Below are 288,358 nucleotides of genomic sequence, written 5' to 3' on the forward strand. Positions count from 1 at the left end.
GGATTCAGAAAACCTTGACGATAAAACGGCAACCCGAATGCGACCCTTCCACAGACAAGCTACACCTTACCAAACGCATGCTGGGCAAGTGCAAGTCATTTAATTACCAGGAATGGTACATTGAAGTAGTTTTATGGCGACTGCGGATTGGGCGCACACGCCTCGCACACAATTTCTTACTTACACAAGATGACCAACCAATATGTGAGTAATACCAAGAAATGCTCTCAGCGCTGCACATTTTACTGACATGTAAACATACTGAAGCAGACGAAAACGGTTGCGCAAGTTCTACAATTCATACATAACTTTACGCCCTGCCTTAGATTTAGGAGGTGATACACTAGTGCTAAGCTATAGATCAACACAGTTTCTCTTCAATCAACTTCGGCATGCATGCTCCCACAAGATTATATTAGGCCTTTATACGCAGTCATGTAATCTAGTGCATCTCATCATGGGGTCATGCATGCTCCGTTCACTTTTGCCCATTCATTAAATTCAAGGAACAAGCCGTTCGGATTATCAGATTCGCTCAGCGCTTTCCACCTTGTTTTTCCATTTTTGTTGATCTTATTATTTTGCCTCTCATTAGCCTTTATTTGTATAATATAGGTATTATATTCTTTTAGACTTACAACCATGTCCTATCTGCAGATATGTTCCCCCTACGTGTGCTCTCAAATTCTAATTTTACTCGCTTCTCTACCAATCGTAACTTGCTCTTGCCTAGTGTCCGTACTAATTAGGGCAGATCCACCTTGCGTTTTGCTCGGTATCATTTCGGAATATAGTTTAGACATACATAGGAAATATGTGGCTTACTTGCGAATGTCTAAGAAAACTCTGAAAATACTTTAGCTTTTAAACTATAAATAATGCCATCTCGCAGGGAACGTTTTTGATCCACTTGTATATGCATATTACAGCGCAGTTGTCTATAGCAAAGATCTGGTGGATTGCGACCTCGTGTAGACCGCAATTTCCTCACATGTGGGCCGATCCCTAAGGTAGTGCGATGCCGGGCCGATCCACGTCGAAGATGAAGCTGGCGTTAAGCACACCCCATACGTGGGCCGATCCCGAACATTGTGCAATACCAGGCCGACCCACGGGGGGGGGGGGTGAAGCAGGCGTTAAGCACTACCCACACGTGGGCTGATCCAGAGCATTGTGCAGTACCGTGCCGACCTGCGGCGTGGGTGAAGGTGGTGTTAGGCACTCCCCTCACGTGGACCGATCCCGAAGATAGTGAAATACCGGCCGAGGTGCAGTTCACCTTTAAGGGGCCTACATATACACCTTCGCTGATCATGCTTCTTCGCAGAGTGAAGGCCACTGAGTTTTTTTTCTTTTGTTATAAGCTCTCCTTCGTTTCCATTGCTTCCTTACGTTGGAGTTCTACTCATTTTACTTGCACAGGAGCACCCGCTAACGGTGAATAAACCCTGGGAACTCCTTTCGTATATGCACAACTACATACCATTGCTAACATAGGTATTAAACTTGAACTTAATAATACATCAGGCTGTGACGAAGTGCCAAGAGACGCCTGGATGCCGACGACGAAGAGGCGTCAAAAACATCGAAGCACGTGCACCCCGGCACGTATGCTTCGTCGGCACTGCATTGTGTACAAGGACGACACCTCTGTGCACGTGTGCTCTGCAAGTGCGCACGTGGCATAGCAAAATAATAAATAAAACTACAAATGAGGAGGCGCCACAAGACAGCGCTCAGAAAATCGGCAAGAAACGCATGGCTCAGGCACCCTAGCGAAGGCGAAGAGTCGGCAGAGAGCTGACAAGAGGAGCCCGGACGGGGAACGCGCTGGCTTGGGTCGGACGTCCACGCTCGGGAGGTCAACCGCTGTCGGGGGGACCCAGTCGAGTGAGTGCCCATGCACGAGGGGACCTCTAATCGGCACGTAATCCGCTCCCGTGAACCAGCTAACGAACTGGTCTTTGAGACCCCGCCTGGCACCTCCGCTCTTACAATTCGTCGAGCGACGCCTCATCAACCGAACTGTGAGTGCGCGGAGGTAGTCGCCCTGAAAGCTGTGTAGGAACGCTTCATCTTGCTTGCCCCCATGCCCTGTGCCTCTGTACTTGTCTTTTGGATGTTTGTAATATATGTTCGTGTACGATGAGTGTTGCTGTTCGTCCCTTGTTTTCCTCAGAAGCGCCTGTGACTCACTTTTAACCCAACTCCCCTAACCATATCATAGCATCGGCAATTATAGCCGATATATTATTTCGCGTTATCGCAAAATGTCTTTTAGAAATACACATTTGCTCCTCACTGTGGGAATCTATGTTATTTGATGCATTTTGCATGGTGGGCCGACGTGTTTGTGCAAAACGAGTAGTGGTGTGTGACGCGAATGTGCATGTGTGCCCATAGCGGCAGGATGGCAGCGGCGTGAAGACGACTGGTGGCACAGGCATGATCTGTACTGGGGTCGCAGACGCGAATTTATACGGGCCTGATGTCGGGAAATATGTTTATGCAAAGTGGTTTATGCAAATCGCTTTTGTACTCTTGCCAGTAATCATTAGCTCATGATTAACTTTAGCTGATTATGCACTATTCGTCCCGGCGAAAGACAAGAAAGTGGCACGGACGCATGCACCGAATATCCGAAAGAGTTGGCTGGTTTTGAAGTGACAAATATGCGCGCAATCGTGGCGCAATCGGCTTTGATATTTTTTTTAGTGGGGGCATGTTTTGGTTGAAGACAAACATTCTCACATCTCAAAAATTTCATTTTGAGTACACGTTATGCATGTGTTACTATTGGGTGCTATTACAAAGTGAGTTCTGTATTATTATGTGTCAGCAATAAAAAAATTCAGTGCCATTTCACTCTGTGAACGCGGATGACAAGCGTAGCTGTGTATGGCGAACTGTACATTGACGTGCGTCAAACGCCGTCTGAACATAAATGGACGCCAGGCGCGACTAGTTGCTCCTGATGAGGCACCGGGTGGTATCGTACCCATGGACACTCTTAGCCAAAAAGGGACAAAATGAGAGTAGAGTAACTGCAGCTTTTAGTCCCCGCGACCAACATTTAGTGTCCAGAGAGACCAATTGGAACAACATGGCTGCCGTGTCCGAAATCAGAGGACTAAGCGTTTAATCTCCGGTTGGAAAGGGAGTAACTGAAGGAGGGACGGCAACGCTTGCTCTCGTCACGCGACCTTTGCTCTCCTGCAGGACATCGCAAACAAATATACACGCGCCCGCATGTCTATTCACGGGCCACATTTTCTTGTGGGCTAGGATAAGGAGATTACGTGTTGCAAACTGGAGAGCACACAGATACATATGAAAAGGCACGGTAGCACTAATACGCCAGCGCCTGACGCTGCATTCGTCGTGAGTCCGTGGATTCTCGAACCTATGAAAAATAGAACATCAGAAGGAAATGCGAAGCTAAGCGGGACCCCGTAGAACGTTGCGACAAGCAGCCGATAGCAAGTACGGCCGAATGACTGTTCATTTACGTCTCTGTGTTGAACAATTGCCTGTAGTATCTCAACAAAAGCCGCGACTAAGGTTGCTGCTTGTATCGGCGCTAACCTAGGACGACAACTGCAGCCGTGACGCTGAGTTCACGCCGCTGTATCAGCGCACTCGCGTCTGGGGGTTTGCCATTCTTTTTAACTGCGTGCGCTTTCAGGACAATGCTGTCAAGTGCAAATAAATGGCATCAGCTAAGGCGGAGTTGTCTTTCAAAAGGAAGCGATTCTACCGCGAACAACCACACATCTGATGGCAGTAAGAAAAATATGAAACAACCGCCTATCGCACCCCTGCACATAAATAGGTCTCTCGATCGTGTCCGGCTTTGTAGCTCTGTGCCGTGTCGTTTATGCGCTGTGTAGCTCTGTGTCGTGTCGTTTATCCGCTGATAACAAACTCTGCGCTGGCTGACCACATGCGGTGCAGCGACCCGGGACACAAGAAGGCCTGCGGTTACATGTGCCAGAACGCACGCTTGTCACTTCTTGCGTAAGAGCATACGCAGGAACAAGCCGTCTGACAAAACACGCCCTTTATCATGTGAACAAAGTTTATTACACTCAATGTGCTGACGCTGCAGCACGCGCAACTTGAGAACCTCAGATACGTAAGCTTAGCGCGAACAAAGTATGCGATGTGCTTTTTATTAAATAGATATTGAATAAGTCTGTGCACTTAACCTTTGATGTTGTATGGCGTATTTGTGTAAATGTGGCTTGTTCTTAAAATAGGATGAAAGAGTACGAGCAAACTTTTCTTGAGTGACGTAGGCAAACACAATAAAATCATTAGGCTAACACCGGTGCTGCCATCTCTGGACGTTTCATCGGCGGAGCTAGGTTTTGTTCGCATTTGCACGGGCTACGAGTGGCGTAAAGCATGGTGTTTTATGCTGTCACGGGGTAGTGACGGTGAAAAAGGCAGCAATACTTTCATTAAAGAAATTAGCGTTTTATTGGGTGAACTTGTGCCTTCAAAAGCGCGGTACACTCAAAGAACAATAGCGGCGAATACGCTCGGCGATCTTCGAAAATCTGATCAACGGGTCAAGCGCGGCGGCTTTTATGCATCAATCGTCGAATGTTCCAGACTAGTCGCTGGGACCCGTGAGTCTTCCACAAAGTTCTACACTATTCGCGTCGGGCATACATGCAATCAGGTTACACTAGTTTCGGTGAAAGACAGCGGATGGAACCATCAATAACATTCCAGAAACTTCCTATACATGCGGGCGCGTCCTGCGCTGCGTGATAACATTTTTTAAGCGGTGAAGCTTGGTCACCCGAGCAAGATAAACATGTACACGTGTCAATACGTGTCTCTTAAAAAGCATCGACCTGATGCTGCAAACAAACGAAAGCAATAAACAAAAACACCCGTAGCAAAGAAACAACAAACCAAGGAAGTTCGTCAGCGTGCGTAAAAGGGCTTAAGACGCACCACATGGACCACTTCAGATCGTGCGCGGCGCCGCTGTGAATGCGGAATGCCGTCTGGCACGACCTCATAGTCTAGTGCGCCAATACGTCGGATGACTTTGCGGGGTCCGAAATAGCGTCTCAATTGTTTCTCACTCACTGAGTCCTCATCGGCGTATTGGGGTCCACACCCAAACAGGGTCACCGGGCTGGTATTCGACGTAGCGTCGTCGGAGGTTGTAGTGTCGGCTGTCAGTGTGGTGCTGCTTCTTGATGTATAGGCGGTCGAGCTGTCGGGCTTCTTCGACGTGCTGGAGATAGGTAGCGACGTCAACATTCTCTTTTTCAGGGACGTGCGGCAACACGGGGTCGAGCGTCGTCGTCGAGTTCCTGTCGTAAACAAACTTGAACGGAGTGATCCGTGTTATTTCTTGCACCGCCGTGTTGTAAGCGAAGGTTACATAGGGCAGGATCGCGTACCACGTCTTGTGCTCGACGTCGACGTACATTGCTAGCATGTCGGCGAGGGTTTTATTCAGGCGCTCCGTACGACAATTCGTCTGTGAGTAGTAGACATTTGTACTCCTGTGGCGTGTCTGGCTGTATTGCAGGATGGATTCGGTGAGCTGTGCTATAAAGGCCGTTTCTCTGTCGGTGATGAGGTCTTCTGGAGCACCACGTCGCAGCAGGATGTCCTCGACTAAAGGTTTGGCCACTTCGGCTGCGCTATCTTTCGGCAGAGCATTCGTTTCAGCGAAGCAGGTGAGGTAGTCTGTCACCATGATGATCCACTTAGTTCCGGTTATTGGCGTCGGAAACGGTCCCAACAAGTCCATCCCGATTTGCTGAAATGGTCGGCAAGGAGGCTCGATCGGCTGTAGTAATCCCGATGGCCTTTTCGGTGGTGTTTTGCGTCGCTGACAGTCTGGGCATGTCCTGGCGTAACGGGCGACGTGAGCGGTCACGCGCGGCCAGTGATACATTTCCTGTATCCTCGATAGTGTCCGGGAGAACCTGAGAAGGACTGTCATGTAGGGCGTGCAATATTCCTGGACGCAGTGCTGAGGGAACGACAAGGAAGTAGTTGGCGGGGACTGGTGAGAAGTACTTCACGAGCAGGTTATTTTGAACCGAGAACGAATAATGTGGTCACTTAACTGCCCTAGGGACAATGTCGGTGTGCCCTTCCAAATACCTGACGAGGCCTTTTAGCTCCGGGCCTGCTTGTTAATGTTCAATGAAGTCTTCCGCGCTTATTGTTCCAAGGAAGGCGTCGTTGTCCTCGTCATCTTGCGGCGGCAGGTCAATGGGGACTCGTGATACGTAGTGGGCATCAGGATGTTTTCTTCCGGGCTTGTACATTACTGTAACGTCATATTCTTGCAGTCTGAGGCTCCACCGCGCCAGCCGTCATGAAGGGTTCTTTAAGTTAGCTAGCAACACAACGAGTGATGGTCGCTGACGACTTTGAATGGCCTGCCATAGACCCATAGAATTTTGTTGTAGCCCAAATGATGGCGAGGCATTCCTTCTCAGTCGTTGAATAATTGCATTCCGCTTTTGACAGCAACCGGCTAGCATAAGATATCACCCGTGCAAGTCAGTCTTTCCTCTGGACTAGCACGGCACCGAGGCCTAGGCTACTGGCGTCAGTGTGGATTTCGGTATCGGCGTGCTCGTCGAAGTGCACAAGTACGGGCGGCGACTGCATGCGTCGTTTTAGTTCTTGAAATGCGTCGGCCTGCGGCGTTTCCCACTTGAACTCGACGTCACATTTAGTTAGCTGTGTCAGCGGCTCAGCGATAAGTGAAAAGTCCTTGACAAATCGCCTGTAGTAGGCACACATGCCAAGGAATCTACGCACTGCCTTCTTGTCGATGGGCTGCGGGAACTTTGCAATGGCAGCTGTCTTCTGCGGGTCGGGGTGAACTCCAGACTTGCTGATGACGTGGCCTAGGAACAGAAGCTTATCGTAAGCGAAGCGGCACTTTTCTGGCTTCAGAGTGAGCCCTGATGACTTGATGACCTGTAATACTGTCGCAAACCGCCTAAGGTGATCGTCGAAATTTCCGGCGAAAAGAACGACTTCACCCAAGTAAACAAGACATGTCTGCCACTTGATTCCTGCTAACACCGTGTCCACGACGCGCTGAAACGTTGCAGGCGCCGAGCACAGTCCGAATGACATGACCTTGAACTCATAGAGGCCATCTGGCGTGATGAAGGCGGTCTTTTCGCGATCCCTTTCGTCGACTTCTATTTGCCAGTAGCCAGACTTGAGGTCCATCGACGAGAAGCAACACTTTCATTTAAGAAACTAGCATTTTATTGGGAGAATTTGTGCCCTGAAAATCAGGGTACACTCAAAGAACGATAGCGGCGAACACACTCGGCGATCGTCGAAAATCTGATCAACGGGTCAAGCACGTCGGCTTTTATACATCAATTGTCAAATGTTCCAGACTAATCGCTGGCACCCGCGTGTCTTCCACAAAGTTCTACACTATTCACGCCGCGCATACATGCAATCAGATTACTCAAGGTTCGGTGACATACAGCCGATGGAACCATCGATAACGTTCCTGAAACTTCCTATACATGCAGGCGCGTCCTGCGCTGCATGATAGCATCTGTTAAGCGGTGAAACGTGATCACCCGAGAGAGATAAATAAGAACACGTGTCAATACAATAATTACTAGAGGGAACTCTGGCACTAGTGTCTACGGGAGCTACAAAATGGGAGCGGCTGTACCAGGATGGGAATTATGGAAAGTACATGGATTTCCCTGAACTTGGTCCTTCTTGCTTCAAACAGCCTTGTTACTTTAGAAACTCGTCTTTTTGAGCTGTGTGTTGGGTACTAAATAATTATATAGACATTATCAAAATTGCTCCACCACAGTATTTGAATACAGGACCTCTGGCGCAGAAGCCTGTAATTGAAGTTATTAAGCCACGGGCACTTCTTTTGTTTATTGACCATTAAGGCATGGACTCGTGCATCGATGGGCGATGTGAAACGCCCTTATTAATTTATTGCGGGCATGACAGCGCCTTGAGGTGCTTGGCACGTTTAGATTTGGCCATTTTGGCAAGCTCAATAATTCGGAATTGTAACGATTGCATGTTCGCAGCACCTTCTACACTTCGCAGGGTCTTGAAATTTACGACATTGAAGGCATAAAAACGAAATAAACAAACACACAAGAATGTCTGAATCCATAAGTACGAAGATGATCTGACCTGCTGCTGAGTTGCATAGATTGGATCTCTGTTCAGTTGCAGTTCACCTTTTTGAGTTGCATCGAAGCGTATAAATCGGATTGACTCGTACAAATGTTATGTGGGCGACAATGTGGCTGAGTGCACACAGAATATAAAGGTTTGGCTCAACTCTTTTTGCAGCAGCACCTTAAAGAACCCCTGGTCCACCAGTACGGCATGCCTCATAACCACATCTCGGTTTCGGCATGTAAAACCACATATTTTCCTTTTTGCAGAACCCGAATGCCTCATCCGGTGCCTGCAGTGACATTCGGGGGTGCTACCCTGATCGAAGCAACAGCCCTCAATGTATAGCTTGAGATGATTACAGTACAGGAAGATAGCCTTTTTTGTGCCCTTACAAGGCAGATTACCCTGTACTGGTCATTTTACATTTTCTTCCGCTGGAGGCACAGGGAACATTTGATTTAATATGCCGCATGATATGTGTTCACAGCGGTGTGCGGCCAACTCCACTTGTGCCCGTGGCACACATGTTGCTGCAGTGAAAAAAAAAATAAAGTGTTCGTTTGTTCAAATTTGTCCATATTTTACTTTACAAGCACCCAAACAGCTCTGGTCGTGTTTCAAGCGCCTAAAAAACTTGTTCGAGATAGAAATTCCGCCTCATAAGGAGTAACTGCAAATATAGAAGGCTGAGCAGTCCATCCCCAGCGGAGTAACGGGAAGCATAGGCAGCTGGTCCTTGGAGAGTAACTCCAAAGACCAAGAGTTAACCCTCAGAGAGCAAATGGGCAGACTAACATTTCATCGTCCAGAGAGTAACTCGTCTACAGGTGCATTTCGAAGAAAATAACTGCAAGAGGTCTAAACGCTCGTTCCCTTTTTGTTGCTCCCTAAAAGGAGTAACTGTTGTGGCAGCGCAGTTAGTTCCTCGAAGACTAACTCCTATGCCCCCGTAGGTTCTTTTAGCTTAGAGAATGTTGCAAAACATGGCATGACACATTTTATAAAGGAATCCAGGTACGTAGAACCCACACGCACCACACTGCACTCCGAGGTCACACTCCATCGTAGCAAAGGCAATCGTGCGTTGGTAGGCGTCCCGCAGTGCAGTATGGTTGTGAGGTCACTGGAAAACCACGAGGGTCACACACAACACAGGCCGCACCAAATGAGTTCCCCATAAAACAGCTCGCTTGGTTATATTCACGTATACAATCGCGTGGACGGCTGTACCACCGGCCCCAGGAGCCAGATGAAGCTAGATACGCATGACGTTTCGACGGAACCGCCAGCACTGGCGAGCGGAAAGAAGGCAAAGGAGTTACGCAAGTGCTTGGAACGCGGACAATGAGAGGGCGGTGCGAACGTGGACGTGGCCTACGCTGGTCAAAGTCTAATGTCTGTTCTTATCAGCATAATATCTGATACGGGCTGTATTTGGAGCCCAGACATTAAACTCATTTCTGCAAGTAGGTGGAGTGCTTGAAGCCTGCTTCACCTCCACCGCGGGTCGGTCCCGTATTGCAGTATCTTCAGGATTGGCCCACGTTTTTGGTCTATGCCATATACACTAACTGACCATATACAGCTTCGCTGTAAAAGCAGATTGTATCCTACTGATTGTGCTCGACTGCATATGTTTGATTCCACTAACGCTATTCTACACTACTTCACTTTTTACACTAATCCACTATATTTATTAAAACTTGACCAAACAGGAACCTATCTACTTACCGCAGATTGCCTAGAATAACGCAAATTCTGCTTCGCGATAAGCGGAAATAAAGCTCAAAATACTTTGGTGACTAAAGTATCACCTTGGGGCGTAACTAGGGAGCAAAAATATACTCTAATAATAGCTCACATAATGAAACACAATGAACATCCAGTAAAACGCGGTCGCGCTTTCAGTAAATTAGCCAAGTGTAAACTAATAGTCTGCTCTGTAAAGGAAAATTAATTGAGATTGTGGAAATCGAGTGTTCAGTCTACCCAAAGCCTCACGTCCGGGGTTCTTCCTATGCCACTAATGCACATAGCTGCGAAAAACAAGTAGCGTATCCAAATGCGTGTTACAATAAAAAGGATATACCTGTCTTTCCTTGTGCAACAATTCACAAGAAATTATTTTATTGAATTTCTAAGATTGGCAAATGAGAAAAACTGCCATTGTTTTCTGCCTCTTTATGTACTTAGTGCAACATAAGGAAACATGTGTTTCCACAAATTAGATCATTTAACAAAATGAAAGGTTTGCTGAAATCTGAGAACTTGTTTATATTTCTTCTAGAAAGCTTTGAAATCTGCTGAGGCCTGCTTTATTTCCATAATTCTTATTACAGTACGTAAATACACTTTCCTGCATGTTAGGCAGGGAGCAATGCGTGCCGAGAGCAAATGCAGACGGTAGTTGGCTGCTACAAGTCTCACATGTATTGCAAGAAACGGCCAATTTTCGGTCATTTTGATGAAAACTTCGACAATGGTATTATTAGTATTTTATTTAACTCTATTATGTTTAAAGTTCGGGGAGTGCGTACACCACATCCTTCGTTCTTGTATAAATGTTGTTTTCTTTCATAGTCACTGAGCATGTGCTGGTGGGCTAGTTGCTTGAGCATGATTACAAGGACGGCGCCGAATAAAACAACACACGAAGAAAGGTGACACGAGACAAGCACGTAGGCGCTGCTTGCCTACGGGCTTGTCTCGTGTCTCCTTTCTTCGTGTGTTGTTTTATTCCTCGTCCTTGTAATCATGGAATTCTTTTATAGGCGTACAGGCACAGGCAACACAGGCTTACAATGACAAATACCTCACTGCCATCGGCTGAAGCAGTATGGGGACACAGTTTATCCTATATACAAGTATAGAAAGAGCTCCGGCCAGCCTGAGTTGGCCCTGGCTCTTTCCAGCCAGAGCAATCGGGTCTCATTCGGATCTGGAACGAAGAGCCTTCACGAGGCCCAACCTCGTTGTTTTCAACTTTGCTGTCAGCGCCTTGACTGAAAGTGATTTTTTTGTCCAGAAATATGCCTTGCTTGAAATAAAGTACAATAGTCGACACTATTTTGTCGATGTGCCTAAATCAATGCAGCCTTGTAACTGGTTCCACTGACAAATATTATCACATCGTGCACAACAAACATGCAAACGCACCTGGATTTCTCTGAACGACGTAGCAAGCCTTTTTTCAAAGGCCAACAATTACTGCTGAAACCGCCGTGCGTGCACTCGAGTAACTGGACAGATGAAGAAACAGAAAGTGAGAGGTATAGCGGTTTCTTGAGGCCAATAACCTTCAATATCATTGGCATTGCACTTTACTATAAATATAAATTTTCTATGGGCTGTTTCTCTCCCTTTATTCAATAGCCGCGCTTCAATCTCAGTCCTATTGTTCATGCCGGCAGTTCATAACCATTTTTGCCTCAACCCCCCGGACTTACGGTCGTGGGCCTTCATTGTGGCGGCACGGTCAAGGAAGGCAATGCACATCTTTCAGTGACTAAGTTTGCCATGTCTACTATAACTTAGGTAGTTCTTCCAGCGTTAGTTTGAAATGACAACCAAAGAGAAAAGTGATCTTCTCATTAGGTGTTTCACCGAAAGTACGAGCAAGTGCCGTTGCAGAACGCCTCTTTTACGACGCCTAACCGACGGAGGACTCGAACGCCGCTCATAGCTGCTGCCGGGAAGGGCAACGAAAGCGAGTCGACATTCTTACTTGTGAACACAACGAGCAACGCTTACAACGGAAGGGTGAAGTGAAGCGACAGCAAGTGGACAACCGAACAGCAGAACTATCGCAGATGCAATTACTGTGGTGCCTTCGAGTGGCGCACAAAATGTAAACTTTGGAATACATGTATCCTACTTGGTTATAAACTGTATTCTACTTGCAGTCGCACACTATAGTGCACCTAATGAGAGCCAGAGTTCCGCATAAGGATGTGTCATAAAGGACATGCCGTATGAGGGCGTGCCAATGACGCGGGGAAATTTCCTTTCAGCACTGAATGTTCGCCTCTTAGAAAAGGAGAAAAAAAGAATCTACTCGAATGACAAAGCGGTGCCACGCAAGTCCCAAGGGGTCGACCGTACGCGCTAAGTGCGTCAAACTTTCAAGAAAGAAAACTCTGGATCCTTTCACACGACCCATGACTGTAGTTTTAGAAAAAAAAGTAGTACAGCGAAAGCCAAACAAATAGCACAAAAAGTAGCGCACCATTAGGAGCATCGTAATGCCCTACGCGGCTTCTAATGGGGCTAGACCGCCTCGCGACCACCCGGGAAATGATGCGGGAGAGGAAAGCGAGAAACTGAATCTCGAGCAGCGTGCACAATGGTTTCTTTGTACAGGAAGTGTGCGCCACCTGTTGCTGCTAGGGAGCCCCACAAAACAAAGGCATCGTCACGATCTTGAGAATGGTGGCCTGAACTGGTTCCGTTTTCGAATATTGGTGACGGAGCGCGTCCATCTTGCTGTCTCGGGGAACCACATATAAGAGACGCGAGTGACGCCTTCGCTCATTCCTCGGCGTGCAAAGTACCCGGAAAGTGCATTGCCACGAGCGCAGTTCAGCTGTCCCTTCTAGACATGCATTCATTGGTAAGTATACGCAGCCGTGTGAAAGGAGTGTGGACGTGGGTATAGTTTTTGAGACCGAATCAAATACAATGTGTTTAGTGCCATAAACGAATCGAATCACTAATCACTTTTCGAATTGTTTTCGAATACCAGACATTCCTTTTGGCAATTACTATCAAATAATTTTAACATCATAATACTCGAGTTTCTCCATAATTTACTGTCACATCACTAATCTTTTGGAAGCATTGTTCGTTTAAAGCGAAAATGATGCATAAGACAGCTTGTTCGCATTCCCTTCATTCTTCGGAGATTGCGAATATTTCTGGTTTACAGGGATAAATACCGCGTAACTTTCGCGTTGTACTCCTTCTATGCCCGGCCAGATTACATTTACGGCAATTTTGCTAAAATATTTTATTGAGTTTGCACGCTATAGCATATGTTTAATAACTTATATTCGGAGCCCAGTTCTGTTTCTTAATGCTGACTATCTTATTCGAAGACCGAGTCTATTAGTGTAATATTTCATTCGCTATTCAAGGTTATCAAATATTGGCACTGCCCTAGAAGAAAGCTCCGAATGAGTATAAATTGCGATGAGAAGTTCTTTATAAGTCTCCTTTAATACGTGGAATACTGTCTACGCGTCCCAGAGAAGATCCCACATATTTATCAGCCATTACAGCAGGAAGCTGCGTTCACATTAAAGTGCTCCAGTGCATTTCTAAATTTCAATATATTTCGAAAGCTTCAATATTTGTTCTACTGATAGTGTTGCCAATGATGTGTATTCCATTCACCAATGCTAGGTAGGGCAAAGGCGGGCTCTCGACTCAGCAATGGTGAAAGGTTATCATAAGACACATAAGCTAAGCTTTATTCTATGTTCCTATCACCACCACTATTTCTGTAAGATCCGATATATCGGAATGGTTTAACACTTTATGCATTCATGCGTGTCTAAGCAAAGTCAATACGAATTCTGGCGCTTTACTTGCCAAAACCACGATCTAATTGTGAGCCACACTATAGCGGGGTGTCAGGATTAATTTCGACCTCCAGTAGTTCTCCAGCGCGCATGGGTGTTCGTGCCTCCATCAAAATGCGGCCGCCGCTGCTGGCAATCGATCGCGCGATCTGATGTTTCCCAATGTAGCGCGAAAGCTATTAAGCCACCGCGGCAGGTTCTCAGTAAGCAAGTATAGCGTGTCGATGTAAGTAAACATTAAGAAGGTAGGGAAAGGCTCAGATAAAAGACAACTTTTTGGCAACATATTTTCTTTGCCAAGTGCACTTTTAAACGGCTATCACGTTGTGATTTTTAGACATTATTTCAAACATTATATACGTAGAAATGTTCTAGCTTATCTTCTCGTAAAAGATACACGTGATCCATTCTTTCGTGCAGGTCCTGTTGGCGTTGCTTGGCGTTATTAACGTAGCCTATGGTGGCTATCCCTTTTACGGCTATGGCTACGGACATGGACATGGGCACGGATATGGCTACGGACATGGATACGGTCACGGCCATGGTTATGGTCACGGCCATGGATACGGTCACGGTGTCGCGCTGGCACCTGCCGTTGCGGCAGTTCCTGTAGCCGTGGCTACTCCAGTGGTCGCTCCAGTGGCCGTATCGGCATCGTACGCCAAGACAATTCACCCAGCTCCCCTTTATCATGGCTACGGTTACGGACTGGGCTACGGGCATGGATTGGGTTATGGACACCGTGCTTATGGCTACGGCGTCGGAATTGCTCATGGTTACGGCCATGGTTATGGACATCACCGTTAGTGCAAATATATTTATGTTTAAAAGAGAACGACTTCAGCGTCGTGTGTTTCCGTGAAACCTTGGTCCTGCGTACCGTAAGTTGCGAGTAAAATTTAGGTTGCTTTTTGCAAAATTCACAGAACGAGTAAGACAAGCAACAGCAGTCAGCGTAAACGGACAGCTCTACGATCTGGCAGGCACGGCTTCTGTCAAGCACGGAATGGTACTTACATCAGAGGATGCTAGAATCCATTTAAGTAATTAGTGATGACGCTCACGGATGGACAGAAAAAAGTGCATGTTCGTTGACAGTCACTCACCAGTACTTTTCCTGGGTGGATACTCCCCCATACCCCCGGGTACTAAACTTGTCGGCAGCTACTCCTAATCATGATCATCAACATTCATTCTTGTTCATACAGACCATTTCAACGGGCGAGGAGGAAAGGGCACGCAGCGACCCTTTCCTCCTCTGTGGCTTGTGCGATCCGATGAGGCGCGGCTTGAAAGTATTTAGAGAAACAATGGATCGTATTTTATTAGAATGTGAAGATATCTGCCCAGTGGTCTAGTTAGGCATCTCTGGCCTCCTTAAACCCCTTGGGTTCAGTGAAAGCAGGGGAAGGGGAAACGCCTATCTGCTGCTACATCCGGCTGTCTGCCCTGCTGGCTTTATCGGACGAAACATGTCACAAGAAGCTATACCACGTGCACTGCACTGAGACCACCTGACCAGTACGGTGACGTCGACGGAGACATTGTGGCACCCGGACAAAAGCAGCAGCCTTTTCGACATTCTCTTCAGTGAACTTGGAAGCACCGAACGAGCACGGATGCTGATCAAATTTTTTTCTGATCGCACAGGTTATTGACAAGCATTTAGACAACAACGTAACATTAACGGTAGTCCCAAGTCCACAATGCTGTGTTGCTATTTTGCGGGATTGTTTTAACGTTGTCCGCTTAATGTTTGACACATCCGGAGACGTGGAACAAAATCCAGGCCCTGACTCTGATTCAGATGAATGTTCGCAGCGGGAACTAATGAAACGCATTCTAAGAGAACAAAAGTAAACGAACAAAACACTGATACAACTGTCTTCAAATATCAAGCATCTGGGGACAATACTTCCAGATTTGAAGGAAAGAATGATAGTTATTGAGAATGCAAGGGGATTATGAAAAGAATGCGAAGACGAGATAGTACACTGCGAGGAATCTTGTAAATCTACCATGCCATGACGCAAGCAAAATTTTTGGCATCGAAGTCCAATGATTTAGAAAACAGAAGTAGGCGGTATAACCTAGTAATTTGTGGATGAAGTGAGAGCTCTGATGAAAATGTAAAACAATTGAAGCAGAAGTGCGAGACGGTATATTTAAGAAGGTCCTAGGAATAGAAATTCAGTCAATAAAACGAGTTCACAGAATCGGTGCAAAGCAAAGTCAAAGGACACGCCCCGTAATTATCAGGTTATTCAACTTCGCTTAGAAAAAACAAAATATTATGAAGCTGTTTCAAGCTGAAAAACACCCAGATTTCAATATCCGAAGATTTCTAGAAGAATGCACGTGACACACGTGCTAAATTATGGCGTTCTCCAGTAAGTGACAAGGCCAAAGGGGCAATGGTATCGCTGGCATTCGATGAACTAAAAATAAATGGCAAAACCTTTATATGGAATGAGTGTGAGGAGCGAAGAATTGAACTATCTAAACCGATAACTTCTGCACACGCTGGCCCAGCAGCTCATGATGGCACGTGACAGCAACGTACTAAATGTATCAGAGTGTTATCGCTGAATGCGCGCAGCGTAGTCAATAAGTTCAGCCTACTTGAAGGCATAGTTGCAGCCCATCAACCGCACATCGTAGTCGTCACGGAAACCTGGCTTCACAAAAGCGTCGCGGATTCCGAAGTGTTTCCATCCTCTTATTGGCTCATACGAAAAGACAGAGAATCGCGGGGAGGGGGGGGGGGGAGGTGTAGCTGTCGCAATTAAATCTAACATAAAATTCACAGTTTAAAACAGCATACCTGGCCATGAAAGCGTATGGTGTAAACTTACACTTAATGGAAAAGCATATTTCTGGTTGCTGTATACCGACGTCCGATTGCGGCCCCTGAATACCTAGGCGTTATGCTCGATTAGATTGCACAACACACTAATTCACATTCCAATATTATCATCACAGGTGATTTCAATTTACCAGGAATAAATTGGACTAATCTTTCCCACAACAGCTCTGACGCAAAGTGTGCTGAATCACTATAGTTTATGTCATTTACCTTCTCTCTAGACCAGCTACTTTCTGAACCGACTAGAATAGCTGGTCCGTCATGTTATGTGCTTTATGTTATGTTCGTAAGCAGTCTGTTTCAAAATAACACATTAAACGTTGAAAATGGCATTTTGGAGCATAAAATGGCATTTCGGAGCATGGCTATCTTACTAACAGACACCAATTTGTCACCTTAAACAATACTTCTTCTAACAATACAGAGGTTACGTCTGGCGTCCCCCAGGGATCAGTTTCGGGGCCACGTTTATTTCTATTATTTATAAATGACATAGTCGCAGAACTTTCAGTTTCCGTGAAACTTTACGCAGATGACTGTATTTTGTATGAAAAGATATCTCCTGTTGATGATCAGGTGCGTCTAAATAATGACCTGGCAAAGGTCACTGCTTGGTGCGAACAATGGCAAATGTCTATTAATTTTGAAAAAAACTGTTTTTATGAGAATCACACATAAGAAAGGACCTCTTCAATTTGCATATAATGTTGACAACGTATCTCTATCAGAGGTAAGACAGTACAAATATTTGGGCCTATGGATAACCAATGAGCTTTCCTGGACGAAGCACATAGATACTGTTGTTGCGAATTCTTTGCGTAAACTGTTTTTCTTGAGGCGCTCACTGAAATCGTCTACATCAAGTGTTCGTTTACTGGCGTACAATTCCTACATTCGTCCGTTGTTGGAATATGCCGTAATTATTTGGGACCCATTCACTTTAACCAATATTAAAAAACTGGAACGTGTACAGCATAAGGTAGTTAGGTTTGTTTTTATTTCATACGGCCGCACGTCTGTTGGTGAGCTCGTAAGGCGCAGTGGATTACCCCCGGTGACTGTGCGCAACCGTATCTGTCGATTAAAGTTCCTCTTTCAGCTTGTGAACGGCCATTATAAGGCTAACACTTCCAAGTTCTTTACTTACTCATCAGGTTATAACACGAGACGAAGGCATGCTTTATCGATAACCCCCATCAAAGCACGGAATAACTGTTTCAAATATTCTGTTTTTCCTAGGACAATAACAGACTGGAATATTCTTAATTCTGATATTGTTACCCAGAATTCCTTATCAATGTTTGAAAAATGCTTGCAAATGTTATGAATTCGTGTGCGTTATCTGCTTGTATGTTTTTTTTTCTTGTCTGTTATGTATTCTTCACCAATGTTTGAAAATGCCTGCATATGTGATGAATTTTGTATGTGTTTACATGCCTGTATGTTTCTATGTATACCCACCCTACTATGATCTGATTTCAGACGGCAGTATCTATAAAGAAATAAAATAAAATAAATAAAAAATGATTGTATTCTTCTGCCCAATTTTAGGAAACCGTGAACGCGTTAAGCTATCGATTGTTGTTATCAGGGAATACTCAAGAGCGGATGACAATGCTATCTCAGAATATTTAAACGCCTGCTTTCTGCAGTTTTCATTACTTCATTACGTAAATGATTTATGGTTACGTTTTAAGCATATTGCACATTTTTGTGAAGAAAACTACAGTGCCTCCAGAAAGAAGCGAGTGAACAGAGAACATCCTTGGGTATCGCGCGAAATACTACATTTAAAACGAAAAATTAAAAGCAAGCGCAGAAAGAAAACCACACGTGAACTTCAAGATCTCGTACGCTTACTACAAGATAAGATCCACATGGCCAAGGAGCGTTTTTTCACTGTTACTCTGCCTTCTTACATGATGAATAAACCACAAAAATTCTGGCGCTACCTATCGAGGGAGCGGCACAGCATACCGCAGATTACTGTTTCGAACGAGATGGTCGTTCAGCCTGACATCATAGCAAGCAAATTTAATGATTTTTTTTCCATCTGTATTTAACAGAACTACCTTTAACGGCCCCTCAACATGGTATCAGTTCGACAATCCAATGCCTAACATAGATATCGACCAAGAAGGAATTTTTCGACTCTTACAAAAACTAGATGTAAAGAAACGCTGTGACCCTGATCTTATATCAAATGCATTTTTGCAAAAACATGCAGTTTGGACGTGAAAATACTTATACGTAATTTGCAGGTGATCTTTGGAAACTTCAGTGACACCTGACGACTGGAGAATGGCCAAAGTAATACCTGTGCACAAATCTGGCTCTAAACTCGACGCAAGTAACTATAGAGCTGTTTCATTAAAATGTGCATCCTGTAAATTGTTCAAACATGTTATTTATAAGGCCATAATATTGCACTTAGACAATAATAACCTACTATACAGCCGGCAACATGGATTTCGTTCAGGTCTAAGTACTATTACTCAGTTAGCTGAGTTAAGCCATGATGCAGCTACCGCAATAAATAACAGAAGCCAAATAGATGCCATTTTTTTAGATTTTTCAAAGGCCTTTGATGTTGTTCCTCATCCAGATCTTATTACAAAACTAGTTGCCATTGGTGTACACGAGAAAACAGTCTCATGGATCAAGAACTATCTCGAAAACAGAAAGCAATGCGTAGCTGTGAATGATTTTATGTCTGATTACATCAACGTTTTTTCTGGTGTTCCACAAGGCTCTGTTCTTGCGCCCCTCCTATTTCTGATCTACATCAATGATATTCGTTCATGCGTTCAGCCTCCTATTCAAATGCGCCTATTTGCCGATGATTGTGTAGTGTATACAACAGTGAATACCAGAGAGGATCAGGTAAAACTAAACGATTCGTTAGCTGCTATAACATATTGGTGCAACATATGGGGGATCAAACTGAACGCATCAAAAACTACCAGTATCTCCTTCACACACAAGAAGAATGCGCTTGCGTTTACATACACAATAAACAATATACCACCATGAAAATACGATGAGGTCAGATATCTCGGGGTCACTCTTACAAAGAAATTAAATTGGGAAACTCATATAAATAACATATATGAGAAGGCGCTAGGTAAACTACATTTCTTGAGGAGAAACTTAGAAACGCACCTCCTAGTATTGAATTAAATGCATACAGAACCCTCATTGGACCCGCTTTGGAGTATGCTGACATCATTTGGGCCCGCACCAGAAGTACTTAACCGACAAACTAGAACGCGTACGGAACATAGCATTGAGATTTATATATTCGCAATATTCACGTCAAACGAGCGTTACGAACCAGCGGGTCAACGCTAACGTTCAACCACTGGCTCCCAACGTAGAATGATTTCCAGATTAAAATTTCTATACTTGCTTTATCACGGCTCCTATCGAATACCACAAGCAACATACATTAAACCGTCATTCAGACTTTCTGCCCGAACCAACCATAATAAATCAATACGACACCATCCCAGCCATAATAACACTCACAAGTACTCTTTATTCCCACACGCCATTTCCCATTGGAACATACTACCCTTTAGAGCCGTAAACTGCCCATCTGCCAACGCATTTATCGACAGTATTGATAATCTGGAATTCGAATGGTGAAATTACCCGTATTTGAAATGCAGCCTCTGTAGATGCATTCTTATGGTAAACGCTGTTTCTCCTGCTTCCCGAACCGCTCATTTAAACAGAGTGTACATATTTATTATGTTCATTTTTGTCTGTGCTAATGCTCTTTATTTTGGAAACAGTAGTTTCACTTTCTTCTTTTCTTTTTGTACTGCATTCCACGTTGTAACCACTCCTGCATGGGCCCGACGAGGGCCTGCAGTATTGTAAAATAAATAAATAAATAAATAAATAAATAAATAAACGAAGTAAACATGTCCGCAGAAAGCGGCGATTGGAAGGTTAAAGAAAAGCAGGGATACGACAAACAACGGAGGCGTGCGAAAACAAAGTTCACAATAGAACTCGGGTGTTTGCTTGGGCTAGTTGGTAATTCATGATAAAAACGACATACAGCGCCAAAGACAAAGACAAAGACTGGTGACACACAATGGACAATGTCCGTTCATAAAGCGCAGTGTACGTCGTATCTCGCAGTCCTTATCCTTCACGCTGTGCGTCGTTTTTATTCGCAATAGAAGCTCAGAAAGTTTGGTTATAGGAATTCATGGTGGATTTTTTCTTTCTTTTTTCATCGTTAGCTTAAGTAGGAAATTAGGCAATACAATAACATGAGCTTGGTGGCGCGACGCACAACCGTGTTTCAAACATAGCACCCACCGATGCATCCATCCGACGTCGCGTGCTGCGGAATGATTTCGAGATCTATTAGCTCGTACTTTGTGAAATTTACGCAATGTCTGCTCCTATAAGGTCGTCGTGGAACCAGTGTGTAGCCTTTCGGTGCATCGGTAACTACAGTATGCGGATATATCTCTTGGGGCGCAAACATTTGCCGCGCATCGTAAGCCGCGGTGTGTGTATGTGTTGTGAACTATTTTGGAGTGTATTGGTTTTAATTCAACGAAGTGAACCGGCGTCCGTGTATTGTTAGGAAATGACAAATCTGATACTATCTGATCGCTTATCATAGGAACTAAAACATGAAAGAGCGTGCTCGTGTACTGCCAACCTAAGGCAACCCCGGAACATCTAAGCGCCAGGTACTACAAAATATTTCTGATACGCCGGTGTCATTCTCAAGTATTTCAAGTCTAGTAGACTTGAAATCACCACAATACGTCTACGCTAGCCTCCTGTATGAGGCCGACGGCGCGGCTTAGCACAGCGACCATTTTGGTTGTTGAGCCAGCATGATACACCTATCAGATATCTCAGTGAGCTTTGCCTTTTTTGCCCTGTAAAATCGTAATATCCGAGAGGGATCGCATAAAAAGAATGCGATTGCTATTTGTGAAGACAAAATTTCCGTAATACGGTTGGGTGCGTCGTAGATAACGGGACGAAGACAATCGAAAGAAAAATTCGGTTGCGGTCCTCTTTCTCAACAAGATATATATATATATATATATAAAACGGAATAACGGCGCACTAAGACCTCGCTCAGTGATGCGGCACAACGTTTATAGATCTATAAACGTTGATGTCGCATGCTTGGACCATGCGCTATATAGAGCAAATATATCTGTAATCTAGCATCTATCACTGCTTTGGACGGTCGCACAGTTCGTAAACGGCCGGGCAAGTGTAATTAACAGTGTTTGGTAGGCTGTTATTACTAACGAAAACTATTTTGTTCACGGGTAGAAACCACGTCTGCCGATCCAATTAGTCATTGTATATAGCATGACTAAACTACAGCTAACATTTTCAACTCTTCTTAAAGTGCAGCAGCACGAATTCTATCGTAGCGGAACGGTACCCATGATGTTACAATCATCGTGTATGTTTCATTGCTCCTAAACCACAGCTTAGAAGTAAAGGAGAATACTGCTATAAGGTCACATGAGTTAATGGAATTATCAGAAATACAGAATTGATTTCCGAGGCTGACTGTAGGCTCAAACACGCGCGCACACATCACGCTGCATGGTCCGTCCGTCTCAACGCCACCAGAAAGCCCGGTCATGCCGACTTAACCCACGCCTCCCAGAACCATTTTCCACGTAGAAGGTGCGACGTCACAGTAAACAGACCGGGCGAGGGCACAAAGACCAGAAACCAGCGCCGAGCGTATACCTGACATACCTGCCCAAGCCAGCATGCCAGGTGCGCACGCAGTATGGTAGCAGCCGTGAAAAAACGTTCTATACTCTCTCGTTCACCCTTGCCGGCGACCAGTCCCCGCTCCCATCACGTCAACTCCCACTCGCCGGGACTCGCTTACATTCGCTGACATTGACTCACACGCACTCGAACTCACCGCTGCTGACTTTCGTTCGTGCTCGCGTTTCGAGTTACTCACTCCTGTTCATACTCAGGTCTAGTCACATCCTTCGTCACTCACCGGCACTCTGTATCATGCCGGTGAAGGAAGTGGGGAGCAAACTTTAGCCGGCCAAAGTAAATAAACATCCGAGTACACGGAAGCACTTATGAGTTGTGAATGCGAAAGCATTAGTGTGCAATCCGCCTTTCTTATTTTCCTCGGCCTCTTTCTGCGCATGCCGCTGTAAACGTTTTTGAAGGGTGCCAGGGCTTTCGCCGGTTGGTTTGTGTACCGGCGCCAAGGTTGAGTGCACGTTGGTTGTGCCTTTCGCGGATCGGGAATAATTATTAACGCGAAAGAGTTAAGAGCCGCATGTCGCAAGAAACCCGGTGTTGGTGGTCTCTGAGCGAAAATTGCCGTATATATTTAGTATATTTACTTGCTATGTCATATGCGGTATATGCGGGTTATATTGCCACGCCATTCTATCACTGAAGTGGCTCATACCTTGTCTTACATTCGTGACAAATTTATTTCTAGGAATTATGAGAACGACAGCGCACAAACAAATGTTATGAAACAGAACACCGACAGCGAATGCCTTTTATGGTAAATCTTCTCGAACTGAAGCATAAAAAGTGTGAAACAGTAACAGAAGCCTGAAAAAAAAGATGTAATGTCTTGGCGGGGCTCTTTACTCACTTCGGGATTGGTCCACGTCACAGGCCAGAAATTTCATCCAGACCGCTCGCCTTTCTGCATAGCGTTCGCCACTAGCATCTTCCGGTAAACATTACGGTTACATAAGCTCCTGTTGCCGGGAAGCGTAAGTAACAGTCAGGGCTCCTTAAATTCTATCGCGTCCCACTCTTGAAGGCGGAGTTTAAGCGTCCTCTAATTTTCTAATTGCTTCTCAGGGGCAGCGTGTCACACCTGGAAGCGATGTAGCACTCACAGACTGCTGGGCGACCAGGGGTGCTAAGCAGCACGCGCCGAGGTCACCCGAGTTTTGCTCGAGTTTGATCGACGGCAGTCAGTGAACGGAGATAGCGTGGAACGCGCAAAAGCTACAGGCAAAAAAAAAGATGTCGACAAAAAGCCGCGTATGACAACATGAGCGCATCCTGCGCGGCACGCCGCTTCCACGTTTCAAGCCCAGAAGGCTACACAACAAAACGCGCCAGCGCCGCGTATTCTTATCAACGGATAATCGCAACTTAGCAATACCGTGACTGTCCCGTAGTCTATCTGCACACTTGCCGTGAGCCGCTTGCCACGCCTTTCCGGGCGCGTCAAGGGTGTGCCTCCTCTTTCGGGCACTATCTTTCTGTCCTCCATCGAATGCGAACAGCGTACATGCGGCGCATTCTTGCACCTACACTTTCGCTCAATCGAATACGCTAAAATACAACTAAAATAACAAACATTTTTATTTCTTTAAGTATCTGTTTTTCGTTTTGAATGTTAGAAGTTTTTAATCACAAACTGAGATTAAGCAAATTATTAAATATTGCGCTTCTTGCCGCGAGTAGCGACAGTGCGGCGAAGCTTAGAAGCGGATCCCAGGCCCCGCACACTCTCAAGTTCTAGTGATCGCCACAGAGGGCGAAAAATCAACCGCGGCGCGTTCCAGCATAAGCGCATAAGTGTAGCTGCTGTAATTTGGTCGCCTACTTTAATTTGTGTTTTTCCTGCTAGGGGCGCTCAACGCGGCTCAATATTTGATCTATAATATTACCGTCAAAATATAATAATAACCGTCAAAAATAGTTAACGTGTAACTTTCTGCGAAATAAAGTGACAATTGTTTTTATTAAAATTACGTAAATAAAGCCTGTGCTTTATTAATTTAATAAAGGTTTTCAGACCTCACCGACATGTGATACGTAGCTGCCCACTGGTATCGATTGCAGTCCGTGCCGTTTAACGATTCAAATTGTACGGCGACTATATTTGCGAACCGGTCGTTTCCTTTGTGCAGCATCACGCAGGTTCGTCTTAATTAGCCAACAATAATATCTAAGCCAGTTTATGCATCCGAAATTCGATAGCCGCTACCAGACGACCGTGTTTAACGAAAGTCAATTTTATCAGCTGCAGCGTTTCACTGGCGTAATGGGTACATACACGGCTTCCGTCGTCAGTGGTCTGCCGCATGTAGCCGCGTTATGACGGGTTCCTTGAAAAAAATGTGCTAGCTAGCATGAGAACTCGTCGCTGGAACCGAGCACAGTCTCTCTGGAAACTACTCAAGGAAGCGGATTAACCTTGCGGCTTCTGGCTGTGTGCACCGGTGAGTCAAAAAACACTGCTTCGCATTTTCAGCTTTCAATTTCTTCGGGTGCAAGGCGGGTAAAACAGATTGCTGTAGTCATTTTTTTTTCAAAGTGGAAAATCATAATAAAGTTATTGCTCTTCAAAGGCAATTCAAACAAGGCTCTTGTTATTTTGCCAAGTTGCGAAAATTCCTAACACAGCGTACAGTATAAAAAATGAATAGTTTTGGCTGTGCCTGCATGAATGATACACTGTGATAAATTCGCAGCACATTAGTGCAAGTGTACTTCCGGTGATACAGTTGGATTAATATCATTTGATACATTACAAAATTATTGTCTTTATTACCTAGTAGCTGGCAAAAAATTTAATCGAGGCTTCACAAAGCACAGCTCACACAAGGACACGATTGAAAGAAGTGCACACTCAGAACAGTGTTGTGTGTGTGTGTGTTTTCTGTCATGGAGCGTTTTGTGCACTGTTCTTAGTCATACATAAATCACAAACTCACCCGCGGTTCCACCACAGTAACTGAGGCTTACTTCTTTGGCCTCCAGCCTCCAAGATGCTGCTCATATTTGATCACCACTTCGGACTCTATTGTCGCTGGACGTACAAGTCACCAGTGAATGTGTCACCACAGAGCCAGAATCCTCGCAAGGTATGTTTATGAAAGCTTCAACTAGAACTGTGATTTGTTCATTTATTGGACAAACTTTTGTTTCACCATTTTTTGCTTGCATGTTTGTCATGGCGTCATGATTTCTCTTTTCAGGAAGAAGGACAAAAGAGAGATTATTGGTTTGCAAGCTGCCCACGCCAAGCCATAAGAAGCTCAGCGAACTCGATAAGGACAACAGGTACTCTTGAACTATGTGCCTCACCATGAAATGTTTGCAAGTTTACCAGATAGAGGGCTGTGAGCCCTATTAGGAAAGCAACACTCTACAGTTTTGTATCGTACCGAGCGGGAATGCTAAAATTTGACATTCAAGCTTGCTTGATTTTAAGGGCATATTATGACAATCGGAGAAGTAACAAGTTGAGTCCCAACAAGTTTGTTTTCTCGTCATGTAGCAAGCTCACACTTGGTAATGCACAAATTCTGTCATCTGCTATCTGAAAATCAGGTTGACGGGCATTACCAACTAGTAACACATCCTCCTTCATAGCGTTAATTTGTTACACGAAACTGCAAAGAATATTAAAGCCTTCAAAACTGCTAAGTGCAATTTTTGAGGAAATGATGCTGCATGTTCACTGAAACTCTGCCAGTCACTCTTCACTTTATTATTATATTTTTTTTTATTTAAAGTGCGCTCAGGGCCATATGCCATTAAAGAGGGGAGGGGTTGCAAAGCAGTAGAGTAAAACACCTAAGAGCAGTGAGTTTTGGTAATACAATGATTCTCCTGATTATACAACGTTAGCTAATGTTTTGCAAAAGAAGTTTGTTATCGGTGATGGCTTCGATACCTGATGAAGGTAGTTCCATTTCTGAAATGTACGGGGGATGAAAGATTGAAAGAAAGACTTCGTGCAGCAAGAATAAATCCCTGCGTTACTGTGATGCTCGATACAGTTTGAAATGTACTTGAGGCCGTGGTATGAAGTCGTCGTGAAGTGTGGTATGACGGAAAATTTAATTAAATAGCGAAACATGCCGACTAGCTAGGGGAATAAGTGCTGGTTAGCTTCATTAAGGTTATATTCGCGGTACAGTTATAATTAGAAAAAAAATGAAATGATCAGAGTGATTTTGTACTAGTTCAAATGAAGTAGTAAGACTAACGCCACTGGGATACCATATTGCAGATGCATATTCAAGTTTCGAGCGTATTAGCGTCTTGTAAAGGTGTAGTTTCAAAGTAGACAGCGCTTTGGAAAAGTTGCACTGTAAGTACCCGAGCATGTCAATTGCGTTGTTAATGACATACTCTATATTGGTTCAATTTAAATTATTTGTAATCTGCACTCCAATATATTTATAGGACATGATGTAATCTGAGGGAGCATTGTTAAGATGGTAAGTGATAGGGTCACAATTACATCTGGATACTGCATTTTTCATTTGCAAAAATCTGTAACTACGCTTGCATTGCACCGTGAGAAATGACTAGAATAGGCAATTTCAAACAACTGGCCTACTCCACACTTCTCAATCATGACGAACAAATGAAATCAAATTTTCTTTTTCTCTTCAAAGAGCAGATGACTTACCTTTTGTGTGTTCAGAAAAATTTTTGACATATACTCGAAGTTAGGCTCAACATTCAGCCGATCAACACTGGACGAGCAAGGGAAGCCTCAGCATGGGAAATTATCTTCGTCACCGCCCTCACAAATATGTTTGATTTTTGAAACGTTGGCTGCAGGCTCAGGCTTCCCTTGCTCACCTCTGTTACTCAACTAACGTGTTCATCTCCTTGTAACCTTTTTGCATTGTTTTAACACGCAAACCAAGATGTTTTTTTCAACATGACACCATGCATTGTATTTTACAAAAATCCGTGATTAATAATTGGGCATACTTATATGTTTATTTAGTGCCTTTGTTTACATACAATATTGGCAGAGGTGCTTGTAAGCACTGTCATCTCCATAACGTTCGTCGCCTTCCTACGAGTACTCCACTTTTGTCAAAGCCTTTACTACTGCAGCTGAATACTAAATGTGCAGTAAAAATATCAAGAGCTCAAAATATGTGTTCTAAAATTTAGCACACCGTTTTTTTTTCCCTCTAGACTTCGCGCCTATCGCCAATGTGTTTTGAAAACAATGCGACATTGCAGCTCGAGCTTACCTTACTGACAGCACATGTTTTCTGAGCACTTATGTTTATTGTTTTTAATCTACCTGGAACTGTCGAAGGCACACAACATACATATAGTATGGAACACGTCAAACAACACTGTATGCAACACAAGTACTAGCGTAGGCCAGCACAATATCGTTGTCCTTGTTTTAGTGGCACGCCAAACGCGATAAAAAAACTTCGCTTGATTTCAGCTTGCAATGCCGTTAAATAGATTACTATCTGTGTTTCCGTATGTTGTAAACTCAGTAACTGACAGCATTAGCTCCACCTGACATGTACGAAAATTGTGGTCATGTACTGCTTCATTCACGATTGACAATAAACAATGCAAGCTTACTTTTCCGACATGTTTCTTTTTTGCCAGCTGAGGCCTCTCGGTCACCTGGCGATATAATAAGGGTATCGATATTCATTTCAGGGTATCGTACACACAAACACCGCTCCGAAAGCGGTGGCAAAACACCCAAAACCAGCGAGCGATCAGCACAACGAACCCCACCAGCCGCTACCGTAGCGGCCATATTGCTCACTACGTAATGATGATGATAATAATAGTGCCAGCGCCATCTCTCGGTCGCGTACTTGAGTTCGCAACGCCACCGCTACTCTTGTTGTCGTTGCACTGTGGAAGGCACAGTTTCCCTTCTCTAAGTTTGTATAGGTGTTCTAGGCGGATCCATTGAACAGGGTCGCTCGCACGATGGAGTTTATACAGTGAGCAGTCGCATAGGAGCGCTGCAGTGCTATTATCAATAAAGTCAGTCATGACCACTCTTTCCCTATTAGGCCAATACAAACGCAGTGCCGTGGTACGGCTGTTCGTCGCAGGTGCTTCACTAGGCTATTAAGGCCGCCGCTTCACCAACTAAAAACGACACACTAGTCAGATACGGGAGCAACGGCTGTCACTGCAAAATGTCGGTACGTTATTTTAGCGTCCATAGTGACGCAGTACAGCCAAAATGTAATAGTTTATCTTTGCGCGCGAAGCCTGTGCTATACATTGCGAAGAAGTGCGTGCTTCCCAGCGACACAATTAATCGCTTGTCATCGCTTGCCCAGTGAAGGTGCCTCTGAGCACACGTACGAAGTATTTGAGTGTGTTGTGCACTCTAAGGTGCTTGCGCATTACCACTGCTGGAGCCAGCAGTGATCTCAGATGGATATCGTAACGATACCGCAGCAATCGCATTTTGACAGGTGAGGGATCTTGCGTGCATTTGCGAAATGAGACTTCGAACGGAGAAAGGTGTTGGAACTGTGGAGTGCGCAGGGCTTGTGATGAAGAAGTGCCATTGCACTGGGTCTAGCAAAGCGAGCGATTCTCGGACGCTGGTCGTGTTTACGCCGCTGTCGCTCCGATACATCACCGACGACGGAGCAGCCATCTCAAGCGACTGTTGCGATACGCACTCCGCAGCATCATCTTCCACCCCGTCGTATCGACGCCTTGCAAGCAGATACAGTGACGTGCCGATAATTATTTACTGTGCGCTACGGCGTCACAATGCAGGCAATGAAACCGTGTTGTGGGGCCATATCAGCCTGAGGCGATATAGGCATAAGCAGGCGACAGTCAACGCTTTCTTTTCGACAGTGGTGCTCAGTACATCAACGATGACAGTGCGTTGTGCGTGTTTTATGTCGGCAGTCAAGATTGTTTATACCTCTCAGCTCGGCACCGCGTCGCTGTTGCGGAAATATAAGTTGGGCGTGGCCCAACCGTGGTGACCGTGCGCACAAGAGTTACAAGCCTCGCGCGGGGCGTGACCTCTGGTTTTGATTGATAGGCGAACTCGTGCAAAACTCGTACATCGCTTAACCCCGTCCGAGTTCAAGTCGGGAACATGGCGGTGGCAGCAGCAGCCTGTGCCAATGCATCCAGCGGCAGCAAGCATCAGTATGACCGTCTGGACCCGTTCACGTACCTGACCGACATGGAGTTTCAGCGTCATTTTCGCCTGCCGAAGACAACAGTGCGCTGGCTCAGTAACGTGGAAAGTTGGGCTAGTTGGTGAGTGATCATAGTACCTTGCTGGTGAAGCAGCGCACAAACACGGACACAGTGGAGACAAGCAGGAATAGACGACACTCGCTGCGAGTGTCGTCTATTCCTGCTTGTCTCCACTGTGTCCGTGTTTGTGCGCTGCTTCACCAGCAAAGTGCGCTGGCTGTGTGACAAGCTAGGCGAAGACTCTCATGTGTGGAGAAAGCGTAGCAGGCTTCATTCGCTCACTGCCGAAGAGCAAGTCCTCTGCGCCTTCCGTTTCTACGGGACTGGGAGTTTTCAGGGAAGCGTTGGCGCCGAGCGTTACATTGGACGTCATCAAACTACTGTGAGCCGCTGTGTCAGAGATGTGTCTGACGCGCTTATCGATGCGGCAGTGCGTAAGCGGTGGCTGGCTTTCCCAAAGACTATAAATATCACAGAACGCTTAGTACTTCGCGGGAACATTACGAACGTCGTCAGGTGTGTCGACGGAACGTACGTAGCTATTAAGGCGCGTTAAATGTCAGCGTTACTGTGCTTAGCATTGAAGCAATGTCTAGACACACCATATTGCCAAATTTGTTACGTCTGTGTAGCCGACTTAAATTTTGTGTTACCAACATCTCACAGGCGGCTGCCTATGATACTGACTTTTTCGCTGGTTGCTGACGTTTTGCCTATTGTTATACTTGTCTGTCAGGAGCCTTCCAAATGGCTCACTTTGTTGGGAAAGAGGTTAATTAAGTATACATAAAAAATAGATATCACAAATTGTGGGAAGTAGCCTATGAATGCTAATCTCATAAAGAACTTGGGGTTCTTCCTTGGTGAAGTTAGTATGCATAATGCTGAATTTTGGTCATACGTTATCATTCGGCCGCACTATGAAACAGCGAGGCATTGCACAATTCGTTGCAGCGCGAGATATGGATGTTGCGCCAAGCCGGTTGTGCCTATGCATTTGTGGCGAATTGAAAATGCATTGAGAAACTTATTGTGTGGGCTTGCATGACTTTCAGGTACAGGTGCGGGCGCAAACACCCTGCAATACTTTAGGGTGTTTGCTCTGTTCGCTGTTGATGCACGTGCCAGAGGTTCAGTGTATATTTTTTGGAGGGGGGACAGCGTTATTGTGGATGGACAAATCGCAGGTTTTCGTCTCATAGCGGGGCTCTAATTCTTAAGCAGTAGAACAATGCAGATCCAATGCACTGCACAACTCGGTGTGCGTTAAGATGTCACGAACGACCGAGGCAAAATTGCATATTGGAAGAAGTGTGGTGCAGATGCCAATGAAAAGCAGGTCTCTAAGCCGCCATGATAAAAATGCAAATTGCAGACCAAGTAGACGTTTTGTACAGCTTTAGAGCAATGATTACAGAAAACGTGATATGCTCAAACGTGTAAAAGCTTGCCGCAATGCCTAAGTAGGATGAGCGACATGTAGCATATTTTTGCACTGAACATGTCTTGTAACTGCTATTTTTATTGTAAGCCTCGCTCTCACGCCTTTCCCTCCGGCACTCCCTTCACTGAAACGTGGCACTCTTTCTATTTGTGTCATGATGATGATGGTAATGTCCGGACAGACCGCCATTGGAATATGAACCTGGCAACGTTTAACGCTAGAACGTTATCTAGTGAGGCGAGTCTAGCAGTGCTATTGCAGGAATTAGAGGGCAGTAAATGGGATATAATAGGACTCAGTGAAGTTAGGAGGCCAAAAGAAGCATATACAGTGCTAAATAGCGGGCACGTGCTGTGCTACCGGGGCTTAGCGGATAGAAGAGAACTAGGAGTCGGATTCCTGGTTAATAAGAATATAGCTGGTAACATACAGGAATTCTATAGCATTAACGAGAGGGTGGCAGGTCTTGTTGTGAAACTTAATAAGAGGTACAAAATGAAGATTGTACAGGTCTACGCCCCTACATCCAGTCATGATGACCAGGAAGTCGAAACCTTCTATGAAGACGTGGAATCGGCGGTGGGTAGAGTGAAAACTAAATACACTAAACTAATGGGCGACTTTAATGCCAAGGTTGGCAAGAAGCAGTCTGGAGACAAGGCAGTGGGGCAATATGGCATAGGCACTAGGAATAGCAGGGGAGAGTTATTAGTAGAGTTTGCGGAACAGAATAATAGGAGGATAATGAATACCTTCTTCCGCAAGCGGGATAGCCGAAAGTGGACGTGGAGGAGCCCGAACGGCGAGACTAGAAATGAAATAGACTTCATACTCTGCGCTAACCCTGGCATCATACAAGATGTGGACGTGCTCGGCAAGGTGCGCTGCAGTGACCACAGGATGGTAAGAACTCCAATTAGCCTAGACCTGAGGAGGGAACGGAAGAAACTGGTACATAAGAAGCCGATCAATGAGTTAGCGGTAAGAGGGAAAATAGAGGAATTCCAGATCAAGCTACAGAACAGGTATTCAGCTTTAACTAAGGAAGAGGACCTTAGTGTTGAAGCAATGAACGACAATCTTGTGGGCATCATTAAGGAGTGTGCAATGGAAGTCGGTGGTAACTCCGTTAGGCAGGATATCAGCAAACTATCCCAGGAGACGAAAGATCTGATCAAGAAACGCCAATGTATGAAAGCATCTAACCCTACAGATAGAATAGAACTGGCAGAACTTTCGAAGTTATTCAACAAGCGTAAGACAGCTGACATAAGGAAGTATAATATGGATAGAATTGAACATGCTCTCAGGAACGGAGGAAGCCTAAAAACAGTGAAGAAGAAACTAGGAATTGGCAAGAATCAGATGTATGCGTTAAGAGACAAAGCCGGCAATATCATTAGTAATATGGATGAGATAGTTCAAGTGGCTGCGGAGTTCTATAGAGATTTATACAGTACCAGTGGCACCCACGAGGATAATGGAAGAGAAAATAGTCTAGAGGAATTCGAAATCCCGAAGGTAACGCCGGAAAAAGTAAAGAAAGCCTTAGGAGATATGCAAAGGGGGAAGGCAGCTGGGGAGGATCAGGTAACAGCAGATTTGTTGAAGGATGGTGGACACATTGTTCTAGAGAAACTGGCCACCCTGTATACGCAATGCCTCATGACCTCGAGCGTACCGGAATCTTGGAAGAACGCTAACATAATCCTAATCCATAAGAAAGGGGACGCCAAAGACTTGAAAAATTATAGACCGATCAGCTTACTGTCTGTTGTCTACAAAGTATTTACTAAGGTAATTGCAAATAGAATCAGGAACACCTTAGACTTCTGTCAACCAAAGGACCAGGCAGGATTCCGTAAAGGCTACTCAACAATAGACCATATTCACACTATCAATCAAGTGATAGAGAAATGTGCAGAATATAAGCAACCGTTATATATAGATTTCATTGATTACGAGAAAGCGTTTGATTCAGTCGAAACCTCAGCAGTCATGGAGGCATTACGGAATCAGGGTGTAGATGAGCCATATGTAAAAATACTGGAAGATATCTATAGCGGCTCCACAGCCATCATAGTCCTCCATAAAGCAAGCAACAAAATCCCAATAAAGAAAGGCGTCAGGCAGGGAGATACGATATCTCCAATGCTATTCACAGCGTGTTTACAGGAGGTATTCAGAGACCTGGATTGGGAAGAATTGGTGATAAATGTTAATGGAGAATACCTTAGTAACTTGCGATTCGCTGATGATATTGCCTTGCTTAGTAACTCAGGGGACCAATTGCAATTCATGCTCACTGACCTGGAGAGGCAAAGCAGAAGAGTGGGTCTAAAAATTAATATGCAGAAAACTAAAGTAATGCTTAACAGTCTCGGGAGAGAACAGCAATTTACAATAGGCAGCGAGGCACTGGAAGTCGTAAGGGCATACATCTACTTAGGGCAGGTAGTGACGGCGGATCCGGATCATGAGACGGAAGTAATCAGAAGAATAAGAATGGGCTGGAGTGCGTTTGGCAGGCATTCCCAAATCATGAACAGCAGGTTGCCGTTATCCCTCAAGAGAAAAGTATATAATAGCTGTGTCTTACCAGTACTCACCTACGGGGCAGAAACCTGGAGGCTTACGAAAAGGGTTCTACTCAAATTGAGGACGACACAACGAGCTATGGAAAGAAGAATGATAGGTGTAACGTTAAGGGATAAGAAAAGAGCAGATTGGGAGAGCGAACAAACGCGAGTTAATGACATCTTAGTTGAAATCAAGAAAAAGAAATGGGCATGGGCAGAACATGTAATGAGGAGGGAAGATAACCGATGGTCATTAAGGGTTACGGACTGGATCCGAAGGGAAGGGAAGCGTAGCAGGGGGCGGCAGAAAGTTAGGTGGGCGGATGAGATTAAGAAGTTTGCAGGGACGGCATGGCCACAATTAGTACATGACCGGGGTTGTTGGAGAAGTATGGGAGAGGCCTTTGCCCTGCAGTGGGCGTAACCAGGATGATGATGATGATGATGATGATGATGATGATGATGATGATGATGATGATGATGGCAGCAGCAGTAAGGCTGGTTAATACTTGCTCCCTTGATTCCTGTGAGTTTAGTGGTAAAGATTATTGCACATGCACACACCTGTGCCGCAAGATTTAACGCTTATGGTGATTTTTCGGAGAGATAATTTGTGTTAGTACATTTCAAAGACGTGCGCCATTGTGGCCTAACAACTTGAGCATTGATGAGGTTGAAAACTGGGTGCATTGGTATAGAAGCTTGAAGTTGAATTGCACAACAATTCGACGGGACACAAAGGAGAGAAATACAGACAGCAGAACGCTCTGCTGTGTGTGTGTTACTCTTCTTTGTGTGCGTCGCATTCTTGCGCGATTCAATTTAAAATAGAGCATTGCGCTTCATTGGTGCAGGACCGAGAAATGTGAGCTATTCGACAACATGCCAGTACCTTGCCACACAATTATGGAAGTCTGAAGGTTCGCAGACAAAGCTTTGCTTTCAAATCCACTTGCTCATATAATACAAGGAGTGATTGAAAGAAGCTTCATGCAAAAATTATGGTGAAATGAATGGCCTTAAAGTGAAATTTGTATATTGACACTGTTCACATAATAGGCGCCACAGCGGACTCAGCAACTGTACTGGACAGAGCAGTTTGTTTCTCATGTGAAGCGCAAGCTTCCATCACAGGCTGTGCAGATAACCAAGCTCGGTTTGTTTTGACGCTCTCCACAACAATCACTGTAATCTGTTTTTGATTCTAAAGAAGAACCAAACCCCACCTCTTCTTCAAGTACGTCACGGGGAATATTTGCTGAGACCTTTTTACAGCCCCTCATAATGGGAGTGTGGCCAGCAAGCTTTGCTTGGATGCCTTTATAGATTTCTATTCTTGATCATTGTGTGCTATCAAGCTGCCAAAATCTATGCAACCGGTGCAAGACATTAGGTGATTCTATAGTCGGATACAACTTTAGGAAGCCCCGGAATCTGCACATCAAAGGCAGGTGAACACAAGCCTGTACCAATGGGCACGCACTCTAGACAGACGTCGTGCCGCCGGACACAATATACCCGTTCGTTGGAGAAGGACTATTTCTTTAGACGTAGAGGCAATCGGCCGCTGCGCTTTGGTCATTTGAGCGGGGCCTCTCCTGCCTTCTGAAGTTGTATGCGACTGTAGAGGAGGCTGCTTTTTGTAGAACACAAAAAGACAAAGTGTAGCATTATTTGGTCTATGAAAAAGATATATCACAAGTGAACAATGCAAGGGCTTAAGCTGCGAAAATTAGTACATGCGAATATATGACATTGTTAAAGAATTTGTGTTATCTAACATGCGTGTAATGGCACGTTTGAATTGGGGAGTGTTGCATCCATATGCACACTGCACAGGTGACAGCATTATTGATCTCCTGCTGTGTTCCCTGTCTTTTCATTGTGAATTACACACACCTTTAATCTTGTGGCTAATCAACTGGCACTGTATTCTTGCACATAGAAAGAACAAACAGCACAATGACGTCTATGCTGCAATAGTGTATTTTTCATTTACATGGTCCAAGAGTGGCACAGGTTGTCTTACGTTTTTGCCCATATTGAAGACACAAGTGCGCGTTACAAGTGTCCTAATATGCACAGCACAACGTTTATTGCAATAATTTTATTCATGCTCTTGAATAATAAACAAAATAATAAACTGAAAGCCCCTTTATACGGTGTCTTCTGGGGGCTTGACTGGAGAGCAGTGAGGGCACCGATACTGCTGTTGCAGAGCAGCCGCCTGGACCTCTGCCACACTGTCAAAAGCACGTGCCTGGCGCTCCCCTACTGCCACCAGGCGGTAGAGTGCCTCCAGCAGCAGAATGTTTGTTGCAAGAAAAGTGGATTGTTGGAATGAATCAACCACGTATAAATAATTATTTACGAAGAAAAATGCATGTTGCAATATTGGTACTAAGCGCCCTTAACTGTGCAAGCCTTTAGTGTAGTATGCATAATAAAACAATGTGTCAGGACAACGTTGCATTATTTTTCGTAACTGGGTTGCCTTATTCAGAGCCAATTGTCATTTTGATTAGTGTGCCAGCAGCTCAGGTGTCTCTGCACCTTCACGAGTCTCTACTGTCAGCACCACAAACCTATTTTTGTTCACTGCACAACAAATGCCTCTCCCTACAATCCCGTCATATGTGAGCTGATTGCATCCTATGCCTACAAACATATTTTTGTCCCATTACGCAATTTCCTACCATCCTCGGCTGCAGTTCTTTCTCCTTGCCATTCATTCTGTCACGCTTATGTAATCCCCTGTTATGAATTGGCAACAATTGATTGAACACATGCATGGCCTGCCTCCCGACTCTATTCTTTTCTTAATCTCAACTAGCGTATCAGTTCCTACGGTTTACTACGCCACTGTCTTCCTGCCCTAATGCAATCTTCAACAATTTTTGTTACGTCGCTTTCTGCACAGTCCTCGACTTCTCAAGTTTCTTTGTTAACCTCCAGGGTTATGTCCCATATCGTATAACCGGTACAATGCAATGATTCTAAACTTTCTTCAAGGATATCGGTAACATGGTGATCATGATTCCGTAATGCCTTCCATGTGCTCTTCAACCCATTAAATTTTTTTATAAGTTTCTTGCTTTGTATCAGTACCTGCTATTGATATTTCACCTGGGTAAAGACACTCTTCCATAGGTTCTGCCGGCTGAAAGTCACTCATGAACTGTTATCTCATCAAGTTAGTGAAGTTTACCTTTATCTTTTTCATATTATTCAACCTTCCAATACTCACTCTAGGTCCACCTAACTGTGGTAGTTTGAACACTTCCAACCATGCATTGAATAGCAGCTGCGTGACTTTGTCTCCTTACCTTACACTTTTCTTGATTGCTATTCCACTTTGCGTGGCGAATTAATATAGCTGCACAGTCTTGATATTTCCCAAGGCAATCTGCTTCTTGTGCTCTATGATCTACAACGTTTATGACTGTATGTGTATCTAATTACTCCAAATGCCTTTTTGCTATAAATGCAGCCATGTAAAAAGTTTCTTGTGCTCTGCAAATTTTTAAATGACCTTACTGATGACATGAATGTCTTCCATTATTGAAAGCTCATACCTGGAGGCCTTAGGAGATATGCAAAGGGGGAAGGCAGCTGGGGAGGATCAGGTAACAGCAGATTTGTTGAAGGATGGTGGACAGATTGTTCTAGAGAAACTGGCCACCCTGTATACGCAATGCCTCATGACCTCGAGCGTACCGGAATCTTGGAAGAACGCTAACATAATCCTAATCCAAAAAAAAGGGGACGCCAAAGACTTGAAAAATTATAGACCGATCAGCTTACTGTCCGTTGCCTACAAAGTATTTACTAAGGTAATTGCAAATAGAATCAGGAACACCTTAGACTTCTGTCAACCAAAGGACCAGGCCGAATTCCGTAAAGGCTACTCAACAATAGACCATATTCACACTATCAATCAAGTGATAGAGAAATGTGCAGAATATAACCAACCCTTATATATAGCTTTCATTGATTACGAGAAAGCGTTTGATTCAGTCGAAACCTCAGCAGTCATGGAGGCATTACGGGATCAGGGTGTAGATGAGCCATATGTAAAAATACTGGAAGATATCTAGAGCGGCTCCACAGCCACCGTAGTCCCCCATAAAGCAAGCAACAAAATCCCAATAAAGAAAGGCGTCAGGCAGGGAGATACGATATCTCCAATGCTATTCACAGCCTGTTTACAGGAGGTATTCAGAGACCTGGATTGGGAAGAATTGGGGATAAAAGTTAATGGAGAATACCTTCGTAACTTGCGATTCGCTGATGATATTGCCTTGCTTAGTAACTCAGGGGACCAATTGCAATGCATGCTCACTGACCTGGAGAGGCAAAGCAGAAGAGTGGGTCTAAAAATTAATATGCAGAAAACTAAAGTAGTGCTTAACAGTCTCGGGAGAGAACAGCAATTTACAATAGGCAGCGAGGCACTGGAAGTCGTAAGGGAATACATCTACTTAGGGCAGGTAGTGACGGCGGATCCGGATCATGAGACGGAAATAATCAGAAGAATAAGAATGGGCTGGAGTGCGTTTGGCAGGCAGTCCCAAATCATGAACTGCAGGTTGCCGTTATCCCTCAAGAGAAAAGTATATAATAGCTGCTGTCTTACCAGTACTCACCTACGGGGCAGAAACCTGGAGGCCTACGAAAAGGGTTCTACTCAAATTGAGGACGACACAACGAGCTATGGAAAGAAGAATGATAGGTGTAACGTTAAGGGATAAGAAAAGAGCAGATTGGGTGAGGGAACAAACGCGAGTTAATGACATCTTAGTTGAAATCAAGAAAAAGAAATGGGCATGGGCAGGACATGTAATGAGGATGGAAGATAACCGATGGTCATTAAGGGTTACGGACTGGATCCCAAGGGAAGGGAAGCGTAGCAGGGGGCGGCAGAAAGTTAGGTGGGCGGATGAGATTATGAAGTTTGCAGGGACGGCATGGCCACAATTAGTACATGACCGGGGTTGTTGGAGAAGTACGGGAGAGGCCTTTGCCCTGCAATGGGCGTAACCAGGCTGATGATGATGATGATGATGACCTGGAGGCTGTTTCTGTTTGGGTTGGTTTGAATCAAGCGTTGTAGTGACTTTCCCGTAATCACCTTGGTGAATGTTTTGTAGAATATTGAATTGCCCTAATTTTCTTTCAGTGCATACATCTCAATGTCGCCTATGCCAAGTTTCTTCTCGCAGATATCATGCTGCTTGAATTCTTTACTGATTCCTTACTCCTTCCAATGCTGTAATTTGGTTATCCCTAATAATTTTTCTCTCCATCAGCTCTGCCATTTTGGTGAGTTCTGTTTTATTTATGAGGCTACACACCTTCATGCTAATTTATCATACGGTTTGTTACTTCAGAAAAGTTGTCTACGTGTTGCTCTGGTGCCTTATATCCTCGTTAAATTTCATCTTTGTAGTATTGTAATGTTCCATTCATTAAATCAAGGTTACTATCTGCTCACTCTTTCCTTTTTTCTGTTCTATCTATAGATACCTAATTATTTGTGAAAAACATGATATAATCTGTTCTCACCCTCACTGGATATACGTTGGTTTATTCTTCCCTTGACTAATTTCGCTCTTCTCTTCAAAATTCATAGAAATTTGAGACCTATGATCACTCTAATTTAACCTACATAACACTTCCACATCTTGTATTATGCTGACATAGGCGTAAGTAGTGAAATTTATTTCATTTTTTGTTGTTTTACTGCTGGTGCTTCACCAGGTCTACTTCATGTTATTGCACTTCTAGAAGAAAGTATTCTTTATTCAGTATATTCCTTGCAAATTCTGCAAATCTTGCCTCTACACAGTCACCAATTGCCTGTTTCGCCTGCTTTGGATAGTAATGACATTGATGCTCATTTGTAAGCACAAGCAAGGCTTGCATTGCCCCATACGCCAGGTTGCTCAAAGTGATGCGTTTCTAGATTCTGTACATTCTTTGCATTGCACCTTATGATATTCCTGTTGTTCTAGTTAACATACATTACATGTGAATAAACTGATGAGTTAACAGCAAAAGAGCAAGAAAGGCTAATACAGGGCATTTTTCAGAAAATAAGCCCCTAAGCTGCATGAAGGCCTTTTCTGATGGCTTCAAAAGCCAAGCACTTTGCGTGTTTGCAAAAACGGTTTGCAATTAAAGATTACACATGAGTGTGCTGTGTCAACCCGCAGACCCTCCACTGCCTCGGCCAGCCTCTTCTGGTCTTCCGCAATTATCTGCAGAGTGCCAGCCTTAGGCGGTGTCTGGAAGCCTTGTGGCATTGTGTTTGTGTGGGGCACTGGGGTGTATGATGAGGAGAAAAACGAAAAAGGAACTTAGGCAACACAGTCTGGCATCTTACACGCATGCTTGTGCTAGCTCGTAAAAAGAAAAATGGTAAGCTGCAATTGAATAAGTCATAGCTCATTGCACAAAAATGCCAATGACACGCCAGAAATTTACTCTTGTAGTGGGACTACTTGTAGGTCCAACTGGCTGGTCGAGGGCTGTGACTCCTGCAGAACAATGCTAAATGAAACAGATAAGTTGCCTAAATAAAAGCATGCAAACAAACCTCCTTAAAGTGTGACAATGCTAAATCGTACTGTATTTTATGCTTTTTTGTACAAGCTCTACAGTTGTGCGCTAATGTAACTATCTGCACTGCTTACATGGCGCTTGCTGTAGTCGAGTAGAAATGCAAGATTTTATTAAGTCTATGGATCGCACTTTCACGATAGAGATTAAACAAATACAATTAAGCTGCACACGCAGCACCGCACGGTAAAATTCGTGGGGTCTTGTAGCAACAGTGAAGGCTCCAAGCCCACGGCACGTTCACGGCCAACCAACGAAAGAACCCGAGCCCTGGTAGCTTTCCACCACTTGTGCCGCTGAAATTGAAGGCCGAACGCGTTTAAGAAGGAGGTACGCAGAAAATTTCCAAATGAGAAAGTTACTCGCGAACATAACTGGTCAATCGTTTACGGAAACGTATTTAACATGATTAAACACAACTAAAAGTCACTGTCGCACTACGGCACCACAGCGCTAAGTTTGTCAACATTTCATGCAATAACGAAAAGGTGACATTTCAATGTGAGCATAACGCAGACCGACAACAGCAGCGTCTTTTTCCGTAATTAACTATAATACCAGTGCAACTTACGTGGCAGCTTCCGACACATCAACTGCATCCCGCATGAAAACAGTTCATTCAAACGTGCAAATACGTGTATAAAGCCTTTCTACCGTCCCTGAATTTATCCTGATGACTGCCCCGGCACGACATCAACTCGACAACGCATCGGCCACGAAACCCCATTCCTAACAGTGGAGGTAGCTTGGTGGGATCAGCCAACGTCAGCTACCCGCATTTGGGGAGTGCACGAATTTTACCTCTTGTATTGCCGAACCTAGCTAGTGCACTTTGTTGTTAGTAGGTTTTGACGTTTTGTCGTATTTTGTTACTTTGTTCGGTCAGCCAAGAATTGGATGGTTTTGCCGTTTAGTTATTAGCAGAGGATAAACGAGGCGGAGTGCAGTGTCAGCATTCGCAAGTTCAAAGTACAGGAGATTCTTGAAATTTGCAAGAAGCTGGGCATTGCGGTTGGTCCTGCAGAGCGAAAACACCTGCAGAGCGAAAACAACACATCCTGGCAATTATAGAGGCAGAGGAAGTAACAATCCAGTAGGCCCAGGAAGCTCATGAGGCTATTCAGGATAGAAAAACAGCTGCTCAGGAGCGTGAGCAAAGGGAGAGAGCTGCCAAGAGACAACATCAACTGACTCTGAAAAAGCTGGAAGATCGGATACCCTTGCTCCCTCTGTGCAGGAGTCGGTAAACATAAATATGAAAGAGTTCCTGCAGCCGCTCAGGGTTGGCGAGGACATCCCACTCTTTCTTGTGAATTTTGAGCAGATGTGTGAGCAGGCTGGGTTCTCTCCCGAAAGCTAGCCACAAAAATTGTTAACACTTCTTCACGGCAGGCCGCCGATGTAATAGCTCGCCTCAGTTAAGAGGATGCTGAAGCTTATGACAAGGTGCAAAGGACACTATTGCGCAAATAACGTTTGCCAACAGAAGCATTCTCAAAACATTTCAGGCATGCGCAGAAAGGTAATGAATCTCACCAGGACTTCGCCTATTAGATTAAAGCTAACCTGCAGGAATGGCTTAAGAGTGCGGAAGTCTATGGTGACCCCGATGAAGTAACAGAATGCATCGCCATCGAGTCGTTTTATAGGTGCATTTCAGAAAAGACGAGGTTGTGGCTTCAAGAGGGGCTCACAGAGATGAACTTGGGCAAGGCTGATGAGCGTGCGGAGGAGTACGCAACGCGTAGGAATTTGCGAGGAAGGCAGCACAGCGTGGTGAAGGCCAGAAAAAGGCATATTGACCTAAGAAATCCGAAGGAAAAATATTCCGTCCTCGTAAGGACTATGGAAGGGAACAGCAACGCGTGCAGCCGAAAGAAGGGCGCGAAGGGGAATCTGAAAAAGCGGGCACTTCAAAGGCGTTTGCTGATATTAATCGCAGGTTTGATGCACAGAGACCAGTTGTAGGTTACAGCTGCAAAGATGAAGGTCACATGGCCACAAATTGTAAAAAGAAAGTGGCGTTTGCAAGCATGCGGCAGTCAGACTAGAGTGTGCGACTTTCGCAGCCGTATACACAGGAAATGCTTGTAAACGACAGACGCAAGCGGGTGCTCCGCGACTCAGCCGCAACGATGGATGTGACACAACCGTAACGATGGACGCAACACAACTAGGCAGTGCAACTTCAAGCGCGTGTGCCCATGCCGCGGGCTCTGCAAAGTATGCCAAACAAAGAAAGGCGCAGGCCCAAATCTACAATAGGCGTGAGGCGCGTCGGGAAGGGGCGAATTTCGCAGAAATTCAAATGCCGCAAATGTTGCCTGTTGTCAGTGGTGTCAAAGCATTGTACGCAGAAGAACGTAGCGAAGCGTCGGGTATGCTCGAAAGCCCGCTACAATGGCCGATCTCTTCCCGAGGGAAAGGCGACCGCCTAGCGTACAAAGGGACAGCGTGCAGGCTGGTCCGTGAATGCGGCGCTCTACCAGCATTTGGAGGCCACAGGAAGGCTGCAAGTGCTTCGAGCAACTCAGTTTTGTTCTTGTCTCGCGATTTTACAGTGCACAGACTCAGGAATGGCCGACCCACTCGAGCACGCCTAAGAAGCTGTGTTTGTGAAAACTGGGTGATTAAAAACACGGTACTTTGAAAGCCCATTCTGTTATGTGTGATTTTAGTACTCATTTATATAGTTTTCATTGCGACATAAGTTGAGTCGTGTATTGAGCGTATGAAATGGTCGAGGAAAAGCGCATTGTTTTAGGCTGTTAGTCTTTTCTGTTCACGATAAATAGAAATCTTGTTGGTTTGTTGTTCATTTTCTACTAAAACCTGATTGCTAAACGCTTGAGTGAAGAAAGCGTCAATTTCCGCTTGTTGTATTTACGTATATATATATGTAGGCTAGGCAGAGCCAAACTGCTCAACTTTGATTGCGTGTTGATTTAAGTATAGTGTGCTTTAGTTGTGTCAGTGTAGAATCTAGATTAACCTTTATTTAATGGCGTTCGCGTGGATTTGAGTATTTGTTTCATAGTTTGGTAGAACCTTTTTGTGCTTTGAAAATGTGATACTCGTTTTTCCGACTGCATTTAGACGGCGCTAACCGGAGGGCTATTACGGATGTAGCTTGCAGCTGTCGGATGCCATTCCGTAATTTTGTGAAGTGGCGCCCAGGCAGACAGATTAGCGGCTCTCAGCATTTGCGTCATGACTTTCGGGGGCAAAATTAAATGATCTGCGACAGCCTTGCTCTTTACCAACTTGCCCGCTTTACAGTCGACAATCGCTTACGAAACAATTATGATTTGGTTAACTGTGTCACGCGCAGACAATTAAGGAAATGTCCTTATGTCGAATATTTGTCTCGGATACGTGTCTCGTATTGTTCCGAAACTGTTCTTTTTTAATTTCACTTAGCGTAGCCAGATTTCAGAAAGTGCTTTTTTTTTTGGACCATCTGAATGGTCCCGTAGTGTTGCCTTTTCTACAATGTATTTCTCATGAAAGGTGTACATAGCCTCGATTGTTTCCAACTCGGGAAGAGCTTTACACGAATCACTTTGGGAAACGATTCGGGAACGAAGCCTTTGAGCTTTTGTTAGCTTCTTCGGTCATTTGATTCACCTGCCTACGCAGCGATAGTAAAATTATTCATATTGCAATTAGAATTGTTGTATTCTGTAGAAACTGTTGTCTTAAGAACACCTGAAATCGAGGTCTGATCTTGCTCTTGTCGCCATGAGATACGCACATCGTTCCGCTTTATTTGAGATCGTGAACTTTCGTCGTCAGGTTTCATTTGTTTGAGGTCTGGTGTGGCAATTCGAGGGGTGTGCCAAGGGCACTTGCAGCTTTCGGCGAGGTTAGACAATGGTTGGCCTGTAGAGTTCGTCTTATTCAGGAACCTGGAGTCCTTGCGTGGTCGTGGAGAACACCAGAAGAGAAAACTGTGCTCCTGAAAGTTTCGCATCCAGACCCTTGCATGAGCCTGCTGACCAGTCACATGAATTCAGCTGAGACACGCTGGGCAGCTCGTCCTCCTGATCCAATGCTTGTTGACGGGGGTGCTGCTGTGCCAGACAGTCCTTCTTGACAAAGCACCTTTCACGGCCAAACTTGCAGCTTTGAAATGCTGTGATGACCTCGCTGCTGTAGCCACTGGCCCCCACCGTCGTATCTCCCCCCCTCCCCCATTCAGCAACAGAAAACGACATGGGGAAAGGTATAATAGCGCACAGACAGTCTCCACGCTTCGATCCCGATCAGGTTCGGAGAAGGTGAGTTTAACAAACGGCCAAATTCCTAAAGGGGTTGCCAGTGATGGCGCCGGTTTTATGCAGCTTGGACTTCTGCTTCGACGAAAGAGAAAAACGGCGCGATTGACGTCAGCACCGGTATTGCCTCGTTTCTGCCGACGATGGGGCGCCCAAAGGGGTTTAAGACAGAGGCGGCCCATTGTTGGAGAGAGACGCCACCAGCCGCGTCGTCGGTCTGGTGCGCTTTTCAGCACCGCTGCTTGTACGCAAGAGTCTGTTCACTGTATTCATTCATACCCGCCGTGGTTGCTCAGTGGCTATGGTGTTGGGCTGCTGAGCACGAGGTCGCGGGATCGAATCCCGGCCACGGCGGCCGCATTTCGATGGGGGCGAAATGCGAAAACACCCGTGTGCTTAGATTTAGGTTCACGTTAAAGAACCCCAGGTGGTCAAAATTTCCGGAGTCCTCCACTACGGCGTGCCTCATAATCAGAAAGTGGTTTTGGCACGTAAAACCCCAAATATTATTATTATTATTATGTATTCATTCAAACATGTAAATACATGTATAACGATTTTCTTCCGTCCCTGAACTTCTTGCGATGACTGCCTCGCCACATCAGCTCGACAACAGATTCGCGACGAAACCCCAGTCCCAACAGCGCCAAATATTGAAGAAAAGGTGCATCGCTGATACGAAATGACGTCATAAAGTAGGAGAGCACGCATGTCACTGCATACGAGCCGTTTTTCTCCACCTCCACACGCGTGAATATGCACCTTTGTGCCAGTTAACAACACTAGCTTTGGTCCAAATACGTATATTACGGGCTGGTTATTTGATACTTATTCTCAATTTTCTTTAACTTCATCATACAGCCTGCACGTGCAGTAAGAGCATTATTAGATAAAACTGGGCTATCCTTGATCTCAATGATCGCCATGTTCTTAATGTTTTCATTTCGTGCACGAAAGTGTGCACGGTGGATTTGCTATCATTTGTTCTGTTGGTTCTTGTTTGTTTGTTTGTTCTTATGTCGCACAAGCAGTTGCTGATTATTGGGTTGATTTTATTTTCTTGTCAACTATGATTTGCTCGCTGTTTTTTCATGTGCTTACCCTGGCTGCCCAGCTCAGCACACAAGCGGCAACGCTTATGCAGGCTGGAACACGTTGTATGAATTGAAGTGAATAAAATTATTATTATTATTATTATTATTATTATTATTATTATTATTATTATTATTATTATTATTATTATTATTATTATTATTATTATTATTATTATTATTATTATTATTATTATTATTATTATTATTATTATTATGAGCGCCCATTTATAGGCCGTGCTGTTCTGTTGCAAAAACACTAATCCCATCGCTCACACAGTTGGTACAACAGAGCGAGGTGGATGTTTATGCTGCTGTAAACCGAACTCTTGTTTCCGTTGGACGGGGAGGTAACCCGTGCAGCTCTGCAAAGAAACATGAAAGCATAATAACACGTACAGACCCACCCAGCTACGCTGCGAAGGCGACCGGCAATCTACGGCAACGGTGACTACAGATGATGGCACCGTGCTGTCGGCGCCTAATTGCCGCTTGTTGCGTACGCGCCATGCGAAGTGAAGCGTAATCGATTTCAAATCGCTAAGGCTCGAAGTGAGCGGTAAAAGCGGTTTCCCCTTCGTCCTAACTGCCTATTTTTTCAGTTCAGGATGCGAAAGTCCACCTTTTGCGACGCCGAACTGCGCTCGCACAGGGCACTAGCGGCTGAGGACCGAAGTGCTTTGGCAGGCACACGCCGGACTCGTCTCTCCTCCGAGTGAGTCGAGTCCAGACGTGGTAGGTACTGCACTCATAGCGCAATCAGCTGCACTTGTGAGTCTTGCCATTATGGCTGCCGCGTGCACAGAACGCGTTTAGAACACTGTTGTCACCAAAATTTGGCGCGTGTCGTGTGCCGCTTACGGCTGCATCGCCCGTGACCATCCAGTAAGACAGTGCGGTTTTTCCGTTTTCGACGGTAAAACCGCATCGACCGCGCCGTGAACCCTGGATTAGAACTGTCAAGCGGCGAGATGCGCAAAGAAGTCCATGGCAGCCATCAGCAGCATCTCGACTGTGCGGGAAGTACTTTCTCACATATATGTGTTCGCATGTGTAGTTTACTGTTGGTGCCAAACAACGTGCACTCGCCAACAGTTAAAGAAAAATCAAGAACAGATGTTTCGGGCTCCGTACGGGTCCCTTGATCTTGTAGCGGCAGCAGCATCGGCATCGCACGAAGGATGACGTAGACGCTCGCGTCTACACGAGGCTCGAGCGGCTGGCGCTCCGGCACGGGCTAGCGTTCCGAAGGAGATCATTATAAAGAATGCTACGCTAAGAGACGGACTGTCGGTTCTTCCTCTCCTGCGAGAGCCCGAGACTTTAACGGTCTACGTGGTCGCTCGTCGCCACAGTTTGGTGACTCCGGACGTGATACTGCCATACGCTCCTGTGGTAGAGACGACCATGGACCAGACCGACGCTGCGAGAGCTCAAGGCCAGAACCCTTCCGAAGAACGCGGTGAGCCCTCCTGTTCCGCCATCGCTGTCCGCCTCCCGCAGTACTGGGACCAGCATCCTTCGGCGTGGTTTCTTCAGGCCGAAGCGCAATTTCAAGTCGCTGGTATCCGCTCTCTAGCCTCGAAGTTCCATTACGCCGTCGCAGCGCTCTCGCCCGCCGCCATTGACGAGGTGGCAGATTTGCTGAACTCCCCATTGTCTGCCGCCGCCTATGACGATCTCAAGGCAGCACTGCTACAGCGCACAGCAGCTTCACAACGTTCTCGCATCCAGCAGCTTCTGTCCGCTGAAGAACTCGGCGACCGACGCCCTAGTCAACTTCTTCGCCGAATGAGCCAGCTGCTCGGAAACAACGCGAGATCCATCGACGACACGCTGTTGCGCGAACTGTTTTTGCAACGACTCCCGGCTAACGTGCAGATGGTCCTGGCGACAGCCTCTACCATGGCCCTTACCGGACTTGCCGCTTTGGCCGACAAAGTCATGGAAGTATCCACCCCAACCATCGCAGCCACGGCACCGTCTCCGGGTGACAATACAACCGCTCTGCAAACTCTTCCCTGCTCTTCCGCAGTGCAATCTCCGCTCGACTCCTTGTGTGAGCGCTTGGAACGCATCATCTGTGGAGCGGAGCATCGCCGCGCGTCTCGTCGCCCACGCAGCCGTAGTTCCAGCAGATCAAGACGCACGGGCACTCAAAATGAAACCTCAACTACAGCGCCTGGCTTTTGCTACTACCACCGTCGTTTTGGAAACGACGCTCGTCACTGTCGGCGTCCCTGCGCTTGGCAGGGAAACAGGCCGGCCGACCTCTAACGGCGACGAGTGGTCCGGCCCACCACACAAGTCGCCTTTTCTACGTGACGGACAGAGTTACGGGACAACGATTCTTAGTCGACACAGGTGCTGACGTCAGCATTCTCCCCGCCCAGCGCTCCGACCGAAAAGCGACTCCTGTGTCGTTTTTGCAAGCCGTCAACGGCACCAGGATTCCAGTTTTCTCGTCACGCTCCATCATGCTAAACCTTGGCCTTCGACGAGCATTCCGCTGGATCTTCCTGGTTGCAGACGTCCGTCATGCAGTCATTGGAGCAGACTTCTTGCATAACTACGGACTCCTTGTGGACATCCAACGACGCCGTCTCATCGACTCCGTGACCCAGCTATCCGTTCCCGGCGTCCCATCATCAGGCACATCGCCCATAGCGCCTATTTCTGCCATGTTGGACGAACCTTTCGCCGCGCTCCTACGCGAGTTTCCCACTTTGACGCGCCTGCCGGACTGGACGCAACCGGTACAACATGACGTGTGCCATCACATCGTCACCTCCGGCCCACCGGTCTACTTCCGACCCCGGCGTTTGTCCCCGGAGAAACTCAAGATCGCTCGCGCGGAGTTCGAACACATGCTGCAACTTGGCATCATCCGCCCTTCCTCCAGTAACTGGGCATCACCACTTCACATAGTGCCTAAGAAGACGGGAGATTGGCGCCCATGCGGTGATTACCGGGCACTAAACAACGTCACCGTTCCTGATCGCTACCCTCTACCGAACATTCAGGACTTCATGGTAGCGTTGCACGGTGCGACGATCTTTTCTAAGATCGATCTCGTTCGCGCCTACCATCAACTACCGGTCGCTGAAGAAGACATTCCCAAGACCGCCATCACCACACTCTTCGGTCTTTTCGAATTTCTCCGCATGCCTTTCGGTTTACGGAACGCGGGCCAATCCTTTCAGCGTTTCATCGATTCCGTCACCCGAGGTTTGCCTTTCGTTTTTGCATACATTGACGACCTTCTCGTCGCAAGCTCTTCGGCAGAAGAACATCTTCACCACTTGCGGTTGTTGTTTTCACGCCTTGCCAGTAAAGGAATTGTCATCAACGCCGCCAAGAGTGAATTCGGTCAACCTGAACTCGAGTTCCTCGGTCATATCGTCGACGCTAACGGCATTCGACCACTGCCTTCCAAGATTCGCGTCATCGAAAGCCTTCCCCGACCGACCACACTCACCAAGCTTCGCCAGTATCTCGGTTTCGTCAATTTCTACCGCCGATTCATTCCCGAGTGCGCACGACTTATGGCTCCGCTAGACGCTCTCCTGGTAAACAAACGCAAACAAGTGCTTGAGTGGACTGAAGAGGCCACCGACGCTTTCACAAGAGTCAAGTCTGCCCTCGCCGACGCCACGCTGCTTAGACACCCAAAGCCAGACGCACCCACTGCCATCATCACCGACGCTTCAAACAACGCCGTTGGTGCCGTTCTGCAGCAATTCATCAACAATGCGTGGCATCCACTCGTTTTTTTCTCCAAGAAACTGAAGCCTGCGCAGTCCCGCTACAGCGTGTTCGGCCGTGAATTACTCGCTGTTTACCTGGCTATCAAGCATTTTCGCCATTTCCTCGAAGGCCGTGCATTCACTGTCTTGACGGACCACAAGCCCCTTGTGCACGCAATGAATCGTTCGGCGTCCTGTTACTCGCCCCGCGAGGTTCGACACCTTTCCTACATTTCCGAGTTTACAACAACGTTCCGCCACATCAAGGGCACCGACAACGTTCCAGCCGACGTCCTCAGTCGTGTCAATGTCGTTTCCACGTTGACATCGGCACCTTTCATCATCGAGGCCGACTTACTCGCCAGTCAACAGCGTGACGACACTGAACTTCGTACACTCCGGAATTCTTCAACGTCCCTGAAATTGGAAGACGTCGTTGTGACCCCAGATGGTACATCCGTCGTCTGCGACACTTCTAACGACACACCTAGACCATACATTCCGGCATCCCTTCGCAGCCGCCTATTCGAAACCGTGCACAACCTGTCGCACCCTGGCATACGCGCGACACAGAAGCTCCTTTCCAGTCGTTTAGTTTGGCCTCGGCTAAACGCCCAAGTTCGCGACTGGGTTCGCTGCTGTTTGTCGTGTCAACGTTCGAAGATCCAGCGTCACCCCATTCCGCCTGCCAAGTCTTTTCTTCCACCGGATGCTCGTTTTGACACCATACACCTGGACCTCGTCGGCCCTCTCCCACCCTCGAAAGGCTGCTGCTACATACTGACATGCATCGACCGTTATACACGGTGGCCAGAAGCTACACCTATATCTGACATCTCAGCGCCCACTGTTGCAGCAGCTTTCATGTCTACGTGGATCGCAAGGTTCGGCTGCCCATTCAGAATAATCACGGATCGCGGTCGGCAGCTTGACTCAGCACTTTTCAACGAGCTACTCAAACTACTCGGAACGACACGTTTTCGCACAACTGCTTACCACCCTCAGTCCAATGGACTAGTTGAACGTTTTCACCGGCATCTCAAGGCCTCCCTTATGGCACATGAATCGCCGGAGAAGTGGGTCCTACATTTGCCCCTTGTCTTACTTGGCATCAGAGCCGCACTCAAGAGTGAGCTAGGTTGCTCCTGTGCTCAGCTAGTCTACGGCACCCACCTACGCCTTCCGTGCGATTTCTTTGTCGCCACCCCCCAAACGCCTATGCCATCACCTGCCGACTACGTTGCCGAACTGCAAGCTTTCTTCAGCCAGATGCGCCCCGTGCCTACACGTTCACAAGAAGCAAGGTCCCCGTACGTTTCTCCCGCACTCAGCTCTGCTACCCACGTTTTCGTGCGTAACTGTGCCGTGCGGAAGCCTTTGCAACCACACTACTCCGGGCCATATTGTGTTCTAGAGCGTCGTCCGACGACGTTTGTTGTGAATGTCAACGGCCGATCAGACACAATTGCCCTAGAACGTCTCAAACCCGCCTACATAGAAGCACCCACGCCATCAGCTCCACCAGTATGCGACGCGACCCTGCTGCATCCTTCGCCGCCGCCAGTGCACGTGACACCCAAGACCAACGCCAAGACACGCCGCGTCACGTGGACTTTCCATCGTTCGTCGAACTTTCCTCCTCTCTAGGGGGGGAGCCCTCTGTAGCGGCAGCAGCATCGGCGTCGCACGAGGGATGACGTAGACGCTCGCGTCTACACGAGGCTCGAGCGGCTGGCGCTCCGGCACGGGCTAGCGTTCCGAAAGAGATCATTAAAAAGAATGCTACGCTAAGAGACCGACTGTCGGTTCTTCCTCTCCTGCGAGAGCCCGAGACTTTAACGATCTACGTGGTCGCTCGTCGCCACAATCTCAATGATTATATAAGCATGGGCGGACGGCTATTTCACCTTCCTGTTTTCGTCGCGCCCGATATCGGAAATGGCGTGGACGGCTCCGGCGATCAGTGTTGTCCCCTGCCTCAGGAGCAGGCCGTTCTGCGCAGGATCGTCAGCCCTCGCCTGCTCTTCCCCTCATGAGCAACGTCGCAGGATTTGCTTATAAAAGGAAGCCTGCAACGGTTCTTCGGCAGTGGGCACGGCGAGGCGCCAGTCGCAATGCTGCTGAGTGACGACCGTACGTTATTGATTGTGTCGTGCCCACGGACGTGTTTCTGATAACGTATAATTGCTTGTGTGCTTGTAAATTGATCCTATGCGGCGGCGTCGAGCAAAATTCCGGGCCTACGGTCTAGGAAATATTCGAGCAACTTCAAAGCGGTCAATCCGCATTACATGGATAATTTTCTTATATAGGAATAGACTAGTAGTTACCGAAACTACAGTAAACGCCCTCAGCAAACGTTGGAATGAGCTTGACAAAATGACGGCAGACATTCGTGAAAAATCTTTGCTAATTAAATCTCTTCAGTACAGAATCGCTTCACTTGAGCAAAGGCAAGGCCAGCACGCTGAAAAAATTGCTGAATCCGCGGACCGTAGTCCCAGATCTAACCTCGTCGTTTATGGCGTGCAGGAACAATGCAAAGAAGAGGAAATTTTAAGAGAAACTGTGATTACGGATCATTTTGGCAGAAAATTTGGGCATACTTGCAAATCGGTGGCGAGAATTCACCGTCTTGGAAGGTATTGTGGAAATAGACCAGTCATTGTCCATTTCCATGACTTGTAAGAAAAAGAGGTTGTGCTGCGGAATGCAAACAATTTGAAAGGCACTAATCTTTTGATTAGTAATGATTGCAGTTCTTCGACACGACATCAGCGACGACAGAAGTTGTCGCTTATGTTTTAAGAAGATAGCGCCAACGGCAAGAAGGTGGCTCTTATCCATGACAAGCTAAAAGCAGATGGTGTGCTTTACGTGTGGGATGAAGCCAGAAACGATCGAGCAGTTCAATAATCGAAAACATTTCCGCGGGGTAGCGCAGAGGAAGGGAGCAAATCAGAGGAACTCAGCCACAGCACAGAATCAAACGATTCACGAGACCACGTATGCACGAGGCCGAATTGTCTTAGAGCACTTAATCTTAATTCCCGTAGCATCGTGAACAAAACAAGAGCTTGAATGCCTCCTCCTAGCCCACAATCCTCATGTCACAATAATAACGGAAACTTGGTTGCATGATGGTGTACCAGACGAAGTATTAGTTGACGAATCGCACCTATTTTCCGTCGTAACCGTATGTCCCGGGTAGGTGGCATCACAGTTATTTAAAAAAAATGCACTTTCAGATAAACTACTTCGCCATATAGAAAGCCGCGAAAATATATTTTTTTAATAAACTGCTGGGGACACGCACTTACATTGTGTGCTGTCTACAGGCCTCCTTCTTCGACTCCTGAATTCTTGCTGGCATTATAAGGTTATATGTCGGCGCACGTTAGGGGATCACTAATTATGGCTGGAGATTTTAATCTGCCATCACTTGACCGCGCTTGCAGTGCCACATCTCACCTGTTCGACAGCTCATTACAAGATAGAATGCTGACAAGTGACTTAGTTCAAGTTATTCATGAACCCGCCCGTGAATCTGAAGTGAGTGGTGCAGTATTGGATCCTGTATTTGTCAGCACAAGTATTGTTGATTATGTCGCTCGTGTAGAGAGTGGTATATCCGACCACAAGTTAGTTCTTTTTTCTCGCACCCTAAATAATTGCATGAAGACTCGGCCTAAAAGCAAAACTGTCAAAAACTTTAATCAGGCAAATAACAACGCTATTCTCGGCGAGCTGTGGGAGTGAGTAGAAAACTTGCGAAACCATATTGCTATTACTGGGTGGGATAAGTTTAAAGAAATTAGTCAAAGATGCATTTCCAGTTTTGTTCCTACGAGTCATATTATGTCGGATCGCCACCACCTCTGGGTTAATAGGAACATTATATACTTGAAGCGTAGGATTAAGCGAACATAGAAGAAACAAAGTCACCAATAACGAATCGCTGCGTCAACTCCGAGAAAAATTATCCCGTGCCTTGTAATATGCAAAAAATTAATATTTCGGGTTTACTTTGCCTAGTTTATTAAAACAAATCCTCAGAAGATATGGCGCCATCTGAGCTCAATATCTAAACAAATTGACAAAATAAATATTGCGGATATGCCTATAACGGATCCGAGGGGCATAGGTGACGTCGTAACTGAATACTTCCATTCCGTATTCTCTCGGGCTGAAGGCGACATCCAGTCATTTGGGCCTTCGATGTTTGATGATAACTTCATATCTCTTGAAGGTGTCTTCTCTCTCTCATTGAGCTTTAAGGAAACATCTTCAGGCGGCCAAGATAACATTCCTAAAGCTTTTTGCGCCGGTTTGCTGAGCCTGTATCATATGTTCTCAGGGCGATTTTTCGTTCCTGCTAAAACTGGCGATCATTCCAGATGATTGGCGTGTGTCGCCCGGGTAGTGGCTGTTCATAAAAAAAGAGACCGCTTACAAGAAGAAAACTTCCGCCCGATATCCCTGGCTTCCCGAGGATGTGCTGCTGCAATATACTTCAGCACATCCTCGTACATTTCGTAACCTAATACCATGAACGTTATAAACTGCTATCTAATTATAATAACCAGCATTGATTTCGAAAAAAACCTTTCAACAGTCACACAGCTTATTACTACTATTCATGAGATCGCTTCAACCCTCGATTCGGCCGGACAGATTGGTCTAGTCTTTTTGTATTTCAGCAAAGCTTTTGATCATGTATCCCACAGTAAGCTTTTAAACAAACTTCACAGATTTGGCCTACCACCTTTTATTATAAATTGGATCAAACAGTACTTGTCCAACTGAACTCAATTTGTTGATGTCGATGGGTACTCATACAAACATTTGTCGGTAACGTGTGGCGTTCCTCAGGGAAGCGTATTGGGGCCCATTCTTTTTCTCATGTATGTGAAAGATATTACCACTGCCGTATGTTCTGATGTTCAATTTAGGCTGTTTGCTGTCGATTGTTTGATGTTGAAAAAAGTGACAGCCAGAACGACCAGATTTCATTAAACTGCAACCTAGCGAAAGCTTATGAATGGTGCACAACATGGTCAATGTGCTTGAACTCGGAGAAGACCGTGCTGCTGTGCGTATCCAATAAAAAAAAACATTTTTATTCCCTTAAAAAATTAACGACAACGTCGTAACAGAAACCCCAGAATACAAACATTCGGGATTGACAATCACTAATAGCCTTACGTGGTCCTCCCACATCGAAAACATTTCACAGCAGTTACTCGGAAACTTGGTGTGATGATAAGAATAATAATAATAATAATAATAATAATAATAATAATAATAATAATAATAATAATAATAATAATAATAATAATAATAATAATAATAATCAGCCTGGTTACGCCCACTGCAGGGCAAAGGCCTCTCTCATACTTCTCCAACCACCCCGGTCATGTACTGATTGTGGCCATGTTGTCCCTGCAAACTTCTTAATCTCATCCGCCCACCTAACTTTCTGCCGCCCCCTGCGACGCTTCCCTTCCCTTGGAAACCAGTTCGTAACCCTTAATGACTTATATATATACTTATATATATACCTTTATTCATAAAAACAAGGGGTACAAAGTGCCAAGGCATTAGGAAATAAGTTGCTACAAAACCAACTTGACTGGTTCTAACCAGAGGGTCCAAAAGGCAGCAGACAGCAAGGAGCGAGAAAAAAGAAAAAAAGAAAAGAAGAAAATGAGAGGAACTGAGGAACAACGAAAATGGAGAAAGGAAAGAGTAATGGCATGTAGTACATAGGTCTCACTTAAACAATTTGCTGCACACATGAAACAGCTCTGGAAAAACAAACAATATAGATATATAGATGCACAAAACTCTTAAAAAGAAAAACATTTGGTACATGGTTAAACCCAATTCTTAGGGCAATAGAAATTATACAGGTCTCGGGCAGAACAATTTGGTACATCGATGGACGCAGAACTGAGATTATTCAGCAGAGTGGGGAAAGTGTAACAAATCATTTGGTTACCATAGGTTGAACGCACATGCGGCACATGCCAGTATTCCGGGGACCTGGTGTTATAACATGGGATGTTGTGTTTTAATCTAGCCAGAGATGAAACAAGGCTTAAGTTCTGTTTCGTTTCTTTTAGGTATCCAAGAGCAAGGCGGTAGTTAAACATATCACTGGCTTTAAGTACCCGAAGTTTCTTAAATAGGGGCTCAGATGGGGAGTCAGAGGGCATATCACTGATTACGCGAACAATTTTCTTTTGTATAACGAGTAAACGGTTAATATTTGTAACAGATGCGGTGCCCCAAATAAGGCAGCAATAGTGAAGGTGGCTCGCAAACAAAGCATTATAAATTAACATTTTAATCTTCCGAGTCATGTAGCGAATAGAGAAAGCGCGTCCAGTAATTTGGGAGAGTTTGACTGCAAGAAAATCAATATGATCGCTCCAGCTCATATTTTCATCAAAAAAGACCCCGAGTGTTTTCACAGAAGGAACGAGTTCAATTTTAGAAGACCCTAACACCACGTCCCTATAAAGACAGGTATTCTTATTCTTCGGTTGAAATAAAATTGCCTTTGTTTTTTCAGCGTTGATCTTGAGACCATTTTCTAGAGACCATAAGTACATTTTTTCCAAACAAGAGTTAGCCACTGACACTAGCTCCGAAGCATCATTGGACGAAAACAGGACAGTAGTGTCGTCGGCATAGATTATGAATTTGGCATCAGGATCAATATTAACGAGATCATTGACGTAAAGATTAAACAGAAGAGGCCCAAGGATACTGCCCTGGGGAACACCTGCCGTAACAGAAGAAATTTTGGACGATTTGTTGTTAATGAACACATATTGGCATCTATGCTGCAAGTATGACCGAAATAATTTTAAGGCGACACCGCGGATACCATAGTAGGTAAGAGGTAAGTTTATTTCATAATAGTTCATGACTGATGGACTCAAATGCCTTACTAAAGTCAATAAATACCCCTAAAGTAAGCTGGCGGTCCTCAAAATTTTGCAAGATGTATTCTTTCTGCTGAAGAAGTGCAAGCTGAGTCGATCTGTGTTTACGAAAGGCATATTGCGAGTCAGTGAGGAGGTTTTTAGTTTCAAGGAAGCTAGATACAGGGATAAAAATTATTTTTTCTAAAGCTTTCGAAAAGATCGGGAGTATAGAGATTGGTCTGTAGTTGGACATAGCTGATTTATCACCTTTCTTGAATATAGCTAACACTTTTGCAGCTTGCATTTTACGTGGGAAGACACCACTAGCGAGTGAAAGGTTATAAATATGCATTAGCACTGGGGCAATTACATCGATAACATATTTAATAGGTTTCATCTGCAAGTTATCTATATCATACGTGCTACTGTCTTTTAAATTGAAAAAAATACATATAAGCTCACCTTCATAAGTTGGCCGGAGAAACACGGTGTCATGAGGCGCGGCTTTAATATAACGGCAGGCAGTGCTATTTGTGGGCAACGTGTTAATGTTTGTGAAATAATCATTAAAAACATCAGGTAACATTTCAGGGCTAATATCAACCCCGTCTTTTTTAATAATAACAGGGAGTAGGGCATCAGGTGAACGACCGAGTAGCGAATTGACCTTCTTCCATATTTTCCTACTATCGCTCGAACAGGATTCAAAATACTTGTTATTATAGCGAATCTTAGCAAGTCGCAGCTGCTTATTAAGTTTATTACGGTATCTCTTAAACGTGGCTAGATCTGCCATGTCACGGGACACGATGAACTTGTTATATAGACTATTCTTTTCTTTTATTTTTTGGAATAGTTCTGCAGTGATCCACGGTTTTCTTATCTTTGAGGAGCGCTTTGTTCTAGTACGAGTCGGAAAATGCCGATCGTAGAGCACACAAAAAATGCCCAAGAAAATTTCATACGCGAAGTTAGCACATTTTGACTGAAAAATTGAACTCCAGTCAGTATGTCGCAGTTCATCACGAAACTTCTGCATTCGCAAGAGTGTAATTACCCGAGTGGAAAATTCACATGGGGAACATCTTTTAATTTTACGGTTTACACTGAAAACAATTGGCATGTGATCACTCAGAACAGAAGAACAGACACCAGCTTTGGTATTGCCATTCAGGGAAATTAGTAATAAATAAATCAATACAGGTGGCTGTTTGGCCGGTCACTCTTGTCGGCACCGAGATAACATTTGAAAAACTGTAGGAATGTAGCAAGAGCTTAAAGTCACGACCCAAAGGGGTTAATGCAAGTAGGTCAATATTAAATTCGCCACCCCAAATAACTTTATAGCGATTATTAGAGATATAAGCAAAGAAGTTTTCAACGAAGAGAAAAAAACGCTCAGTGTTACCATCAGGCGGCCTATACCTTGCAGTAACCAATATATTTGAGCATATAACTGAAAGGACCTCATAATCTTTGGTCACAGTACAGAAACCTTCTATACGCTATACTAATTCGTTTCGAACCAGAATGCTAACTCCACCGCCACGTGTAATCGTCCTCGACTGCGTGAAGCATTTGTAGTTCGGAGGGTGCCAAACTGCCTAGTTTTGGTGGTACCATGTTTCTGACAGCATGATAAAATCAAAAGAGACGCTTAGACTGCCAAGAAATGCGTCGAGCTCATCATGTTTATTGCAAGCAGACTGACAATTCAAATGGACGCATTTTACGCAATTTCTGTGTGTAGGCCCAAAGTAGATAAACAAGTCAGAAGGGCACACCCAATCAGCACAAGACATGGTTGACGTATACAAATACAGTCACCAGGAATTCAGGAAACTAGTTTGGCAAGGTCATTGGGACATTTTATCAAGTGCGCGCGATCGCCCTCTTCTTTTCGAACAAAAACATTGCCACTTCGGTGCCATGCATAGCAAAAATCGTGCTCATGCGCCCGTGATTTAGCCAACTTCAGTAGGGCCCTTAACCCTTAATGACCATCGGTTATCTTACCTCCTCATTACATGTCCTGTCCATGCCGATTTCTTTTTCTTGATTTCAACGAAGATGTCATTAACTCTCGTTTGTTCCCTCACCTAATCTACTCTTTTCTTATTACTTAACGTTACATCCATCATTCTTCTTTCCATAGCTTGTTGCGTCGTCCTCAATTTAAGTAGAACCCTTTGCGTAAGCCTCCAGGTTTCTTGGTGTACTTCGACACAAACTAAATATCACGCCATCCGATGCAAAGCTTCCTGCCTAGAAAACGTTTGCCTGAGGTTGAATACACGATCCTCACTATCAAAAAGATCAGCATAGGCTCGAGATGGTCCCGAGGCGAGCAGTACGCTTTATATTTAACAAATATATAACAACAGATTCGTCTTCATACATAATGCTGGTAAACAAGATCCCAACTTTAGAGCAGCGCAGGAAAATAGCGAGACCAAGTTTTCTTTTCTTGCTTCATCACAACAAACTCAATTTGAATGCACGCGCATATATTCAGCCATTCTTGTCGCGCTAGTCAGGAAATAGACATGCTTACAATCTACTTCCGTATCAAACGCGCACAAAACATTTTCATACTAATTAATTTTATTTGTTTTTCTTATTTGAAAAATACTTCAAGCCTTACGCAGGCCATTACAGGGAGTGGACGGGTTGGTACGCCTAGGAGTACAATGTATCAACTATTCATCAGTAATCATAACAGATACAACAGCAATCGATACAACGTCCTATACAAGCGATAACAAACAAATCGTAAGCTTCATAAGTAAGCATGAAACATAAGTAGACGTAATATAACCAAGTAAAGCACATGCATATGTTATAGCATAAGATGGTATTCTCCTACCCTCTCCATAAATTTCTCTACACAATTCATGCCAATGATTTCCCGGGTCACAGCGTTCCATATTTAAATGGTAGCAGGAAAAAATGAAAACTTGAATGTGTCGCAGCATGTGACGCGTTGCCTGATATGTTTATCATGACACTTTCTACGCGAATAACCATGTGGTGGTTTCAAGCGGACGCATTTATCTATCTTTATGCGATCATGATAAAGCAAGAAAAGGAACTTCATTGCTGCCACGCGCCACCCACAAGCAAGTGTAGGAATGCCTGCGGCATTTAGAAGAGCAGGAACGCTGTCCTGGCGGGAATATTTTGAATAGACGAAACGTAATGCCTTATTTTGGATTCTTTCCAATCTGTCTGTAAGGTTTACCTGATGAGGGTTCCAAACTATACTGCCATATTCGAGAATGGACGCACTAGAGGTTTATAGACTAGTAACTTATAGGATGCCGGAGCCGCAGCCAACTTTTTCGTAGAAACTCGAGAGTTTTTTAAAGCTTTTGCGCATATATTCTCTATGCGAACGTTCCACTTTAAGTTACTTGTAATCGTTAACCCCAAATATTTTATAGCGTCTGTTCGTGTTACGTCGGAGCCCGCTATTCTATACCTGAACGTAATAAACGACTTTCTATTGCTAAATGTCATGCACTTTGTTTTTATTACATTAATTCCCACGCCCCAGGTCACACATCATTGAACAATTTTATCTAAGTAGGCATTTAGGACCTTCTGATCACAAGTATCACGCACACAAGTGTACAGAACTAGGTCATCAGCGAATAACCAAACTTTCACCCCTTCTACAAAACAATTAGCGACGCCATTGATATAAATAAGAAGTAATATTGGCCCTAACACTGATTCGTGTGGTACTCCGGAGTATACCTCAAGTAAACCATAATTATAATTATTAATAGTCACATATTGTGTGGGATTCGACAGATAGGCAGTGATCCAGGCTAATAATTTTGGTTCCATACTAAAAGACCTAAGTTTCTCAATTAATTTAGGATGTATAACGTGGTCAAATGCTTTTGAAAAATCAAAGAAATACAGCATCCATTTCTGACCTATCATTAATTGCTGAAGCGAAGTCTTTTGTAATCTCTAAAAGTTGTGTTACTGTAGATAATCCATTTCTAAAACCATGTTGCTTTGGGCATAATAAATTATTTTGTTCTAAGTGTGTCATGATTGCTTTGTTATTTATATGCTCAAGTAATTTGCAACAGTAACTTGTAAGTGATATCGGCCGATGTTTGTCTACCAGTATCTTTTTTTCCTTCTTTGTGAATAGGAGCATACTTTGTCCATAACCAGTCCGCAGGTAACGTGGCTGTACTAATCGACTCGGTGAATATGATGTGTAAGAAGGGTGTTAACTGTTGTGCATATCGGCTCAGAAACGTGTTAAATATGTCATCAGGACCGGGCGCTTTCTTGGTACCAATTTGTAAAAGCAGGTTCAACACGCCTCACTTTGTTATGAGAAGCTCTGGCATAACGACGGCAGGCTCAGCCAAGGGTGTGCTTATTACAGCTGAACGCGTGAATACCGATTGAAAATAATTAGTAAATGTATTTGCTATACTGCCTTCATTTGTTACAACAGAGCCATTAATTTCTAAGTTTCTAGCACGATCCTCTGGTTTCGATAGATACCTCCAGAACTTTTGTGTTTGATTCTGCATAAAGTTCACTAGGGTATTTGAATTGAAGTTTTTTCTTGCAGTTCTGATCTCCGATTTTAACGTCTGGGAACGTTCACGTATGTCTTTGCAGGTATTCGTTTTTTTTCCCTCATTCTCTTCAATTTCTGTTTAAGGTGGATTATGTGGCGTGTTATCCAAGGAGACATATTCCCAGTTCTCTTTAGTTTTGCGGTAGGAAGATTTTTTCACAGTGCACGATAGCTTCTTTTAATTTCATCCAACGCTCATTACCAGAGCCAAAAGACTCAATTGAAAAATTACCTAGTGCCTCCTCTAAGTAATCTATTACGCTTTCGTCGTCAGCCCGGTTGTAGTCTTTAATTTATTTCAATACGCGAAGGGTTAGTGTAATGGTTAGGGCCCATATTTGTGTTGAGTACTGTGAACACTTAAACCTTATGATCCGAGATACCATCAGCTATGCTAATACTTGTTGATAATGATCCTGACACGAGAGCCAGGTTTAGCAGCGACTACGTGTCTCCCGGCACACGTGTGGGTTCTTTGACAATTTGGGATTAAGAAAAACTGAACATTATATCCAAAAGTTGCTCAGAAATCTGCCTCCCTTTTGTGCCCTCAGTTATTTCTTGCAAATTTAGGTCCGGAAAGATGTTATCTCCTGTTAGCATTATCTTAGTGCGTGGGTTTGTCACGCTCTGTAGATAGCCATGCACTTGCGCTAAATATTCATCTGGTGCTCCTCGACATCTATAAATAGCGCCTACAAAGAGCGAGTTCTCATTAGGCTTAACCCTAGACCATGTACTGTCGTGATTTGCTATGCCTATTTCTCTTTTGAAGGGTATGTAGCTCTTCATCGCAATAGCCACTCCACCTCCACCCCCGTCACGATCTATGCGTAACAATGTATACGAGGAGGGGGCTACTTCTGAATCACGGTTTTCAGGATGGAGCCAAATTTCTGTGATTATGATAACATTTGGAGAGTACAGTAGTAATAATTCTTCACATCTATCAAGTTTATAAACGATGCCATATGCATTCAAACAAAGCAACGACAGCAAGACAGGATTCCCATTCCGTCAGGCGGTCGTACCCCTGCGCCCCGTATCTCCAATATCCATCCAATTAGCCTGCCGCTCTGCTTACAACGACTCGGTGACTCGGTCGGGTGTTCGAGCTGCAACGATGTGCTTCTTTGATCGTGTGTTCTGTGTTTGCTTTAATGAAATGTGACTTAGTTCGCGTGCGCGTAGGTGCCACAGACAGCTTGTGCCTCGCTGCAAACTCACCGTATGAGTGGCGCGCCAGCCAAATGTGGACCAACGATGTTCGTTTGGCGGGGTGCGTTCCCTTTGCCTCTGGTTGTCGTTGAAAGTTCGGTGGACGTCGCAAAGAAATAATGCGTATTGTTAGCGTGCCACTGCTCGTCCACTATGCACCGGCATGTATGCTGGGAGTAACATCGCAGCACCGGCAACTTGGAGGGCGCTTTTCGACCGCGTCGTACCATTAAAAAGGTGAGTAACCGTGCTTGCTAAGTACACACGTGTTGTGCGTGCTTCTCGTGTGGGCATAGAGTGCCTTCCGAACGTAGGAAAGAGAACTCCCACGACAATAGTGAAGCCTATGCCGATGCTTGCTGGGTGTCAGAGTTTAGTTGCGCAAATTTATTGCCATAATGCGGAATTGAAAATCTTGATAAGCGTTTTCTTCCGATGAGAAAGATTACGTTCGGAAATAATCGTGTTGATCGGGCGCGGTGTGCATACAGCTGCGCGCTGTGTTGATCGGACGCAGTGTGCATACCATTGTTTAACAATGGTATCGCGAGACAGCTGTTAACCCTCAACGGTTTATTTCGCTGGTCGCGCGCTGAAGACGATGACGCTGGCCATGATGATGAATATATACAGATGAAGAAGATAAAGGTGTAATATAATGCTCACACAATTTCCCCGCGCGTGGAAGCGGCCAACCTGGCCCCATGGTTATGGCGGGAAACGCCGTATGAAAGGTTTTAAACGCAAAACATGCACAATCTCTGTGGAATGGCAGCGGCCGTCCAAAAGCGGTACAGCTGGAGTGACACGATAGTTAACTGGCGAAGTCTGTTCCCGAAGAATGTAGGGCCCGATAAAATGGGACTGAAATTTCTCGCACAATCCAGGAGTGCGAACTGGGGTCCACAGTAACACTTCGTCCTCAGGGTGGAAGGAAACGACACGGTGAGATGCATCATAGCGAATTTTGCGGTCTTGTTGAGTGGCGTCGGTGTTGAGGCGGGCACGTTGGCGACACCGGGCAACGCGCGAAACGAACTGCTCTGCACTGATATGGACGAAGGCACGGGGACACCGAAGAAAGAAGTGTCGACGATAGTGAGCGGTTGGCGACCATACACGAGGAAAAAGGGCGAGTATCCCGTAGTGCTTTGGACGGCCGTGTTGTATGCGAAAGTGACGAAAGGTAGAATGACATCCCAATTGGTGTGGTCCGGGGATATGTACATAGATATCATGTCGGACAGCGTGCGATGAAAGCGCTCTGTGAGACCATTAGTTTGAGGGTGGTAGATGGAAGACGTTTTATCGATGGTATTGCACGTACGGAGAGCATCGTCGAGAAGTTCAGAGAGAAAGGTCCTGCCGCGGTCACTCAAAAGGACACGTGGGGCTCCGTGCCGTAAAAAGATGGCTTCCAAGAAAAAGGCTGCAACCTCCTCTGCGGATCCCAAAGAAAGTACGCCTGTATCAGCGTGCCGTGTCAAGTGGTCTACAGCTGTGACGATCCATCGTTTACCGCCAGTGGCTAAGGGTAGCGGTCCACAGAGGTCGATACCAACGACTGCGAAAGGAGCTTCAGGACACGGGACAGGTTGGAGCAGTCCAGCCGGAGGTGAGGTCAGTCGTTTGCGGTGTTGGCAGAGCGAACAGGAAGCCACGTATTTCGCTACGCTGGTTGCAAGTCCAGGCCAAGAGAAGCGGCGGCGAATTCGCTCGTAGGTTTTATGGAAACCAAAGTGACTGGCAGTGGGATGGTCGTGAAAGGTCTCCAATATGTGGGCCCGAAGTGATCGAGGAACGACGGGAACCCAACGGTGTGCTTCGGGATGGAACACGTACCGGCACAATATCGAATTTTCCATCTTGAAGTTCTTCAACTACCGACGGAGCCGAGTATTAGGTGTTGGAGATGATCCGCGAATACGTTCCATGACGAAGTGGCAGTAGGATTCATTACGTTGGCTAGAGGCAAACGTATCAGAATGGCTGGATGGGAGCTAGTCGAGAGCTGCGAGCGAAGGGAATGCAGGCGACGCGCCCTGCGGTTTCCTCACGGAAGGTGGTAAGCAAGCAGCGTTTGAAGACGAAGTTAAGGGACCACGAGAGAGAGCATCGGCATCCTGGTATTTCTTTCCAGATTTGTAGGTGACGTCGAAGTCGTATTCTTCTACACGGAGTATGCAACGGCCGAGACGTCCCGTTAAATTCCTTAGCGTCGCCAACCAGCACAAGGCGTGGTGATCAGTAACAACCGTAAAGGGGCGGCCGTGCAGATAAGGCCGTAATATTTGGACGGACCAAACAATGGTGAGACACTCTTGCTCGGTGATCGTATAATTTTTCTCTGCAGCTGTTAGCATGCGACTTGCGTATGCAAGCACGCACTGCATAATTCGGCAAGCACGCATTTGGCATTCGTCCGACCATACGTAAGGAGCTCCAGAAGGAAGAAGTAGGTTGATGGAGCGGCGCCGCAGTGGTGGCAAAGTTATGTATAAAGCGCCGGAAATACGAAGCTAGGCCAAGGAATCTACGCAAGTCTTTGGCGCGTTGAGGCCTGGGGAAGCGGAGGACAGCGGTAATCTTGTCGGGGTCGGGTCGAAGGCCCTCTTTGCTGACAAGGTGTCCGAGCACTTTAATGGTTTTGCTGGCAAAGTGGCACTTTTTTGTATTCAGCTGAAGGCCAGCAGCTGAGAGGCATGTCAGGACTTCGCCGAGGCGCTGCAAGTGCTGATGGAAGGTCGACGAAAATATGATGTTGTCAAGGTAGCATAAGCAATTCTTCCACTTTAGGCCCCGTAGTACGGTGTCACTCATCCGCTCAAATGTGGCGGGAGCATTACGCAGGCCGAAAGGCTTTACGTTAAATTCGTAAAGTCTATCGGGTGTGGCAAAGGCAGTTTTCTCCTTGTCTGCTTCGTACATGGGTATCTGCCAGTATCCGGAGTGCAGAACAAGGCTCGAGAAATACTCCGCGCCTTGTAATAAATCTAACGCATCATCGATTCGGGGCAGTGGATATACATCTTTGCGGGTTATTTTGTTCAAGGCACGGTATTCTACGCAAAATCGCACTGAGACGTCTTTCTTACGCGCGAAAACGACAGGTGACGACCAAGGACTTGAAGATGGGCGCATAATGCTGCGTTTCAGCATGTCGGCAACGTGGTTATTGATGATCTGTCGTTCAGCGGAAGAAACGCGATATGGCCGCCGGCGCACGATGGTACTTCCATCTGTGTGTATGCGATGAGCCGTCGCAGAAGTCTGTTCCAGAAGAGGAGAGTGGACGTCGAAGCAGTCTTTATGCTTGGATAATAACGCCAGTAACTCGCCCGTCTGCTTTGGTGTTAGATCGGAGCTGACGGTACTAGCGAGATCAGAAGTAGGGACCGAATCCATAGCTGTGGGTGGTTGTGAAACAGCACTACTCGAGGTAAGCACAGAGACAGGCTGAGTGTCCAAGACGCACATGAGAACGGCGCCTTTAGAAAGCAGGGCTGGCTCATTGGTTGTGTTGAGTACAGCCAAAGTGGCCATGCCGTTGGTGAAGCGAACAAGGCTGGGTGCCAGAGCAATTCCTTTGGATAAGCAACGGGCTGATGATGAAGAAACGTCACCATCGGTGATGTCAGGGTTAACTGCAAGGAGTTGTTCGCAACCAGGGGGCACCATAAAAACGTCAGCAGTTCGCAAGCGAAGGCGCGGTTCGTGCACGTCGTCGGAATTGTCGGTCTCTGTCAAGTTAACGAGGCGTTCACGGCACGAGCTGAAAGCCGACGCCCAAGAGAGAAAATCTCACCCTAGTATAAGCATGTGAGCACAGGAAGTCAACATTGCAAACTGGATATGGTGGCGTATCCCGTCGATCGAAACTCTAACGGTGCATTGCGCCGATGGCCGAATCACAACATTATTTGCACCACGAAGAGCTCCACTGTAAGGTGTAGCAACTTTGCGTAGACGAGCGCACAAGCGAGCGTGAATATTAGAAATAGCTGCTCCCGTATCAAGCAATGCTAGGACTGGTACACCTTCTACTCCCACGAATAAAGTATTGGCCGGGCACGCTGGAGGAATTGTAGTCTGTGCGAGCCATGCACCTTTCCCTCCAAAAACTGCAGCATCTTGTTTTCCGATCGGTAGTCAGGAATGCGGGTGGCCGGTTGCAGGGGTGATGTCGAGTGTCGGAGAGGGGAGGGCGAGCGGCGGCGCCTGGACGGTAGTTGCGAGGCGCTTCGGGAGGTGGAGAAAGTGAGCGTGGGGAGAGCCGGCGCTGGTAAGGACTCGGAGGAAGCAACGGGTCTCTCTCATAAATATCGTAGCCACGCCGTTCGTCCTGTTGTCGTATTCGGCAAAAACGCGATAAGTGACCGCGAATACCACAATAATAACAAATGGGGCGGGATGTAGGCCGGGTAATGTAAAATCCTGTGGCAGGCGGACAGGGTGGTAGAGTCGCCAGATGGTTGGCGACACTACCACCCCGTGGTGTAGCCGGAGCAGGAGGCGCTGTCCAAACGAACGCTGGTTGCATAGCCGCAACCTGAGCATACGAGGTAGATGGCGAAGGAGCGCCACAGCTCGCAGCGCCGGTCATGGAGGATAGCTCCTCGTTGATGACGTCGCGCAGGCCAGGAACCGAAGGCTGAGGCTGGAGAACGGGAGGACTGAGCAGGCCACACGCTTCGAGCTCTTTGCGTATGAAAGTCCGAATCATCATACGCAGGTCAGTATCCGACGAAGGAGGCCCGTCACCGGCGACAGGTTGTGAACGAATGGCCTGCAGTTCGTCCAGGTGTGGGCAAGTCGCGATCACATCGTTAACGGTATTAAGATTCTTGATCGCCTGTGCGTTGAACGCGACGTGAGCAATGCCCTTTTGGATGTGACGAACACGCTCAAATTCCGTCATGGTGGTGTCAACGCGGCGAAGAAGGGCGAGGACGTCCTCCATATAAGATGTGTATGTTTCCCCGGAAAGTTGCATGCGTCCATCAAGCTTTTTCTTGGCGACCTCAGAGGGCATGTTGAGAGCGCCAAAAATCTGCCGAAGCTGGTGTTTGAATGCCGCCCAGTCAGGCATGGTGCTCTCGTGGTTGAGGATCCAAGTCCTGGCAACGTCAGTGAGGTAGAATGCGACGTTGCGGAGCTGGTGTACGTCATCCCACCGGTTAGACTCATTCACGCAGTCATAATTGTCCAGCCAGTCATCAAGGTCATCACTACGAAGGCCAGCGAACATGGTGGTATCGCGCTGCCGCGTGCTGACGGTCCATGAAGGAACAGCCGGTGGAGCAGAGACGGTTACGCCAGAGGCTCCTGGAGGATCTTCTTGGGGCATCCTGGCGGAAAGGTGGAGCAAACGACGGCCTGAACGAAGCTCCCGGGAAACTCGAAGGCGCAGAGGACCAAGGGATCGAAAGCAGCTTCCACCACTTGCGAGACAGCTTTTAAGCCTGAACGGTTTATTGCGCCGGTTGCGCGCTGAAGACGATGACCCTGGCCATGATGATGAATATATACAGATGAAGAAGATGAAGGAGTAATATAATGTTCACAATATTTACAATTATTTCTGTCTTCTCAGAATAACTGCCACTGGCTAATACACATTTGATGAGCTCGAATTTCTCGAAATGAAATAGGAAGGCCAGTATTCATTGTGCTGCAGTTACTTAAGTAGTGAGGTGTTTTCTAGTAAGCTTGCTGTATTTTCTCTCACTTTCTTCACATTCTTTGCTAAGCTGCCCCCATTCATGCTAGCAGGCATTGTAGCAGTTGTGAGTGTGTCTACCGCAGCAAAGTCGCAGCTAGTTTGCACACACTACAGGGTGCCAACAGATACCCACCACTGTTCTTGTGCATTTCTGAGAACCAGCCATTTCCACTCGGCGAAACTTGTAGTGTCAATTTGAATTTGCCGGTCAGTTCACGTAACTTTTCAGGACAAAATTTACGCAGTGCGGGAAAGGAGATCATACAACATGACCTCGGCTAACAACTGACTGTTTAAGGTGATGGAAGGATTACCAAAAATAGCACTGGATGTGCGCTTGTGTTGTGCACAAGTTAATTTTAGAGGCAAGGTATAAGTTGTAATACAAATGCATAAAATCGCAATAAACGGTGTTTGGATAAAAACAGTTGTAATCTAGAAAGGCTGCCTTTTCTCATGCGTTTATAATGGGGGCGGGCTCACACTTATTGCTGTTTATGTGGTGTGCCTGACTGATTTCTCTTGCCAATTTTCAACCATGGGTGAAAACAGATAAACAATCCTAATCCGGCCTGAAGCCCCATTGCGGATATCTGTGGCCAAGTCTGACGAGCATTCTGGTCTTTTGAGTGAAATATGGTGATCTCATACGCACATATTTAGGCACCAGCCAGTCTGTTCTATGTACATTTGACCACATGTGAAAGGAATACAGTACACTGCCTCTGACACGTACTGGACAAATTTGGTGTTATCATTAACTAAGCAAGCCACGCTTGCCTTCTCGCCTTTCTCAATTCAGTTCTGAACTGTTGTGCATATGCTGCCTACTGTATTTTTTGATGGTACAGGCATTGGAGGCTTGCTTAGTTAAAGATACCCAAAATTGGGGTCGTATCTGTCAGGGGCAGCGTAGTCTATTCTTTCGATCACGTGAACATTTGGTCCATTGTATATCGGGCATGCAGACTAGCCGGTGCCTCAGCATGCACCTAGGAGAGCACCATAATTCACTCGAAGGACCAGTGTGCTCGTCCCATTTGACCATCCATTGAGACGACAAGCTGTGCACTGGATTTAGATTGTTCATCTGTTTTGTTCGCCTATGGCAACTAATTGATACAACACATCAGTGAGGAATGCCACATCTAAAAATAGGACGTGTGTCAGTCAACGCTCATTATGATTGCATGACAAAGAGGAATACTCTCTAATGACATAGCATAGCAATCACCTTAATTAAATATTAAATTCTTCTTATGCAAATTTGGTTATCATGCTTCTATGCATTTGTTGTTCAACTTGTGCCCTCCCTGTGAAAGAGCGCTCGGGTGTAAACGAAAAAAAAACCAGACATGGTGTGGTGTATTTCTTAATTGGGATATATGCCATCATACCGGCGGCCAACACAGGTATGACAGTAGGCTTGAAATGTACGAGAACTATACCAGTAGCTGGTGCAAATATTCTATAAAAACTGGCACTTGAATGTCTCAAGGGTGCATTGGCTTGCCCGTACACGAGCACACCTATGCCCATTTTCATCCCAAGTAATCAGATAGTGAGAAGGTTTTCCAATTCACGCTAGCAGTCCACAGACTGGTGTCCTTTGTCAAGTAGGAACCGATACAGCCTAAGTAGTTCACAACATGTACACACGCCACAGCTGATCCACGTTGCATGTTGGCACAGCCAAGAGCGATGCTTAGATTTCTGCTTACTGTAGTTACTGCTGCACCCATAGGCCACACATTGGTTCCTCAATAACTTTGTGTGAACCGACATCACATAAGTTTTTCGCAGAACTAGCTATAACATCTCCAGATCATCCTGCAGCAATTGATACAGCATGTATTTCTGTGGTTGATTGCCAAATTTTGTTAATTTTTTGTCCTTTCTGCCATGCAGGATACACGTGCACTCACTTCAAGACGACGACCCTCCCCCTCAAGAACAGCCTCTCCTGAATGATAAGTAGCGAGATTAAATGAAAGGAAACTCTCACATCCGTAACTAGACTGATACTGTGTTTTCCTTTCATTTAACCTCCTTCTGTATGTAAAGAAGCATTCATATGCCCAATAAATGTTTTTGTTATATTTCTTTCGTTGAGTAATGTCTAACATGCAGCATATGTACGGGCCCACGTACATGTTGTCAAAACTGCTGCATATTCGCTGAACATACATACATGCATACAGGCTGCATGTATCAAGCACCGAAGACAGTCACGCACAGGTCTGTGTTTGACTGTGCGCAAAATGTCTGTGCGCAATAAGGTCTGACTGCTATTGGGACACATCAGAAATTGTTACCACACGTGCTGGCCAATTTCGTTATAGCAGTGCTATGAGCACCAGCAGTCTAATGTATAAGCCAATTAGAGATTCATTAGGAAAACATGAGAAGGTCACCAGAAAACTGCTTTGAAGCGCACATTGGGAAGACGTTTCATGCTCACAAGAAAAAAACTCATCGAGAATTTAGCAGAAAGACGGTGGCCAATATCTTTTACAATAACATTAGGAATACATCAGAAAATTCCAAAGAAACTCGTCAGAAAGTCTAATGGTTGTGATGTCAAAACTCATAAGACTTTTATATGAAACTCATCTGATATTTTATTAAGGGTCGCGCTCACCTTGGGGGCGATAATGGCTATAAGGCTGCGTCCACGCATCCGATGACGCCGTGAATAGCACGAAGCCGAAGGAAACCCTCCTTAACGACCGTCGTTCACTCGGCCGTCTTCGCAAAATAGACCCACTTGTTGCGAGCCCCTGCGTTTACGACATCCTCTCCCATGCGTCGCACGCATTCACCCGCAGTAGACTGCGACACACGGACGGCCCCATCGCGCCGTACGGACGCTTGGAAGCTCCCGGCGGCGAAGAAGCTCAGCGCACGCAGCAACGCTTCTAGTTCCCCCGCCAGTTCCTCGCACAACAACCACCCCGTTTCCTTCGAGAGACGAAAATGGCGCCGAAAATGGTCATTCGGCATGCCAAATCCGTCGTCTGGCTCTTCGTGTCCACGTCGGCGACGGCAAAGAGCCACCGCCATAGCGATGTGCGGGGCAGCCATTATTTATTCCTATTGAGCTGCACCTGTATCTGGCAGTGCCATAAATTTGTCTTATGCCACGCATAATGAGTGCGTCAATGTCCCTTTGACGTATGAAGTTTTTGCGGGTTCCTGATGTGTCGTTATTGACAGACAAAATGGGAGCGGCCCAGTAACTTTGGACCAATGGTAGAGGGGTGATGGCGGCAAAAGGCATAAAAACAAGTAATAGAACTCTTACAAAAATGCACCTCTGATCTAGCGACATTTCGGAAAGCACAACATGACGAGAGTGGCTTAGATCATCTGTTTTCCTCTGCGAATGAGCACCCCAACCCAAGCTGTTTTGTGGTACACGACATCCTCTACAAAAAAAATTATTCAGGCCAAGGAGCCTGCCTACTTCTCGTCGGTTCAGGTACACTACGTTCCCACGTTCTTCGCTTCACGCGCGACAATGCAGCCTGCGGCTACGTGGGCTTTGCGAACGTTCCACCGCATCTGGCAAAGGTTATGTAGGCGCAAGATGCGACACGACTCGAAAGAACACGTGTCGGGTTGCGAACAATGCAACGTCACAAGCGTCTCACGACTACGCCGCCCGGGCTTCTTCATCTTGTACCGCCTCCTAAATCTAACTTATAGTCTGTTGGTGTCGATCTCCTCGGCACATTTCCACGAACAATGCCAATCTTTGGGTAGTCGTCTGTGTCGACCATCTGGCGCGCTACGCAGAAGCGGCTGCAATACCTGCAACAACGGCCTTCCACGTATCGTAGTTTATGCTTCCCTTTGTAATTCTATGCCGGGGTCCTCCACGAGTCATCATCAGTGACCGCGGGCGTCAGTTCGTCGACAACGTCGACGAGACGATAATGTGTCTGTCTGCCTGTCAGTTCCGCCATGCCCCTAGGTATCAACCACAGACCAATGGACGTAAAGCGCACAAACAACACTCTTGTGAACACGTTATCCGCTTATGTCGATTACAAGTACAAAAACTGGTACGAAGTGCTACCTTATATCACTTACGCCTAAAACATCGCCAAGCACAGAATCACAGAGTACCCTCCATTTTATCTTCTCTACGCTCGCTCTCCTCCCAGATGTCTCGACACGATTCTTGGTTTTACGCTGGACGTGAAAACTTCTCTTTCCGGGACATTGTGTTGAGCAGAAGCCCGTCACGTCGCACGCCTCCGAACGCTGGCGTCTCAACAGCGTTCAAGGACGCGCGCCATCGGTCCGAGTCTTACGCCGAAGGTGACTTCGCGTGGTTCTGAACACGGGTCCGCAAACGTGGTCTGTGTCGGAAGTTTCTGGCCCGCTGCTCCGGTCCAATCATCATTGTCGACCGCCTCATTGACGTCACGCATGTAGTCCCCCGCGTAACAAGCAATGGTCGCCACTCTAAAAGGACACAGGTGACACATGTCGCACCTTAAGCCATTCTACACTCGATCTTCTGAATGACTCGTCCAGCGTGCATCGCCTGCCAACGGAGAACTAACACGTGCGAGCGCAGTTTGGATGAAGAGGTGAACGAAGTTGTGCTGGCGCGCGTGCAACTGTGTGAACTGCTTTCGTTGAGCGAAACATTTGCATTCTTCATCTTGTAAATTCACATGAACCCTCGTCACAATTTTATCATTATTAAAGTTATCACATATAATCTTTTTCGCTAGTCTCGTTTGATGAAGACATCGATATTTGTCATGCGCTCTGAGTCCGATGTAGAAATCGCTCATTCATATTTATTTTCTTGTATTAGAATTTGCGCTGCCACTATCATTATTCCACAAAGACAATTAAAAACTCAACAAATGCTACATCTCGTGGAATAAATTACGAACAAACGGATATAGGGTTTTTGCAAGCTTCATTATATAGCAAAATATTATAGCGCCCGCCTAATGACCCACATGATTTTGAACTTGTGTGTTCTAAAACAAGCTCAAATCTTTCTTTTGTCTATTAGTGAGCTTCATTTGTCACACAGTTCATTACCATTTCGCAAACATTTGTCGAGCTGATTGAGAATGGTCTCCGAGGTGTTCGATGAAACTCATGATGTATGCTAAAAAGATTCAAAGAATTGTGCTTCATTTTCATTCAACGTCGCTCTAATGACTAGCACGTCAGCATTGCTCTATCGCTTCATTCGATCTATGGAACTTCTGAATACAGCGCCCTGATTGTCAGATCCGCATCTTTCAAACCACATTGCGCTTGGGCTCGTCGCTGATCTTCTTCAGGCATTGCTGCTAGGCAGGAGAAAAGCGTGAGAAATTTGCAAATGTTGCATTTAGTCAAACATGGTGCCGCTATGTTGCTGTTAATTTATGGTCTTTACACTTTCGATCCTAGTAAAAAAGATGTCACCCAAGTATTAGGGCAGAAATTGTTTGCTCTTACGTTCGTTTAGTCAACAACGTGTCTGTGGTAGTAGCTCACAAATGAGCAATAGTTTGTTTCAGCTACAATTCCGATTTCAGGGTAAATTGTTTCCTAGATATCAATTGCAAGATTTTTATTGAACGCCACGCGCAGGTTATTTGTTTCCGAGTTCCATCTTTATGTTTATACGAAGTAAAAACGTGATGGTGGTGAAATATATTTTCATTTTGTGCAAAATTGTGCTTCAGCGTGCAGCATCATTACCATGGCAATGTGGCATGGTGATTACATGTTTCTTTAAAATTGCATATTGTTATTTCCGCACTCATTGCGCATATGTTCCATTGAGCAAGAAGCAAAAGAAAACTTTTTTTTGAAAATATGACTTCAACAATAAAGAGAACATTGCGACTTTCTTTGTCCAGGATCTGCGCGACGTTGGGACACCTATACCTTCAACCATGCACCGTTTATGGCCGAAAGAGACTCAGCTGCAGCCTGCCGCGAACAATGCTTGCAGTATTCTCAGAGATGCTCTGTCATCCCTGCGGTTCTTCGGCATCGGGCCATTCAATACAGTGGAGACTGTGGTAGACATCGATCGTGGCCGCAAGACCACCTCCACTATCAAGCCCACTGGAAGAACCAGAATATTCTCGATCGTTCTACACCTATGGCTAGCCCGTTTACTGCTCAAGCTGATCATGGTGTTTCTCGGCAAGGGCAAAATAGGCGAGACTGGAGTCGAATTTTTGCGCACAATGGCAGCAACGTACGCTTTCAACCGTGTGGCTTCCTACCGACCCAGAATTTGCCACCTTTTTTGGAGCCTGGACAGTATTCAAGACTGGAGCGTGCCCCTAGGACGACTTCCTCATAATGCGCAGCTGTACACTCGTTGCGTCTGGGTCTACCTTTTTCTCAGGGTCGCCGTGGACATTTGCCAGGTTCTTTACTTATATTTTTGCTTTATTGCAGCATCTCTACGCGTTTGAAAAGGCACAAAACAAAAGCAAACACAGGTGTGTCTCTGGATGGAGTTAGGTCTCCATAACCATCAAAATTTTGCACGCTTCACTAGCGCCAAGCAATTAAACATTCCAATTTTCAGCGCCCCCATTTTATAATGCCTTTTCGCATTCTATGCGAATAAATTTTGTAAGCAGGTTTTCATTTGTTGTAATCTAGCTTGTGCAGTGCTTGGTGCTTGTATCACCTTCAATAACGCGTTCAGTTACTAAACTGCTCGAAGCCCCATGCGCAGTTCGTTCTGCTGCTGAACGTGATGACGTAGTTTCATTCACAGCCACAGATGTCGCATTGTAATGGCAGCCTGAAAAACTCTTCTATGCATACTTTCTTTAGCTTACCACAAATATACAGTCTTTGAAAGTTCGCACCCTTTGGAGAAATAAGCAATAAGTGTTCCTATAAGACAACCGAACAGATGAGATGGTCACATTGCTGACAGATAGTGACAGATAGTGACGGGTGGGGACATTGCTGACAATTGTGGTTATTAGGTTTCGTCGACCAGTTAATCAGTTTCGTTCCCATATTATAACCTTTAATGCTCAATCTCAAAAATCTGCTGATTTTGTATTAGCGGTCAATGCCATAGTGTTACAAATTCATGTTTAAGTTTCCTTCCTGGCCCTATTACTATGCTATTTATAATGAAGGGCTTTGCGCAAAGTTAAGCAAGCTCCCGACTATTTTACCTACCTCAGAAAATTTATTACTTTTCAATTACCGTGTCTACGTGGATCGTTTTGTGATTTTAAAAATTATTACCATAATGCTACAAGGTCTTGCCTACAAGTGCCACATTTCCCCTACCTTTTGCAGTGCGCAAGAGCTAATGGTACGTGAATTAACTAAATTTTCTATTTTGTCAATAAGACTATACCTGCCGATGAAATTACCAATACTTAGTGACGCTGCTGGTTTCAAATTTTCTAACTCGGGCGCCACAATAAGGCTGGCGTGGCACTCAGTCAGCCCTGGGGAGCTCAAATCGCATGGGACGAAGCTAACCTATCATCTGAGATTGTTACCTAATTCAATGCGCCAAAATGTCGAGTAAACCACCTGCAGTCTTCGGAATAATAATCACTCACCTTTCGGTCTTTCGGTTATGGCTTCCACTTTCCGGATAGACTTGACCATTGCGCTGATCCAATGGGACGGCTGCTTAGCTAACCTGATACTGCATAAATACCCGTAATAAGCGAATCAACGAGGAAGCGACAAGTGCTGTACATCCCTCTGATCGTTATTTCACACATGCACGTAGGCTTCGTACCTTGTATTTAGAAAATGCACTCGTAATTTCTCAAAAAACATGCAGAGGCAGGAATTCTAAATACCGAGGCACATATATGATAAAATGTTGAGGTACAAAATGGAAAATTATTGTAAAGGTTAGACCAAGTACTTTTAACTGATGAGTTTTACGGCTGATCCAATTGGTAGGCTCAAATATGATACCCGAGAAGCACAACGGTGGTTAGAGACATGCAAAACGCCTACACCGATAATTTCTTCAGCGTGATAAATGCGGGTCACAATAAGGCTGTTGCGAAAAGTACGTCCGACGTCTCCTTCTTTGTTCACATAGGTTAGATGGATCCGGCTTTGTCGTTACGGAAGTACGTATGACGTATCTCATTGGTTTTGCAACGTTTTACGTTCGGATACGTCGGGAATGAGCATGCTGAACCACTAAGTACATGTTTTCCTCGCGTCAGCGCTTCTTTGTGTGTTTTGTCTCTTTCGGCGTAGCGCGCGCAGATCAGCATGCACGTCCTTGCTGCAATTGTTCAGTCCACTTCTACAGCGTCGATGCGCGCTTTGACAGCACGAAAAACACATTGCATTCATTGGCCTTCGTAGCAATACTAAGACAACGGGTGCTTATCGCAAATAGGTTATTGCGACAATTACGCTTCTTTAACTACCAAAGCCCGCTGCCGAAACGTTCTTGCTCAGTTGCTCCCCTTTCGTAATCGAAGCCAGCGCATAGCGCACGTTATTTTTGAACGCGAACAGCGTTAAGGGCCACGTGTCGCGGAAAATCCGGCGTCGATGTCTTCGGATCTGACCGTGAGCAGAAGTTTCGCTATATATTTAGGTATATGTAAAAGCCAGAGTACCTCAGTCGCTCTCGATGGCTCGGCATTCGAAGGGGCACATGATTTGACGTAATACTTCTGGGAAACCCGCTAGTTGGAGAGAAGTAATTAATAAAGGGAAAATAAGACGTCCACCCAAACGTACCTAAGTGCTACAAAGCAAACCCATATACGGGTTCCTTGAAAGAAAACTTCACAGTTGAAGAAAAAATCGTCCTTGTCCGGGACTCGAACCTGGAACAGCCACGCTATGATCTGAGCTAACGAGGCGGCTAGCAGATGGCAGGCGGAATCAAAGTGGTGGTCGCGGGTAGGACTCCTATCAAAATTAGGGATAGGACTTCTAATCCATTGCCACATAGCGGGCAACATTGACGAATTTTCAACAATAATGATAGGATAGCCGTAGTGGTAATGAAGCTAAATAGCTGGTATAGTATAAAGGTAGCACAAGCCTACGCTCCAACTTCCACTCACAATGATGAAGAAATAGAACAGTTTTATGAAGGCGTGGAATCAGCGATGAGAAAAGTGCAAACTCAATATTCTGTAGTCATGCACAACTTCAATGCGGAAGTGGTCAAATTCAAGCTGGTGAACAAGCAGTTGGAATCTACGGCAGCGATTCTAGGAATAGTAGAGGACAGATGATAGTAGAACTCGTGGAAAGGAATGGGCTAAGAATATTGAATGCCATCTTTAGGAAGCCTAGTAACTGAAAGTGCACCTCGAAAAGTCCTAATGGAGAAAGGAGAAATCAAATAGATTGCGCACTTTCTTTTGATCCCAGCATAGTGCAAGATGTAGAAGTGTTAGTTAAGGTAAAGTGCAGTGATTATAGGGTAGTGAGGGCTAGAATTCACATCAATTTAAGAGAGAAAGGGCAAAATTGGTCCAGAAGAAACAGGCCAAGACAGATGCAGTAAGCGTAAAAGCAGGCCGATTCAGGTGGGCACATGCAAACAAATATGCAGCCTTAGAACAGAGAGATGAAGATGACATAGAGGCAATGAATGAAGCCATAACTACGCTGGCTTCAGAAGAAGCAATTGAAGTGGGAGGTAAGGCACTAACGCGACCAGTAGGCAAGCTCTCCCAAGTAACAAAGGACCCAATAAAGAAACGACAAAGAATGAATGTGTCAAACTCAAGAGATCAGATGGAAAAACCTGAGCTGTCAAAACTGATCAATAAGGAGAAAGTAGGGATATTCGAAATTATACACTGAGAAAGACTGAAAAAGCAGTACAAAACGGATGCAGCATTAAGTCAGTGAGGAGAAAACTTCGCATAGGACAAGCCAAGATGTAGGCACTGAAGGGTAAGCAGGGCAATATTATCAGTAATTCTGAAGACGTCGTAAAACAGCAGAAGAATTCTCTATGAACCTGTACTGTACTAAGAGCAGCCAAGCTACCACCATTCGAAGTAATAACGTACACGTTACATAGACTCCTTCTATAGCTTGCGATGAAAGTAGAAGGCCCTTATAAGACATTAAACGGTGAAAGGTGGCAAGGAAAGATGGAACAACAGTCGAGTTAAAGATATCAAGCTTCAAATCCTTGCGTCCCTTTGTACGAAATGTCTCACGGCTTCAAGCATTCCAGAGAACTGAAAGAATGCCAACATCATACTAATTCATAAAAAAGGAGCCGTTTAAGAATTTAAAAATTATACCCCGGTTACTTCACTTTTATATTGTATAAAATATACAAAAAGGTAATTTTGAATAGAATAAGGGCCACACTTCAATCAACAAAGTGAACAGGCTGGCTTTGGAAAGGGATACTCTGCAATGGTTCACATCCATATCATGAATGAGGTAATCGATAAATCTGCAGAGTACAATTATGTAACCTGTCTGGGTGGCTTTAATAGAATATGAAAAGGTATTCGATTAAGTAGAGTATCCAGCTGTCATAGAGGGATTACGTAATTAAGATGTACAGGAGGCTTACGTGAATATCTTGTGAAATCTTTTTAAAGATTGCACAGGTACCTTGGTTCTCCACAAGAAAAGTAGAAACATACCTATCAAAAGGGGTCAGCCAAGGAGACGCAATCTCTCCAATGCTATTTGCTGCATGCTTCGAAGAAGTATTGAAGCTTTTTTACTGGGAACGCTTAGTTGCGAGTATCAACGGCGGATATCTCAGCAACTTTCAGTTTGCAGATATTCTCCTGCTCAACAACAATGGGGATGAATTACTTCAAATGATTGAGGAAATGAAGAGAGGAAGTGTAAGAGTGGCGTTAAACATAAATATGCAATAGACAAAGGTAATGTTCAATAACCTGGCCAAGGAACAAGTTTTCAACATCGTCAGTGAGCCTCTACAGTCTGTGAAGGCGCTCATTTACCTAGGTCAATTACTCACAGTGGACCCTGGTCATGAGAAGAAAATCTACAGAAGGCTAAAATTCGCTTTGAGTGCATAGGGCAGGCATTGCCAGATCCTCAGTGGGAGCATTCCATTATCATTGAAAAGAAAGGTGTGCAATCAAAGCACTCTACCAATGCTAACATATGGAGCAGAGAAACGAGCATGTCAACAAGTTGAGGACCGCGCAAAGAGCGATGAAATGAAAAATTGTAGGCGTAACGCTAAGAGAGAGGAAGAGAGCGGTGTGGACCAGAGTGTGATAGCAGATATTCTAATCGACATTACGAGAAAAAATGGAGCTGGCAGGCCGTGTGATGTGTAGACTAAATAACCGGTGGACCAGCGCTACCGAGGATGGCACAAAACTAGGTGGGTTGATGAAATCAGGAAATTCGCAGGCACAAGGTGTAATTAGTTAGCGCAGGGCAGGGGTAAATGGATATGGCAGGGAGAGGCCTTCGTACTGCAGTGGACATAATGCAGGCTGATGATGATGATGACAGATCAACTAAATTATTGATTCAAATCCTTTCGGGTTGCAGCATTTCACAATTACGAAGATGTTGAAGTCGAAGCTGCATTGCACAAGTTAGCATAACGGTTAACTAACCAAAGCCTATATGCGCGACGCTTCTCAGAAGAGTTTGTAGCGACCGTCCGTCACCTTATTGTCCCTTCCGTGGGAGTCATTGCCCCCTGCTCGAACTGAAGCGGCCATCCGGCGAGGGCACCACAACTGCTACTCGGCAAGCCTGCTTTTACTCTTGAATAAGGTCATTCAGCTCTTCGTTCTGAACCTGGCGAAACCTGTATTACTTGTCTATGCTAAAGCTAACTCCAAGCAAGTGGGGACTCCTGACCTTCCCGTTTAGTTTTTCGAACACTAGCCATGAACGACGCTTCTCTTACTCGTACCGACAGAGACGACGCCACAATTATGCTTCCTTTCATCGCTGCAGAGCTCCAGCTTCCCAGCTTTTGCCCAAAGAATCCTGGAGTTTCGGCAAGTAGAAGCCCTTTTTCAACTCAAGCGCATCACTTAACAGACAGCAAGGTACCTGCACGTCGTCGCTACGCTACGCTCCCAGATCGTCCATGCCACAGACGACTTGCAAGCGCTTACGCCTTCGGAAACAGCATACGACGACCTGAAACGCACGATCCTGTAGCGCCTCGAGTCATCACAACAAAATAAGCTCCAACAGCTCCTCTCCACGGAACTCAGCGACCAACAGCCGTCACAACTTTTGCACCGGCTGCGTCAGTTGCTGGGTGGCCGCTCCGCAAAAGAGAGCCAGCTTCAAATTTTGCACTAGCTGTTCTCGCGGCGCCTCCCGCAGTACATTGATGACATCTGACACATCGCAGGCAGCTCCTCGGCCGTTTGGGCCCAATCAGTTTCGGCGGGCAACATTCGTTTCACTGCATGGGTTAAGCCATCCCAGCATCATAGCAACACAGCGGCTTATCGCAGAGAGCTTCGCCAGGCCAGGGATCAACAAACATTTTCGAAGCTGGCCAATAAGCTGCCAACGCTGTCAAGCTGTGAAAGTGTTCAGCGGTGCAGCTGTTTTGATCACGAGACAGGCGTTTCAATCACGTGCATTTAGACTTTGTAGGACCTCTTACACCCTGGAAAGGTTTCAGGTACCCCTTCACGTGTGTCGACCGGTACTCAAAGTGGCCTGAGGCGATGTCTCCACAAGACAACACGACCGAAACAGTGGCGGAAGCATTTGTTGCTGCGTAGGTGTCACGGTACCCTTGGCCTTCGCGCAACAACGCTGGGGACGAGTTTCAAAAAATGATTGAGGACCTTAACAGAGAGAGTGTAAGATACTGTTACGTAGGAAGACGCAGAAGAAAAGCTATATACAATTATATTTACAAGAAAATACGCTGCGCTTGGCCAAGACGCAACAGTACACGCTAGCCTCTAATCGTCGTTGTCGTCGTCTTCACACTGCTCACCTCTTCGTCATCGGAAGTACTGGTCAGTAGCACTACCCCCGGCGGCAGAAGCGCCGTCCCGGAGCGACTAAAGACCGGACTCGGAAGCAGTCCAGCAGGCCTTGAGCCTAATGACGTGAACGACATCACTAGATGCAAGAGTAGAGGACGATGTTGAAGTCACAGGAGCAATTTGGTACGCCACACACCTGGTGCAGCACGGGGTAGGGCCCTGTGTATCGCGAAAGGAGCTTTTCTGAATGTCCGACGTGACAGGCATCCACAGGAGAACAAGTGCACAAAGCGAAAACTGTACGTCACGGTGGCGGGCGCTGTACTGACGCTGCTGAGTGGTTTGCGAGGCCGTCAGTCGAGTACGGGCAAGCTGGGCGGGCATGGTCGGCGAGGGCGATGGCGTTGCGCACATACTCGCCGGTTGAGGTCGCAGCAGGAGGAAGTGCCGTGTTAAGGGACAGGGTCGCTTCGCGACCGTACAGTAGATAAAATGGAGAAAATCTGGCGGTGTCCTGCCGGGAAGAATTATACGTAAATGCGATGTAAGGAAGGGTAATGTCCCAGTCGTGGTGGTCCTTGGAAACATACTTGTGCAGCATATCGGTAAGAGTACCGTTTAACCGCTGTGTCAGACCATTGGTTTGAGGATGGTATGAGGTAGTCAGCTTGTGAGGAATGGAGCAGGGACGCACAATATCGCCGATAACTTTCGAGAGGAAGTCACGACCACTGTCAGTAAGCAGCTGTCGCGAGGCGCCATGAAGCAAGATAATGTCGCGCAAGAGAAAGTCCGCGACGTCAGTGGCGCAACTGGTAGGGAGAGCCCGCGTGATAGCGTGTCGGGTGGCGTAATCAGTTGCGACAGCTACCCATTTGTTCCCAGAGGATGACGGGGAAAGGGAAAGGTCTAATCAAACACGAAAGAATGGTTCCTCAGGGATGGTGATGGCTGGAGATGACCGGCAGGTAGCCCCTGAGGTGTTTGCCGACGCTGGCAGGGATCACAGGCAGCAACATACCGTCGTACGGAGCGAGCGAGTACAGACAAGTAGAAGCAGTGGCGGTCGCGGTCGTAAATGCGGGTTACACCAAGATGTCCTGCAGCGGGTGCCTCACGCATCTCATAGAGCACAGTCTGTAATAGATCTCTTGGCACGACAAGAACAAGATCAGATCCGCCAGGGAGGAAATTCTTTCGGTACAGAATGCCACCCTGGAGGTCATATCAGCGAACGGATGCGTCGGTAGGTGTGGAGCGCAGAAGCTCAATGAGTGTTCGCAGCGTTACATGGTTAGGTCTCGGTACTGCTCATCGCCGATGTTAGCGACGGCAGACACAGAGAAAATGGCGCTGGCGGTAACACTGTCGGCATCCTCAGGCTCGTCTACCGCGTAGCGAGACAGACAGTCAGCGTCCTTGTGTAGTCGGCCAGATTTGTAGATGACAGAATACGATTATTCTTGGAGGCGTAAGGCCCAGCAACCAAGTCTTCCTGTAGGATCTTTCAGTGAGCACAACCAACAAAGCACGTGATGGTCTGTGACAACGGAAAAGGGTCGGCCATATATGTACGGGCGGAACTTCCCAACCGCCCAAACCAGGGCCAGACACTCACGCTCAGTGATGGAATAGTTGAACTCCGAGGGTAAGAGGTGCCTGCTGGCGTAAGCTATAACATGGTCGTTGCGGCGCTGGCGTTGTGCCCGTACTGCGCCAATTACGTGACTGCTGTCATCAGTACGGACTTCGGTAGGCGCAGAAGGATCGAAATGGGCCAGAACGGGAGGCGTTGTGAGAAGGTCGATTGGATGAGAGAATGCAGAGGCCTCCTTATCGCTCAACTGGAAAGGGGCGTCTTTCTTCAAAAGATCGGCTAGTAGTCATGCTTTGGCCGCGAAATTTTTCACGAAACGGCGGAAATACGAACAAAGGCCGGTGAAGCTGCGCACATCCTTGACACACTTCGGAACAGGGAAGTGCGTGGCAGCATGGATCTTGCCTGAGTCCGGTTGCACTCCGTTCGCGTCAACGAGATGTCCAAGTACGGTAATCTGGCGACGGCCGAATTGTCAATTCGATGCGTTGAGTTGCATACCGGCTGGACGAAAATGTCCAGGACTGCTGAGAGGCGCTCGAGGTGCGTAGCGAACGTTGGGGAGAATACTATAACCTCGTCCAAGTAGCAGAGGCACGCGCACCATTTGAAACCATGAAGAAGGGAGTCCATCATGCGTTCAAAAGGGGCAGGAGCGTTACACAGACCGAACGGCATAACTTTAAATTGATAAAGACCGTCGGGTGTTACAAAGGCAATCTTCTCGCGGTCGAGGTGGTCCATGGCAATCTGCCAGTAGCCGGACCGAAGGTCAATAGAGAAATAGCGAGCACCGTGATGGCAGTCAAAGGCGTCTTCAATCCGAGGTAGGGGATACACGTCCTTTTTCGTAACCATGTTAAGGTGCCAATAATTCACGCAAAAGCGCCATGAGCCATCCTTCTTTTTTTACCAGTACAACAGGTGACGCCCATGGACTACATGACGGTTCAATAATGTTCTAGGCAAGCATTTTGCGAACTTCTGCGTGAATAGCTTGACGCTCAGCTGGTAACACTAGATACGGGCGGCGATGAATAGGAGGGGCATCGCTGGTATTAATGCGATGTTTACCAGCTGTAGTTGAGACCAAAGGACGATCGTTAAATTTAAAGATATCGTGGTAGGAAAACAGAACACGGTAGAGCTCACGAGCGTGCTCGGACGGCATGTCGGGGGCAATCATGTTCTGTAAGTCGGCGATGGTACAAGTTGCTGACTGCGATGGTTGAGGACGATCGGCTGAATTGTCGTCTACTGCCATCGATGCGACTGAGTGCTCCACGAATGAGCAAAGCTGGGCCAGAGACATCCCGCGTGGCAGCACTTGTGTCGTCAAGCCACAATTGACCACTGACAGGCAGGCGCAATTCACCGTAATAGATAAAACTGTATGAGGTGCTGTGATCCCTTGTGTAAGGAGGACGTCTTGCATAGGAGCCGCGGTGTAGTGACCGTCGGGCACTGGTGCGGATGACACTAAGTCAACGTAAGTCAGTGCGGAAGGTGGCAAGCGAACGAAGTCGACGGGACTGAGGCGACTGGCGTGTGGTTCAGCGGGAATCAGAAAGGTCAAGGCGGTGGGTACTGGAAGAACAATAGATGAGAGCAGAATGTGCGGAGAGGAAGTCTAAGCCGAGGAAGATGTCTCGGAGACAGTGGGCGATGACTGTGAATAGCACGGTAGTGGAGCGATAGGCGAAGGAGGCACGGGCGGCACACATATCAATTACGAGGCTGTTCCGCCATCGGCGACACGGACAACAGGCGTTGTGGCGGGCGTGATAATTTTCCTCAGCCGGTTACGAAGGTCAGCGCTCATTACCGACAAATGCGCCCCAGTGTCTATAAGAGCAGATACAGAAACGCTGTCGACTTGCACATCAAGAAGGTTCAGATGAGTGGGCAACGTCAGTAGAGGATTTGGTGGCGTAGGGAGCAATGCAGTATCACCTCGAGGCGCAGCATCGTCAAGTTTTCCGGCTGGGAGCGGTGTCCGAAGGGAGTCGGCGAAAAGGAGGGACGGGGCTGGAGAGAGCCAGATTGTCGTTATTGGGGTGAAGGCGAACGAGAATAGGGGCGGTTTGGCGCAGGAGAATCAGTGGAGCCTGCGGCATATCGACGACAAGGGCCACCTGGGGGGCGAGAGTAGGCAGTATAAGTAGACCGGGTCGGGGAGCTCCAGCGACTGCGACAGTGCCGAAAAATGTGTCCGATTCAATGGCAGTGAAAACAAATGGGCTTGTCGTCAGCAGTGGGCCATTCAGATGGGTCGCCAGAACGTGGCGGGTAATAAGATGCGAGACGGGGCGGAATCGAAGAAGCCCGGTGGGTATCAGGGCGATGGGCAGAGCAGATGGTGTGAAGACCCTTGTTTGCGAACTCCTAGCGGACAACTGCCTGGATCAGGGCAACCGTGACTGCAGGTGCGTTGAAGGAGCTGGAGTCGAAGGCAGCCGGATAAGCGGCCTCGAGCTCACGCCGGACGATCCTGGTAACATCGCCAGTGTTGTTGGGACGAGAACTGTCGGCACAGGAAGATGTTGCTGGGGTATTGGGCAGACGGGCAAATGGCTGGTCGATACGCCGGCTTTTAGCAAGTTCCAGGCGGCGGCACTCTTTTATAACTGAATCCACCCTCGCCACGTTGTTGAAAACGAGCAAGTTTAACGCGTCATCGGCAATGCCTTTGAGGATGTGGGAAACCTTGTCTGACTCAGTCACCCGTGCGTCCACATTGCGGCACAGAGCCAAGACGTCCTGAATGTACGTGAAGTAGGGCTCTGTTGACGTCTGCACATGGCGGGATAACGCCTTCTGTGCGGTACATTGGTGACCGTAGCCATCGTAGGTGGTGACGATGGCTAGCAAAATACACAAGTGAAACAATATACAAAATACATTAGTCAATGAAAATCAGATAGAAAATACAAAACTGTCTGAGAAAACAAATTAAGGGAATTAAATAGTCACAATGTAAAAGAAGTAAAACGAGGTGTTGCTCGAAACTGCATCAGTTGTCAACTTAACAAATTAATTAAAAAGTAAGAAGTCGCAAAGCTTTTGCTTAAGCGAATCCCAACTGGTAAGCTCATCTTCGTGCGTCCGAAACCAAACTCGAGATGTGCCACCGAGGTAAAAAACTACGTTGGCGAGCATGATAGTAGGGTCCCACCGGTTATTGCGGCTGACGTGCTCGTACAGGCTGATGCAGTCCTCGACGTCTTCCCCATATTTGCCCGAGAATACGCCAGGATCACGGGGAGCGGGGAGAGCGATGTAGGTTGTCGAAGTGGCAGCAGGTGTCGGAGGCGGCTGAGTCGAGTTGTCTTCGCCGGGAGCCATGAAGGAAGGCTCGACGTACCGTCCATTGCGAAGCTCCGTGACAATGTACAAGGAACGGCCACCTCCACCAGGTATGTTATGTAGGAAGACGCAGACAAAAAGCTATATACAAGTATATTTACAAGGAAAGACGCCGCACTTTGCCATGAGGCAACAGCCCGCGCTAGCCTCTAATCGTCGTCTTCACACTGCTCGCCTCTTCGTCATCGCAAAAACTGTTCCGTAGCAATATTATATGCAGAAAACAAAGGCAATGATGAAGAGCCGGGCAAGGGTACAAGAGTTCACGATCGCCAGTTAGCCTCTTGAGTCTGTGAAGGAGCAGGTTTACATGGGTCAATTACTGACAGGGAACCCTTATCATGAGAAAAAAATTTACAGAAGAATGAGAATGGTTTGGAGCTCATACGGCAGACATTGTCAGATCCTGAACGGAAGCTTACCATCATCAGTAAAAAGCAGTAAGTAAAATCAATGCATTTTAATGGTGCTAGCAGATGAGGCAGAAATTTGGAGACTAACAAAGAAGCTCGAAAAGAAGTTAAAGAGCGCACAAAGAGCGATGGAACGCAGAATGTTAGGCATAACGTTAAAAGACAAGGAGAGAGCGGTGTGGATGAGAGAGTAAACAGGGATAGCCGATATTCTAATTGACATGAAGAGTCAATTGGAGATCGCAAGGAGAGGCCTCTGTCCTGCATTGGACATAATATAGTCTGACGATGTTGATAATCACTGACCGAGTCAGACAATTCGAAAGCTCGCTTTTTACTGGCCTGGCGAAACTGCTCGGAACTTGCCTTTATAACACCACGGCTTACCGCCCACAGAGCAAAGGCATCGTCGAGCGTCTCCACCGACAAGTGAAGGCGTCATTGACCGCCATGCTCGACAGACAGCATTGGAAGGCTGCGTCTAGTACTACTAGGGCTGCGAACAGCAATCAAGAGTGATCTCGGAGTCAGCGCTGCGGAGATGCTCTATGGATCAGCAATCCGCGTTCCAGGCCATTTTTTCGGCACCCAGCAAGACACTCCGCCAGAGGCCAAGCAGCACTTAGGCTACATTCGTGGTTCGACCAGGCCCAACCTACACCGACACGTATCGACCGCTGGCGGCTAGTGTTTAGTTTCCCGGCACTGGACACAACTACGCACATCTTTCTGTGAGGCGACTCTATCAAGCCATCATTGACTCCTTTCTATGAATACCCATTTCGTGAGGTTTCGCGTTCAGAGAAACGCTAAAGGTTGATGTTCGCGGCAAAGAAGAGCCAGTGTCGTGCGATCGCGTGAAACCCGCTATCTTGAACATTTATTCTTCATTCCGGCCGCCATTGACACCTAAGCCTATGGCACTCCGAGGGGTGGGGGAGGGAGCTTGTAGCGACCATTCGTCACTTCGTTGTCCTTGCCGGGGGCTCATTGCCCCCTACTCGAAGCGAAGCGGCTGTCCGACAGGGGCTCTATTACTGCCACTCAGCAAACCTGCTTTTAGTTTTAATAAAGGCAGTCGACTTTCCGTTCTCAAGCTCTGAAAATGTGCATTACTTGTCTCCGCTAAACCGAGCCCCCTAATTAATTGACTGACCGCTGAATGTTTTTGAAGTCGCCTACAATTTTCTTTCGCGTGAGTCGCCGTTGTAGTACCGTTTAATTTTTTGCAGAAAGCAGTTCCTTCCTTACACTTGTTCGTAAGGCTGCTTTAATCATACTTATAGGGAAATGACTAATGAAAATCTTAAATATTGATAGCGCTAGTTACAGCACCTTTATGGCTGCTTCCTCATCGTTATGCATGCGTTTAAAATAGATTTTCAGGTGTGTCAGCAAAATATACGCACTTTCACTTCATTGCTACTTCGTCTACTTAATACAGTGAATGCTGTAAAGAGTGCGTTCTACGTACAAATGATCGAGAATACACGTGCACTTGTTCACTTCGGTGGTATTCAGCTCCAATGTGGAAGAGGGCTGGCTTTTCAAGAAAAACACACAGTGGCTATTTGTGGTTCAATACCTTTTAGGTGGAATGTTAGACTAGAGAGTACGTAAGTAAGAAAACAGGAATGAGAAAACATGCCCGAAAACAAAAACAGCTTTTTGACGAAGAAAGAAACTTTGGATCGCAACGTGGCATGCAGAGGCGCTGCCGCAGCGCCACCTATTATGGCCTGCAGATTAGTTAATCTAGTTATATTAACAATTGTCTTGAAACTGTTAAGGTTTCTTTCGCAATAAGTTTGTTGGTTCCGCCCTTTTGAAGGTCCGCCCTTGTGTGCTTTACGTACATTCTACACTGTTCTCTCGTTCTATAACGTGTTAAGCGCCTACAGCCACTTGTAAAGATCATTTCGTTCAGCGAGCCAGCCATCCGCTGCGCTAGCACTGATTGCCGTCGACATGTGCTACGGCACGCACTTGTGGAGGTTTCTAGCTCGCACATCAAATGACGGGAAGGTATGTGCGTCTGATGAGGCGCTCTCAGCGTATTCTGCCCACTCTGCTCCAAAGGTAGTGCTGAATGCAATTGCCAAGAAGCGTTCTCCTTGTGGATCTGCCATTGCGCCGTATCTTTAAGGTGATCAACAGGATTATTCGCGTCCGACGTAGCTTTGAACACTTGGATTCAATAAAGAACACTTAGGCTGCCGCAGAGCGCCACTGTCAGGCCTTGAGCTTAAAACGAACGTGATTCGGTGCACCGCGCCGTCGGGCGCGTATACGGAGCGATTGCCTTAAGAAGCCGTGACCTCATTCTTGCCTAGACACATTGAGCGTTAATGCCTCCAGCCATGCGGAACTCTTGTCAGGTTGTGGTGAGTAAACTGAGACTCGGGGAATTTTGGCTGCCTTCAGGGCTGAATGAGCTTTCGACTTATATTTGATGCCGTTGAGATTGATTTCGTTTTATGCGTATTTCAAGGTCTCTTTGGGAGGAGGTATAAAGGCTTTCATCGAAAAAGAGCTGCTCATCGAGTCCATCGGCAAGTCCTGGGAGCCAGTCGTGTACGCAGCTGCCATTGTGGACACTACAATTCGAAGGTGACCGTTGCCGTGGTATATTCAACGCAATCGCCTTTACACTGCGTTTGAGCAAACGTGACGTCACGGTGGTGCTGGTAGCAATGGTTTCTGCGGTACTGCGCACCATGGCTGATTTTTCTCGCCCCACAAACTGCCCATGATATTTTTAATAAGCTGGCAAGTTCAGTGTTTGTTACGCCAAGTGCCACATGAACTGCACACAAGTAAAGTAGCATAGCTCGATAAGCCGTTTTTTCCTGCAAATCCAGACAAACAGACAGTTTATTTTGCAAGACAAAGAAGACAAAATGCCAGGACTGGAGCAAAAAGCTGCTTTCCAGCAGCTTGACAAGGGCTCCGGCCCTGATTGCATCTCACCATAAAAAATATATGCATGATATACAGAAAACGCGTACATAATAGCTGGAATTGTAATAAAGAACATAAAATATCAATAGAACATGTGTTTAGATTGTAATAATGATATCAACTCGTGATTATTAGATAGGGTGATACATTGATATCAACAATATTATTTCAGATAGAATGCACATGTAAACGTGTTTAACGTGTGTCGAAGAACAATGCTTGAAAATCAAGATGTAAAAAAGAAAAAAAAAACAACACGTATCAAGGTGCATAGTACATATGGCAATATGAAACAATTTTCTGGTATACATTTAAACGCATTCTAATCACCTACGTAATTTGAACAGAACGTATATGTTTATTTTGATAATATCGCAGAGAGTAAATTAATGTGATCCGCAGACAACATGCGTTTATGGTATATGCACGTGTCCACTCACACTTAGTGTAATGCCCTCTTAATTTCTGCCAGGAATTTGTGCTTATATCGATAATTTTTTTTGAAAAGTTGTTCAGTAGCATCTGCGTTCTATTACGCCCATGTTCGGTCCGTGAAAAAGGAAACGCCCATATTTCGCGATTTCGAATCTACTGAACTTTATTACGTCTTACGCTAGTCACGTATTCTTTGCAAGATTAACATCATACATTTGATAAAAGGGAAAAACGATAAGTGCTGAAAATAATAGTCCTGTGTGAGAGTCATGCGCAACCTGAGTAACGTGGCGCAAAGCTCTTTCAGGCGAAGCTTGTATTCCCCTCACTCGTGTCGGCGTCGGTGTTGCGGTGCGAAAAAAAACGAAGTCACGCGAAAATAAAAAGTGCTTCTCGGAGTGCGGATTTGAACCACCGCCCTCCGGGTTGCGAGACCACAACGCTAAGCAATGCGCCATCCTTCCTTTTTTTTTAACATTCCACAATATCACTTTATTATAACATACCGTATGCAAACATTAGGAGCATCATGGACTGCCACGAGAGGACGTGACAACGATGAACATAGGACAGCTCACAGAGAAACGCTGCTGCGAATTTCAGCCGCGCCATACATTAGACAACTGATGCAAACTTCAAAAATTACTGAGCACCGGCATATCACCGCTGTAGAGTTATTGGTGTAAAAAAAAGAAAAAAGAACCAACGCCCAACGTGGGGCTCGAACCCACGACCCTGAGATTAAGAGTCTCATGCTCTACCGACTGAGCTAGCCGGGCCCCCCCCCCTTTTCTTTTTTACATAGCAGGTACCATGCACGGAAACGTTCTTTCTTCACAGCTTTTCTAACACACACACACATACACAGAGAATTGCACATCTATATAAGTATTCATCTTTGCTGCAGACGCTACTGCCACACCTGCCATCGCTTGATAAACTCATCTTCGCCGCCCAGCAGCGAACTTGTATACGCAAAAGCATCACAAAAGTGCGTCCACGCAGGTTTTCTAGTGCTAGGACGTAATCAGTTCGGTATCTCCAAATTGCATACAAACCTAGCAATAACAGGGTTTCAACACTGTTGTTATTTTTGTCATCTTCCCGTGTCAGATATCTTACGTTATGCCAATTTGGGTATATCTGCACGTCAAACACAATTCGTATGTTGTGCCAAAATAGTCCTGCATTTGTACAAAACCAAAATACGTGATGCAACGATTATGGATAGGGACAGAGCGGGCAGTCCGTTGACCAGGGCACGAGAGAAACCCTTGTTACGTAGCCATGTGTATACAGGTAGAACTTCGACATGTAACCTAACAAAGAAATCCTTAATCGCTGTTTTTACAGGATATTTTGGTAGACGCTTGAAAACGTCAGATTCCAGGTGGCTTCCAACTTGAGACCGATATAGAGGTGGTGGGAATAGCATATCTATAGTGTTCCAGTACAGACTCTTCCGTTTTACATTTTTTAGGTAGTCTTGAGAAAAAATTACCGACGATTACGTTACTTCCTAATGCGAAATTTGAGCGCAGCAAATAAGCTGTTTCACCTTTTCGATAGATTGAGGCAAACAAATCGAGCAACACATGTATGCGCTATCACAGAATTTTTTTTTTATATTTCCCGTACTCCTGGATCATCTCGACGGCGGCGACGGTAAGCTTCTGCTTCGGCGGCACGCACCTCTGGATTCTGACGGTGACGGCGCTGGGCCTCTGCTCTGGCAGCTCGTTTAGCAGCAGCAGCAGCAGCAGCAGACGGAGGACTTCCATCGGTCGTCTCGCTCATGGCTCAGAAAGAACTGGCAGATAATTTCGCAGTGGCGAACGGCAGCGGCAATTTCGGCTCGGGCGGTGCACATATACAGATCCGCCGCCACCGATCTGGCTCTCTGATTGCCACCGCACAAGGGTTGCATTGGAGGAGGAGCGAAGAAAGGAATTAAGTTCGAGCCGGCGCTGTGACAACCGGAGACTCGCAGGAAGAGGGGGGAGGGGGGCGGCGTGTACACCCAGCGGCAAACGATGGGGGCAGAAGCGCGCGCAGCAAGCGGACAACACGATAAAGGGAGGAGGGAAGAGATAGCAGCGACTGACTGATGCCGCTGACGCCGATAGTGAGTCAACCCCAGCTGCGGAGTTGGTTTCAGGGACAACGCCGCCGATGCCGACACAAACAATATGATACCCTCGCTTCCGCAGCGCTAAGAACCAGGTCTAGCCGTGGGAAGGTGGTCACGTATTCGTCGACGTGCCGGGGCCTACGTGAAATAACCGGCGCGTCGGCAACTGAAGAGCACCCTATCCGCCACACAAGAACAGGGGGGGGGGGAACCTTTCCTCCTCTTTCTGCATGGCGGCGACGGTGTTCTATGCAGTCACGTTATCTTGACTCTCTAGCGGCGTCAGCGGCATCCAGCGGTATCAGTCGGTCGCTGCTAGCGCTGGGGGGATGAAAGGGGGGCGGAGCTGGTTACGAGGCCGACGACAACGCCGACGACGACGCGAAACCCAGGAACGGACGCCAAAGAGCTGCCCTCTAAAACGCTGCTCGAAGAAGCGAGCTGCCTGCTCCACCTCCCTGTAGAAATTTAGGGTGCGGGCTCGTGGGACTCCTTGGGCACTTTCGATCCCCTCGCTTAAGTACCCTCCTCCTAATTGTTTGAAAGAATGACGTATAATATGGTGGGTTTGGTTTTTGAAAAAAAGGTACCTGTGAACTTTGAGTTTTACCTCTACGTTTACCAGCCCTAGGCCTCCTTTTGCCTTACTTAAGAATAAATTACTGCGCCTCATGCGCTCAAACCGTGACTCCCAAATGTATGTTGCGCAAAATCTATGCACTCGATTCACCTCAGCCGGCAAACAGGGCATCACCTGCGCTGAGTACCATATAGCTGGAAATAACACAGTGTTACACACAAAAGCTCTGTTCATAAGCAATTGCGCCATCCTTCCTTCGACGCATGCGTCCTTGAAAGGGGCTTTTATATACATGCAGAAGTAAACGCAGCGCAAGGCGCGATCCAATCACGGGCTTCCCCTCTCTCCTAGAGAAAGGGAGTGATCACGTGTTCGCTCACCTCGCGCTCGCCGTTTCCCGCCAGCTCAGGACCCGCGGTCACATGGAGAGGCCGCGTTTCGTTCGCTCTACCGAAGAGCAGGCTGCGTTGAAAGAACGACTGCGGTAGTGGGCCGCACGTCTTGCATTTGGCCGAAGAGCAGGCGTCGTTTGACGAATGCCGCCAGCAACTCGCTCGAGAAAGCGCTCGTCTTCGGCGTGCCGACCTCGCCGTGAGGGTGTGCGAAGCCGAGGAGTTACGACAACGACGAGCCGCAGATGCCGACCTTCGTGTGCACTTTATTTCGCAGTGGTCAAAGGGTGGTCAATTATTTTTTTGTAAAACAGATAGACTGCTCAATATTTTTAGACATTGCATAAGAGGCGAATATGAGAAGCAGAATACCTTTAGTTTTTGAGGAAGAGTGTCCTCACAATCTACAGTGTATACCACACACTCTAGCCATATTTACAATGAGGTGCTCAACATGCTTATCCCATCTTAAACGCTGATTGAAGGTTACTGCGCATGTTTTCACGCCGGCTGCAATATTAACTTTTCAATTTCCAAGAAACGTTTCGAAATCACCATTTACATACTTTTGTTCAGGAGTAAACAGTATTTCTGTGTTTTTATGTGTGTGTGTGTGTTTATATTTGATAAATTTGCTCTTCAACACAAGAATAGACTGCGCAATACGATGTTAGCTAATTGTGACAGCTTTTCCATGTGATATGAATGGAAGAAAATGGCTGTATCATCAGCATAAATCATAAACTGGAATTCATGGCTAGTATTTATTCAGTCATTCATGTATATAATGAAACGTGCAGTCCCCAGTAGGCCCCCTTGAGGAACCCCTGCGTGCAGGTTCATAAGCCTGAGCGATCATTTACAATAGTGGTACATTGTTTTATTTTGTTTCACCGTTTGAGACGCTGTCTTCACAATTGTGCAGAGCAGGAGAGTGCATCAATGGCAAAAGCACTGATGAAAGTAATGGTATTTAAAATGTGTTTCATATATCTTGAAACGCTTATAATTTGAACTGTGCTGCAATTTTGAATAACATGCAGACCATTTTAGCAAAATGAGTGCGAAGGTAGACGGCTGGGTGTCTTTACTCTGTGTATGTTGTATGTATCGGGTTGATTTCTCTTATTGTTTTCACAATGTCATGCATTAGGCATAATTTTCAAGTGGCTGGATAAGTGCTTTTCAAGCTTTTCAAACACGATATAGTATATGTTCGCATATTTTGTGTTCCTGTAGTGAGTTCTCGCGTGGAGTCGAAATTTTGTAAGCTTGACAAAACTCGCTAAACGCTTGAAAATTCTTAATGTTTTCTGCCGCTGTACACTTTATATGATTCTGAAGGTGCAAGAGATGTGGTCAAAGCAAGTTTTTAATCAACAGGATAAAGTGGCGTCTGAAAGGGTTAAGTACGACTTAAAAAGCTCAAAAGAAACCACGAAAACTGTAATGCTCTAATTTCATAAACAACGTGAAATCCTATCGAATACTTTTGAGAAATCCACAAAAACATGGAGAGGTGGGCCATATTTATGCCCCACCTCTACCCCGCAACATGGACCCCGAGTTCCATCACTACGGGCCCTCGGCAGGCCCTTAGTGAAGCCATTCGGCGACGGTACGGCTCGCAAGATGGAGTGGTCTACACAGACGCAGCCAGACACCCTCGCGGCGACCTCATGACCGCGGTGGTAGCGGATCACAACTGAGGATTGATATAACATACAACAATCACGGCTGGCCGAGTGGTGGAAGCGGAGGAAACCGCGATTGCCATGGCCATGCATGCGGAATCGAATGCCGTCGTCAGCGACAGCAAGCAGGCCATCGGCAATTTCGTCCGTGGTAGAATTTCCAAACAGGCGTACCATGTCCTCACACGACGCCCCCTAAGCGGCTTGAAAACCCTCGTGTGGACCCCCGCTCACGCGGCTGTGCCCGGCAACGCGTCCGCTCACAGTTTGGCTCGAGATCTCGCGCGCCGAGCCTCGTCCGCGGATGCGGACGGCGTGATTGATGAGGAGAGACACGAGGAACCCTGCGAGACTTATTTTGACATAGCCCATCGGTATCGCTTGAGGCGTCGCGCGCTCCCACCACCGGCCAAGCAACTCGACAAAACGCAAGTGGTCGCGTTTCGGAGACTTCAGACAAACACATACCCACACCCAAAATATATGAACAAAATCACAGGGGGCAAGGAAAGCTACAAATGTAGGCTCTGTTCAGAAACAGGAACACTCACACACATAATGTGACAATGCACCTCGCTCACCTTCTCTCATCCTCCCGTCAGCAGCGAGACTGGACAGCCTGGCTCAGTTCCGGGGACGTCGACCGACAACTTGAACTGGTGGACTGGGCGGAAAAGGCCAAGCAGGCCCAGGGCCTTACTTGAGCCCAAACCCTCAGCCACGTCTCTCTTTACCCTTCCTCCTTTCAATAAAGTTTATCACCACCACCACCAGAGAATATTTCTGCAAAATTACACAGCCCTCTTACAGATGATTTTCTCGAGTCCTTTTGAAATTATCAGAAGTACTGACACGGGCCGATATTTGGAAAGGCTCTTTCTGTCCCCAGACACAAACAGCAGAGCAACTTCTGCGCATTGCATGTTGGAGGGAAATACTCCAGTAGACAGACAAACATTGTATATGTGGGTGAGCACTGAGGGGAAGGTGTCGGTAAGAAATTTATTCGGCGTTACGTGAAGTGCTTCCATATCGCGCGCTTGGGTGCTTTTGAGAGACATAAAAACAGCGTACACTTCATGCGGAGTTGTAGGTAAAAAAAAAACGCCGTTTCCGAGTTTGGCACACCTAGAAAATTGGCAGCCTCAATGTCGTGCACACGAGACAGAAGCTTCGTAATGTACTTATTGAAGCGGTTATCGATATCTCTGCTTTTTAAGTTCCGTCCTTTATCACTTAATTCAATATGCATAATTCGCCTGCATTGCGATTTGGAAGCCTATTTATGGCCCGCCACGCAATGTCACTTGGTAAATCTGCTTGATTAAATAGTTTTACATAATAATTGCTTCTGCGTCTCGTAGGAATTCTGTAACATTTCGATACTTCTTGAAAGCGGAAATGTCATATTGCTTCTTGTGCTAACAAAGTGACGCTGCATTTGATATCTTCTTTTTTCGAATTAACCTCATGCGTTCCTTTGTGAGCGACTGTTTGCGTACCTTTCTTGACTTACGCACATTTTTGTATTTATATAAATTGTATGATTGCTTTAGTATCTGCATAGAAGCGGCGTTGATTGGCATTTGTACATTGAAGTACCGAGCTACAACTCGTCGCCTGAAGAAGATTTGGAAAATTGGCTAATGTTATTTTAAATTTATTTCTTTTATAAAGAATGTTCTTCAAAGAGCCATGACACCAAATGTGTCTTTTGTTTTGAGCGCATATAAACATGCTAATGGCCCCCTATGTCTGCTACAATGACTCCAGCTTTTACAATATGAATGGAATCATTCCTAATAAATGAATGAATTAGGCTTTCAGAGACATCTGTGATGGGAGTGGGCGCAGTTACTACGTTGGAACAAGAATAGGAATCGAGCAACAATAGGAGATCATGCACTGCCGCATGAGACGTAGCAAGAAATGTTGCAGGCACCGCCCATCTTAAGCAACAAGTTATCCGGACAAGCGTATTTAAGTAGTTATTCTCAGAAGGCAAGGAAGCTTTCTTTGTTCCCTTCAGCCTGCCAATATATAGCTACGAAAAGACTAGATCTATCTTTAAGTGTTACCACTTCATAATCTAACGTAATCTTTGAGTAATCCTAGAGAAAAGTTCATGAAAGTCACTCTGATAGAATCCGCAGCACGCCCCTTCCCGCAGCACGCTCCTCCACGACGATGCTATCGGTTAACGAAGAAGCTTTGATACCCAGGCAGGTACAAGACATCATCTTCAGGCGCGTGTCATGTTTGGCTTATCATGATGACGTTAAATCAGAGAGTAAATTCGTTTAGGAGCGCAATAATTGGGTCTTCCTTGTCTATTGCCAATTATGCATTTAAACGCAAGAAAGCAATGCGGCCGGTATCAGTAGGACACGCAGTGATATGTAGTAGCGGCAGATTCAAAGGAAGCTAAGCGCACGGGCCACGCATTCCTCCTAGCAGTTCTTCGCGAGGGCCTCCTCTCTCGCTATATGGTTAACGTTAAAGGCCTCCGTTTTCCGCGCGAAGAGCTTTCCGTTCTTGAGCCAAGCAAAGTTCCACTTCATTGCTTTCTTCCTAGCAACAGTCATGCCAAGAAGCTTTTTTGAGTTGGGGCCAGAAATGTTTGTTTACCAACACTAACAGTTCTTGCGTTGTTGGCCTTCTCCCACGTGGCTTTGCAATAATTTCATCGTATTTTGTCCGAGGAGCAAAAGCTACAAGAATGTTTTTGGCACTTTCCGACTTACACGGTGACAGGCTTTAATATCGTTCTCGGTTACGGTCACACCCGGCGTATCGCCAACCTTTCCTTGGGCAACCACGAGATTATCGTTCTCAGTGCATCGAATTGCCTTCATTTCAATGTTTTGCTTGCGCAAATATTGATGCTGCGCTGTTATCTTTCACGCATTTGTACGCGCTTATTTCTTCAGTGCTCGAATTTGCTTCAGTAGTGGCTCTTGCGCTGCTTTGAAGGCAGCATTAGCAGCTTTTACGCGTTCACATTCAGACTTAATTACCTCGTACTGTTTGCTCACGAACTCGACGCTCTGCGTGAGGACTCTTTTTCTTTGCGAATGTTATGCTTAAGGTTCCGTAGTTCACGTTCGAGTTTAGCGCCGTTCTTTCCCATGGCTCAAAAGCAGCAGTGCGAAACAGAAAATGAAGCACAATAGTGACACAAAATTGCTCCCCCAAAAACGATTGCAACATTTGGCAGTTGTCAGTAGAGGTAGCAAAAAAAATTCACAGAAAGGAGTATTTGTCAAACCCTTCAAATAGGCAATAAACGTCTGATGAGATGGCTTCGTTGTTGCGTCCACTGCCAAAGGAAGAGGGAAGGTTCTGCAGGTCCCTTTTATCAGACCAGCGCAAATTTCACGGTGATGTGAATCCAACTTCCAGCAGTAAACAGGAGCGCTTTTCGTCTTCATCCCGCACGACACAGGCGCACAGAGAAGAGCCGGATTCGATACAGCTCCTTCCTTGCCTCAAGATATCACTTCGCATGGGAACCTGTGAAGTGGGAAATGAACCTCAGGCGAGCCGACCTCGTTGCTACCTCCTCTGTCAAATCAACACTTTCAACACTACCAGTGGCCACATGATAAAGGTCTTAGCCAGAGCTTGTTCCTAGAAGTCCTACGCTTTCCGAGCTTCTGTTCTTTTGTTGTTTATTCTTTATCACCTTAGCCGCGTCGCAAATATACGCCCAATATTTTCAACCTTTGGGGATGTTTGGAGCGTGCTTGCGCAATGATGAACTTTGTTTCAGAGCGATGTCGACTAGTACATCGCCGTGTATCTCTGCGAATAAACATTAGTTGGAAGTAGCGCTCATGTTGTCCCCTTTTCTTTTGTCCTCGTTGATTGGCGCTTTAGGTCAAGTATAGATTTTTACAGCTTCAGATTGTAAGCAATTGTGTTTGTCCAATTTGCTACTCATAGAAGGCTCGTTTATTTGTACTCTAGACACCTGAGCCACCTCTACTGTGCGCGTTCTTCGTTCCACGTTCTCTTTGCGCGCTCACTTTGTGCACAAAGTACTGCGCCCCTTCCTCTAAACAGCGTAATCTACAGAGCCTTACTGAACAGTGCATTTATTCGCTAGTCTAAGAAAATGCGTTCTAACTTTCCGCGTCATTTATTGTCACTCAGTGTCTGAAGTGAAAGACGTTACCAAAGGAAAAATTAACTGCCAGAAACGGCTAGAGAAGAGCGCCAACACACAAGTAACTTCTTTTCATGAGAACACGCGCATGTGTGCGATGCGCAGAACCACAGAGGACAAAAAATTGCAGAACTGAAACTCGCTCTTGCGAAGAAAAATGAAGAATACACTGACGCATACGTTTCTTCTCAATGCCTCAAGGCTTCCATTTATTGTCTGGGGGACATGATGTCGCCACAAGAGAAGGTACTTGTGAGGGTATTTATCTACTACTCTCCGGGCTGGGTACGACACAGGATTTCCTGATAACTCTTGATCCGTCAGTTAGTGCACATTTTACACTGATTTTGATGTGTTGCAACAGGACACGGACGGCATACAGGCACGTACAAACATAGGACTCATAAGCGCAGTCCCGTATGCAAACATTTATGCCCAGCGTGCGTCGTCTCCTCCATGAACGTCTGTTAAGCGCGCATATATGCTCGAAATCAACCAACTAGCCCATCTAGGTGTGTTCGAAAACAGGCGTACACCTTTGTGTCAATTCTGTGAACTGAAACGCAGCTCTCGTCATCTTGTGGCGGATTTAACTTGAGTGTTCTGCAAAACGCGCTTCGTGTGGCCAGTGAGCCGCCTTTTTCGAACCATGCAGTGCCGGCACAAACGAGCGCGGCTATACAAGAATATAAATCCGTCAGCTCTTTCTTGTTAGCGTTATCGAGAACGCGCACATGGCATGTTAGGAATGCCTGAAATCATTTCCTACGCCCGACAGCGCGGCATACTAATGGCCAGTTTCTGTGGTTTTCACAATCCTATTCATGGTCAGGCTCATGGTTTCTGGAATAACAACGCTCCTGATCGACTTCTACAACGAGATCGCTTGGTTGGTGGCTTACAAATTTCGCGCCTTCGACGAGAACTTCAAGCGCTGCTGGACGTCGCCTGCTGTCCACTTCAGCAGTGACCAGCTACGAAGAATGAGGTATACTCATAATATCATTTGTATTTGCCTTTTACTAAATAGTTTACTAAAACTGACTTAAAATGGAGAGGCGCCCCCCCCCCACCCGTATTATGAATTACCCCACTGCTACGTTCCCTGAGTGATACCGCTCTTGTAAATTCTTAGAGGAGCGTTCGTATCACTTTTGAATCTTAAGTTTACAACGGAATTTTTCGTTTTATTTTTCTTGAAGCAGGCCGTGTGTGAGTCTGCATTACAGCCGCCCAAATATAAGGAAGCATTGTGACGACAGGAATTTTATTATAATTATCGCTGTTTGATTAGAACTGTCACTCCCTGCGGAGACCCTTCTCATCGTTGCCTTCGTGTTCAGCTGGTTACAGTGACTGCAAAAGTGTCCCATAAAAGAATGAGAAGCTTAGTTGAACGTTCACGCTGCTATTCATGCTCCTTAACAAAGATCCAGCGTTGTTCGTGAGTTGCGTCTCCTATCAGTCATCTTACTGCCAGTAAGCTAATAATCACTGCACAACATTCATGGTAACTACAATAAAACTACGTACGCTAGACATGACCTATCATGAATGCAACTAATTTATACATTGTAAACCACTTTACAAGCTTAAGGGGCTTTCCAGCTCCAAGACACCGTTTCTTGAAACAGAAATCTGCAAAAATTTAGATGTAAGGCTGGTTTAACCACCAAGACAACAATATCATTTCCTTAAGGACATATTGTTCATTTCATACACCCTTTGCGTGCTGACTGCCCCTAGCTATCGAAATACCTGTTCATCATACATGTGACCACCATGCTGATAGCTAGAAGTCGAAGTCGCTAATGGAAAGGCACTCAATACATTGCAATTTTATATTACCAGGTCTGTTTGCTTTAGAGGTGCCTGTTACGTGAATATATCCAAACAAAAATTTTTCCGGTATTCATAGTTTACTTACATAGAAGACAGATGTACCCACTGGACTGCAGTAAAACTGGCTTGTTTTATTTGGATCATTCTTGAGGTATAGAGAGGGCAGCGGAAAAAAGCAGGTACGAAGGAGGGGCACGGATTGCACCCATCCTGTTTAAGTGTCTCTTATTTTTCCACGTTTTTTTCGCGCTACTCTGTCTATAGGACTGCTACCCTACAAGCCAAAACAGCATGGTTATATAAGCAGTTTAGTAGGTTTGTGAACGTAGGCAGCTCGAACACCGTTTGTATACGAATGTGTAGTTCGTATGTGTGCTCTTTGTTGGCTTTGCTCTACGGTGTGTATTGTATGTTCTTCAATTTTTAATTTTTGTTGTGCTGTGACCATCGCAATATCATAATGTAAGTCTGGAAAGCAAACTATAAAGAACTATCAAACACCCTTTTCTTCCGTGTTTTAGTGAAATATTTTGTGCCTTACAGTAACTAGTGCGTTTCAGCGGGCCTAAGTCTCTTTAATTGGGCCGGCTTATGATCAATCCTAAAGTCACTGGATCATCGAAAGTACTGCAACCGTAGGAGCAAACATAGGTAATCATGCGCTGTTATTGGCACATTTGGTCCAATAATGCATCTCCCCGTTGGCAGCAGCACAGCTGTATAGCTTCGGCTTGTCGTAGTTTACTCAATAAAAATCGGCGCATTTCTTCGTACTTTGACTAAAAGATGAGATGCTGCATCTACAATGCACGAGAAAAAGTTCTACAGCTATGTAAGATCGTAAACTGACCGCTGAATCACTTTGGACGAGGTAACGGAGATTCGAACTATTGTGCTATCGTGTACTCGCCACCGTTTCCGAAGCCCACGGCATACGCTCTTTTATATTTGAGGAAATACAACAGTGGGGTCAAAACTCCCCCACAAAGTGCTAAATATGAGCCATTGGTAATGTTTAAAACATTTATGTGTCGTCGGCCGATGTTCATCTCGCGGTTGTCGACAAGACTGACCAGAGTGCTCGTAGCTACTCGACAAAATGTGCAAAGCGCGAGGAGTTCTTCGTATTTGCTATACTTAGTGCTTTGAAGAATAAATAATAGTTGTCGTAGTTGTGCTACGCAATTCCCACAGAAGGAGAAACGAAGACTTGCGCCACACAGGCTCTTTGACTTGACTAAGGATCACATCCTGCTACGCATCGTTCTAAACGATAGCTCTTATTATGCTTTACTCGCGTTCGAAACGTTTCATACCGGTCGATGTCTATGATGACCTAAACAGCCTGTCTGACTGCAGTACAGGAAAGGCACCCGTAACGGGAACCATGGGGGCAACGTTCACCTTCTTTTAAATAATTACAAACAAAATGCCAATAAAAAATCGTGTCGTAGCTGCGACTGGCCACTTGGGGCCGTAGCGGCAAATAGACAAGAGCTGCGGTAGTTTTCAAGTTCTAGTGATTTTAAATATTGATTCGAATGGCAAAGTGCACGAATGAATAAGGCGCACATGCAGGGCTTAGCTTCCATGCATGGCACGTCATGCATGTAAATGGCCATTGACGTAACCGAAAGCCCCCATTGTATGGGCATATAAGCTTGCCTAAATGGATTTTTCGAGGCTATAACGCGGTTAGGTATAGACGAAGCAAAACACCCTTAAATGGGTCAATAAGATTATAGTGTAATGAGCGCTTTATGTCCCGTGATCATGCGGCGCATCGCCTGTTAGAGAGGTTAGTATTACTAACCTCTTATTATACACAGTTGTCCCGAGCACAGGAACTTGTAGTGCACATCCCAAAATAGGCTTAATTGATCACACATGTTTGCCTGTGGATTGTCAGGTTGCAGTATTCTGTCGTCGTCTACGCTTCGCGTCTGCGCCGTCATTTGTCGCGTGTGAACTGGGTCTGTAGAAATATTCCATAATTTCTTGTTCCCTTTATATATTGGCACAATCAACAGAAGCTGCCCAAAATTACGTTAAGCCCGAAATGACCTTATCATTCTCAGTTGAGCTCTCTTTGGTCTCTTTCAGGCTACAGCATATTGATCTTTGCCTGGTAGTACAGGACATGGACGACATATTCTCACCGGTAGCTTTCCTTTGGCACGCTATGATGGTCCTGGGCTCCTGCAGTGAGGTCAGTATAAATCAAGCATATTTTAATGGGCTCATTCGAATGGCCGGTTCGGTTGACGATATTCGACAGTTTTAGTTTAGACTACGCAACTTATAGCGTACACTATACGCTATAGTGTAGCGAACGCTAACCAACACACGTTTTTTACAGTTTTAGCGTATCCAGCTTTTCTGGACATGAGGGTTTAGTTCGCGTGAGTGCCACCACGTGGCGTACTAACCTTAAACTTTTCAAACTTCCCGCGGTGACGCGTGATGACGTCAACCAAACAAAATAAAAAAAATAAAAGCTATCCCTGCGCATTGAACTTCGCCACAATGCTTGTCCCGCCGGTGTTATCAGTGTTCTTGATCAAGCGTATTCGCTCGTCGCCTAGAAATTACTCGTCATCCTAAGAGCGTTTAGTCGCGACGAGCAATGGTTGATTCTGGGCTTTTGATGCGGTTCTTTTTTTTCTTTTTTTTTTCTTTTCCTTTTCTTTTTTTCATTCTACGGAGTAAAGAAGCTAGCCTAATCGTCAGAAGTACTTCGGGGCAGCCTTTCTTCAGTCGGCATACATTGTTAACGTCCGAACATCGCACAGCGCCTACTAGAGACGCCGTCGTGGACGGATTTTGATTTTCCACTATCGAATTCGTTAAGGTGCACAAAATTATTTCACTAGCGACATTGCAATGCGCACACATGGGCCACCGCCGCAGCTGCAAATCTAGATGTGCTTAAGCATTAAGACATATGCATGGATAAGTTGGTTTTTCACCTTAACACAAAAGTCACAATACAAGAGTTGAGCAAACTGTCCCTGTGTCGTCGCAGGCTGTGAGACCGGGCTAGTTGGTATTCCATGCTAAAGTGAGTAGCGCAAGAGTGGACACGGGACACTAGAGGCGACAAGGATAAGCGCGCAAACATCCAACTGGGCGCTTGTCCTTGTAGCGTCTTTAGTGTTCCCTGTCCACTCTTGCACTAGTCACTTCAGTTTGTGTCGTTGTCCGTTAGCACGCTATAGCCGAAGCTGTTCGCAATATTACGTCTCCATTTACTGGCCACCAGGCCAGGTACACCATTGGGTACGACATATATAGTACTTGCAGTTAGTTTCCAAAGTAGTCTCCTATGGCGGTTGTCCACGTGCGTGAAGCAAGAACGATATTTAAAATTATTGTGCAGTAATATATGCGGGATTTGTGTGTTCTCCCCATTCTCTACCATGTTGCCGTTCCGCCTTTATTATATAGCCGCAATGTAGACTAGCAGCTATCGAACGCCATAAAGGCTATCCACATACTCAAAGACCTCGCGCACAACTCCTGACGCTTAATTGTACTCAAGAGTTGTGCGACTGCCCAGGACATCCTTAACGAATGTTACATAACACATTATGAGGTTTTACTTGCCAAAACCACGATTTCATTAGGAGGCACACCGTAGTGGAGGATTCGAGAATAATTTAGACCACTTGGGATTTTTTAACGTGTGCCTAGCCCTAAGTGCGCGGGTTTTCGCATTTCACACCCATTGAAATACCGCTGCCGTGGTTGGGATTCGATCTCGAGACCTCGTGATTAGCAGCCGAACCCAATAAAAGCTAAGCAACTACGGAGGGGAAGGAATGTTGGCAGTAGGAGAAAGGTGACAGCCGGAAGGTGAGACAATTTGTTCCAATCCTCATTACGCGAAAATCGGTACCATCTGTTTTGTCGAAGAATGACACCGTAGAATGCACTGTATTCAATGAGTGAAAAAATTATGCGAATCCTATGTATGTGCGAATCGATGTAAGCAAAGCTTTCTGCGTTTGATGTCATTGTCATGCGTAATCTCCACAGAGTACGCAGGCACTCTCTAATGAAATGCTGTCAATGTTTGCCTGGTTACGCCTGCCATTGTGATGCAAATAAACGGGCGCCTTCAACTCTTTTTCTCAGAAAGAAACGCTGAATGAAATGCTGACGTAATCCTAAAGAAGATCAACAAGCGCCGAAGTGCTCGATCTTACGACGCCCATATTCGTAAGCTTATATTCGTGATTTTCTTTTTTTTGGGGGGGGGGGGGTGCTCTTGTACCCTAGAAATGTCCCTCGGACGTCTCTGACGTGCTCGTTTTTATTCTCAAGTACGCAATGAAAACTCTCATCACTGCAAGTTCATGATGTATTGGTGGCAGGCCACCATGGCGTGTCGCGCAAGTATGACCACGCTGATTCGTTTGGGTTGACATATACTATTTTGTGCGTCATACTTCCCCACATTCATTTTTCAAACTATGCCAGAGCTCGAAAAGGGCGGCCAACTCACTACGTCCCTTTCCTCTGTTTACTTCCGCAAAATGTGTGTTTATCGCTGTGGTTACCAAATACGCCCAGCGGTATGCTACGACACAAGCCTTTCTGGCGGCTGAGCAACTGAAGTCGCAGGCTTTATTCAACATGGCGTCGACGTTCTATATGGCTATCCTCAATTACTTTTCGCGGACTTCGCTCACCGCCTTCTCTCCAGTGTCATCTCTTACGCTACTAGCTCCTGCTAGACACAACACAAACACGCAACGACCTTAATGAAGTATCAATTACACGCTAATTGACACACTGTCGACGTATATTTCCCCTGAGCACCAGGATGGGAGCGTTGTCCTGTCTATGGTGACATTATCCGTCTACAGCCTCGCTCAACAACACCGCTCGTTACTCATCACGTTTTTTTTTTTGTCGGCAAGAGTATAGTGTATTTCCTCCGAATGTGCTTTCGGCTTTAGACGTGACCTTGCACGCCCGCTTATTCTGTTACGTTGACGGCGACCGTTGTCGTCAGGATGCCGCCTCATTCTGAGCTTCGCAGTCACCAGAGACCACAGAAAGCTGTCTTCACAAACAAACCACCGAGATTCGAGCCCATCTCCCAAATGCTCCATCTTGCATTTGGGAAATGGGCACGCTAACCATTACGCTACCACCTGCCTCCACCAATTTCTGTTTATCTATCTGCCTGGAGCAATTGCCGGACTTGTTCGCCAGGCTAAACCCGCCTGCTGCTACAATTCACCACCACCACCATCCCACTTCACGTTTTTGCCGCAGACGCAGGCAGAATGGATGCAGAAACGAAAAAAAAGTAAAGATTGCTTGAGCGGCCAGCTGACACATGACCTTAACTTTGGCAGGTTATTCTCAGTGGAGCGCACGTAGGCTTGCGGCTGTGTGCAGATTGTGGGTCGCCTTAGCTTTATTGTAAATTTGCTTTCACCGACTCTTTTCAGCTAGAACTCAAATGCCAGACAAAAATGATACCTACCGTTGAATATTTTTTTCTTGGTTTCAACCAAAAACGCTGATTTACACAAATAGTGATCTTTTTAAGAAATGGCATAAGGATACTACATTTCGGGTCATGTCGTTGTGTCAGTACGGGCCGGCACCACGTATCGACGAAAGGGCATCACAATGCCGATGCACGCGGCAGGTTACTGAATGAAGAAATCAGGAAGCGACTGTTTTTCAGTTCTCGCAACACATTGTAACAGACACGAAAGGCACGGACAAGAAGAGAAGAAAGAGAGGACGAAGAAAACGAGGAGTTAGAGAGGCCGGGCTGCGCTACGATCACGCTACCATCATCGTCCAATTCTCCTGTAAATAAAACCATTTCTTCGCAACTCCTCGTAACAGTTGTGGTGAAAGGTGCTGCGTAATCGACACCCGAAGACGGAGGCTGAACCACAAGTTCTTCGACGGAGCCGTCGCCTTGCTGGACTCCCACCGAATCTACCGGAGTTGAATATGTCCCACGACGCAGACGAACAGCGGCCCATTCCGACTGCTGCCCCAAGTTCTGCTCTGCAACTGAGAGATGCGCGTCCCTTCGCCGGAAGATTGGACGAAGACGTCGAGGAATGGCTCATCCATTATCACCGGGTGAGTGCCGCCAACAGGTGGAACAGCGCTTCTCAGCTTTCGAACGTCGTGTTCTTTCTAACCGATACTTCATTGGTGTGGTTCGACAACCACGAGGAAACATTCACAACATGGGGAAGATCTGTTTCGGAAATCAAAGAGCGATTCGGTGACTCCGCGACGAAAAAGAAAAGGGCAGAACAGACGCTACTGCAACGTGCGCAAGTACCAGGCGAAACCTGCACGACCTACATTGAGGCAGTAATAAAGCTGTGTAGGATGGTGGACTCTGGAATGTCCGAGGAAGACAAAGTCGGGCACATCCTAAAAGGAATTGCCGAGGATGTTTACAATTTCCTCATTGCAAAAGACAGCCTGGCTTCCGTCGCTTACATCATTCGGCACTGTCGTACTTTCGAGCAACTAAAGACGAGGCGCATAACGCCGAAGTTTGGCAGGCTAGCCAATGTAACGACAGTTGCAAGCGTGGACAGCAACCAGCCCCTTGATCTTGAATGAACGATCCGACAAATAGTTCGGGAAGAACTCAGCCTGCACGCGCAAGTGACATATCCAGGCACTCGTAGCTTCCGCCTACCGCCAGATTTTGAGCCAAACGTGGCATCCTTCTCCCCGTATCCTGCGGCAAGGGGCACTGAGGATTATGAACTCGCGCCCCGACAGCAGTCACGTCTCTACGACAGAGGCCCTACTTATGGCGCTCGGCCACAACAAGAGCAGCCGCGTTTTTACCCCCGAGGCCCTGCGTCTTCTGTCAGGCCACGACAAGAACAGCACCGACCCTACTACCACGACGCGACTTATGAAAGATATAACGGATTTCAGCAAGCAGCAGAGACACGTTATCCACATGACCACGAACTTTCTCGCCGCCCGCAGCCGTCTACCATTCGTTTCGAGGTAGACGCTGTGAACCGCGACCCTCCCGTGTGCTACAACTGTCGTTCCACAGGCCATATAGTTCGGTATTGTCGCCAAGCCCGTCAATCACGTAGGACACCATCGATGTTCTCGCCACCCAGAACCCGTACTTCATATGACCTGCGGACGACCGATTTGCTTCCAAAGGATCACTTCTCACACGAGACCAGACGCAGCGATTCGCCAGCATCTGAGCAGAGTTTCACGCCTCCAAATAGCCGTCCCCGTCGCTCTGCGTCCCCTCGGCGCCGTTCTTCCTGACCGCCCCCGGGAAACTAGCATCCGCGGCCAGTGGATGTGTGGTCGCCGGACGGTCTTTGCAAGAAATACCTCTGCCTGTTGTGATGTTCAAAAACACAGTGAATGTCTCGATTGACGGAATACCGACCATGGCGTTAGTTGATACTGGGGCGACTGTGTCTGTGATGAGCCTCGCTTTGAAAAACCGGCAAGGCCACAAAGTTATGTTTTCCTGGAACGACGGTATTACCTTTCGTGGAGTAGGCGGCGAGTGGTTTCATCCCCTTGGTGTTTGTGCTGTGAGTGTTTTGTTGGCTGGGAAAGTGTTTGTGTCGGAATTCCTTGTTCTTTCTCGTTGTTCGCACGACGTTATTCTTGGTATCGATTTTCTTGAACAGTGCGGCGCTTCCGTGGACTGTGGTTGTGGCGAAATCTCATTGAACAAGTTATTTATATCAGCACATTCTGAACAAAGCTTGGGTAGTGAAGACAAGGACACAGACACAGTCAGTGTTCTTGATGAAGTGATTGTACCATCGTGGTGCCTGACGCCCGTTCGTGTTTCTACAACTACTGTTGATACTGATTGTGTTGACCTTGTAGTTAGGCCTCTCCGCATAAACGGTGCTAAAAAATATACTTGTGCCCTGCTCTGTCGTGTGAATGACGAAAGGAGTCGCCACATTGTGGGCGCTGAACTCTTCCGCCACGCCGGTTGTCCTTCCTCGCGGTATGAAAATCGCTCTTTTCGATGAAGCCGCATGTACTTCAATAGCGGCACTAACTACGGACGTTTCTACAGCTTACTTTCCTTGCGATAATCGCCATTCTGAAGAGCTAATGCTTGGCATGATCAGCAAGGCTCTCGGTACATCGGAACGGCAAGCACTGGTACAAGTCCTTGCCAGGCATGAGGCCGAATTTGATTTCACGCATGGAGATGCACCCCTTCATTTACCGTCATACCGCGTCCTGCGCTCGTCACAGAATAGATACTGGCTCAGCACACCCCATCCGCCAGAAGCCCTACCGAGTGCCATCGTCCTAGCGCAAAGTTATTGCCGAGCAAGTCAAGGAGATGATGAACAAAAGTGTCGTTCAAGAGTAATCTAGTCCATGGGCAGCCCCAGTAATCCTGGTCCGAAAAAAAGATGGCTCCTGGAGATTCTGCGTGGATTACAGACATCTAAACGCAGTGACGAAGAAGGATGTCTATCCACTACCGCGAATCGATGACGTCAGTGATTGCTTACACGCTGCTTCTTACTTCTCAACACTTGATTTGCGATTGGGGTACTGGCAAATACCTATGGACCCTGCCGACAAGGAAAAGATCGCTTTCGTGACTCCAGAGGGCCTATTCGAATTTAATGTTATGCCTTTTGGCCTTTGCAATGCTCCTGCCACCTTTGAAAGATTCATGGACACAGTACTACGCAGTCTAAAGTGGGAGATATGCATGTGTTACCTCGATGATGTTGTAATCTTTGGCCGCACGTTTGAAGAACATAACGAACGCCTCAGCCTCGTTCTCGACTGCATTGAGAAAGCTGGACTGGTCCTAAACTCAAAAAAGTGTCGGTTCGACGAACGTCAAACACTGGTCCTGGGACACTTAGTCGACAAGGATGGCGTCAGACCCGATCCTCGTAACATTGAAGCAGTGAGCTCCTTCAAGCCACCGCAGTCAACACGAGAACTCCGCTCATTCATTGGCCTATGTTCGTATTTTCGTCGTTTTCTTCCCCGGTTTGCCGACATCGTTTACCCGTTGACAAGTATTTTGCGACAAAATGCATCCTTCAATTGGACGCCAGAGTGTGACGCATCATTCTCTCAACTGAAGTTTATACTAACGTCAGCACTCCTCTTGCGTCACTTCGATCCATCTTGCCCGACTGAAGTTCACACTGATGCGAGGGGAATCGGGATAGGAGCGGTGCTTGTACAACGTCACAGTGGTGCAGAACAGGTTGTCGCATATGCCAGCCGTTGTCTGAGCAAATCTGAACGCAATTATACGGTCACGGAACAGGAATGCCTGGCAGCCGTTTTCGCCGTACAAAAGTTTCGATGTTATCTTTACGGTAGACCATTCAAGATTATCAACGACCATCATTCTTTATGCTGGCTGGTCGGTTTGCGTGATCCCTCTGGTCGCCTCGCACGTTAGGCGCTGCGCCTCCAGGAATACGACTTTGTGGGTACAAGAGTGGCCGTCGTCACGCTGACGCAGACTGCTTCTCTCGGATTCCTCTTGCGACTACCGACTGCGATGCTGAGAATTTTGACGACTGTCTCGCTGCTGTTACTCCTACGTTCCCTGACGCGGCAAACTTTCAGCGAGAACAACGGGATGATGTTACCCTTGATCCGCTTTTTGTCGCCGCCCGTACTTCTAAAGGCAGCGGTCGCTTTACTGTCCGTGATAAATTGCTGTACAAAACTAATTACTCCGGGCATGGAGCGCGTTTTCTGCTTCTTGTCCCCGAGAGTCTCCGCTCCGAGTTTCTACGCGCCATGCATGACGATGTGACATCCGGCCATTTCGGCTTCGTACGAACGCTGCACCGCACGCAGGAGCGCTTTTACTGGCGCAAGGTGTACGAAGCAACCAAGCGCTATGTCGCTATGTCGCTAGTTGTGAAACGTGCCAACGTCACAAGCGACCGACCACCGCAGCCCCGGGTCCCCTTCGGCCATTGACACCGCCCAATACGCCGTTCGAGCAAGTAGGCATTGACCTTCTGGGTCCATTCCCGCCATCTAACAACAGGAACCGCTGGATAATTGTCTGCGTAGACCATCTTACACGGTATGCAGAAACTGCAGCCATACCGTCTTCCACCGCTGCTTGCGTGGCGGCCTTCCTTCTCCGTTCCGTGGTCCTTCGTCATGGCCCACCACGTGTCATCATCAGCGACCGTGGTCACCGTGGTCGCCAGTTCACGGCTGATGCCATTGAAGAGTTACTTCGTTTGTGCACTTCACAGTTCCGTCATTCCATGCCATATCATCCACAGACCAATGGCCTCGTTGAAAGGACAAACAGAACGCTGACTAACATGCTTGCTATGTACGTCTCCTCCAATCATAAGAACTGGGACGACGTGCTGCCCTTCATCACTTATGCATACAACACTGCGAAGCACGAAACCACGAATTATAGCCCATTTTACCTCCTGTATGCAAGGTTACTGCGAAGCCCTCTGGACACTTTCCTACCTTTCGTTCTGCACAGTGATGATTCTGTATCGAAGACTTTGTGTCTCGCTGAAGAAGCGCGTCGAATAGCTCGTCTTCGTACTCTGGCCTCGCAAAGTCATTCGAAAGAGCGATACGACGACCGTCACGTACAAGTATCGCTGCAAAAAGGTGACTTATTCCTCCTTTGGACACCGCAACGCAAGCGTGGATTGTACCAAAAGTTCTTGTCACAATATTCAGGCCCATTTGTAGTTGTGGACCGCCTGAGCGAACTCACTTACGTCATAGCTCGCCTCCTGTGCAATGGTCGGCGATCAAGCAGAACTCAGCTGACTCATATTGCTCGCCTGAAGCCTTTCTACCCTGCTTGTACATCCTGACTCGCCCCACGGGCTTCGTCTGCTTGCGGGGAAATTTAACAGATACGAAAGGCACGGACAGGAAGAGAAGAAAGAGAGGACGAAGAAAACGAGGAGTTAGAGAGGCCGGGCTGCACTACGATCACGCTACCATCATCGTCCAATTCTCCTGTAAATAAAACCATTTCTTCGCAACTCCTCGTAACAATATTGTACACAGCACACTAGGCAGCCACCACCATGACATTTTATTTTTGACAACTGCGACACCAAATGGCGGACTGATATACTTCCTAAAGGGGTTTAACTTTATTTTTTCATCGCAGAACCGCAAGCACAGGTTGCGTCGCGCGTATACCGCAGCCACGTACTGTGGCCGCACTCCTTTTCCTCTAACAATGTGGCCCCCGGCGGCTTCACGCGCTCCCGTAGGTGGCGGATTGGACTGTCACTCCAGAAGTTTAAATACACAACCTCTTTGCATAGAAACGACGGCATGATTGTTAACATATTGTTGGCTTGGATATGTTTGGCACGAGGCCCAAGAACCTGTCTTCTAACACGTTCTTATGTTTGCGTTCGCGCCTCTGTCTTGAAGAGACTCACACCGTGACATGCTACAATGGTGCTTGCGTTGGGCGTATGTAAGGCGAAAAACGCGGTTCTAAAATGTCTGTTCACTAACTTGTGCAGTAAACCCATGTTTATAGTATTCGCGCAGTATAGTAGTAGTATAGTAAGAGTCACGAGTATGGCATCCGTAACCGCAAGTGCCACGTTATGGTCGTAACTTGTCGGGACAGCGTAGATGTAATCCACAGACCCTGCCACTAAGGAATACGTGGCTAGGCATGGCTGATGAATAAGTAATTGCGAAGGTTGGTTTTCAGTAAAGGTTTGTTACCAAGAACGGTGGGAGCTTATACTGCCGCAAAGGACGGATGCTGGGCGGTGACTCCAATCATTTACTCGGCACATCACACATCTACACTGGAATTCAACTGGTTTCGCCAACTCTTGCTTATATTCTCTCGCCTCTAAGCTGGGACTTCGCCTGCCACCCAGGCCCCAGCTTTTCCTCTTTGTCCCCCGCTTCTTTCCCAGTCTGCTGAGACGTGCTTCCACTGAGTCTTGCTCCTCCTTTTTCTCAATAAATAAAGGCATTCATCCATGCATGCCTAGGTTACTGCAGAAAATAGCGTGTCTTTATCTCCATAACCAGCCCGTCTCTCACCTGGACTCTCCCATCGCAAAACAAAGTTGCTGTGTTCCAAATGGCTGGGCGTCACATATACAATTTTCTAGGAAAGGCCAGTAGCACGGCGGGCAATTTTCGGTGGGTGACGAGACATTTTATAGAACACCTTCTCTGCCATATCCACACTCAGTGCTCTGCTTCGTGAGCTACTATTAGCCGCTACGACGATGTACGAAATGAAAGAAACCTAGCTGGGCTGGTCGCGCGCAGCTCTTTTTGGATTCGTGATGCGTCGGTTTGAAATAATAATATTTCTTATCTAAGCCTAAATGACAGCGATATAGGCGAGGTGAGTTACGGTAGCTAGTTGGCTTGGACTAACGACGCTCTTCAAGCAGCACTTTCGTGTTATGCGTGTTGGCGAACGGGAATGAAAGACAGGAGGGTAACACGCCTTCCTGAAATGAAACATTCGGAATGACCCTTTCTTTGGCGGTTGGACACATGTCGAGGGTGCCCAATACGAACAATCAGCAAGTCTGTATTACCTTGCAAAGGGGAACTCAGATGAAACGCTGTCAAACAGATAGGCTTTTAATTATCGTAAGTAGATCTTTATTGAAATTCTTTACCATGAAGTGAAAGCCGACTAATAAACATTTAAATTTTCTTTGTTAATAAAACATCCTGTTAGTAAAAGGTTGCTGTGCTTTACAGCCCCCTAAATTAAAACGTAAGTTATGGAAAATAAATTGGTGTGGTTAATGTGTAAACGCATACGCAAGAAAAGACCTAGTCCATTTCCCAGTATTCTCTCAATGAAGATGGAGCACCTCTATACTCTCACGCTGTAGTGATGTGAAGAACAAAACACTTCCAAAAGAGTCAGTCACGAATGTTACTCATTATAAGATGAGCTTGCGCTGGAAAAGAAAATAACACTCAAAGATACCGATGGCTGCGCGCAAAGTGCTTCCTCTGATTCCGATCTACGGATCAAGGCGTCGGTTCGTCAGATTGGAATGCTCGTACATCGCAGCGCAATCTCGGGTCGGCAAATGTGATGGAGAATGTACGCCAGTATTCGCTTCACGCGCGCAATCTGATAAGATAGCGCTCTTTCGCTATTGAATCCGTGACAACATACTGCATATTAGAAACACATGCAGGCGCATCTTGAGCTAACTGATAACTTGGGAACTGTGGTTAGACGCTAAACCCCCCCCCCCCTTAAAAGAAGGAATACAGTTGCTTTCAATATTAGCTGAAACATAGTGCTGGTGGTATAAAAAGGGCCCACAACACTGCACAGCGGCGCCGATTGACATACAGGAAATTCAAGAGCGAACCACTTTACAATTACTGGTATTTATCAAACCAGCATATCGTGGTTTAATATAGCCCTGTATTCCAGGGGCCAGTTCCAACACGGGTACTGTGTCGGAGCTCATATTTCATGTCAGCATTATTTGTCACAAAATCAAAGCATTTTTTCTTTAGATCTTAACGTTAGACAGCCAAAATACATGCAGCGAAACCCTCACCTTAATATTTCAGTACTTTTCGTTCTAACGTACATATCCGTGCTGATCCATATGTTACAAAGTGCTGAAAATGTACCCAATGCTTTCCTCCAGGAAGCTGTTTTTATTCCTTATGATGCCAGGAAACCGAGTCTGATGCCACCAACGCTCAGAAACCTAGTCGGGAGCGCGCACCATGTTCTCGCACACCTTGTGGGATGTACCGTAGCGCTGAGGTGCTTCTTGTATAATGTATGAGAATCGGTTGTAAAGACAGACGTGCAAGGTTGGGTCATGTGCTTAAGCTCATGAAGTTGATTTGTGCCAAGATAACCTGTCCAAACTTTCACACTTACTTTATAAGAAGTCTACAGCACCATCAATATGCCGGCTGCCTTTAACTGCACAAAACAAAACCATTCGAACGATGCAAACAATGTTAACATCATTTTATCATTCAAGTGTTCAGATTGGTAACCTCTAGATGCGGAGTAAGTTGAGAAGTTGTTTGCGTAATTAACAAAGCTACGTAATTAAATTTTCTGTAAGGGTTTTTACGTGGTTAAAGAAAATGAGCAGTTTGGAGCCCGTCCTCGAGATTAAGCAGCCAAACGAACAAATTTCGACTAAATATGCTTCTGTAAGAGCAATGCGAACAAAAATTTTCCAAGTAACCACTCTTGGAAGACGTAACTGACGCAGAAAAAGAACATCTGTGAAGTCAAAGAAAGAACAGCACTTCACGACGGGACACACGCAGGGGGAACCACACACAAGCTGCGCTAACATTAAGTGCTGTTCTTAATGTGATAATGAAGCAACTAGCCCGTCAGTCTTTCCTTCCAAACCTGTAAAGTCAACCTGAACACATCTAGCCTTTTGTGGTGCTGTCATCAATAGTATGGCCCCGTGAACATGTTCCCCATGGTCACATAGTCGCGTTCCATTTTTATTCACGCTGCTTTCTCGAAGGCAAGCATTTTAAAGTTTTAGTGTCAATACGGCAGTGAACGTGTGCCGCCGAAAGCTTGCTTGGTCGCAGAAGCGATGCATGACGGAATGATGGCGCAGATTTAGCGTGTCGTCGGCATCAAGACAGTGCACTGCCGCCGAGCGAAGGAAGATAACGAAAGGGAACAGCTTGGTAGCTGCTCAGGAAGCCGTGCCGATGGTGGCGGTGCCATCATGACAAAATCTGAGGCGGCGATATTGACGGCTGAGGCGATTTTTTTTTCTTTTATTCTTTTGTTACTGTTTTTCCAACGAAGTCGTTAAGAGTATGCTTTAACTCGGGCCCAATTCCGACGTAGCCTATTCACATAAATGTAAAACGCCGAAACGATTTTCTGAGGTAACCCCTGGGCCGATTTTAATAAATTTTGCTGGATTCGGGAGAGAAAGGTAAATTCTAGTGACTATTAGAAGCGCAAATTTCTATTTAGGGCTTGAATTCTGGTAAAAGATTTTCAAAAATTCAAAAGTGCGAAAAATACAGAAGCACGAAGTTTACAAATTATTAACTCCGCATCAAGAACTGATATCGCGGTTATGTAAACAGAATCCTTTAGACAATTCAAAGCGGACAAATCCAATATGCCGATTTATATCTTACGTGAAGTCGTTACGTTGTGAACAAGGGTTGTGGAAAAGCTGCATTTCCACATTACTAAATTTTTTTAGATTCATGCGTATTATATCAATTTTGTCCTTTAGATGTGCTGTTAGATGCAATGTACAGAATTGTGATATCCGTTTTGATTGCCGAAAGACAGAGTTGTAAAGTTGGTTTCGTTTTCTGAAAATTTGTGATTTTTGCCAATTTTGAATAAACAAATGATGACCCAAATAAAAGATTTTAAACCAACAGTCACTAGATTTTAAGTATTTCTTTCAAGTGCAACAAACCTTGTAAAATTTGATGCAGTGGTTGTGGAGAAAAACGAGTTCTCCTTTTACATGTATTTATATAGGACCACCAGAGCTAAAGGTTCCTCTTAAGGGCTACTTTCCCCACTATCGCGTCCGCGTATAGAGCAAAATCCCGAAGATAGCATAATACCGGGCTGACCCGCAGCAGAGGTGCAGCAAACGTTCAGCTCTCCCCATACGTGGGCTGATCCCGAATGTAACGCCATGCCAGGCCGACCAGCGGCGGAGGTGAAGCAGGCATTAAGCACTCCCCATACGTGGGCCGATCCCGAAGACAGTGCAACGCGGTGCCGACATACGGCGGAGGTGCAGTTCGCCATTAAGGGGCCCACATACACAGCTTTGCGGGTCGTATTTATTCAGAGAGTGGGAGGGCACTGAGATTTTTTACTTATCAAACATCAGGTCATCGACGGCGAAACTAGGGACACCAAAGCCGTCCTCGGGCTCCACCTAGAAAGCGCCTTCGACAAAGTTACGCACTCTGCCATCCTCGCGCAGGTATCGCATCTAAACCTAGGCGAGAGGTCGTACGAATATTTCAAAGGCATCCTCACCGGCAGATGGCGGAGCTCAGACTCGGCGACCTGAAGACGGACGAGAAGACATCAGGGAGCCAGGGCACTTCCCAAGGCTCCGTCATCTCACCCATGCTATTTATTCTTGCTATGATTCAAGTTGCCAAAAGACTACGCCAGCTTGAAGGACTGAAGCACACGATATACGCGGACGACATTACGCTGTGGGTGGACGGGGGCAGTGATGCCCGCACAAAATCCACGCCACAGACGGCAGTCGACACGATCGAAGAAAGCTTGGAAGGTACGGGACTGCGTTGCTCCCCAAGTAAGTTGGAGCTCCTGCTTTACCAACCGATCAAAACGCACAGAATCAAGAAGCAAAGGAAACACGAAAAGATCAAGATCCGCACCAGGGATGGTAACACAATACCGACCGTCAGCAAGATCCGAGTCCTGGGCATGACGATCGAAGCGCTCGGCAGGAATGGAGACACCATCACCCTCAGCATGGGTGAGGCGTCCAATGCCAGCAGACTGCTCAAGCGCGTTACAGGAAAACTTCATCAGGCTTATACACTCCTTCGTACTCTGCCAGTGTACGTGGCAGCCTTCCACAAGTGGGTGAAAAGCGAAAAGAACAAGCTAGACATCCTAATCCGGAGGGCTTACAAGACACCCCTCGGTCTACTTGAAACTACCAACATGAAACGTCTCCTCCAGCTGGGCATACACAACACGCTCGACGAGGTCATCGAAGCGCAAAGAGCCGCTCAGTTGGAAAGATTGTCATCAACAAAGGCCGGCAGAAAGATCCTGTGCAGTCTAGGCATCGGTTATCATGAACAGCAGGGTCCAAAATGCCCCGTCCCCGACCACGTACGATGAAACGCGCGGGTTGACCCCTTGCCGAAGAGCATGCATCCGGAATTCAACGAAGGCAGAAGACGCGCTATAGCCAAGGCACTAACGGACCTGCACGCGGAAGACACCGGTGCCAGATACGTGGATGCCGCCGAATATGCCGGCCGCAACTGCTTCGCGATCGCGGTGGTCGACTCCGTGCGGGCGACTGCCAGCACATCGAGCAAGCAAGTGGAGGAAGCAGAAGAAATAGCCATCGCCCTGGCCATCGTAACCCGAGAATGCCACATGATCCTCAGCGACTCCAGACAGGCGGTGAGGAACTACGCCAAAGGAAGAATTGCCCCAACGTCGGCACGCGTCCTGCTCCGACAGGCATACCGCGACAAGAGGACTCGAATCAAGTGGTTCCCGGAGCACGCAGGACAAGCGTCGGAGAAGCATGCCAATCGCAACGAAACGGCACACGCCCGAGCACGAGGATTAACCGACCGCGCCCAAGGCAATGGCTGCCCGCTGTGTTTCAGCGCCAAAGACCGGATGACCACCTATAACGAACTGACCAAGGCTTTCGGCTGCCCCGTAGACTTCTCCCGCCGCCCTGCAAAGGGCTCAGCAGGTCGCAGGCCGTGCTGTTCAGGTAACTACAAACGAGAACACTTCCAAGCCCGGCGCTATTGCATAGGATGTAACCAGAATCGCACCACCATGACAAGTGCAGAGCGTGCTGCAGGGAGAAGGCCACATTCGAGCACATGCTATGGGATTGCTCCAAACATCCATGCCAAGCTAACTCAGGACATATACCGCCGCAGCTTGAGGAAGCAACGTGGAACGAAGACCAAGAAATACAACTACAGGCCGTCGAGCAGGTCATCGAGGCGATGGCTAGGCAGGAGCCTGGTGAGCCGGCAACGGCGAGCGGGGATCCTCGCAGAGCACCCGCTGTAAGAGTCGGCAGTCGTAGGCGTAGGGAGGACCTTGTGGCGACAGGACTAGGCGAGCAGGATTTATTTACATATTAACATTTTAAGGAAGATACATTGGCAGTTTAGCGCGACTCCCATATGGAGCCCGCAAGACTATCATACAGCAAACAGCTTACGAGCACACAGCTCACTAGTACATTTCTAGCATGACAACGAGCTCTCAGCTCCCGACGACGAGCACGCTCTAGCAGCCGGTAAACGCTGCTTATAAGCTCTCCGCTCGACGTCATAGTTCGATGTCCCCGTGGACCAGCCCTTCTGGCGGAGGGCTCACAAACACGTGCCGCACACACGCACAGGGGAAAAGGGTCCGGAGCCGACGTCAGAGGGCTTCGTAGAACTCTGCTTTGTCTCGGGTGGCGCAGCCGAGTACCACATTCCTGAGTTGACCGCGCGCCACGTGGCTGCCGGTCATCCGCAGTTCTCTGAAGTGCGCCCTGTCTGGTGGGATTGGAACAGGTGCTGCGGGCTGAAAGCTGGCACGTTGCCACCTCGTACGGCCATTCCTAACACCACCACGATGACGACGTAGGTCACGTCCGAAGCGCGCCTTCGCGCTTTACTGCAGGCTCAATAAACGTTTTCCCAATCTAATCCAATTACTTATCCGCGTTTGTCCTGCATGCGTGTGCAATAGAAACAAGAAGCAGGTATGCATAGAAAATCTGACGTGGCGGCGGCGGGTCGTAGCGCAGAAGTTAGCATGCCCAGCCCCTCCAGGTACTTACATCTGCATTGACATGGGTTCGTGGTAGTGATAGCGACCACAGCTCTACTTTTTCTGCGCGCGATAGCCATTGTGGCAGCACGCGCAGAACTGGCAGAACTTTCGAAGTTAATCAACAAGCGTAAGACAGCTGACATAAGGAAATATAATATGGATAGAATTGAACATGCTCTCAGGAACGCAAGAAGCCTAAAAACAGTAAAGAAACTAGGAATTGGCAAGAATCAGATGTATGCGTTAAGAGACAAATCCGGCAATATCATTACTAATATGGATGAGATAGTTCAAGTGGCTGAGGAGTTCTATAGAGATTTATACAGTACCAGTGGCACCCACGACGATAATGGAAGAGAAAATAGTCTAGACGAATTCGAAATCCCAAAGGTAATGCCGGAAGAAGTAAAGAAAGCCTTGGGAGATATGCAAAGGGGGAAGGCAGCTGGGGAGGACCAGGTAACAGCAGATTTGTTAAAGGATGGTGGACAGATTGTTCTAGAGAAACTGGCCACCCTGTATACGCAATGCCTCATGACCTAGAGCTTACCGGAATCTTGGAAGAACGCTAACATAATCCTAATCCATAAGAAAGCGGACGCCAAAGACTTGAAAAATTATAGACCGATCAGCTTACTGTCCGTTGCGTACAAACTATTTACTAAGGTAATTGCATATAGAATCAGGAGCACCTTAGACTTCTGTCAAGAAAGGACCAGGCAGGATTCCGTAAAGGCCACTCAACATTAGATCATATTCACACTATCAATCAGGTGATAGAGAAATGTGCGGAATATAACCAACCCTTATATATAGCTTTCATTGATTACGAGAAAGCGTTTGATTCTGTCGAAACCTCAGCAGTCATGGAGCCATTACGGAATCAGGGTGTAGACGAGCCGTATGTAAAAATACTGAAAGATATCTATAGCGGCTCCACAGCCACCATAGTCCTCCATAAAGCAAGCAACAAAATCCCAATAAAGAAAGGCGTCAGGCAGGGAGATACGATATCTCCAATGCTGTTCACAGCGTGTTTACAGGAGGTATTCAGAGACCTGGATTGGGAAGAATTGGGGATAAAGGTTAATGGAGAATACCTTAGTAACTTGCGATTCGCTGATGATATTGCCTTGCATAGTAACTCAGGGGACCAATTGCAATGCATGCTCACTGACCTGGAGAGGCAAAGCAGAAGAGTGGGTCTAAAAATTAATTTGCAGAAAACTAAAGTAATGCTTAACAGTCTCGGAAGAGAACAGCAATTTACAATAGGCCGCGAGGCACTGGAAGTCGTAAGGGAATACATCTACTTAGGGCAGGTAGTGACGGCGGATCCGGATCAGAATGGGCTGGGGTGCATTTGGCAGGCATTCTCAGATCATGAACAGCAGGTTGCCATTATCCCTCAAGAGAAAAGTATATAATAGCTGTGTCTTACCAGTACTCACCTACGGGGCAGAAACCTGGAGGCTTACGAAAAGGGTTCTACTCAAATTGAGGACGACGCAACGAGCTATGGAAAGAAGAATGATAGGTGTAACGTTAAGGGATAAGAAAAGAGCAGATTGGGTGAGGGAACAAACGCGAGTTAATAACATCTTAGTTGAAATCAAGAAAAAGAAATGGGCATGGGCAGGACATGTATTGAGGAGGGAAGATAACCGATGGTCATTAAGAGGAAGCTTTAGCTCGGGCCCAACTCCGACGCGGCCTATTCAAATACATGTAAAACGCAAAAACGTTTTTATGAGATAACCCCTGGACCGATTTTGATGAAATTTGTTGCATTTGAAAGAAAACGTTAAATTCTAGTGAGTGTCGGAAGCGGAATTTCGATTTAAGGCTTGAATTTTTTTTAACGATTTTCAAATATTTGACCGTTTGAAAAAGAAGAAGCACGAAGTTTACAAATTTATAGATCTGCATAGAGAATTTATATCGTGGTTCTGTAAACGGCATCCATTAGATCATTCAAAGCGGACAAATTCAATATGTCATTTTCCATCTTACGTGAATTTGTTACGTTGGTTACAACGGTTTTGCAAAAGTTGTATTTCCCTATGAATACATTTTTTTTATATTCATGTGCAACATATCGATTTTGTCCGCTTTGGATGTACTACTAGATGCCATTCACAGAATTGTATTATCATTTTTAGTGGTTGAGTTACGGAGTTGTAAACTTGATAGTTTCGTTTTTTGAAAAGTTTCGATTTTCGCCAATTTTTAATAAAAAATTGACGACCTAACTCGAAAATTCGAAACCAACAGTCACTAGATTTTATGTTTTTCTTTTAAATGCAACAAACCTCGTCAAATTTGGTGCAGTGGTTGCCGAAAAAAACGAATTCTCCTTTTACATGTATTTAGATAGGAGCACTCGAGCTAAAGCTTCCTCTTAAGGGTTACGGACTGGATACCAAGGGAAGGGAAGCGTAGCAGGGGGCGGCAGAAAGTTAGGTGGGCGGATCAGATTAAGAAGTTTGCAGGCACGGCATGGCCACAATTAGTACATGACCGGGGTTGTTGGAGAAGTATGGGTGAGACCTTTCCCTGCAGTGGGCGTAACCAGGCTGATGATGATTATGATGAGCCATTGTGAAACTAAGGATGTAGTTAGCATGCCCAGCCGTAACTGCTGCAAATTGCAGCAGTTACGAGTGGTGGAACCCCGCTGGGGCTGATAGTGAAGAAAGCTTCCTTTCTCTGCGCACTCTCGCGATGGTGAAGCTAAAATGATGAGGAGGCCACCATAACAGAATGGATGGACCACCTGCGGATAGGACGAAGCACACCAAGTTTTTAGCACTTGGCCTGGAGTCAAGCGCTACAATGGCTAGTATGGCCTCACGGAGATGATAGACCGAACTGCTTCGCACTGCTAACACTGGACTGATACTAAGAAAATACTCCGTTCGCAGACACCACGCTACACTGAAATTAGCAAAACAAAATCAGTTTATAAACTGACAGTGTCAATTATCTGGTGTCCTTATTGTGCGTGTGAATGGCATAAAGGTCCTCGCAATGAAATGGTAGTATCTTTGTTTTTGCTGCAGTTGCACACAAACAAACTTCGTTGAAGTGATCGGACAGCAATCTACCAGCAGGGAAGACCAACCCGCAAATTAAAAATAATTGCTGGTTTCAGATCTTCCAGTGTACTTTGCGCTCAGCTACTATCTGTAATATTTTTTTTCTTTTTGTGCTCTTATGAAGAGGAAAACTCCACATTTCTACAATATCAACAACAGTACACAAAATAGACTGGCTTTGAAGCTGTGACCACGCACCGCACTTTTCTACATTCAGCACATGTAGTATTGGGGCAACGCGTTTGAGCAAAATGATTAGGTTTTCGGTGAAAGCGCTGTGACAGGCGGGAAGAAATCGTTGTCATGCCCGGTCTAAATAATACCATCTGAAATCTTATTTACCTAACATATTTTTTGAGAAATCACTATAACCCTTTATACGTTTGCTTCGTATGAGTTATGTACTAGCTTGCCTCGTCAATCTCAAAAATGTATTGTCTTTGTGGGAAAGGCTTTCGTGAAAAACGGCCCAACATAACAGTAAAACATCCAGCATGGTTTCTATCCAGATGATTGACGAAATTCTGCACTGAGAACGTGTCGACTAGCGTGCGATTGAAAGTTTAATTATGATCGTTGTAAGCTTGTGTTGCGTCTAGCACGAGCGAGTAGTGTTAGCGATGTCATTGGTGTGAAAATGGTCAGCTCGGTCTGCGATTTGTTTTTGTGGATCTCCACATTGAACGTCGCAGTCGTCACGATGAGAGCACACCCATGACATCATTAGCTCAGAGGGCTGGGAAGGCTCGAGTGGTAGCTCACCTTGAGGGATATAGGTAACAACTATTGACGTACGTACTTTGCGATGATGAAAAATATGCAGAAACACCACTGGTGTTGTCTAACTATTCGTAAACAGGCCCCCAAATTTCAATTGGCCCACCCCAAACAATAAGTAGGCCCACCCCCAAATTTCAAGTTGGCACACCCTCAAATTTAAATTGGCCCACCCTCAAGTTTAAAGTCGGCCACGCCCTATTTTCTTTTTGCCCAGCCTTAAACCTCAAGTTGGCTTAAACCCGAATTTCAATTGGGTCACCCCTAATTTTCAAGTTGGTCCACAGACGAATTTCCATAAATCGTCCTCCAAATTTCGAGCCGACGCATCCCAAAATTTAGGTTGGCCCACCCCCATATCGCCCCCAAATTCAGATTGGCCGACCCCGAGATTGCTCCCACATTTAGGTAGGATCAGCCCCAAATATAGATTGGCCCGCCTCCACAATACCACCAAATTTAGATTGGCCCACTCCAATACCACCCGAAAATCTAGGTTGGCCCATCCCCATATCAGCCCCAAACTAACGCTGGCGCAACCCTCGATCACCTCAAATTTAGGATGGCCCACTGCAAATCGCCCACCAACTAAGGTTAGTCCACCCATATTTTACCCTCCAATTCAGCTTGGCCCAGCCGCGCATCACCCCCATGGTTAGGTTAGCCCGACCCCATGTCAGCCCCAAATTTAGGTTGGCCCACCCCCATATCAACCCCAAATCCAGGTTCGCCCACCCCCATATCAGCCCCAAACTTAGCCTAGCCCAGCCCTCTATCACCTCAAATTTAGGATGGCCCACCGCAAATCACTCCCACATTTAGTTTAGCCCACCCCCGTATCACCCCCGATTCAGCTTCACCCAGCCCCATATCAGCCCCATGGTTAGGGTGGCCCACCCCCCATATTTCACCCAAATTTAGGTTCTCCCACCCCCGTATCCTCCCCAAATCCAGGATGGCCCACCCCCCATATTCCCCCAAACTTAGGCTTACCCACCCCTATATCACCTCAAATTTAGGTTGAGCCACCCCCATGTCAGCCTCACATTCAGCTTGGCTCACTACCATTTCACCCCAAATTTAGGTTGGGCCACTCCCATATCACTACCACATTCAACTTGACCAATCCCTGTATCACGGCCAAATTTGTGCTGACGCCACTTCCAATTTCAAGTTGGCCACCACACCCCCTTTTATAAAGACCTATGTATTCATATGGGAAATGCGTCAAGTTTTTTGGCGTTACAGACACGATTTCGCACGATTTTGCTACCAGATCACTGGGGCACTCACCAAAGAATGCTTCGCATTAAAAGCAACTGCACCGAACGAGTGACGCCATATGTTGATCCTAAATACTGACGGCTAGCCAAGCTAGCTTCTCTGTAGAGCGACCGGGGCAGACACAGCACGGGACATTTATTCAAATTGTTTTTTTACGGCCACACCTACGGATTCATACCACTTGGCTGTAGGGGACACATTACCAGTAGCTATTAATCCACACGCTGCACATCTCCTATTTGGTGCATTTCTTAAATGGATGAATCTTTAGAAATAATTAACGTTCGGGCAGCGACTCAGCTTAGCAGACACTTTGTTCCGCACGAATGTTGCGTAGGAATGGCACTGGCCACCGGGTGGCATTGTGGCCCAGGTTGACCTCATTCGCTCGGAGTATTAAAGACATGGGAAAGTCGAAGAAAACGCACCTTCCAGAAGGACGCAATAAGAATGGCCATTTTGTTCTCCCAGGTGCCACGCTACAGAGCACGAATTTTTTTTTTTTTTTTTTTGCGTAGCACAAAGCTTTGCGCAAGCTTCTAGTTATGATGTCCAATGAATAAAACCTTCATAAATGCGATGACCTAACAAATGAACACGACATTGCTGTGTTTTAGGAAGGAAAAATAGAAAACATAATATTTCGAGAGAACGACTGGAAAACCAGAACCGAAAGCAAATCATGAGTTTTGTGTTTCTTCCATCTGGTGGGAGACTATAAAACTAAGTCCTATGCGGCTGTAAAAAAAAACTGTGCCGCTGAAAAACCAGAACCGAAAGCAAATGTTGGGTTTTGTGTTTCTGCCATCTAGTGAGAGACTACAAAACTAGGTAAAAAAAAAGAAGACCGAAGCGAGAATCGAACCGCGGCCACCGCGAAGCGTGACTAAAGGTGCGCGCAATTCTACCGCTCGGCCACGGCTTCCAAGGATTCGCGCAGGCGTACGAACGTCTTTTTATAGACACCACGTAAATTTTCACGACAGTGTTACAAAAAACGCTTTTGGGAACAGTGTTACGCCGTGTGTGGAGAGTCGAGCTAGGCATCAGTCGAAAGCTGAGTCTCCGGACTACATACGCTGCACTGCGTATTGCGATAGAAGCCGTAGTGTAATCACAGCCGCGGTTCTTGCCTCGAAAATGGAGTACAAATTTTCGTCGTTTCCATAGGCTTCCATTGCTAAATCTTTAACCGCTGTGGGAACAAAATTCTTACGTGCCATAGAGTGATCACTGCACTTGGCTCGTGTGGATTGTCTTCCAGAACACGTCTGTCACCTGCGTTTTTTGATAATCGACCAGCAGCTTTTGTTATTCGCGAAAAACCCGCTCGTTCCATTGAAAACGCGCTAGCTTCGTGCCGGGGCCGCTTGGGGCGCTAGTTGGTACGTGTCTAGAAAAGCTGGATATGGTTGGCCGGCGAGATCTTCGATTCTCAGAGGCTATATGCCGTCGTTACAACTATTTCCCGACTGTAGCGATAGATGGCGCTGACATCTCGAATGATTTGTTTGGATTTTGTGGCGAAAGGACGTGCTTTTCGGGGCTCCGTGGGGGCGATGAACTCATAAGTTTTTGTGCAAGCTTTGAGCTTGCTTCTGGTTTTTCTTTGTTTTTTATTTGTTGTATTTTTTCCTTTAAATAGTAATTGGGTGGTTTTTTTTCTTTCCTTTTTTGTCTCTCGTATTTAGGGTGCGCGGGTGTGCTTCGTGTACATTTGTTTGTAGGATGGTTACAGCGTCCTTTTGTGCCACGTGCTGCAACACGTGCAGCCGGGTGGGACGTTGAGTGTTTGTAGTCTTTAAATGGTGGCTTGGAAGTGGGAAGACAAATAGCTATTAGTGGTTTTAATGTGCGTGTTTTGGCAGAAAAGTGAGAGCGGGGCCGCGTGGTTGAGAGCTTGCGAGAGCGTGTCATACCTTCGGTATCCGCGGCATTGATTGTTTTTGAAACAGTGATGAGAGTTGTTTTGCGGCATTTTGAGGATTTGGATCCTGTGCGTATAGGCTTTTGCTAAAAACCACGTACTCTGTATTGATATATTATTATAGTATATGCATCAGTACTAGCATTATTACAGTTTATATTATTTGCAAAAAGCCGTGCAATACATGGCGAGAAAGCCGGTAAAGCAGGCAGTACGCGGGGGGTGCCTCAAGGCAGATGAGGAGACGGATGAGAATGGAGAGGGCGTCCAATCAACTAACACACAATGTGATGTTGATACTAGGCTGCAGAAAATGAAGGCTTTCCAGGAAGAGCTTCTCAAACAGATGCCAGAGCTCAAAAATGAGCTAAACAGGGAGCGTGATGCACGGAAGGTAGTTGAAAAGAGACTTGAAGATGCCGAGGAAAGGCTGAACAGGGCCGCCATTGTGACCGAGAATGTGCGTGACAATGGAACGCAGACCCCCGACGCGACAGGCCAGGGAGGGTCAGCGAAATACGTGGAACGGATGTAGGGTGATGAAGGGTTAGCTGGAAAGAGCGGCACCTACCTAGAGGCCGCCACGCGGAAAGAGCAGCAGTCCAGGGAACAATGCCCCTTGTCGAGTCCGAATCACGCGGAAAAGGACAAAGGGAAGCAGGGAGAGGCGGGAGAGAGCAAAAGGGTGATTATCGCTAGCGACTCAAACCTCGCTGGGTGCTCAAAAGCAATTGTGGGGAGGGTGAAAGGCGACAAAAGAGTGGCGTCAGGGACATCTCCAGGGCATACACTGGGTTCTGTCATGGAGCGAGCAAAAGAAAAGCTCGCGAAAAATGCCCACGTGCGCAACCTTGTCATAGTAACAGGTAGCCTAAATGCCCTAAACAGGAAAGTGCCAGGACTAGCCCAGCGCTTGGCGAAGGGGGTGGATGACTTGCGTGAGTTATCCCCTCAGGTGCAGATCGTGGTGTGCACGGTGCCGGAGGTGCCTGTGCGTGACAATCATGTACAAAGAGCCGTAGTGGCTGCTAAAGAAGCAATATGAAAAATGAGCCGAGAGAAAGGCTTCGAGGTTGTCGAATTAAACAGGGAAGTGAGAAGTTGTGGTGGTTTTAAACGACACGGGATCCACTTCAATTGCAAGCTAGCACGAGAAGTGGGCTGGCGACTTGGTGGTCGCGCTGTTGCTTTTTTAGGGGGCCCGCGGGAGCTCAGGAGGTCAGAGTAGATAGTAATGAAGAAGGTCCCCTAGGGGAACATTAGAAGAGCATCACCGTCGATAACAGAAAAAGGAGGAAAGCAAGAAAAAGAGCTCGTCATGCAATAGGCTACATAAACATGCAGGGTGGCAGAAGAAAGGAAAAGTGGGCAGAGATTGAGGAGCAGTTACATAGAGAACAAATAGGGGTGTATGCGGCTACAGAAGCGCACCTTAGAGACTCAGAAGAGCCGCCAGTTATTGAGAATTATGTTTGGGAAGGGAGCAACAGAACTAATTCGGAAAGAAAGGGAGGGGGAATCGGAACGGAATCGGAAATGGCCTCCTTGAGGCCCTTGGGTTCAGTGGGAGCAGTGGAAAAGTAAACATGTCCCCAATAGGCATTAGTAAGAGGCGATTTGGGGATTGGTGGCGGAAAAGTAGCGAAATGACAGGGGACGGAGAAGTACAAAATCACTGTTAGCGATAGGGGATGAAAAAATTTTGGTGTGGGAGTTCATAGTGTTATTTTTTTATTGTTTAACTTGGGTAGGACATTGGGCACTATAATAGCAAGGGCTTGGTGGCGCAGCCCACCGCCCCGTTCCAAAGGGGGCGCTCATAACATCCATCCATCCATTTTTTTTGTTAGGATTCGAATTGTTCGAGGCTAGAAGCGATCTCGAAAACACCACAAGGTTATCCATAATATTCTGTCGTCGAAGTGGTCTGAAAGTAAGCGAAAGCCGTTTACAGACTCATTTGCTACGAACGAAGTGCATTTTACAAAAGCAATGCCAAATTCAATTCGAAGCGGGGAGCCGTGACCGCCGCCTTGTTTGATGCAAACCCCGCAAACCACGCAAATACGCTAACGCTAAATCTCTGAAATAGCGTGCGTACGCTATACGCTATGGTTCCTTCAGCGTGCTGCGAATGCGCTGTGACGACCCGCTATTTTACAGCCTACGCGATGCTATAGCGTACGCTATACTAAAACTGTCTATTGCCTGCCGCCGCCGCCGCCGCCCACCAACATAGTTGAAACGGAAGTGGCACTTGTGCTCCGCCAGAGCCACAAGAACCGCAATGCACCGGCAGGTAGAGTGTGATCTGGAGGTACATGTCATGGTCAAGACAAACTTCTCTGCCACGATGTACGAAGTTCAACAGAAAAGTACTAATAATACGCATAGTTCTGCAACATAATGAGAAGACGCATGCATGCAGCTACAAAAGCAGTTGTTGCTTCTGCGCATTCGCATGCTGTCCATTGTAGTCAACTTACCAGCCTTTGTAGTTGTGGTAATGGACTGCGTTTTCTTTCGGTGTAGATACAGGAAAATGACAGCCATCCAATTCTCTAACTACCTGTGGAAATCCTGCAAGAGCACAAAACTCCTGTATAGGTCTGTCGTGTCATTTGCTGCGATCATCTTGATCCACTGGCCTTCTAAGGCATCAACAACGGTCTGGCGAAATTCCCTGTAAACTAGGTTGGCTGTCGACATCCCCAGGTCAAACAAATTGGCGAGTGTTCTATCGTGGCGATTAAACACAGCTTATACAAAGCAGCAGGGACCCACTTTTCCACCCACACCACTTGTCTCATGTTCGTTGTTCGGCGTTGCATCACGGGCCTGCAGACGTCTACCAAATATTTGAATGTAGTTCTTGAAACAGTAAATGACTGCCGTATTTTCCGCCCGGCTAGCTTTGGCAGCCCGTCTTGAAACCAACGAGCGCACCAATGGCACGCCCAAACTTGCCTTGTCACGCGTCTCTCAGACAAGACAACAACATTCAGCATAAGGCAGTTGTAAACAAGACGACGCTTGGCAGTGTACACTTTTGCTCTAGCAGCTTCGACATCTATATCCACAGAAACGATTGTCGCCATTGCGAGTGCAACCTGGCAACTGTTCATGAAATCTTCCGCTTCGTCGCTCGTGGCTTACAAGGCACGGAACACAAAATAAAAGGAAAGCTCACGAGGTCGCTGTGCGCGAAATGTGGCGTTTTGAATATACTTTGCAAAATTTGGGGTCTCAAAACACAGAGCATACTCGCCATGGCGCAAAGAAGAACATAGTGAGCACATGGTAGCGAAGCTTTCATAGAAGCCCATGCGTTCGAAACATGGACGCTCGTCATTGTTTCATGGGGCTTAGCCCCATCTGTGTGACGAGGGACACTTCCGGTGGAAGAAAAATAATGTGAAGCCATATCTGTTAGAAACAGAAGTGGCGTCATTTTTTTCTCTCAGGCATGCAATTTGTTTTGGTGGATTGCCATTAGAGCTCTATTCAAATGCCCCGCCGTTCAACTTGCTGTGCGTTTCGAGCTTTAAGCGCGGAAATCGATGCACGAAAAGGCCAGCCGTACTAGTGTCGAAATTGCGCCCGTGCACAGAACGTACTCTCTTTGGAGGCCGACGAATTCTTTTGGTGTAGAGTGCTGGTTCTTTCTTTGGACGCCAAGATAGCAGGCCCGTTGAATCGAATGAAAATAACTAAAGTAAACAATTATCTGGTGGTTGTAACTCACTACATTTACTAAGCATGTTAAGAAACGCTGAAGATATCCGCGTCACCAGATTCCCACAAACGTCGCCAAGCAAAACAACACAATGTGTGACTCACACATTGCGTTGTTTTGCTTGGCGACGCCCCTGGGGGGAGTACTGCAACAGGGGAACTTTACGAGTGCGCCTTTCTGCTCACTTCGAGAGCTGCGTTGTACTGCAAGCGATAAAAGCGTCAACGCCCCCCCCCCCTTCTTACGATGGGAGTTGGAAGCTGGCATTTATTGATAATAATAATAAAATGAAATAGTCTTGTCTTCTCTTTACTCCTCACGCATATGTAAAATAGACTAGGAATTTTAATTTCGTTGAATGAATCCTTGTCTCGCTTTAATTAAAAACACTTTTCTCTTCCCCTATGTGTGTTCCCTCCAGAGTCGAGCTTCAATCGCTGCTCCCATGACCACCGTTGATGATGTCGCTGACAGTTTATTCTGAACCGGTTTTCGCCGGAAGCTTGGCGACCTATTTGGTTCGACTTTGGCATCCCTGTCAGCACAGCTATGTTTAGCCAGCCCACTTTTATTTTTAACTATGTTTATGTTTTTCGTGTCAAATATATTAAATAATATTTTTATAGAACGAGCGTTATTTGTATTCTATCTTCCCACGCGGATCGCAAGGCACACCTCCGACTAGGCATGGTCACGGGAGTACCCTACGAACTAGGCACCTGCGGCTAATTAATATAATATCTTATTTAATATAGCCATGCACAAACTCTCCACTCGCCTCGCTGCAATCCCGAACGTGGGTCACGCATTTATGCGGACGATATCACGATCTCGGCGCCGGGCGAATCACTAGCCATGCTCGAACACTCGTTACAAAGCGCGTTGGAGGCTACTGAAGATTTTCTTTCAAACACGGGCCTTGAACTCTCCCCCGCTAAATCAGAGCTCCTGTTATACCGCCAGTCCAGACAGGGGGTCAGAAATCTTGCACCTCTGGAAACTCTGCCGATACAAATTCGTGCTAAAAATGGGCATCTCATACCGAGGGTGGACTCGGTCAAATTTCTAGGTCTCCTCATTGATGCCAAGGGCTGTAACTCGACGGCCCTCTACAGGTTCACTGGACAGGCTAGTAATGTCCTAAGACTTGTAGCCCACGTCTCAAATTGAAGAGGCGGTCTCAAAGAGGACAATTTGCTCAGAGCTTATCAGGCATTCTTCCTGAGTCATGTCATCTACATCGCGCCGTAACTTAATTTGGGTAAAGCGGAAAAGGCCAAGCTCGACTCCCTAATCAGAACCGGCCTCAAGCGCGTACTCGGCCTTCCGCAGTCCACAAGCACTGAGAAGCTGCTGGAGCCTCCATAACACCATGGATGAGCTAATAGAAGCTCACGCAGCGTCTCAGATAATGAGACTTTCAACCACTAAGCCAGGGATTAAGATTTTAGAAGAAGCGGGAATCCAACCTAGACATGAACCGGCAACCAAAGTTAGCTTTACCCGGGAGACCAGAAGTCGCATCATGGTTGACCCCGTACCGAGAAACATCCACCCAGTGCATAACGAAGGTAGAAGATTGGCGAGAGCCAAGTCCATCCTTAAAAAGATCAATCAGTAGAAACTAGATGCCCTCTTTGTCGATGCGGCCAGATATGACAGTGCGGATAAGTTCGCTGTCTCGGTGGGAGACCCGGGGGGCAACCTGGTCAATGCAGCCTCTGTTTATAGGAAGTTTGGCCATGTGGCGGAGGAAGCGGCGATCGCTCTGGCTTTTCACCGCTCAAAAGTGCCAGCTATCGTCTTCTCGGACTCGCGCACGTCGGTTAGATTCTTCGCGTCCGCCATCATATCTGAACAGGCGAACAGTATTGTGATTAAAGCACTTCAAAGGACTAGGGAGAGCTGCGAAGGAGGATACCAAATCTCGCGGTTCCCAGCCCATCTAGATAGCTCAATTAACCCGCTTGGATGTAATCCTAACGAGCAGGCCCACCGGAGAGCGCGCGATTTCAGGCACCGCGCTGTCGCGTGTAGCCAGGCTTGGAACTAGGTCAACATTCACAAAGACCCGTTATGTACTTTTCACGAAATTGTTTCCCATTATCGACTAGGCAGGAGGACATTTCCACCCCCTCACTCCAAATTGAACAAACCTCAGTCTACCACACTCAGACTCCTGCAAACCCGTTCATATCTCACTCCACGGTCCTTTAACAAGATAGATCCTGAGCGCTCACAGTCGTGCCCCAAATGTGGTCATGACTCATGCTCTTTTGGCCACATGCTGTGGCTGTGCCCAGCCCTTAACGCTTCTCCACCCATCATGAAAGTACAATGGCAGGAATCTCTCAAGAGCGGCAATCTTCACATTCAACTCCAGGCTATCCAGAGGGCTCACGACATTGCGGCGGGACTTGATCTCCCGGTCCCATCGTGGGCGGAGCCACCGACTTGATCTTCGGGAACCTTCGGTTTCGGCTCCCCAAGATCTCAGTCCCTCAGGACTCAAGTAAAGTTCTTGTCATGTCATGTCATGTCATGGCTGAACTTACCTCACAGACATTGCCAATGGTAATGCGAATATCTGTCAGGCAATGTAGCGATAGACCGTATTACTGAAGTGCATGTTATTTACCACGTGTAATGGTAATTCTGGGCATTTCACTGGTATGGCTGTATGCCGCATACTCAGATATCCGACCACTTTGCTATGTTAAGGGCAACCAATGAGCGTAGAAGCATGACGACGACTGTATGACGCCAACGCATTGACGATGTAATGATGAAAGAATTATATCGACGGAACGACAAAGGCATATAACAACATCGGCATGGTGGCAAAGAGATGTTGATATTTAAACTAAGGAATGGTATAACGGCGACAACACAACGACTACGACGTGAGGACGATGACATGACGACCACTCTCTGGGAAGAATGAGCTGGGCACAACTCTATGGCAACGATGCCTCGACAATAACTCTATCAAGGCAACCGTATGATGAAGCGGGAAGGGTGACGATAGCGCGAGCAAGACAGCATAATGACGGTGATATAAAAACGGATGCATGATGGCGTCTCTGACGTCGTGTCAATGAGAGCAGTGGCATTAGAACAGTGGCGTAATCGCGATCGAATGATGACCGCACTATTACGATGGAATGATGAACAAAGAATGACGTCGATGGATCGAAGAAGGAAGTGTGAAGACGATGGCATGACTAGACTAAGTTAACGATCCAGAAATGATGACCAGGTTCAAACTATAGCATTATGACGATGGCGTGCGACAACCGTATGCGACGACGGTTTGTCGAGACTCGGATGTTACAATGATAAAGATGGAACGACAGCGACACATCCTGACAACAGTATGACAAAGAATGAATGACAACGACTGTATAACGACGATGCAGTCACGAAGATGGCATAAGAATGGCATGATAATGGCCTTGGCGTAGGCGGGCACATTGGCGGACTGATTGGCTGGTATGGAGGCAAAAACAGTGCAGCACCACTGGGCGAGAACCGAGAAAAATTTGAATTAAAGTGACATGTGCGCTGTCAATTTGTTTTCTGTCGTCATGAAGTCGCGCGGCACTATGTTATCCTTAACCCCGATATGTCGTGCAATCGTCATAAAGCTTCTCAAGGACCCTCAAAAGTAGGAACGCAACCCTGCAAAGCGTTGAACATGTTTGGTAGCCGAGCTACAATAAAAAGGTTAATAGCACCTTTTCTGCGTGTGGTTGTATACCAGTAGAGTCAGCCGCATCTCCCAGCACGATTATGTGTTGCCAGATAAAGTGAAATTTGGACGAATTTGATTGGAAACGAGCTCTCGGTAAAACATCAATAACATGCCGCAGATGCTCAGGGTGAGCGCAAACGTGAGATAACGCCCAAGAACATCACGTGGGTTTGATAATGAATTTCATGAGCATCTTGTTGAGTTCTGTTTAAATATTGCGGCTCTCCGATGGACACACTCGAAAAAAACAGCGGCATCACCGGTATTGATGCGGCGCTTACCAATGAAGTTCTTTAATAAATGAAAATGAGACATCCACAAAATCGTAGCAATTGCTACAAAGAAAACCCGTACAGGTTGCTCGAAAGAAAAGCCTCGTAGTTTAAGAAAAATTTCTCCTGGTCCGGGACTCGAACCGATTGGGTGGATGTCTCAATTTCCCTTTATTAATTCGTTCTCTCTTCTTTGCGGGTTCGCGCAGAACTATTGCATCAAAACTCTTGCCGTTGCTTCCAGTTGTTGGTAAGTTCAACCTCGCCCTGCAATCTGCTAGCCACCTGGTTAGCTCTCATGGCAGAGCGGCGGTACCGGAAAGGTGGTTGTCCATGGTTAGAGTCCCAGACCAGGACAAATTTTTTTCGACTGCGAGTTTTCTTTCGAAGTACTTGTATGGATTTCCTTCCGTATGGGTTTCGACCCAATCGTATGTATTGCTACCATTGGGTGGGTGTCCCGTTTTGCCTTTATTATTCCTTCTCTCCACCACGCGTGTTTCCACGGAACTACTACATCAAATGAGGTTTGGAAGATAGGCTATTGTCAACGTCAGATAGGTCAAGGTAGGTCAAGGCATGGCGCTCTTTGGCCGTACCTGGCCCTTGCACCATTAAACATCAAATATTCATTCAATGTAGGTAGGCAACAGGCTACAAAGAGCAGCAAAGAATAGTGGCGAGGTTGGGGCGAAGGGGGGGTGACGGTGCTGTGGCGACGGCTAGCAAGTAGTGCGGGGTCATTCACACACAGGGTCCGGTGGCGCATGGCATGGTGAATAGCGGCAGAGGTAAGTAAACGGGCCAGAAAGACTACAAAGTTGTTGCAGGACGGGGTTACCAGAAGGAGCGGCAGTGAGGTGATATAAGTCCGATTCTGCGGCAATGGAAGTAGATCGGCCTGTCATCTGGGGTTCTCCACTAAGCCGGGTTTGTGGAATTGATACGCAAAGTATGGGCTGTTGCAGGGCACAATAAGCGGCAGCGGTCCGATGTCAGGTCGGGATAGAGAACACTCCGAAGAAAAAACCCCATTGGCTAATTCCTGCAGCGTAACTGCTTGAATAAGAGCGATGGCAGAGACGGAATTATCAGTGGCATGGCCGTGTGGTTGGGGAAGGTGCGGGGCAGGACACACAGCTTCAAGCTCACTTTGAATGATGCCTATCACGTTCTCATAAAAAGGTGGTATGGTGATTGAATCGGCGAAGCATCACTTCGCAGCTCCATTAGGGAGGCGAGAAAACTTAACAGTTAGACTGCGGCTTTTATACTGGTAAAACCGTTGGTATTTCTTTTGACTCAAAGCAGTAAGTTGAACACATAATCTGCGATGCTTTTCAAAACGTGGCTAACTTTATCCCTTTCGGGCATTTTCTCGCCACTTTTCAGTAAAGAGCGAGTAAGCCTTTTACTCATACGTATAGGTGGCATAAGTCTCGGTAAAAGAGTGGGCTTGGCTAGCCAGCTCTTTTCGTGTGGCCAGATGGCGTCCTCATGACTTTTCAAAGAAGGCTCAAAGCCTCTGCTTGAAAACGTCCCAGCTCATGAGCTCTTCCTTATGCGCCTGGAACCAGACACGCGGTGTGCCAGTCGAATATAAGATCGCATTAACAAGCATGATAGCAAGGTCCCTGTGTTTGTTTTTAGAAGCACACTCGTACATACCGATCCAGTTGTCTACTTCGAGACCATTCTGGCCACAGAATGTGCGAGGATTCTGGGACTTAGGAGGCGGAACGTACTTGTTGGCAGGGATATCATTTCATTTTAACAACCGCCGTGGTTGCTCAGCGGCTATGGTGTTGGGCTGCTGAGCACGAGGTCGCGGGATCAAATCCCGGCCACAGCGGCCGCATTTCGATGGGGGCGAAATGCGACGACACCCATGTATTTAGATTTAGGTGCGCGTTAAAGAACCCCAGGTGGTCGAAATTTCTGGAGTCCTCCACTACGGCGTGCCTCATAATCAGAAAGAGGTTTTGGCATGTAAAACCCCATAATTTCTTATTTAATTTCATTACCTTAAAAGCCCCATTCTGGCTATTACATAAGGGGTGGTTAACGTGTATACACAAGAAAAGGCAGGTGTTACGGTGAAATACAAGTTTGAACAGTTTCCAGAAATTCTGAATAACCTGTGATTGCAGCGACATTGAAGAGTAGGTCGTTCCAGTCTGACAGCCCGAGTGAAAAATGAAGCTTGAAAAGTGACAGTTCGTGCTCGAGAACGAGAAACTTGGAGTTGATGGCTGGCGCACTGTAAGATGCGTAAAGATGATGACGTGATGTAGGGTGGGTGGCTTCGCGAGCTGTAAAAATAATCGTAATAAAGAGAGAGCAAGGCGATATCATGAAGAAAAGGTAGGGTTGTCAAGCTAGATCATGCCTTTAATAGGGAAATGTCGATCTTGTACGAATAGCAAGAATGGATTAAACCCATCACGCGATTCTGAACTGATTCGAGTGCACTGATGATACATGTTCGGTGAGGTTTCCTGATGGCGGCGGCATAATCTAGTTGTGGTCGGACATATCATTGGTATGCGAGTAGTTTGACGTGCTGTGGAGCATGCTCTGAACCCCAGGGTCTTCTTCGCTGAAGAAATTACGTTAGTCGCATGTGCATTCCAGGAAAGGTCGCGGGACAGGGTTATGCCTAAGTACTTATAGGCTAGACCTGATTCAACTGGGACGCTTGCGATTGTGTAAATAGAGAGAGAAGAATTACGACGGCGGGAAATTGAAATAAATCTGCTCCTGTTAGGGTTCATGGCCATTTGCCAATGGTTGAACCAGTTTTGCACGTTATTAGGGTCATTCTGGAGTTATGCTTCATCAGAGATGTTAGTCACAGTACCATAAATCACAAATCACATGTGAATAGGAGAAGATACGTGCCACGGAAGATCGTTAACTTATATTAGGAAAAGAAGCTGTCCAAAGACAGAGCTTTGAGGGACGTCTGAAGTGATAGGGGGCGGTTTGGAGGAGAAGTTATTGACAAGGATGAACTGGGAATGATTAGTCAGGAATTCCTTTATGCACTGTACTACGTGAGGACCTAAGTTAAATCTGGATAACTTTATGAGTAACCGGTTATGAGGCACTGTGTCAAAAGCTTTAGAGAAGAGTAAAAAGATGGCATCGGTTTGAACGTTATAAAGGTTAATATGCAGATCATAATAAATCTTTCTCATCCGTATTCACGAAAGAATGTATTACTAATTTGCCCATTGTTGTAGGCCTAGATTATCGGTACATGCAACCTATTGACATTACTATTGATGACATTGTTAAGCTTATTAATAACTGGAAAGTTTCGTCTTCAGCAGGTATTGACAATATTAATTCTAAATTACTAAAAAATACAGTATCAGTATCTAGCAAGTTTTTATTTCACATTTTTCACCAATCTTTAATGACAGGTCAGATACCTCAAGATTGGAAAACAGCCAAAGTCATACCCATCTTCAAAGACACAGACAAGAACTTAGTTGAGAATTACCGACCGATATTGCTAACGTGCATATGCTGCAAAATGATGGAACATATTATTGCATCTCATGTTTACCAACATCTAGAGTCGAACAACTTCTTTTTTCATAATCAACATGGTTTCAGGAGAGGTTTGTCATGCGAAGCGCAACTGCTTGAATTTACGACAGATTTACATTTTAACGTGGACTCAAACCTTCAAACTGACAGCATCTTTCTGGATTTTTCCAAAGCCTTTAACCGCGTAGCTCATTGTCGCCTGTTTTTGAAGTTATCATCATTAAAACTTGATTCACTAACTCTATCCTGGCTTCGAAATTTTCTTTCTAACAGACAGCAGTTTACTTTCGCTAACAGCTTCTCCTCGCTCCTTTCAGATGTTTCATCCGGTGTACCACAAGGAAGCGTTCTTGGTCCCTTACTTTTTCTGGTATACATTAATGACATACCCAATAATTTATGATCATGCATGCGCATTTTCGCTGACGACTGCATTATCTATCGTTCTATTAACACCTCCGATGACCACCTGACCCTCCAAAATGATCTTAACCAAATTATTAATTGGTGTGACACCAGGCTAATGACTTTAAATTCATCAAAATGTAAAGTGATGTCCTTCACCCGCAAACGCACTAATTTGGACTATTCTTACTGTACTAAAAATGTCCCGTTATCTCGGACCTCATCATTTAAATATCTAGGCGTAAATCTTTCAACAAACCTCTCCTGGACTTCTCACCACCATCTGTGTCAGTACTTCTCGATCACTGGGTTACCTGCGACGTAACCTTCGGAACTCACCTCCACTCATCCGCAAACTGGCATTTCAAAGATTTGTTCGCCCTCGACTTGAGTTCACCGCTCCAGTCTGGTCTCCCCACCAAAATTACTTAATTACCATGTTGGAATCAATCCAAAATAGAGCCGCACCTTTCATCTCTCGAAATTATGACTACCGTTCTAGCGTAACTCAAATAAAGATTCACCTTTCGCTTCAGCTGCTAAGTAATCGTCGCGACATATCCTTTTTGTCATGATTTCATAAATACGCCCACCACGCTAACAAACGTTACCTACACCTAGAAACGTCATCGCACACGTCGTACAGATTATACAATCATCATAGCTTCCCGCGCATCTATGGCAAAACAGAGGCATTTAACTGGTCTGCAATCCCACTTGCCATTCGGCTCCGGAACAAGATTCCCGACAACATAGTTGCGGAAACTGACAGCGAAAAATTCAAGCACTCACTGAACTCGCTTAACCCTTGTTAACCATTATTATCACACTCACTGTTCTGTGTTATTTTTTCTACCTTTTTCTAGCACTGTTGTACGTTTGTAACAAACTTATAGAGTTCCTTTTTATTGTACTGATATGCAGCTTTATGTAGCTAATGTTTCTCTGACTCTTAGGCTGTGCACTTGGCTGCTGTGTTTTCTTTAATTGTTATTGTATGTACTTGATTGTTATTGTTATTGTATGTACTTGATTGTATGCCCCTTTTACTCAATCCCCATGTAGGGGCCTTGTAAGGTATTTTACAAATAAATAAATAAATAAAAGATGAAGATAGCTACTTGTGTTTCACATGAAAGCCCCCTTAAAAACAGTCTTGAGAAGCATGAAAGAAGTTTACCGAGTATAAAAAGTTAATGATAAGCGAGTATATGACATAATCCATGATTTTGCTCGTGACACTAGGTAATGAAATGGGGAGCTATTTTAAGGGGGCATCTTTCTTACCTGCTTTGAATATTGCAACGCCCTTTCCCACTTTCCAGTCATCCGGCAAGGCAGCTGTAGACAATGACTGCGAGAACAACAGAGTGAAACATGCCGCGGATATATGCTTAGTATTCATTAGGATCTTTGAGCTAATTTCGTCTACACCAGAAGAAGTACATAATTTGTTTTTTATTCAATGATTGACATGATAAGATCTATTGAAAACACAATGAGTAACATATGCGATGTTATGCTAGTAGGTAGCGGAAAGGCTTGAGTGGTAGTTTCTTTTGTAAAGACGGGAAGAACGCTGTGTTGAAAATATCAACGCATTGGGCGTCCGTGGCGATGTCGCCTGATGCATTCGTCACGCTGATACTACGAGCTTTTTGAGCATTTAAAATGAGCCAGAACTGCCGAGTATTTCGAGTAAGTGGCTGGGCTAGGTCAACGTTAAACAAATTATTTTTTAGCAGTGCGAATGGCACTCATGTAGGCGTTCTATGCCGTGTAGAAGTTTGACCGTGCCTCGGTGCTTCCAAGACCCTCGTCATTACAAACTAGAGCCTCGAATGCGGCAACATTGATGCTTTAAGGTAGAATGTGCGGTTTTATTGACCAGTTTACTTCACCCAAGCTCATGTACACATCACGCCTGCGGCAGGAAGAATGTTCCACATCCGCTACCAAGATTTGTGAGTGGCGGCACTGGCTAACACTGCCAAAGTTAGTTGTAGTAAAACATGAATACCGAAGAAAACGGGTGGGAAAACGGCACCGCGATACCTCAAATGATTAGAACGTTACACATGTAATGCAAGAACGTGGGATCGTTCCCCACCTGCGGCAAGTTGTTTTTTCGGTCACTTTAATAGCCATTAAAGTTCTGTAATGGTATTCGTAAGTACAAGTAATTTCTTCTATGTAGTCCTTGGTATCACTGCTTCTTGGCTTCCTGTAAAATATATATATATATATATATATATATATATATATATATATATATATATATATATATATATATATATATATATATATATATATATATATATAGTGTTTGTCAATTCACATGTTGATTTGTGGGAGACGAGAAATTCTTTTTGACTATGAGTGTATGATTACAGTTGTCTGAAAGCTGAAGATTATACAGAATTACACAGACGCTACAAACAGCTTTAACAAGTAACCAAATAATAGAACCTGGTGCTTAAATAATTCGGTTTATTTTTGCAAAGGCAAGTCAGCGCTTATGTGCTACCTTTGCCTTGTGCCTCGTTAGTAGGGCGCGCTGCAGCTTCATAATGACTAGCAAAGCATAAAACATATCGCTCGATAGCACATCGACCACTGAATATGCGCGTCTAATCCACTGTCATATTGTTGTCAGGAAAGAAAGACATCCTAAACCGTTCTGCGATATAAAATATTTCGCGCACTTTATCAGTCTCATCGCCTTGGTGGTGACCTTTACTGAGATTCAAGTATTTAGTTTTGCCTGTTAATATCAGTCGTAGAGTTGAAAGTACCATGAAACAGTCTTAAACGCAGTTTTTTCGGACGGCTTTCAAATGACTCCACATGTCGATTAGTCTGCGTTTTTATTGCGCTAACGCGAGAACTGTAATTGCGGTAACGAATCTTGCAGCTAAATATTGTACCCTTTCATTGTTTCATTGTTACCGAGCATCGGTGTGTCCCATACCTCGCTCGCATATTTGAAAATTCGCCTAACGAACGTTCTTTTAGAGCAGTTCTTTCGTAGCCATTCTCAAATTTTTGAGTCTACGTCTAAGTAGCACTAACGAATTTTCGGCACTCATTACTGCATGACCATCATCACAATGGCACTTTAAATTAGTAATTAACTACACTTTTGAATATTCATTTGCAGAATAGGTTTGTGCTAGCGAGAATAAATTATTATTGATTATTGTTTTGAAAATTTTTTTACGGGGTTAAAACAGTCAGACGTATATTTACAGGATATTTACAATAACCGTAGCGGCAGACAATATAGTAGACAGCGCGCGAAGTTTAGAGCGTCGTCTTCTTCCGATCAAGCTGACATCTTCTTCGTCAGCGTGTCACATGACCCCCGGCGGCGGAAGCACCGGCTCGGTGCTGGTTAGGAGTCGGATAGTGATACAACTTAAGACGCGCGACATGGACCACATCAGAGCGATGCTCAGCCACGGTTCGCTCAAGAGGGGCGATTTCGTACGTGACATCAATTACTTTACACAAGACATGGTAAAGGCCAGATTAGCGTGAAAGTAACATCTCCGAGAGGCCAACGCGTCGCGACGGCGACCAAAGGAGAACCAGGGTGCCCGGTATGTAATGGACGTCATGATGGCGGGCGTCATATAAGCGCCGCTGATTGTCCTGCGACTCCACAAGTCGACGTCGGCCAATATGGCGTGCTTCTTGAGCTTTGAGTATGGCTTCACGGGCGTACTCGGACGTAGAATTCTGGCTAGCAGGCAGAATGGTGTCGAAAGGTAGCGTAGGGTCGCGGCCAAACAAGAGGAAGAATGGAGAGAAGCCGGCGGTATCATGGCGAGAGGAATGATACGCGAAAGTAACGAACGGCAGCGCAACGTCCCAGTCGCGATGGTCAGCGGAGACATACATGGACAGCATGTAAGTAAGAGTGCGGTTAAGGCGCTCGGTTAGACCGTTCGTTCGTGGATGGTAAGCAGTAGCAAGTTTGTGTTTAGTCGCGCAAGAGTGCAGAATGTCGTTGACAACTTTAGAAAGAAATTAGCGGCCGCGGTCGGTGAGGAGCTGTCGAGGGGCGGCATGACGAAGGATGACGTTCTCTAGGAGGAAGTCGGCGACATCGATTGCGCAGCTTGTGGGAAGAGCCCGTGCGATTGTATATCGGGTGGCGTAGTCTGTTGCTACAGCAATCTACTTCTTTCCCGAATCAGACGGAGGAAAAGGGCCTACAAGATCAACACCTACACGGAAGAATGGTTCTGGTGGTACATCAAGTGGTTGAAGGCGGCCAGCACAGAGTGTGGTCGGCTTTTTGCGTCGTTGACAAAAGTCACACGCAGCGACGTAACGGCAGACGTCACGGTATGGACCAGGCCAATAGAAGCGCGGACGAACGCGGGCATAAGTCCGTGACACGCCAAGGTTACCTGCAGTCGGTACATCATGAACCTGGGCGAGAAAAGTCTGACGCAGATGCTCAGGCACAACGAAAAGTCGGGCAGGGCTGTCCGGGTGGATGTTAGACCGGTACAATATACCATCTTTAAGTTCAAACATTCGAAGGGAAGGATCGGGCGTCGTTGAAGTGAGCCGTTGAAAAAGGTGTTGCAAGGAGAGGACCCGACGTTGTTCGGCTCCAATGTCGCGAAAATCAGCCAGAGAGAGAACGGTGATAGATATGCCGGCGGCAGAAACGTCAGGAGGGGCAATAGGCTGGCGCGACAAGCAGTCCGCATCTTGATGTAACCGGCCGGTTTTGTATGCAACGGAATAGTTGTATTCTTGGAGGTTCAGAGCCCAGCGGCCAAGGCGTCCTGAAGGATCTTTGAGGGACGAAAGCCAACATAGATCGTGGCGATCAGTGATGACTGTGAATTGGCGGCCGTACAAATAGGGGCGAAATTTACCCACTGCCCAAACGAGAGCCAGACACTCGCGTTCGGTGATGGAATAATTGCGCTCAGCAGAGGAAAGAAGGCGACTGGCGTAGGCAATAACACGTTCTCGCCCTTATTGGCTCTGTGCTTAGTTAGTGCCAATACCGTGGTCACTCGCATGGTACGGACTTCTGTTGGAGCTGACGCATCAAAGTGAGCGAGAATGGGCGGGGACGTAAGCAGCCCAATCAGCTCGGTGAAAGCACCAGCTTGCTCAGAGCCCCAAATGAATGCGCCGTCTTTCTTGAGGAGCTGAGTGAGAGGGCGCGCAACGTTCGCAAAATTTCGGACAAACCGACAGAAGTAATAGCAAAGGCCCATGAAGCTGCGAACATCCTTGGCACATGTTGGCACGGCAAAGTCTTTCACTGCCCGTATTTTATCTGGATCTGGGCGTATACCAGAAGAATGAACGAGGTGCCCAAGCACAGAGATTTCCCGACGGCCGAAGTGGCATGGACGCCCCGCCTGACAGAAAACAAATAGGATCGTCGATAGGAGTTCGAGGTGAGTCGCAAAAGTCGGAAAAAAAAAGATGACGTCGTCCACGTAACAGAAGCAGATGGACCACTTGGAACCATGTAGGAGGACGTCCATCATTCGTTCAAATGTGGCCGGGGCATTACATAAACCGAAAGGCATCACTTTGAACTGATACGGGCTATCGGGAGTAATAAATGCTGTCTTCTCGCGGTCCATGTTGTCGACGGCAATTTGCCAGTAGCCGGAGCGAAGGTCGATGGACGAAAAATATTGGGCTCCATGCAGGCAATCCAGGGCATCGTCAATGCGTGGTAGCGGATAGACGTCCCTCTTGGTTACCTTGTTGAGGTGTCGATAATCCATGCAAAATAGCCAACTGTTGTCCTTCTTTTTAACTAGTACAACAGGGGATGCCCATGGGCTCCAAGAAGGTACGATGATGTCTCTAGAAAACATCTTGTCAACTTCATGTTGGATGATTTGTCGCTCAGTAGGAGAGACGCGGTAGGATCGCCAATGGATCAGGCTCGCATCACCGGGGTTTATTCGATGTTTTACCACAGAAGTTTTTCCTAGAGAGTGTTCTCCAAGGTTGAATATGTCCCAGTATGAGGCAAGGAGGCAACGTAGTTCATTAGCACTCTGGGGCGGAAGGTCGGGAGCAATCATTTTTGTTAGGCCATTCAAGTCTGAAGAGGCAGGGGGCGAAGCAAGAGTTGAACACGAGCAGCTGTTACTAATTAAAGCCGAAATGTTGTAGTCACTGGCCGGCGTTATTTCCACCAGAGATATTCCGTGCGGGTGTACTTGGGTACAAAGTCCCAAGTTCACAAGTGGAAGGCAGGACCCGTTGTCCGAAATGGTAATGAAGGTGTGAGGAAAAGCGACGTTATGCGAGAGCAGGACATCCGCATTAGGGGATACGACGTAGTCACCGTCTGGTATAGTTGGAACGGGGGAGACACCAATGTAGGTAACGACAAGGTGCGGGAGGTGAATATGCTCTGTGGAACATAGCCGTATCGGAGCACTATCGGCAGGGTCAATAGCAGCAGGTAGAGCAAGATGCACAGCACCAGCAGAACAGTCTATCAAAGCGGAATGTGTAGACAGAAAGTCAAGACCCAGAATGAGGTCGTGAGGGCAGTGCTCTAGAACATAAAATAAAACAGAATTATGATGTCCGGCAACACTCACGCGAGCAGGATACATGCCAATAATGGCTGGTGTTCCACCGCCGGCGACTTGGACCACAGGCGACGGGGCAGTAATAAGGACTTTCTTAAGACGATTCCGAAGCTGAGCATTGATCAAAGATATGTGCGCGCCAGTGTCAATCAGAGCCGTAACAGGTACACCATCCACGTTCACTTTAATGAGGTTCCGATGTGCGGGCATGGTCAGAAGAGTATTTTCGCGTCGGGTCGGTTTGGCAGCATCACCTCCAGGTGCTGCACCCGTTAGTTTTCTGGTAGGTTGCTCCGGAAGGAGCTAGGGGACGGTGATCGGCGAGATGGGAGTGATAGGGAGAAGCGGCGACGTGGCGAAGGAGAGCGGCTAGAGCGGGTAGGCAGAGAAGTGTCGCCAGAATGCACTGGCTGCGTTAGCGGGGGAGGAGGGGCGGTGAACCGAGGAGCAGCATGAGGGCCGTGGGATGGGAGGTAGGGCCAGGGGGTCGAAATCCACGAAGACCGGCAGTGACGTGAAATATGGTCGATACGACCTCAAGTGAATCATATAGGCTTGTCGTCTGCAGTGCGCCATTCGGCCGGATTGCGATACCACGTTGGGGCATTCAGGCTGCGGGTGCGCACGACAGTGCTGGACGGAGTGTAGTCAGGCCGATTAACTGAGCAGACGTTAGTCAAGCCAATGTTGGCCAATTCCTGGCGCAAGACGGAGTGTATCAGTGAGATGGTCGCCTGGCAATTATCGGGGCCATGTGTTGGGATATTGACAGGAGATGCGGCTTCAATTTCACGTCGGATGCTATGTAGGACGTCATCAGAGCGATCGGGCGTGTGCCGTCTGCAGAGGTCTTCGCAGGTGGACTTAGCAGCCGTGTTGGGAAGGGGGGGGGGAATGGCTGGGCAATGCGGCGCCTCTTGGCTTCTTCAACCGCCGGCATTCGGTAATAATGGCTTGCACAGGGAAAGAATTCTTGAAAACAAGGAAGTGGAAGGCATCATCTGCTATGCCCTTAATGACGTGGGCAACTTTATCAGGTTCGGACATCTTCGGATCCACTTTGCGGCACAGAGAGAGCATGTCCTGGATGTACGTGAGGTAGGATTTAGTGCTCGTCTGGACACGCGAAGCGACGTCTTTTTCGGCGCGGCTGACGTCCAACAGGCTTGCCAAACAAATCTTTCAACTTCTGTTTACAAATGCCCCAGCTGGTAAGTTCCACTAGAGGGTCTGAAACCAGACGCGTGCCGTGCCCGCGAGGTAAAATATCAAATTAGCGAGCATGATGGTCTTATCCCAGTGGTTGCTGGAGCTCACCCGCTCACATAGTTGAAGCCAGCCTTCAACATCAGTGTCGTCGGCGCCAGAAAAGGTTCCTGGATCGCGGGGTTGGGCTAGAATGACGGTGAGCGTGGGCGCCGACGGGCCTGCAGCATCCTCGCCGTGTGCTGGCATTTTAGATGCAGCCAAGGAGCGCCCGCTGCGTAAATCCGTCTTGATAATGATCCCGCACCCTCCATCAAAAATGTTACGGGATTAAAAACAGTAACACGTATATCTACAGGATATTTAGAATAATCCTAGCGCCTGACCAGATGGTAGACAGCGTGCGAAGTCCAGAGCGTCGTTTTCTTCCGACCAAGCGGACATCTTCTTCGTCAGGGTGTCGCAATATATACGTTTAACAGGAAAGGGAAAGCGAGGAGCAGGCTGGCAACTGCCACCGGAAGGGGCACAACGCGTGCCTACTCTACAGAAAGGAAGGGACAGCAACACAGAAATGGAGGACAGGAAGGAGGGGTGGAAATAGGAGAGACAAAGCAGCAGGACAAATCTAAAAGAATGAAGTAGAACACACAGTACGGATCACACAGTAGGGCTGGTCGCTGAAGGTCACGCAACTACAGAATGGTAAATAGATGAATAGTATCGACGTTACTAACATGAACTAAAGTCAGTTAACTATAGAAAAGTAAGTAGAGCGCGATGAGCCTGATCACATCGAGAGGCACAACAACTGGGGTTCAAACATTCGTCGAGCGTCGTACATCGCACGCCAACGATATGATAGTCCCTCACTAGTGACATGCGCTGCGCACTGATAGCGGGACACTCAAATATCAGATGCTGAAATGTCTCGCAACAGCAGGAAGACGTAGGCGATGGACTGGCCACACGTCCTTATCTGTGTAAACATTCGCGCACGTTCACGCAGCCAACCCTGAGCTTGAGTATTAGCAGTGTAGCGCGACGAGGAAAGCCTCGACCGCGAACACGCATCAGGAGCGTTACATTTGCGACGCACTGGTCTGGATGCTGCTTCAGTAGGTGGCCAAGAACCAGGAGAGGAGCGTCATCAAGCTTGCACAAAATTTCTGGGCAGGCATAGTTCTTAAGAACGCAAGCGGAAGCCAGTTGATCAGTCTCTTTATTTCCAGCGATTTCTACGTGTGAAGGTATCCATTGAGCAACGAGAGATACCCCACGTGATGAAATATTGTTTGCACAGTCAGTAATGCGGCGCACAACAGGGCAATCAATCTGAGCGAATAAAAGATAAGTCAAATCAAGACACACAGGGACACATACAGCGCTGTATGTGTCCCTGTGGGTCTTCTTTTGACCTGTCTTTTATCCGCGCTACCTTAAATCTATTCAAGATGCGTTACCAACAAGCCCACATTGCAACCCTCCTGAAGTTCACATTCTGACATCCGTGACCAGACAATGTAAAAAACGCATACTTAACAGACGCAGGCTTCCTTTCTTGCTAAATATTATGAAAATAGCCTCATGTAGTTGGAAACGCGTGTTTCATCTACAGAGCCACGGATTAACGCGGCTGTAAAACGTGACAATGATCTTCACAACTAGTATTTGTTTATTTATTTATTCACATACTCGCTGAACCACAAGGCATAGCAGAGAGGAGTGGGAGTGTGAACAGCAACAAATAAGCATATGAGCAGGCACACTTCATTCCCGGCAACGTACCGGGAGGTGCTTGGCCACTACAGGAAAGAACGTAGAAAATATCCACAACCCCACGGGCGCCTAGACAGGTCCCAGGCGGTCGACCTGAGACGGTTGCAGACGGGCACTTTCACCAACCCCTACCACCTGCACCGCCTGTGGCCCGCGCTGCACCCGTCGCCCGGCTGCCCGTGGTGCGAGCACGAACGGGCCGATATGGCCCATGTGCTTTGGGAATGCCGACGCCACGTGGACCAAGGACAAAGAGGAAGGGGGAATACAACAGCAGAACCCTCTGAAGCGGGGCGCCTCGCTGAGAGATGGCAAGCCGCCCTCCTCAGCGAGGCACCCGAAGACCAGGAGTGGGCCGTCCAGCGGGCCAGGGCCGTTGCCGAGGATCTCGAAAGATTTTCCTCGGGCGATGGAACTCTGGCAGCCTAGCCCCGGGCACCAACATCAACAACCGTTGGACAAATAAAGTTTATTCCTATCCTATCCTTCAGCTGCAGACTTGAAGAATGCAGTACTGCAAGAGAAACGGCGGAGGCCGCCACGTGGTTCAAATCGACGCTGCTCCTTGGGATAAAAGATTTGCAGTAGCGTTCAGTATTGCAATTTGGCATGCCAACATTGCAATGAAGGACGACTAAAGGAGACAAAGCTTTCAGCCGAGTGATATATTTTAGCATATTCGCAGTTTAACCAAGCGACCTCATGCAGAAAATACGGACATAACTAAAGTTTTTTTTCGCGTGCCGTACGCTGACGTGAATCATTACAAAGAAATAAATGTCGGGTACAATCCTGAAGTGCTCAATGGACGTGATTAGGGATTTATGTTGGGGATCCAAGACAGACGAGCCATATTCTACTTTAAATAGTACCACAGGACTTGTATATATATATATCACACATACCGGGGAACGGATAGATTTGCAGCGAACGAAGCCAGGCATGCGAATGGTGTTTTTAATAATATATTCGACGTGCATATTCAAGGAGAGTTCATTAGTTATGTGAGCGGCTAGGTACTCGTACGAAAACATCGGAGTTAGAAGGAAACCATTAGTGTTCTGAGAATGGTAATTAGAATCGATAGCAGACCCCGTTATCTCATTGATATACAAAAACGTGGCAGTTTGGGCGAGTTGGTATGTCATTACCTTTTTAGGCTTGTAGCGTAGCTCAAAGAGTTTTCCGTTCCGTTTCATTACCCCTACCTCCTTCCTTTTTTGCTCTTTCTGAGCTGCGCTACAAGCCTAAAAAAGTCATTGATATACAGTTTTCAGAGTTCGCTTTCATTAGCGATATGTCACACCAACGAGAAACGTTATTAAGATCACATTGCAATATGCATGTGTTGAACGGGATAGCTATTGTGTTGTAAAACACGCAATCATCAGCGAATAACGTTATGCTTCAGCAAATTGAAGTGGGAATGACTCTGATGTAAATGAGGGAAAGAAGGCGTCCGAGTACACAATCGTGAGAAACGAGTGACGTCGTGGGAGAGTAATGGGAATCATGTTAATAAGATACTATATATTGTGCGGGATGGTGAAGCAACACTCTAGCCATTTACTAACCTTGAAAGGAAACTTTCAATAACCATGAAAAGCCGTGTATAGTTGGTGTAACAGCAGGCGATCGGACACAGTGTCAAAAGCTTTACGTAGGTCGTGAAAAAATAAAATGAAATTCTTGGTATTTGCTTGTGAAAACCACGATATTATTATAAGACACACCATAGTGGTGGTAAAAGTCTGAAAATGGGCAGTCATCACATGCTGAGCCGCCTACAGCATATAAGTAGTTATTAGTAAACGCTAAGTATATTCTTTCATAAGAATGGCGTTTTCGAAAACCATGGTTAGATTGAGAAAAATAGGTTATTCTCAAGAAGGGATCAATAAATTCTAACAAATAACACGCTCTCGAAATTTTCAAGCTATTGATGTTAGAGATATGAATTTGCAGTTTAGGCGTGAAAACACATCAGCAGATTTGGGCACCGGAACCACCTTCCTTCCTTTCAGTCTTTCTTTAGGGCGTTCATCTGTAGTTTCTGAGCGAAAAAAACTGGGCAATATAGGAAGAATATTTTCAAGTGTTTTTAAGATATATATAGTTGATACCATCAACACCAGCAGTTGACAGTTTTGCATGGCGGATGAAATTTCTGATTCCAACTCTCTCAAACAGTGATGCGTTCGATTTGAAGGAAATCTGTATGGTTATTCTGTATGGCTATTTAGAGTATTATTAAAGGACAAAGAAAGAAACGGTGATATTTAAATGAACGCAGCACTCCGGAATTCCCAGAAACCAGCCATCGTATGATTTCAGTCGTAGTTTCTTCTCCGGTTTGAGCATTGTCGACAAGGCGCCAGAGTATCAGAGAACTAACTGGTAGGCGAACTCGGCAATGTTTTATGTAAAGCTCGTGTTTGTAACTTCGAAGGGTTGACGCGACAGTCTGACGTGATAGGAAGTGAGAGAGAGAGAAGAGATGCCGTAAGGTGAACCAAGTGACAGGTTCGGGCTTACTATCCGGCATTTGGGCGGTGGGGGTGGCAGTTTGAACGAAGACAGAGACAGAGAGAGAGATTAAAAAACAAACAAAATTGAACAAGAAGGCTCCTATTATTATAGGCGTTTACACGAACCGGTGGGTCTCAAAAAGCGCAGTAGCAGTTGCACGACCTTCTGATGCAATGTTAAGTCTCGTCGATGTTGTATGCAGACCACTGGCCCACATCGCAGGCGGCATATATTCTATAAAAGGGTATAAATTTAACGCGGAGTCTAATATTTACATATTTCACTACCAGGCTAGAGGTCGTCCAATTATTCATTTCGGGTATCATATTGGTGAAACCGCGCGCGTGGAAAAAAGATGTTCACAAAAACATAAAATATGAGGATGTAGAGAGGCGCTGAACGGCAACCATTGGTTTGTGGCTCCAAAGACGCGCGTTTCTCGCGCGCGTGCTTTGGCAGGCAAGCGCGGCGCGACCGTGGCATGGCGAGGGACATGACGACATAACTTGATGAGGATAGCTGTAAGGGCTTGTTGGCTATTCTGTTGTAGCTCAAGCTGAACAAGGACCACAGAAAGGCACATCTCACAGACACAGCGCTGACTTTCGACAATAATTGCCCGTTCTCGTAGTTATATATACACCCTCGAAATGTGAAACAAGACGTGTAAAATTTCGGTAAAAATGAATACAAACAAAAAGGAACCACACGCAAGCACCTTTTTCACTCGCATATTCACGCACATGTACACATTCAGCGCAAACAAATTGAGCTCTTTCGAGGATAATAAAATTGAAGGTTTACTGACGCATGCGTCACCAACTGTTGATACGTGTCTAGCTTCTATTATCAAGCGCGTCATCTCACACCTGCTTCTACTCATGATGACTCTTTCTTTAAGTCCAGTTTTGCGTTTCCATCTCTGGCAGGGGATGGCAAGAAATCCGTCAGCGGCCACATTGTTCACTTTCTTATTGTGTTCTCGTAGCCGGTCATTTATGCATCTGCCTATTTGACCAATGTACGATCGTCCGCACCCGAGATGAATGCGGTATACCACACTTGCGATGCAATCAATGAATTTGTTTTATGTTCTTTTTCGCATGTGGTGCGAGCGATCCTTTCTCGCCTTGCATTTCTACACACGCTGAACAATTTATTAGGGGCCGAAAATACAATGTTGATGCCGCTCCCTCCAGCAATGTTGTTTAATCTGTGGGAGAACCCGCGTATATAGAGAATAATAGCACCGTTTCTCTTGTTTATGTCAGGGCTGCTACCATGCACCTGCTCCAAACTGCTTTCCTGTGCCTTCTTAAGCAGTCCTTCTGCGACTGACACAAGCACGTGGTTCGGGTGGTTTGCCGTCCGAAGCTATCCTGCATTAGGTGTTGGCATGATTTCTTAAGTGCTTCTCTGAAACACAACTTCGCGATTCCCTCTTTCCCAAGCTTCGTATGCGCGAAATGAAATGGTGAACGTGGCATACTTGCCCTAGGTTCGTCACACCAGCAGGTTTTGTTATCGGTGACCACAAACTCGATGTCAAGCAATCTACTCCTCCTGTCAAATGGAAATACAAAGGTCCCTCCCAGTGGGTTAAGACAGTCGCGAATAGCGGTCAAAACGGAAGCACATTGATTAGTAAAACAAGCAGATGTACAATCAATAAGAACTAAAAAGTCATCAACGTACCTAAAAACATTTAAAACTTTATATTCGTGGAGTCGCTCTGACAGGTACGTGTCCGGTTTGGCGAAAAGCAGATTACTTAGCATGGGTGCTAGGCAAGAACCTATACAGACGTCCCTGTTTCTAGAGATACAGGGTACCGTCAATTTCGATAAACGTAGACGACAAATAAAACCTAAGCAATTCTAAAAAAAAATTCAATGCATATACCTGCTTCCGAACTAAACCTGTCGGCACCATAATCATCGATGCAGCTGTGAATACAGGTTAATAATTCTGATTGTGGCAGATAATAATAAACGTCTCTAACAAGGTATTTAATTATAGAGGTCTTTGATGCAACCTGCAACATACATATACCGGAAGGACTCTGGCTCTCTGAACCTGTGCGTGACGTCTTGGGGCTCGGACCAAATTTTGCGCGGCAACCCCCGAAGAAAAAGCCTGAACTTGTAACTATTGTGCGTCAGGTCTCCAGGCGTGCTCCAGAGGACGAGGCCACGAGGATTAGCTCCGCAGGTGTCGACGCCTTGAGAAGCTGTAAGCCTCCACGTCAGAAATTGCCTGTGAAACATGTAGAATCATACTTGTTACAGGATAATCTGTATCTGCAGCCAGCTGATAAATAAGGAGGCTTCGGATTTTATTCGCATGAAGAGTTCAATGAGAAAGCTAGTGAGAAAGCTGAGAAAATTTGAACGCATAAAACTCCTTCACCCGCTAATCTATTCTGACGAAGAAATTGTGATCACTGACCAAGTCATGGTGAAAATAACACGTAGACATTTCAAGACCCGGACAGGTTCCTTGATCACAATCTGACCAGAGTGTGATCAAAGATCCCGTACGGGTCCCGTAACGTCTCTGTGTTATTTTCACCTTGACTTGGTCAGTGACCGCTATTTCTTCATCATCATGTTACCTGACCAGACGAACTTTCGTCGAACTCTTCACTACGCTAATCAATTCTCCTCGCCTCTCCTCTCTAGATAACTACCTGCCTTTTTCCAAACCTTCATGTACGAGGAGTCACCATGCTTTAAATATATCAACCTTTATAGCCCCCACGGATTCCTTTAAACACAGTTTTTTTTTTCATCAACAATTGAAGTCGGGAATTTATTGCCGGGTAGCATCCATTCACTACCACTCAAACAATTCACGCAAGCTTGTTTTTAGATGTATGTTTGTCGCCCATCGCACTCCTGCAACAGCCTCGTTGAGGCTGCAGTATGCATAAATAAATAAAATAAAATAAATGTTATTTCAGCAGTTTCTAATGAGAGAAATGACATTTCTTGTACAAATGTCAGAGCGAAACACAACAATTGTCTAAAAAGATGAATCTGCATGATGGGATGAGCAGCATCAAAATAGCAAAAAGGATTGTCCAGAACTATTCTTCAGCGCTAAGACTCATAAAGAAGGTGTAACGTTCAAAGTGATATTTTCTGACAAGGACACATGGCAGAAATATGTCGCCGTGTACCTACAAGAAAAACTAAACTTGTCAGACATCTGTGACGCTTTACTGACAGAAAGTTCCGAGAATGTTTTAAATTTTGGGACCGCTCATGAAAATCAAACTTTAAAGGCCTTCTCCGCATATGTCAAAGACGTTATTATTCTCCGCAACAATCAGATTTATTAACATGTATGGACAGTTGCCTCGATGAATATGGTGACGTTCGGTTTAGCGCGTAAGCAGGCACGACCATTGACATTCTTTTATTGTTGCCTAGGTTTTATTTGTCGTCTACCTTAATCGAAAACAACGGTACCCTATATCTAGAGAAACAGGGACTGTCTATAATTTCTTGCCTAGCACGCCTACGGTATACGGTATACGGTATACGGTATTCCTCTCGGATGTGAACGATCCTACATTGGTCAAACAGGTAGATGCATAAATGACCGGCTACGACAGCGCTAAGTAATCTGCCTTTAGCCAAACTGGGCAGAGACCCGTCAGAACCCCTTCACGAATCTAAGGTTGTAAAAGTTTTCAGATATGTTGGTGACTTTACAGTTCTTATTTACTGTACATCTGCTTGTTTTACTAATCAATGTACTCCCGTTTTTACCGCTATTCACGACTGTCTTAATCCAGTAGAAGTGGCCTTTTTAATTCCATGTGATGGGTGGATTAGATTCCTTGACATAAAATTTGAGCTCACCGATAACATAACGTGCCGGTGTTACGAACCTAGGGCCAGTAAGCCACTTTTACCATTTCATTCCGCGCATACCAAGCTTTTGAAAAAGGGAATCGCGAAGGTGTGTTTCAGCGAAGCACTGAAGAAATCATGTCACGCCGTAATGCACGATAGCTTCGGATGGCAAGCCTCGCGTTTAAGCGGCGCCGGTTAGCGGAGCCGCGTGCTTGTGTCAGTCGCAGAAGGACTGCTTAAGAAGGCACAGGAAAGCAGTTCTGGGCAAGTGCATTGTACAAGCACTGACATAAACAAAAAAAGAAACGTTGCTATTATCCTCTACACACACTCGTTCACCCATAGATTAAATATTACAGGAAGGGGCGGCAACAACGTTGTATTTCCGGCGCCTAATATATTGGTCAGCCTGTGTAGAAACACAAGGCGAGAAAGGATCGCTCGCACCGCATTCGAAAAAGAACATAAAAACAAATTCATTGATTGCATCGCGGGTGTGATATACGGTATTCCTCTGGGATGTGGACGATCCTACATTGGTCAAACAGGTAGATGCATAAATGACCGGCTACGAGTACACAATAACAAAGTAAACAACGTGGCCGCTGACGGCTTTCTTGCCATTCATTGCCAGAGATGCCAATGCAAAACTAGAATTAAAGAAACAGTCATCATGACTAGAAGCAGGTATGAGATGACGCGCTTGATAATAGAAGGTAGACACATATGAACAGTTGGTGACGCATACGTCAGTAAACCTTCCATTTTGTTATCCTCAAAACAGCTCGATGATCTTTTTTCGCGCTGAACGTGTACATGTGTGCGAATATGTGAATAAAAAAATGCTTGCGTATGTTCCCTTTTTTTCTGTTCACTTTTGCCGAAATTTGACACCTGTGGTATGACGTTGCGGGGGTGTATATATAACGACGAGAACTAGCAATAAATCTATTGTTGAAAGTTAGCATTGTGTGTCAGATGTGCCTTTCTGTTGTCCTTGTTCAGCTTGCGCTACAACAAAATAAGAAAACTTTAACATTTTGACGACTATGACAAAAACCGTGTGCTCCCCTGATGGAATCAAATGCTTAGGTAGCCCTGGACTTTTTCTGAACATGATACTGAGGGGCAGCTGATGCACGCGTTCTTCCACTTGTCGACTTGTATTGGTTCTTAAATTTCACTAGTTTGTTGGTTACGCCTCGGACGCAAATCCACTGTTTTCGTAACCGTTGCAACAGCTGCACAGGTAAAGACCACAACACAGCTAAACTACACTCTAAGAAAAAACAGAGTAAAAGGTGAGTCACGGCAACTTGACTCTCTTTTTTCTTCCGAAGACCCATTTTTGTGCGAGTAGAGTGACAAAACAAGAGCAAACATTTGCGTATGGGTCGTTTGACTCTCAATAGCACGCGAAGAGTTGTCGTGGAAGATCACGACTCCTGTGATATTCTAGATGAGTCTGGCGAGAGAAAGATTATAATGCAGGAGAAGAAATACCAGATAACGTCTTCCGTTTTAGGCAGGCCCTCGGGTTCCTGTCCTGGTTGTAATGAGGTGCATCATTATTTTGTCCTTGTCATGTTCCGCAATTACATCGAACTCTAAATATCGATTTTCCTTGACCATGTTTGTTAATATCTCACACGCTTCAGCGATGGCTGGTTTCCTATGCTAAGGAAGACCCGGATTTGTCACACTGGATTCTTACCATAAGTAAATTTCAAAAAAAAAGTATTGCCTACTAAAGAGAGCACAGCAAAGAGATAACAAGTTCAGTAGGTACACTCAACAGTGTCGATTGTAAATGTAATTCCGCTATGTAAAATTAAATATTGAGGATTTAAGTTAGAAAATCAAGATCTTGTTATGGGGCGCATGGTAATGGAAAACTGCAGATTTATTTTTAGCAGCTCGGGTTTTTAACGTGCACGGAATGCACTGTATACGCGCCTTTTCGCATTCTGGCCCCATTGGAATGCGACTGCCACGGATGTGATGGGACCCGTGACTTCGAGCTCAGCAGCGCTTCACCAAAGTCACTGGGCTACCACAATGCGTTGCGTTACGCGACAAGAAACAAACATTAGCGTACGCAGCACGGCTTTTGAATCTCCTAGAAATGTAAAAACAAAAATGTAGCAGTTTCCCCCCTATGCTGCATGAACCACTGCACGAACGACTGCACGAACCAAGGTTCGTAGTTTCATCCGCTGAATAAACTGCAATAAATATTCGCTTACTACATAAATTAGCGAGCACAGGGTCACGCGCGCACGTGCAAACATGAACGGATCTCACTCAGTGACTGCGAACACTCGCTGTCACAGCGTCGGCGTGATTAAGGGCGCAAGCAGAGCGGACAGAACGCTCGGCTTCCTCTTCCTTCAAAGCGTCTCCGCAACTTGAAATGGCGCTATCTAAACGCCCCGCAGCTTTGCACCCATCGTAAATTATCTCCAAGACAGAGCGAGAGTGGCACCAGACCGGGCTAGAGCAACGGCCAGAGGAGAAGCGTGCTAAACCAGCGCCTCCTTTCCCCTGCTTGCGCGCGTTTTATCCCGTGACTACCTATAGATACTTGGGGCACCCATCCAGGCACTATACATCTCCGCTCACCCTCGTACACTTCCTTTAACGTGCACAGTCAACGGCGCAGGATAGGATCTTGTCCTACTTGACTTTATACGTAAGCTCACGGCAACACCGACAAATATATTTCGACGGTTGTGTCCACATAATTGCTACGGAAAAATTCGCAATAACTCGAAAATTTTACTAAGGGCTAACCACGCTGCTTCTCCATGTCGTGATAGAGCGGTGAACGATATTTCTAGAAAATGCGTTGCTAGATCTCTACCAAATGACTGCGCTTGCATTTGGTGTCAGCGGCACAGAGTCGCAAGAACTTGTGGAGGAAATGCTGGAGTTCTGGCAGCTTCAGGTGCACTAGAGTATTCAGTCACCTGGGCGGCTTTGTAGTTCTACCTTACATCAGAGCAAACTGCATGCGACAGAAATCAAGGGCCGCCGCACGGTTATCGCTAAGCAAATTAACGACAATTACGCCGCGTCTTCACACTTCTAGCACGCTCCGACAGCCCAACAATATATATTTCAAGCGCAACCACACTCGGACGAGCAAATTTTGCTTCGGCGAAGTGAACGTAGCGGGTATTTCAAGACGCATGGTAAATTCATGGCTGTTTCATTCGTGAACATTACTTACGTGACGCAAAATTATCAGTGAGCAAAACAGTTTTTATTTCAACGCAAGGAAACAAAACCGAAACTAGAGTTTTGCGTTGTTGTGCGCGTACGAAATTATCCAAAATCGAAGCCGTCAATAGCATGACGCCAATTTGCAGCTGCGTTTCACCATGCGCGAGTACGTTGTTGTTGAGTGATTCTGAAAGCGCTGCGTTAGGCGCGACTGCAAGCAGGCGTTGCGGCAAGTTACGGTGGCAACTTCTTTCCGTGCTGTGTAATTGCGACGAGGGGGACCGCCGCCAGCAGCAGTGTGTCGCCGATTTCATCTTTGCCGACATCGAGCAAGTGCAGCTCGCTGGACCGTCACAAGCGCCCGAAGTGTTGCGGTTTGCACTGCGCCTTTCATTGTGATATGGGAGATCGCAATGCACAGAGACGACCAGATGCATATGAAAGACTACCATGTTTCTCTTAACGCCTCAGGTGAGCATATCAGCTTTTGTTCCGAGTTTACAAACGGCGCGTGCTCGGCCGTTGGGGTATGGCTACATTTTGCGCCATGTTTCTCTTGGCAGTTCACATGCGTGCGCGTATGTATGCGAAAATATTACTGGCAGATGGAAGCCTGAGGAGAGCATTTGAAATTATAGCAAAGGTATACTGCCATGAGAAACACAGTTCTTAATGGCTCTAGTGACAAGTGCCCTGTCGCATCGAAAAATCTGTAGAATATCAAGCACTGCGTAACTTGAAGTGTACATACAATACTAGCACCAGTGCGATTTTCGCTGGTGAAGACAGGTCGTGAAAAAGATAGCTTGTGTATTCTGAAGATTTACTAGTGCTTCAGGTATATTACCGCGAATAATAAAAGCGCTACAACGCTGTATGACAGTGTCAGGCGATGTGGCAGCACAGATATTTTCGTAGCGGTAAAGCGGCTGCATGCACAAGCGAACAGACACAGCGCTTTAAAAGCACTGAAACAGAACACATTTAATGTGAATTTGACTGTAAGTGGAAAACACATGAGCTCACAATCTAAGCCCTATATATAATGTATTATTTTTTACGCAATCCCCAATATCACGGTAGTAAATATTTAAAAGCATGAATTTGCTGCAACATTTATATAGTAAATCCTACTAGGCTTACAGAACCTTGGTGTGTTATGTGGTGAATTCGCAATATTGCTACTGGATTTTCTATATTGAGTCTGGTGTTTTATGAAAGGAAAGGGTCCTTTTATTTGTAGTTTTATGTTAGTGCATATATTTGCCAAGCAGAAATGAGTGGATTGCAAAATTGTACATTCCAGTGAGCTGCATATGAACCCAAGTTCATCCTGTCTTGGCTATTATAATGTGCATACAACAATTTTAACTATATACAGCTGTAGTTGGCTTAGTCGCTGAAAGCATATTTTGTAAAAGGAGAAGTCGATTTATTATTTTACTGCTTCTATGCAGAAATACCTTTTTTCTTGTACGAAGAAACGCTGACCGCATTGCATGAAATGAAGTCTGGTGTATTTTTCTACTAACCTAATAAAGGAAATTTTGTCTGCCATGTATCAGAGATTAGTTTACTTTCTTGTACTAAAGAGTTTGTTATGTCCTCTGCTACTGCTGTTGTCCTGTATATATTTATAATTTTGCAATGTGTTTTATTTTAGGTATTCAAGAAATGGCAACAGCCAGAAGTCGCCATCTTATCCAGCACGTTATGGATGAGACAAATCGTAGCAGGCACTTTCGCATATCTCCTTAGCACATGATGCTACTTGTGGTAAGTTTTGTGTCCACTTCCCTGTCTTTATTCATTTTCCTGTCCTGTTTTTATTTCCTGTCTTTCCTGTCTTCATTCAGTTTAGTTTTATTGTGCAAAGTGTAATAGTTTTAAATTGAGACAGAGTAATCGCCCAAAGGGGAGACATGGCTGGAGGAGACAACACACACAAGCCTCCTTTGTCGGTATACACATGTTGCGCAGTTACTCCGTCGTTATCTACCAACAAGCCCAAGTTCCTCATCAGCTACATTTACTAATGATCCGTTCTTACAGATTCATTGACACAACATTGAATGTACAGAGCTACACAGGAAGATGGATACTTGAAATGATGAAGAGCCGTACAACAAGAAGCATCGCTGGAGCCAGTGTTGCGACAAAGAGAAGGAGATTTTTTTATTTTCAGGACGTTGGCTCCAGTGAATTTTCTTTTTCTATCACTATTTCCAGTCAAAAGAAAGCATTATTGCTCCTGCTGAAGTATTATGCATTGTGGAATATAAATTAGCAGGGTAAAAGGTCAGGAATGTCAAAATTCTTCATTTCATTCGTTTCATTTATTTACCTTAAAGACCCCACTAGGGGGTATTACATAAGGGGTGGGTGTACATAAAAAATAAAACACTCAAATTTGTGACGACAGGTACTCAGTCACATTGGCAGAAAAAGATGGACAGGTGAGAACGACGATATTGCGAGGAAGGCTGTTCCAGTCTTTGGCTGCACGAGGAAAAAAAGATGCTGAAAAATTAACAGTTCTCATACGTGTACGGGAAACTTGCAGTTGGTGACCAGTGCGAGGAGATATGTATGTGGGTGGTGTTATGTAAGGAGCACTGTTAAGTGATGAATGGTAAAGCTTATAGAATAGACAAAGTGTTGCTATGCGTCGGCGAAGGGATAAAGCTTGCAGCCCAGATTCCGCTTTGAGGGCGGTAACACTGATTTCGTGAGAATAAGATGAGTGAATGAATCTGGCGGCACCATTTTGTACCGCTTCAAGGTCATCTATGACGCATGCTTGATGTGGGGACCATATGGCTGACGCATACTCAAGTTTTGAACGGATAAGTGACTTATAGGCTAGTAATTTAACTTGTTGGGGAGCGTTACGAAGGTGACGTTTCAGAAAACCGAGAGTTCTATTTGCCGATGATATGATGTATGTAGTATGTGCATGCCATGAGAGATCATTGGACAAAGTAACGCCTAAGTATTTGAACGATGTTACTGCTTGTATAGGTTCGTTAGCAATTATGTACGGGAATGTAACGGGGTGCTTTTGGCGAGTAATGGAAAGAAGTTTACATTTAGTCGGACTAAGGGTCATTAGCCAGCGGTCGCACCATTCCTGGACACGGTCTAGATCATGCTGAAGTTTTGCTGCGTCGCAATGATTAGAAACTGATCGGTAAATTACACAGTCGTCAGCAAACATACGGATTTGGCAAGATAAGTGTTGAGGCAAGTCGTTAATATATATTAGAAATAGGAGAGGACCGAGAACAGAACCTTGGGGTACACCAGATGTTACAGGAACAGGGTCAGAGGTATGATTATTAACAAGGACTTGTTGGGATCGGTTAGACAAGAATTCCTTGATCCAAATCAGAATGTTGTGGTCCAGGTTTAACTGGTTTAGTTTTAAAAGTAATCGTTGATGCGGCACTTTATCAAACGCTTTTGCGTAATCTAAGAAAATGGCATCAGTTAGTATGTTGGTGTCGAGGTTAACATGCAAGTCATGAATGAAAATGGCCAGTTGAGTCTCGCATGAGAAGCCCTTTCGAAAGCCATGCTGAGATGGATGAAAAAAGTTATTTTTATCGAGAAATGCCATGATATTAGAATAAATGACATGCTCCATGATTTTGCACGGGACGCTTGTTAATGATGTGGGGCGTTAATTTAGCGGGGAATCTTTTTTACCAGATTTGTAGACAGGAGCAACCTTCCCCACTTTCCAATCATTTGGCAAGTGACCTACAGAGAGTGAATGAGAAAACAAAATACACAGATACGCAGTAATGGTATGTCTGGTGTTCCTTAACAGCTTCGAATTGATTTCGTCGACGCCTGTCGATGAAGAAAGCTTAATGTTATTTAACAAAGATAAAATTCCATCATGAGTTATTGTGATAGCAGGCATAGTAGACAGAGTTTTAGCTGGTGTCGTAAGCAGGGGTGTGCTGAGTTCTTTTGTGAAAACTGTGCTAAAAGCAATGTTGAAGGTGTTAGCGCATTCTAGGTCCCCGACGGTTTCTCCCAATTCGTTGGTCAGAGTGATAGCGCGCGATTCGATAGGGTTGATGACCTTCCAAAATTTTCTCGGGTTATCATTTAACAATTTTGTCAAATCGTTGTTGAAAAATTTGAACTTAGCATTTCTCACAGCAATCAGGTAGGCATTCTCGGCAGTATAGTACCGCTGCCACGCATTAGACGAGGCTCTTGCCTTAGCAGCACGAAAGAAGCGCTTTTTTCTGCCTTCTAATGTTTTAAGTGCCTTAGTGTACCATGGCTTTTGGCGATTTTCACGGAAAGTAATTTTAGGAATGAATTTGTTGACCAAGTCCTGTATTTTGTATTTGAATACCTCCCAGCTCTCCTGGAGAGGCATGCTGTAAAATTGGGCTTCAAATAACGGGAAAAAATTTCTAAGCTCGTAGTTAATTGCGTCATAGTTACCTTTCTCATATAGAAGGATTGTTTTCTTACATTTTTCGCGCCGTTCAAGGCAGAACGAAAACTCGGCGTGGATAACTTTGTGATCACTAATTTCTTGCAGGTAAGTTATATGTGATAAGCTCTCAGGATTCGTAGTTAGTATAAGATCCAAGATATTAGCACTGACGCCAGCAACACGCGTTGGTTCCCTTACTAACTGAGTGAGATTAGCATTCAGACATACTTCTATAAAATCCTTTAATTCTCTGTGGTTCGCACCTGAGGGAGCTAGTTTCTGCCAGTCGATACCGGGATAATTGAAATCTCCGAATAGCAATATATGTGAATTTGGATGTGCAGTACCGAGATCACCCAGAATACTGTTCAGCTCACTTGCAAAGTTAGGTGAAGTATGCGGTGCCCTGTAGCAAACACCAAGCAAAACGGATTGCGCCGGTGAGCGAAAAATTAACCATAACATTTCCAGATCAGAGACGATGTCTAATGGTGTGCACGATAAATTAGGGCCCACAGCAATCAAGACACCGCCCCCTCGAGTGCATCTGCGGTCATTTCTAAAAACTTCGAAACCTGCCAAGTCGGCAAGTACTTCTGTATCAGTGACATCAGGGGTAAGCCATGTTTCGGTTAGTATAAGTATGCTGCTGTTTGAAGAAATCATGATGTTAGACACGAGTTCACGCTTAGGTAGGAAACTGCGAATAATTGTGAATATGACAGACAATGAAAGATTATTTCTTGGCATGGTTTGGGGGCGGGTAATCACATTTTTTCGGGCGGACGATTGCTATAACACTTCTCTTACAGTTTCAGATACGCTATCAAACACATAGCGCTTCGGTCCGATGTGCAGGGTTTTGTAGCGCAGATTAAATGGGGCAGATTGCTTTCTGGCAAATGCAACGAGCTGGCTGCGAGCAATTCGAACTGCACGAGAAAAATCTTCGCCAATACTATAATTGGTACCTTTTAGTTTCCGGGCGCTCGACAGGACAGTTTCTTTTGTTTTGAAAAATGTGAATTTTGTTATTATTGGACGGGGTTTGTCGTTCGAATGACGTCCGAGACGATGGGCGCGCTCTATCTCTTTTGTGTCGATGTGTATATCTAAATGCTCGCGGCAATGTTTAATGATAAGTTGTTCTGATTGTGCGTACGATTCAGGTGTAGTTTCAGGGAGTCCGTAGAATACTAAGTTGTTCCGTCACGTTCGGTTTTCCGCATCATCAAAACGTGCCTCTAGTTTTGAAATTAAGCGAGTAGCTTCAGTTGTGTCGGCGCGGAGAACTTCTGTGCCAGTTTTAAGTTTTACAAGGCTTTCGTAATGGCTCTCAAGTTCGGCCATACGTTTGCCGAGGTCAGATACATTTCTGTCTGTCGCTAATAACTGAGATTTTAGATCTTGAACTACAGAAATAAGCTTGGACTGGCCAGTAGATATCTTCTTTAGCTCTGCGAGGATAGCTGCATTATCCGGACCGGGGTTAGTTTCTATATCACCGGAAAGTAGGAGTAACAGCGAAAGAACGAGATGAAAACAATCAGCAAGAACAGCGTTAAGGCACTGTGGGCTTGGCAGCTGTACTAAGAAGTAGTTGTTAGACTTTTTGGCAAAGAGGCTGAAACGTTCACCAACCTGCATTACGAAGACGAAAGGATTAGTGGCCTGCGCAGTGGCAAAGCCGCCAAGCCCACAAAGTGCCACTGGTGGCTGCTCCTGTTTTATAGCTGGTCCTAGTAGTGATGCTGGATGCGATGGCGCTTCCCATTCTGCTGCGAGGGACAGGTAATCCAAGGACGAGTGTGTCGTTCCAAAGACGGGTGAAGCGATGGCAGTGGTTCGTTGACGGGCGCCTGTTACATCCACGCTGAGATGGGTTGGTAAAGATGAAGGTGCAGTCAGTGGCGTAGTCGCCAGTCTAGGAAGGAAAAGACACGCGATGAATGGTCCGAGCACCTGCATTACGAAGACGAAAGGATTAGTGGCCTGCGCAGTGGCAAAGCCGCCAAGCCCACAAAGTGCCACTGGTGGCTGCTCCTGTTTTATAGCTGGTCCTAGTAGTGATGCTGGATGCGATGGCGCTTCCCATTCTGCTGCGAGGGACAGGTAATCCAAGGACGAGTGTGTCGTTCCAAAGACGGGTGAAGCGATGGCAGTGGTTCGTTGACGGGCGCCTGTTACATCCACGCTGAGATGGGTTGGTAAAGATGAAGGTGCAGTCAGTGGCGTAGTCGCCAGTCCAGGAAGGAAAAGACACGCGATGAATGGTCCGAGCACCTGCATTACGAAGACGAAAGGATTAGTGGCCTGCACAGTGGCAAAGCCGCCAAGCCCACAAAGTGCCACTGGTGGCTGCTCCTGTTTTATAGCTGGTCCTAGTAGTGATGCTGGATGCAATGGCGCTTCCCATTCTGCTGCGAGGGACAGGTAATCCAAGGACGAGTGTGTCGTTCCAAAGACGGGTGAAGCGATGGCAGTGGTTCGTTGACGGGCGCCTGTTACATCCACGCTGAGATAGGTTGGTAAAGATGAAGGTGCAGTCAGTGGCGTAGTCGCCAGTCCAGGAAGGAAAAGACACGCGATGAATGGTCCGAGCACCTGCATTACGAAGACGAAAGGATTAGTGGCCTGCGCAGTCGCAAAGCCGCCAAGCCCACAAAGTGCCACTGGTGGCTGCTCCTGTTTTATAGCTGGTCCTAGTAGTGATGCTGGATGCAATGGCGCTTCCCATTCTGCTGCGAGGGACAGGTAATCCAAGGACGAGTGTGTCGTTCCAAAGAGGGGTGAAGCGATGGCAGTGGTTCGTTGACGGGCGCCTGTTACGTCCACGCTGAGATGGGTTGGTAAAGATGAAGGTGCAGTCAGTGGCGTAGTCGCCAGTCCAGGAAGGAAAAGACACGCGATGAATGGTCCGAGCACCTGCATTACGAAGACGAAAGGATTAGTGGCCTGCGCAGTGGCAAAGCCGCCAAGCCCACAAAGTGCCACTGGTGGCTGCTCCTGTTTTATAGCTGGTCCTAGTAGTGATGCTGGATGCGATGGCGCTTCCCATTCTGCTGCGAGGGACAGGTAATCCAAGGACGAGTGTGTCGTTCCAAAGACGGGTGAAGCGATGGCAGTGGTTCGTTGACGGGCGCCTGTTACATCCACGCTGAGATGGGTTGGTAAAGATGAAGGTGCAGTCAGTGGCGTAGTCGCCAGTCCAGGAAGGAAAAGACACGCGATGAATGGTCCGAGCACCTGCATTACGAAGACGAAAGGATTAGTGGCCTGCACAGTGGCAAAGCCGCCAAGCCCACAAAGTGCCACTGGTGGCTGCTCCTGTTTTATAGCTGGTCCTAGTAGTGATGCTGGATGCAATGGCGCTTCCCATTCTGCTGCGAGGGACAGGTAATCCAAGGACGAGTGTGTCGTTCCAAAGACGGGTGAAGCGATGGCAGTGGTTCGTTGACGGGCGCCTGTTACATCCACGCTGAGATAGGTTGGTAAAGATGAAGGTGCAGTCAGTGGCGTAGTCGCCAGTCCAGGAAGGAAAAGACACGCGATGAATGGTCCGAGCACCTGCATTACGAAGACGAAAGGATTAGTGGCCTGCGCAGTCGCAAAGCCGCCAAGCCCACAAAGTGCCACTGGTGGCTGCTCCTGTTTTATAGCTGGTCCTAGTAGTGATGCTGGATGCAATGGCGCTTCCCATTCTGCTGCGAGGGACAGGTAATCCAAGGACGAGTGTGTCGTTCCAAAGAGGGGTGAAGCGATGGCAGTGGTTCGTTGACGGGCGCCTGTTACGTCCACGCTGAGATGGGTTGGTAAAGATGAAGGTGCAGTCAGTGGCGTAGTCGCCAGTCCAGGAAGGAAAAGACACGCGATGAATGGTCCGAGCACCTGCATTACGAAGACGAAAGGATTAGTGGCCTGCGCAGTGGCAAAGCCGCCAAGCCCACCTATTCTAATGCTAGAGCGAAAGCCAGAAAAACGATGTAAAGAACCACATTGTTATCTTTCACTACCCAGTTAGCCAGCTTCATACCGAGCTTGTACTTTGTTGCATTAACGACCTCTGGAATTCGTTAAATGAATAAGCTTGGTGGTTCACTTGTGTTAAGAGATGGTGAACTTGTATTAATGAAGCTTAAAATATAGCATGTAAAAAATATACAATGACATTTTAAGATGGCAGGCTTGCAGTTGACTAGCAGATCACTTGATGGTATGAGCTGAGGTTTCAACCGAGCTTCCATGCACAAATCGGTAGCACATTCATTTTATGTCATTTCTTGGATTTTCATAAACATACGTACCGTTTCTTCTTTGTAGGGATTCTAGTTGTGTTATAGGACTTAACTGCTTACCTTTATTTGTATGGGTAGCCATGTTACAAAGATAGCTAAATTTTGTTGTAAATCGTGACATGGTAGGACTAAGAACATTTGTGCAACTTTGTTGCAGGTACACTCTGGCGGCTCCTACCCCTGCGTCCTGCCACCACCATGTCCCGACTACGTCCACTAGGGAGTTGGCAGCCTTAGTGATGATGCCAAGCAGGCTGGCAGCCAACAGAAAGGTTCAGGTAAGTACCTGTGATTAAGCAGCCTCTGTTTGAGTGAAGTGACTTGTAGTCACTCGGCAATGAAAGAATTAACTTCGAAGCCGTTTAGACTCCCTGCTATCTGTGCAGGGATCCTCAAGTCCATGCATTTTGTCTTAGCCGCCAAGAGGCTATGTATATTAGACAAAACGCAATGCAAATTTTGAAACTACAAGAGACCACTAGTACAATTTCCCTTCTTGCTCAACACAAAAACTACTTTGATAAAGCTTTACCAATTTAAAAACAATACAATGTACTCTCATACATGGTCTTTGGCATAAATTTACTAGGGCTGCCCCAGTGGTAAGTAGGCCAATAAACGTAAGTCAAAACTGACTTCTTTTCCAAGTTCATTCTCATATATGTGCACTACTGCATAATGTATCTTTCTGACACCAGTTCTTGCAGACAGCACAAGTCCTAAACACGTGGATTACATAAATGTGCAGCTTTTGCTGTAGGCCAGTTCTGTGAAAATAAAGTTAATAAGCCACTTTGTCCATTTTTCATGAGTCATAACAAACTGAGCAGTGGCTAATAAGCAGTTCAGTTTTTGGTGTAAGGGCTCTCTTCATTGTCCTTAAAGATTTGGTCCTCTTAATGAAGAAACCAATTTTTCGGCTATGCCATTTATGATGTAGAGTTTGGGGCTTTACACAAAATTTGACAGTGTTTTCACCAGTAAAAAATTTGTTTGCTTTAAGTATTGTGTGAAATTCCAATTTGTTCAATATTGAAGGGCCTCCAGTTTTCAGAAAGAAATTCCAAGTGGTCGTGTGCCAGGTTAGGACAGCTGGCAAGGAATAGTCTACTTACACAAATAGGGAGGGCCATGTACACTTGACTTTATGTTTAGATACTATTATTGATACACAAAAGACAAAATGAAGGATAAGCAGCTTTTCACATTCATTTACACTTTGGACATTTATATACCTTGAATCTGGTGACTTGTGTCTGGTTTCATTATCTGCTCTGTGCAGATGGTAAACTTCAGATTTGTCCTATCGTGCAGAATATTTTGGTGCTTATATATATGGACCTGTCTTTTTCAGGCTGCCTCGAAATTTTACCCAAGCCATGCCACACGCTCGGGCCAGGCATCTTGCGAACGACGAACGAAGTCTAGGCTAATTCGAGTTGTAAGAACTCAAAATAGCCTAGACTTGAGGAGGGAACGGAAGAAACTTGTACATAAGAAGCCAATCAATGAGTTAGCGGTAAGAGGAAAACTGGAGGAATTCCGGATAAATCTACAGGATAGGTACTCGGCTTTAACTCAGGAAGAGGACCTTAGTGTTGAAGCAATGATCGACAATCTTATGAGCATAATTAAGGAGTGTGCAATACAAATCGGTGGTAACTTCGTCAGACAGGATACCAGTAAGCTACCGCAGGAGACGAAAGATATGATCACGAAACGTCAATGTATGAAAGCCGCTAACCATACAGCTAGAATAGAACTGGCAGAACTATCCAAGTCAATAAGCGCAAGACAGCTGACATAAGGAAGTATAATATGGATAGAACTGAACATGCTCTTCGGAACGGAGGAAGCCTAAAAGCAGTGAAGAAGAAACTAGGAATAGGCAAGAGTCAGATGTATGCGTTAAGACACAAACCCGGTGATGTCATTACTAATATGGATGAGATCGTTCGAGTGGCTGAGGAGTTCTATAGAGATTTTTACAGTACCAGTGGCACGTACGACGATAATGAAAGAGAAAATAGTCTAGAGGAATTTAAAATTGCACAAGTAACGCCGGAAGAAGTAAACAAAGCCTTGGGAGCTATGCAAAGGGGGAAGGCAGCTGGGGAGGATCAGGTAACGGCAGATTTGTTGACGGATGTTGCGAAGATTGTTCTAGAACAACCTGCCACCCCGTACAAGCAATGACTCATGACTTCGAGCGTACCGGTATCTTGGAAGAACGCTAACATAATCCTAATTCATAAGAGAGCGGACTCCAGAGACTTGAAAAATTGTAGACCGATCAGCTTACTGTCCGTTGCCTACAAAGTATTTACTAAGGTAATTGCAAATAGAATCAGGAACACCTTGTACTTCCGTCAACCAAAGGACCAAGCAGGATTCCGTAAAGGCTACTCAACTATAACCCATATTTACACTATTAATCACGTGATAAAGAAATGTGCGGATTATAACCAACCCTTATATAAAGCGTTCATTGATTACGAGAAAGCGTTTGATTCAGTCGAACCCTCAGCAGTCATGGAGGCATTACGGAATCAGGGTGTAGACAAGCCGTATGTAAAAATACTGAAAGGTGTATATAGCAGCTCCACAGCCACCGTAGTCCTCCAGTACGAAAGCAACAAAATCCTAAATAAAAAAAAGGCGTCAGGCAGGGAGTTACGATCTGTCCAATGCTATTCACAGTGTGTTTACAGGAGGTATTCAGCGACCTGGAGTGGGAAGAATTCGGGATAAGAATTAATGGAGAACACCTTAGTAACTTGCGATTCGCTGGTGATATTGCCTTGCTTAGTAACTCAGGGGACCAATTTCAATGCATGATCTCTGACCTGGAGAGGCAAAGCAGAAGGGCTGGTCTAAAAATTCTTCTGCAGAAAACTAAAGTAATGTTTAACAGTCTCGGAACAGAAGAGCAGTTTACGATAGGTAGCGAGGCACTGGAAGTGGTAAGGGAATACATCTACTTAGGGCACGTAGTGACCGCGGATCCGGATCATGAGACTGAAATAATCAGAAGAATAAAAGTGTGCTGGCGCGCGTTTGGCCGACTTTCTCAGATCACGAACAGCAGGTTGCCATTATCCTTCAAAAGAAAAGTGTATCACAACTGTGTCTTACCAGTACTCACGTACGGGGCAGGAACCTGCAGGCTTACGAAAAGGGTTCTGCTTAAATTGAGGACGACGCAACGAGCTATGGAAAGAAGAATGATTGGTATAACTATAAGGGAGAAAAAAAGAGAAGATTTGGTGAGGGAAGAAACGCGAGTTAATAACATCTTAGTTGAAGTCAAGAAAAAGCAATGGGCATGGGCAGGACATGTAATGAGGAGGGAAGGTAACCGATAGTCATTAACGGTTACGGACTGGATTCAAAGCGAAGGGAAGTGTAGCAGGGGCAGCAGAAAGCTAGGTGGCCGGATGACATTAGGAACTTTGCAAGGACAACATGGCCACAATTAGTACATGTCCGGGGTATTTGGAGAAGTATGGGAGAGGCCTTTGCCCTGCAGTGGACGTAACCAGGCTGATGATAATGATGATGCAGAATATTTTGGCGCTTAAATATATGAATCTGTGTTTTTCAGGTGGCCTCGAAATTTTACGCTAGCCATGCCACACACTCGGGCCAGGCCTCTTGCGAACGACGTATAACCAGGCTCAACGCATCAGTGTCGAGTGAGTCCGGAGATAAAGGCAACGTGCTGTGCAACCAGTGCACAACATTTGGTGACCCCTCTACATGTTCCATCTATTTCACAGCCAGACCACGTAGGCCATCTACCCAAACAGCATCACCAGCTGTGGTCCCTTATGGAACCTTGGATGAATTTTGGGTGGAGTTGTTTGAACAGACATTCTATTTGTCTCTTGAAATTCTTTGCAAATACTTCTGTTATTATAATTCATATGTGAAATTAGTACCTAGTTTTTAATAGTTTCGTTCTCTTAGAATCTTCACCATCAACTCCAGCTATTATAATGTATGCCTGTCTTTATGCTCTGTTTCTCTTAGTTTTTTTGTACTTGTGGATGTAATTAGGTTAGGATGAATGTAGGTGAAGAATTCTTCTTGTACAGAAGGGTAAAATACAATCTTACTGCATTTTTTGTTCCTTTGATAATCTACAGCACTGCAATGTATTCAAGAAATGTAACTAAACACGGGCTCTGGTGCAGGATACATTTAAGAGCAGTATAGAGTACTTATTTCAAGCACCCATTATTTTAGAAAAGCTCAAGGATATAGGAGCACAAGAAAGAAAATATTAAACTGGAGAGACATGGGTTCCCCTAAGTCTGGTAATAATGCGACTTCCTTTCACTGCAAAGATACCAGTGGCACTCACATGCGAGGTTTGAGACATGAAAGATATGATGCCCTTGGCATTTCTCAGTGACCATTTGTCACATTGACGAATGTCAAAGGCATCGTAGGCTTCATGCACACATTGCTTGTGGTACACCTTATGAGTATTGCATTTCTCAAACACACAGGTTTAAAGTAGTACTTTAAATAGCAGATATATTTCCTAATTTTCGGAATTGAGTGGCGCAAGAGTAACGGTACAGATAATGTAAATATTTTACAGACTATATGTCCATGGATGCATGCTTCTTCTGATGACGTAGCAGTGCCGTGTGGTCGGGGGATGAATGACTTTATTTCAGATTTAAATATTGGCGGCCAGGTCTGAGTTAGTCTCCTGCACTGAGTATTTTAGGTCTGAGCTCATTTACTAGAGGAAAGTGAATTAACCTAGGAATTATAAACATGAAAAGACCTTGTTCGGGACACTAATGTAACAACCAGCAAGGTTCTTTCTGCATTCATTTTCCAATTTATGAGGATATATTTTGACTGATTTCATTATTGCGAGAACAAATATTTGCTTATTCTCATACTAGAGTTGGCTGCCCCCAGTGGCAGACAACCCCGTTACAGGCTAAAAATTCAGCCTATTAATAGGCTGTTTTGAGTTTTGCGCACTCAGTGTTAAGGGATGCAAACGGTGACACAACAGAATGAAAAAAATCACTAAGGAATGCAAGCAGGGCTTGGGGTTTTTAAGTAGATGCGTGCATGGCATTTTGTAAGCCTTTGGTAGAAACACTGACACCCACTTATTAAGAGGAAATGTTCCTTCAATTACCTTTTTTAAAGTATTTGTACTAGAGATTTGAATATACTGCCATTCATAGGGAGTTCTTTGTAGATTTGAATTTTCATTGGCTTTTGTGTAGCTGATGTTTTTAGTTACGTCCTACAAAGTGTCAAAATATTTTTATGGCCACTTTCTTGTGTACAAGATTCTCACAAATAGTTTCATGCTGTATCTTATTTAGCTAGTTGTATACCGCAAAGTGGCGACACCTATCCAAACAGATTGTACAATTACTGGAACTATGCAAAAAATATTAGGCCACTTTAAATAATTTTTACAGATTGCAATTTCAATTAGATATCAGTACTATGCATTTCTTGAAGAGTATGTATACCAAATTTTATTTGTATACGAAAATTACAGTGCACAAGGTTATTCTCATGCTATTGTGAGCAAAATTATTGAAGTATTCTCAATTATGTTTTTCACAATACTGATACGTATGCAAGATAAGTAGGCAGGCCTGCCTGCCTGCCCACTAATCTTGCGTACTTTTAGTAAGTTTACATTCTGTTTGAATAGATATCGGCACTTTGCAGTCTACAAAGAGCTGAGTTGGCTACAGCACAGTGCTTGTTGTGAAAAGTTTTTACAGAAGAAAGTGCCCGCGAATATCACTGTATTTTGCCGTTGTGTAGGACATAACTCAAGAAGCAACTAAACAAAAACTAATGGAATATACGAAATCTGCAAGAAGAACTCTTTAATTGGCTCTGTTTTCAAACCTCTAGTGCGAGTAACAAAAATATTTTGAGTAATATTCAATCAGCAAAACATTCCCCTTGCTGCAGTGACCTACAACATAGGGACGCAAAGTTTAGGGCAAGTCCTTTTGTCGAAGCGACTCTGGACTGTCTTCCCAAGGGCTTCTGTTAAACACTGGGAATTTTCCTGCATTTGCCAGAAGTGCAATACTAAAATGTGAATGTGCAATAGGTATTGGCACACTAACAGAACAAACAGTTCTGTGAATTGTAGAATCGACAATAACTTTGTTCGACATTTACATTTTGACGCAATATATTATGTGTTTTGTAGTGAGTGTTTACGCCGTGACTGCCGCTAATTATGGAACAAAATTGCCTCATGACAGTGCGGCAATTTTCACTAATAGAAACTTATAGCAGTGGCAGGAATTAGAATTACAGCACTCAATAACGTCTACTTTGCAAGAACTCAGACTAGCACCAGTTCTGAGATACACATACCCAAAACGCAATGATCAAATAGATTTCTTTTCCACACAGAAATGTCCCACAAGGCTTACAGAAGGCTATTTGGCAAAGTAATATCTGAAAGAGCAAAGCATATTCCACCAAGTATGATGCCAAATATTTCACAGCTGCTAGTCTGAGGACTCCTACAAACTAACCATACCTTCAGCACTGACTAGCTTCAATAATGGGATGTTAGCATTTGGCTTAAATTAATGAAACTTCAGTTATTGCGATCGTGTTTAAGAAGACATTTGCAATTATCATGCAGTTCTAATCTCTGTCACTTTTGTAAATATTTTCCAGTTATAGTTTCAGGCTACAATTTTTGGTAATAATGGAATTCATTGCAGAAAGAGCTAGTACATGGCATTTATAATAAAGGTACTGGTCATTGTAAATTTTCTGTCATCAGCATTTGCTCTGTTCCACAGCTGTTTCATGAAATCTGAAATGATGTACCGATCTGTTTGTTAGCGATAAACAGGGAAATCTGACAGTATCTTTTGTTTAAAATACAGCTCATCAACCCTTTAGTTAGGCTATGTGCTAATTATAGATTACAACGATAATAGTGCAGGACCTTAAAAACATATTGATGCTGACTAACAGCTGCATCCGCACAGCTGTGCCATACAGTGAGCATGCGTTCAGAAGAGCCAAATGCCCCAGAGTGGAAGCAACAGTGGCTCAATGTTCGTCATCAAGTACAAGCGGATTATGCGCCAGCTCTAATTCATGCTCAGAAAATACATAAATTAGTAATGTGAGGTGTCTCACTTTAGGTTGCAAGTTTGAAGTTCTTGTAATCTTGCTTGTTTTATCTTGTTTCCTTTGTGAGTATGAGTGACTTCGTGGCCTTGGCACATATTCTCAAGATTGTTTCTTCATCACTGGGAATCACGAAAGTTCATTTACACATAAAATTCCCAGTTACTGATATGGTTAACTTCGACCTTCTTTCTCTTATCTTTCATTCTTATTTTCATCTGATCTTATTTTCTTATTTTCATCTTATCTTTCATTCTTATTCTCTTATCTTTCATTCTTATCTTTCAACCAAGTAGTTTTATCGTTCATTGAAACGTATCCACGCAATACAGTGGGAACTCAAGTTATAAATATCTGTTCTTGCTTTCTACCCAGCTCTGGTGTTTTCGTAGCCTAGCATTGGTGCAATAGCCTGTCTGCACCTGTAGAAAAGTAGTAAAGTGGCTAAAGTTAAAGGTCAACAACATAATGAAGATACAAAGCAAAAGTGTAAGTTCGCAACTGTCCCCCATAACCAGAGTTTCGCTTAGAATTTGAAAAAAAAATTCACATCCTGGTATTGTGCGATAGTTGCTTTGGGCACCAAGTGAACTGCGTAGCACTTATGCTAGAGTACACAACAAAGCAGAAAATGACGCCAGATTGCAGTGGTAAGTTAAGCACAGATGTTTTATTTCACGCACCAATAATGTGGTTAGTAATCTGCTCCAGTTTTGTTTGTGGGAACGCATGCAATGGGAAGACAATTTTTTGCTCCAATGTTACCTTAGCGCGACACCAGAGAAAGGTAGAAATCAAGAACAGGTATTCACCCATGGTTGCCCACAGTGTATTATCTGGACGTGTCTCACTATATAAAAGCTACTGTGGTAGATGATCATAAAGACAAAGACAAAAGAATTAAAGAGGTATGTGTCAGTCACCCTTCCATGACCTCCAGTGTTTATAGAAACACTTCTTTCTGTATATGTGCTAAGCCGTAGGGAGACTTTACGTAACTTAGTCATGCTTTCTAAATTAAAAAATCAGAATAAGGGCAATCACAAGAGCATTGTATGAGTGATTTGTAAATTTGGAACCTAATGTAACCTATTGATGTATGTGCTGAGAGTACATTACAGTCAGTGCATAATCTGCTCTTACAGGATGACGTGATGAGTAAAAGAAGCCTTCCTCCCATCTTCTTTGTTTCTTTTGGATCTTGGTGCACCACGTGTATTGTTACAGTTGCGTGCATGCAGCTGTGAATTGTTTGTTTATGTGTTCTGCTTCCTCCCTTGTCCTCATCATTTATGTGCTATCCTTGCCGTAACAAAATACAGCTACCTGTGCTACATATTTTGTCAGCGTGTTTGCATTAAGGCAAGCTTTGTATTAGTTGTTATTGCAATCTGTGAAATAGCCTGTTAGCTATTATACTTCGCCTTGGAAAAGTATGTTTGTCAACATAAATAAACGATTAGTGTAAATGTTGCTGTATTTGTTTTTGTAATATTGTCAGTTATGAAGTTTTATGCACTGTGGCATGTTGTATGACATAATAAAATTGATGCACAACTTTTTAATGAGGTAGTTTTCAGATCAATTTGCAACTGACGCTAACACGCACAAGTTGTGTGGGAAAAATGCCAACAAGAGTACCATAAGGTAATACAGCTGTGTTTACTGTTAGATTGGATTATCAATTGCCAACCTGCTGCTTTCAGCAAGCATAGTAGAACGCATAGATTATGTAAACTAAGTTGGAACATTGTTTTTATTGCACTTCATTATCTGGGTCTCCTTTGTACATAAGTGCAGCCTTTTTTAATTGTTATGTGTACCTTACTTGCTTAAAATGTTAAATCGTAAGTTCTAAACAAAAACACGTCACGGAGAACAGTGAAATACGTTTAACTTTTAAATCTTTTGACATATTATGAGAGACCTGTGCAGTTGCGAATTAACCTGCTACATGAGTTACATAATATTTTGGGGTCCCATTATGGTTCTGAGTGGCATTGCGGTGTCATGCATATGCACCTGCAGGCTACATATTGGATGTTTATTTAAGACTGTGTTGCTTAGTTGGCAATTGATTCCAGTTTATTAGTAATGAGAACTGTGTTGCTTTCATGGTAATTCTGTGCTGACTGATACATTTGAATTTTCCAGAAGGCAATAACAAAGGGTGATGAAATATTAACTTTTTGTTGATAGCCTGCCATGTGCTTTTTGGCAAGTTTGCTATGGATTCTTTCTTATCCTGTCTATTGTCCTTTCACAGCAGTCATCTTAAGAACTAGCTGTAGTCGTGTGTACTTACAGCAAAAGTTGGTGACACATTTTGAAAAGCGGCTCGACACTGCCATCCGAGAGTCAAACGACTTACATGGATCAGTCATTTTACTCTATTTGCAAGAGTCCTGCACCATGCACTAAGGGTAACTTGACATACAATGCTGCAGTCATCAGACTCATCAAGAATAGTTACACGAATCCTTCAGCAGTGGTCATGTGACCCTTTATCTTGAGTCGTCTGACTCATAGAATAGTTAACGGACTCCTTCAGCACTAGTCTTGTGACCCTTTTGAGAGGGTTAGGAGACTACTACAACAGAGTGTGCATGACTATTGTGTGTGGAGTCACGTAACCACCTTGTATCGAGCACAGATAGTCTCGGGGCCCTCTCCTGAAAGATTGTTCGGATGTCTCCCACAAAGTGTGTTGTACAGGTGGCGAGTCTAGACTCTCCGAAACAAATAAGAGATACTCTTTTTTTATTAGTGTGTACTTACGCATAGCCGCTGCACAGCTACAGCTTCCGGATTCTTGGCCTTTCAGTGCAGGAGATTGTGGCTGCTCAACCGCACTCACAGAAACAGAGGTTTTATGTAGGGAACGTATTGGACAAACTAGGGAAATTATCGAAAATATCGCATGAACGAAAAATCTAACAACTCAGGAAACCAAAAAAGAGCGGCGCATTATGTAATACGTACGGGGCCTACCCAGCCTTCTTATTCCTCTTCATTTTCCCGTCCCCAGTCAAATGCGTGCCCTTCTCTCCATCAACCGAATTTGTTGGTTAGGCCACCGGTCCAGAATAAAGAGTTTCGTGATGCGCAGGCTTGCACAAACCAAATCATATCAGGGAAGGAATAATGCACTTGTGGTACTGCGAGATTTCAAGATGTGTCTGGCCGTAACCAAAGGCAGTTGGCGCGCTCCACCGGTGCTCTGAACCAAGTGCCAAAAGCACACAGCAACTGGTCGAGAAACTAAAATGGATCGAGCGTCCACATTCATGGTGCTCGTGCATGCCCACTAATATACCTGTATAAAACGCAATCTGTGTACGGCCTCAAATATGACAAGAAAATTACACTGATATCACTGAAGATTAAAAACTCAAAAGAGGGCTCATAGCAGAGCCCTCGGTAACATTAGATGTGACGTCAAATTCTGACTGCTCAGAACAGTCTAAATCTAGATGCAATTTGCGCAAGCTAATGTATTCGGCAATTGATGCAATAGCTTATAAAATAATGTTGTAAGTGGGCTGTTTTTCAAGTAATTGAAAATTTGATACTGTGTTGAACTTCCTGAAGTCTAGACATATACAGCCTACAGAAACGTTTTCGTCTGGATACTGGCAATATCACGATTGAATTCAGTTAATTGTGCTACACTAGACAAACTCATTGTGAGGCAAAGTTGACAGCAAATATAAAATTCTTATTAAAGCGCGCTGCAATATTTGAGGATAAGGCGCGGTCTAACACTTTCCGTGAAACATTGGTTAAAAGGGTGTGTCCATAATTCCTGATTTCGCGCTATGGGCAAGATTTATGCACTTGAAGAAGTTCGTCAATCGTCTATTCATTAGGCAAGGTGGTTTCTGCCAGTGATTTTTGTATAAGAAACGTATTTTCAAGGAACGAGGCATAGGTCGCTAACAAATTTTGAAGAAGTGATCTGTAAGGTCAACGGCAACTCTACCTTTGGCACCATTAAATTTTAAAAGTGACAGTTCTATGCAATGTGTGCTATAAAGACGTAGTCCATGTGTCCAATCAGTTCTGGCGAGGTACTTTCTTTTTCATTTTTCATTTCATTACCATAAAGACCCGTTGCCGGGTATTAAATAAGGGGTGGGTGCACGAAATAATTCAGAAAGTTTGCCAACTATGTAATTTTACAGAAAGAACACTTATTACTTCTTCCATGAAGGCAGATGAGGTGGTGATGCAGCAACGTGGTGAGGAATGCTGTTCCAGTCTTTAGCTGTGCGATGAAAAATTGATGAAGAGCAGGTAATCGTGCGTGCACCAGGGCGAGCAACATTTAATGGGTGGCCAGTGCGCAGCGATATGCGTGAAGGTGGTAAAATGTAAGGCGCATGGCGAAGCGAACTGGTGTAGAATTTATGGAATAATGATAAGCTCGCGATACGGCGACGGTGCGCTACTGCGTCCAAACCAGACTACATTTAATGGTGATACGCTGATATAATATGAGCATGTCGAGTGAATGTATCTTACGGCGCGGTTCTGTATGGATCGTAATGCGTTGCTGAGGTATATCTAGTGAGGATGCCATATACGTGAGGCGTATTCGAGTTTTGGTCTAACCAGTGTATTATATCCTAGCAATTTTACCTGTTGAGTAACATTGCGGAGGTTGCGTTTCAGAAATCCCAAGGCTTTGTTGGCCGAAGATATGATGTCAGTTACATTCAAGCACCAGTTTAAATCACGCGTGATCGTAATATCTGGTTAATTAATTGAGTTTACAGTATCGATTCGGATGTCATTAATTGTGTAGATAGATTCCTACCGTTTACCGCTGCGGGAAACTGACATTGATTTACATTTATTAGTGTTTAAGACCATTAAACAGTGATTTAGCCAGGCTGTAATGTTATTTAGGTCATATTGGAGATAAATGCAGTCATTACTGTTAGTGATAGCTCGATAAATAACGTAATCACCAGCAAACATACAAATCTGAGAGGAAACATGCAATGCAGAATTGTTATTGTATATTGGGAACAGGAGGGGACCTAAAACTGAAACTTGGGGGACCCTGTGGGAAAAAACTCTTCTGCCAGATTTATTGTCGCCGAGCGTTAGGCCGTCCTAGCATAGCGTACTCAAGGTCACAAGCCTAACATCGGCATTCTCCCCGGACACAAGACATCTCCCTCTTCCTCTTCTTCGATGCGTCGCGCGAGCACGACTTCCAACATCCTCCACGGCCAACAATGTCACTTGCACAGCTCCAGAGGACAAAGAAGTTGAACGAGTCTCGTCAGCTCTGTGTTGTCTGCTAGTCGGACTGTGCATGCTCCGACGTACCCATCGCTCCCCTTAAATATTTTAACTTGACCTAATTTCCAAGACGTAATGGGTACTTTGTTATCTCTAATAATGACCAAGGTCATCATTCTTTAAACACTTGTCGAGCGTCTGTGACCTGTTCGCGTTTCTCAGTGTCAAGATGTATTCTTTATACAAGCGCTGCCAAAAGTCGTTTAGTTTTTGTTGTCCACTTGTCTACAGCCGCGCAGTGTGTCGGTGCGACCTCCCTAGTTTTTGTTAACTTGCGCTTGTGGAAGGGCAGTGAGACGTCTACCTGAGAAAAAGTGCGAAGGAGTTAGTACTTCCGCTTCAATAGCATCATCATAAATGTATGTGAGTGGTCGATACTTTATGACTGCCTCGACCGCTGTGAGTAAAGTGTGGAGCTCCTCGAAGATGAAGCATCCTTTTGCTAGTGTTTTCCTGGGGCAGTTTTTAACTGTTTAAATCATTCTTTCCCAAAATCCTCCCCACCACGAAGCACGCTCAGCATTGAACTTCCATGTGATGTTACTAGATGCACAAAAGTTCTGTACCTGGATATCACGTAGAAGTCCATATGTCAGCTTAAGTTCACGACTGGCTGCCTTAATCCTTAAAGCATTGTCAGAATAAATTACACATGGCAAACCACGGCGCCAAATAAATCGATGAAAGACCAATAAAAGTGAATTCACAGTCATGTAATTGGAAAGTTCTAAATGAACAGCTCGCACTACAGAAGATGTAAATATTACAATGAATGCTTTCACAGAGCCGTTTCCCTTCACAAACACTGGACCAGCGAAATCGACGCCTTGTGACTTGAAATGAATGAGACCTCGAGACTCTGTCGATCGGAAGCGGGGCTGTTGGAGCTGAAGCCACTCTAAGACGAAAGCTCGCACAGACCCCGCACTGGCTAGTCACCTTTCTAAAGCACTGGCGACCGCGCACTACACAAAGCTTGTCACGGAACTCGGTGAGTGTAACACCGACACCACTGTGAAGAAGGGGTCGATGTTTGCTGTCCACGATGAAGTGTGTACAGCGATGATCTGCGAGTAGAAGTACAGGACATTTTACGTTGTCCGAAGCAGCTGCGTTGTCAAAGCGAGTCTTGATCCTGATAATGCTCTTGGCATCCATGAACGGGTGAAGGTCTCGTATGGTCGACATCTAGTCCAGACTTAGTCCGTTTTTAGTGCAGCAATCTCATTTGCAAAGCCTTGTGCTTGTAAAATCCTTAGCCATGTATCTTCGCTTTCTGAAATCTCCTGAGCGGAAAGTGTACATTCTCTACTAGTATTAGAAGGTGCTTGGCAATTGTGAATGAACCTCTTCACCCAAGTCATTATTCTAAGGATCGTCTTCCAGCGACTATATTTGGTGACATCCAATATACGCTCAGCAGACCTACTCAGGGCCATCAGAACCACTCTTGCTGGTTTTATTTCGCCGAGTAACACCTCAAATGAGTTCTCGCATCTCTCTTCTTGTTTTGGCCACATTTGTTGGGGCGTAATTAGCCATTCGGGGCGAAGCCACCATAAAGAATTTGTGCAAAGGCTCTGGAATGACACATCTCTTGTTAGTAAATTGGCTGGGTTGGTTTTCCCAGCGCAGTGACCCCAGCGACTTGGATCGGTGCGGTCTTGAATTTCACTACTCGATTACAAACAAAGGGTTTCCACTTAGTGGGTGATGACCGAGTCCAGCATAGGCAGATATTCGAATGTGTCTGGCAGAATTATTTGTCGCATTTTGGGAGTGTCTCTCGTAGGAATGTCGCGATCCGCGTGCCCAGGTACGCCCCAACGAATTCAAGGCGCGGTAACGTCACTCTCTTGATGGGAGCTGCCCGAGCTTTCGAGAGCAGTTGTTGGACATAGACGTTGCCCGATATATCTTCAACCCTTAGGTATGTGACGACACTGTATGCTTGAGGACTCGCGTCAGTGAAGACATGTAGCTGTGAGTGAGATCAGTCCGTGTTAGCTTCGATCAATGAGCTCCTCTTCAGAGACAGACTTCTTATGTCTTCAACCTCCACAGCAAACTTCTTCCAATCATCTTCGAGAGCCTTCTGTAGTGACACATCCCAATCTAATCCTTGCTACAATATCTCTTGAAAAAGTATTTTGGCTCTGATTGTGAATGAAGACAAAAAAATCCAACGGGTCCTTAATTCTTGATGTGGTTTATGTGGTTTGGAGTACAGTTCACTTTGTGCTCTTTCCTTGGTTGATCTTCTTCCGTATTCCAGTATAGGCCGGCTACCTTCGTTAGTACAATTACAGTACCTACAAGAAACACCCATATATGGTCTATACCGCGATTTCGTACCACTTATAAATATCAAACTTTGGCATACAACGTCCCAACAACACTAAACACGTATGAAAACACAACCAGTTGCAGTAAAAAACAGTTACGTTCTTTCTTTTGTTCTATTGTTTGCTAGTAAAAGATTCAGTATCTTAAAATATCTACTATATATAACATATATGCTGCTTGCAAATCGGTTATTAAAAACATTAATTTTTTGCAGCATTTTTAGAGTGTTTGTGTGAGTGTAAATATGCGGTACTATATGTCGAAATTTGCATATGCATTTTCATGTGCATCGTATTTCAAATGTATTTGTGTGATTTGTGAATGTTATATTATGCATTGTGATCTGCATCTTTGTCATTTTTTGTAACAGTGTATCTTAGTACTTTTCCTCTGCGCTCTGTATAGCCGCTGCCATGTAACGGTTACCTGGGCCCCGTCAAGCCATTTTTACGGCTTTTAGCCCAGCGGACCTTCCAGCTTATTGTCTGGTAAATAAACTTGAATTTGAAAAAGTATATGTTCCCTCGTTGATGTTTGTTCTTTCTTCCGCAGAGTCTGTCGCAGCGTGTCGTCGTTAATCGACCATTTCTGCATACTCATCCCTGCTATTTTCGTGGTCTCGGTTGTTTGTTCGTACAAGTGGGATATCTCCTCTGCTGCTGAAGCGCCAAATACGAAATCGTCCACGTTGAAGCTTTCTTTGAGCTGAGCAGCTGTTTCTTGGTATTTCGAATCTACGTGGTTGGAGTCATACTGAAGCGTAGCCGATAAAAGAAACGGACTCGAAGTGGTTTCAAAAGGCACCCTCCTCATCCTGATCTCCTCGAGCCGTGGAAGTGGTTTGTGTTTGGTGGGAACTTCCTCAAGCCACAAGAAGCCAAGCGCATCCCTCTCTTCTTCCTTGACGGATATCCGGAGGAACGCCTTCTCTACATCCGCTGCAAGTCCAAATACGTACAAACGAAAGCTGATTATCATCTTCACAAGGTCAGCGTTCAAGTTCGGTCCCTTTGAAGTGTTTCATTTAGACTGCATGATCCTTTTCCGTGCGACGATGAGTCGAAAAGAACGCGCAGTCTAGTAGTAGTAGATGTCTCAGGAATGACTTCATGATGGGGCATGTAATGCACGTTTTCTCGTGACGTTCGGACGTCCTTGAGCTTCTCCGCATGGCCATCCTTCTCGTACTGTCTGACTGCTTTGTCATACGCTTCCAAGATTTCATCGTTTGACGAAAGCCTTCAAAACAATGAATATAGTTGTGAAAGCGCGACTTTGGGTTTGTCTGTCATATCGGGTCCAATTGATTTCCATGGGAGCGATACTTCACAGCGACCAACTTGAAATTTGATGGTTTCATTAAACTTCGTCCAAACATCTGGTTTGTATGACGGCGTATCCACTATATCAATCGTTTCCATTTCCCAAAATTGTTGCGACGGGAAGGAAAGCTCTTCATTCTTGTATGCGTCTACGCGTAAAACACATATCTGACTGCTCGTTTGCCGACTAACTTTCCTTGTGAATGCCAAGGGCACTTGAATAGTCCTTCCGATGTACGTGTTGATCGGTACCAGAGATCGGCTTTCGGTATCCCATTTCACCTCGTTTGAATTCGGCATGAGCTTGCACGTCTGGTCGGTCGGACCCAATCAAAAATTGACTCCGGGTTCACCTGTTAGGTCCGAGAAAACCACTGCCTCTGCTAGTGGCTTGTCCTCCGCGACGATGGCACGGAAAAACTGGTTATCTAGGGGAATTTCGGTCATGTCTTCGTAGGTGAAAGGCACGACGATCGCTTCTATGAGTACTGATACATTCTCGTGCTGGTTCTGAAGTGTTATGCTGACTACCTTAGCCCGCTGAGCATGCTGTGACCGAGCTCGTCCGAGCGTGCTAATCACCAGATCCATATCTCGTATGGGCGACAAATTGAGCTTCTCACAGACATCTTCCCGCAGAAATATTCTTTCACTGCCATTGTCCAAAACACCGTGGACGTAACAGCAGTGGTCGGAGTCGTCAGCCAGGCACGGAACGTCTGTAGGCGAATCTCCGTAGCGAGTCGAGGCTGCGTACCGTTCGTTGCAACGGGCATGGCCACATCCGGCGTCTTTTGTGGTGCTGAAGAACGCAATCTTTCGTTAACGCCAGCGCTGCACATCGTGGAAGTATGACGACGCTTGCATGCGGCACACTGGATCCTGCAAAGACAGTCACGCGCAAGGTGTCCCCTCGTCGTGCACTTGAAGTATCAGCCATCTTTCCCGGGCATGCTGCGTTTGCCTTCGAGGCTAACTTTACTGGTGCATCGTTCGATCCTGTGGTGTTCGGCTGAACAAATGAAGCATGGTTCTGTTAATACTTCTGCCTTGTTGTGAAGAACCCTTGCATCAGGAGTCGACGACATATTGAAGCTCGGACTGTGTTTAGGACGTGTTTCGTTCAACCTTGGTGTTCTAGTCTTTGCGCACCTCTCTCTACACTCGACTTCTAGCTGAAGAAATTTCAGCAAGCGCTCCAACTCCTGTTCCGGTGAGTGCTCACCATTGCTTGAGCCTACCGATGGCATAGTGAATTCGATGCTCTCGCGCTTGTAATACTCTACTACCGTATCTTGAGGTATAGCTTTCAGAAATATTTCACGTAGAATCGAAGCGTAAGATGAAGTGCTCACGCAAAGGTTTGCAAGTCGGTTGAGTCGAATGTCTTCGAGCAACTTCCGCAAGGCTGTAACGTTATTCGAAGATGCCACCAATGCGAGCATTCATCGGTTTTCCAAGAGCTTCTGCTCCATCAGCTTGCGGTTGCCGTAGCGCTGCTTCAACATTCAAGTGCGTCGCTGTAGCTTGATTCCGTCACTTATATTTCGGCGACCACTTTAGCAGCAGTTCCGACAAGTAGCGAAATCAGGTAAAGGAAGCGATCAGTGTCGGACAGCCGCAGGTTCTCGTAAAGACAATGAAGAAGCATACCCCAGAACGGCTGCCGTCGGGTGGTCGTTCCGCCGAAGCGCATAAGTTCTGACCTCGGTAACCTAGCGCCAAGCTCACGCTGTGAACGTGTCGTGTCCGTCGAGGAAGCAGACGCTTGGTTCCCGTCAGATGCGGTCGGTGGCTGCATTGTCGGAGGCGAGGAGGGAACCTTGAGCATGTCGATATTGTGCTCGAGCAAGGCCAAAGCACTGGTAGCAGCGCCTTCATATTCCATGACGGAATCATAATTAGCTCTGGCTTGGTCGTCGCTCATAAATACTTCCAACTCGGCCTTGAGTACGAATAACTCCGACTTCGTCACCTTTAACCGGCTATGCAGGACTCGAAGGGCATAAAGGTTGAACTATCCGGATTGAATTATCTCGCTCACCTAAGTAATGATACTCGTGCTCTGCGCTCGGCGAGAAGTCCGCTTGTTCTTGATGCGCTCCATGATGGTCTGGCTGCAGAGGTCTCTCCCAGACAAAGCCACAAGTTGCAAAGATGCTGGCTGGCTTCCCGGGTTTTCGGCACCAAATACGATGTGGGAAAAGACTCCTCTGCCAGATTTATTGTCGCAGAGCGTTAAGCCGTCCTAACATGGCGTAGTCAAGGTCACAGGCCTAATATCAGCATTCTCCCCGGACGCGAGACCATCTCGCTCTTCCTCCCTTTCGATGCGCCGCGCGAGTATGACTTCCAAAAGACGCCTTATGTTACGGGAAGAAATTCTGTGGAAGTATTGGTAACACTGACTGACTGTGATCGCTTACTAAGAAATTCTTTTATCCATGTTACGACATTGGGGTGGAAGTTCATTTGAGAAAGTTTTAATAATAAGCATTGGGCAGCTACATTATCAAACGCCTTTGCAAAGTCAAGAAGAATTACGTCGGTCACAGTGTTAGTATCACGATTTGAGTGTAGGTCATCAAGAAATCTAGCTAATTGAATGTCACATGACAGGCCTTGAGAGAAGTCATGCTGCGATTGATGGAAAAAGTTACTACTGTCTAAGAAATTCATTACGTGTGAGTATATGACGTTTTGCATTATTTTGCAAGCAGCACTAGTTATGGATATGGGACGATGATTTAAGGGTGAATTGTCGTTACCTGATTTGTAGACTGGAACGACCTTGATCTTCTTCCACTTGTTTGGGAGCGTGCCTGATGATGGTGATTTGGGTATACAGCAGGGATGGATACATGGCACAGATGCGCTTCGTGTTTTTTTTTAAGTTTTTAAGTGATATCGTCAACAACGGCTGATGGGGATAATTTATGATTATCAATGAGTGCGGATGTTTCATCTGGTGAAAAAAATATTAACCGGCATTGGAGACATGACAGCAACAGGGAAAGCAGGAAGAAGCACGTGTGGTTCGGTAGGGAAAACAATTGAAAATGCATGATTAAGCAGTTTGGTACAGTAAAGATCAGGTAAAATTTCACAATTTTTGAAATCCTGACACCAGAGGATGACTGGGCACTGATTACTAGCCCAAATTTTTTTGTAATACTGCTGAGCATGCGGGGTACGTCTGAATGAAATAATGAGTGCATTTTTTGCCGGATAGCTATCAGGTAGGCGCGTCAGGTACGTAGTATATTTCCCAGGATCTAGGGCTTGGCCTCAGTTTAGCGGAGCGAAATAGACGTTTCGTGTTGTTTTCCAGTTTTTTTTTTTTGCGCGTTCGTGAACCATTGTGTGTTGCGATTAGAGCGAAGTAGGATAGTTGGTGTAAACTGCGCAACGAGGCTAGTCATCTTATTTTGGAAGAGCCACCAGTTTTCTTGTATCGAGCGATTTTTAAAACTTAATGGAAATGATTGATAGAATGTGACTAGTTCGTTGTTTATCGTGGCATAATTCTCTTTTTCGTACAGGCGGATTGTTTTCTGATCCGAATGACGAACTATATGAGAAAAAGAGACAACAGCATGAATTATTTTGTGATCACTTATTTCGCGCAGGTAGCTAATGGAGCACATTCCTTCAGGATGAGTGGTTAGTACGAGGTCTAGGATGTCAGCAGTGCCATGAGCTGCACGCGTTGGTTCTGTTATCATCTGGGAGAGGTTAAAATTAAGGCAGATATCGAAGAATTCTCTAGCTCCTGTCATACTCGTAGCTGTGCTAGAATAATTTGACAAATTGACATATGGGCAATTGAAATCCCCAACAAGCAGGATGCAAGCTTTCGGGAATTTTGAGTGTCTGGTCGTACTCGGCATTATATAAGAAAACGCAGAAGCAACTCACCAAGTAGAGCATTCCCCTTTATGATCAATGCCGTCTCTTGGTTGCAATCGCTGTTGGTCGAAGTAATAGAATCGCTTATGGCTCTTTTCATTTCTTTTTCCTTGCTTCCAAAATTACTTCGCTTCCCCTTCCGTTTTCAACTGAATATATATGAGGCAAAAACATTCCTGGCTTCGCAAATGGCCTTCTTCATTTGTGGCACAATTTCTTTAGGCTTCTTCCAGTTATCGCTCGTAGTCCAGTTAGAGAATATTTGCTGGAAGTTGTTAGTTCCCATAAAGTAGCTGCACAATCTTTGGTATGAACGTGCAGCTGGACAAAAGAGATATTTTTGTCTGGTTATATAAAAACTTCCCTAATTTCGAACACGTCTATAATGCCAAGGAATACCTCATTATCGGCGTGTCGTCAACTAGCCAACAATCTGTACCAAGAATGATCTCCCTTGAATCCAAAAAGCGTTTCTATGTGCATAATAAACAGCTACTGCGAAGTCAGCCCAAGCAGTGATTCCATGGGGCAGACACTTACCGTACAAATTGCTTAAACTCTGAGCTTTTCCCTGGCGAAAGCGCGATCGCGGAGGGCTCCGGATTAACATTTGCCACTCACAGTTTTTTGCCTTCCACCCAATGCGTGGCGCACGAACGTTTTAGCATTGCTTCCTCCGCGGCCGGCATTGAACCCACCACATCGAGTTCAGCAGGGCAGCAGTACTGCACGAAAAGTTCGTGTTTGGTCTAGCGAGAGCAACATTTCTATGCGATGTGTCAATCAGATAAGGCGGTGTCTGCATATCAATGTCAAGCATTATTTTTTGAAATGGCGGATCTGGAAAAAAGGAACCACACAACTCTCCCCTCTCCCTACCCCCCACCCTATCTCCAGGACTGAGCAATTGCGGTACGTGTGCGCTGGATCATGCAAAAATTCAGCACCACACGTGCCCCCGCCCCCTATATTATGGGTGTCGTTGAGGCCCTCCCCGCCCCATCTCACGTAATGCTACTCGTGACCCGCCAACAATTTCTTATGTCCAGTTGCATTTGTACAGGTGACTCACATGATGCAGTTCGACCCATACGAGGATGTCATAGCCACCGTTCAGTTCACCCTTGACATCGTGTACATGCTGGTGGGCTTCGTGGTTGTCTCCTTCTCGGCGGCTGCCGTCTGCAAGGCGCACGATGACTCGCTCCCACAACTCAACCACCTAGCAGCCGTGCACTGTGCGGTGGCTCCTGTCCCGAACCAGGCGTTCCTGGAGCAGGCCTCCCTGCTCATGTCGCAGATGCAGACTAGGGACGTGTCCCTGACGGCATGGAAGTTCTACGAGCTCAACCGCGCCGCACTCGTGACGACAGGAGGCGCCGTGGCGACTTACGTGGTGGTCGTCCTCCAGATGGCCCCGTCTTTTTTGGAGGCCGCGAAAGCATGAAACATTTGTTGCTCGAGCTGCCAGGAAAAGCCGCATTGAAGCGCACGACCGAAATTTCATTGTAAGTTAGGTAGTAGAACATAGTATAAGAGCGTTTCATTCCTAAAGGCTCCAATTACTGAAGCCATGTTACTCTTGCCAAGAGCACCGAGTTTTGGGCTAGTTGGTTACGCATAGCAGATCACGGTCAAGCGCGCACAAACAAAGACATGGTGAGGGGTAGACAATAAAAGCGCTTACTTTCAACTAATCTTGATTTTACAAAATTGCATCTTTCGAACACTTTCCTTCAGGACCTCACAAGACCGAAATGCCGACATCAGTTGGCTATGCTCAGAAACTTAGTTCCTTTGGACGACAGAAAAACAGAAGGTGCCCTGACACACGACAGACCCACCTTCCTAATGTAATTTGCTTCAGTTATCTCCTTGGAATCCTGTGGAAGATAGTCGCCAAAAATGAGAGTCAGGATGTCAGGAAGATAATTAAAGCAAATTGCATTAGAACGGCAGGTGTGTTGTGTGCCAGAACACCTTCTGTTTTTCAGTCGTCCAAAGAAACTAAGTTTCCGAGCTTGGCCACCTGGGGCCCCAGGACGTAAAACTATTCTGATATGTTTTTATTCTAGTCTCCTGACGTCTAAGCACACCAATCAAACGCTCTCCTCGTTTATAAGAGGTCACTTTTGTTTGCTTGAAAAATGAATAGGATTCCCTACACTGGGCAGCTTGTCTTATTTAATTCGCTTACAAGAGACGATGAACATGCTCGAGTGGAGAATGATTCAATGGAGCCGAGTCACTTCACAGAAAATGGTTAACCGGATGAAGAGGGTGGCGCTGGCGTCTGCGATTGGTTCGGTTTCCCTTACTTAGTTTGCGGTGGCTGGTCGAAAATCGTGGTAGCATGCAACGGTAGCTTAATAGTGACGCTAAAACGGATCTTCAGCAAATAATAATTGGCACAACGAGGTCGCAAGCGTGCCGAAAGTGCTCGAAAACGTTACACGGTCACGGAGAAAGTTATACGCAAATAAATCTTTGCTCTCGGGTAGGTGCGAGTAGCCAGTGCCTGAGCTATCGGCCGCCGCCACCTTTTATTCCTTTCGGGAAGCCTGCGGCTATTCAGAAGAAACTTCAGTCTTGTTCGGCATATTAATGCATCTTTAACCCGTACACGCCACTTTGACGCGGTAAGTTTTTGCGGTTTTGTGACGTCGCGTGACACGCAGGTGAAGTGGGTGCAACCCGAAAATGTTTAAACCAATAGCCGAAGGCTAATGGCAAAAAAGGGCTTGAATCAGAAGTTACTCTTTTTCTTTTGTTCAGTCCAATCATACATAATCAATGTGTCACGTCATATCAGATGGGGACCAGTCGGGGTATTCGTTACGTCGCGTGAAAGAAATCGCGGTGGGCTGATTGCAGAATTGAAATAGAAAAGTTTGGAATAGCTTTATGTTATAACGCCCGAGCTTTACGTTATAGCGGCCATGATATCGGAATTTCGGTCTTGTGACGTCATGAAGGGTATTGTTCAATAGATGCAATTAAAAACAGGTCACCTTTTTGTTGCGGTGGAAAGGCAATGTGAAAATTTTCCTTATACATAAGTCTACACTATATGGCCCGCCATTCATACCTTTGGGAATTCAGCAGCCATTTTACAGAGTTTTAGCAACGAACACTACCTTCGAGGTGTCTGCCCTTGAAGACTCCTCTGCGCACGGAGGCTTAATGTTGAGCATGTGTGAAAGTTTTATCAGCAGAATGAAAAAATGGAAATACACGACATATTTGACGTCCAACTTCTCCTGATTTCGAAAGTGATAACACGAGCGACTGTTAGATTTGTAAATAATGTTCCCCCCTATTCTTTCCTTTATCATAAGCAGCCCAGCTAAACGCGTTCAAAACGAGAGCGCAAAGAACAGCAACTCCAAGCTGCGCGTGTGCGTCCTCTGGCACTGCCGGAGTCATTGTGCCTTGCGCCACGTATGATTGGAAAGTTATACTAAGCATGCTTTTCCGTCAGCATTACTCTGATTCAACTCTTCATTTGCCAATTCAGATGCCTGCGGTACAGACGATTAACGCATTCGGCGGCAAGCCGAGGAGTATACGTAGACTCGAGCACATGCCGTCTCTGAACGGGCTGCCACCGGGCCGGTCCGCGCCGCTCCCCTTCCTAGTGACGCCACTGAAGCTTTACTATAGAGGAACACCCGGACACGCGCCCTGTCTTAGGCGTTTGTTTCAGATAATGCAACAGGTTGCTTGACCGTGACCAACTTGCCCAGGTAGCAATCCTGATGGATATACCGGGGGTGTAACTGTTCAGTTTACTCGACTGCATGTCCCAACGCCTTGGCGGTCGATTGAAGGCGCAGACAGAGGAATCCTGCACACCCCACCTGCGGCATGCCGGAAATTGTTGTGGCACCGGCGCCGAGTGAACCAAACATTTAGCTGGGAATAAATTCAGTTTTGCCTATTTGGTGTTTACTGCAGGCCATATTGGCGACTGATAAAGACGCGGACAGGGGAAAAGTACACAAAAGGACAACATGGTCGTAGTTTTGTAAAAAGGTATGCAAGACTGATAGCGGTGGCTGGCAGCATGTTAAGAAAAACCAAGAAAAATAGTCCTGGTACCGCCGATGAGCCATGCAGAAGTAAAAATGTGGTCGTGGTGCCATATCTACATAAAGTCATCAACAATGTCAAGAAGATTGCACGATAAGTTAGAGTGGACGTCGTTTTTTGTGCCCCGCGCACACGCTCGAAAGCTTGTGCGAGAAAGTTCATAATCCCAAGCAAAAACGCACTACTTCTGACACAAATAATCGCGAGCAGTTTGTTGTCCCATGTTTGGTAGGTGTAGTTTACTGCATTATATTGTCACGCGGGCAATAATACTTTGGACAAAGTGACACTAGTCTCAACGATTGCTTACGAGAACCCTCAAACAATGTTGTTAAACGGGCAGTAACCGGTCATCTTGCAGCACACTGCCTACGCTCTGGTTGCAACCATTTATTTAAAGAGACTAGAGTGAAGGGCAGGGATTCCGATCAACTGACAAGGCAAATCATAGAAGCGTTTGAAATGAAGAGAAACAGAGAATGCATGAGCTGCCCATCAGTCGCGTTGTGAGAGAAGAAGATAACGTTCTTGTTACGGTAGCGGTAGCCTGTTACGCTGTTACGCGATCTGCGATGCTGCGGGAACGTTACACTCCCTTTCCCTCTTTTATTGTACGGTGCTATATATACTGTGACCAAGTGCAATAAAGCATCAGCTCTTAGCAGCGCTGTGTCCTGCGTGCCTTCTCTCGTGTCGTGCGTTTCTTTGCGGTAAAAACGTTTAACAAGAGACCAATCTTCCGTGTTCATTTTAACATATGACTTGGCTTTTTCTTCAAAACATTTAAAAATAACTTTTCCGATAAATGTTTACTAAGTAAAAAGCAAGTTTTTGCACTGCTGTTTCACAGCTCTAGAGTCCGTTCTTATGCTGACAGCCCTGCCCGAATAAAGAGTTGGCTACGATATCCAGGATCACGGAGGCACTTGTTCTAGGCACAGTGTTCGAGTTTCTCGGTTGTGCCATTGATTCAGGGTGTTTCGCCCAAGCAGGAAGGGTCCATGTGGCCGATGACCTTTCATTGGTGAGTCTCAAGTAGTACTTCAGTGACAAAACAATTGAACTAGTGGAGCTGCGCTTGCAAACATCGGGCTGGCTAGATGAGCCACATCAGATTTTTTAAAAGAAGAGCCTATCAAGGGAACTGTATGTTGTAGAAGGCAAGTGTTTTATTTGGTGCATAGCGACACTCTTCGAACAATGCAAGCGCTTACGCATGGCGTTACCCCACGGCTACCGGCAAGATACTATACTGCATTCAACCTACATATGGGCAACCCTGCGCTGTGACTTATGCAGTACCCATATCACATATACTATCACAATCTACAAGTACTAACGTCTGTCATTCGTGCAGAAGCTAAATACATATTATGTTCGTTGGTAGAACATGCCTAAAAACCAGAAATTTATCCGTTCAGTGCCTCTTGGCTTTTAAGCAAATGAGAGATCGAATTGGTAGGTATTAATAAACAGACAGGCCAATAGGTATTAATAAACAAACCGGACAGGCCGCCATTGGAATCTGAACCTGGCAACGTTTAACGTTAGGACGCTATCTAGTGAGGCGAGTCTAGCAGTGTTATTGGAGGAATTAGAGGGTAGTAAATGGGATATAATAGGGCTCAGTGAGGTTAGGAGGACAAAAGAAGCATATACAGTGCTAAAAGGCGGGCATGTACTGTGTTACCGGGGCTTAGCGGGGAGACGAGAACTAGGAGTCGGATTCCTGATTAATAAGGAAATAGCTGGTAACATACAGGAATTCTATAGCATTAACGAGAGGGTGGCAGGTCTTGTTATGAAACTTAATAAGAGGTACAAATTGAAGGTGGTACATGTCTATGCCCCTACATCCAGTTATGATGATCAGGAAGTCGAAAGCTTCTATGAAGACGTGGAATCGGCGATGGGTAGAATGAAAACGAAATACACTATACTGATGGGCGACTTCAATGCCAGGGTAGGCAAGAAGCAGGCTGGAGACAAGTCAGTGGGGGAATATGGCATAGGCTCTAGGAATACCAGAGGAGAATTATTAGTACAGTTTGCAGAACAGAATAATATGCGGATAATGAACACCTTTTTCCGCAAGCGGGTTAGTCGAAAGTGGACGTGGAGGAGCCCGAATGGTGAGACTACAAATGAAATCGACTTCATACTCTGCGCGAACCCTGGCATCATACAAGATGTAGACGTGCTCGGCAAAGTACGCTGCAGTGACCATAGGATGGTAAGAACTCGAATAAGTCTAGACTTGAGGAGGGAACGGAAGAAACTGGTACACAAAGCCAATCAATGAGTTAGCGGTAAGAGGGAAACTAGAGGAATTCCGGATCAAGCTACAGAACAGGTATTCGGCTTTAACTCAGGAAGAGGACCTTAGTGTTGAAGCAATGAACGACTATCTCATGGGCACCATTAAGGAGTGCGCAATAGAAGTCGGTGGTAACGCCGTTAGACAGGAAACCAGTAAGCTATCGCAGGAGACGAAAGATCTGATCAAGAAACGCCAATGTATGAAAGCCTCTAACCCTACAGCTAGAATAGAACTGGCAGAACTTTCTAAGTTAATCAACAAGCGTAAGACAGCGGACATCAGGAACTATAATATGGATAGAATTGGACAGGCTCTCAGGAACGGAGGAAGCCTAAAAACAGTGAAGAAGAAACTAGGAATAGGCAAGAATCAGATGTGTGCGTTAAGAGACAAAGCCGGCAATATCGTTACTAATATGGATGAGATAGTTCAAGTGGCTGAGGAGTTCTATAGAGATTTATACAGTACCAGTGGCACCCACGACGATAGTGGAAGAGAGAATAGCCTAGAGGAATTCGAAATCCCACAGGTAACGCCAGAAGAAGTAAAGAAAGCCTTAGGAGCTATGCAAAGGGGGAAGGCAGCTGGGGAGGATCAGGTAACAGCAGATTTGTTGAAGGATGGTGGTCAGATTGTTCTAGAGAAACTGGCCACCCTGTATACGCAATGCCTCATAACCTCGAGCGTACCAGAATCTTGGAAGAACGCTAACATAATCCTAATCCATAAGAAAGGGGACGCCAATGACTTGAAAAATTATAGACCGATCAGCTTACTGTCCGTTGCCTACAAAGTATTTACTAAGGTAATCGCAAATAGAATCAGGAACACCTTAGACTTCTGTCAACCAAAGGACCAGGCAGGATTCCGTAAAGGCTACTCAACAATAGACCATATTCACACTATCGATCAAGTGATAGAGAAATGTGCAGAATATAACCAACCCTTATATATAGCTTTCATTGATTGCGAGAAAGCGTTTGATTCAGTCGAAACCTCAGCAGTCATGGAGGCATTACGGAATCAGGGTGTAGATGAGCCATATGTAAAGATACTGGAAGATATCTACTGCGGCTCCACAGCCACCGTAGTCCTCCACAAAGAAAGCATCAAAATCCCTATAAAGAAAGGCGTCAGACAGGGAGATACGATATCTCCAATGCTATTCACTGCATGTTTACAGGAGGTATTCAGAGGCCTGGAGTGGGAAGAATTGGGGATAAAAGTTGATGGAGAATACCTTAGCAACTTGCGATTCGCTGATGATATTGCCTTGCTTAGTAACTCAGGAGACCAATTGCAATGCATGCTCACTGACCTGGAGAGGCAAAGCAGAAGGGTGGGTCTGAAAATTAATCTGCAGAAAACTAAAGTATTGTTTAACAGGCTCGGAAGAGAACAGCAGTTTACGATAGGTAGCGAAGCACTGGAAGGGGTAAGGGAATACATCTACTTAGGGCAGGTAGTGACCACGGATCCGGATCATGAGACTGAAATAACCAGAAGAATAAGAATGGGCTGGGGTGCGTTTGGCAGGCATTCTCAAATCATGAACAGCAGGTTGCCACTATCCCTCAAAAGGAAAGTGTATAACAGCCGTGTTTTAGCAGTACTCACATATGGGGCAGAAACCTGGAGGCTTACGAAACGGGTTCTGCTGAAATTGAGGACGACGCAACGAGCTATGGAAAGAAGAATGATGGGTGTGACGTTAAGGGATAAGAAAAGAGCAGATTGGGTGAGGCAAGATGCGCCAGTTACTTTATCGAAAGGGAAACTGAGGCTTCACTGACGCAATCATCACCACGCTTTTTGATCTCAAGCGCTTCCAATATCTCCCTTATCAGTTGATCATCAGCTCTGTTCAAAACACAGGTTCTATCAAAATCTGGAATGCTCTTGTGAGCCTTACAGTGCGCACACCAGGTATTTGTTCCTGTGTCAAGAAATAAAACGCTCAGGTGTTAGTGCGCCTACGTGTTTGCCTCGTGTATCCCTCCTTCGTCCATTGTTTTATTTGGCGCCTTCGTTGTAATCCTGCATAACCACCTCGCCCTCGAGCACGTGCTCAGCGTCTTGCCTTTGGTTTGAGTTGTCGATAGATTGGACTTCGCCCTGCCACCTGCTAGCCGCCTGGTTAGCTGACATAGTAGAGCGGCTACCACGGAATGGCAGTGGTCCCGAGTTCGAGTCCCCGGACCAGGACGACTTTTTCATAACTACGAGGCTTTTCATTCGAGGGACCCGTATGGCTTTCCTTTGAAACAATTGCTACGATTGGTTAGATGTCCTATTTTTCGTTTATTAATAACTTCCATCCACCTTGTGGGTTTGCGCGGAACTATTACGTCAAACTAATTGGGGGTTGCTGCACAGATTTCTGTTTTATTTTCTGATCTGTGTGATGAAGTCGTCTGCCTCTGATAACTGGAACTTGTTCGTATGCGCACTAGGCAGCGTTCGAAATAGGGCCCGGGCTTACGAACGCAGCCCACACCCGTCCCGTGCAGTGATCCTTAAAACTTGGTGAAACGTGAACACCTAAACCTGAATGGCAATCAATTGGACCAAATTGCGTTGCTTCCGACATTTGCAAAATCTAGCGACGGTTATATTGTCGGAAAGTCTCATATATGAGGTCCGATTCATGAGCCCCATTAGCGCGACTATTCGTGCTGCATAAAGCCCTGGACCTCAGGCAAAGAACTAAACTAGCAACACAAAATTAAGCTTAAGCGTTCATCACTCTAATACTTAGCATAGGAAAAATGGTGTACACATTGGGAACAAACAAATCTTCCTTTGTGAACTTTTTTTCTAGAAACAAGCAATTCATCAGTCACCTTTTCCCGGTCCGTAACTGTCTTACACATTTAAAGGGTTTGAACATGTGTTCGTTTGTATGAATCTGTGGCGAGAAGCCATGGCGCATTGTGGAGTCTCGGCCTTCTGAGAGAGAGAGAGAGTGAACCGATAGGAATGATCTCTTAGCGCAGCGTTTTTTTTATGTACTAGAATACTACTCCTTTCGGCGCGTGCCAGCGGCACGTGTCTCATGTAGACGCAAGCGTCTTTGCAATTCCGATGCAACGCACTTGCTGCTGCTGCGCCAGAGGGTTCACCCCTGGAGAGAAGGAAAGTGCCCCAAACGATGGAAAATCCACGCGACGCGGCGTGTCTTGTGGGCCGCGTACGGTGGCTGCGTCGAGAGATGCAGCAGCGTAGCGCTGCAGACTGGTGGTGTCGACGGCAAGGGTGCTTCATTGCAGGCGTGCTTGAGACTGTGGGAGGAGAAGCGCAGAGGTAGGCGCTGTGGCCACAGTTTATTTACGCCGGCCAGCCATTAGGCCGCAGGATCACGGGAGCGCCCGACTCCATGGCCGCTCAGGTAGAGCACGCCAGCGTGTTCTATTCTCGCGCCACCTGCACGTGATCCCCTCTTGTCCGCCTGCTTTGGAAGTGATCGTCGCGTCGCTACAGGGTCCCTTCCTAGTGCGAAGCGCGACTGAAATAAAGTCCAATGGTAAAGTCCAGAGAAAGTGTGCAGATGGTATCGTCGTTAGTCTTGTCGGATTCAAGCAATCCGAGAGCGATGTACCGGGCAGCGCCGGCATCGTATGTGATGATCGAGGTGCAACCATAGTTTGAAATCGCGACCTGCCGGAAGCTCTCGTAAATGCCCGGGCCTGTAGAAGCCAGAGCTCTAAGTGTAGTCCCTCTGGGAGGTCGAGACTTTCGTGGAGATAGCGCAAGTGTCTGCCACTCAGGATGTAGACACAAAAATGATGTTCGAGCTGGAGAAACCAGATGACAGAGCTGCTCCTCTTAAACTTCGGTAGGCCATGCATCCGCGGAAACAGTGAGTACAGAACATCGGAAGGCTTGTCTGCTGCTGCTTGTGGCGAAATGTCGAATGCAGGTAGGATAAGGGTTGCAGCGCTCGCTGAAGGCGTCACGAAGGTTGTGCTGCTGGCGTCGCCGTGCCGGCCAGAACGAAATTGGTCCATAGTGTAGCCGGTGAGAGAGGCTCTGAATTGGTGAGGAGTGAGGTGCGCCCGAACGGAAAGCGGGCAGCTTGTGGGAGAGTCCAAGGAAGGAGATCGACGGGCCGTAGGGTAGAGGAAAGTGCTCGCGTTAGGCCCGATAAATTTCTTGGAAAGATTCATCGCGCAGCTGCCTTTGGGATGGGGAGGAGGCTCACGGACAGACTAGAGGTCAAGCAGGGGCCGTCAGGTGCTGACCAACGCCACGGGTCGATAGAGGTGATGAGGGAGGCCGAGTCGTCGAATGACGCGATGGTGCAAATGGCGAGAGTGGTTGTAATTGAGCGCTAGAGGTGACATAGTAGGCAAGGGAGGCGGCCCGCAAGCCGTCGTAGAAGTCGGGGCCGCCGGCTTATAGCCTGGAACGCAGCCGACACTGGAACCTTGTTTATACGGAAGTGGCTGTTCAGCTGGATGTACCAGAACTATGTCCGACATGTCGACGTAGGCTTCTCGGACACCCTACAACCACGGGACGTCTGCCAGACTGCGTGAGACCACGTCACTCACCTTGGTAGAGTCGGTGTACTAGGCTGGTATGGCTGGGCTCGGTGCTTCTGGTCACCAATTTGTGGGAGATGGCGCGAAGAGGTAGCCGCCGTAGCCACGGCTTATTTAGGCCGGCCAGCCGGGCTGCCACTGGATGTCGGTGGCGGCTGACACCGCGGACTATCAGGTGGAGCGCACTAGCATGTTCTTGCGCTGCCTGCACGTGAGCCCCTCATCTTCGCCTGATTTGTAGGCGATATTTGCGCCAGTACAGGATGTTCCAGGGCAGTTGTGTCTGGTCGGCTGTTTATGTTCACGACAAAAGCCATCGCAGAGCGCTGGAGAACGGAATATGGTCCGCTTTAGTGTGGTTGTAAAGGCTTCCGCACGGCACAGTTATACACGAAAACGTAGGTAGTACAGCTGAGTGCTGGGGAAACATACGGTGACCTTGCTTCTTGCTAACTTGTAAGCACAGGGCGTATCTGGCTGAAGAGAGATTGCATTTCGGCAACGTAGTCGGTAGGTGATGGCATAGGTGTTTTGGTGACCGCAAAGAAATCGCATGGAAGGCCGAGGTGGGTGTCGTTCACTAGGTCAGCCCAGGAGCAACCTAGGTCACTCTTGAGTGCGGCTCTAATGCCAAGTAGGACGAGAGGCAAATGTAGAACCCACCTCTCCTTCGATTCATACCCAATTAGAGAGGATTTGAGATGCCTGAGAAAACGTTCAACACGCCTATTTGACGGCGGGTAGAAAGCAGTCGTGCAGCCGAGCAGTTTGTGTAGCTCGTTGAAGAGTACCGAGTCGAGCTGCCGGCCGCGATATGTGACTGTTGTGGATGGGCAGCCGCACCTTGCAATTCGTGTAGACACTAAAGCTGCTGCACCAGTGGGTACTGGGCTGTCAGATATGGGTGTAGCTTCTGGCCACCGTGCGTAGAGGTCAATGAACGTCAGTATGTAGGAGTAACCTGCCGAAGGTGCGGTAGGCACTGGTGCACGGTGTCAAAACGCGCATCCGCTAAAATAAAAGATTTGACTGGTGGGCTGGGGTGACGCTGAATCTTGGAGAGCTGACACGACAAATAGCAGCCAACCCAATCGCGAACTTGCGCGTTTAGCTGAGTCCAAACAAAACGACTGGAAAGAAGTTTCTGTTCCTCGCGTATTCCAGCATGCGACAAGTTGTGCATGGTTTCGAATAGACGTTTGTGTAGGAATGCTGGAATGTATGATAGAGGCGTGCCGGTAGAGGTATCGCAGACGACGGTCATATAATCTGTAGTCAAAAGGGCATCCTACAATTTCAGAGAAGTCGACGAATTGTGGAGGGTACGAAGTTCGGTGTCGTCGCACTCACACTAAGAAAAAAGAAGACTATCTCTTACTCGTTTTGAACTGTCTAGACTCACCACGTATACGAAGCACATTGGGGGAGAGACCTGAACTCTCTTTCTTCAGAGATTCTGAGAAGATCTGTACTATATAGGAGGTGGTTCCTTAACTCCTCACACAATAGCCATGCACACTGTGTTCTAGTAGTCTCCTGGACTCTCTCAAGAAGGTTTCAAGAATACTGCTGAGGGAGTCCGTTAACTATTATGGAATAATGAGACGACTTAAGATAAAGGATCACCGGCCCATTGCTGAAAGATTCAGGTAACTTCGTTGACGAGTCTGATGACTCCAGCAGTGCGTGTTAAGTTACTCATAGTGCATGGTGCAGAACTCTTGCCAATGGAGTAAAGTAAATAATCCACGTAAGTCGTTCGACTTTTCACTGGAAGTGTGGGGCCACTTTTGCCGAGCTTTTGCCGACAGCGCAAAGTGACTTCTCAAGCTGACCATTGTGAAAATACGACGTATAATAATAAAGATCTATAGCAAACTCGTCAAAAGCACGAGGCAAGTTAGAACCAAAAATTCAATATTTCATGAGTCTTCATTAGTCTTCTCGAAGTGTCAAATGTCTCAGTCGGCATAGAGTACCTATGAGCACAAGACAGTTCTCATTACTGTTAAATTAGAATCAATGGCCAACCACGCAACAAACTATCTTCAACAAACATCCATTATGCAACATGAAGCTGCATATTCTTGACACTGTAATGCGACTCAGAACCAGAGTGACACCCCAACATAGTATGTAAATCACGCAAAAGTTCAATTCCCCAGAATACAAGTCAAAAAGTATAAGTTATACGTATTTTACTGTTGTCACAATCGTATTTTTAATTAGAGATTACGAATTATGCTCTTATGGCAGATAAGGTACACATAACATATAAAGATAGCTACATGGATGTAAAAAAGAGACCCAGATAATCAAGTTCAATAAAAACAATATTCCAGTTTAGATTCTATAATCTATTCATTATAATATGCTTGCTGAAAGCAACTGGTTGGCAATCGATAATCTAATTTAACAGAGAAAACAGCTGTCTTACTTCATGGTATTCTTACTGGCACTTACCCCCACAATGAGTGCATGTTTCTTAGCTTGAGTTCAAAATTGTGCATTAGTTTTATTCTTTCATACAATGCGCAACAGTGCTTAAAAAGTTCATAACTGACAATATTACAAGAAGAAATAAAGCAATACTTATACTAAATATTCTGTTTATATTGACAAACATACTTTTTAATACTAAGTATAATTGCAGACACTGAGAATTTGACACATTGCAATCAGCACTAATACAAAACTTGCCATAAAGCAAACACGCCTACAGAATATGTAACTCACGTAGCTGTACTTTCTTAATACCCAGCTACGCACACGAAGCTGTAACAATACACATGGTGCATAAAGAGCCAAAAGACACAAAACTACATAAAATATGTGAGGACGGCTTCTTGTACTCATCACAAGTCGTCCTGTAAGAGCAGATTATGTGCCGGGTGTAATCTACACTCGGTAAGCACATAAATAAATTACATAAGGTGCCACATTTACCCATCACTCGTATAAAGTTCTTGTGATTTTCCTTCCTTGATATGGATATAACTGATGAAATACATCTGTCGGCGTTGCCATGAGCTTACGTATTAATTCCAAGAGCTATAGGATCTTATCCCGGTCGTTGGCTGTGTGCGTGAAAGGAAGTGTTCGAGGTTGAGCCGAAATGGACAGTGGCAGGGTGGGCGTAGGAGGCCACGTGACCAAACATGCGCAAGTCGGGGGAAGGGAGGCGCTTGTTTAGGACGCTTCTCTTCCTCTAGTAGTTGCGCTAACCACGATGTCGAAACGGAAATTTTTCGGCTTCAATTCGGGTATGGCTTCAAGCGTTTCAGGTTCGGTTCCAGGTTGGGCTCCCGAGCACCATTCAATTCCGGTTCAAACTGGTTCAAAGGGGTTCAAATGGGTTCGTAGAGAAAAAATACAGGTGTGTTTGTTTTACTGTTTTAGTGCTGCTCTGTCACGTCGGTATAAAAGAAAATTCATAATGTAGGTTCGTTTTTGGTAATATTGTGACTTGGCCAACTTAAATGTACAATCCACATTAAAACTGAGGCCAACGATCACGACACTAACTGAAGCGATATAAAAGGTTCACAGGGACACTTAAGGCTGCGTACGTGTGTGAATGTGAAAACATTACTCTTTATGGCCGCAAGTTTATTTTTCTTAAATGTATTCGAATTCATTATTATAATTAACTTTAATTTTATTCTTGGCTCATGAACCCGCATTTTCATACCCGGCAGTTGTTTTCTTGAGGAAAACAACAACGACGGCTCTATGTAGCCGCCGCGGTGCCGCGTTGTTCTCCACTCCCCTCGCCGACGAGTGACGGGCCGCAACTGGTCTCCCAACAATGCATCCTCGCCGCAATCTTCTGGCAGGCAGGCATGTGGGCACCTGGCCATCGGCCAGGGGGCTACATGCCCCCCTTCTGGCAGGCCCGTGAGGGGCCGTTCTCCAAATCAAACATCATCGTCTGAATCTTCTGGCAGGCAGGCAGGCAGGCAACTTCTCTGGACAACAGAGAGCCTGCCCGTCCGCCATCTTTTTTGTATCATCAGACGTCGTCACGAACGCACGCACACAAACACACGTTCGCGTGCGTATTTTCGCTCAATGAGGCAAGTAATGATTTCACGTTTAAAAAAAAATGGTTGGTCTGCTACGTTTTTCACGTACCTAAACTTTCATCGGTCTGTTAGCTTTAACGCGAGATCAGTAGCCGTGCTAGAAGAAAAAAACTGTCCGGTGCCGGCGCCAGTCTCCACCTGTCAAGCGTGGAAGATGGCGTTTAGAGGGCTTTCATTTTCCCCACCTTCAACCTGCTAACAGGTGGGCTAGAAGGAAGGCTATAATGAAGGAAGGCTATTATGGCTCACTCAGTATAAGCAAACACCGGCGACAGCAGCATGGTAATTATACTTCCGCGACAGGTGGCAGCGATTGGTATCTAGTAAAAATAGAAGCTTAGTGAAGTCACAACCAGCGGCAGCGGTCGTTGGTACTCCAAGGCAGCAGAACGGCCGCACAAAAGAAAAGGAGATATTCAAGAATGCTATTGGATTGCCTTCGCATCAAACCAGTTGATCGCCCCTCATTTTCTTTTTGTTCAGTTTAGTTGCTTCCTACAGTCTCACCTCATAAAATTATCGTCATCATCCGCAGCAGCCTATTTTATGTCCACTGTAGGACGAAGGCCTCTGCCTGCGATTTCCGATTGCCCCTGTCCTGCGCCAACCGATTCCAACAAGCGCCTGCAAAGTTTACTAGTTTCATTACTGACCTAATCTTCTGCCGTCCTTGGCTGCGCTTCCGTTCTCTTGGCACCCATTTTGTAACACTAATGGTCCAACAAATATCTAGCCTGTGCGTTACATTACTGGCCCAGCTCCATTTTTTTTCTCTTAATGTCAAATAGGATACCGGCTATACCCGCTGTCTCTCTGATCAAAACCGCTCTATTTTGGCCTCTTAGCATTACGCCTAACATTCTTCGTTCTATCACCCTTTGCGCGATACTAAACATGTTCCCGAGCTTCTTTGCCAATCTCCAACTTCCTGTCCCATATATTAGCACGTGTAGAATGCATGGATTGCATACCTTTCGTTTCAATGATATTGCTAAGCTTCTAGTCAGGATCTGACAATGCCTGCCGTATGAGCTCCAACCCATTTTTATTTTTATGTAAATTTCCTTCTCATAATGAGGGTTCCCTAGTAAACTTGCTCCTTCACAGACTGAAGAGGCTGACTGGCGATCCTAAACTCTTGTTTCCTTGCCCGGCTATTAATCATCACCTTCGTCTTCTGCATATTAATCTCTTATACTCTCTCTGTTAAGGTCCTCAATCACTTCTTGAAACTCGTCCCCAGTGTTGCTTCGCAAATGCCAAGCGTACTGCGACACCCACGGAGCAACAAATGCTTCCGCCACTGTTTCGGCCATGTTATCTTGTAAAGGCATCGCCTCAGGCCACCTTGAGTAGCGGTCGACACATGTGAGGGGGTACCTCAAGCCTTGGCAGGGTGTAACAGGCCCCACTAAGTGTAAACGCACGTGATCGAAACGCCTCTCTGGTGCTCGAAACTTCACGGTTACTTTCACGGCTTCAACCCCACTCTTACGCTTTCCGTTTTAAGCTCCTCAAACATTTGTTGTAACTCATCCCCAGTGTTGCTGAACAGGACAATGTCATCTGTAAACCGAAGATTGTTTAGACATTCGCCGTTTATAATCACTCCTAAGCCGTCAAGTATCATAGCTTGAATACTTCTTCCAAGTATGCCGTCAATACCACTGGAGAGATTGTCTCCTTGCCTTGCCGCTTTCTTTAAAAGTGTTTTTCTACTTTCAGTGAACTAAGGTAGGTATGGAATCTCTGTGGATATATTCTAAGATATTTACGTAAACCTGTACTCGTTAATTAGGTAAGGTATCTATGACTGCTGGTATCTCTACTGAATCAAATGCCTTTCCGTAATCTATGAAAGCCATATAGAGAGGCTGATTGTACTCGGCGGATTTCTCGAGTACCTGATTGATGACATGGATGTGATCCATTGTAGAGTATGCCTTCCTAAAACCTGCCTGTTCTCTTGATTGACTAAAGTTCAGTCTTGCCCTTATTCTATTGAAGATTATCGTGGTGAATATTCTATATAATACTGGAACTAGGCTAATGCCTATATTTTTCTATTCTATTATTATTCTATTATTATTGTTCTATTCTATATTATTCTATTGTGAATTACTATAATGTTGGCATTCATCAAGTTCTCTGGCACCATTGAAGTCAACAAGCAGTTAGGCTGCTTGTTTTTGAAGCATTATTTCTCATCTATATTTGATTAAATCGGCTGGTAGTCCACCTTCTCCTTCCGCTTTTCCCCGTTCATGTCTTGCAAGGCCCTTCTAACTTTATCGTTAGATATAGAAGGGGCCTCTGTAACCTCTACATTACTACTTCGAATGGAGGTATCGCGGCTGCTTTGCATACTGTACTGGTCAGCATAGAATTATTTTCTCCATTAACTATTTCACTCAAATTATTGATGATATTACCCTGCTCATCTTTCAGTTCATACATCTTGCTTTGTCCGATGCCAAGATTCCTTCTCACTGATTTGAGGCTGCGTCCATTTTTTACTGCTTCCTCAGTCTTTCTCACGTTATAATTTCGAACATCCTTTATTTTCTCCTTGTTGATCAGTTTTGGCAGTTCCGAGAATTCTATCTGACCCCTTCAGTTGCGCACTTTAATTCTTTGTCGTATCGTTATTAGGCCCTTTCTTACTCGGGAGAGCTTGCCTATTGGTTGCCTTGGTACCTTGCCTGCCACTTCAATTGCTTTCTCTGAAGCCAGCCTAGTTACGGTTTCATTCATTGCCTCTATGTCATCTTGATCCCTCTGTTCTAAGGCTGCATATATGTTTGCAAGCGCCAACCTGAATTAATCTGCTTTTACCCTTACTGCGTCTAAGTTCGCCTGTTTCTTCTTGACCAATTTCACTTTTTCTCTCTTCAAAGTGAAGTGAGTCCTTGCCCTCACTATCCTACGATCACTGCACTTTTCCGTACCTAGCACGTCTACACCTTGCACTTCCCGGCCGCGGCGGCCGCATTTTGATGGGGGCGAAATGCGAAAACAGCCGTGTACTTAGATTTAGACGCACGTTAAACAACGCCAGGTGGTCGAAATTTCCGGAGCACCCCACTACAGCGTGCCTCATTATCAGAAATTGGTTTTGACCCGTTAAACGCCATAACTTAATTTAATTTTACATCTTGCGCTATGCTGGGATCGGCAGAAAGTATTAAATTCTTTTCATTTTTGGTTTCAACGTTATGGCGTTTCCAGGTCTACTTTTTGTTCCGATGGTTCCTGAAGGAGCTGATCATTATACGCAGCTTATTCCTATCCGCGAATTTTCCTAACATCTATTCTCTTCTCTAACATCCTCCACTTTTACATTGATGTCGCCCATGACTACAGTATAGTGAGTTTGCACTTTTCGCATCGCTAGTTCAACATCTTCATAAAACTGCTCTATTTCTTCATCATCGTGGCTGGACGTTGAAGCGTAAGTTTGTGCTACCTTTATTCTACACCTCCTATTGAGCTTTATTACGACCACTGCTACCCTCTCATTAATAGTGTACAATTCGTCAATGTTGCCCGCTATGTCCTTATGGAATAGAAGTCGTGCTCCGAACTGCTTCTTACCTGGTAGTCCTCTATAGCAGAGGTCGTGGCCATTTGTCAGTACTGTATAAGCCTCACCAGTTCTTCTAACCTTGCTAAGGCCAATGATATCTCAAACAATGCCGGATAAATTCTCAAAGAGTCCTGCTAGTCTAGCTTCAGTCGAGAGGATTTTGGTGTTATAGGGCCCCTGAAACGGTTTAGTCAAATTTTGTAGACGCGCAAGGTACAGCTTAAGTAGAACATTCCCACCAAAATTTAAGTGAAGCGTTACGTATTAATGGAGCTACAAGCGATTGCAAGTTACCCTCCTTCCTAGCCATGCTTCTCCTCCTCAACTCGTTCGCCGAGCGATCGGGCCTAAGCTCCGCCTTTACTGGCTCTGCGTCACCATGCGACGTCACATCGTCCCCTTCCGGATGTTTTGGAGCCCGCCCCTGACCGCGCGAAACCTCTCCGCTAGCCGCTTGGCTGTCGACCTCAAGCGAGAGCTATCAAAACAGCGTGCGTTGCGAGCATTCTGTCGTAGCGCCGAATGTGTCTCGTATTGCGGTAATCCCAGACAAGCCGAACGTTTCGACAGAATGGTGGAGGCATAAACTCAAGCTGATGAAGGAACGTTAGCGTAGATCTACGTGAGCTTCCTGATCGGTCTCCACGGTCCAGCTACCCGTTGGCGCAGAGCTTAACCAGCCAGGAAAAGAGCTAATGTTGCTCTAACCAAGTGTTAAACATTTTAAACATTTACAAAACAACGTGCCAACGATTACGCTCCTGCGAAAAATTTACACCAGGAGCAAAGAAGAATATATTTTGTTACTGCTACTGTGTGTGGTTGAGCTCTATGCCACCAGGTGGCTACACAGTGCAGACCATTCACATTTGCGCTTTTCATCCCCTGAAACGACACGCGAGGGACACGGCCATGTCCTGTCCCCTTGCGCTTGCGTTTACCCTAATACTGGACTCGCGAAACGCTATTGCGTTAGTAATCTTCCGGTTTAATGTGACGGCCGCAATCGCGCAAATCGTGGCACCGATCGGATAGCGTTAGTCCGATGCGATGCCGCCAGTCCGCTCGTCTACTGGCTTGCAGAGGGACACGATGTCGCAGCTTGACATATTGCCAGTCGCTACTTTTGCAGTCCATAACGCAACACAGTGCGCTCGTGAAAAGACAGACCGACACTGACGGCGGAGTTCTCGTCAAAGACGCAGCACGTTGTAACACAAGCAGACGGCACTTCCTGCGTGCCACAAGTGCTTAAGTGTACTGAAAAATTGTTCTTGTGTATTCTTTTGATGTTACTTTCTTCTTATAAAAAATTAACTAACATTCCAACTATTACGAACATCATTTGTTTACCATAAATTTGGAAAAATTATCGATCACGCACCCTGGTCAGCCTATCGGATAGCTCGCCCCACTGACGTCATATGGGTGATTGCCGTCATATGGGTAGGGGTGGCTTAAAATTCCGCGTAGCAGTGTGCTGCGATCAGCAGCGATGTGCATTTTTAAAGCCTTGTAATAAATAACACGCTTTACGCTGAGCACTTATATGTGTCAATTAATGATCAGAAGGGCCTACTCTAACGACTCTGTATATTTGTAGAAAATCGTCTAAATCAGAGGGTCCCTTTAAACCTTGCAAGGGTCAGTTTCTATTGGCGGTCTATCCTGGTCCCGAGATTCTTAGCGCCCTCTGTTGCGTTACAAGTCTGACCACCACCTTGGTAAGCTGCTGCGCAGCTGCTGGGGACTGAGGGCCATCGAATGGGTCATTTAGGAGGGAGTGGCCAAATACTGCACCAGGGAAGGCAATTCCTTTTCTGCTGAGGGAGTGTCTTTTCTTCAAGCTTAGTGGGTCTTCCTAATTCTGATGTACCTGGATTAGTGTAGCCCCACTTGCTCTGGGCGTTTTTCCTGCTGTCAGGCGCCTCTTCAAACCTGGAGATGTAGTGTACAGGGGGGGGGGGGGGGGGGGGTTGCATTCGATTTCTGCCTTCGGAAAAAAATATCAAGATTCGAACGTCTGAGTGTGGCTACCGAGCATCCAATCTAGCTCAGTCAGATAAGCATGCGCGCTGTTGGGCCACCTTATGCCGGATAATTCCAGGTCAAAGTTTCCGACGTGCCTGAAAACATGCTTGAATTATCCTTGATATGCGAGTTTTGCTAATCGCAAGAGCTGGCGCAACATTGTATTTCTCAATGGTTCTAACATCGGAGTTTCGGAGTCTCCCGTACGCATGCGACTATGAACGCGGCTAGATGCACAATATATTTTCGGCGAACTTGAATAGCACTTAACAGTAATATGGAAAAACAGAAAATGAGAAAAAGAAAAACTGTCAGCGCTTACCGGGAATTCCCGGGTCGCGTGTGGACGGAGGTACACAAAACAGCTTAAGGTCGCGCCTGCCTGCCTCAAGCACCGGAGAAGTCTTTCCGAACGAGACGCAACTGATGCCGATGCGCCGCCGAAGGCTGAGACGTCGGGTGTGGGGAGGGTGAGTCGGCAGAGACTCTCGCTCGAACGCCAAATCCTGGCGAGACGAGCCGCCAGAACAATAGGGTTCTGAGCCGCGCTTAAAATAGGCAACCTTGGAAGCGGCCTTTCTGTATAAAGCACTTGTACGATGCCTCCTTTAAGAGGAAGCTTTAGCTCGGGCCCAACTCCGACACGGCCTGTTCTAATACCTGTAAAATGCAGAAATGCTTTTCTGAGATAACCCCTGGACCGATTTTAATGAAATTTCTTGCATTTGAGAGAGAAAAGTAAATTCTAGTGACTCTTGGAAGTAGAATACATTATTTATGGCCTGAATTCTGTTGAAAAAATTTTCACAAATTTGAAAGTTTGAAAAAAATAGAAGCACGAAGTTTACAAATTAATAGCTCTGCTTCAAAACCACATATCCCTGTTCTGTAAATGGCATCCATTAGATCATTCAAAGCGGACAAACTAAATGTGTCAATTTATACCTTACGTGAATTCGTTACGTTGTATACGAAGGTTCGGCAAAAGTTATGTATACAGATTACTAAACTTTTTGAGATTCATGTGTAACATGTCAATTTTGTCCGCTTTAGATGTACTATCAGATGTAATTCCCAAAATTATGATATTTTTTATTGCTGAGTTCCAGTGTTGTAAACTTGACAATTTTGCTTTCTGAAAATTTGCGATTTTTTCCTATTTTTTATTAACAATTGATAAACTCAATCGAAAATTCGAAATTAAGAGGCACTGCGCTTTAAGTTTCTCATTTCATTGCAACAAACCTCGTCGAATTCGGTGCAGTTGTTGCTGAGAGAAATGAATTCGGCTTTTACAGGTATTTAGATAGGAGCAGTAGCTTAGCGCGAATCAAACCATGGAAACAAGAAAGACGGACAAACATAAGCGCTTCGTCTTTCTTGTTTCCGTGGTTTGATTCGCGCTAAGCTACTACTTCAAATATGGACGACCAACTAGCCCAACAGTCAACTCTTCTAGACAGCAGCACTCGAGCTAAAGCTTCCTCTTAAGCAACGTCTGCGATCAATTGGACATCAGAGAGCTTTGGAATTGGGGCCCCAATAGTTTGGGGCCCCAAGGAGCTTTGCGGGTGTGAGCGTTGGGGCACCCACAAGTGAAGAGTTTTAGAATAGCGCTTTGCGTTTTCGGATAGCGTCTTGCGCTGACAGTGCCACTGCGACTTCAAAGAAAACCTATTAGAAATTATTAAATCAAATATATCATTTAATGATATGGATTGTGATTTTGACTTTAGTGTTTTAGCGTTTAATTACAATTTAGTAGTTACTCTGGTACGTAGCGGCAAACAATTAGTTGAGCTTAGTTTTGAGTAACCTACTTTACATGCCTTCCCCAGCCAAGCTAAGCCATGTTCGGCCTACGATGCATGAAATGAAGAATTGAATTCGGAATCAGCGGCGTCTAATAAAGCAATCTTCAAAACACACGCTAGTTTAGAGAAAGCTATAACCGTGGCCACTTCTTCGCGTTATCACGCATCCAGCGCAGTTTAGTGCCAGGTTAGAGCACGAGCATTTGAGGGATTGCCAGCCGTTTATGCGTAGGCGCGAGCAGGAGCAGGCGCGAGAGAGAAAATCTGGCGGCTTTTGCTCCTCGAATATATGATTCTGCCTAGGCACTGCGGAGGACGTTTCTCAGCGCGTGTTGTAGGCGTTTGTCCCTTCTCCGTAGTGCCTTCGCCGTAGTGCCTAGGCAGAATCACATCTGCAAGGGGCAAAAGCCCCCACATTTTCTCTCTCGCGCCTGCTCTTACAGGCGCCTGCGCAGAGACGACTGGCGATCCCTCAAATGAGCGTCTCATGGTCAGAGCCGTCGCTTCGATGGATGCCGCCATGTTCCTTTACGGAAATCTTTCGGAGCAGCTTTTGGAACTCCCGCTAAATCAGTGTAGTAGCGTGCCCTACGCAAAACACAAACGCCGTTCGCGTCTCGCGCGTGCGCAGAGGCTTCGACGCTATTTCTTTGGGGCCCCAAACGTGTGGGGCCCCTATTGCAAAACTCTTCATTGCTTGTACACTTCGCGCAGGAAAGCTATTGACGTCCCTTTTGCCGCCGCACTTGTACTACTAACAATTTAGCAGTTGCCAATACACGCTCGTGATCTACGGGAGCGCGAAAGGAAACTCGCGAAAATGAATATAAGTGCAAATGTTGAAGAAATTCATGGAAGCAACCTGCGACCGTTTTTGACGTGATGAAAACCTGTCTGTGATTTTTACAACTACTGTAGCTACGTAATTTTTTCCCTTATTGTTTGCGTGATACTGCAAATATTCTCATTCATTTTCTCTCTTCCTTTTGCGCGATATATATATATATATATATATATTTTTTTTTGAGGTGGGGCTGTTCTCAGGGGACCAACTGCAATGCATGCTCACTGACCTGGAGAGGCAAAGCCGAAGGGTGGGTCTAAAAATTAATCTGCAGAAAACTACAGTAATGTTTAACAGTCTCGGAACAGAACAGCAGTTTACGATAGGTAGCGAGGCACTAGAAGTGGTAAGGGAATACATCTACTGAGGACAGGTAGTGAAAGCGGATCCGGATCATGAGACTGAAATAATCAGAAGAATAAGAATGGGCTGGGGTGCGTTTGGCAGGCATTCTCAGATCATGAACAGCAGATTGCCATTATCCCTCAAGAGAAAAGATTATGACAGCTGTGTCTTACCAGTACTGACGTACGGGGCAGAAACCTGGAGGCTTACGAAAAGGGTTCTACTCAAATTGAGGACGACGCAACGAGCTATGCAAAGAAAAATGATAGGTGTAACGTTAAGGGATAAGAAAAGGGCAGATTGGGTGAGAGAACAAACGCCAGTTAATGATATCTTAGTTGAAATCAAGAAAAAGAAATGGGCCTGGGCAGGACACGTAATGAGGAGGGAAGATAACCGATGGTCATTAAGAGTTACGGAATGGATTCCAAGGGAAGGGAAGCGTAGCACAGCGAGGCAGAAAGTTAGGTGGGTGGATGAGATTAAGAAGTTTGCAGGGACAGCATGGCCACAATTAGTACATGACCGGGGTAGTTGGAGAAATATGGGAGAGGCCTTTGCCCTGCAGTGGGCGTAACCAGGCTGATGATGATGATGATGAAATGGCGCAAGTATATTGCCGCGGGTATCAGTGTGCAAATGGGGACGAGGTTGAAGTGGCGGGTTTTTTTAGGTTAAGCGTGGAGACGAAGAAGACGTTGTTGGTTTTTTTCTTTGACGACTTATTTATATAATTTTTAAATAACATTTAAAAATCGACTTTGTTTGTTAATACTTTCTGTTCCTAGGATTGCTACTGCTGTTGTTAACCGCATTAAGTAAACTTTTTCTATGTATTTTTTGTTGGAGGTCCCTCCTCAGTCTTTGACTATGGGACCTCCTAGAGTTGCTTCTGTGAAACATTTCAAACGCTCAATAAACTGAAACTGAAACTGAAACTGAAGGCTTTTGCCCTGCAGTAAGCGTAACTAGGCTAATGATGATGATGATGATGATGTTGATGTTCTTACTCGACAGTCAAGCAAGGTACGTGCTGTACGTAGTGTCAGCCTAAGCCAACGTCGTATGTCTCAAATGCCTGAAAACATGCTTGAATTATCCACGATATACCGCTTTTGCTTATGACAAGAGGCGGCAAAGCATAGTATATCTCAATGGTTCTAGCACCGTGGTTTCGCAGCCTCTCGTACGCATGCGTCCATGAACACGGCTAGCTACGCGATATATTTTCGGCGAATATTAAAAAAAATACTTTTTTTCGAAAGCCCTTGGACGAATACAAAATATGCATTAGGCAATTATTTATTAACTTCAGTGCGTGAATTCAATCTCACGCTAGAAAAAACATAATCACGCAATACTTGCACAAACAAATACATGTAGCATTCAGGTTGTCGTCCCCTAAAAGCTTTCCGGCGTTTTCGTGCGCAACTAAATTTTATGATTGGTGAAGGAGAGCGCCGCAAGATTTCCAAATGCCAAGGACGCCCAAAATATCGAGGCTTGTCCGTTCCACTAATTGACCTTAACCGGCCTGCTAATACCTCAAATCAAAAATTCAATCCAATGGCACAAATTCACATTGGCTCGCTCACTCATCTCACCTACCCGCTTATCTGCATTATTGGACGTTCATCCAGACACCAATTAATGTTTAGGATGGGCAGATTGAAGATGATATGAAAATGCTGTCGCACCTACTTCAGAAGCAGAGTTAAGAAAGACCCAAAGTTCTCTCTTTTTTTTTAATTCTCATGCTTTCTTAGAGCACTAAACAAAGGACACCATCGCATTGCACAAGAAGTGCCGGTGATGTAGAAGGTCCCGATTGTTTGTGCATCGCTGCTGTTTTTGTGTAACGGCGTATTAAACCAGCATAAGTCAATATATAGATTTATTGCTGGCAACGGGGGGGGGGGGGGGGGAGTCCCTAAAGGCATTCACTAGTGGCGGGTACGCATTCAAAGTCACAACACATTGAAAAACGTTAGACAATATTGAATACCAGCCAAGGTTGCTTAGTGGATATGGTATTGGGCTGCTAAGCACGAGCTCGAGGGATCGTAGCCCAGCCATGGCGGCCTCATTTCGATGGGGGCGAAATGCGAAAACACCTGTGTACTTAGATTTAGGGGCTCGTTAAAAAATCCCACGTGGTCCAAATTTTCGGAGTTCCCCACTACGGCGTGCCTCATAATTAAATCGTGCTTTTGCCACGTCATCATCATCGTCATCAGGCTGGTTACGCCCACTGCAGGGCAAAGGCCTCTCCCATACTTCTCCAACTACCCCGGTCATGTACTAATTGTGGCCATGTTGTCCCTGCAAACTTCTTAATCTCCTCCGCCCACCTAACTCTCTGCAGCCCCCTGCTACGCTTCGCTTCCCTTGGAATCCTGTCCGTAACCCTTAATGATCATCGGTTATCTTTCCTCCTTATTACATGTCCTGCCCATACCCATTTCTTTTTCTTGAATTTAACTAAGATGTCATTAACTCGCGTTTGTTCCCTCACACAATCTGCTCTTTTCTTATCCTTTAATGTTACACCTATCATTGTTCTTTCCTTAGTTCGTTGCGTCGTCCTCAATTTAAATAGAACCCTTTTCGTAAGCCTCCAGGTTTCTGCCCCGTACGAGAATACTGGTATGTCAAAGCTTTTATACACTTTTCTCTTGAGGGATAATGGCAACCTGCTGTTCATGATCTGAGAATGCCTGCCAAACGCACCCCAGCTCATTTTTATTCTTCTACTTATTTCAGTCTCACGATCCGGATCCACAGTCAATACCTGTCCTAAGTAGATGTATTCCCTTACCACTTCCAGTGCCTCGCTACCTATCGTAAACTGCTGTTCTCTTCCGAGACTGTTAAACATTACTTTAGTTTTCAGCAGGTAAATTTTTAGACACACCCTTCTGATTTGCCTCTCCAGGTCAGTGAGCATGCATTGCAATTGGTCCCCTGAGTTACTAAGAAAGGCAATATTATCAGCAAATCGCAAGTTACTAAGGTATTCTCCATTAACTCTTATCCCGAACTCTTCCCAATTCAGGTCACTGAATACCTCCTGTAAACACATTGTGAATAGCATTGGAGAGATCGTATCTCCCTGCCTGACACCCTTCTTTATTTGGGATTTTGTTGCTTTCTTTATGGAGGACTACCGTGGCTGTGGAGCCGCTATAGATACCTTTCAGTATTTTTACATGCGGCTTGTCTACACCCTGATTCTATAATGCCTCCATGACTGCCGAGGTTTCGACTGAACCAAACGCTTTCTCGTAATAAATCAACGCTATATATAAGGGTTCGTTATAATGCCGCACATATTCTCTATCACGTGATTAATAGTGTGAATATGGGTTATAGTTGAGTAGCCTTTACGGAATCCTACCTGGTCATTTGCTTGACAGAAGCCTAAGCTGTTCCTGATTCTATGTGCGATTACCTTACTAAATAGTTTGTAGGCAACTGACAGTAATCTGATCGGTGTATAATTTTTCAAGTCTTTGGCGTCCGCTTTCCTATGGATTAGGATTTTGTTAGCGTTCTTCCAAGATTCCGGTACGCTCAAGGTCATGAGGCATTGCGTATACAGGGTGGCCAGTTTCTCTAGAACAATCTTCCCACCATCCGTCAACAAATCTGCCGTTACCTGATCCTCCCCAGCTGCCTTCTCCCTTTGCATAGCTCCCAAGGTTTTCTTTACTTCTTCCGGCGTTACTTGTGCAATTTCAAATTCCTCTAGACTATTCTCTCTTCCATTATCCTCGTGCGTGACACTGGTACTGTAAGAATCTCTATAGAACTCCTCAACCACTTGAACGATCTCATCAATATTAGTAATGATATCACTGGCTTTGTCTCTTAACGCATACATCTGATTCTTGCCTATTCCTAGTTTCTTCTTCACTGCTTTTAGGCTTCCTCCGTTCCGGAGAGCATGTTTAATTCTATCCAGATTATACTGCCTTATGTCAGCTGTCTTACGCTTGTTGATTAACTTGGAAAGTTCAGCCAGTTCTACTCTAGCTGTAGGGTTAACGGCTTTCATACATTGGCGTTTCTTGATCAGATCTTTCGTCTCCTGCGATAGCTTAATGGCATCCTGTCTAACGGAGTTACCACCAACTTCTATTGCACATTCCTTAATGAGGCCCATAAGATTGTCGTTCATATCTTCAACACTAAGGTCCTCTTCCTGAGTTTAGGTGGAATACCTGTTCTCTAGCTTGGTCCGGAATTCCTCCATTTTACCTCTTACCGCTAACTCATTGATCGGCTTCTTATGTACCAGTTTCTTCCGTTCCATCGTCAAGTCTAGGCTAATTCGAGTTCTTACCATCCTATCCTACTCCTCCTCGAGTGGGCAAGAAAACAACGTAGTCAGCATGGTTCACGCTTGGCGCGTTTGCGCCTCGCACGTGTGTAAACGATATTCGTTATATGCTAATAAAAGCGACAACCCGTACTTGCTATTGTTCCCTTGCCCACAAGTGTTTTATGAAATTGCCTGTGGCTGTTTTTCGTTAATATTTCTAATACTACCATCCGGTGATGTGGAAACAAATCCCGGGCCTGACACTCGTTCGGCATCATTGGTTTCCTTGGAAGACTTGCCCGATTATCCCGCGGTAGAAATGCGGGTTCTCTTTAATTTAGTGAAAGATCTGTATACTTGTTCTGGTGCAATCAGCAAAAAGTCAGGCCGAATTGTCCGCTGATATAAAAGCTATAAAAAGCAGTCAAGAAAGTATCGAAACGAAGATTGGCAACATTCACGTTATATTGGTTAAACTCGAAGAAAAAAATTAATCGTTCGACACTATGTCTGAAGAACTTCACGGATTACGCCATACACTGAGAGGCACTACCGCCAGGCATGATTCTTTGGAATCTCGTCTTGACCATCAGGAGACAGGTCGCGTCGCGACAACTTAATTTTTCGAGGTATACCTGACTCTCCTGAATCGTGGGAGCAGTACGTGTCAAATCTGCCCTTCTTTGTGTTGCGGATAGTTTGCCCGATAATGCTATCGATCGTGCGCATCGTATCGAACCTTTCGCCGCCAATAAGCGCCGGCCCATTGTTGGGAAGGTTTCAAGCTATAAAGTTAAGCAACAAGTTTTGAGTGCACGTAAAAAGCTAAAAGAAAATAACATCACTATGAGCGAAGATTTTTCACCCGCAACGCGTCGTATACGCTCGAAACATGCTGATTTTGCCAAAAGTCAATCGGAAACGGAGCCCTATCAGCTTAGGTACAAAACCCTTCTCACGAATAAAAAGCATTACGTGTACATTGCAGAAACAGACAGCATCGCTGAACGTAAGCAATTTGCTTCATCTGATAACCGCCGTACAAATCCCAACGCAACTAAAGGTGCGCAAAGCTAGAGGTGCGCAAGGGGCTGTGTGGCAAGATCAGTTACACACATCTGTACTCTTTGCTAATGTTCGAAGCCTGTCTATTAACCGTGACCGTTTAAACTGTGCTATTGATACTTGCAATGCACGCATTCTCGTATGAATGGAAAGCTGGCTTCGGCCAGAAGTAATGGATCATGAACTTTTTTCATCAGTTGATGAATTTTTTGTATATCGCTGTGATCGAAGGTCGCGGACAGGCGGTGGTGTATTGCTCGCCATCTCCAAGGAACTCCCATCGTACCGCATCCACATTCCAAGTCAGTTGGAAACCGTTGGGGTTGTCGCTGAATTTCCCAAGCAAAAAATAATTATTGGTGTCTGTTACCGCCCCCTTCTCACAATTCCATTTTTATTAACGAACTACACCATGTGATTAATTCTGTGGTGTGTCAATTCCCGAGCTAACCGCGTTTATTAATGGGGGATTTTAACATCCCCAATTTTTCGTGGGACTGTGAGCCACCTGCGCTGAATCCGCCTTCTTCGCTCGCTAAAGGTTTTTTGTATATGTGCGCTGTATTTTCTTTAACACTATTGATAACGAAACCAACTAGAATAGCTGAATCAACAGCAAACATTCTTGATCTCGTACAAGCAACACACCGTGAATACATTTCTAACGTCACCCACCTGCCTGGTATAAGTGATCACTCTATTCTATCATTTCGCATTAACCTTTCACGTCCAAAATGCAAAAACAGAAAGGAAGTTATAAAAAATTATAAAAATATGAATTTCGAACTGATCAACCAGGAACTTTGCACTTTTCCTGACGGTTTTCTCGATGGTATTGAAGAGCGAATGGTACAATCAAACTAGGATTTATTTTTACTTAAGGTTCAAGAATTAACAAATAAATACATATCTACTCGTACGATAATTGTAAATGGTGATGCACCATGGTACAACCGCCACGTAAAACGTTTGTCGAATAAGAAAAAGCGCAAATACCGTTCAGCAATACAGTCCCCAGACGATGGCCGCTGGGCAGCCTACGGACAAGCTTCCGCCGTGTGCATAGCAGCTATAAAGATTGCTAAAGATACACGTCACCTTCAATGCTCACATCCGATCCCAAAATGCTTTGGCGCGTGTTTCATCCCAAATGTGATAGCGCAATCAGTCTTGTTGATTCTGCAGGGAAGACTATACCTGGTACGCAATGTGCCCGTGTAATAAATGAATTCTTTGTCCGCAACTTCTCTAGAACAACACAAACAATGCTTCTTCATGTTAAGTCTTTAGGATTTATAGTAAAGTCTCCCATTATAATTGCCTCCATTGGCGTGGTCAAAGCTATAAAAATTTTAAAAGCATCCTCCTCACCTGGGTACGATCTCATTAATCCTAGGTTTCCTATAAATACAGTCTGTTACTCATCAATTATATTAACAAATATTTTTTAACAGTCTCTAGAGAACAGTTGCCTCCCCACTGACTGGAAGATCGGGAGGGTGGTTCCGCTTTACAAGTGTGGCAATAAACACTCGCCTCTAAATTATCACCCCATTTCTCTAACTAGCATTCCACGCAAAATACATGGTTTTCGCAAGACATTCTCGTGTGATACTCAACTCGCGTGCTTCACTCGCCGTCTTCATGCCATCCTCGATCGTTCTTCTTTAGCTGACTGTATATTTTTAGATTTTTCAATATCCTTCGATAAAGTATGCCACAATCTCTTTTATATAAGTTGCAGTTACTAAATTTGGATTCCAAACTGCTTGCATGGCTCGAATGTTTTTTACTAAATCATTCCCAGTTTGCCTCTGTTAACAACACTAACTCTCCTCCGAGTACTGCTTCCTCAGGGGTAACACAAGTATAGGTGCTTGGCCCTCTCCTCTTTCTAATCTACATTAACGACTTTCCTTCCTGCGTCTCTTCCGATATCAACTTGTTTACAGATGACTGTGTAATATTTCGATAAATAACTAGTCCTAACGATATTTCTATTCTACAGTCTGATCTTGATTCTGTGTCCGCTTGGTGTAAGACTTGGTGCATGGAATTAAACACTAAAAAATGTAAAGTCATGCGTGTAACTAGATCTACTAATGCAAATGTTTCATATCATCTTGATAACTTGCCTTTGGAAATAGTATCGTCATATAGATATCTTGGCGTCTCTATTGCCTCAAAACTAACCTGGGATGATCACTTTGAATCCATTATCGCCAGCACCAACTAAACACTTGCATATCTTCGCCGGAATTTCTCACGCGCTCCTCAGGCTCTGAAACCTTTACTTTATAAAACACTAATTCGTTCGAAGGTGGAATATGCCGCCTCTGTTTGGGACCCTTTCCATGACAATCTAATCGACTCACTTGAAATGGTTCAAAATAACTCTGCACGTTTTATTATGTCTAATTGTGCTCGAACCGCAAGTGTAACTACTATGAAATCGAGCCTTGAACTACCATCACTAGAATCTCGTCGTAAGATTCATCGCTTGTGTCTTTTTCACCGCATATTTCACCATCGTTCACTACACGATGGTTTCATCTTTCCGCCCCAGTACACATCATCACGCATTGACCACCGACATAATGTAGCCGTTCCTTTTTGCAAGACTTCTACTTTTCTGTATTCATATTTTCCTAGGACTTGTGAGGAGTGGAACCATCTTCCTACCACTACTGCAGAAATGACAGACCATCAACGTTTCAAAAATGCTTTAACAGTAACTAATTAGTTCTTTACCTCGTGTTATTTCTCGTTTTTCCTTCTTGTTTGCTTGTGCTTACCTGTATCATCTACTCCTTTTACATTGTTTTGTAGTTTGGTGATTTGTATTGATTTGATTTGTTAATTAGAGTATTGTATATGTATTGGTACATTATATATCTCCATGTATAAGTGTATCTTTTCACAGAAATGCTTTTGCCACTCCCCTCTGTAATGCTTTGGCCCTGAGGGTACAATAAATGAAATGAAATCAAAGGAAGTCTAGGCTTATTCGAGTTCTTATCATGCTATGGTCACTGCAGCGCACCTTGCCGAGCGTAATTGCGTAAAACCCCACAATTCTTCTAATATTAAATACCATGCGCATCGAAACTTTCACAAATAAGCCATGATATGCTGCCTCGGAATATACAATCTAATTTATAACTTATTCTAAATAGAAAGGACAGATGGGGGAGATGGGCAGTATCTAACGCAAACTGATAGTATATACGGACGACCTTACATCAAATTCAGGCATACATCAAATTACAACCTGATGGGTTGCGGAACTACACACTATGCATAATATATGGTGGTGTTGTCTGGCTAGTGGTAAAAGTATCTTCGCACGCAAGGTACAGCTCCATAATAAAAAAACAACTAGAAATTACAGTTTTGAAGAGCTGCTAACGGTTTACCTATGCTCGGGAATAAAGTAGCTAGGAAACGTGGGCTACAAAAGCAAACGGTGCCATTCAACATTGACACGCATGCTGCATTTTATCCATATTCAGTGATCTTACAGCTTCTGTGGGAGAATAACCTACCCCGTTTAGCCAAATACGAGGACTAAGAAAATTGATACGCAGGCTCTGTGAGCGCTTTGCTTTCATCAGTTTTGTGCATTTCTTCTACTTCGAGTGCGCATATTGCATATCTACCGCATATTTTAATAGGCTTTTCTTGCAGTGAAAATTTCCTGCTGAATTTTATCGGATGTACGGCATGATTATCTCGCGGGTATTACCTTTTCTATTTTTATTCCGTGCTGATTTGTTTCTAGCTCCAAGAACAAACTTCCACTGCGTCTTCTCTCGCAAGCACTCTCAGGTTAGAGTGCAGTGCTGGCTTGACCCGCCGTGGTTGCTCAGTGGCTATGGTGTTGGGCTGCTGAGCACGAGGTCGCGGGGTTGAATCCCGGCCACGGCGGCCGCATTTCGATGGGGGGCGAAATGCGAAAACACCCGTGTGCTTAGATTTAGGTGCACGTTAAAGAACCCCAGATGGTCAAAATTTCTGGAGTCCTCCACTACGGCCTGCCTCATAATCAGAAAGTGGTTTTGGCACGTAAAGCCCCAAATATTATTATTATTATTAGTGCTGGCTTGTACGATATCCAATAAGCATAATGTGATATCTTCGCCGATTTCAAACATTTTATTACGTGCTCAGTGAATACTGCGAATTCTTAGTTGGCAAAATAAAAATAGCGAAGGAAGATGACGTTGTCAAGGATTGTTGGATTCAGCCTCGTTCGATGACTAGACAGGATGTACTTAAGCCCCGAAAATGCCCTCTCGACGCTAACTTGTGTGGCGGGCACAGCAAGCGCTACTGTGGCAAGTGAATACAGATCTGGGCAACGCGACTTTTCTTTTTTCCAATAGTCCAGTACATTCGAATCCTTTCTCTTAATAGGCGCCTTCTCGAAGGCATCGAGTAGGCTGGGTACTTGTTCGCCTTTGACTGAACGCTCGCTAGCTGGTTACAGGCAGTCCTCTTCCCTTTTCTTAAGGAAAGTGTCAAGTTCATCCTCAGCTCGTAAGCTCCTAGAGGGAGATTCTGCTGCCGCGAATAACTGTACTTGATCGCATTCGACGACCCAAACTTCCTCCATGTGGTCACCAGATGCTGTTTCGCTCGGCACTTCTCCTCACTAGTCAAAGTTAGTAGGTGGCGAGGATGTAGATATAGCTGCACAGAAGAGGTCGCCACCTATCAACAATTTTTCGCGCCTTTCATGGCAATCGCCACGTTGCTGGCTATCGCGGTGTCCATTTTAGAAACGTCTAGGTGACATTTAAGCCAGGTGCCGTAAAAATCACCTATCGTGAGCTGCTGCAGTTCGACTGTGCCTTTCTCAGCGGAAGCTAGTGCAGCCACAGCGTTTTCGATGCCCTGCCAGTCTTCTTCTCCAAGAGAGAACTCATCTTCATGGCTAAAAACGTCGTCGCAGAATTGTCGGAGTTCCAGCAGCCGTTTAAGCATAGCGCATGGGTCGACATCCACCATGTCAGAGAGTCCGAAATTCGTTGCTTCAATGTTACCTTGCGAAGGAGGGACATCACCGCTGGTGCACTCATTTTTTCGTTGTTGTAACGACGTGGGATTGACGAGGATGCGTAGCAGCACCACGTTTATCAAGATGATGATGGTGAAGCCTTAACTAATGGCACAAACCACTATGGAGGATAGACCACAAATGAGGTGGTAATGTTATTTAAAAATTATATAAATAAGTCGTCAAAGGAAAAAACCAACAACGCCTTCTTCGTCTCCACGCTTAACCTAAAAAAACCCGCCACTTCAACCTCGTCCCCATTTGCACACTGATACCCGCGGCAATATACTTGCGCCATTTCATCATCATCATCATCGGCCTGGTTACGCCCACTGCAGGGCAAAGGCCTCTCCCATATTTCTCCAACAACCCCGGTCACGTACTAATTGTGGCCATGCCGTCCCTGCAAACTTCTTAATCTCATCCGCCCACCTAACTTTCTGCCGCCCCCTGCTACGCTTCCCTTCCCTTGGGATCCAGTCCGTAACCCTTAATGACCATCGGTTATCTTCCCTCCTCATTACATGTCCTGCCCATGCCCATTTCTTTTTCTTGATTTCAACTAAGATGTCATTAACTCGCGTTTGTTCCCTCACCCAATCTGCTCTTTTCTTATCCCTTAACGTTACACCTATCATTCTTCTTTCCATAGCTCGTTGTGTCGTCCTCAATTTGAGTAGAACCCTTTTCGTAAGCCTCGAGGTTTCTGCCCCGTAGGTGAGTACTGGTAAGACACAGCTATTATATACTTTTCTCTTGAGGGATAACGGCAACCTGCTGTTCATGATTTGGGAATGCCTGCCAAACGCACTCCAGCCCATTCTTATTCTTCTGATTATTTCCGTCTCATGATCCGGATCCGCCGTCACTACCTGCCCTAAGTATATGTATTCCCTTACGACTTCCAGTGCCTCGCTGCCTATTGCAAATTCCTGTTCTCTCCCGAGACTGTTAAGCATTACTTTAGTTTTCTGCATATTAATTTTTAGACCCACTCTTCTGCTTTGCCTCTCCAAGTCAGTGAGCATGCATTGCAATTGGTCCCCTGAGTTACTAAGCAAGGCAATATCATTAGCGAATCGCAAGTTACTAAGGTATTCTCCATTAACTTTTATCCCCAATTCTTCCCAATCCAGGTCTCTGAATACCTCCTGTAAACACGCTGTGAATAGCATTGGAGATATCGTATCTCCCTGCCTGACGCCTTTCTTTATTGGGATTTTGTTGCTTGCTTTATGGAGGACTACGGTGGCTCTGGAGCCGCTATAGATATCTTCCAGTATTTTTACATATGGCTCATCTACACCCTGATTCCGTAATGCCTCCATGACTGCTGAGGTTTCGACTGAATCAAACGCTTTCTCATAATCAATGAAAGCTAGATGAAAGCTAGTTGCGCCATTTGTTTCCCCTTTAAAAAAATCATCGTGCCGATGATAGAGGCTTGAAACACAGCGGAAAAAAATTGCCGTGCAGGCTTGTCAGTTTTCATACGAAGCACGTGAACGACCTCGGGTAAATGCCATCGGCGCTTTCACCAATGAGATACGTCTGGAACGACTTCGTAGCTGACGTCCCTGATGCGTCGTAGAACTATGTAGGGCCCGAAGTATTTGCGCAAGAGCTTTTAAAGCGAAAGCCTTTAATGACTCATACTCGTGGCGTCCGTACATTCGACCGTGCTCTGGAACGGTGACAGCTGTGTCCTCTCCCCCTCACACTCTCTCAGCAATCGCGTGATGGCATAGCGGCGCATAGCAACAGTTGCGCCGCACAGCTGTGTCCTTTCCCCTTACTCTCTCTCAGCAATCACGTGATGGCACTGCGGTGCGCGCGACAACGCTACTTCATCAGACGTCTCGTTGCAGCAGTCGAGTTAGTTGGGTGGCTCCCAAGCGGCCCGGTGATGATTCCACTGCGGCAAGCGGTTTGGAGAAGCTCCCCAAGAATGTGGATTCCCCCGATACCAAACGGCAGAAGAAGAATGAGCGAACTAGGGTGGTTGCTTGGGCTAGCTGGTAATCCATGATCAGGTGCTTCATCAGGGCAGGTGCTTAAACGATCGACTAAGAGAGCATTGTAACAACGTCCGCAGCACTGTACAAGGCCACTTGGGCATCCATTGCCGGGACTGCGGCTGCGTGCCATTCTTTGAAGATACGCAAGTTTTAGCGAGACACTGCTCACAGCTCACCCGGGAAATTGTGGAAGCCGATTTCATCAGAAAACTTGGCAGTATTTGCGTTAGTGCGCCCTCAATCGCGCTGACCCCTGGTGAAGTCGCGTTTCTAAACAGATAGTAATCGTAATTTTTATTTTTTCAGGTGACCATGTTCTTAGTTCAATTACTTGCTGTTAGGACACCCCCTGTGACTGTCGTACATTTTCTGCGCATGCCTCTTCTTGTATATATACACACGATGTGGCAACGCAATAGAATCTTGTTGGAAGTCAGCGCTGTGTATGTCGTCTATCGCTGTCCTTGTCCTTTGCGCTGTACGTTATTTTTGATCAAGAATGAGCGAATGTGCATGCGGCGGGCTAACATAACATAAAAGAAGACATGGCATATTCAGTCGAATGAGCACAAGCTTTCGCCAAACACACTTTGGAATTTACAACGTGCCCCTCAATTTCTTTCAGAGAGCTAACTCTGACAAACAGGTGTCTAGACCCACACTTTGTCACGGATGTTGTATGTTGTGGGTTGGTGCCGATGATTGCAGCGTCTGGCACCACAGCCAGGTTGTTCGTCGATTCGCCCACGCGCAAGCTATCTAGCTGCTTCTGGTCGTTGTGTGATCTCTTCAGCACCCGTCTCGTTGCCGTCAAATGCATGAGCGAGCATTGCGTATAATGTTGTCGCAACCTCACGGCCGTATTCGAGGCCGTATCCGAAATTTCAAAACTGCGCTACCATTACGAGGCATTTTTTTTTCAATGGTGGACTAGTTAGCCTCGGCCAGAGATAGTGTCCTACTGGCGTAAGCGATCACCTTTCTGCTGTCGTCCTGCCATTGTACGAGCACCGCCCCTAGACCGACATTACTAGCGTCTGTATGCAATATCGTCGGGGCGTCTTCATCACAGTGTGCTAGCACAGGAGGCTCTTGCATGCGTTCCTGGAGCTCGTCAAATGCCAGCTGCTGGCCGTTGCCCCAAGCAAAAGGGATATCTACTTCGGTGAGCTGTGAAAACGACCGTGCGATGCGCGAAAAATTCGCAGTAAATCGCCAGTAATATCCACAATGTCCCAGAAAACGTCGCACGGCCATTTTATCTGATGGGTTGGGGAAATTAGCGATGGCAGCAATTTTATCCAGATCAGGTTGGACTCCTTGACTACTGACGACGTGACCAAGGAAATGGAGCTCTTGAACTCCAAAATGGCACTTTTCAGGTTTTTCAGGCAGATCGTATTGCTTCAAGAACACTTTTCAGCCATTGTAAGTGTTCGTCCAACGTTGCGTAAAAGACAGTCAGGTCATCCAGGTGTACCAGGCGTCTTTGCCATTTGAGTCCAAAAAGCACATTATCTATTGGGCGCTGAAATCTTGCTGGCACCGAACACAAACCGAGGGAAAGCAGCTGAAATTCACAAAGTCCTTCAGACGTCACAACGGCGATTTTCTCACGGTCTCTCTCATCCACTTCCATCCGCCAATAAACTCTTTTCAAGTCAATTTACGAAATCATCATTGATTAATAATCAATTCGTGGCAGTGGATAAACGCCCTTCTTTTTGACCTGACTGAGCTTCCGATAGACGGCGCCGAAGCGCAGGCTACCATCCTTATTTCTCACTAAAAATACAGGTGATGCAAAAGGACTAATAGATGATCCAATTACGCCATCTCCAAGCATCGTCTTTAGTTGTTTTTGTATTGCTTCGCGTTTCTAATGGGCCACAGGTAAGGGTGTTGTCGAATGGACCTGGTGTTGACATCAGTAATGATGCGGTGTTCGGTAAGTGGCTTTTGACTAACTCTTCACGTAGATGAGAAACAGCCCTGGTACTGATTGATGAGCTCAAGAAGGCGGTCTCGCTCAACAGTCCTTAATGTCGGACAAATGTCTGCAACAAGCGTAACTGTGTGGATTGTAGAGGCCGCCTCATGCGGTAAGTGGGAGCCTTGTATTTGTGTTACTTCGTCGAAGTAAGCGACAGCAGTGCCTCTAACGATGTGCCGATGCCCCTTACTAAATTTCGTCAGCAGCAGTTGGACGCTTCCGTCCATTACATTGATAAGTCCTCTGGCAATCGAGACGCCGCAATTCAGTGCTAGCCCATTGATGTGTTCAGCGACTCCAGTCCGATTCTGCCTGCTGTCACAATGCGCGAGTACGAGAAAGCAACTACGCGGCAAAAGTATGACGCCGTCCGTAGCAATACGCAAGCGAGGGTGTTGTTGCGTTCTTGGCAAACATGACGCTTCTGTCATGGATGTTAATCCCGGTGCCGTAGTCACGTAGGAAATTGGTGCCCAATATAAGTTCCTTACAACATTCAGTCATAATGACGAGGGTGGCGACGAAGGTTGGACCGGCGTTTAAGAGTCAGGCCGTGCATTTCCCAACAAGTGTCATCAACTGACTTCGGGTAGTTCTTACGTTTGGCCCATGGCATGACATCTTCACCTTCCTTAGTTTGTCGGCGAGCTGTAATAATTGAAAAATGGGAGCCAGTGTCGACAAGAGCGGCTACCTTGCTGCTGTCAACGCGAACGATGAGGTCGGCGCTGACGACTTCAGTTACATCTCTCGTAATTGTATCCGGCGTATTCATCGTTGCATTCGGCGTCTTCTTCATTATCAGAGGCTTCACGTCATCGTTTGTCGATAATGAGGGACGTAGAGAAGTTAGAGTTCTGGCAACCTCACCCCCCGAGGTTGCTTCGGCTAGTTTTCCCGTCGCGGGCTAGGGGACCTGCCCCTACTGACGTCGACAAAACTGCGACGAGTAGGTAAATTGTAGGACTCAGGAGATGGAGGAGAGCGTGTTCGGGGCGCCGTTGTAATTTGCGGCTGTCTGTTCACAGGAGCGTCGTTGTAGGCGCGTCGACCATAATACGGAGAATATGCGTAGTTGGCTGGAAAGCTTGGGTATACTTTGAGCGGCGCGATAGTTGTGTCATTTGTGCTAAACTCGATAGACGTGTCCAGCTTTGCCGCAATGGTAGCACACTGGTTGACGGTCGATTGTGCGCCACAAATCCATTTTCCGACGCTGAGTGTCCGGCGGAAACTCTCCATGGAGCCAAGTAGTGGCGTGCCCATGTCGTAAATACGGGATTGTTTGTGCTGGCGTGATCGGCGGGGTCGGTAGATCGGACGTGGGTGACGATATCGACTCGGTCTGTAGCTTAGGTGATGTTCTTGTTGTGGGCTCGACGACGTCAAACTCCATCAATACTTCTTTTTGGGCGAGTTGCTTCATCTTCAAATATATGGGTAACAGCGCAAACAGACGACCACAAGAAGGGAGACGCGTATACACAAGCGCTGTAAGTACATGTCTCTCTTGTTGTGGTCGTCTGTTTGCGCTGTTACCCATATTAACCATGGCGTCGAAGTTGCATTGATTGGATGGCGAACAGCCTTCGCATAAGTAAGGCGCCGCGGCACTTCACCAGAGTCTGGCGATGAAAAAGCTTGCTGGGCTTCTTCCCAGACCACATCAGGCACAAAAGATAAAGCAGGCGCCGATTCCGTAGGTGCAATAACAAATTAGAGCTGCCGAAGCTCTTCTCGCAAAACCTCTCAGATAACTTCACGCACAAGCCTGTTGTTACCCGCAGCCGGTATCGAAGTGTTCGCCGCCGAGTTACTCATGTCATGCTGGTGGTATCGTTGCTGTAGGGTCCGTTCAATGGCTGTAGCCTTTTTTTTTGTGAATTCCACCACTGTTGTCGGTGAATTTTTTAGAAGGGCGGCAAACAGTTGCTTTTTCACTCCCCGCAAGAGTTACCGCAGCTTTCTTTCCTCTGGCATGTCGGAGTATGCTCTACAGAAAAGATGGGCAATGTCTTCCGAGAACATAGCAAAGCTCTCATTGAGTTTCTGAATTCGGATTTCAAAGAGCCGCTGGGCATTTGTCTTCCTGTGGATGCTTGAAAAAGTACCTAGCGGCTGTGTACGTTAATCTTCCCTCGTAGCAAAGCTCCTCTCCCGGTTGACGTACCACGTACGAGCATTGTCCTTCATTAAAAATAGGCCCTCGAGAGTTTGTCCTTTGAGCTGGCCTTTGGTTGCACTTGGCGACGCACTCCAACTGGTCTAGCCATTATTGGACATCTTCAAAGGCTTCAATATGAAAGCTCTCCGGAACCATAGGATTTGAATTCTTTCTCTTTGAATTCTCTTTGAATTCTGCGATGTTACTTGCGATGGAGTTGTGGTGACCATGATAGTTGTCGGAGGCAAACTATTTCTCCAGGGTTCTTGCAGGGGAATTGACTCGGGTGCTAGGCCTAGCAGGCGACGACTGAAACGGTGGACTGGTGTTTCCATGCGCGATGGCGATTCCATGTGAAGGGGTGCCAAGCATGAAGGGTACCCCACACCTCCACCACTATAACGACGTGGCACTGACGAGGACGCTGAGCAGCACCAACAAATACACCTTATCAGTCGTCAAAGAAAAACCAACAGCATCTTCTTTGTCTGCACGCTTAACCTAAAAACCCGCACTACTTCAACATTGAGTCCACTGTCAGGTACCCGCGGCGATATAGCTGTGCCACTATGTTGCGTGCTTTGATAAGAAGGTCCTTCGCTGCTGAACATTTCAGCGCATCGTGCACTGCAAGTTGCAGTGTGTGAACGGTGCACCTCGTCCCTTGATGGAGCGGTCCATCGTCCAAATATGTGAAGTATTCTTCCAACTCGTTTCAGTAAGACTAGTGGCTTAAATTCTCATCTGACATTCCGCACTCTTCCTCCTCGGACAGTGCCACATGCCGCACGTCTTCGTCCTCTGATGCTGGCTCTGCTAGAAGAGCGACCGCTCCAACCATATTCGCTTCATTGTCCCTCGTTACACTGTACACTTGATCCAGAGCTACTCCATATTCAGAACGCACACCAAGAACTTCACACTTTATGTTTACCGCAGTCTGCCGCTCGAAAAGCTCTTTCATAGCTAGTATCTGCAGGCACATCCTGCAATGTTCAATAAACTTGACATTGATGCACAGGATTATTCGACCAGGGCGTGTAGCACTATCAATTTTAAGCGAAACGATAAGACTTTGAAGTGACTGTGAAATCAATTTTCTTGCTTTCTTTTACTTCTTGAGCCACTCGTAATCGAACATTCTCGGCACTTAAAGTAATTCTTTCCTTAATGCCCTGCAATATAAGGTCAATGATATTTCAGAACACCGAGTCATCAATCATGCGAAATGGTCGACCGCTCGTAGTCACCAATTCGATGGAAGCATTCATGACCTTCTCCGGCTATGTTTACGCTCACACCCGCGCTCACCTGTAATGCGTGTGCAAGGTGTGTCTGCTTCATTTCCTTGGCCTTCCGTATCGGAAAACATGCTCAGCGCCAGATCCTTGCGACAATATGCTACACGACGGCTTCCCCAGTACTAGTGCTTGGTATACTGCGCCGTGATGCCGCTGCACGTGACGTTGAAGGTCAGCAACATTCTATCCCGCTAACCTAGGCTTAGAGTCTCCAGTCTGACATATAGACTGCCTTTCTCGACACCAAACCGGAAATGTTTGCGGATTGGATGATGAGTGAAGCGACCTATCTTCGGAAACAACAGCGCCAGCTGCACATAAGAATGAAATACAGGAATATTTAGTCACTGTACGACTACCTTTGTAGAAACACTTGTGCCTAAAACCCAAAATACAGTGAACTCTCGTTGAGACGAACTCGGTTAGGCCGAATTCTTGTACATAACGAACAACATCGGTTCGTTTGTTTGGTTTTCCATAGACTTAGTGCAAAAAAATCCGCTTAAAATGAAGCGCCTCATACGTGCTCTTCACTTAAGACGAACATTCCTAGTGACCGCCACCGCTACCGATCCTGGTGGTTAGGCTGCCTCGATGAGCCGCGCCCGCGGGCGTGCATATCACGGAACCCTGCTGGAAGCCTGGGGTGCACATCCACCGTGGACAGAGGCAAACACAAGAGGAGGAAACAAAAAGCGGCAGTTCCCTTCGTGAGCGCGGGTGACGCGCCAGCGTGTGAGTGCTATAGCGCATGCGAAGCTATCGGCCCTCGGTGCGCCGAGACTGTCTGCATCGCAGATCATATTCAAGAGAGGGCTCGCTCTGCTCCGCCAAGCGCAGCAGCCACCTAAGTAGAACACCCCCTTTGTAAACATTCGTTTACTAACTAAAGAAGCGTAATGACAACGCGCACAGGTAAACGTGAACACACCACACTCGATGACCGCGGACGCTCGCTGTGAAAACGCTGACGTGACGAATCGCAGCAGCACCAGCGAGCGAAGTGACCTTCGCGCCTTCTCTCGCTTCAACGGAATCTGAGCGGCGAGAACACCGCGCACGCAAAGCTAGGAGTCATCGGCCCTCCTAGTCTGTGCCCCCAAAGCAGATTGCGTTCAAGATAAAGCCCGCGTGGCCGAGCGCGACCAAATTAGAGCACTCTCCTCCCCCCCACCCGGTGTCATGCACGCGACAGAATGCACGCTCCCCCCTCGCTTTCCTCATTTGCGCACACGAGATGGAGCTGCCATCCCCGGCTCACCGTCGCACGCTTTCACTCGCACACAGCGCACGGCGCGCGAGGATGATGCCATCACCAGACGAACCCGGTACGTCTGTATCGCAAACGAAACCTGTAGCCACTTCCAGAGGAGGTCGACCCTGCAGGCCTCCGCCTACCTTCCTCCTCCGCGACGCTTCGCGTTGTTTCTTCTTCTCCACATCGCTAAATGACCCACACTTTCCTCTAGATTGTGTAGCTTTGCCGTGCGCTCATCGCGGTCCTTCGTACTTTCATTAGCTCAGTGCCTGCACCGAGTACCTGTGAGGCGGCAGATGCCTCCTTTAACTCGTTAGTGATCTTTTTCTTGCAGCATGAAGGCACAAAAGACATTTAAAGTCATTAGAGGAGGTTATATCGTTTCTGGCCGTTAGCCTATTCGCACAGAAGCGCCAAACATCCATCACGAACTGAATAAAACTTTACAAGAGTACCAATTGAAAACAGCATTCTAATAAGTTAAGCTAAATAACGTAACTTTATTATGTGCGCATACGAAAAAAAAATTGTTTTGCGGGGCCTAACATAGCGAAGCATGAGCAATGGGTTCCATTTATGCCTCCCCACAAGCAGTCTTAAAACATTGTGTTCTAGGTGTTCTTTCTTTACATTGTAATATTTGGGGTCGGGCATGATATAGATGGTAGCTCGCCCATGCCGTCGTCTAACTTATCCACGCTGGGGACGTTGTTGAAGGGAACGACTGCTTCACATCGAGAACGAACAATATGGGATTTAATTACAGTATCTACATGAGAACGTTACAGTTCACCAGTCTAACATGACTGAAAGAGGAATGCACCCTGAGGAGCCGCCAGCGGCTCCTTAGGTACACTCTGGCCTCCCTAGATCCCTAGGTGAGGAAAAACGGCCGGTCGACCAAATGGAGCCTCCAAAGTCATCGTAGCCGACCCGCATTTGAGGGGGAGGGTTTACGAACTCACTACAGCAAAGGTTTCACTAACCACACCGATTTGAGAGGGTTCAAGCAGACACGGGTCCTGCCCCGAGCAGGTGCCTCTCCATCCAAGTGTTGATCCTGCACACAATGGCCGCCGTGTCTGTCCATGACTGCTAAGCCCCGTGAGACGGCAGCAAGACATTTTCGCCAAGGATTTCCACCGCTTCTGACCAGACATGACGGCGATGGCGAATCCACTAACAATAATTGGTCCGCTGACCGCGTTTAGTGATAGCGGCGCCGAGGGGGTGTTGATGCTACACATCGTGTTGATCATGTTGATCATGTTGATCGCACATCATGTTGATGCTACAACACGAGTCGCCGCAGCATGTGGGGAAGGATTCCACTTTCGCTTCTCTGAAGCTCGCCACCTCCGCAGCTGCAGCTTGCTGGGAAAATCTTGTAGGTCGATACCCTTGCAGGCCGTTCGTAACAGCTCCTCCATGGCACAGAAAATCTCAACTGGCCAGTGTGATAACCGCTGGACAGAAAGAGAATGGCTGGAGGCAAGCTGGGGGGATGCCTTGGCTTGCAGCGACCAGCTGTGAAATGACACCGCCCCAAAACATTCAACAAGGACAGGCTACTGCAAAACCAACCCCTCAACACAGCTGTGGGCCGAGATGATCTTGGATCTCACTTTAGACTTGCTAGGCTTCAAAGAAAGCACAAGTGTAGAAACAAAAATGCTGCATTTCGCTACTAAAATTTGGAAGGAATTTCGTGCTGACGAATTGGGCAATCATGGAGGGAATCCTGCTAAATGAGAGAGGATCTTCTTGGCTTAACAAAATCAGCAATAACAACCCAAACATTTAGGCGCGATCCCTAAACGCACAATTTAATTTAGCCTGCTCAAACCATCCGCTATTTCTATGGACCTTTCCCTTCTTATATCTAACGGAGAAGTTGTACTCTTGGTGAGTGAGGCTCCATCGGAGCAAGCGGCCATTTTTGTGTGACATTTGATTCAGGAGGACAGTGGTCGGTCTCGAAGATGAACCTGGCTCCGTACAAGTAACACGACAAATCTGGGCTGCCCAAACTAAACAAGCACATATCTTCTCTGAAGCGCTGTAGACTTCCTCTCTTACAGTTAGTTCACGGCTGGCATAGAGGATAGGAAGTCGCTCATTATCGTCGCCGACCTGACTAAGTACCTCGCCCTTGGACCTGTCGCTTGCGTCTCACTGAAGTATGAATTCAGGACGAGGAACAGGACGCAGGAAAGCGCAGGACGAGGAACCAATAGCGTCTTCAAACTTTGGAAAGCGTTCTCTTTGTCCTCATCCCAGTGCACGCTATTCGGTGCTCCCTTTCGGAGGGCGTCACTTAAACGATTTGCCATTTGCGACTAATTCGGAATGTACCGTTGATACTGCCCCACACGTCCCAATAGTGAACGAATGTCTGTTTTCGTGCTCGGCTGAGAAAAATCTCCAATCGTAGCTATTTTCAGCTCGGCCGGCCGTCTCGTTCCCTGGCCGACAACATGGCCCATATAAGTAACCTGCGAACAGCCAAAACTACACTTTTCTGCCTGCACTGTTAAGCCGGCTTCCCTCAACCGTGATGACACCTGTTTGAGGTGCGATACGTGCTGTTCCCAGCTGTCCGTAAAAATTACTGCATAATCAAGATATGGCAAGGCGAACTCCTGCAAGTCATTTAGAACAATATCCATTAACTTACAGAAGCTAAACGAAGCGTCCTTCAACCCGAAGCTGAGTGCCAGAGGGCGAAAAGTAACTACAGGTCAGATAAATGGGGCACAGCGGCTGGCACTTTCTGAAGGGGGAACTTGCCAGTATCCCCGCACCAGATCTATAGTTGAAATGTATTTAGCAGCGCTAGCTCTTTCAATTTATTCCTCAATGTGGGGTATCGGGTACAGCTGATCCTGGGTGATGGCATTTAACTTCCTGTAGTCAACACACAGACGACGGTCCTTATCAGGTGTTTCTGCAAGTATTAGCGGTGACGTGTAGTCACTGTCAGCAGGCTCAATAACTCCCAACTCTAGCATGCGCTCTATCTCTGCCTCCATAATTTCTCTCTGTCGTGGAGACACCCTGTAAGGTTTCGATTTTACTGGTTTGGTTGGTGTCAGCTCTATTTCATGCGTTATTAGTTCGCTTCTACCTGGCCGATCTGTGAATCTGTCGAGATACTCCTCTAACAGCCTTCTTACCTCATCTAGCTGCTCGGGTCTAAGAACGTGCCAGCTTACCGATTGTTTTGCCACTTCTTCTTAGCTCAGCTGGAGGTCGCCTTACATTCATTAAACTTGGTACTAGTGTCATCCTGTTCTTTGATGGAACGGTTAACGACTCCGCTCCGCTCTATGTACGGCTTCATCAAATTGCAGTGGTATATCCTCACCACCTTCCTGCAACTGGGCATTTTCAGAGCATGTTTAGTATGTGAAAGTTTGTACAACACTTTAACGGGTCCGTCCCAGTGAACTTCAAGCTTGTTCTTTCTTGAAGGTTTGAGGATCATTACCTGGTCTCCAGCGTTAAACGTACGAAGCCTCGCACTCTTGTTGTAATAGAACTTGGTGTTCTTTTGATCTACTCCCATGTTCTTTACGACTAGTTCTTTGGGTTGCACTTATCCATTCCAGTAGATTTAGCCTGTATTCTACCATTGTTTCCTCCCTCATCTCTCTTAACATTCTCAGTGGAGAACGGAGTGTCCTCCCATAGACAAGTTCTGCTGGCGAGAACGCTGTATCCTCATGAGGAACCATTCGCAAAGCAAACAAAGTGCCCGGAAGAGAGAGGGAGAGAGAGAGAAACAACTTTATTTAGCCGCCTTCGAAACGACACCATGACTAAATAGCACCGCGACGTGGGCCCTGACGTCTTCTCAGCGGGTAGTCTCTAGTCAACTCCGGCGTGTGTTACTCCCGCGGTCGGTCGCCCTGAGGGGCAACGTTCCATCGGTTTCGCTCGGCCATTGTCTTTCAATAGCCGTCCAGACCTGCTGGATGGCCCAGGTTTGGATTTCGTGGTCGTACCGTTCCGCCGCCGCTGCGAGTCGCGGCGGAATCGTTGTACTTGTCGAAGCTTCTTGGGGAAATTGGTGCAATCAAGTTTCACGTTTCAAGTTTATTGCTTCATGCATTAGGGGTACATATATGCAGTAGAAGTAATACCAGAAGAGGTCCCACAGTTAGAAACTGCAGCGGGACCTCTTGTTCTTAGTTACAAAATAATTGTGGGGTTTCAGGCTCTCGCGGTGGTTGTGTGGGGTCCATCGCATTGTGTTGCCGTGGGGGAGGCTTCATGTCCCTCTCCTCCTTGCCTGGACGCGTGGCAGTGGGTCGTGAAACACTGTCGCTCTGCTGTCATCCCGCCCACACGAAGGTCAAGAGGCTTGCCTCATTGGCCGACATTTTGGCGGGATTCGGGCCCTGTTTGCGTGCACTCCGGGTAAGCGCTGACAGGACGGGGCCCGGCGGAGACCACATCGGGGCGTCTGAAGGTGGGTACATGTTCCTCTCTACAGGCGGCGGCCCCCTTTGTCCGCCGCCGGCCGATGGTTACTTCAGCTCGTCGCGGTCCCGGCCTCGACGGCAGCGCGCACTCTTCCGTCATCTCGATGTCCTGAGGCAGCGTCTTCCGATCGTGTCCCCGTCTGTTCGTCTCTCGTTTCTCTGTAATTCGCTTTTCTCTGTTGTGGGGCGTATTTTTGAGCCCCTCGGATTGCAAAGATAACCTAAATAAAACTGAGGAAAACCCGCACCACCAAGGTCTGGGCGAGACTCCCCTAGTGGTGTGAAAACGCCTCGCTCGGACGGCTCAAATGTGTCAGTTTTCTCTGATGAAGGAGACGCGGTGCTTCGCGAAGCCGAAATACCTGTAGGGGAACGCGATCCGCCTGCAAGGGACAGCCCCGCTACCGCGCTCTTACCCCCTGTTGTTGCTGCCCTAAGTTCCCCACCTTCCGTTTGCGGCAACTCGGTTTCCACTGTTCCACTGGATTCCGAGCAATGGATTACCGCCTCCATTCACCGCATAGTAGAGAAGCAAAAACAAATCACCGACTTGATCTTCCATGCCTCTTCTAAAGTACCGAATGCTCGACGCTCGCAAATTGTATCCTGGCTTGCCGATATATTGCAGGAATGTTATGACGTGCGTGCGATTGCTGCCCATCAGGCGGGTCGCGTTGAAGGGTTGCGGGACCAGCTGCAGCAGACGAGGCGCCTTGCTTACGATACGCTGGCGGCTCCACCGCCTCCTCCTTGTCAGCCCACGACATACGCAGCTGCGGCGCATCTTGGTATGCAGGCTGCTCCGCTCACGACCCGGCCGCCCCCAATCAGGACCCCTGCAGAGGTTCTACAAACGGACCCGGACCCGACGGTACTTCCTCCACGGCCCGGTGCAATCAGGCGAGAGCACGCATTTATCCTGTTCCTCACCCCTATCGCTCCTTCCGCCTCGCCGGCACGCGATGTCGTAGCCCTTCTGAAGACAAACATAGACCCGATCACGGAGGGAATTGGCGACGTCTCGATGCGCCGTACGCGACACGGCATCACAATCTTCACTAATGAGCGTCACTCTTTCGAGTATCTTAAGGCTGCAATCGTAAGGAACCCGATAACGCGTACAGCGATTTCCATCATGGTGGCCCAAAAACGACAACCCCATATTCGCACATCAGGCGTCAATCCCAACGTACCCGCTGATGGTCTCCTCACCGCTATCAATGCGCGCAACCCATCTATCCAACTCGGTACTGTTTCCTGTAAAGTGCGAATCTCTTTCCGCGAACGCTCCGGAAACTTCACCCATGTCCTTGCCGTCGATGCCGCCTCCTTCCGCTCCCTTACCGCCCTCGGGCGGTTTATCATAGAGTGGACTTCGGTGACGGTGCGGGACGATTGCATGTCCCCACCTGAACCGTACGGGCACTCCAAGCGCGCCTGCCTGCATAAGTCGGACCCCTCGCGGATGGTATGCACGATATGTGCAGAGTCGCATCTTGCAGAAACGTGCTCGGTCCGTATAGGGGACGCTGCGGTGTCGCGCGTCGAGTGCCAGCGGGTAGCTAGGACGATTATATCTTCGCTTAGGTCTACTGGCCCTGGCCTAGACTCTGTTCACCCATCACGTATCAAGTTAGTTTCTAATGAACTGTCTCCTATCATAGCCGATATTGTTAACAAAATGTTTAAAGCAGGCATATTTCCCAGTTCTCTGAAAGTTGGTTAAATAACACCTGTTTACAAAAAAGGCAATCGTGAACTTCTGAATAACTACAGGCCTATTTGTATTCTTTCATTTTTCAGTAAAATCATTGAACGACTAGTTCATAGACGTTTATCATCCTACCTAGCAAAATTTCATCTACTATCACCTAAACAGTATGGCTTTCGGCAGGGTTGCTCAACTGAGCTTGCGCTTCTAACCTTCGCCGATAAAGTCAAGAAGGCAATCGACCAAGGCTTGCTGGTTGGAAGTGTATTCATAGACTTAACAAAAGCCTTTGATACCATTAATCACAAAATTCTAATACATAAACTTGAATCTTACGGCATAACTGGCCCAGCACTTCAGCTTATTTCTAGATACCTAACTAAGCGTGCTCAAGTTGTTCAGATTGACGGCAAACTCTCATCTGCTAAGAACATATATCGAGGCGTTCCTCAGGGCTCGATGCTTGGCCCGCTGCTGTTTCTGCTATTTATCAACGACCTGCGTGATGTTCTAACCACTACGGACTGTATATTATATGCAGACGACACGACTATTTTTACTTGTGCTAACAATGTCGACGAGCTACAGCAAAATGTTAACGTTGATCTGCATAACATAACTTCCTGGTGTCAAAAGAACATGTTGTGCATCAATCCGCTAAAATCGGTTTTTACGGTTTTTCATTCCTTCCCGACACTAATTTCGAACTCTATATCGGTGCGTCTTGAAAACAACTTAATACCAATATCTGTTAGCACTAAGTTTCTTGGCGTAGTTTTAGACAGACATCTGAAATTCAATCTTCATGCGCAGTCACTTGTCCGTAAGATATCGTTTGGAATACGCGCCATAATCAAAACCCGCTCGTATTTTCAGCCACACATTATCCATTCCCTTTATCATGCACACATTCACAGCCATTTATCTTACTGCATATCAGCCTGGGGAAACACATACCTCGCTCACCTCAGCCAACTTCAACGCATGCAGAATCAGGCGGTTCGCCTCATGACTTTCAGCCATTTCCTATCGAATGCAACGCCACTTTATTGCAGTTTAAACATTCATCCTCTTCATCAGCTCTTTCAGTTAAAATTAACAATCGTGATCTATAAGTTATTTCGTAATATTGCATACATAGATGGCTTTGTTATAGAAACTTTTGTAAATACTAACACTACTAGGTACTCTGAACTCGATAATCGCCTTTTGCCTAAAGTGCGCACAAACTATGGTAAGTTCACTACCACATTTGCGGGAATAAAACTACGGAATTCTATTCCACATAGCATTATATCATCCCCTACAGAGCATATATTCAAGAATCAGGTTAAGAAATACTTTATGCAGCAACTCTCTTTATCCTAACCACTGACTTTTGTGAATGTAATCATAATTGACTTAGCTATTATACTACATGTTATATTACTCATATTTTTATTGTATTGTACATTTTCATTGCTTGTTCACTACAGAAGTCCTCTTCGCAATTTTTTGTCTTACTAAACAGTTTTGAATTCTTCTTTTTTCGCGCTGTTTTTTATTTAGTCTGTAATGCCACCGTAACCATTGCTTGATCTGTATTGTCTTTTTTAATTATTTTTTCATGTATGGGAGTCCCCCTGACAGTTTGTAACTTTGGGACTCCCTGTGTAGTGCTCATTTTGCATACAGTTCTTGTAAATCTGACATCGTTGATGAATAAACGTCGTCGCATTCCACGCGCGATGCGACTTGCCCAGTTTTGCTCGAACACATAGCGCGTATGCGCATGCGCACGGACTATGGATAAGATATCACGCACCACCTACTCTTGTCCCTTGGGGGCTGCGCGGTGGCTCTTCCCATCTATAACTCCTGCCATCAGATACACCTGTATGCTCACTGTCCCTCGGCTTCCGGACTTGACACTAGTGTCGGTTCGCCTCTACGCAGCCCCTTTCCCCATAGCGCGGGTGCGTACGCCCCTCCATCCTCCTCAATCCTTGTTCGTATTTTGTTGCTCACCATGTCCCTCGCTTCCTTCTAGTGGTTTCATTCCCTCTATTTGCTTCTTCCTATCTTCTATCTCTCTGTCCTCCATTTTCTCCTTTGATCTGTTAACTTTTGCCTCCTCTTTACTCCGCGCATTTTGCCTTCCTTTATTTCTGACACCTGCGCTCTATACTCATCTTAACGCTCTCTTCCCTTTCTCATCTACTCTCAACCATGGCCCATTCCAGACCCATTAAATTTTTGCAGCTAATCTGGTGCATTCCCGACAACCAACATTGCTGTGGTCGGACTTTATCCAGCAGCACCAGATTGATTTTATCATTATTTTCGAACCTTATACACGAGGCAACTCTCTTCCGCACCTACCTCACACGCACATCACCTTCGCTTCACCAGTAACTCCCCGTCTGGCTCTGTTAGCACCTAAACATACCTATGGTCTCTTCCTAATCCATTCCCATCCTCTTTATGTCATGGTCTCCTGTGTTGCCCCTTCAGTCTCTTTCGTCATCCTCGCCGTTTACGCTCCCCCTCACGAACCACTGGAACCCCTTTTTGACTCCCTACAAGCTCACCTGTCCTGTATTAGTCAACCATTTCTGGTGGTGGCGGGTGATTTCAATGCGAAACACTTACTGTGGGGCCCAGTGGAAGGCGATATCAGGGGTGCGCAGCTCACACAATTTGCTGCCGCAAACAACTTAAAAGCATTAAATGACCCTCGTTTGCCGCCTACCTTTCAATTCCACCTTGCTGAGAGTTGGATCGATGTCTCCTTTGCATCGGTTCCTCTCGCCTCATGCGGCTACAGCTCGTTCGTCGACGAATAGGAAACGCTACTCGACCACAAATATATCTTATTTTCCTTTATTTGGCCATATCAGACCCCGCCATAAACGTTTAACGAAATCGACTACATCTCATCTTTTACAGTCACTCGTCACTTCTCTATGGTTTTCGTTGGTTCAACAGACTACTTTGCTATCACCCAACGCAGCTGATTTCGTTTTGGGGAAGTTCTACATTCTCTTCGACAAGCTTCATCATCTCCATTCTCGCTAGATAAAGCCGCGCCCCTCTCCGACTAATTCATGGTGGACTCCCGAACTTACTATTGAACGCAAACGCATCCGTGCTCTCCGTCGGCGCTTCCAACGCACCACTGACCCGTTCCTTCGACAGACGTTTAAGGCTCAATATTATGATGCCCATGCCAACTATAAAATACATATCGACCAGGTCGAATATAATAATTATAAATACCTAATAAATATGACGCAAATGATACAAACAGAGCAGCCCGGTTCATATCCCGTAACTACAGTATAAACTCAAGCATTACACAAATTAAACTAGACCTACTGTTGCCGCCATTAGATATCCGCCGCAACATCGCTCTTCTGTGCTTATCCCACAAATATATTTACACTAATAAACGAACCCGGTTACAACTACAAATACCCCACTCTTTTTTACGCAGATTACATAATCAGTTCAGTTTCATGCGCATACACGGTAAAACAAATGCCTTTAATTCATCTGCACTACCACGTTCCATTCGTCTCTCGAATGACCTCCCTGATAACATAGCCTCCAAATCTAATCCCGACACGTTCCGCTCTCAGTTACTCATGCTTTTCCCATTTAATACCGTTTACGAGTGACCAATCTAGTGTATGTTATCGTGCATTTTTTTCCATGTTGTATATCATTTTAATAAACGGTATTCCTTTGCTCTGTTAACAGTAACAAGTGTTCGTGTGCGTTCAGATATTGCTTTGTATTCCCAGTGCCTTCAATATTGTGTAACACGCTAATCTTATTATAGCCCTGTTCCTGTTGGAAATTTGTACTTTACTGTTTAATATGCCCCCCCTACTCTATGCCCTGCCATAGGACCTGTAAGGTCCTTTTCAATAAATATATAAACAAATAAATCTGCTGCCTCCAAATCTATCTGCTCCGATCTTTCCAAACGCAATCTTTTCGGTCTTCCTTTCCGCATAGTCTCCCGTACCAACCAGCTCCGCTCCCTTCTTTTACCCAATGGTCGTTCCACATGCAGCGTGCTTGAGTCGGCCCATTTTCTCCTTACTGTTCACGTGACTCAAGACTCCCCCTCAACAGATGCTGACGACCACGTGCGCCTGCGTAAAATAACTGAAACGCCTTATTCCTCCAGAGCTATCGACCTCCTTTTCACTATTGCAGAGATTGAACATGCCCTCAATTCAGGCAACACCAACGCCGCCCCAGGTCTAGACGGACTGACTCTTCCTATGCTCAAGACGCTTTTTTCCTATCACCCGTCCTTTTTCCTAGTCATTTTTAACCATAGCCTCAATCTATCCTACTTCCCAGCTCTTTGGCGTAAAGGACGTGTTATCTTTATTGCTAAACCCAATCGCCCTCCCGACTCTCCTTCATCCTACCTCCCTATTGTTAAAATTCTCGAACGTCTTCTAAAATTCCCGGCTCTACTCCTTTCTCCACTTCAATAACTTACTTCATCCGCGTCAATTCGGTTTTTTCACATGGGAAGAGTGCGTCCCCGCTTTGTACCATCTTAGACAAACTCTAAACACCTAGAAAGACCTGAAACAACACGCAATTCTCACCTGCCTAGACTTTAAAGGGGCTTTCGATAGTGTTTGGCACCCTGTCGTCCTCCACTTTTTACGCTCCCACAATTGCCCTTCCAACCTTTACCACCTTCCAAAATCCTTCTTAGAACACCGAGAGATCACTTTATGATCGCAGGCAGGTCAGGTGTCTGCCACGCCTACTTTGGGCAGCCCTCAAGGGTCACCACTCAGTCCGCTGCTGTGGAACATTGTCATCTACGGATTGCTTGACCTCCCCTTTCCCCCGGACGTGGTTGCGCAGGCCTATGCAGATGACACTGTCATTGTGCGCTCTGCAGACAATCGTCGCGCTTGAGAATCGAAGGTAGCTCTCACTCTTAATCTTATTTCCACCTGGGCACAGCGCACGAAACTCACAATCAGTACCAACAAATCCTCCTTTCTGTACTTCCCCAAGAGCCACTCTGCTTCCTCTTCACGCACAAGTCTTCCCATTGTTCGCTTTAACGGCTTCGCCCTCAAATTTCAGTCGAGTATAAAAATTCTTGGCGTCATCTTTGACACCCATCTCCCCTTTAACGCTCATTTAACATATCTCCGTACTAAAGCAGTCCTTCTCTCTTCCCGTCTTCTCCTGTTCCTTCGAATGCACTATTCGATGCCCCATCCGCTCTCCGTCTCCTCTATAATCAGGTTCTGCTTCCATCCACCACATATGCTTCTCCTGTCTGGTGGCCAACCTTTCCTACTTCACAGTCTAAACTCAACATTTCCTCTATCCAACGTACTCTTCTCCTTCCAATCACCGGTGCTTTTCGTACGACGCGTACCTCATCGCTGCAGGTTTTGGCTAACGCACCACCGCTCCACATTGAACTAGACCGCCTAAACGCACACTTCTCTTTATTTGTACTCAAGGCACTTACCTTTTAAGGCCCTGACTCCTACCATCCGTCGCTTGTTCACTACCCTATGAATCCTAGGGACTGTCATCCCAGCCTTAAATCTAATTTTTCCCATTACCGCCTTCGATTTCAAGAGGTACTCTCTGTTACCACTATGCCGGCCTACCACCTGTATACCGACGGCTCCCACACGTCCCACTCGGCTGGAGCCGCTTTTATACTTTATAGTCGAACAGGCCACATCACTAAAGTTGGAAAATTTAAACGTATTGGTGCCACTTCCTCTTATGCCACCGAAACACTTGCTTTACTGGAGGCACTAGCCCATATACGGACTTTGCCCTATTTCATCCCTCTACACATTTACGCCGATTGCTTGTCCATGCTCACTACATCGAACGCTTTCACGACCAATACCTCTGTCAGGGACATCAAGAAGCTCCTTCTTTTCATTTCTACCCGGCGACGGGCGTCTCTTTTCCATGTGCCGACACATGAGGGCATCGAAGGCAACGAGATGGCGGACTTCCTCGCTAACTCATACCGCCTCCCATGGTGTTTCTCGATTCCTCCTTGCCACTCCCTCATCCATAAAATCAAAGATGCGTACCTGTTCCTTCGCCCAGTGGAATGCTCACTGGACGCGAGAGAACAGCGACACTGAACTTTTTAAGTGGATAAAAAACGTCACTTGCATTCCCCCTTTCTTCCCGCCGAAAAGACCCATTGTTCACCTCATCACCGCTCATGGCCGCTTCCCTTTCTATTATTTCCGCTTTCATCTTTCATCTCGCAGTAACTGTGCCTGTGGCAATCCTTCCACAGACTTGCTCCATTATTTCAACGATTGTCCTCTTACTTCTCACATTGCTAATCTCCTTAAAGAGAATCACCCCACTACCTTAACACCTGATCTTTACCTCTCCCTTCTTACCGATCAAAGAAAGCGGGCACTTCTCATTCGTCTTTATCGCGTCATTTCTTCGTTCACTTTCCCGGACTCCTGCTAATATCTTTCTTCAACCATCCCTTATTTCTTCGTCAGTTTCCTTTCTCTCTCCATTTTCCCTGTTTCCATTTCATATCCCTCACACCTTGCCCTTTGCCTTTTGCTTTATAGTGTCCTTAGTTATGCCAACTAAGGTGGAGCTTGTCTCCGGGCACACTATAGACGGAATGGCTGTTTTCTTGACTCGGCCCTTTAGTTTGTCCTCCAGTCCCTGTCTGTAACCATTGCTAAGTGCCCAAGATACACCTACTGAACCTGCTGGCTACCACTTTCAGGTCTCTTGCAGATCTTCAGTGGAGCTGCAGTCAAGTGGACTGCACTATGCTTCTGATACCTGACGTAAAGTCACACCTACCGGAAACCTCCGGTCACATGTACGAAAAGCACGCCCTCCCACGAGCCTTCAAGAGTATACCACTGCGTTTCGTCTATAGGAACCTACTACAGGCCAGTACGTCTCCAGGCTTGTGCAGTCCGGCCTACCCAAAGCTCTGCTCCAGATGTCCGGCATCCTGCCGGACCTGCAGGCCTCCTCTGGCCCTGCCCTCTTCTGCCGTCCTAATTCTTTCTTCTTTATTTTCCCTTTTCTTTTGCTGTTTTTTCTTCATGCTTTGTGACCTAATAAAGAATTGGACGAATCCCGAGACGTCACACGCCACAAGCCAATGCAGACAGGTATTCCGACGTTCATTCCTGTCCCCTACTTGTAATGATATACATTTTCTGTCGGCTTACCTCGGTTTGGCTTTTCCTAAAATTACATTTTGGGTTTCTGCTATGGGGCGCGCGATGGCAGGCGCCGACCGAAGGAAAGGCAGCCTCTTACTGCTGGGGTTCTTTGTTCTGTGTTCTCTCTCTGTCGCGGTGCGCCGTTAGCGGCCACCGGCGACCATTTGGCCATGTTTTGTGTCTTAATTAGCTTCAGATTTGGACGTGGTCTTAAAAGGTGTGTCTGTATGGAGTACAACCGGAATAAATGTTCTTTGTGGCTTCTAGAGAGCTTCACCTAGGGTCTCTCTTGCTGCGCGCGCGGTCTCGCCTTCCCCTAAGCTGGGGCCGGCGGGGCGCGTATGAGCACAGATGCGCGTCGGCACACGGAGCGGGCCGGAGCAGGCGCGGACTCGGCGCCCTGCACGCATGGCGGCTCGGAGGGCTCGAACCCGCGGTGCTCGTCCGGCGTGCGCGATATCGGAGCGTGCGCGCCGTGAGCGTAGCCACGAGACCACATAATATATAAATAAAGAAGTGTCAGTTGCGGTTATAAACAAACAATGCATTACACAATTTCTGCAGTGATAAAGTAATAAAACCTATGGCAACACGTCACAACATAAAAGAATGTACATAATAAGCAACATAAATATACATCAACGAATAGATGCAGTTTACAGGGTAGTAATATAAGCTCTCAGTGAACGTTGGTATGACGATAATGTTGGTAAGGATTTCTCGTGAGCAGGTAAATTATTCCACATTTTCACACTAGCAAAACCAACAGTTAGCTTGCCATAGTTGCTGCGTGATTTTGGAAGTAAAAGGTTATTTTGTAAAGAGAACCCGCTAGTGTTAGGATTAGCAAGACTATTCCTGCCAATGATATAATTTAATGGTGGGTTTTTAAGAAGGCGGTAGTAACGATGCTGTGGTTGTACCAGATAATTTTATTTGTTGTGAAGATACGTAACTCTGTGAAGATGGGGGTAACATGAGCGTTATAAGGAGTTGAAGCGATCATACGGACAGCGTTATTTTGGATATGGCTATAAAAATTTAAATGGCTATAAATGAAGGCATAATACAATGTCAGGAGAGTGTGCTTTTGAAAGTACTGTCTGGCCTTTAAAAGCACCCTGATACCACAGGCAGCTGTACCATAGAACCCCATAATATGTGCGCCAGGGTGGCCCTTTCCCGCTGGCACACGCGGCACACATCACTCGCATATACTTTCGGGTACAGATGATTCATTAACACTGGGGTGGGTAAGGAACCAGTTTGTGGTTGTCTGAACAGTACCGCCTCCGCTCGGCTCAGCCCTGTGTGCGGGGGTAGGAAAGTCCTTCGAGCCAGATGGTGAAACTATAAGTTCGTTGAACGTCATCATGCCGTCCTTGGCACTACACCACGTTGGACAGTCAGTAGCAGCGGCGCGGTTGTTTAGCGCTCGCACCACGTTGGACAGTCAGTTGCAGCGGCGCGGTTGTTTAGCGCTCGCACCACTGCGTGTGCCATCTCGTTGTGGTTATCGTGCTTCTCCGACGCGGGGAAGCACTTGATTTTAACATACCTATTTTCTTGTTGCAGGTTAGCCGAGCACAGAACGCGCACAGCCTCACCACACACTTTGCCCTTGGCATAATTCCGCACTGTACTTCGCGAATCACACAACACCGTCTGGCACCCGGGGTCGGCAATGGCCAGGGCAATGGCCACTTCCTCCACCTGACACGCCTTTCGGACCCGTAAGCTCGCCGCTGACCTCGTCGCGCCGGGCGACGCCTCGATGACGGTAGCTACGAACGCCGCGCTGTCTCCCTGGTATTCTGCCGCATTGACGAACCTTGCGTGCACGTCGTTGGCGTGAAAGTCGATGAAGGTCTTGGCCCTCGACGCTCTTCTCTCCTTGTTAAACTGCGGGTTCATGTTTCTCGGGATGAGGTCTACCCGAATCCGGCGCCAGGTCCCGTCCGGGACAGGACTTGCACGAGCCGCTCTTGCAAGTGCCTGGCAGCCTGTCTCTCTCGGCCTCCTGTTTATCGGCGAAAGGTCAGTAATTTCCGATTCTTGCTCTAACTTTTTATCAGGGGTTATTTTTGAACATCTGGAGATTGCGTTCGGCGCGTTGGTTCGGGGTAAAAGGGGCTATTTTTTATGTTTTCGACCTGCCGCTGTGGCAGGCTGCCGGCCTACGAGCCACATGGCTTATACCCGCTAGAGGGGCATGCGAAGAGCGTAAACTCCGCTACTGATCTTCCGCCTGGGAACGGCTATGCCTCGACAGGCAGCTCGCCTCGCTCAGACGCATCAGTATTTTCTGCAGATGGCGATCGCATCCTAGCGGATGTCAACCTCGGCCCGTTTGAGAACGGTGTGCCCGAGCCTCCAGGGCTGGTGGCTGCCGATCACCGGCCGGGTGGACGGGGGCCTGCAGACTCGTGCTCCGAGCGCATTATGTTTGATAATAAAATGGCTGTGGCTTAGCTAAGGTTAAGCCCAGGATGCGAAGCATACTAGCCTTTATTTTAACGCGACAGCGTTAGGGAGCTCGTGTCGCAGAAAAGCCGGTGTCGTCGGCGTCGGTGTCGGCGTCTGCGGCGTTGGCCGTGAGCGATAAATCCCAGCAGGCACTTCATGAATAAAAAACAACTTGAAAGATGGGCTGGGTGGGAATCGAACCAGGGTCTCCGGAGTGTGAGACGGAGACGTTACCACTGAGCCACGAGTGTTTTCTTTTCTTTATTACCTTGATTTCAACACCACTCAAACGCGTACAAAGTAGGTCACTTGGTGCAGAAAATTAATATTACATCACTTCGACAGACTGTACATATTTAAAAGGCACTCAAAGAGGATATCACAAACACCAAAGTGTCAAGCTCCAGAAACCACTCTGGCGGTTCAATCATGTGCTTGAGGACATCACGCGTGTACCTAAGACTTTCATTTAGGTGTTCCCTCGCAGACCTTTCATCTACGCGGGCATTCCTGACATCCATACGCGTTTTCCATACGCTGCTCATACACAAAAGCATTATCAAGTCAGCCGGCACTCCCCCTGTATCTGCACACGGTAAGAAACGAATACCGAAAGGACTTAACGGCAGGTCTTTCTTCAGAGTTCGTTTGATAACATCCCACAAGAAAACTGAGAAACCTGAAACTATTGGGCACATCTTCTTGGATTGCCACTGAGCCACGAGTTCGATACTTCAAAGCGGTACAAAAGCGCCTCTAGTGAACGCGGTGTTGCCTTAGCAACGAGCTGTTTCTAAGGCTCAGGCGTGCGTCGCTTGCTCAGGCGCACATTTCGTTCTCGCGCCGAACGCTGCGTCGCTCGACGCTCACCGCGTCCGATGCGGGGCGCGTAGTCGCGGCGCCGTAGCCCATTGTCTTACACCCCTTGGCGGGTCGACGGGAACGCTGTCGCGTTCCACTCTTGAAGGCGAAGCTCAAGCGTCCGCTTTGCAGCTGTTATGACGTCATATGGTAGCTACGCGGCCGCGCGCGGCGCAGCAAGGAAGAGCGTGGTTGTGCGGCTAGTATGTTTCGCATAATAATTGCAAGACCACCAACAACTACCGGTCGCAGACCTTGGGCCTTTTGAGAATGATGTTGCAGGAGTGTGCTGACCTGGGTGCGGTCGCAGCCCGGCAATGCGGCAGGGCTGACGAGTTGTGGGACCAAATGACGCGGGCGGGAGCGGCTGGTCCGGCGCTGTGCCCGGCCGCTGTTGCTTCGGCGACCCCAGCACGATCCTATGCCACTGTGGCCCGTATTGGAGCATCGGTGCCGCATGTGGGTGCGCCTGGCATGCCTGCTCCTGTCGCCTTCGGCGCGGCGCCTTCGGCCATCGATGTCACCGCGGAGGAAGAGTTGCCAAGGCGAGAACACGCCCGCGTTATGTTTTTGTCGTCGCTTGCCTCAACCAACACTCCTGCGAAAGATCTTTCACACATTCTAAAAGCTAACATCGACCCGGCAAAAGAAAAAATAGGCGACATAACTATACGAAAGATGTCCCGCGGCCTCACTGTCTTCACCAACGACCTAACATCTGTCCACAGACTCAAACGGCGATCGAGCAAAACGTAAACACAAAAGCGACTATGTCGGTGCGGCTTGTTGACCGACGCAAACCCCAGGTCAAGATCACTGGCGTTGATCCCCATGTCCCGGCATTAAATATTGTTGCGCAGACCAACGCGCGAAATCCCGACATAAACCACGACCCGTCGACTTGCGAGGTGCGAGCCTCATTTCGTGAACGGTCGGGCAACTTTACCCATGTGCTTGCGGTGAGCCCCGCAGCGTTCCGAGCGCTCACGAGCCGTGGGCACGTCATGGTGGGGTGGACGTCTGCCACCGTGGTGGAGGACCTGCACGTCCCCACGTGCACGTTCTGTGCCACGTACGGCCATCCCCGGCGCGCGTGTCCTCTGCGCTACCAACCGGAACGGGCAGTTTGCACCATATGTGCCGGCCAACATCTCGGCGAGCAGTGCACCGTGTACATGGGCGATGCGACGGTGTGCTGCAGGGAGTACCATCGGGCGAGCGTGCACCAGACGGGTGATAGGAGGTGCACACGTCTGATGGCTCGGATAGCCCGCGTGCGTGTGCGAACGGATTATGGCTAACCTTGATCCTATGGCCCGTCTGTCACAGCGCGGTGGCTTCGCTTCGTCCGCGGTGGTCGACGGCTTTTACGTACGCGGGAGACAGCGCACGCGGCCGCCGCTGGCGGGTGCGGGGCCGCCGCGCCTTAGTCACCCACTTAAGTACGTTGCATCGCCTCTCCCTAGTCATCCTTTCCATCCGTTCGGCCATATATCCTGCGTCTTCCTACACGTGTCCGCATTCCTTTTTCTTCTAAATATCTATGTCCCTGTCTACACTGTTTTGCATCCTTTCTCCTTTCGCACCACCACCTTTTCCAAAGCATTCTATATCGGACAGTTGCACAAGCAGGGCAGAATTGTGCGCTTAGCCGGTTTTGGGCCGATGACTCTTGCCCATCGGTACTGCCCTCCTTTAGTAAGTTACGAGCGTTAGCAGTGTCGCCTTCGTGCACGCGATCTTGGTACCTTCGACGACGCTCGTCGTGGCGTCTACCGGGTGCACATAATAACCTTGCCGACACCCATGTGCTCATCCGCCATGGCTAGAGAAAAATCAATCAAATTTATCCAGGCTAATCTAGCCGGTACGGGCGATGCTACCAAGCTGCTTGTGGAGCGCATGATCACGGGCGAATTCAGTTTCGCGTCGGTGTCCGACCCGCACACGCTCGTCAACCACATGTAGCATTTGCCCCGCTCCGTCACTCCATTTCACGCTTCAGAGCACCCGCGTGTCTTCTTGCTGGCGCGGGCCCCAGACTTCGACCTATTCCCAGTATACGCCTCCCACTTGATCGTTGCGCTCCGCTGCGAACGTGCTGGGAAAGCATTCGTCGTCGTGGCTGTCTATGCGCCACGCTGTCACCTGTTGGACCCAATTCTGGACGAACTGAGCCAGGTGGTCTCCCGGTATTTCATCCACAGCTCAATTTTGGGCGGTGATTTTAATGCTAAACGTGCGCTGTGGGGACCCGAGGTGAGCGATGTGCGGGGGGCTCAACTCGTACAATGCGCATGCGGAAATGAACTTTAAATATTAAACCATTGTGGTTCACTACCGACTTTCGAGACACCCTACTCTCGATCATGGATCGACGTCTCGCTCGCTTCCTTTTCCTTGACGGAGCAGGGATATAGCTGGCCGGTATCTGAGGAGGAGACGTTGTCGGACCGTCGCTACATCGAATTCACTCTTTTCGCGGTCACGACGACAACTGTGCGTCGTCTCACAAATTTTCGCACGCGGCCAAATGCTAGAGTGTTTTCGGGACCATAACTGGTTCCTCGGCGTCTCCAGATGTCACTATCGAACACCCGCAATGCTCGACATGGTGCTAGAGGGGTTCTACTCCATCTATAACACCTTATGTAAGCGCCACCTTAGAAGGGTTCGTCCGCACAGCGACGGGGCGAAGACTTGATGGTCGCCCCTCTTGAAGGAAGAGCGTGCGAGGGTGCGCGCGATGCGACGCCATTTTCAGCGTGCGCGTGATCCCGCCATGCCTGAGACCTTTCGGGCCCAGTATGCTGCCGCCTACGTGATCTACAAGCGTAATATCCGGTAGGCGAAGGCTGCGGCTGATCGGGCGGTGTGCCAAGACATTACGGCACGGGCACTCTTTCGTATGCCAATAAGGACCGCCTTTGAAAAATTACCACCCATACTATCCCTTCCTCCGCTAGAAGGTCCAGACGGCACTCCCACCTCGTCCGTCTTAGACTCGGCGGCACTCCTATTACGCACACATGTAGCTTCGGATGACCCAAGCGCTGACAGCGACTACCATCGCCGCATCCGGGCTGTTCAGAGTCCGTATCCTGCAGTACAGGACGATTATCCATCGGCGCGTCCGTCTATTGGAAGTCCTCAGGGCTCACCGATTAGCCCCTTACTGTGGAATTTGGTGATTTACTCGTTATTAGACCGCCCACTTCCACAGGGGTTGCACATCCAGGCATCTGCAGACGACACCATAATACTCGTTTCCGGTCTGTCGCGCTTGCAATTGCAGGCTGTCGCAGAATCTGTACTCACCTTGGTTTGCAATTGGGCCCGGCAAAACAAGGGCAAAGTTAGTCACGAAAAGTCCTATTTCGTCTTTTTCAACAATGGGCACATTGGCACCTCTAAGCGGCGCCGTCCATTAGATTGGATGGCACTTATCTAAAAACCAAAGATCACATTAAAATTCTCGGCGTCGTCTTTGATGACAAACTCAATTTCCATGCCCATGTTGACTTTATTAAGACCGAAGCTGAGGTTTTGGTTGCGAGATCTCTCAAATTTTTACGCCTGCACTTCTTGCTGCGTCCCGTGCTTCTACAGTGTCAGTATAGACAGGTTCTGCTTCCTGCGATTGCATACGTGTCTCCGGTGTGGTGGCCGGCTATTGCATCATTCTGAGCCACCCGAATATTGTCAGTACAGCGCTCCATTCTCGTGGCTCTGACTGGTGCGTATCATACTAGGCGCACCACGGCACTGCATGTCCTGGCCAACTGTCCACTTTTGAATGTGGAGCTGGAAGATTTGGGGCAAAGTTCTACACCCTAACTCTCCGCCAAATCACCCATTATGGCCAGGTCGCTTTCCACCCGACCTGCATAGCGCGTCCATTCGATGAGTGGTCGCATCACCCGCGCGCGGCTTGTGGTTTTTTGTTCACGCGTTTGACGCCACCCCAGGCAGCCATACTTTCCACCTTGCTGGCATACCACGTGTAGACAGACGGCGCATTCACGACAGTCGCGGCGGGAGCGGCGTACGTGGCGTTCGACCCGCTCGGCCGCCTTCTCGCGGTGGGGAAGTTCAGGATCGAGAACGTCACTAGCGTGTACAGTGCGGAATCCATTGCTTTTGGAGAAGCCCTCGAGTTCATTATGAACGTTAATCCATTTATATACCGACTGCCTGTCTCTTTTTCCGGCCTTCTCTTTAAGGATAAACGCATCTGGCAATTTCGAAAAGTGCTGCGCCAGGTCCAACTCGTGGGTCGCACCATCCGCCTCTTCCACGTCCCTGGCCACCGGGGCGTGGTAGGTAATGAACTCGCTGACGCGGCCGCGTCGTCGGCGATACGCAATGGTCTCGTTCGTTCTTGCCCCACCTCATTACGGTCGGTCAAGAAATCATTATTTACCGCCTCATTGCAACAATGGCATTCCTACGGCCAGCGCGAGGGCAAAGATACCAGCCATTACAGATGGGTCAGGAGTGGATATGCCATTCAATCTTTGTTCCCCCGGACTCGTTTGTTCACCAATTTTTTAACCGGACACGGCCACTTTTCGTACTACCTCCATCACTTCCGTCTCAGCCCCTCCGATCGGTGCGCGTGTGGTACTCCAAATGTAGATGAGACTCACTATTTGACTTCATGCTCGCGTACCGCACTCGTTGCTTTGCGGTTGCGCCGAATCTTGAATCTCGATACCCTTTCACCCGACGTGTATCTCGCACTCATAAAAACCAAACCATCCCGCGCCCTGCTCCTGCAGCTAATACGCATCATAACCCTCTCCGTTCCTTCCCCTTCTGTTCCTGTCTCTCCTTCGCTTCCCGATGCTCACTAATTCGCTCCTCCTTATCATTCTCGTTTCACCATTTCATATTACTCGCGCATGATTGTTCTTTGCCATCCGCGTTGCATAAGCCAACTGTGGTGGGGCTTCCCCGTGCTGAATAGCACTAACCGCATGCTATATCCCCATTTTTCTCCAGTTCCTCTTATCCATTTTCCCTTCCCCATGTGTCATCTACCAATGTACAGACTTTGCAGCTCTTTAGCCTGATGAACCTCCACGTCGCTATCAAGAGGAACTCTAACCGGGCCACTCAAGTCGACTTGGCGCGGCAAGATCATGCGGCAAGAGTGCGACCACGATAGAAGAACCGACGCCTTTGGCCTTTTCTGCAATGAAACAGCTGCGCGTCCCTTCGCGGGCGTTGGTGGGTTGCCCTGGGGGCGAAGTTGGTTTGGGTGCGTGTGCAGCTTGCAGACCCCTTTCTATTCTGCTCCCCGCCTCTTCCTCATTGACATCGCTCTACACACAATCTTTGCCTATTTATAAGCTTGCACGCGCCTCCTTTTTTTTACAGATTGGTTTTTTCTCTAACACCATTTTGGGCTGCCTTGGCCACCCCTTTTCATTTATGTTATATTAGCTTTCATACCCATTGTACCCTAATGGTGGTGCGGGTTTTCCCCTACTTTATTTTTCCTTTTTTTTCACCAAGGGGCCACAGAAAGCAAGGGAAAGGAGCGTCGCTGCTCGCCTTTTTCGCCCCGGGCGTGATGCCCAAGTATTGAAGTATGCGCCTGCCGGCTTCGGTCATAGAGAGCCGCTCCAGCTGGGTCGTCGGTTGCACTTCCGCAATTTCCTTGAGGGTATTGCGTCCCCTCAGGCTCAGGAGCTTGTTGGTGTTCGTACACTCGAATAGTCCTAACGCCGCCTTGTAAGCTCGGCGCATCAAGGCGTTCACCTTATTCTTTTCACACTGCATCCAGTTGTGGAAGGCTGCAACGTAGGTGACGTGGCTGATTACGAAGGAGTGCACAAGCCGAATCAAGCTTTCCTTCTTCACCCCGGCCTTGCGGTTGGCGACCCGTCTGATGGGACGTATTGCGTTGGTAATCTTGCCTGTAAGGCGGGAAATGGTCTCGCCGTTGCCGCGTCGCTTGTGTATAATCATGTCGAACACCCGGATTTAGTCGATCTCCGGGACCACTTGGCCGTTCCTCGTCACGATCTTGATGGCCTCATAATTCTTCGGTTCACTCCTCTTACGTCTGACGTACTTCGGTGGTGACGCCAGCAGTTCGGACTTGCTCGGTGAGCAGATCGAACCGGAGCCGTTTAGCTGGTCTTCGATCGCGTCGACGGCTTCTTGCAGCGTGCTCTCAATGGGACCGTCGCTTCCTCCCGGCACCTACAGCGTGATGTCATCAGCGTAGATGGTGTACCGGACCCCCTCGACTCGAGAGAGTCGCTTGGCCACCCCGATCATAAGGAGGTTGAATAACAACGGCGAGATGACCGAGCCCTGAGCGATACCGACACTACCGAGCCTCTTCTCTTGGAGCCGTAGATCGGAGGCGCACAGCTCGGTAATTATTTATTTATTTATTTCATAATACTGTGAGCCTGTCTCAGGCTCTGACAGGAGTGGAATGTACAATAGGTGGTACAACAGGTTTGGTGTTCCGGAACATGAATGAAAAGATACATAACTTATATAAAGAATAGAATCAAAAAGTGTGCAGAGTTGTAGAAACATACAATTCATGACTCCTAATCAAGAAGGCTATGGCTACAACACATTTACGAAAGCATTTTCAAAGAAAGATTCAACATTCGCAACAAAAACATCAACTGACACATCATTCACAATATGGCGGGGCAGGCTATTCCATAGTTCTATGGATCAAGGAAAAAAAGAAAATTTGAATAAATTACATCTAGCAGCAAATGGCCGTATGCACAAGTCGTGATTGGTTCTTTTGGAGCGGTGGTGAGGTTGCTTTAGGTATACGTCCTTAGTTATGTTGATGCAATCATGATATAACAGAAAAAGAAATTTCATGCTTGCAGTTAGTCGTCGGCATTCTAACGTCGAGATGCTAGCCCTTTTACGGAGAAGTGTCACGCTATCGTAGCGGGAGTAACGGGAATAAATAAAACGGAGTGCTAGGCTTTGAATTCTTTCAAGTTTCGTTTTCAGGTAAGACTGATGGGGGTTCCAAACTATAGCGCTGTACTCCAGGATGGGTCTTACTAGAGTCATATAGGCGTTTAGTTTTACATGCGCTGGTGCAGCTGACAATTTTCGTCGGATAAATGCAAGTTGTCGGTATGCTTTTGTACATATGTTATCTACATGGGATTCCCAACTCAATTTTTCAGTAAACGTTACCCCCAAGTACTTTGCTTCATTATTACGCGTCACAGCAGATCCTGATAAATGGTAAGTAAAATAGATGGGAGTTTTTTTTCCTTGTTATGGTGACAGATGACGTTTTGCTTACATTTATTTTCATATCCCAAGTTTTACACCAAGAATCAATGTTAGTTAGTGTTAAGTGCAGATTATTTTGGTCATCTTGTGAACGAACGGTAGTGTACACAACGCAGTCGTCTGCAAATAATCTCAGTACAACATCTGGAGTGACACAGGAAAAAATGTCATTTATATAGATTAAAAAAAGTGTAGGTCCTAATACTGATCCCTGTGGAACACCAGAGCAAACGTCTAGGCTAATTGATTTGGCATTTTTTATTTCGACGTATTGAGTACGGCCCGAGAGGTAAGCTTCAATCCAGGAAACTATGTTTGAATTAATACCAATCATTTTAAGCTTCTCTATTAATTTACAATGTGGGACAGAATCAAAAGCCTTTGCAAAGTCTACGAACACTGCATCCACTTGCAAACCAGAGTTAATAGCAGCCGCGAAGTCATGTGTAATTTCAAGTAATTGCGTGACTGTTGATAGCCCCTTCCTAAAGCCGTGCTGGTTTACATATAAAAGCTTGTTGCTTTCCAGGTAAGTTATGACTGCTTTGTTAATTACATGCTCCATTAATTTGCAGCAAGAGCTAGTTAGTGATATAGGCCTGTACGTGCTTACCAAGAGCCTATTCCCATTTTTTTTTAACACTGGGACCACTTTCGCACAAAGCCAGTCGGTGGGCACGGTTGCTGTTGCCATGGATACGGAAAAAATTTTTTGAAGAAGGGGAGACAGCTGTTGCGCGTATCGTTTTAGAAAAGCATTGGGCAATCCGTCGGGCCCAGGCGATTTCTTTTCATCAAGCTGTAGCAGTAAGTTAAGAATGCCGCATTCTGTTATGACAAGGTCAGGCATGCGGGAGTGGTATTCCGCTTACTCTGATGTAGAAGCACGGGTGAACACAGACTGGAAATAGTGATTCAAGGCGTTCGCAATACAGTTTGCGTTATCCGTAATGGCTCCGTCTATTTCCATTTGGTCGATAGACGCCCCCGGTTTTGCCAGGTAACGCCAGAACTTTCTTGGCTCGTGTGTCATAAAATTGGTCAGCGTATTTGTGAAGAAATTGCTTCTTGCTGAAGAAATTTCTGCTCTGAGCATTTGCGAAAGAGCATTTATAGCATCGACGTTGGTTTTCTTTTTACGCATTCTTTGTAACTTTCTTTTGAGGTGGATAATACTGCGTGTAATCCAAGGTGTCTTCCTGTTTACTCGTTTTTTCATTGATGGGATAAATTTTTCTTCACAGTACGCTACTATTCGTTTCAGCTTTAACCATAAGTCATTCGCGTTTTCAAATCCCGACTGTAAAAGATTATCTAGCATTATTTCAATGTAATCAATAACACTGACATCGTCTGCCCTGCTGTAATCCTTGACAGATATACGAGATATACTGGTGATTTGGTTGGGACTGAAACTTAGGTTATCAAAAGTAAGTAAAAGCATTTTGTGGTCCGAGATTCCATTTTCGATACTGATATCAGGGTTTAGCGTCTTGGAAACGAAAGCAAGATCAAGAATGGAGCTTGCTTGCCCTTGTATACGCGTTGGCTCCCTAACAAGCTGAGGTAAAGAAAAACTAAACATAATATTCAGAAGCATTTCACAACTATTGTGCTCGTTTCCACCAATTGTCAGATTTCCCCAGTCAATCCCAGTTAAGTTGAAGTCTCCGACTAAGATTAGCTTAGTACGCTCGTTAATTTTACGGCTCAGAAAGTCGTGCAATTCAGCAAGATAGTCAGTTGGCGCATTTGGTCGTCGGTATATGCCGCCAACGAACACAGACATTCCATTGATAGTGATACTGCACCACACACTCCCGTGATTGGGTATTCCTTCGTCTTTCTTAAATGATAAGCCTTCTTTAATAGCTATGGCAACGCCCCCTCCCCGGCCATCGCGGTCGAAACGAACGATGGAATAGGAATTGGGAAGCACCTCTGGATCGTCAATGTGGGGATGTAACCAGGTTTCAGTGATGACAATTATATCGGGGCTGTATACCAGCACTATTTCTTCTAATTTTTCGGTTTTGTTGACAACGCTTCTTGCATTCAAACATAATAGCGATAGTTGAGGTGAATTTTGTCACGAGCTCGAGTGACTGTTTTCATAAGCCATACGGCTTTCGCGCTTCACGAGTGTCCTCTTATTTTCAGTGCTATCCCAGGCATACAGATCGCTGTTTATCCTCAGTTTATCAAATATAAGCTTGACCTTGTCTCCTCTGGTACGATTTTCTTGGGATGAATGCCATAGTTTCCGGCGCATTTCCCGTACTGCTGGTGAGAAGTCTTCCGAGATTGATATCTGTTCACCTTGCAACTTGGAACAGTTTCGAAGAACAGACATTTTCTCAGTGAAATCGAAAAAACGAAGGATTACTGGGCGTTCACGTGCAGTACGTTTCTTGCCGATACGATGAATCCGTTCAATAGATTTAACTTCAACTGCAAGAATGTCTTTGAAAATGTCATGCATCACGCATTTTTCCAAAATTGCCGGGCTTTCGTTGTCTCCCTCTTTGAGACCGTATATGATTAAATTGTTGCGGCGACTTCTGTTTTCCTGGTCTTCTAATTTATTGCTTAACCGAGCCATCTCCCGATTCATAGTGTTAATAGCTTCCTCGCATTTTAGAACCTTTTCATTATAAAGCTGGAGAGAAGCAAGATTTGTCTCTATTTCCGTAAGCCTGACTTGGACACTCAGTAGACCTGACTCCAACTGATGTTGTGATGTCTTAATTGCGGTAACAGTACTTAAGATCGCATCCAGTTTGTCTTGGTCGGGCCCTGGGTTCTCTTCAATGTCACCACTAAGCTTTAGTAACACGAAAATAACACGAGATAGGTCAACACAACACTGGAACAAGCAGTGGGGACTCGGCAGCACCAGTAATCCAACAGAGTTACTTCTAAAAGGACTACTACAAAATTGTTTCTCACCAACCTGTACAAAGCAGAACACGAAATTCAGCATCGTGCGCCGTACGGTGCCGCCGAGTCCACTGAAAGGTGAAGCCGGTCGATCCATCTTTTTATGCCCATCTGATGACGTAATTCGTCTGGGTCGTGCGCAGAACGAGATGTCCAGTTTGAGCAGCCCTGCGCAGTTGTCCTCTTGCGGCGGTGCTTTCGGTGGGAAATCGGATGCATCAGTAGACCGCACGTGGTTGTGCAGACACAATGCTGTTGGTGCCTCTGTACATGGACGGGATGTGTAGTCAGTCGGTGGCAAGGAATAGCCATGGGCGGATCTAGGTAGCCACAGGAACACCTGTACAAAGCAGAACGCGAAATTCAGCATCGTGCGCCGTACGGTGCCGCCGAGTCCACTGAAAGGTGAAGCCGGTCGATCCATCTTTTTATGCCCATCTGATGACGTAATTCGTCTGGGTCGTGTGCAGAACGAGATGTCCAGTTTGAGCAGCCCTGCGCAGTTGTCCTCTTGCGGCGGTGCTTTCGGTGGGAAATCGGATGCATCAGTAGACCGCACGTGGTTGTGCAGACACAATGCTGTTGGTGCCTCTGTACATGGACGGGATGTGTAGTCAGTCGGTGGCAAGGAACAGCCATGGGCGGATCTAGGTAGCCACAGGAACACCTGTACAAAGCAGAACGCGAAATTCAGCATCGTGCGCCGTACGGTGCCGCCGAGTCCACTGAAAGGTGAAGCCGGTCGATCCATCTTTTTATGCCCATCTGATGACGTAATTCGTCTGGGTCGTGTGCAGAACGAGATGTCCAGTTTGAGCAGCCCTGCGCAGTTGTCCTCTTGCGGCGGTGCTTTCGGTGGGAAATCGGATGCATCAGTAGACCGCACGTGGTTGTGCAGACACAATGCTGTTGGTGCCTCTGTACATGGACGGGATGTGTAGTCAGTCGGTGGCAAGGAACAGCCATGGGCGGATCTAGGTAGCCACAGGAACACCTGTACAAAGCAGAACGCGAAATTCAGCATCGTGCGCCGTACGGTGCCGCCGAGTCCACTGACTCGGCCCCGTCAGAAAGTTCTTGATGTAATTGTACGTTCCTGCGCCCATGTTGAGGTGGACACCTGGGCTAGGATCGCAGAGTGCTTCACTTTGTCGAAGGCGTTCTGCAGGTCCAGCCTTGAGGTGTCACCCCTTGGCTATTTCAAATCAAATCGAATCAATCTTTATTTTCCAGTAAAAGAAACAGAAACTGGATGGTCATTTCGGGCTAAAAGCTACGAGAGTAGCTTCACGGGCCCCAAAAGACCTTACATGGCAACATAACCTTGGCACATGATGAAACACTGTAGCAGACATATACATACGAGGTGTGACACAAAAATAACGAGACTGGTCCAATAACTTACTGTACTTACTGAATCAGTTCTCTGTGACATTATCACCTTCAAAGTAGTCCCCTTCAGCATTCACACACTTCTGTATTCGGTGCTGCCATTGCTGGTAACAGTTCTGGAACGAGGTTTTTGGAAGGCCCTTCAGGAGATTCTCCGTTTTTGCCTGAACCGCTTCAACTGAGGTAAAAGGGGTTCCCTTTAAGCAAGATTTATCTTTAGGAAGTAAAACAAAGTCGCATGGAGCCAAATCAGGTGAATAAGGAGGATGCCCCATCAGAGTAATGTTTTTGCTGGTCAGAAACTGCTTGACAGATAGGGCCGTGTGAGCGGGTGCATTGTCAGGGTGCAACAGCCATCCATCCCTCCACAGCTGTGACCTTTTTTTCCTAATTTTTTCACGAAGTCTTTTTAGTACTTCAATGTAGTAGTGTTGATTAAGAGTCTGACCACTGGGAACCCAATAAATTATTACAATGCCATTAATGTCGAAGAAGAAAATTGACATTGCCTTGAATTTTGATTTTGACATGCATGCTTTTTTGGGTTTTGGGGATCCTGGAGACTTCCACTGCATTGACTGGCGCTTACTTTCTGAGTCATAGGTAAAAATACATGTCTCATCACATGTTACAACAGATTCCAACAAATTTGGCTCGTTTGCAATGCGTTCTAACATATCCACACGCACCTCTTTACGGCACTGTTTTTGGTCAACGGACAGAACTTTTCGAACAGGCTTCGCACAAATCTTCCTCGTGTGTAATTCGTCCGTTAAGATGCGTCGAACAGCTTCCCTATCCAAGTGAACCAGCTCCACCACTGCACGAACACTTAATCTTCGGTCGCCACTGATCCCATCACGAACTTTGGCAATGTTTTGGTCTGTAATCGCTGACCTTGTGCGCCCAGCACGTTCATCATCTTCCACACTGTCCCTTCCCCCTGAAAACCGCTTATGCCATTCAAACACACGTGCACGAGACAAAGTTACATCTCCATAAGCCTCGGGTATTATTTGAAATGTTTCCGTGGCTGATTTATTAAGTTTCACAAGAAACTTGATGTTGATTCGCTGTTCGATTTTTACATCAGACATTTTTCCGGAAGAATGCAGTTGCACATGTTCACTCAATGACGCAGCACTCCCAAATGGCGTGATCGCTTTCGTCGAAACTGGACGCATGAATAGAGGAGGTGTATGGGATTACGTCAGCAAAACAGTTTTTGCCAACTCCACTCTTTTTTCGAGCTACACACTTAGTCTCGTTTCTTTTGTGTCACACCTCGTATATGTGAGGCAAAAAACATAATAGTCATGACTGCATTATATATAACTATGTCATAGTGCACCGTAGTAATTACAGTAAAATGCACTTATGCAGCAGAAAAAAAGAAAAGAAAGTCAGTGGAAACGGAATGTTATCACTGAAACAACATATAACTGAACAAAATATAGTCTGAGTTGCTTCCTATTATAACCTGCTATATCTACATATTTGTTGAGTATAACGGTAAGTTTATACGGAAATGTGGACTAATCCATTTGTCAGATTTACTTTTGTTTATCTTAGGCTGACGGTGTTCTAAGCACGCTAGAGGTCCAATGAAGTTATTTACTAATGTGTCAGAAAATTGCATCACATATAATAAACGGTATGTGTAAATGTTATCTACTCTCACAATATTAAACAATTTATATGCATCTCCAGTCGTAGACAACGGCTCCAGGTTTCCGATGCGACGAATAATTTTTTTCTCCAATATAAAAAGTCTGTTTATATTGGCTTTAGTTGTCGCGCACCAGACCAATGCACAATAGTTTAGGAGTGAATTGAAAAGGGCGCAATACATCTGTAGTTTGGTGGAGGCTGGCAGCATGCCGCGACAACTGCATGGTACTCCTGTCACAGATGATAGTTTTTTACATAGATAGCTTACATATGTATCCCAAGTTAAAGTAGATGAAAAATGAACAGCAAGAATTTTGTAACTGTCAAAACTCCCTATTTCTCAATCCTCAAAAATAATGTTATGGTTTGGTGTTGCCTTCTTCTTTTTTGCATGAAATATAATAACCTTTGTCTTTGTTGCATTAATCTTAAGTTGATTTTCCTTAGACCATATAGATAGCTTCTTTAGTAGATCGTTGCATTGTGATGCAAACTAGTTTAGATCAAATCCATCCATTAAAATGGTGCTGTCGTCTGCATATATAATAAATTTTGCCCTTCTGTCTAAATCTACGATATCATTAATATAGATGTTAAACAATAGTGGTCCCAGCAGACTCCGTTGCGGTACCCCAAAGAAGGCTGAGGTTTCGCCATTCATACATGTGCATGTAGCCGTCTGCTGAGCTATGATTGTAATAAATTTAAAGAATTACCACGTATACCATAAGACTGCTATTTGCCAAGTAGTGTAGAATGATCAAGGGAGTCAAACTGGCATGCTTGTTATATGCCTATGCCGGGTGCGCCGCGTTGAAGTCCCCGCAGGCGACGAGCCCGTGAGTCCCCGCCACTCTGCTGGCTCTGTGAAGGAGCGTCTTGAATTTGGCTTCCAGTGTGACGGGCTACTGTAGACATTAAGCAGAAAGGTGCTGTTCTTTTGTTTGCTGCCCGTTGTGACCTCGATGAGACTGTATTCAATTTTACTATTGTGGAACTCGTGCTCAACGAAGATGAGTCCCTTGTGAACCAATGTGCATATCCCTCTACCACCGTTCATTTTCGGAGACTTGGCGTATAGCCGACAAACGGGTATTCTCCCAGTCCTCTTTATGTTCGTAACAGAGCGTCCGTAAAACTCGCTTAAGCACGGAATGCCACCTCTCTACACTATTTGACTAAGGGTGATAGACGGAACTTTGTATAAACTTTACCCTGCGCATTTGTAAGAATGTGCTAGTCAGTGCGCTGGTGAATACTCACCCTTGATCCGCCTGAATTTCGGCTTGAAACCCAACTCGTGCGATTACTGTCAAAAGCGCGTCTACTAATTAGGTGGATCTGAACTCTTTCAGAGCGACTGCTGCTGGAAACTTTGTAGCCGGACAAAGCATGATAAACTGATACCTGTAACCCGACTTTTTCTTTCGTAGACGCCCTACCGTGTCTATCACAAGCCGTCTGAAAGGTTCCGTTTTTAAGGGCAGAACATTTAGTGGAGCTTTTCATGTTTCTCTTGGTTTACACGTGCGCTGGCAGGCGTCGCATAATCTTACGAACTTCTACTTCCTTGAAACAGCCAGGGCAATCTTCCTTCCATGAGCAATCTTTCCTTTGATTTGTATATGCCTAGGTGGCCAGACCACTCACTTCTATGACAGAGGTTCAAAAGGTCCTCCCTGAACTTAGTGGGTGCCACTAAACGATCTAGAATCCTACCTTTCCGGTCTCTGGTTGCCGATACAACAATCCTCCCCTCTCTTGTATCGTCAGGTTGCGCCTAGCAGTGCCTTCTTTAGCTGTGTGATGTAGTTTATCTAAACTGTCATCCTTCGTTTGCTCGGCTGCCAGTGACTATCGGTCTACACGTAAGAGCAGATCAAAGTTCTTTGAGGCCGGTGAAAGTAAAGACCCTGTCTCGCTTGCGGGTGCGTCAGCTGGCTCTTCCTGCAGGCTTGAACTTGGACAACCTAGTGATCCGCTCACACTGAGCTGGTCAGCTGGCAGGCTTTCCCCAACCGCTTTTTCGTCCCTCCAGCTTAGCTAGGATTCGGTTACGATGTTACCTCTTTTGCTATTTCCGCTGGAGCAGCTCTTGCATTTTAAGCCCAAAGCGACGCGATTTGGCGAGGGCCTCGCGTCAACGCCTGTACTAGGCCCTCTCCCAGTTTAAACCCTTTGTCCCGCAGTAACTAATCCGAAGGATTCGAAAAAATGTGAGGGTGCTGCAGCGACAAAAATTTGAAAGTGCAGCCTTGGTCACTAGCTCCATGAACGGTCCACTAATTTTCCCTTTGGCCATTGGCAGACACACGCTGTGTTCTTCTACAACATGTTTAATCCATGCTGCTTCTCCAGTGCAGTCATCTATCGTCACGTAAGACGGATGGACAAGGTCCATCGTGGAGGCACTCTTTCGCAGCACCCGGCATGGTTTGCCATTAACTTGCATGTCTTGAACATATGGGCTTAAAAGTTCCATATTCTGGTCTTTTTCATCCACGCAGCAGAAAACTACTCTAGGTTTCCCGCAGTTTGCAGCGATATGTCCCAGTTTCTAGCACTTATAGCAGTGGATTGGTCTAAAAGATTCGAACTTTCTTTTCTGCTCATTTTGTACGATTTCCCTGTTTGATTTCTCCTCGCTATTTTCTGAGGGCTTTTTCTCCACGTCTACAGGCTCCGCTCGGCTAGTCTGCGAACCCTTTTTAAACGGAAATGGTTTCCGTGGTCCATTTCGACCACCCCAATTTCAGCCCTCAGCGTTCACCTTTCTACGCAGTGCGTACTCTTTGGCTAATTCAGCCACCCTTTCCACAGTGTATACTTTTCCTCTGTCTTGCACCCACAGCTTCACAGATGGTGGGATGCTCTTGTAAAACTGCTCGAGACAAATGAGTTCAATGATCCTGTCTCTGCTCTCGTAGGCTTCCGCGGTATTCAGCCACTTGACTATGTTGGCCTTTAAGCCGTATCCAAACTCAGGATATCACTCACTATCCTTGTTGCCTATGCTTCTAAACCTTTGCCGAAAAGCTTCGGCTGAAAGCCGGTATTTCTTGAGAAGGCTAGCCTTAACTTTCGCATAGACATATGCATCCTGCGCACTGAGTCTCGCTATTACTTCCGCAGCCTCACATGGCAACATAGACAGCAAGCGCTGCGACCATGTACTCGGACCGAAGTTCATCTTGTCGCAAGTGCTTTCAGAATTGCTTAGAAAAAATCCTATGTCGTTCCCAACCTCAAATGGTTTGAACAGCCTGTCCGTGCAGTATTATTCTGCCTCACTTGATCGTCCCAGAGCCCCGTCACTTCCTTGACACAACTCCAAACGTTTGCAAGTTCAAGTTGCATTTTTCTTAACTCGCGATCTTTCTCGCGGCCCTCTCTGTCTCTCTGTCCCGTTTCTCTCTTTTCTTAAAAAGTCCCAACCCCATTTGAATGTCCTCCTCACTGGCCTTTTCGGAAATCAGCTGCAATAACTCCGATTTTAGCATTTCCTTGCGTATCTCTAGGCCAAGTTCTTCACGAACAATTAACAGTTCGTCTCTCAGCAGTGTCCTAAACTCTATAATGATTGCTGCTTTACTGCCTTGGTCCTGCTCGCTAAACCCACCTAGGAAAGCACAACCTAGCTAACAATCAAGAACCTAGCTTCCATGCTGTTCGAAACAGAACAACCACAACATGATATCTAGACTGTCAAAGCAAGAACCAAGCACGCACCGCAGACACAGCACCGCATCGCAAAGTCCATCCCACTGCTGCCACCAGTTGTAATGGTTGGGGTCGGGCATGAAATAGATGGTAGCTGGCCCATGCCGTCATCTAAGTTATCCACGCTGAAAACGTTGTTGAAGGGAAGAACTGCTTCTCATCGAGAACGAGGAATACGGGATTTATTTAGAGTACCTAAATCAGAGCGTTACAGTTCGTCACTCTAACATGACTGAAAGAGGAATGCACACTGAGGAGCCACCAACGGCTCCTTAAATACTCTGTCCTCCCTAGATCCCTAGGTGAGGGAAAAACGGCCGCTTGACGAAACCGAGCGTTCAAAGTCATCGTTGCCGACCCGCCTTCGAGGGGGAAGAGTTTACGCACTCACTTCCGCACAGATTTCACTGACCACATCGAGGTGAGAGGGTTCTTGACACATAGGTACTGCCCCGAGCAGGCGCCTCTTCATCCCAGTGTTGAGCCTGCAGTTTATGGCCGCCGTGTCTGTCCATGACTGCTAAGCCCCGTGAGACGGCCACAATACATCTTCTCCCACGATTTCCACTGCTTCTGACAAGACGTGACGGCGACGGCGAATCTACTAACAATACTTGGTGCGCTGGCCGCGTTTAGTCATAGCGGCGCCGAGGGGGTGTTGATGCGGCACATCGTCGCCCCTACTACACGAATCGACGCAGCATGTGGGGAAGGATTCCACAGTCGCTTCTCGTAAACTCGCCACCTTCGCAGCTGCAGCTGGCTGGGAAAATTTTGTATGTCGGTACCCTTTCAGGCAGTTCGTAACAGCCTCACAAAAACAAAGATATTCGAGTATGTGCTTTCGTAACGTTGGTAGTTGCATTTCTTTTCTTGTCGTTAAGGTTAAAGCCTGGGCTGCAAAAAGGTCTACTTGCTCACTTTACGGTTTTTATGGCTTTTATGCTCACTGAAACGTGGTATCAATCTGATAGCAAGATGCTACAGCTGCCTGGTTACGAAATGTTTTTCCTTAACCGATCTGACACATTCTGCCTTATGTTAGTTTCGTTACCGATGATTATGAAGTTTCAACAATACAAAATCGAAATCAAATCATTTCAGTGGTATACCGCCCCCAAACGGTAACATTAAAAATTTTACGGATTATTTTGACCGGAGTCTAGAATATGCGTCACTAAAGAAATGTTCGTTTTTGTGCAGCGTTGATTTTAATATTAATATTCTAGACCATAACGCTACTGTACATGATTTCAACATGAAGATTCCCTCCTATGGTTTTGTCAAATTAATAGAAACAGCTAAACGTGTCACATGCGCTACTGCGTCGGCACTTGATCTAATAATTACGAACATTGAAATGAGTGTGCTCTCTGCTGGTACAATCGCTTCTGATGTGAGCGATCACTGTCCGGTGTTCTTTGTTTTTCGGCATGTGCATGGTAAGCGAAATAATGGTAAAGAATCTATTAGTGTGCAGCGCATAACTGACGCCTCTTTGGAAGCCTTTAAGCACGATATTATGCACTTTCACTGGTCCTGTGTGCTGCAGAATATGGATGTCAATGATGCGTACGATCTTTTTTTCACCATTTCCTTCGTTTCTATTCCAAGCACTTTCCAGTCGAAACTTACACGAAAAGTACGAAAAAGGTAAGAAAACTATGGGTAACAAAAGAACTTTTCAAAATTATAAAGACAAAAATTGTCTCAATCAAACGTTCCTTCGAACACGTGCAGAAGATACAATTCCTTCACTTTACAAAGTTCAGAAACCGATTAAACTCTGAGCTACGGAAAGCGAAGACATCATATTATCCGGAGCTCTTTTCTAACGTCAGTTCAAGGAGACCAGATATTGCCCGGAAAGCTTTAAACGATGTCCTAGGTCGCCGTGCGAATAACTCTGTCAGAAAATCTATGCTAGGAAATGGCAACGAAATAAGAGGGAGGGCAATTGCAGAATACCTTAACAAACATTTTCTTAATAACATTTCGTCTCAAGACCTCAGCGACATTACAATCACCACTTATCCTAATCAGCTTAGTGACACTATATTTTTCGAGCCCACTGATGCAAATTAAGTTTCTAACGTGTACATGGGATTTAGTAACAGCAAAGCCTTAGATATCAACAGTATGCAGATGAAACCATTGAAGTATGTGTTACCCATAATTTGTCCCTTCATTTCACACATGTACAAGCTCGCATTTGAGTGCGGGGTTTTTCCCAACGCAATGAAAGCTGCAAAAGTATCTCTCATATATAAAGGGGCGACCAAAACGTACCAACAAATTATAAACCGATTTCTGTAGTCCCTGTGTTTTTCAAAGGTCTGGAAAAAGTCATTTCTTCAAGAATAAGTAAGTTTTTTGAGAAACATAAGGTAATATCTGAGTCACAATTTGGTTTCAGAACTGGTAAATCTACAGAAACAGCGTTATTAACAATGAAGGAAATAATTTTGAATAATATTAATAAGAACTTGTATACGGTGGGCCTTTTGCTTGATTTTAGTAAAGCTTTTGACTGCATAAATCACACGATTCTTGTTAAGAAACTTAAAAATGTACGGAATCCCTGGTAGACCACTTACATTTCTTGAAGAATATTTCCAAAACAGAAGCCAGTCGGTGTCTTTAGATAATGAACTTTCATCTCTTTTGCCTATCAGTTGCGGTGTCCCACAAGGGATCATATTGGGACCCCTTTTGTTCAATACGTACATAAACGATATTGTAAGCATAGATCCTTCCATTGATTTTGTGATATACGCGGATGATAGCACACCACTTCTTTCAGGCCCTAAGCTTAATGATTTAATGGTGAATTGTATTGACCTACTGGTTAAATTGTCTAGGTGGTCAAGGTTGAATAAAATAAGAATTAATCCTACAAAGTCCAAGGCTATAATATTTTGCGCAAGAAACAAACTGATAGTACCGCATTGCATGGTTCACTTTGAAGTTCACCAAATAGAAATAGTTGAAGTGCACAAGATACTTGGAGTACATTTTTCCCTGTATTTAAATTGGGATGCCCATACTGACTTTGTCTGCAAGAAACTCTCTTCTGTCTGCGGAGTTCTATCGCGATGTCGTGAAACTTTACCTTTAAAATGTAAATTACAAGTTTATTACGCACTTTTCTTTCTCACCGTAACTACTGCAATTTAGTATAAGCCACAATCACCAAAACTAACATAAATAAGGTTCTCGTACTGCAAAAGAAAATTGTTCGAATAATCGCCAATATTGATACTACAACTACCTCCAAGTATGCGTTTGAAGCACAGAACATTGTACGTGTCAACCATTTGTATCACTTTAAGTTGTTACAAAAGATGTATTTTTAGACGGCATCCATTGCCGATTTTTATTCAACTCTGGCATCTTTGGGCATGCGCCATGCTAACATACACCCAAGAACTATTTTTACATACAATATACCACGTTTTCATACTAACTATAAATTGCAAATGTTGTCTTACAACCTGCCCGATGTTCTTAACCCATATAAACACACAATAGGATATACCACTTCTAAGCTGCGGAAATATTTTCTTTAAATGTGATTTTATGTCTTTTATGTTTTGCTTGATTTTTCCTATTTAATTCTGAATATTTGTATTACAATTTCAGCATTTAAATTTTGGATTTTATTGTTTACATTTTTTCCAATATATTGTTACACTCTGCATGTATAACTGGTGAATGTTTTCTCTTTATTGATCGTAATAATTTTATGTGTGTCTGATTTCTGTACCACTCGTGTGCTCCTGCTTCTAGGGGTTTTCTCGACATAGTCAAGCTCCTCATGCAGCTTTTTGCCAGAAAAGCCTCCAGTTGAACCTGGAAAATAAACCTACTTACTTAAAATTTGTGACATAGCATAATTGTGTACTGCTCTCAGGAACGGAGGAAGCCTAAAAACAGTGAAGAAGAAACTAGGAATTGGCAAGAATCAGATGTATGCGTTAAGAGACAAAACCGGCAATATCATTACTAATATGGATGAGATAGTTCAAGTGGCTGAGGAGTTCTATAGAGATTTATACAGTACCAGTGGCGTCCACGACGATAATGGAAGAGAAAATAGTCTAGAGGAATTCGAAATCCCGAAGGTAACGCCGGAAGAAGTAAAGAAAGCCTTAGGAGATATGCAAAGGGGGAAGGCAGCTGGGGAGGATCAGGTAACAGCAGATTTGTTGAAGGATGGTGGACAGATTGTTCTAGAGAAACTGGCCACCCTGTATACGCAATGCTTCATGACCTCGAGCGTACCGGAATCTTGGAAGAACGCTAACCTAATCCTAATCCATAAGAAAGGGGACGCCAAAGACTTGAAAAATTATAGACCGATCAGGTTACTGTCCATGGCCTACAAAGTATTTACTAAGGTAATTGCAAATAGAATCAGCAACACCTTAGACTTCTGTCAACCAAAGGACCAGGCAGGATTCCGTAAAGGCTACTCAACAATAGACCATATTCACACTATCAATCAAGTGATAGAGAAATGTGCAGAATATAACCAACCCTTATATATAGCTTTCATTGATTACGAGAAAGCGTTTGATTCAGTCGAAACCTCAGCAGTCATGGAGGCATTACGGAATCAGGGTGTAGATGAGCCATATGTAAAAATACTGGAAGATATCTATAGCGGCTCCACAGCCACCGTAGTCCTCCATAAAGCAAGCAACAAAATCCCAATAAAGAAAGGCGTCAGGCAGGGAGATACGATATCTCCAATGCTATTCACAGCGTGTTTACAGGAGGTATTCGGAGACTTGGATTGGGAACAATTGGGGATAAAAGTTAATGGAGAATACCTTAGTAACTTGCGATTCGCTGATGATATTGCCTTGCTTAGTAACTCAGGGGACCAATTGCAATGCATGCTTACTGACCTGGAGAGGCAAAGCAGAAGAGTGGGTCTAAAGATTAATCTGCAGAAAACTAAAGTAATGCTTAACAGTCTCGGGAGAGAACAGCAATTTACAATAGGCAGCGAGGCACTGGAAGTCGTAAGGGAATACATGTACTTAGGGCAGGTAGTGACGGCGGATCCGGATCATGAGACGGAAATCATCAGAAGAATAAGAATGGGCTGGGGTGCGTTTGGCAGGCATTCCCAAATCATGAACAGCAGGTTGCCATTATCCCTCAAGAGAAAAGTATATAATAGCTGTGTCTTACCAGTACTCACCTACGGGGCAGAAACCTGGAGGCTTACTAAAAGGGTTCTACTTAAATTGAGGACGACACAACGAGCTATGGAAAGAAGAATGATAGGTGTAACGTTAAGGGATAAGAAAAGAGCAGATTGGGTGAGGGAACAAACGCGAGTTAATGACATCTTAGTTGAAATCAAGAAAAAGAAATGGGCATGGGCAGGACATGTAATGAGGAGGGAAGATAACCGATGGTCATTAAGGGTTACGGACTGGATCCCAAGGGAAGGGAAGCGTAGCAGGGGGCGGCAGAAAGTTAGGTGGGCGGATGAGATTAAGAAGTTTGCAGGGACGGCATGGCCACAATTAGTACATGACCGGGGTTGTTGGAGAAGTATGGGAGAGGCCTTTGCCCTGCAGTGGGCGTAACCAGGCTGATGATGATGATAATTGTGTACTACGAAAGGGAGAGTGCAAATGCTTCCTAAGACCCTAGGACCCGAATGGAAGTTAGCACCGTGGTACGGGGAGGAAGAAAATGGCGCCATTATGGAATTTGAGTGACGTGGACTAGAGTGTCTAGAAGCAACACGGCCGGTTGTTGCCATGAGTGTTTGGCTGAGGCTACGAGCAGGAGCGCCAGTGTTTGCGTGGCATGGCGCCTTGACGTCCTCTTCCATCGAAGCCACTGAAGATCACCAGGGCAAGCAAAACAATCGGTTGTAGACCCGGCTGTTGCACGGCCATGTGAGAGCCACGGGTCCAAAGGTAACGCTTTTCGTGAGCTAAATCCAGACATCTTGCATCTTGGACCGACACCGCAGCAGCAGCCGCTCCAGAGCCCGATCATGCCTCGCCGAGCTTATCGAACGACTGCCCTCTCGTGCAGACGACCAGTTTTCTTTGATGCTACGAAAGAGTGTGTATAGCAGACAAATATGATTCGATGCTCACATATTTTCACTTTGTCTTGAAGATGACTTTGAAATAGCACCAGGCTTTTTATCACGTGATCTAGGGGAGAAGTAGAAAATTAGCTTGTTCCAAAGATAATAATGTTGACTTAAAACAAGCGCACTGAACATTAGTGCGAGCTATGCTTCTATGAGTACAAAATCAGTCGCGAATTTCATAAATCTTGCTTGTACTGGCGTCACTAGCATAATTATGTGAAAATGTCCGAGATGGCACACGCTGCAGCAATTTAGCAGACCTAAAAAGCTTCTTACCTGCATGTCTTTCTTCTTTACTCTAGTCATCCTATGATGAAGTATTACGGCATCTCAGCCTCGTAAACTTCACCCTAACATGATTTATTATGTAACTTCAGTATTCCACTCAATGGTGACAGCCTCGATGAAGAAGTCTCCACATTTAGGCACCAAGCATGCCACAGTAGCCATGATCACTTCAAGCAAAGCGGTCATGTTTCTTGGACACGTCATGGCGGTCGGATATAGGTGCTTGACAGAGACGGCGTCTTGAAGATTCCACTCACATATGCGCGCGTGCCATATTACTATACCATGACAACTTCTTCTGGGGCAAGTTGGTGCTTAGGCTTGTTTGACATGCTTGTTTCCACGCATGGTTTAAAACGTGAAGAAAAGTCCTACAGAGGCAGTGGCGCCCCAGCCACCAGCTGTTTAAGGACAGACTAAGAAACAAACAGAAGAAGAGTGCTCCGCGGACACGGCAGAGCGAATGTGTAACATGTAAAAACGTATTCACGATGGCTGCCATTCTGAAAAGAACGTTTCACTCTAGTATAAAACAATAGATGTGTCGCTGACGCAAGCTGACCATTACTTCTTGATATGAAAGGTTCCATCAGTTCTTTTGCACCTTGGGGAAAGCCTGGCATACACGGACTACAGTGCGCAGGAAGATCCGCATTTTCACTTTTCCCAATGATGTTAGCATGTCTCCTCAATCTGTAAGTGACACAACGCCCCGTTTGTCCAACATAGTACTCGCCGCAGCTTAGCGGCATTTCGTGTACTACGCCCTCAACACAGCGCCGACATAGTATGGCATGCCTCCTCTTCTGGCAGTCTAACTTCCGAGGGCACGGCCAGGACCAATTGTTTTGGGAGCCGAAAATAAAACAAATATCTCATACCTACTTTCTTCAGGTTATGGCTCATGCGGTGCACACAGGGCACTTACGTCTGTTTTTTTAGAGCACTGGTCTCAGTCGCTTGTTCCGGCGGCGAGCGTCGGCGCTGTCCCTCGTAACCGTGCGAACAAGCCCAGCGAAGGATGAAAGCGAACGTGAAGCGCAGCGGGAAATGAAATACGGCAATAGCGGACAGAGAACGAGGAGGAAATCGGAGAAGGAGCGTGCGGCGCAACCATGAGGTGGAAAGCTGAGGAGGAGGGTATGGCGAAAGCGCTAGAAGGAAAGTGTATCACCGGGGAAGACGGGCGTTGTGGGGACGATGGCTACGAGATAGCTTGATAGTATCGTGCATTGTGCGTACGGAATCAATGTGCTGCCGAAGTGGAGGTCCGTCTGCGACGGCTGCTGTGAATTGCGCCTGCGCATGACCCGCACGCTTCCTCTAGCGATCTCCGGCGATACCGGAGTAGAAAATCCATCGGTGATCTTAGGACAGCCAGGCGACTACAAAAGAAAATTGAACGCCACATGGATAAATTGACATCTCGAAGTTGGGAAATGTTTTGCCAGTAACTACACCCCGAAAGGCCACTTTCACAAATCTGGAGAATCATACGTGTTCTGCTCCTTGAACAACGCTTCCCATTCAAAGCGCTGGTGCTCTTCCAGGGGGAACTGGATGCTGATGTTGCAAAATACTTTTGTGCAAGGATCTCTGGCCGGTCTAGGACCTCCAGCCCCCAGTGACATCCCTGTTTCGCGTAACTGCCGCATGGATCTTCCTTTCACAATGGAGGAACTTGAAGCGGCTCTTGCTCTATACAGGCGTCCTTTATCTCCGGGACCCGATGGAATATCCTACCGCGAGTAGAACAACCTGAGGCGAAGTCACGCGGGGAGAACTTTTAGATCTCTACAACGTATCCTGGCAAGATGGCATGATTCCCGCAGAATGGAAGACAAGCCGCTTGGTCCCTCTCCTGAAGCAAGGCAAGTCTCCACTTGAATTCACCTCATGTTGCCCAAAAGCGCTGGCCAGCTGTGTGGGAAATATAATGGAAAAGATGATCCTCGCCCGCTTGGAGCGGTACATGGAACAGTACAACATGTTCCCAAATTGCATGGCTGGTTTTCGTCGAGAACGCTCATCAGTAGACCGTGTTCTTGACCTCGCTACGTATATCCAGCATCAAAAGTCATGCAAAAGATTATCTGCAGCTTTTTTTTGGATCTCAAGGGAGCATACGATAACGCATCTCACGAGGGTATCCTCGAGGCTCTTGAGATGGTTGGCCTAGGTCTTCTAAGTTTTTCAACGTTTTTCTCTTTCCCTTTTTAGAGATCGTTCTTTGTGTGTACCGGCGATGGTGAAACCGCACGACACCACCTCCTCAGGGTCTTCCTCAAGGCGATGTACCTTATTCATACTCAGGCTCATTGGTCTCGTTGAATATCTGCCAGCAGCGATCAAGATAGCAACGGACGCAGTCAATATATATATATATATATATACGGACTTCAGGTGGCACGCGTCCTCAGATTCGTGCAAGACATCGGAAAGCTGCTACTGTGACAGCTATATACCTCCGCAACCAAGGTCTTGAAAACGTCAGACAAATCTGCTCTGATGGCGTTCACTCGTAAACCGATGACACCCGACGCCATCTCTATAAATGGCCAGATAATTTCTTATGTGAAGACTGACATATTTCTTGGCATAATTATTGATAGAGATCTCTCATGGAGCTCGCACGTGACCTACCAGAAACAGCGTCTGACAGCAATCTCCCAGCTTTTCAAGTTTCCGGGCGGAAAGACTTCGGGAATGTCAGCGCATGCAATGTTGAAATTGTACAAGGCTCTTTTTCTTGGCTTCTTGAGCTACAGTTTGCCCGTACTGACCAACGCTTGCCAGACCAATCTTCGTGCTCTACGGGCTATATACGGGGAATAACCCTGAGAGCCTGAACATATGTTCGGGCTCTCAGGGTTATTCTTGATTCGCCAAAATGCACATCGCCAGTGGCGACTATTGCATTCGCCCGGTAGCAACCAATACACACATTACTGTGGAAGTGTTGAGAGTGCACATTAGGCACTTTGCCTGTACCCGTTCCCATCATCTGGCAACACTACAGTCGGAGAGGCCGCAGGCATTACTTGGTACCCCGATTTCGGATTATTACACCCGCCTTCCATCAGAGTTCACCCCCGCAACTAAGCCATCAATTTCTTCATGGTTTTTGGCTCGACCTGAAGTGCACCACACCATGCCAGGAATCAGGAAAAAATCTAAGCTGTCATCACCTGATCTTAAACAACTAACTCTGCCCCTTTTGCACGAGAGATACCCTGACCACATGCATATACATTCCTTGTTACCAGACTGCCTACAAATCACAGGCACTCACTTCAATTTTACATCCATTCTAAACAAATTTCCTGAAGTTACTACTTCTAGACAACGGCAGCTATGTCAGTTCTTCACATCAATGTTGCAAATACCTGTCGCTTAGTTATCTTTGGAATGGCGTGCACGTGTCTTGTTCGCGTGGGTTTTGCCTACGCTGTACTTATTGCATTCTGTTTCTGGTCTTGTTCATCCTAGGTCATGAATTTGAATGCATACTCATGTCGGGTTGTTGCTTTGTAGGGGGCGCTTTTGTCTTGGTGTCCCAGCATATATAAATGTTTCCCATAATAAAAATTAGTTAGAAGTCAGTGCTTCTCTTCGTCGTCCTTTTTTGTCCTCGTATATGTATGCGCTGTAAGTGACGATTGATACCATGGAATACCAACCAGCCCGTACCCAAACCTTGCTCTACATAGCCTTCTGTCATCCTCGATTGCGTTTGCCTTCTCTTGGTACCCATTCTGTAACACTAATGGCCCAACGGTTATCTAAGCGGCGCACAAAATGACCTGCCCAGCTCCGTTTTCTGTTTCTTAACGTTATGCCAAGCAATCTTCCTTCCATCGCTATTTGCGCGATCTTTAACTTGTTCTCAAGCTCCTTTGTCAGTCTCCAAGTCTCTGCCCCTTATGCCAGCACTAGTAAAATGCACTGATTGTACACTTTCCTTTTCAATGATAATGGTATGCTTCCAGTCAGGAGCTGGCAATGTCTGCCGTATGCGATTCAACCCGTTTTTAATCTTCGGCGAATTTTCGTCTCATGATCAGGGTTCGCTGTGAATAATTTATCTAGGTAAACGTACTCCTTCACAGACTCTAGAGGCCGACTGGCGGTCCTTAACTCTTATTCTTTGCCCGGCTATTTATCATTATCTTTGTCTCCTGCATATTATACGTCAACCCCACTCTTAAACTCTCTCTGTGAAGGTCCTGAATCATTTGTTGTGGCTCGTCCGCATTGTTGCTGAATAGAACAATGTCATCAGCAAAACGGAGGTTGTGAGATATTTGCCGTCGATCTTTACTCCTAAGCCTTCCCAGATTAATAGCTTCAATACTTCTTCTAAGCACGTGGTGAATAGCATTGGAGAGATTGTGTCTCCCGGTCTGACTCTTTTCTTTACAGGTATCTTCCTGCTTTTCTTCTGTAGAATTAAGGTAGGTGTAGAGCCGCTGTAGATATTTTCCAAGGTATTTACGTAAGCGTTCTGCACTCCTTGATTACGTCATGCCGCTATGACTGTTGGTTTCTCTACTGAATCAAATGCCTTTTCATAATCTGTGAAAGCTATATAGAGAGGCTTTTTATACTATTCGGATTTCTCGATGACCTGAATAATGACATGGATGTAATCCAATGTAGAGTATCCCTTCCTGAAGCCCGCCTGTTCCATTCGTTGGCTACAGCGCAGTGTTTCCCTTATTCTATCGGAGATTATTTTGGTAAATATTGTTACCGGGTTAAAACAGTCAGACGTGTATTTACAGAATATTTACAATAATTATAGCAGCTGACAAGATGGTAGCCAGCGCGCGAAGCCCAGAACATCGTCTTCTTCCGATGATGATTACAACATCTTCTTCGTCAGCGTGTCACTTGACCCCCGGCGTCGGAAGCACCGGCTCGGTGCTGGGTAGGACGCCGGCGAGTGATACAGCTTAAGACGCGCGACGTGGACCACGTCGGAGCGATGCGGAGCCACGGTTGGCTCAAGAGGGGCGATTTCGTACGTGACGTCAGTTACTTCACGCAAGACACGGTAGGGGCCGGAGTAGCGTGAAAGTAACTTCTCCGAGAGGCAAACGCGTCGCGACGGCGACCAAAGGAGAACCAGGGCGCCCAGTGTGTAATGGACGTCGCGATGGCAGGCGTCACATAAGCGCCGCTGATTGTCCTGCGACTCCACAAGTCGACGTCGAGCAATATGGCGTGCTTCTTGTGCTTTGAGGATGGCTTCACGGGCGTACTCAGATGTGGAATTCAGTCTAGCAGGCGGAACGGTGCCGAAAAGTAACGTAAGGTTACGGCCAAACAAGAGGAATAATGGAGAGAAGCCTGCGGTATTATGGCGAGAAGAATTATAGGCGAAAGTAACGAATGGCAGCGCAACGTCCCAGTCGCGATGGTCATCGGAGACATACATGGACAGCATGTCAGTAAGGGTGCGGTTAAGGCGCTCGGTTAGACAATTCGTTTGTGCATGGTAAGTAGTAGCATGTTTAGTCGCGCACTCGTGTAGAATATCATTGACAACCTTAGAAAGAAAGAAGCGTCCTTGGTCGGTGAGGAGCTGTGGTGGAGCACCGTGGTGAAGGACGACGTTTTCTAGGAGGAAGTCGGCGACATCGGTTGCACAGCATGTCGGAAGAGCCCGTGTGATTGCATATCGGGTGACGTAGTCTGTTGCTACAGCAATCCATTTGTTTCCCTACGTCTGCTTCGGGAGACAAATGGGGACGTAAGCAGCCCAATCAGCTCGGTGAAAGCACCAGCTTGCTCAGGGCTCCAAATGAATGCAGCGTCTTTCTAGGAGCTGGATGAGAAGGCGTGCAACGTTTGCAAAATTTCGAACAAACCGACGGAAGTAGGAGCAAGGGCCCAAGAAGCTGCGAACATCCTTGGCATATGTTGGCAGGGGAAAGCCTTTGACTGCCCGTATTTTATCGTGATCAGGGTGTACACAAGAAGAATGAACGAGGTGCCCAAGCACAGAAATTTCACTACGGCCGAAGTGCCACTTGGACGAATTTAGTTGTAGCCCCGCCTGACGGAAAACAGATAGGATCGTCGACAGGCGCTCGATGTGTGTCCCAAAAGTCGGAGAAAAAACGATCACATCGCCCAGGTAACACAGGCAGCTGGACCACTTGAAACCGTGTAGGAGGGCGTCTATCATTCGTTTAATTGTGGCCGTGGTATTACATAAACCGAAAGGCATCACTTTGAACTGATACGGGCTATCGGGAGTAATAAAAGCTGTCTTCTTCTCGCGGTCCATCTCATCGATATCAATTTGCCAGTAACCGGAGGGAAATTCGATGGACGAAAAATATTGTGCCCCATGCAGGCAATTCAGGGCATCGTCAATGCGTGGTAGCGGATATACGTCTTTCTTTGTTAGCTTGTTGAGGTGTCGATAACCCACGCAAATTCCCCAACTGTTGTCGTTCTTTTTAACTAGTACAACAGGGGATGCCCGTGGGCTGCAAGAAGGTTCGTTGATGTCTCGTGAAAGCGTCTTGTCAACTTCGTGTTGGATGATATGTCGCTCAGTAGGTAAGACGCGGTAGGGTCGCCGATGGATCGGGCTGGCATCACCGTTGTTTATTCGATGTTTTACGACAGATGTTTGTCCTAGAGGGCGTTCTACAAGGTCGAATATGTCCCAATAAGAGGCAAGGAGGCAACATAGTTGTTGAGCATGCTGGGGAGGAAGGTTGGGAGCAATCATTTTTGTTAGGGCATTCAAATCTGAAGGGACATGGGGCGAAGCAAGCGTTGAACACGAGGAGCTGTCACAAGTTAAAGCCGAAATGTGGTAGTCTCTGGCTGGCTTTATTTGCGCCAGGAATATTCCGCGTGGGAGTGCTTGTGTACAGAGTCCAAAGTTCACAAGCGGAAGGCATGATGTGTTGTCCGAAATGGTAACGACAGTGTGAGGGAAAGCGACGTTATGCGAGACCAGGACATCCGGATTAGGAGATACGATGTAGTCGCCGTCTGGGACAAGTGGAACGGGCGAGACACCTATGTAGCTAACGGCACGGTGAGGGAGGGGAATATGCTCTGTGGAACATAGCCGTATCGAGCACTATCAGGAGGGTCAATAGCAGCAGGTAGAGCAAGATGTACAGCACCAACAGAACAGTCTATCAAAGCGGAATGTGTAGACAGAAAGTCAAGGACCAGGATGAGGGCGTGGGGGCAGTGCTCTAGTACATAAAATAAAACAGAAGTATGATGTCCGGCGACACTAACGCGAGCCGAACACATTCCAATAACGGCTGGTGTTCCACCGTCGGCTACTTCGACCACAGGCGAAGGGGCAGGAGTGAGGACTTTCTTGAGACGATTCCGAAGCTGAGCATTGATCACAGATACGTGCGCGCCAGAGTCAATCAGAGCCGTAAGAGGTACACCATCCACGCTCACGTTAATGAGGTTCCGATGTGTGGGCACGGTCAAAAGGGGATTTTTGCGTCGGCTCGGTTTGGCAGCATGACCTCCAGGTACCGCACCCGTTAGTTTTCCGGAAGGATGCGCCGGAAGGAACTAGGGGACGGTGATCGGCGACATGGGGGCGATCGGGAGATGCGGCGACGTGGCGAAGGAGAACAGCTAGAGCGGGTAGGACGAAAAGTGTCGCCAGAATTCGCTGGCTGCGTTTTCGGGGCGAACTGGGGAGCAGCATGAGGGCCGGGGGGTGGGTGGTAGGACCAGGGGGTCGAATTCCACGAAGACCGGCAGTGACGTGAGATATGGCCGATACAGCCACAAGTTAAGCATATAGGCCTGTTGTCTGGAGTACGCCATTCGGCCGGGTTGCGATACCGCGTTGGGGCATTCAGGCTGCGGTTACGTATGACAGTGCTGGACGGAGTGTAGTCGGGCCGATTGACTGAGCAGACGTTGGTCAAGCCAACGTTGGCCAATTCTTGGCGCACGACGGAATGTACCAATGAGGCGGCGCCTGGCAATTGTCGGGGCCATGGATTGGGGTCGTGACAGGAGATGCGGCTTCTATTTCACGTCGGATGACATGGAAGATCTCATCAGAGCAATTGGGTGTGGGCGGACTGCGGAGGTCTTCGCAGGAGGACGTAGCAGCCGTGTTGGGAACGCGGAGAAATGGCAGGGCAATTCGGCGACTCTTCGCTTCTTCAAACCACCGGCATTCGGTTATTATGGTTTGCACAGTGGAAGAATTCTTGAAGACAAGGAGATGGAAAGCATGATCTGCTATGCCCTTAATGACGTGTGCAACTTTACCTGGTTCGGACATCTTTGGATCCACTTTGCGGCACAGAGCGAGCACGTCCTGCATGTGTGTGAGATAGGATTCTGTGCATGTCTGGACACGCGAAGCGAGGTCTTTTTGGGCGGCGCGCTGACGTCCAACTGGCTTACCAAACAAATCTGAGTTTCTGTTTACAAATGTCCTGGCTGGTAAGTTCCTCCTCGTGGGTATGAAACCAGACGCGTGCCGTGCCCACGAGGTAAAATATCAGATTCGCGAGCATGATGTTCTGGTCCCAGTGGTTGCTGGTGCTCACCCGCTCATATAGTTGAAGTCAGTCTTCAACATCAGTGTCGTCAGTGCCAGAAAAGTTTCCTGGGTCGCGAGGTTGTGCTCGAATGACGGTGGGTGTGGATGCTGACGGGCCTGAAGCATCCTCGCCATGAGCTGGCATTGTAGATGCAGCCAAGGAGCGCCCGCTGCGTAAATCCGTCTTGATAACGATCCCACAACCTCCACCCAAAATGTTACGGGGTTAAAAACAGTCAGACGTGTATTTACAGAATATCTACAATAATTATAGCAGCTGACAAGATAGTACAGCGCGCGAAGCCCAGGACATCGTCGTCTTCCGACGATGATTAAAACATCTTCGTCAGCGTGTCACAACATTTTATTTAAAACTGCAAGTAAGCTAATGGGCCTATAATATTTCAAATTTTTAACATCTCCCTTTTTGGGGATTAGTATAATATTTGCATTCTTCCAGTTTTCTGGGACCCTCGCGGTCGATACACACTTCATATCAAGAGCCGCCAGTTTTCCCAGCATTATGTCTCCTCCATCTTTGATTAAATCGACTGTTATTCCATCTTCTTCTGCGGCTCTTCCTCCTTTCATGTCTTGCAAGGCCCTTCTCACCTCATCGCTAGTTATATTAGGAATTCCTGTATCCTGTTCATTACTGTTTCTAATTGAGGTATCCTGACTACTCTGGGTACTGTACAGGTCAGTATAGAATTGTTTCGCTGCTTTTACTATATCTTCGAGATTGCTGATAAAATTACCCTGCTGATCTTTCTGTGCATACATCTTGGTTTGTCCTATGCGATTTTTTTTTCTCACTGATTTTAGGAAGCGTCCCTTTTTTACGGCTTCTTCAGTCTTTCTCACGTTATAGTTTCGAATATCCCTTATTTTCGCCTTGCTGAACAGTTTTGACAGTTCCGCGACTTCTATCTTATCTCTTCAGAGACCCTTTCATTCTTTGCCGCTTCTTTATTAGGTTCTTTGTTACTTGTGAGAGCTTGCCTACTGGTTGCCTTGGTGCCTTGCCTCCCACTTCAGTTGCTGCGTCTGAAGCCAACGTAGTTACGGTTTCATTCATTAGCTCTATGTCATCATCATCTCTCTGTTCTGAGGCTGCATATTTGTTTGCAGGTACCGGCCTGAATTTCTCTGCTTTTACCCTTACTGCCACTAGGTTGACATGTTCTTGTTTATTTATTTCAAAGTCATCTATAATAAAGTCAACTATATCATTGAATGCCAATGGGCACTTATTGCCAAAAATATAGTGAACAAACCTACACAAACAAAAAGCGTTAACATGATATGAAATAAAACCACTTTATAGTGCGTAATCAAAGTACAATAAACAGATTTCATATAAATTCGGTTCCACACGGGATCCAAAGCAGATGCCCTTTTTTTTGCAAATAAATACCATGGTCAAGAGAAACAAAGGCGCAGTGGAGGCAAGCTTCCAAAGGAATACAAAATCAAAAGCCGACTTTGTGATATAGTCGTGGTCACGCTATTGTCGTCATACACTCGTGTCGTCTTGATTCATCCCATTGGCCTAACACCGTTGTCATTTAATCGTCGTCAGGCATTTTTTGCCACATCGTGGTTGTGACGCTGTCGTGATAAAGCGACTGTGACTTTCGCAATTCCATCAACATGACGTAATCTTCGGCCCACGAACTTCGTCATAGCGCTGTCACCAAGCGGTCGTCGATAGGCTGTAGTAGCACCATCTCCATAACTTCAGTGACGTCTTTCCTTTGCCGTCGTCTGTATACCGCCTTCGTCATTCTATCGACGATAGTCCTTCTTTGTCATTTTATCGTGATTAATCAAGATAAAATGACAGTGAAGGATTATCAGCATGCTGTCGTGTTGCATGCGATCATGGTTATTGCGTCGTCGGCAGAGAGTCTTTATCATGCATGCGTTCTAATATTGCCATCTTCATGCCGTCGTGGTCATGCTGTTGGTGCCACTCCAATTTCTACATTCAACTTGTCACGCCATTGACGTCACACAGGCTTAGAGATGCGGTCGCCGTCACGTCATTGTGGTCATATTTTCATCATCATCTCTGTGTCCTCATAGTGTTGTTATGCCATCGTCATGATTGCGTCGTCGTTATACAGCTTGCCGTGATGCATTCGTTGTCATACCATCGTGATGCCTTCACGGTCGTCGCCCTTCTAACTTCGTTATCCGACTGTCGACAGCTGTCCCTGTTTAACGCCTGCTAGATAGCGCAAGGCTAGTGTAGTTCCATCCATGACGGCAAGCTACCTCTCCTGACTGCCAGAGAATATAATAGCGTTGCTGCCGGGTATGCCGCGCTGATTTGAACGTCACCGCTTTCGTCACGCCTGGCTTGGCAATAGAAATTTCTGTCTAAGTAGCATGACTTCATAAAGCAGAATGCACAGGCCTGCTATCTAGGAGGCGTTACCTGGTCAGGCCATCACCTGTCGCAGGTTCATCGTCATGCCGCTTTCATCAATCCATCGACTTCAATAATTCATCATTACGTCGTCAACAAAGCGGAGGCCAAAGACTTGAAAAATTATACACCGACCAGCTTACTGTCCCTTGCCTACAAAGTATTTGCTAAGATAATCGCGAATATAATCAGTAACGCCTTAGACTTCTGTCAACCAAAGGACCAGGCAGGATTCCGTAAAGGCTACTCAACAATAGACCATATTGACACTATCAATCAGGTGATAGAGAAATGTGCGGACTATAACCAGCCCTTGTATATAGCTTTCATTGATTACAAGAAAGCGTTTGCTTCAGTCGAAACCTCAGCAGTCATGGAGACATTACGGAATCAGGGTGTAGACGAGCCGTATGTAAATATACAGAAAGGTATCTATAGCGCTCCACAGCCACCGTAGTCCCCCATAATGAAAGAAACAAAATCCCAATAAAGAAAGGCGTCAGGCAGGGAGATACGATCTCTCCAATGCTATTCACAGCGTCTTTACAGGAGGTATTCAGTGACCTGAACTGGGAAGAGTTGGGGATAAGAGTTGATGGAGAATACCTTAGTAACTTGCGATTCGCTGATGATATTGCTTTACTTAGTAACTAAGGGGACCAATTGTAATACATGCTCACTGACCTGGAGAGGCAAATCAGAAGGGTGGGTCTAAAAATTTGCCTGCTGAAAACTAAAGTAATGTTTAACAGTCTCGGAAGCAAACAGCAGTTTGCGATAGGTAGCGAGGCACTGGAAGTGGTAAGGGAACACATCTACTTAGGACAGGTAGTTAATGCGGATCCGCATCATAAGACTGAAATAATCATAAGAATAAGAATGGGCTGGGGTGCGTTTGGCAGACATTCTCAGATCATGAACAGCCAGGTTGCCATTATCCCTCAAGAAAAAGGTGTATAACAGCTGTGTCTTACCAGTACTCACGTACGGGGCAGAAACCTGGAGGCTTACGAAAAGGGTTCTACTTCAATTGAGGACGACGCAACGAGCTATGGAAAGAAGAAGGATGGGCGTAATGTTAAGGGATAAGAAAAGAGCAGATTGGGGGAGGGAAGGAAAGCGAGTTAATGACATCTTCGTTGAAATCAAGAAAAGGAAATGGACATGGGCAGGACATGTAACGAGGAGGGAAGATAACCGAGGGTCATTAAGGGTTACAGATTGGATTCCTAGGAAAGGGAAGCGTAGCAGGGGGCGGCAGAAATTTAGGTGGGCGGATGAGATTAAGTTTGCAGGGGCAACATGGCCACAATTAGTACATGACAGGGGTAGTTGGAGAAGTATGGGAGAGGCCTTCGTCCTGCAGTGGGCGTAACCAGGCTGCTGCTGATGATGATAATGATGATCATCGTGGAACCTAGCAGTTACCTCAAGGTTGTATCGGCATCGATGCTGCCGATGTGAAACAGCGGCACACCAAGTGAAGCGTGAACAACGTTGTTTCTTGAATACGGTTAATATACTGTCGTAATCAGGAAAAGGGAGAGATCATTTGATAAACGTAGCAGCGTGGTTTTGGATGCTGCTATTGACAGCTAGTGCGCACACAGACGCCGCACATGTGCCGATACGATACATCTTCCATCCTGTTTAACGTTAACGTCATACATTAGTCGCTGGGGGGTCTCGACTGTCGTTGGGATCCTGTAAGCGGGCGAACACTGTCCCGTTACAACTTGTATGTGTGTAGTCACTGACGATGCCGACGAAAAAACTTGCTCGTCACCTCGCGCGTCGTCAGTGTCACTCAGTGACAGGTCTGGACAGAGACTTTCCCTTGTTGCCGGAAGGTGTCGCCGATTTCGCAGAATGGTCCTACCATTTTCCATTTTAACGAAAAAAGACCGTGGACCCACTGGCGCTACACCGCGACTTTTTGGAACCACGATTTTTCTTTGACTCGTACAACATCGTCACGCTCGAAGGGTAGCAGTGGCCGCTTATTTGGAATGATTTGGCTGTGTTTCGCTGCTTCAATTACTCGATGATGCGTTAAATCGGGAAGTAGGGCATGCAGGTGTCTTCCTTGGAGCGATTTGCCAGAAGACCGCTCATGTTCCAAAGGACTTACTCTATAATTCAACAGACCTAGCCAAAAGTCTTCTTTTGCTTCTGTGGTCTTGTTAAGGATCCTTCTTAAAATTTGCACCGCCTTCTCGGCTAATCCATTTGAATACGGGTATCGTGGACTTCACCTTACCTGCTCGAAGTCATACCATGCGGCGAACTGAGCAAAATCATGGCTTGCAAGCTGCGGCCCGTTGTCGGTGCAAACCTGTGACGGGATGCCGTGCCTTGCAAACGTGGGGCTGAGTTTATCGATGACGGATGTTGTCGACAGGTCACGCAGCTGGTCCACATCTGGAAAATGGGACCTCGCATCGTACGCACGCCGGTAGTGCTTCACGCCGCACTGAAAAATTTCAACCCTCAAGCGACACATCGCCTGCGATAGCGTGGACAGTAGCATGAGTGGCTCGGCTGGTTAATTGCAGCCACGCTTCCTACAGATAGTGCACTTTTGTACAAGTGATTCTATATCGCACACGGTACCAGGCCAGCAGACTAATTGTCTCGCCCATGCCTTACATTTTCCCGTGCCCAGATGCCCTTCATGGATTCGTCGTAACGTTTCTGCTCGCATTCTTGCTGGGATTAAGACCTTCATCCCCTTGCGAAGTGTACAATTTACTATTCACAGCTCAGAAGCCGTTGAAGCTAGTGGCCCGTCCACCTTCCCTGCATGTCCCTTTGCAGCTCTGATTTGTGGCGCAGGTTGCTCGCTGTTTCATGCACAGGGCGCCGCGCAGTCCTCTCGGAGACCCGTGACGACACCGCGCTAGTGGCATTCAGCTCGACGTCGGTAGCGACCACAGCGGTGCCATCTGCAGGAGCAGCCGATCTTGACAGCATGTTCGCCAGGAGCGAAAGTAAGTGAGTAGTCGTACTGCAACAATCTCAGAAAAATCGCTGCATCCGCGGAGGTATTTCCGATATCACCTTTATTGCTGCATCGATAAGAAGGTGATGGTCACTTTCAAGTATAACTGGGCGGCCATAAACGAAACAGTGAAATCTTTCGCAGCCGAAGACCAAAGCGAGCGCTTCTTTTTCGATTTGAGAGTATCGTTGTTCGGGCGCTGTCAAAGTTTTAGAGGCATAGGCCACCGGCCTGCAACCATCATCACGTCGCTACAACAGGGCTGAACCTACGCCGTCGGGTGAAGTATCTGATGTCACCTTTCTTTGCCTGTTTGGGTCGTAAATTGACAAGATTGGAGCTGCACTCACTGACCTGCATACGTCATGCCATTCCTTTTCATGCTCGTGCGTCCATTGAAAGTGCACGTTGTGCCTAATCAGAGATCGCAAAAGCGTACTTCGCCACGTCAGGTTCGGTACTTATGTGCCCAAATAGTTCATAACACAGGGTATTCTTTGGATAGCCTGTTTATTTTGTGGTGCAGGCAACAAAAATGGGCTAGCAAGTAATGTTGAGGCTGGCTTGATGCCATCAACGTTAATTATGTCTCCCAAGAACTTATTTTTTTTTATCTGCAAACACGCACTTTGCGGGGTTAAATGTTAGCCCCGCCGTCTCGGCTGCGTTCAGAATGTCTTGCAGGCGCTGATTGTGTAAGGAAGGGAGGTTCTGCAAGGAAGGAAGATGCATCGTATCGGCACATGTGCGCGTGTGTATGCTCACTGGCTATCAATAGTTGTAGCCAAAACCACTCTGCTATGTTTATCAAATGCTCCCTCCCTTCTCCTGCTTACCACAGTATATTAGCCGCATTCAATAAGCAGCGTTGTTTACCCTTCACTCGGTGTCCCACTGTTTCGCATCGGCAACATCAATGCCGATACATGGTGTCAGAAGTGGGATTTAGTGACCGACAGGCCAGAAGCGATGAAGTACGTCAACGATGGACTGCATCAAGCCCCCAGAACCGCTTCGCTTATCCGGAGATAATGGAAACCCCGTTGAAAAAGGCAACAGGAATTCCTGTCGCAACAACAGAAATTTTTGTCGCGATTACAAAGATTTGTGTTGTACGACATATGATCCTTGTGTTTCTGTAGTTGCGACACACATTTCTGAGATATACGACAGAAATTATGATCACGCAACAGAAATATTCTGCCGCGAAGACCGAGAGTTCTGAAGTCGCAACAGAAACTTTATGTCGCGACAACAACAGTTCTGAAGTAGTGAGAACAGCTTTCTTTCGTGACAGCGATTCTGACGTTACGACAGCAATTCTGTCGTCGCAACAGAAACATTTTGTCACGATGATGAAGAGTTCTGAAGTCGCAACAACAGCTTTCTCTCGTGACAGCGACTCTGACGTTACGAAAGCAATTCTGACGCCGCAACAGAAACAATTCGGTCGCGGCGGCCAAGAGTTCTGAAGTCGCAACCGAAACGGAATGTCACGACAACAAGAGTTTATAAAGCCGCAACAACTTTCAATCGCAACAGCGATTCTGGCGTCGCAACAGGAACTGTTTGTAGGGACTACACATTTTCTGTCGTGGCGTTAAAAATGTGCCCCTTTCTGTCGCAGCGACATAAGTTCTGACGCCGCGACAGAAGCACTTGGCGTCGCGTCGCTTTAAAATTGTATGTCAGCTTAGCGTTAGTGGTGTACACTGTATTTTTCTCTTGCATGATATTCAATTGTGTTTCTCTGAAGCCGGCAATGCTGACAGCACCGGCACCGATATTAAAGTCGACGTGGCCAATTGTTATAATTGTGCCGCGATGATGAGGCCCCACCAACGCCCTACCGGCATCCTCAAACACGGCCGCTGATCAAAATGATACCATTTGTGGGAATGGCTGCGTATCCGGTTTGTTTTGTTTGGCAAAATGTGGCACACAGGCCTGTGGACTTACATAGCCCATTACACTGACACATTAGGTAGTTTCCCAGAAATACTGCGCAAGCTTTTGCGAAGCGAAAATGAAGTTTGGGGTTGTTCCACAAATTTGGGTGAAAAGCTGTCTCGCTCGGATATAATTATGCTGGTACAGCGTTGCCGTGAGAAGCCAGTATTCTGTCAGAATGAACACTCATCCATGAATGTTTATGTAGTTTTTTTGCATTGAACAAACGAATTATATGCGCGCCGAAAGTGTAACGAGCGAGAGACAACTGTCGAAATTAGCAGTAACAAACCTAACAGTGTCCCCGGTAACCATTGTCTATTGCTGAATTTCTTATTTATGTGGATATAGTACAGCAAAATCGATGTTGTAGCACTCCATGATGTACCTATCGATGGTAAGAACACTTTTGCTCTTCTAGAGATGCGGCTGTTGACGCGGTGGAGTGAAAGTGCATCTTGGCTCGTAAAATGCAAATGTAAGCATCTACGCAGAAAGATATTCTTACTGTTGTCATAGCCAAAATGTACACTTGGAGACATGTTCGGTGCGGTAAAAAATAAGAAGCCGTGCGGAACGCTTGTGTTAGAAAATGCTCTCTGCTGGAAACAGCGTATCGGCTCCAGGCCGAGGATCGTCGACCCCGTTTTTGAACGAAGATGCAACTTACAAAGTTGCCTTTTCGCGGCTACCAACCGGTAATGATGTTTGAATTCTATTCTCCTTCATGCGGACTTGAGTGGCAGACCATACCATGCTCCTGACTTCCGAGACGCTCTGGTTGAAATAGTGAATACTGCAGATATTGTAGGGGTCGGGCAGTATCAAATGAGCCATGTATGGATGGTTAATTGCTCTAGTAGTGCGGCAAAACAGACTCTCATCGCCTGTGGTGAGCCCCGTGTCAAAGGGCTGAAGTGAATGGTGATAGATCCGGAGATTAAAAACATCAAGCTCAAGTTACTATGGTTGCTACATCACGTTGAACCACAACGCGTGAAGAGGCGTTCCAGGCGTATGACCAGGTGAAGTCGGTGGAGTAAGAAGTATGGAGATGCACTGGTATTGAACAGTGGGTGACAACGAATCGGGAGGTTTCCTTGGTGCTCAAGGATACTGTCACCGTAACGTCGATACCGCACATTATGTCCATTTACAGACACCAGTGCTTCGTACTTATCCCTGGTAGGCCTCCGCTGTGCTTCGTCGCAAGCGTGTGCGACACGTTCGTCGACAATGCAGAACACCGAGACGCTTGCAGTGCCACCGATTTGGTCACTCGGCGGACGCCTGCGTGTCGACCTACACCAATAAGCTTCGTGGGCAATATACCACAGACGAGCCACAACTGGAACATGTCATGGAATCTACGGAGCTAGTAGATGCTACCGGAGAGACCATAGGTGGCATCAGGGACGAAGACCAGTAGTCCTCGAAGCCATTGCCAAGCATTCACAACAGCTCGAGTAACACTAGCGAAGCTACACGCGAGGATGACTGTTTACCCACCTGGCCTAGCAAGCCTTAAAGAAAAGCCCCCTGATGACAAGGAAGAAGAGGAAGAGGCGATGGACATAAGTCAGGCAAGGAAACGTTCGGCACCACTCAACGACGAAGCAACAGAAAGTGCTGTACAGGCGCCTGAGAAAGTGTCTTCTAATGCTCAACAACCTCCCTCTCCTGTTAATAATGTGCCGCGCCGGTTTTATCAGCGTAGTCAGGAGAGTGCCACAAAGAAGTCCAAAGGGAGCAAGACCACAGATTTACCTGTAATCAAGGGCGATGAAACACAAAAGCTTTAGGTGAGCAAAATGGCTACAGCCTTCACCCTCCCGTTATGTGTAGCGACACTCAACGTACGTAGGCTGAGGAATATAAGGTGTCAGCAGCAGTTACTACACGTGCTTAGGCAGCATGAAATTGATGTTGGTGCAGTGCAACAGACAAAGGTATCGTCTACTGGAGGTGTCAACCTTGCGCTGCAAACATTTCGACCAGATTACGAGGTGTGTATTAGCCAAGTCTGTGGGGCTTCCGCTGGAGCCTTTTTTGTTATTAAGATAACAGTTAAACCATTCTTCATTGTCGCTACGTGTTGATGGAGAAGGCCGGCTTGTATGCTTTGACGTCACTTTTCGCTCCCGTAATTAGCGGTTTATTTGCGTTTATGTTCCCTCAAAAGTTAGTGACAGGAAGGCTTCCTTCCTCTGACTTGCTCCGCTCCTAGGTACTGACAGAGATTTGGTACTGTTGGGAGACTTCAGCTCTGTTTGTCATTCCAAAGATCACTCATACGTAACTAATCGTGATGATGCAAGTGCTACCTTACTGCGTCGGTTAATGGAAGATCGCAATCTAATACACGTGGGAGCCTACACACCTTCTTGGGTGCGGTTTACGCAATTTCAAGACGTCTCTCATGTTCGAATTGATCGTGTGTACGTTTCCACGGATCTCTGGTCTCATATTCACAACTACGCCGTGAAGCCTGTATTTTTCGCAGAACACTGTTTAGCAGCTGTTTCATGGGGTTCGCGAAAGTTTCGCAAGTTTGCTCTAAACTGGGAACTGTGGAAACTTAATACAGAACTTTTACGAGAGGAAAGTGTTGTAAACCAAGTGAAATAACTATTGCTAGAAATAACACAATGTCAACAGCTTCCATTGTTTGCACAATGGGAAATGTTCAAAGATGGAGTAAAAAATGAGGCGATTGCCATTTCATCTGAGGTGTCACAAAGAAAAACAGCTGAAAAGCATTACCTTCATAATCTACTTTACAAGCTGCACGCTTTCGAAAGCCAGGAACCAGGGTTATATAGTGAAGAGATAAATACAGTTCGTGCACAAATGCAGAAATATGAGGGATGTGTACAAAAAAGCAGTGGTGCGTTCACGCATAACTCGCTTCACAGATGAGCAGCCCACAATAAGGGTCTCGATGATGAAAAATGATACGCGCTTTCCAAGCAAATATTGGAAATTGAGTCTGGTGGTTCGATATACACAGAAATGTCACAAATAATAACCGCGTTTGAAGCTCATAATAAAAATATTGTTACGCCCACAAAAGGCGTTACTTTCAAGCCGCGTAGCGTTAGATGCGATGGCCTCGATCAGCTGAGCGCCTCTCGTGATTCAGCTAGCCAGCCACCCGTCGTCTTCTTCGTTCACCACTCTTCGGTGCCGCCGCTTACTGTTTGCTGAGGCGTGAACCCACTATGCACGTAAGAGCGTCACATTTGCCTCCGCGCAGACGAAGCCCGCCGGGCAAGTCAAACAGGCTGCCGAGAAATAAAGGGCTTTAAACGGGCGACATGCGAAAGTTCTGTCTTTGTTGACCGTCGGCCATTTGATGTGATACGTGCTATGCGGTAGGTTAATTCGCTGATACGCTCAGTAATAACATAGGGTCCAACATAGTGGGCCAGCTGTTTTTCACATAATCCACGTTTCCTGGTTGGTTTCCAGAGCAACACTAAATCACCAGTGTCATATATCACGTGTCGGCGTCGGCGGTCGCAGCGTGCCTTCGAGCGGTCTTGTGAAACAAGAGTGCGTAAAGAAGCAAGTC

General features: G+C 46.2%; 1 long non-coding RNA gene, 1 other non-coding gene and 2 pseudogenes across 2 annotated transcripts; 1 reads left to right on the forward strand and 3 right to left on the reverse strand.

The window, feature by feature from the left end:
- Positions 1 to 9,556: 9,556 nt before the first annotated feature.
- Positions 9,557 to 9,730, forward strand: LOC142591761 (U2 spliceosomal RNA; annotated as a pseudogene).
- Positions 9,731 to 40,265: 30,535 nt separating this feature from the next.
- On the reverse strand, positions 40,266 to 206,915 carry LOC142590704 (uncharacterized). Its single transcript, XR_012830228.1, has 5 exons — positions 206,786 to 206,915; positions 139,078 to 139,144; positions 128,552 to 128,645; positions 94,962 to 97,893; positions 40,266 to 40,559 (listed from the first exon to the last, which is right to left on the reverse strand). It is a non-coding gene; the product is annotated as an uncharacterized LOC142590704 (long non-coding RNA).
- On the reverse strand, positions 73,144 to 92,420 carry LOC142590797 (uncharacterized; annotated as a pseudogene).
- TRNAK-CUU (transfer RNA lysine (anticodon CUU)) lies at positions 90,290 to 90,362 on the reverse strand. Its single transcript has one exon. It is a non-coding gene; the product is annotated as a tRNA-Lys (tRNA).
- Positions 206,916 to 288,358: the final 81,443 nt, after the last annotated feature.

The sequence above is a fragment of the Dermacentor variabilis genome, chromosome 8 (genome assembly GCF_050947875.1).
Source record: "Dermacentor variabilis isolate Ectoservices chromosome 8, ASM5094787v1, whole genome shotgun sequence".
Taxonomy (NCBI): Eukaryota; Metazoa; Arthropoda; class Arachnida; order Ixodida; family Ixodidae; genus Dermacentor; species Dermacentor variabilis.